General features: G+C 37.5%; 10 protein-coding genes and 1 pseudogene across 13 annotated transcripts in view; 5 read left to right on the top strand and 6 right to left on the bottom strand.

Annotated features, from left to right (window-relative positions):
• Positions 1 to 1,204: 1,204 nt before the first annotated feature.
• Positions 1,205 to 2,505, bottom strand: LOC127950675 (tripartite motif-containing protein 16-like; the record flags this gene model as incomplete). The annotated part of the gene is made up of 2 exons (XM_052547843.1): positions 1,205 to 2,278; positions 2,400 to 2,505. Coding segments are annotated over 2 exons (693 nt in total), but the record flags the coding sequence as incomplete, so codon positions are not given.
• LOC127950674 (tripartite motif-containing protein 29-like) lies at positions 2,310 to 6,433 on the bottom strand. Its single transcript, XM_052547842.1, has 2 exons — positions 5,737 to 6,433; positions 2,310 to 4,321 (listed from the first exon to the last, which is right to left on the bottom strand). Exons 1-2 carry the CDS (start codon positions 6,073 to 6,075, stop codon positions 4,199 to 4,201), a joined length of 462 nt encoding a protein of 153 aa, XP_052403802.1. The 5' UTR covers positions 6,076 to 6,433; the 3' UTR covers positions 2,310 to 4,198.
• A 13,740-nt stretch (positions 6,434 to 20,173) lies between these two features.
• On the bottom strand, positions 20,174 to 144,830 carry LOC127951644 (uncharacterized). The gene is made up of 14 exons (XM_052549635.1): positions 144,728 to 144,830; positions 88,204 to 89,916; positions 67,535 to 67,829; positions 66,197 to 66,316; positions 61,453 to 61,620; positions 48,133 to 48,314; positions 35,383 to 35,639; positions 33,818 to 33,954; positions 31,470 to 31,591; positions 29,351 to 29,468; positions 28,673 to 28,981; positions 25,633 to 25,837; positions 24,315 to 24,753; positions 20,174 to 23,156 (listed from the first exon to the last, which is right to left on the bottom strand). Exons 2-14 carry the CDS (start codon positions 89,665 to 89,667, stop codon positions 22,212 to 22,214), a joined length of 4,761 nt encoding a protein of 1,586 aa, XP_052405595.1. The 5' UTR covers positions 89,668 to 89,916; positions 144,728 to 144,830; the 3' UTR covers positions 20,174 to 22,211.
• Positions 144,831 to 174,747: 29,917 nt separating this feature from the next.
• psmb5 (proteasome 20S subunit beta 5) lies at positions 174,748 to 185,089 on the bottom strand. Its single transcript, XM_052548840.1, has 3 exons — positions 184,843 to 185,089; positions 182,934 to 183,240; positions 174,748 to 175,558 (listed from the first exon to the last, which is right to left on the bottom strand). Exons 1-3 carry the CDS (start codon positions 185,056 to 185,058, stop codon positions 175,272 to 175,274), a joined length of 810 nt encoding a protein of 269 aa, XP_052404800.1. The 5' UTR covers positions 185,059 to 185,089; the 3' UTR covers positions 174,748 to 175,271.
• An 881-nt stretch (positions 185,090 to 185,970) lies between these two features.
• Positions 185,971 to 186,550, bottom strand: LOC127950643 (proteasome subunit beta type-11-like; annotated as a pseudogene).
• Positions 186,551 to 187,988: 1,438 nt separating this feature from the next.
• Positions 187,989 to 199,606, top strand: LOC127951517 (protein arginine N-methyltransferase 5-like). The gene is made up of 16 exons (XM_052549413.1): positions 187,989 to 188,193; positions 188,934 to 189,052; positions 189,677 to 189,762; positions 190,097 to 190,231; positions 191,050 to 191,162; positions 191,362 to 191,411; positions 191,515 to 191,678; positions 191,751 to 191,912; positions 192,018 to 192,095; positions 195,684 to 195,742; positions 195,854 to 195,976; positions 196,511 to 196,686; positions 196,787 to 196,990; positions 197,099 to 197,209; positions 197,537 to 197,601; positions 198,901 to 199,606. The coding sequence occupies exons 1-16, from the start codon at positions 188,096 to 188,098 to the stop codon at positions 199,051 to 199,053; spliced, it is 1,896 nt and encodes a 631-aa protein (XP_052405373.1). The 5' UTR covers positions 187,989 to 188,095; the 3' UTR covers positions 199,054 to 199,606.
• A 3,023-nt stretch (positions 199,607 to 202,629) lies between these two features.
• On the top strand, positions 202,630 to 214,561 carry slc7a8b (solute carrier family 7 member 8b). 4 transcript variants are annotated; one of them, XM_052547712.1, is made up of 12 exons: positions 202,630 to 202,923; positions 203,037 to 203,097; positions 207,624 to 207,828; positions 207,900 to 208,051; positions 209,680 to 209,805; positions 211,013 to 211,166; positions 211,475 to 211,598; positions 211,771 to 211,874; positions 211,986 to 212,082; positions 212,765 to 212,914; positions 213,116 to 213,293; positions 213,435 to 214,561. In XM_052547712.1, the coding sequence occupies exons 1-12, from the start codon at positions 202,921 to 202,923 to the stop codon at positions 213,527 to 213,529; spliced, it is 1,449 nt and encodes a 482-aa protein (XP_052403672.1). In that variant the 5' UTR covers positions 202,630 to 202,920; the 3' UTR covers positions 213,530 to 214,561. The 4 variants fall into 4 exon arrangements, with proteins under 4 accessions (XP_052403672.1, XP_052403669.1, XP_052403671.1 ...); XM_052547709.1 differs by adding an exon at positions 205,446 to 205,694 and having other exon boundaries at positions 202,630 to 203,097; XM_052547711.1 differs by having other exon boundaries at positions 202,630 to 203,097.
• A 1,824-nt stretch (positions 214,562 to 216,385) lies between these two features.
• On the top strand, positions 216,386 to 224,473 carry LOC127950570 (AP-1 complex subunit gamma-1). Its single transcript, XM_052547706.1, has 22 exons — positions 216,386 to 216,437; positions 216,889 to 217,097; positions 217,285 to 217,409; positions 217,553 to 217,694; positions 217,806 to 217,902; positions 218,006 to 218,082; positions 218,167 to 218,262; positions 218,366 to 218,446; positions 218,538 to 218,636; positions 218,767 to 218,822; positions 219,755 to 219,868; positions 219,949 to 220,089; positions 220,420 to 220,474; positions 221,094 to 221,216; positions 221,480 to 221,569; positions 221,721 to 221,848; positions 222,291 to 222,395; positions 222,477 to 222,621; positions 222,700 to 222,832; positions 223,071 to 223,222; positions 223,915 to 224,013; positions 224,128 to 224,473. Exons 1-22 carry the CDS (start codon positions 216,401 to 216,403, stop codon positions 224,245 to 224,247), a joined length of 2,424 nt encoding a protein of 807 aa, XP_052403666.1. The 5' UTR covers positions 216,386 to 216,400; the 3' UTR covers positions 224,248 to 224,473.
• Positions 224,474 to 225,247: 774 nt separating this feature from the next.
• Positions 225,248 to 226,447, bottom strand: LOC127950576 (NEDD8-like). Its single transcript, XM_052547716.1, has 4 exons — positions 226,242 to 226,447; positions 226,006 to 226,053; positions 225,834 to 225,916; positions 225,248 to 225,748 (listed from the first exon to the last, which is right to left on the bottom strand). The coding sequence occupies exons 1-4, from the start codon at positions 226,257 to 226,259 to the stop codon at positions 225,625 to 225,627; spliced, it is 273 nt and encodes a 90-aa protein (XP_052403676.1). The 5' UTR covers positions 226,260 to 226,447; the 3' UTR covers positions 225,248 to 225,624.
• Positions 226,448 to 226,598: 151 nt separating this feature from the next.
• Positions 226,599 to 228,950, top strand: LOC127950574 (zona pellucida sperm-binding protein 3). Its single transcript, XM_052547714.1, has 11 exons — positions 226,599 to 226,788; positions 227,083 to 227,267; positions 227,343 to 227,446; positions 227,525 to 227,616; positions 227,688 to 227,868; positions 227,973 to 228,078; positions 228,157 to 228,245; positions 228,326 to 228,417; positions 228,505 to 228,597; positions 228,679 to 228,717; positions 228,824 to 228,950. The coding sequence occupies exons 1-9, from the start codon at positions 226,713 to 226,715 to the stop codon at positions 228,567 to 228,569; spliced, it is 990 nt and encodes a 329-aa protein (XP_052403674.1). The 5' UTR covers positions 226,599 to 226,712; the 3' UTR covers positions 228,570 to 228,597; positions 228,679 to 228,717; positions 228,824 to 228,950.
• Positions 228,951 to 230,399: 1,449 nt separating this feature from the next.
• LOC127950573 (zona pellucida sperm-binding protein 3) overlaps positions 230,400 to 233,750 on the top strand; it is a 3,550-nt gene continuing 199 nt past the window's right edge. The window contains exons 1-9 of the mRNA XM_052547713.1: positions 230,400 to 230,556; positions 230,687 to 230,865; positions 231,215 to 231,312; positions 231,419 to 231,510; positions 231,594 to 231,774; positions 231,884 to 231,989; positions 232,065 to 232,153; positions 232,217 to 232,308; positions 232,433 to 232,517. Coding sequence (XP_052403673.1) covers positions 230,475 to 230,556; positions 230,687 to 230,865; positions 231,215 to 231,312; positions 231,419 to 231,510; positions 231,594 to 231,774; positions 231,884 to 231,989; positions 232,065 to 232,153; positions 232,217 to 232,308; positions 232,433 to 232,479 — 966 coding nt within the window. The 5' untranslated portion in view covers positions 230,400 to 230,474 and the 3' untranslated portion in view covers positions 232,480 to 232,517. The remainder of the gene's footprint in view (positions 230,557 to 230,686; positions 230,866 to 231,214; positions 231,313 to 231,418; positions 231,511 to 231,593; positions 231,775 to 231,883; positions 231,990 to 232,064; positions 232,154 to 232,216; positions 232,309 to 232,432; positions 232,518 to 233,750) is intronic.

Below are 233,750 nucleotides of genomic sequence, written 5' to 3'. Positions count from 1 at the left end.
TTACTAATAATTAAGTTAATTATTTCCATAAGTATCCATTTAAAAGTATACTAGTGTATAGATATCTAGCTAGATAGGGTTGCTCGGTAGGATTTTGCCATAATTTATCCCTATAAAATCAGAGGAAAATGTTAGTTGAATAACAATGGTGTAGAAGCACTCTGGTTGTTGAACTAATATTAACATTTCACCAGATAGGTCCATAATAACAGGTAGTAAAACAAGCAGGAAATGTTCTGTGGATTACTGTTAGCTTTGAGGATAATAAATATGCTAGTGTTCTCTTAGCAAAATAGCACTTTTAGCTTGGGAAAACAGGCCATAAATATTGATGACTCATCTTGCACTTTACACATTTTTGTCCAATCAAATGATCTTTAGAATAAGCCACCCAAGACCACTTGCACCTGACTAGCCTATAGGGCTATAAATTAAAAATAATAATAAAAATAATAATAAACACTGACAGGCTGCCTGTCTCAGGCAAACCTCTCTATTCAACAGGAAATACATCAGTGTGAGAAAGAAAACTGTGTATTATACAACAACTTACTCCAACAGCATCAAGAGAGTCATGCACCTTGTTAGCAGTAAGTGACAGACCTCAGCATCTGCCTGCTGGGTAATTGCTAGGAGGTGTTTGTGCCCAGCATTTCGAGTCTATACAGTGACTCAGTGTATAAAAACGGGTATTTATAGAGACTAGTGTCAGTGTCCTTGGCAGTGAGAGAAATGGTTTCTTTCATAATAGAGTATTTTAAAATCCCCGTCACTCATAAAAGGATAATACAGGCAGAAAATGATGTCTGTGATTGGACAGAACTGTAAATGGGCTCCCTGAGGACCATGGCACACTTTCTCTCTCTATGATGTTCGCTATTAGTGCCTATCCTTCCCTCTACACACATTTCCTGCGTTTCTCTGTTGCTCGGGCATTGCTTGCTCTGTTGAAACCGTGTCTGCCCTACACTTACCCCTAGGCTGATTTTGTGTTTGGAAGGGTGGGTAGCAGGGGGGAGTGCAGGAGGCGACTGGCTTTGGTTTTGTCCCTTATACCAACCCTCTGGGCATCAGTATCTGCTCAATGAGATATTGTGTGTGTGTGAGTATGTGCATTTGTGTGGTTAAAGGGGGGGGGGGGCATATAGGTCTAACTGTTGGAACAGTAAAAGATTGCAGCCTGAAGGGAGCATGACAGGAGAGATGGACTAATGCATAACGGAAAAATAAAATATAGACAGATAGTGGGAACAGGAACAGACATAGTTTGTGGATGTGGAGGAAGGATTAGATAGACGACAGATCAGCAGATGTGAAATGGATATGCACTTGCAACATTAGTATAAGGAGATAATTTCATAAATATTCAGAAGATGTTAAAAATAGAGATTGTGCATATTGCTATCGTTTATAAAGCAGTATATAAAATCAATCATTTAATAAACATGCAAAGATTTATAAAATACAAAACATGGATTTTTTTCTCTTTGGTTACTCTTGGCTAAATTTGAGCTGTTCATAATTACAGATGCTGCTATAAAAAGGCTGAATTTAAAACTTATCCAGTGCTGCCACCAAGTGTCTACATGCAAAACCCACATCTTTCCTCCAAATCCTAATGAATGATTGCATACTAGTTTGAGAATTCAGTCAGTGAACTTCATGTCAGCTGCATGTGTAAACACTACAACTTACAAACTACCAAACTTAAATGGAGAAGAAAGGGATGTTTTGGTCTCATTTTTCACTGGATCGCAAAGTCTCACGTAGGAACCATTCCCAGCAAGTCCGAACCCAGGATAAACAGGCTCTTTAAAAACAGTTTGGTGCTTATAAATGAGACTCATGTTGTCAGACACGTTGTAAAATGCCAAGATTCCAGCCCTGTAGTCCAAATACACTCCTATTTTTGAGCCATGTGATTGAAACGTCGAAAATGTTGTCTTATTGTCATGCCAAAATTCTATATGGACACGTTTACAGCGTAATCCCCATGACTGGGCATTTCTCCCAAAGAGTGTACGCTGCTTGCCTTTTCTACGGATCCCTTGGTAGGACACAGCAATGCAGACCCAAGTGCCCCCGCCAATCTCTACTTCCCAATATTTAGGGGAGCCTCTCAGACCTTCGTTGCACAGGATCTGTACCCTGCAGTTAAATCTCTGAGTGTTTTCAGGATAGTCCTGAAGCAGGTGCGAGGCCTTCACCTCCTTGTTCTCATTCCTCAAGATGAGACTTTCATGTGCTGAGTTGGTATTAAAAGTGAGTTTTGATGCATCTTAGAAAGATAGATGGACATGATGCAATATTAGTACACCAAACATAAAGGACTATGTTGCATTACCTCACAATCAGAAAATAAATGCTTCTGCGTGTTCAGTTCTATATCGGAAACTTACACTGTAGAAGCTCCTCTCGTGTCTGTGGTGGTGGTGATCTTACGATTCTAGTGTTTTTCACTGCAAAGAAAAATAGATAAGGTGATTTGCAGACATAGGGTGCTTCTTAAAGGATTAGTTCACTTCCATAAAATAAATTCCTGATAATTTATTCACCCTCTTTAACCACAAATGCTCATCTTGCACTAGATTCACTTCACAAATTACATAGTCACGTTGGGAAGTTCATGTGTGATGAAGGCGAAAGTACCGACCCAGTGTTTACAAAGCAAATGTGCAAAGAAAGTCAAATGCCTAATACAAATGATGTTATATTTACAAGGTTAGGGAGGAGCGCGTCAGATACTTAGCCTAATCAACACCGGTGGACCACAATCAAGTAATCAATACCACAGTATAAATACCGCTGACTTACCTCTATCCATTGACGGTTTATCAGCATCCCTCCTCCACCCCATCTCCTCACTTCGAGGTTCACTTTACAACTATACGGGGAGGGGGGGGGGTACTCTAGGTTTGGGCCATTCCCGAGCTCGGAGCCCATCCCTGGACAGCACGCCAAATATGCATTCCATACCTCAGCTAATCATATGTAAGCGTGAAAAAAAGGTAAAAGAACAATGTCGGATGATTTTGAATTCGGGGGAGAAAACAAGATGGAGTTTTTCTGCCTACCCTCCCTTTTTAAACTGAAGAGCACGGACGAAGACCAAACATGACCTTTCTAACTTGATTACATAATGCATGAAGTTGCGCATGCATTGTGGAGCTATTGCAAGATGAACATTTTTGTTTAAAAACAATAGAAAGTTTATTAATTTTTATTTAAAAAAATGTAGAAAATGACTGATCATTTCCCTAGATAAGACCGTTATTCGTAAGCACATTGGCTGCCACTGAAGTCCACTGTATGGAGAAAAATCCTGGAATGTTTTCCTCAAAAAACTTAATTTTTTTGCGACTGAAGAAGGAAAGACATGAACATCTTGGGTGACATGGGTGTGAGTAAATTATCAGGAAATGTTTATTCTGGACGTGAACTAATCCTTTAATTGTAAGGCTGATTACTAGTAAGGCTGTCTCCTTCTGAGGCTTTCAAGATCGAGTCCTTCTCAACACTAGAATGCAGCCTTTCAAACGGAAAAGTACCCATAATATTAACATTAAATATATTTAAATGTAAACTTCTATTAACCTTTTTTGGAAATCATGAATAAACTCAACTTGCTGGTCGTGTTTAGCTTTTCTATTAGTTCATTAACCGCCAAGGAATCACGCTCAAAAGAATTGTACGGATGCACGAGGAAGACGAATGGTTTTTTATACTCAGTCAGTGAGGGCATAGACTCAGCGCTCTGGAGAAAGAGAGAGAGAAAACACACCATAGATGTGACTTGAACTTTTACCTGAAGATTTTACAAGACAATTCAACAGTCACTCTTTTCTGTTTCACAGCCATTTTTAATCACTGTACCTCTAGAAATTGAACATCAGTGTTAGTATGAGAGAGCAGCTGCAGGCGTTGTAAATCTGCATCTAAGTTCCTCATATTACTGATCTCCTGCTGTAGAGTCTTTATAAATCCCTCTGCTTCTTTCACTGCAGACTGTGTCTGTCCTTGAATCAGCTCTGTTACTTTGCTTTGATTGTCCTTGATAGACTGGATCAGCTCAGTGAAGTTCTTCTCATTCTTCTCCAGTGCTTCAAATGCTGAAGCCTAAGAATGAACAGAGTGCAGAGTGGATGTCTTTAGCTATGCAAGCAATACAATACCATCGACAATGAAGACAGTTACAGTTTCAAAGCAAAGATAAATGCCCTCTAACCTTGAAAAGCTCTACAGCTTGCTTCAGCTCTTGCACATCTTTCTCCTTAGCTTCAATAATGTCATTGGTCTGCTTCTGCAACTCCTCCAACTTAATCTTAAAAAGATTAGTTCAGTGGCAGCTCAACTCAGTAGTACAATTCTAGTGTTTTTAAGCCTTTTATGAGACAGATTTAGATTAATTTCAGCCACATAAGCAACGTGTCATGCTAGCCACTGGTAATTGGCTGGTATCTGGCCATTTTTGGATGATCAGCCTCAGTCATTAAAAATGTCTGACTGTCAACTTCTAAAATCTAACAGAAATCTTCAAGAAAATATTGAATATATATATATATATATATATATATATATATATATATATATATATATATATATATACAGTACAGACCAAAAGTTTGGACACACCTTCTCATTCAAAGAGTTTTCTTTATTTTCATGACTATGAAGATTGTAGAGTCACATTGAAGGCATCAAGGGCTATTTGAGCAAGAAGGAGAGTGATGGGGTGCTGCGCCAGATGACCTGGCCTCCACAGTCACCGGACCTGAACCCAATCGAGATGGTTTAGGGGTGAGCTGGACCGCAGACAGAAGGCAAAAGGGCCAACAAGTGCTAAGCATCTCTCGGGGAACTCCTTCAAGACTGTTGGAAGACCATTTCAGGTGAATACCTCTTGAAGCTCATCAAGAGAATGCCAAGAGTGTGCAAAGCAGTAATCAAAGCAAAAGGTGGCTACTTTGAAGAACTTACAATATGAATATTTTTTCAGTTTTCTCACACTTTTTTGTTATGTATATAATTCCATATATAATTCCACATGTGGTAATTCATAGTTTTAATGCCTTCAGTGTGAATCTACAAATCTTCATAGTCATGAAAATAAAGAAAACTCTTTGAATGAGAAGGTGTGTCCAAACTTTTGGTCTGTACTATATATAAATGTGTGTGTGTGTGTGTGTGTGTGTGTGTGTGTGTGTGTGTGTGTGTGTGTGTGTGTGTGTGTGTGTGTGTGTGTGTGTGTGTGTGTGTGTGTGTGCGTGTGTGTGTGTGTGTGTGTGTTTATGAGTGTGTTTATCACCGTAGCCAAAATTCAATTGCATTAGCCTAAATCACACGAGTTTGCAACAACAACAACAAAAAATTATATATATATATATATATATATAATATTTTACAATATTACTGTTCTTAATGTATTACACAGTTAAATGTAAACCTTTGTGAATTCATTAAAATAATCTGGGTGTGGTTTAATCCTTGGAATCCACGGAAAATAACAGTGCTAACATATACTTTGGATTTCTAAGGGGAAATTTAAGATAAAGATAAGATATTTTTTTAGCTATAGGGCGACCAACTCTGAAACACTCATCACAAAAATATTTCAGTATAGCACCCATTAGCCATATCACTCTGCAGTTACGGTCACTACAAAACCAACACCAGGCTACCACTACTAAACACAGAGTCCTGGTCCAGATATTTTGCATTCCAAATCACATTTCTGACCTGTTTTTTGGCCACTTCCTCTTCCACTGGGATGACATCATGACCTCTGTGTTTATCAGTAATGCACAGGTGACAGATGCACAGCTGGTCTGTGCGGCAGTACACAAAAAGCATTTTGCCATGATCAGGGCAGATGTTCTCCTGCAACACTGCGTTCGGCTCCACAAGCCTGTGCCTCTTTCCCACATGCAAAGAGTTATGCATGACAAGATGATGCTCACAGTATGATGATGCACACTCAACACAAGTCTGTTCAGCTTTGCGCTTCTTTCCAACACATGCATGACACTCGACATCTGTGGATCCACTTGAATGAAGAGCTGAAGCTGTTTCCTCCATGACTGTGGATCTGCTGGCGATGGCAGTACTTGACTGAGTTTCGTTTCTTTGTAAGTATGATTATAGCACTGGCAATGCGGAATTCAAATGTTAAGGATAAGGGTGTGGTTCCGGGAGCCAGAGCAATGACTCACAGGACTGCTATTGACAAGACCACAGAAAGAAGCCAAACACCATCCTTTAACTATGAATAAATCTAATCTAACACTAAAAGAAACACACACACCAAAAACTCTCATGTACTCCTATTTCCCCTATGCTCAGAGAATGAAGGCAACAAGACGAGCTTCAGTTTTATAATAATGAATGTTCAGTATGTAATGTATTTGCTTATGAATTAATTTAGTTTGTTATTTGCTTTAGCTGAACTGCCCTTAGGCCAAACGACATTTGGTTACAGGACTTCAAACAGGGTTGTGTTTTTGGTTGTTGAAACACAAGGACAAATATTCTTCTCATGAGCAAAATCGAATTCTAACATAGTTTGACTTCAGTATATAATGTATACTGAATTTTAAACAGTATCGAAAATATGCAAATATGAAAGTACATTATTCTCACGTGACCTTGCTACCTTGCAGTTTGCTGTACATCGTGGTTGTCGATTACATTCGGCCATGTGGGACATGTCAGATCTTTTGCAAAGCTGGATTTGTACTACTTTTCTAAACAGTTCACAGGGAAGAATACAGCTAATACAAATTTAGCATTTCAAGTTGTAGAGCAAAGTTGTCATTTCGTTGTAGCCTAATAAAAGGTCTTGTTGTGGTGATATCACGGCGGGAATGCATAAACATCTCCCGCTTATTTTACAGCTGCGCACATTTTTAGAGAAAGAGTAGGCTTATGTCCCTCGCAGCTTACTTTATACAGTACATTATCATCTTGCTTAATTACTTGTGCAGTTATGGTTCACTCAGATGTGACATACAGCCAAGTGCCAAAAGTGCACACAATAGCTCCAACTTGCCTCAACACACTAGCCTAGAAGTTTCAAGTATAGCAAATAGACTTGATAAGCTGGATCGATTAGGGTTGAAGCTAAACTCTGCAGGACACCGGACCTCCAGGACTGAGTTTAATGACCCCTGGACTAGTCTGATGATGTCTTTCATACTATTCTGGACCTTGACAGTGCAACTTACTTGGTAGTCTATGGGACAGTCACAAGCCTCCTGGTTTTCATCCAAAATATCTTAAATTGTGTTCTGAAGATGAATGAAGCTTTTACAGGTTTGGAACGACATGGGGGCAAGCTATTAACTACAAAATTTTCATTTTGGGGTGGAGTATCCCTTTAAGAGACTGGTCTTTTTCAACCTGGGATTGTAATGGCTCATTATCTCAGTCTTTATTTTTCACGATCTTTGCAAAGCATGCTTGAGTTTCACTGCAATTCCAAGCAGTCTTCTCCTGTCAGATCTTTCTTGTATCTTTTGCCAGATCTTATCGACGGAATTTGAAGAGCTAATTTCAAATAAACACAAATTAATCCAAAGGTAGAAACAACCGAATGAAACCAGTAATACAGTAATAATTAATAAATTATTACATTTAATCTTTTTAGTAAAACTTGAAAATGTATAGGCCTATAAGTCAAAATAAATTGTTTTCTCATATCCCTTCACGTTTTAATTCTGTTTAATATGTCTGCCCCATTACTATCCATTAATCTTTCTTCAGGGTTCTCTTATCCTCGGTTTCATTTTCATATGGCTTATAATTTTTCTCGATTTCTGCTGAATTCCATAAACTCAAATGGCCTGTTTTGAATCATTGTTTTCTTGGTGAATGTGTAGTTGTAATGTTCTTGTCTTCATCCATCCGAATAAAAACTCGTTTTTAAGCATTTTCATTCTACATAGATTCTATAGGGAATGTGAAACCCCTGGAGCTATAGACATCTAACAAAAATCAAATTGACACCTGGTTAATAAGTCATAAGTGGCCTAGTGGTTAGGGAGTTTGAGTCCTTACCCTATAGGGACGTGGGTTTGAGTCTCAGGCTGGCAATACCATAACTTAAGTGCTCTTGAGCAAAGCACCAAACTCCCAACTGCTCCCCGCAGTTGGCTGTTCACTGCTGTGTGTGTGCACTTTGGATGGGTTAAATGCAGAGCACGAATTCTGAGTATGGGTCATCATACTTGACTGGATGTCCCTTCACTCTCATTGTGCTTTTAGCTAATGCAACAACATTCATATTTGTAAGTCTGTCTGGAGCCACTGTACTGTGCAGAATAAGCAAGTTTGAGAAGTTCAAGTTAGATATCATATGGTGGATTACTTCACGCCTGTTGCCTTGCATATTTACTGTTAACATACCAAGAATAACTCCCTTGTGTTTCTGAAATAGCTGTCATTATTCAGTAGTGTTGAACTAACATAAGCCCAGTCTTCCTCACCGCATACAAATAACAGTAAGTGAAATGAAATAAGAAATCAGCCAATTAAAATGTAATTCTCACTTATATGCTAGTTTTTTTCTTTGTTTCCAATATTTGAATTGTACTTCAAAAATTCTACAGTTCTGGTCCTCCCCCTTTGACGTTGTGGAATAAAAGTGAAACGTTGTGTAAAATGTTTTATGCTTTAATATGCATTATTATTGAAACTGTAATTAAATTAATAAAATTTGCAGTGGCATATAGAAAAACTTGTTCTAAAGAGAATTGGTTCACTCTAGAAAAACAAATTATAAACACTTTCAATTTCACATTTTCAAATACTCATAATAAGACTATAGTTACAGTACTTTTTTATCAATTACATGATTACATTTATTGATCCTCCCTCATTCTTTTTCATAAAACTCACAAAACCCAGTTTGCGAAATTATGATCTTATGTAACATTTAATGCACTTCTCGGTGTTAATAACTACAAATGAAGTATATTTTCTTTCTCTGTGTATTTTGATAACAATATGGAACAAAACTGCTTGCTTACAAAAGTACTCTAAAAGTACTCTGATTATGTTACATAAAATGTGTAATTTAATGGATCATGACAGTTTTTGACATGCCTTTAGGAATCAGTAACAGACTACAATTTGTAAGTAATCTACCCATATAAAATTCACTAAAATCAAACTTTTTTTCCTCTTTTAGTTTCAGTTCAGAGAAGCTGCCTTTACATGCCTTTAAGTTATGTCTAATTTAAATACACAGATATTTGCTATGCAGATAAACTGATCAATGTGTTAGAAGTATAGACTGTTTAAAAGAATAGTTGATGAATATTCTGTCATCATTTATACTCATATTCATTCCAAAATTCCAAAATGTTCATGTTTTCAGTCTATATAATGGCATGTTGTGGACCTCAATGACTTTTATACTCCTTTCACAAAAACAGTAAAAACAGAATATATTTTTAAAAAAAAACAAAAAAAAAAGTCATACAGGTTTGAAATGACATAAAATAACATAATTTTCATTTTTTTTTAAGCAAACCATGAAACTAACTCATGTATTGCAACATTTATCTGAAGTTTTGGTTCCCAGATGTGAGAACTCTTGTGGGAATACAGCAGCAAGATGTTTTGGACTTCTGTAATTGTGACCTCTTCTTGTTCTTGTTGCCCTGAGTGTTTCTCTGATGATATTCAACCAAACTGGCACAGAGGCAGACAGTCCTACATAATGTATCATGGCACTACGATGTTGAATGCGATGAGGATCCTGAGCGAGGGCTTCTCTTCTTCCTTTGATGGCATGCTGGGACCGGGAGTCTATGTCACTAGAAGTTTTGAAAAAGCCTCCCGTTACCCTCTGCATTCAGACGGGGACATGCTTGCTGTGCTCAGACTCAGCGTTAAAGTGGGAAGGGTGAAGAAAATCGACTACTAAGGGCATCCTTTACAGAAGACCTGGTATGAACATGGATATGACACAGCGTGGGTTCCTCCTAACTGTGGCATGGTGAACAGTGGCCTAGAGGAGAACTGTGTGTATGATCCGAGACGAATCACGGTGCTAGATGTCATTCCTAATCTCAGATTCTAGCAGATTGTGTGCCTTCCCACTGACAAAACTGATAAGACAGTTCAGGTGCCAGGTCCACAATAGATTTGGAAGGAGTCTCTCAGCATCGTGCTCATTCACCCAAGATATTTGTCCACATAATTGAGTCTTGAATTAACACATTTCTGAATATACATTATATTTATTTGAATATACAATAAAAAAGTGCCAGCCAACCCTGGTGTATCTTGTAAAGTTGAACTGGTAAGGTCTTTTGTTTGTGTGTCATTGCAAATGCAGGCATTCTGCTTTGTCAACAAGAATGAGAGACAATCTGGTCTTGACACATTTTTCTCAGGTCAGTAAACAGATTTGCTTTTAAATCAGTCTCTGACTAGTTTTAATTTGAATATTAAGTTTTAGGTTATGCAATTGATTACTATTAATATTTAGCATTTAAAAAAAAGTGCTTCAGTTGCTATGTTAACAAGAATTTGTGCACATCTTACAGTTTCCTTCAACACTGCAGGTTCAGCAACTGCTGGTTTGACTTATTTTGTCAAAAATATCATCTAAACCAACCTGAAAGTCTATTCCGTTAGTGTGCATTGGTCATTAAATGATTACATACAGGTGTGATTGCTCATATGTACAATAAACTAAACTGCACTGATAAGAAATCTGGTGTCTTGGTAGTAAACAAAACAAAAAGTAACAAAAGTAGTCTAAAGAAGAGTTACTCTTGGTAAGGTAAATAAGCAAGTTATATTAAAATTAAATACATTTTATTATTTTCAGATACTGTAAATCAAATAAAGCTCCTTAAGATTTTAGATGTCTCATGGCTTATTCACAAATTATCAGATAAATGAAACATTTTTTAAGTGCTTTGGTTACTGTGAATGCTATGGGGGACAACGGTTATGGCGATGAATACAGCGTTATGCTGGACGGCGATTATACATCATGTACCATGGTACTACAAGGAAAAAAGCACTGAAGATCCAAAGTTAATTTTTGATAAAATAGTTAAATAGTTTTAAAAGAGTAGCACCAGCCATCTCAAAAAGTTGAAACTGAAAGTACTCACAGTTTACTGACACATTCTTTACATTTTTATGACTCAAGCTCCTATATGAAAACATGTGATCCCTGAATAGCTTAAAAGAACTACAATCTGATGTAAGCAGCAAGACGATTCTCAAGAAGAATCCAGAGTAAAGGATGAAACATCATACATAAAGCCTCATTAAATTGAATTACATTGGTCATTTCAGTCTTTCACAATTTAAATGATGGTTCATGGGAAGGTTACTAATTCATCACTTCGAAACAAAAAAATATTTTTCTGATACACACACACAGAGTGAGAGAGAGAGAGAGATAGAGAGAGAGAAAGACTGAAAGAAAGACAGAAAGAGAGAAAATCTAAATTGTAAATAAGATTATAATATTAATAATAATAATTAATTAAATTAATTAAAAATGAATAATAAGATTGATTTAAAAACAAAAAAAAATACAATTTCAGTTTTTCTACTTCAAAATTACTTGCCATTTCTTTGGAATTAATTGTGAAACTTACTATCGATTTCTAACTTAACATTTGTTTTATTGAGCCTATTATTATTATTATTAATTTTATATAATAAAAAAAAAAATTATCTTTTTGCAGGCCTACTCAGACGTTATTCAAATTAAGGTTAGGCTATCTGAATTAATTCCATGGATAATTAATAGGTTAAAACATTATAGTGTATCTGAAACGAAAAACAGAACACGTTAACAACATGCCTCCTGTTATTAAAGGTAAAGTTGATCTTAAAAAAATAGATGCGCATCAGTATCATCTTCATCCGTATACCTTTGTCCACGAGATGGCAGTACCTTCTAAAACGAAATAAAAAAAATAATAGGCTAATTATGCATTGCACAGAAATGAAGTTTTCAGGATGTCAGTAATTAGTTGATCAAATTCTTTGATGCGCTTGCCAAATTCTGCCATGTAAATAGCAAATCAGTCATGGTACAAGCGCAACTGGCTCTTAAAGGGAATGGAAGATGAGACTCTGATTGGTTTATTGTACGTTACGCCCAAAAAAAAACACCCATTGTTCATTAAGAGAATAGGGACAACCCATTTAGACCAACCCATTTTCTGTCGTTAAAATAGCAAAAGTGGGTTTGGGCAAGCCCTGAGTGCACCTGCGCCGTGCGCCTTACACTTTGCGTTTAGATCGTTAAAATAGGTCCAATAGTGTTCTGTGAATGATGGGCTCATCATGATGTCAATGTGACTTCATGACCCAAATATAAGAATATTAGTCCATTAAATAAGACAGTAATATAATTTTTTAACTGTGTAGTTTCATGATTTGATTTAGTTAAATTATGCAAAACGTGAAAACTTGTAAAACTTATGAAATTAGCCTTTGAAACACAAAGGAGTTTTACATCTTACGTTTAAAATTTTACACTGAAATATGTACATTTCATTTCATCACCACAAAATGCTATCAAACACAATACAGTATGTCATTTGAAATCTGGTGGAAATTCTATTGTGGTAGGACTGTAACCACTTTTGACATTGTGGGGAACAAATTTCCCCCAATAATTACAAATTGTCAAGTTATTTGAGATATTGAAACGCTCCTCTGCTGCACTCCATTATGCACTTCTCTGTTTATTGTTCAGATGACAAAGAGTTTAAAAATAATATATTGAATTTTAGGCTGCCTGCTCTTACTGCATTTGTCAGTGTCAAAATTGTGATTGAGAAGGCCAATCAAATATGTGTCTTTGCGGTTCTAAGCATCCTGCTTCATCAGCAAGAATGAGAGTTAAAAAAAGAAGATTCAACCTCGACTTGCCAGATTAGTATTTTTTTTTTTTTTCCTGGATTGAATACTTTGATTTGTTGTGACTGGGCTCAATTTTGCATAACATACTTTGAATTTAATTGCATTTGGATTTCACCTTTTTAGTAGGGAACATGCTTTTATTCTTCCAAAGGAAAAAAAAAACGTTTCAGTTTTAATGTTTCCAAATGTGCACATCTTACAGCGGTTTGAGCGACTGCTGTTTTGAAATCTTTCATAAAAAAACAGAATCTAACACAATCTCTGGAGTTAGTGTAGGATTAGTTGTTTAAAAATTAAAAATGTACATGTGCTGTTGCTTATACAGATAAACTGAGCTTCTTTCATTACAGGTGAGCACATCCTTAAAACACCTCCTCCCCATCCTTTATTGTTATATATGAAGACTTACTCTTTAGGTTCTTTTGGGCACCGAAAGACTATTGAGTGGGTAAGTCCCATTAAAATTAAATGAATTTTATTCATTTGAGATCAAATAAATAGAGCTATTTAAGATTTTAAAATCCTGCAGTAAGGAAAGGATGTAGGATGATTCATGTACATACATTATTCAAATTATTGTCTTTGGTATAGTAGTTCACTGACTATACTATACACTGTACACTTTGTACATGTACTCATCATAAATAAATGAATAAATAAATCAGTCTTTTAAATTAAATTGTAAAACGCTACTGCATGAGAAACTGCACAATCCAAATGTAAGTCACACTGATTTCAGGGAAGATGTGGCAGCTTTAGGTGTCTCCTTATAGAAAAGACTTAACACTTATGTGACCAATGTGAAACCTTAGGGAGGAGTTCCTCATAAGAGCTTACTTGTAGTGGTTATTATTGAAACATTATAGAAAACTGTGAAATTAATAAAGTACACATCTTTTACATTTAGTACACAATCTACTGTGAACTATACTACAACTGAACCTACTACTAGCTATATTAGCTATATATTAACAGATAGCTATATATGAACCTACTTATTAGCTTTATACTTACTGTATTTCTAGCCTACGTTTTCATACAGCATGTTTTGTATTTTTATCTAGCTGAATTTCCTTGTAACTACTACGTATATCAGTACTGTCACATGAAAACCAATAAAGAGAAGCCATCCCTAAGGAAAAATGAAATAAAGAATGTTTTTTTCTTTCAAACAGTATACAGGCTCTCTGTCAGTGTGACACACATGTTCAGCCTATGGCATCTCTTTCTGCCTTGCACAAATATTATTTAAAGTTTGTAAAACTTATATCGATATTATTCTTACACAAATGCATCAGTTCTGCTCAGAAGGCATTAATCCACCTCCAGAGCCACATAGAGCAATTTCTATGATGGATTTATGCATGTTATTTTGCTTTAAAATTTTGATCAATATTCACTGCCATTATAAAGCTCGGAAGAGCCAAGAAATGTAAAAACTCAGATTCTATTTGTCTGAAAGAAGAAAGTCAAATACACATTGGATGGCTTGAGGGTGAGTAAATCTTGGGCTAATTTTCATTTTTGGGTGAACTATTCCTTTAAGGCTTGTATCAGGCTAATTCATGTTTAATCTAAACTCATATATGGTCTAACTAAGGATGTGAATGCAGCAGCATCAAAAACACAAAATCTTGGACTGTTTATTCCTGTTCTGGCCACAAGATGGCAGCAGCATCTAAAATGAATCAACAAGGATTGTCCTCTGGAAAACTTTGATAAAGCTACATTTTGTCAATGTCTGAATATTGGGTGAATTGTATCTGGATATCTCTGTGTCATGTTTTCTGTTATTCTTACCATTCTTCAACCCAGAGAGCCTTCACTACTGCTAAATGGATTTTCTGCAAGCTTACTGTTTGGGAGATCGAACACTAAATAAGACTGTTAAGGGGGGGGGGGGGGGTGCTATTTCATGAATACTGCGTTTTTTACACTGTTAAAGAATTGGATTCCCATGCTAAACATGGATAACGTTTCAAAAATTAAGTTGTACGTTTGAAACCTTCCGGTTTGTCTCAAGTTTCGGAAAGTTTTTTTCGAGTATGGCTCTGTGTGACGTTAGATGGAGCGGAATTTCCTTATATGGGTTCTAAGGGCACGTCTGCCGGAAGAGCGTGCGCTCCCATAGAGCAGAGCAGAGACATTCACTGATCAGAGCGAGAGACCGAAATGTCACAAAAGGAGTGTGTTTTTGGTTGCCAGGGCAAGACAACCCTGCACAGATTACCAAAAAAAAAAACAGCATTAAGGGACCAGTGGATGGAGTTTATTTTTACAGAGCATCAACGGAGTTGTGCACGTGTTTTTGTTTGTTCCCTGCATTTCGAAGATGCTTGTTTTACAAACAAGGCCCAGTTTGACGCCGGATTTGCATATCGTTTATTTCTTAAGGATGATGCAATCCCAAAGAAAAAGGGTCACGATCATGTGTTGGAACCGCAGGCGGTGAGTAAAACTGCTTCAAATATCTCTGTGTTCTTAACTTAGCTATCAGTGCGTAAGCACATCAAGTAAACAACATGCGATGTTTTCATCAAACTGCACTTTCCACATGTACACCTTAGAAAAAAAAAAAAAAAAAAAAAAAAAAAAAAAAAAGCCGACATAAAGTGGAACTTAGTCATTTTCCAAAACCGCTAAGCAAATATATACAGTTTCAATACATACCACATAGAGACGTCGTTGCTGCTGCTGCTCTTGTTAAATTTCAGCCTCTGGATCTGATTCTGGATCATAAATAAACGGCTGAATCTGACTGTTAGCCATGGTTTGTTTTGGATGATGTTTTTTTTCCTCACGGTAATGTCACGGCTTCCAAACGCTCTCAACGCAAAAGCCTACTGGCGCTCGGGATTCTTTAGCTCCTCCCACACGTCACGCCTCCAGGCGCTCGTGTTTTTCCGGGAAAAAACGGTACAGACTATCTTTCTCTTATAAATATGAAGATTTCATTTACCAATTCAAACTTGAACACATAACACAATATAATCTGCCAATCCAGTGTCTACAGACAACACACACAAACACTCTCACACAGGAGGAAGCCAGGAGAGCAGTGGAGAACATCAAAGAGAATTAGGGAACAGATGCTGTAGATTTGCTACAGGCTGCTAAAAAAAACGTGCACTTTCTTTTGCGAAATAAATTGAGACATTTCACATTACATACTTATATTGTTTTATATTATGGTTTACAAACAAGATCTTATAAAAAGCAATATCTCCAGCAAGAATGTTTATGGAGCAGTAAGCACAGCCAACCAATTCTACTCAGTGTGGCTGTGAGTGTGGTGGGGCTTTTATATAAAACTCAATAAATAAGTTATTTACTGAGTAAGTTACATTATAGGCACTACTTTATACAGGAATCCCATCAAAATATTTTACCCTTAGACTATAAAAACATGGACGTGATGTCCATGACGTCATCTGTAGATTCCTGAAGAATGTTTTTGGAGCTCAAAGTGGGCGGAGCAGGCTGTCGCCATCTTGGCAGCATGTCATCTCGCGTCACTCCCAGATAATCAAATATGGGCAAAAAGGCAGAAGCTGGTTGCTGAGACCACATCCACATTGCTTGACGGTGGGACAGCAGGCAATCCACCTGTCACTCAAGTGGCAACGCCTTTAATTATGAAAAATGTTAAGGCTTGATATAATTTAAACAGAGTTATAAAAAAATTATAATAAAAAAAAACCCTCACAGTTGTCATGATGGGTAAAATACAGACTGTACAGCTATATAGCTATACAGACCAAAACAACTTTTTTACCAGGCTGTGAACATGTTTTTATTTTATTTTTTTATCTGCTGTAAAGTTGGCCCATGGGAGTCTATGGGAATGACTCCCTTTTGGAACCAGCCTCTAGCGGCCAATTGAAGAATTGCAGTTTTAGTCACTTCCGTGTAGGCTTTACGAGAAAGACCGGAAGGTTGCAGCTCGATTTTACCTCACCAGAATGCTAATTTTATCAGTGGATCCCCTCCATACGAAATTTGGCTAGTTTTGAGTAGCAATTCGGTAGGTTTTGTTGTGAAAACCTGGCAACCCTGGTGGAGCTTCAAGTGCTCATGTTTGCAGGAATACCAGTATTATGGTTTAATTGGTTGTGACCGTGTTTTTACCTACCAAATTCCTTTTTACCTTCATTCTGGTAGCATGTGAAAGCAGCATTAGTGAAAACAAAATATGATGTGTGATGCTTACCTTGTCTGTAGTCTGGATGTTGGAGCACGAACCGTTGGTATCGATCCCTCTAGGGGTGACCCCAAATAGTCAACGATTCGATGCTTCGATTCTAGGAGCCTGATTCAACTACCAATCTCATAGTCTAATATTCACGAGCTGTTATGATTATGCCATTCTGACTATATGGAGGAGCCAAATGTCACATAGAACTTGCGGTTTTCTCCCAATAAGTTAATATGCTACCTATTAAGATAAAGGCGTGAATAAGAATCTGAAAAGAAAGAAGCTTCAAATAAATATTTTAAATCCTACCACCCCTATAGATTTATGTTTCACTTTCCATAATCTGTGCCAGATGGAGTAGCATCTTGTCGGCAGGCATTTAAAAATTTACAAGACTCAAACTGACACAGGCAGAGACTGGATTTTTTCGATCAGGTAGGGTACAAGTGATTTCAAAACATTTCAGCCGGTTTATATATATTGTGGATATATTATTTACCTGATATAAGATGCATTTGGTTTTGAGTCAAGCGCTTCATTGTAGTACTACAGTGATATCTCTTCAGCGCACAGCGCGAGCAGGTCAAACTACAATGCAGAATTATAATAACTATGACTGGACTGGACTGTCACACCCATACCATTATAATGAGAACACCATTATAATAAAATGCTGTGAATATTTAGAGTTTAGGTGCTGTGTTTTTGCACATTTTTTTGTGAAGAACGTGTCCACAGAAGGAGTTTGCATTCAGAGCTGCGCAGATACATTCATTTGCATTCGGGCTCTTTTTACAAATAGCCTATAATTCCTAATATTAACGCTGTGTTGTATAAATAACGAAGGGTATTCTACATAAATTATGAGTTTAATCCCATTGATTAAAAACTTGCTATCAAATGCTCACTCTACTGGTCATCTTCAGCGCGTGCAGCTCAAAACAGAAATGCAGAACATTAATAACTACTATCATATATGCTAACTTTATAAGGAGAGCACTATTGTAAAAATGGTGAATTGTTAGGGTTTCGCTGAGATCTTTTAATCAAAACATTATTTTCCCTGTTTGTATCTGCGAGGTATTTGTTACACATTTACCCTGAGGGTTAACATCAGTAATTATGGCTGTCGAATGTCTCACATGACTCGATGTATTTTGCCCCGCCCCCAAACATATGATTCGAGTATCAGTAAGATCCAAAAAATCCAATTAGACTATGAAAATCCTTAGTTGGAGACACCCCTAGATCCCTCTTTCAGAAGCAATTTTTTCACAAACACTTTTAAAGGCGCTGACATTGTAGCTCCAGCAGTTACATCAAGAGAACAGTAATGGCGGACCGCAGCTTCTCACTCAGGGCTGTGTACATGTTAATAGGGCAGAGAGCATCACAAATGAGCTGGACTTTCCCAGACTATGTCGTCATAGCAGTTTGAAATCTGGAACGCTAAAGTAAAGAGACGGTTTATTAATTATTGGGATTATAAAACAATGAGTGGGTGGATTTTTACTATTATAGGCTGGATGTTTTTTCACATACAGCATGCTACACTTATAAAAGTGATCTTTGCATTCTATGGCACATTTAAAGCCACCTGACCCCAACATATTCAAGATTTTTTACTGTAATGTGGCTAAATATGGTATGTACACCTCCAGTCTTCCTGGGACCTACAGAAAGCACAGTCTTGCTGTCCCTTTCAACCCACTGACTCAGTGGGCCAGATATTAATTAAGTGGTCTAATTATCGAGGTTGGTGGTCATTTTCACCTTGCTGTCCCTGAGGAAGCAAAAGGAAAAAAAAAAAGCTGAGAAACACTTCAAGTTAGTATACCTCTTCCAGATGTCTTGTGGTTGAGCTGCACGCTAATGATCTATAGCTCCATTCTGAGTCATGGAGGATTGTAGGGCAATTCACCAAATGAATCTTTAATGAGGACATTTTGTAGTGAATTAATGTATTAATGGTGAGTTATTTTTATTCTTATCGTTAATGGCATACTTCTGTGCTCCAAGTGTTCTGTGAGAAATGTTGTCCTTTCTATGAAAAAAAAAAAAAAAAGAAATCTTCAGACACTACTTTTAGAAATAACCCATCTGTGGTATCACTGCTTCACAAAACATGCCCAGAAGCTATTTTATTTGTTTGCATAAGAAAAGTGAGAAAATTATTAGTTTTAGCTAAAAAGCTCAACCCTTTTTTTCTGTATGTGCATGTGTGTTAAGTTCTCACACCCTGCCTATTTAAATATACAGCGCATTGCGTAATAACCTGTGCATCAATTCATTATGTAACTCAAGGACAGAGCATGCATTCATAATCTCACTTTCTGTGAATCATTTTGAATCCCTTTCCTGCTCTAAGTGAATTTTGAAGCAATCACACTCTCTCTTTGTCTCTCTCATTCAAGTCTACTATTTCCTACGTCAAGCTTCGCAAACGTAATTAAACCAAATTTAATCTTACAGGAAATGTGCAGGAGCTCATGAATAATTAACCAGCCTCGAATCAAAAAGGTGGCAGTGGCTTGTTTATTTGCTGGCACTTGTGGGTATAAGCTTGCTGAAACACAATCACACACACACACACACACACACACACACATATTGCAGGATTGAAGTGAACGATAAGCAGTGTTGACTAGCAGGTGCAGTGGTTTGAAACGACCTTATTTTCCCCACTTTCATCAGATGAACTAAGTCTTGTCAGGCCCACTAACCAATCCCATGCATTTTATGTAATCCAGACTTCAGATAGAGCGAATTTCAAGGTGAACCTCACGGTAAACTTTTGTCTGTCTTCAAGTGTGATTTGAACTCTCAGTTTCCATTATTGACCTTGAGCTGTAAGCCTGTCAAACAGCCTGGGAGTAAGTAGACTAGACATTGTGTTTACTCCCTGCCAACTCTGGCCCTGTTTGAAGAGCCTCTGTGGACATCTCTAAAGCCAGCACTTACATTTACTCAGTGGTGACAAACAAAGACTAGAAGACACACGTGAAAACCAAAAGTCAATCCAGTTAAGAGTTTTCTTTACAAAAAAGAGCATATATACATCAGGCCGCGCACACATCACCTCAAAACATACTGTCTTTATTCAAATTTACAAAAATGAAAAGGAAAAAATACAACAGAATAAATACATTTTTAGTACACACCATCGTGAGATCTCAGTACCAACAGTGCCCACTTAGGGCCACATCAATGCAGTCCAATAAAAAGGCAGAAACCAGGATGAATGCAGTAACTCCACACCCAGTTTACAATTGACCTAATCTACCTGAAAAAATAAAGATAGGCAAAGACACGTGAAGGATTCAGTTCTTTGTTAAAGCCCGTTTACATCAAGACTATTACAATAACTTTAATCATTGTAATTCTATAAGAACAGGGATGTCCATTCCACCACTATAACGATAGCGACACAGAGGAACGATATCGCTGGAATTTCTTTCAAAACATTTTGTTTTCCCAAAACAGTGACAGCCAGTTGAAATGCAGCAAATGGCTGCAGCTCGGTTTACAGAAAATGCATTGGTGTGGGTGCAAATTATCTATTTATCCTTATAGCTATTATTCTTGGTGTAAATGGGCTCCAGGAGATCTGTCTTGCTTTAATCATTCTTCTTACTGTACAATAATATAGACATTAATATTTCATATAACCTTTTTAGGCTCACATTATTGACAAAGAATGACATTTGTTGGGTTGTTTGGCAAGGTGTGTGTTTGTACTGCATGAAGCGCACTGGTATTGGTGCGCATGATTGTGCAGTGATACAGTGGTTCTGGTTCAGTCCAGTCACAGTGAGTCCTTGTAGCCACAAACAGTGTGATTAATCAGGATATCAATGCAGAGTGGGAGCTCAACCCAGAAAAAGGACTTCACATATATTTATTTGGAGCCTTTGCATTCAATTCAAGTAAAAATAAATGTTCCGTTTGGGAAGAGCAACACATTCGATATCGTACTGTGGAAGGGTTTACTCTGCTTCAGTCAATCCAGTATCTTCCAGTTATATCCAGTGGATTTCGATGTGGGATTATATGTAATCTTCTCCTCAGTTTTCATTTTATTAATGTTTTTTTGTTACTTGAAGACTACAGCACTGTTGTCACTTTTCACAATGGCATTCAGTGATATTTACATTTAAATGCATTTACATAGAACATTTTTTTCATGTTTTTTTCCTCCGATAAAAAAAACAAAACAACAACAACATTTGTAATCTATTTTCGAACATCATGTATAAAAGTGCATTCTAGCTGAAGCAGACCTGTCAGCTCTCATAAATCATCATGACTTTTTAAATGTGGGATGTTTGATTTTTTTTTAGTAATGGTTGTTTGTGCATATGTTTTGCACAATTTTAGCATCACTACATTTTAATTGTATCATTTTTTTTTTAGCAACTTTGTATGCAATCTGTTCTTGGCAAAAACGTGAGTCATTTTTTAACCCCGACAATGTGACATCCGCAAAGAAGAATTTCCAAGCAGGGTTTAAAATGGATGCGTGTTTGTTTTAGTCTGTGTGTATGTGTGAACACCAAGAATCTTTGTGCAGACACTTATTCAGGACTTTACTGTAATATTCAGTGCTTTCTTTTGAATAATTCAGTCCTCTTGCTTTTGTGAATGTATAAACAATTTCTGTACAAATATTAATTTTCCTACTCCATCGTGTGTTGCCGTAGTTTTTCATCGTGTGTTATTCCGGCCATGTGTTTCTCATTCCCACGTGGTGCCACTGTCTTGCTCGCTGCTGCGGAAATCCGAGTTGAAATCTTGTTCTTTCTCTGTCGTAATTAAATGTGATCTGGAATACAGTGAACTTTGCTTTTCGCTTACTGCCAAACACACTTAAGGAATGTTAAATGCTGGCTAAAGAAACACCGCTCTGTGCTCACACATCCGCTTTTCAGCACTTATTGCTTCAAATTGCATCAATCACTCTCTTCACTGCCTTTGCTCTCTCTGTTCATTTTTCCCTGTCTTCCCTTATTACCTTTCCTCTTCATCTCTCCCTCCTTACCCTTCACTTTTCATTATTCCGGCTCTTGTTGCCTTTTAATCACTGTCCCACCCAACCCCTCTCCTTCTCGCTCTTTCAGACATTCGCATGCTCCTCATCTCCAGACTGCTCCTCCTTTTCTTCCCATTCCCTGTCCTTGTGCTTTTTGCTGGCTTCTGCGTCTCCTTCTTTATCTTCTCCGCTCTCCTTCTCCCTTTCCCTAAAAAGCTGAGCTAATTTTTGGAATTGTGGGCCCCAATCCTCCAGACCTGATCCCCACACCTCCTTCTCGGCGTCTTTGCCTCCCTCGCTGTCCAGGGAGCTGAGGGACCCGGCGCGGGAGCCTGTGCCTTCCATCCCGTACACCTGCACCGAGTCATACGGCGGCTGTGAAGGGTCGAAGGTCACCTGCGCAAGGCGCAAACGCAGGAACTCGCCAACCCTTAGGGCGAGAGAGTGAGCACTGCCGGCAGGTGCTCCCCTTCCTGACCCCTCAGGTGCTGAGGGCCACGCTCCGCCATAACCTATGATTCCCCCAAAAGCCCCCCGGCCCTGGCCGGGATATGGAAGCAGCTGAGGCGTCATATCCCTCCTGCCCAGTGGGTACCCAGTTATCCCCACCCGTTCGTGCCAGTCTCCTATGAACCCGCCACCTTCCGGATACATCCCGGTGCTCAGTGGAATGCTGCCCTCTCTCTCAGGCCTTCCCACCACAAATCCGCTGCCCATCTCCAGCCCACCCCGTCTCAGAGTCCCCTTGTAGTCCCTCTGCTGCTCCCCCTGCAGGATAGTGGCGTAATTGCTGCTGACTGACTGCATTTCTGTACCACCACTGGGCGCATCAGCCACCCCAACATGGTTGGACTCAGCAGGCCCAGCACCACTTCTACTTAGGGAAAGACTGCTCCGCGAGGAGTGCCGAGCAGCTCTGGGGAGCGTGGTGGAGTCGCACATCCAACTACCCGTTGGGCCTGGCCCAGCAACCGAACCGGAACGGGTCAACACCAGCTCTCGTTCGCGGGGGGCCGTGTCTGGTTGGACCTGTAGGGGACGGGGAGGAGCAGGAGGGTTAGAGCGGGAGGTAAGGATGAGTTTATTCTTCTGTTATTCAGCAGAGGGATGCATGTGATAGAGAGGATTGTTAAGAAAGGGAAGAGAAAGCAGAAGATATTTCACAATGAGCAGGTGAAAACACAGAAAAACGTGATAACAATGAAGTGAGACAGTACAGTGTTACAGTAGTGGAAGTAAGTGAAAAGTCGGACAGATGGAGGGAGAAACAGTTGACAATAGCTGAACCAGGTTAATCGAGCTCTAAAAAGAACTAACGCTGCACTGTGAGATGAGGATGAGGAGAAAGAGAGACAGCGAGAGACAACATGTGAAAATACACCTTCATCGTCAACCTGTTCGGCACATACAAAAAAAAAACAAAAAAAAAACTAGCCTGTCGGCTATCTAGAGATGTGCAAAACAACATGTTTTCACACACGGGACGTGTTCTCCACACTTCTAATAAAACTTCCAGTGAGAAAATATATCTGCATTGTGCCTTTAAATGTGTGTATGTGTAAAATCAGATATCGAAATTAAATAGATGAGCTCTTAAGATGCACGACGGTATGCATAAATTTCCATGACAGCAAATAATGCACAACATATTTTGTTGCACATCAAAATTGTAAAAAAAATAATAATAACAATTACTTGCAGCTTTCTGCAGTTTTGAATTCATGCTTTTTCAGGATCTGTGTGTGACAACTTTCACAGTGAAACACACATTGTGAAAAGAATATTAATTTCAACTACGCAGTTGTTTCCCAATCTCCAGTTCAATGAATCTTTATTAGACATAATACATTAATACTGATTCGATGCTGTTGGGGTGTGACTGAGAAGCGAGTCTGTGAATTCAAATTAGCCATATACTTAGTTTTTTACTAGGCCCTGTCTTCATTTTCAGTTTACCTAAGCTATTTAACTATTCAAGCCAAAAGAGTGGTCTTCTAGTTGTCTTGTAAGTATTGCTGTTTATTTGAAAGTGCATCAGTTATTTAACAACTAATTTACAGGCTTCCGGAGAATTAAACAAATTAATTTTGCTCCCCTTGGTTTTACCCCAAATACTGTAACTTTGTGATTCTGAACATGGTTATTCCAAGCTTCTTAAATAAATAATGAAGACATATGTTGTTTTACCCAATCCAGATCCTGGCTTTGACTTTGACTCTGCTGGGCATCGCTACTTGCATCATCCTTTGAGTCGTTTTTCCTTGGCGTTCCTCCCTCAGATGTGGTAGTTCCGTCTTGAGATGCTGTCCCTTCTTTAGAGCCATGACCGGCCTCTGCTGTTGGCACGTAAATAGCCCCGGGATCCAGAGGGCCAACCACAGCTCCCTGGTTTTGAATGACTAGAGAGTGGTCTGGTTGATTCCCAGGTAAGCGGTAAGCCAACTCAGATATGCCGGGCTCATAGGGGCCCTGTGAGCGACGTAGCACTGGGAGGGTGTGACTGCTATAGCAAAACCGCCCATATAGAGTGGCTCCATGACTGTTGTACTGCCCAGGGTCCAGTGTTCCGGCCTGAACCCAGCTGCTGTAAGCTCGAGCCTTATCCTGACTGTGTTGTGAATAACGTCTGAGGGAACACAGAATAGATCATGAAAGTAAGTTTTATGCAGATAAAATGAAACAGAACAGAATATAACTGTATGTAGCCTCAGGAGAGGTAATGTGATAAATGCTATAACACCACAGGTGTTTCAGATGGTGTGGTCTGCTGGGAGCTCACACTCTTCAGGCCTTCTTCTGCTGTTGTCACACCTTTGATTTCAGTTTAAACTAATTTGTAGTTCTTTAAAAATAAAACCAAATGTGGAAGAAAAGTTAAAATTCCCTGTTCTTTGTAACAATTCAACATAAAATAAACAATGATCAACTTAGATCTCATTCATAATGGACTATGGAATTATTACAACCCAAAGATGTACACTGATGGCTAAAAGGACTGTGATTTATTTAAATAGTGAGTATAAATAAAATATGCATGGTTTTAAAGGGGTTTCAGAAGATTTAAGGCAGAATAAAAAATATGATTTTTTTGGGTGACATTTGTCCAGAAATATTGTTATTGTACATCAATATGGCTATAAACTATGTTAATAATAATAATCACAGTAGGAGTAAGAATAAAAATAATAATAATTTAAGAACAAATATTTACAGTATAACTGTAATATTACAATTTCAACATTTACAGCCCTCTTAATATTTTATGTTTATGTTAAAACTAAAAATGTGAAGCATGGAAAAGAACAGTAAGGATATTCAGTTAAACTTCTCCATTTGAGTTCAATGTAAAAAAAAAACACTTATGCCATAATTGTAATTTTGGGGTGAATTGTCCCTTTAAGTGCACTGAGGAAGCGCTTTATAAATGTGCAGGAAGAGCGAGTTGATGTAACAGATGTAGCCAACGTAATCTTTCATCATATGTGCCCTGCTGAGCCCCACTCACATGTTCCTGCTGTCCAGGGTGCGGTACCCCCTGCGTGCGTTGTGTGGGGCACTCTGTAGTGCTGTGATGTCGAACGCAGCCGTGTCAGCCTCACCACCTCCTTCATCATCATACGTGATGATGTTCTCTCTTACATCATCCTCCTCTAAAGGTGAGAGAGAGTCTCTTTTCTGCCTGCGCAGGGACAGAGACAAAGCACTGACAGCTAGAGAGAGAGAAGAGAAACAGAGGGAAAGAAAACAGTGAAAGATGAACAGAAAAAGTGTAAGCATTTTATGATGCCATTTATAAAAAGGGAGGACGTGTATGTTTGTGCTGGCTGACAAATTTTTGCAATAAAATTGCAGGGTGCTACAGAAAGACAGATACTCAATAGACACATTAGAGCAGCTGGCAAACTAACACTTACACAGAATGATGCCCCATAATTACATTTATGACACAGCTCTAGGAAATCCTTGATTCTGATTGGTCAATCGTAGCATCCAGCGGTCTGATTGTTTTATAGTATTCACTGGCATCCATGAAAACACTTTAAACAAGACCGTTCATCCAAATTACTGAAATGGGTGATACTTTCATGGACTTTCTCATTTAATATATAAACACAACTGCCGCCATCTAGTGTTATTTACCCTAATGTCAATGATCTCAGAGGACTTAAATATAAAAACTACTTATGATAATGCTGTTAAAGTTCTTTTTGTAGTTTTGTTTTGTACATTGTTGGGGTATATTAATTTTTTTCTTACTGGTCAGTGTTATTTTATTATTATTTCTATACTACTATAGTATTGTCATGGTCACTCAGAGAGGAAGGAATGAGGAGACGCTGGAGAATACATTTTTATGTGAACTTAATTTAAAAAGGGATACAATCACTGGAACTCAGGAATGACGTTTGACAGCAGACAGGAAAGAAGGGGCACATCTCACTATACAATAAATACACACATGGGACAAACCTGGGAGCAAATTTACTAAATCAAAGACAGCTGGAGCACATATTCACACAACAAGGAAAGGAACAGGAAAAACAAATAAGGAAAACAGGAACTAAACACATGACAGATCACCCCCTCCTCCGTAACAGGGAGGTAGAGAGGGTGCCATTGAGGCTGGTGCAGGACTGGAAAAGAGTGGAGACGAGGGAAGCCTCCAGGTCATTTCAGGAGGGCATGGCGGTTCTGGCAGTTCAGGTTTCCATGGCCGATCAGGGGACTCAGGAGGCCATGCTGGATCAGGGGACTCAGCCATGGCCCCCTAAAAATAATGTTCTTGCGGAAAACTAGGAATCCTGGGAATGGGGCGGAGGTGCTCTGGAGGAGCAGGCACTTGAGGGTGATCAGCCCTTCTTGGGCTGAACTGGGGATCAGGAGCCCTTTCTGGGCTAAACGAGGAATCAGTAGTCCTCACTTGGCTAAATGAGGAATAAAGAGCCCTCCCTGGGCTTAACTCGGGATCAGGAGCCCTTCCTGGACTAAACAAGGAATTACGAACCATACCTGGGCTTAACTGGGGATCAGGAGCCCTTCCAAGACTAAACGAAGAATCAGTAACCCTCTCTGGGCTAGATGAGGAATCAGGAGCCCTCCCTGGGCGTAACTGGGGATCAGGGAAGCATTTACGAGGTGCTGGCACTGGAAGGAGCTCTGAGCAAACTAGAGCAAACTCTAGTGCTGGAGATGACACTGGAACGAGCTCTGGTGCTGGAGATGACATTGAGCAAGCCCTGAGCGAGAGTGAGCCACAACTGATGGGCTTGACTTTGGAGTGACCGGCAGACCTGCCACAGGAATGGCCTGCAGGCTTGCCCCATGAACGACCGATGGGCTTGACTTTAGCATGGCCGGCGGGCCTATGTTCGGAACAGCTGGTGGGCAGGAAGGAGACACGACCAGCAGGGTTCACTTCACTGCAGTTGGTGCGCTGGACTTTGGAACGGCCGGTGGAGGGGTCCCAGCTCAGGATCAGAGGCTCTCCAGACACCGGATGACTGCCTCCTTCCAGTTGAGGTAGGTGGTGTCTGAGAGCTCCACGGGGTGATTAAGTTATCCCTAGCCGGAGAAAAGTCACAGGGGTTTCCTCCTCGATGGAGCTGGCATGGGCGAGTGGCACGGATGTACTCACTTAACTTAAAGGGTCGGGGTTTGCCTGAGCCACGCCAATGAACATCACTCGTTCTTCCATTATTTTTTATGGTGTCTGGCGGAGGATGGAATGAGGAGACGCTGGAGAATACTTTAACGAGAATTGAATTCAGCACACAAAGGGATACACCACTGGAACGCAGGAATGACGTTTGACACCAGACGGGAAACAAGGGGCAGAACTCACTATAGATACACAGACAACTAATTAATCAAACACAGCTGGAACACATATTCACATAAATAGTACAGGAACAGGAAAGACCAAATAAGAAAAACAGAAACTAAATGGAAGGACAGGGAACTAAATCACCTCCCTATATAACAAATTATCATCCTTAAAAGCCGTGAATTCGATTCGCTGTTCGTCAACAAACAAGCAAATGCATTTTAAGTTTTAGTTATTTTGTTATGTGCTTTTTTCACTTTAATTTTTTCTGCTGTTTTACTACATTACATTATTCATCTGAAGCAACTAGGGGTTAAGGGTCTTGCTCAGGGACACATTGGTGTCTCACAGTGTATTCGAACCTGGGTCTCACACAACAAAGGCACGTGTCTTATCCACTGCACCATTTTTTCATTTTAGTCATTTTAGATCTTTAACTTATACTTTTTTATTATTTATTATTTAAATAAAACTTATTAAGTAACTTTTATTTCAGTTAGTTGTCAATGCAACATTTCTAATTTCGTTGCAGGTTTTATCTCAATTAACAAAAATATTTTACTACCTTTAGTTTCAAACACAGCTAAATAGATAACTCAAATAATTTCCACTCAAATGTTCTTTGAGTCTTGGTGCTGATCAACCTGTCTGTGTTTATTTTGCGTTAACAGATATCTGACTGTACATTACCACTGCCATTTTTAAGTTACACTAAACTTACCCAGCAGAGTGGCCACACAGGCTAAAATTGCCAGCAGGGCGGCAGTGCTGAGTCCAGGGGAGGGCAAAGAGGAGTGCTGGGGCAAACAAACCGTCTCTCTGTCCCACTCTGCCTCACTTTGCTTTTCTTTCTCTCCGGCCCGGGCTCCACCCCTCAGACAGGGACATACGGACACCGTGACTGTCCCTGTGCTGGTCAAACCGGAGACCCCATCCCTCAGAACCAGCGGGACATAGAGTGTGATGGAGGGAGAAGTAGAACGAGACAGTGTCTGCAAAGGTGACGCCAGCACCAAACTAGCAGTGGGGCCTAGAAAACGAGAATAATGAAAGAAATGAAGACAACAGGGAAAAAAGGGGGCTTTTAGATCAAATTGAGCTCGATGGAACTTTAATTTAATTGAACTCAATCGAGTGCAGTTTAATTCCATTGCTACTTGTATAACATTTGTACAGACCAGTGAGTCGAAATGCAGCATGAATGCCAGAGCACATTTCATCTGTGTGTGCCGGGAGAAGATAGATGTGGCAGAGAAGCAAAAGCAAACAATGGGGAAAACAAAGGAGCAGGGCACAAAGCAGCCACACAATGTGGTTCCAGACACAGACTAACGGATCAAGAGAGACGCCGATACACAAGGCTGGGTGGGAGAATTTTTTTTTGGAAGAGACTGCAAACCTCCACTCTCCCTGATGCTGAAGTTGAGGGCAACGTTGGAGTCTGGAGGGATGTTAAAATGGACGGCGCTGTCATTTCCTCCCTCGTCTCTATCAATCGCCCGTAACACTTGCACCACCTGAGAAAATGAGATAGGAGAAAGATGGAGAGAGAAAGAAACCAAGAGCCAAAAGGGAGGAAGGAGAGAAAGAGGAGGAGAGCAAAGAATAATGTGAGGAGAGAGGTTCATTAAAAAAAAAAAAAAACTGATCCACATTTTAATCTAAGATATCAGCATTAACCCCGCTAGCACCTTTGCAAATAGGTGACCAGAGACTGATTAGCCCACACCGCACCGTCAAACAATAATTAACTCTGACCGAGTAGCGAGCCTTGGGGAACACCAAAACATAGACACAGCTTTAGCAGGTGCTCTAAAAAGTAGGCGCTAACACCAGAGATCCACCTAAACTACAAATAATCACTCAATGAGCCTGTTTTTGCAATGCTCCCCCCACACAATAAGGACAACTTTTGAACAAAAACAAGCCATGTGATGCGGATCAGAGCTGTGGGTTAATGCGGTTGTGCTGAGGCATGAAAAAAAAAAATTCTGTGATTTCAGTTCTGCTCTGAGATAATGTCAAGTCACATTAATATTTTCCATAGTCTTAATGGTCACCAAACTTTCTTGCCATAATGTGACGGTAAGAAGTTATGCAAGCTTCCAGTTAAGCAAGCAAGCAGACATTTAGTAAGAGCTTTTATCAAAAGTAAATTACACTATGCCCTAACAAGATAAATCAAATAAATGTCTTCTATCACTTTTGGTCATAACCAGATGCAATCACGAGCAACAAGCAAGACCTCATTTTGATGGTCATTAGGTTGATAGGTCTGCTGCACTGCATCTAGTTTCCCTGCTCATACTGAAATTTTCGCCAACATACACTGACAAAAATGACCGTAAAAAAGTTAAATATTTCTATCTCAAATAAACGCTGTTCTTTTGAACTTTGTATTCATCAAGGATTCCATAAGTATCATGGTTTCCAAAAATATTTGACCACAACTTTTTTTATGATATTCTAATTATATGACCAGCACCTGTATATATAAATACAGCTATCACAGAAATAAATGACATTTTAAACTATATTAAAATAGAAAACATCCCACAAAAATCCCACTAATAAAACATCTTCTAAATAATTAAAACAGCTATGTGTTGCTAGTTTTATGATCTTCAGCTGCAGCACATTGCAAGTGAAAGAGATTTTGGAAATTGACGCATCATTCTGATTGACTGTACTTTGTTGTTTGTTTATTTGTGTCAAGCCACATCCTTTTTTGCATTCAATATGAATAGAAAAATCGGACTTATATCAAACTTAATGTGCATGTAAACCCATTCAATATTGTTCCAGGACCAACAAAGTTCATAATAACGTTGATCCAGGACCTACTTATCCTAATTGGTGAAATAACAATAAGCTTTCATTTGACCACAAGCTGTGAAGACAGCAGAATGACGAAGAAAGGAGAAAGGACATAAGCTATGACAGCTCAACAGCTGCATGCCAACCAATTAAGAGTTAAAGAAAAGACATGAGTCAGACAAGGAAAAAACACTACAGAATTATGGAAAGACAGGCAATCGAAACAAATGAGAGAACCGGAATGAAAGGCAAAATGGATGAAAGCCAACAGACCAAAAGATGAGCAGATTATAATGTATATCTATGTATGCGTGAAGCATCCTGTAAATGTGAACAGCAGTGATTCAGCTGCAGGGTAACGACAGAACTAATCAATCAGCATGCAGGCTGTATAAATGGACACATTAACAGATGTGCACAAAAAATGACTAAGAAAAAAAAAAACCTTTATGCACCACCAAATCCATATGAACACAAAGAGTGTGAGTCAGTGAGTCTAAAGGGCTAAAGTTGGGAGAAAAGGTAATTAATCACCCATAATTCATCTGCGACAATTACCTAATTGCAGAGCTTATGTTGAAGGACTCTCATTAGAGCACTTCCTGCACTTTTACATTTTGGTGGAGTAACAAATGAACTAGTCAATGGAGACGAGCATGACCTTCTTTGCGCCCATAATAAAAAGTGGCTTGTTCTCTCACCTGTCCCGTGGAGGCAGAGTCACACATGGCTGTGTTGTACTGCCTGTCCAGCTCGGGTGCATTGTCGTTTAAATCCAACGTTTCTACAGCAACCACCACCCTGGACACCTGGCTGGGGTTATCTGAGGTAATTGAGAGAGCAGATAAAGGAAGTTGCCAAAAATATACACACCTAACACAGCTTGAGACATTTTTTTTAGGCGTGCTCATCTTGAGTCTCGGCCACAGAAGGTAAACTCTCCTCTTTTAAAGTTCATCACACACGTCCATGTGCAAGCTTTTATTAGAAATCATACACTGAATAGTAACATTTTTCACAGACTCATGCTCTTTTCCAAAACCTAGGGAGCTGCCTATGGAGGCAGCATTTTAAGTCATTGTGTGCACACTCCTGATGTGAAGGCTACTGCAAAAAGTTGCAGCATCACATGTATAATTTGCAGAAAATGAAAACGCTGATCACGACAAATGCTGAAAAAAAAAAAAAAAAAGATTTAAACATTTTAAACGAATCCAAGACATCAGATGAAATGAGAAATGTTGATGGAACAGTTTACCCAAAAACTGTTACTGAAGGAGTTCTTTCTTTTGGTAAACATAACATAAGATATTTAGAAGTATGTTGGTAACCAAACAGTTGACTGTAGTCTTCCATTCACACAAAATTGTTAAGTACAGTAGCTTCAGTATAGTAATGTACTTTTTCCATGTAGACTGTTGTGCAGCTAGCAACTTCCTCTAAGTGGTAGTTGTCAGCTTAGCTTGGCTATTTTTGCCAAAGAGTAGGTTATACATTGTAGAGTTGTTTGAGTAGTTTGCCCAATGATGGGCAAATGGTTAGCATGCTAGGTAGGCAGAAGACAGCACCAGGGCACTTCTCTGCATTTTGTAACAGAGTTTCAGCAATATTCTAGACGAATTGCTTGTCATGAAAAACAAACTGCTTTCAGTAGCTTTTAATTCAGAATAGTTTTCATTTGGCATATTGGTGCAGTTTAGGTTGCACCAGAAAACAAACTTAATGGATTGGTGTGAGCCTAAAGAGAAATTGAAGCATTCTGTCTCTCTCGTTATAAATCAGTCCTACACACTTGCCTCTGGTTTGGACTGCTTTCACACAAATGTCTTGGATTGGATCCACACACACACATCGAGCTGTGACATGATGTTGTGGATTAGTGCCCACTGCTTCACATTACTGGGAAGAAGCTTCGCCTACAATAGCCATCAGGCCTCCCTGAAGCTGCTTAGACCTACTTTCCATACTATAACACAGCATCATAGATCCTCTACTACCTTGGCATTTCCCTGAGCAGTACAAATTCGATGTATGTTTAAATGGTTTAATCAATGCATGCATAAAAGTTAATGATAACAACACAAATCCATTAAATTTTAGTAGCATTATAAACTAACTGACAGTTTTGAAAGAACAGGACATGATGGAAAGGGTGTTATCAGGAATGTCGGAAACCAGATTTGAACTTATCACTGTTTTCACTAGTAGACATGGTGGCATGGACATTTTCCAACCATATTAAGCACTCTTGACCTAATGATCAGCATGCCATACTTGGACGATATTCATGTCAGTGTACCTTAGGAAGTTATAAACTATAAATAGCAAAGCTAACATTTTCCAGTAGTGACAGAAGCTCGGCTGTTTTCCAAACAGTGCAGCTTTTCCAGTAACAAGCTACTTTTGAAACACGTGGTGGTGTAGCGTGACAAATCACTGTTTTTAATGTCACATTATATTGTGCACACAGCTTTACAGCCGAGCAAACTGAGGCATTAATCTTATGTGCTCTTCTGAACTGTATTCTATCCTCAATATACCAACCTTGGGAGTCTTTTTAGTAAACTAAACTTAAACATATTAAAAATAATTGCTAAAATTAATTAAAAAAAAAAATTAATATAAAAAGAGGCAGTGATTTCTGCACAAAGACATGTTTTGATTATTTTTTTCTGCACAAAGACATGATTTGAAATGATGAAAAAAAAAAATAAATAAATGAAAGCAAATTAAAGCTAGATAAAAAAAAATGCATATAAAAGTCAAACTAAAAATCTAAGAATAAAAGATAATTCTAAATGTATGTATATATTTGCCGTTGTTGTATTAAACTATGTTACGTGTAAATGTAATGGTGTCACCCTAATCAAGATAAACTCATTCAATGATTCAGAAACTTCTGAGCTCTGATTATATTAGGACAACTATATATGGATATTCTTCAATTCTATAAATTCTATAACTGTATAACTAATAAACTAGCCTTTTAATTGCAGCTTACTGTAGCTCACTACTTCCTTAAAGCTGTGAATGTGTGTACTGTATGTACCTCTCTGTGTGGCAATGATGGTGATATTATGCCACTGCTCGTGCTCACGGTCCAGCTCGGTCACTGTAGTGATGAGCCCAGCGTCTGGAGTGATGCGGAACAGAGCTTCTGGGTCAGATTGAGGATCGATGGAGAACCTGAGGGAGATAGAAGATAAAAAAGACAAATGGAGAGGGAGAAGTGTGTGGCATACAAAAGAAGAGAGCAGATGCATGAAGCCCCGGCTCATCAGAAAATCTGTCATTCAGGAGCTACTTTAAGCCCAGCAGCGGAAAACAAAAGAGCCGTGATTGGCAAAGTAAGAATCCTCCGATCCCTAACAAGGCACGGTTAAAATATCTGTAGTTCACTGAGATGAATATTGATCATTGGGCTTTTACCATGTGGAGACAAGCAAACACATCTTGTAACATGAATACCCTGAGCTCTGTGATACTGTTTTGAAGTGTTTTAACACAGGACACAAAATAGCACACAACCATAATTAATTAATGACATCATGGCTCTGTTCCAAAGCCTAATAAGCTCTCTACCCAGGCGGCTGCTTTAAGCATCCCAGGCACGTTCCTGATGCGAAATGCTGTTCCAAAAAACAGGCAGCTAAATTATGCTGCCTTTTTAGATTCCTCACTAGAGCCAAATTCTGAAGCAGTGTGTGTTTCCACGGTAAATAACTTAATGAATTTAGCATTTTTTTTATATTTACATTTTTAAAAGATATAATGTTTATGACACAATACTTTGTGTATTATAATATTAGCATTAATTAATTAATTAATTACACACACGTTTGTTTTTGTGAAAAGTGGGGACATCCCATAGGCGTAATGGTTTTTATACTGTACAAATTGTATATTCTATGCCCCTACACCAACCCTACACCTAACCCTGACCCTCACAGGAAAATTTGTGCATTTTAACTTTCTCAAAAAAAAAAAAAAACGAATTCTGTATGATTTATAAGCTTTTTGAAAAATGGGGATATGGGTTATGTCCTCATAAGTCACCCTCTCCTTGTAATACTTGTGTCATACCCATGTCATTATACAGAGTTGTGTCCTGATATGTCACAAAAACAAGAGCACACACACACACACACATATATATATATATTAGGGCTGGGCAAGTTTATGTGTTATCTTTTTAATGCATTAATTAATTAACACCAACAATAATTTTATCATGCGTTAATAAAAAGTGTATTATTATTATTATGAAAGTCCGTTGGTCAATAAAATATATATATTTTTTAAGTATTGTTTCTGTTAGTAGCCAATTAAAAAATATTTCTAATTTTATATTTAGTTTAATTTGATGTACTTAACTAAAACCAAAATGATGATTCATAAAAACGAATAGATAGATAGATTAGTGATACTAAAATAAAATGACACTATAGAAGTTAGTCAATTATGATGACTTCTGCTTTTGAGAACCACGGAAATGTGAAAAGGGTCCATGAGCTCAGTCAATATTTTCATCCAACATGGTGCATGAAGTCATTTTATACAGAACTTCATATACTACATTTAATACATGCTACAAACACTACATTCAGCCTGTACCTGATGTTGTTTGTGAGCCCCGTATCTGGGTCCACGGCGCTGACCCGTCCCACTGTGCAGGCCGGTGGGCAGTTCTCAGACACATCCATTCGGTAGCGTGCCCGTGAGAAACGAGGGGGCTCATCTGCATCCAGCACGGCCACTCTGATCGAAGCACGGTCTTTAAAGGGCCCACGCCGAAGGAACCGGGGGTCCACGATGGGGTTCAGAACCTCCACTGAGAAAGAGTAAGAGCTGCGGCTCTCATAGTCCACTGCCTGCAAACCCAACAAAAACATGAGTATGAAATAAATGTCATGACAAGACTAATATGCTCATACTGTCCACATCAGCACCACAACTGAACATATCTCACTCACCACGTCACTGCTGTTAACACACACATTAAATAATCACTGATGGATTATTAAATGGCTCTATTGGATATTTGCTATATATATATATATATATATATATATATATATATATATATATATATATATATATATATATATATATATATATATATATATATCAACATTAATATTTCTATGCTAATATTTCATATTTCACTCAGTGTATGCATATATACATATATATATATCTTATCAAATTAATATGCTTTTGGTGATGTTGCTTGTGTTTGTAATATATGTTTCTACTATAGCAACTGCATGACCTGAAAAGGCTGTTGAATCACAGTGGATAGAAACTGATGGGATAGTAAATAAAGCAGCCAGTTTGCAATGCGAGTGGAAAATGCTGTGGAAAATGTGGTGCCGATTGATCTTTGACATGCAGTTTAAACTTGAAGTGAGCAGTAAATAAAAGTGAATCGCTCTGACTATAATCAATGAAGCTGTCTAAACCTCAAGCTAGTTTTGTTGAGTTGCTTTCAGCAATAATCCATGGCCAGGGCATGTGAACACTCCAGCACTGTCGACAATGGCTTTGCTTCTGAACTACAAGCCACTGTATGCTATTCCAAGAATAGCACAATTTGACAGACTTTAATTACAGGGGTTTTTGATTATCAGAGTCTCTTGAAATGCAATCACGCTCTCTGATGAGGTTGGCCATGATATTAGAAGGATCAGGGCCCAGCATTTATTGTATTGTGACGAGTCATGGGATCTGGATCTGGCACTGGGAGGGTTGTGTGTGAAGCTGGCACACCGGGAATGGGTAATGGGCTGGTTTTGGCAAGAGCGGCTGGATTGGGGCTGGAGGAAGTCAGAAATGACTGGCTCATTATGACGGTCACTTTTATTATCCTCTATTCATCTGCACACACACACATTCACACACAATTGACCACTCTCTCCTAATGGAAGACCAAGTTGAGGATGGAAGGAGGCAGTGGGGCACACAATGTGTTTGGCCTCGGTTTGCTCTGACAGGCTGAAGGACAGACTGAAATGAGCTGAATTAAACTGTGCTGACTGGAGGACATCAGGTCACTGCGGTCACTACAAATCTCTGCCACTTTCTATCACACCAGGGTTGGACTCTCATAAACATCGTCTGGGATTCATTACTTGGTATCTTGGTCTGGGTCTCAAAACTGCAGGCAATGATTTTGGATTATGGTCAAGAGACCTCAAGAAGTCATTCTGAGATAAACTCAACTGTACTTCACTGAAGTCTACAAAGAATTAGCAGAAAAAAAGAAAGTCATGTTTAAAGTTGCCTACTGGCTAATAAACAATGACATAATTTCATTTTTAAGAGTATCATATTTAGTACATCAGGCTTTTTTTGCTCATGTAGCGCTCATAATAGAGGAGGAAAAATATTAAAATACATACCAAGTATGATAATGTATATTGTTAAATGTTGTTAATAAATTATACATTACTCTAAATTAGTTTGAAACATAGCCATTAATCCTTCACTTTTCTTTAAGAACAGCTTTTGTGAAGGCTTTTTATTAGACGTAACATGGCTGCAGGGATTTGCTCCCATTGTCAGTGAGGTCAGCCAGTGATACAGGGCTATGAGCACTGGCACACAGTCTGTGTTTCAATTCACCTCAAAGCTGTTCAGTCAGGTTCAGGCCTTGGCTTTGTGCAAGTCAGTCAGGTTCATCCACACCAGACGCATCATTCTTTATGCACTTTGTGCACAGTGACATTGTCATTCTGGAACCAAAAAGGCCTTCCCAAAACTGTTGCCACAAAGTTGGAAGCACACAGCTATACACACACACACACACACACACACACACATATATATATATATATATATATATATATATATATATATATATATTTACTTTATATATATATATATATATATATATTTACTTTTATGTAAATATTGTAAAAGATGTATTAAATTGAACCAAAGTGTCGGTAAAGACATTTATAATGTTGCAAAAAACTACTTCAAATAGATTATTTTTAACTCTGTATTCATCAAAGTTGTGAAAAAAGTATTATGGTTTCCACAACAATTATTAGGCAGCACGATTATTTTTAATATTGATAACAATAAGAATATGCTTCTTAAGCACCTAATCACCGTATTTAAATGACTTATGAAGGATCATGTGATAATGAAGACTAAAGTAATGGCTGCTGAAAAATCAGCTTTGTCATCACAGGAATAAATTACATTTTAAAATATATTAAAATAAGAAAGCTATTTTAAATTGCAGAAATATATTTAAATAGATGCAGCCTTGGTGAGGATAATGAGACTTCTTTAAAAACATTTTAAACAACCCTTCCAACCTCAATCATTCGAACAATAGTGTACCTACTCACATAGACCAATACACAGTCAGCTATGAATCTATAACCTGCAACAAGAAAGAAAGATTCAAGATTTAAAATGACTCAGTGGGTAGGGGACAGTTGAAGGACAACTGAACACAAAAAAAACTGAAATGAAGGTGAGAAAGAGAAAAAGAGAATAAAAAATGGGGACAGAGAGTCAAGCCAAAAGAGAGGAGGAGGGATAAATGGAGAGAAAAGGTTCCTAACAGGATCCCATTAGTGGCAGAGAGAGACAATCTGTCTGAGGAGGAGAGATGTCACTTACACTGTGAGCACACACTCATCACCCCATCCCTTCTTCTCTCACATACTCAATCACTCCGTGTCCCTCCTTCCCTTTCTCATCACTCCATCACATGCTCTACGCCCCTCCTAGTGAGCGGCGGTCTGATCCTGACATCTAGAATACACACTCATCTCTCTCTCACGCCTGTTTATGATAAACCTGGCTCTTAAGACCAGCCTGAATTGAATCCACAGGCTGGTTTAAACCAGTTTCATGCTGGTCTGGCTAGGGGACTATTTTAATCTTTATTATTTGTAAGATGCTTTTATCCAAAGTTTAGTTGAAGGTGAAATCAGTAAATTCTCCTTCTCTCTCCAGTTTCACTTTCCAATTTCTCTTTTAAGTGACTCTCCAGTGGAATAGCAATTATGGGAAATTAATTAGTCTCTCTATACGGTCCACTATTCGGCTATATTACGCTCTATTCCATAGCGCCATATGGCAGATCATATAACTTTTCAAGCATTTGATCTTTGGAGAGATCTGAAATGAGATAGATACAGCTTCGAAGAAAATATGTACACTACCATTCAAAAGTTTATTTTATATATTTAATTGTCTTTAATGCTCAACAAGGCTGCCTTTATTTGATCAAAAATACATTAAAATCAGCAATATTGTGAAATATTACAATTTATTTTATTTTCGAATCAAATTTATTCCTGTGATGGCAAAGCTGTGTTTTGGTCATTTTTGTTGTTTATTTTCATTATATCTATCTATCTATCTATCTATCTATCTATCTATCTATCTATCTATCTATCTATCTATCTATCTATCTATTCGTTTTAATGAATCATCATTTTGGTTTTAGTTAAGTACATCAACATGCTGCTGTGGACATGTAAGAATATTGCTGCTGCAAATTTAGCATACATGAATCACCTCATAGCAGATGTACACAGGTGGAGCTGGGGAAGGTGAAGGGTTTCTGAGGCAAAGCTGCAACTGCTATGGCAAGCTCTAATCATATGTTTGAATGCTGAGCAGTGAGCTCATTGGCTACCAATACAGGAGAGGACCTATCAGCTGTGCCATGTGATAATGATGTCATTACATCAGATTTAGTTAGCCCTATCAGACTGCACTATTGAAGTTTCATGCCAGGACTCAATATTTGTGATCCTTCTCTGAGATTCTTTGGTGAACAGAAAAGAACCGTATTTATTTGATAGAGAAATCATTAGTAACTTTATCTTTATGTATTTACTGTCACTTTTAAACAATTAAATGCATCCTTGCTGAACAAAAATTTTTAATTTCTTAGAAAAAAAACATTTAACTCAATTGTTTGAAATTGATATTTAAACATCATCTGAAAGCTGATGTAAGCTAAATAAGTTTTCCATTGATGTATGGTTCGTTAGGATAGGACAATATTTGGCTGAGATACTATTTGAAAATCAAGAATCTGAGGGTGCAAAAATAAATAAATAAATATACTAATGATTTTTTGGCATAAAACAATATAATTTTTACACTTACAATACATTGTTGGCCATTGCTACAAATATTCCTTGTGCTATTAAAACATATATGTAAGGAATAGTTGACGACAGGCCATTGAATTCTTTCATAATGCACGACGCAAAGCAGATGGTGGTTGCCTCGCGAAGTTCATTTAAAATAATTTAATGCACGGCAAGAAAGAGGGAAAGAGAGAGATGACAGTTGTGTTTGCTTTACCTGCGTGTTGCTTTTGCACGTCTTACAAACAATTTCTTCAAAAACAGTGATTTTACCCCTCTTTGCTGAGGAATATAATGTAGCGATCTAGTATCTAGGCGATTTTATTAATAAAAATCGCGGGGAAGTGTTACGATCTCCAACTCTCTCTCTTTCCCTCTCGCTCTCTCTTTTTGTGTGTGTGGGTTTGTGTGCATCAATTAAAGCATGGCATTAATATGGAACGGCGATCAAACTGATTTGTAACTACCTGTGCATTAAATGGTTTGACTGCATACCTGCCAGCCAATCAGAATCCAGTATTCAGATGGACCATGGAAATATATATATAACTTTATTTAAAATATGTCTCTCATTCCCAAAGCACTACAACACAAAAATAATAAATCTGTCTCACAAAAGAATACATTTAATCACTGAGACAAAAAGTCAATTCAACAGAGGGCTAAAGTGCTCAAAATAACTATATCGTCATCTGTTTCCATACTATTTTACCCCAACGCAAATGCTCACAAATACAGTCACAAATTCATGGTTTGTCCTCAAGACTGGCGGTATGCCACTGAACATATGTGTGTATGTGCTCGTGCAGATATTTGGATCTATTCTCCTTGTGAATTTCTGACTTCGCCCTGTTTTTCTTTCTGTGCGCACACATGTTGGCTCTGTGTGCGAAATCCTCAGATTTTTCCTATGTAAATGTATGTACGCAACTGCATTCATTCAAAGGTGACAGGCAGTCTTGAATCAGGTTGTCTTCCTTACACCTGATTCACAGCTGCTCTCTTTCTTTCCCTCTCCCTTGTGTTTTAATACGACTCTGGGACGTTAAGCCCAGATTAGCATTGAAGCAATTCACACACTACATTCTAACAACGTACTGCTTCCCTGAACTCCCTCCTCAGTCTCCCCTTCATTCCTTGCATTCTTAAACCTTACAAGCCCATACTGTATCTTCAAGTCCAAAAACCAGGGTTGGATTCAGTATTCCACCCTGACATCAATACTGGTTCAAAACATACAGTAGGCCTACCATCCCTCAGAATCTTTTCCTTCTCAATATAATTCTTACTCTTTTCCCACAGTCCTTCATTGCTCCTTCAATCACGATTTCTTTTGATCTCTACCTCTTTGTCTCAGAGAGAAAACAAACCGATAATCCAGACAGCACCACCGGTTGATGACCGTGGAGTAATTACACCGTTAAAGTGAGAACAACTGAGGGAAATAACTAAGTGAAGGCAGGTGTGCAGCATTCTGAGCTGTTTCTAAAACTGACACAATGAATGACACAAACAACAGCAAGGTCATGAGTCTGATTATCAGGAAACTCACATCCGGATACAACTTTTGCCTAAGTGATGCATGCACTGCATAAATATAAATATAAAGCAAGATTTGAACCTGCAATCTTCAATTCTGCACCGCAGATATTTACAAGAGGAAATTCATGTCCACCGGCCTATGTTTAATTCATAGCATCCTATTCATTTGCAAAGGAAGGAAAATGTCAATCACCAAACCTTCAGATTGTTGCACCGCTAGGTGGCACTGTTGGAAAGCTGCATAGGACTATAGGACTACCGTTACAAAAAGGTGTTTAATGCTACTTTATCATCAGTCAGTCACTGTAAGGACAGTTGGTTGTTCAACACTGCCACAAGAGATCACAGATGTGGATCGGCATATTAAATATTCAAATGTACACAGGCCTCTTCCATCATAACCCTGTGTAATGCAGCTCTCTCTCTCTCACACACACACACAAACTCAAACACATAAACACAGACTTCCAACAATCTGCATACACTTAATCAGAGCAGCATGCAATCCAACAGCCCACACAAACACACACGCGCCGTTCTGTCTGTATAATTATGCCTGTGAAAATTCACTTTGTGTTGATTAGTCTAAGAACAGTGAATAATGCTGTGTAATGCCAGCGTGGGGACAAAATATTAAACGAATAGTTCACCCAAAGATTAAAATTCTGTCATCATCTACTCATCCTCACGTTGTTTCCAACTGTGTATGACTTACTTTCTTCCGTGCAATACACAAAATGAAATTTCTGAAGAATGTCCTGAGCGCTGCAATGAAAGGGAATAAAATGAATGTAACTATGGTGGGCTGAAAAGTTCTAAAATGACAAAAACGCTCAAAGTTATCCATACCGTTTAGCCTATTATATAACTTTTCTGAAGCCAAACAATAGCCTTATGTGAGAAACAGGTCAAAATTTTAAATTGTTTTTTTGACATATTGTCATTTGTAATGGCAAATCTATGATTAGTGTAGCAAAACCATGGTTCATTTGTGGTTATCATGGTTTAACTAGTAAGTTACTAGTAATAACCATGTTTTTGGCTTTATTTGTGGTAAAACCATGGTTAATTTTCGTAACGGATGCTCGAGCGTATGCGTGCGAGTAGTACAATTCCTGCATAAATACAACCGGGTCTAATTTCAGAAGATGATTTGTTCCATCATTGTATATTGACTTTCCTTAAATGTACTGAGAAAAGCCCTAACAAGTCTGATTTGAATAAATGACACTTCCGGATCTGATCTTTTCAAGGAATCAGTTCATCCAAAGCACAAAACGTGCCTGAATGATTCATTCAAGCATTGGTGCGATTATCCAGTTCAACTCACAGACTCAAATGATCACATCAGTCAACAGCTCTCTGGAGAGTAAGATTAAGAGTGAATAATTATATGAATGTCGATCTACTCATTAAGCAAAGCAAAACATAAGTCTTTATAGATTTATTTTTATTCTGATTTGTGTCATTTTTCAAGTTTTAAATCTCCAATTCATTGTAATTTCATGCAAAATGAGTGGCTGGTAAATAATTCAAAATTTCCCCTTTTATGTTCTACGAAAAAAAGAAAAGAAAGAGAGTCAAACAGGATTTGGAATGACTTGAAGGTGAATAAATGATGGCAGAGTTGTGAACTAAACATTTAAATACTCACTATACTCAGGCACATAGAATAGCTCCTCCCCAAAATGAAACCTACAGATTTACACTTTGTTCCTGTCCTTAATCCCCAGCTCAAGGCATTTTTTTCTCAAGGACAAAGAGTTTTTGCACTGTTTGAGAATCAATGAATTTCTAAAACGCCGCTCCACCCTATGGTTTCAAAGCGCAGAAATGACCGCAGCACATAACTAACATCCCCCAGGGGAGAGAGGGTGCAAGGGAGACTCTGCAGAGAGAAACCCAGCACCGCTGAGATGAAATGAGTGAGCAAGGGAGGGAGAGAGGTCGCAGTGCAGCTTTACATGGAAACAGTTTCTCTTCAGACAGGCAGGCATGACCTAGCTTACCAAAAAGGGCCTGACTGACCCATTCACACACTCAGCCTTGGGCTTTGTCCTCTTTATCCGCACATCAAAGGTCTCTTATCTGCAAAAGGCTTCTTTCTTCACTACCTTTCATTTTTATAATGTGCTCCTTTTTTGGCATCACATGGTTTGTAATTCAGGGCAATATTAGCACAGAAGGAGCAGAGGTCATGTGTAAATGAGGGTGGTCAGTGTGTGTGTAAAAAAGAAAGAGTTTGTACCTGTCTCTGTCAAAATGATCAGCTTAGGCAAGTATTCCTGCTACAGTGGCCTGAGTTGGTTGATCTAGTTGTTTAAGCTTTAGCATTGATGAATATATATACTGTTCGAAATGTGTATGACTTATTTCCTTCTGTATGCATATAAAGATATCAAAGCTGTTTTTCTATATGATTAACACTTTTTTGTTTCAATTGGAATTAAATCATTTTGTATTTTTTAGAGCACTCATTCATTGCTCATTCATTTTTGAGCAAAAAGCAGCTTAGACATTCAACGAAATATCTTCATGTATTATGGACAAAAGAAAGTAAAAGAGGGGTAAATAAATGATGACAGAACTTTAATTTTGAGTTAAACTATGCCTTTAAGCATCCAAGAGTCTAAAACATATGCTACATATAGTCATCAGTCTTTTCAACAGACGTATTATATAAGGTTGTTTGTCTGTTCAGGAAAGTTATGCATGTCTCCTCTAAGCAAAAAGCATTGTGCTGTAAACTCTGTGGGCTCCTGAGAGGTCATAGTGGCATTGTGAAGACAGAAATTGCTCCTTTTGGAAACACTTTCCTCCCTGGGGCGAGCTCTTCCCCACTCTGTGACCCTTTCTTTTCTTTCTATCTTTCACTCTCTTTCTGTTTCAAGGAAATCTTCAACTTCAGTCTTTCTGATATGGAGCGACACAAACTAGAGGCAGGCGTGACGCTCGGCTGTTCTGAATGAGATAGGCAGGTGGCCAAACTAGAGCGGGGTCCTGTAAACACAAACACAAACACGACAAATAATGTTCGGCAGTTTTTTATATTTGTTTAATGGGCCGGAAACCAAAGGGGAGCTTAGTGCTAATTTAACGCTTTGTTTATTCTAATTCTATTAGAGTGGTATCTTTCATGTTTTCTATTAGTTGCGCGTGGGTTCTCTGGCTAAATCCCTGTTAACCTCTTCAATCACTGTTTTCTGATACTCCCACCTGCATATCTTTACTCATTGTTCACTTTCTCTGTCTTTGTCTTGTTCTTTATCTCCGTCATTGTGTCTTACAGCGCAGGCAGGAGTCCTGGCCAGAATTCCGAGTCCTGACGGACAATGGAACTGTCTCTGTGTGCTTTTGACAGGAATATTAGAGAGAACCGTAGAACGGGAGCAATTTTAGAAAATATGATTGGGCGAATAAAGCACCAGTGCAGTGGAGGATGAAGTAGGAATTCAAGGAGAGACATGGGAGGAGTTCATTTGTTTACCCATAATTCCCCCTTTTCATTTCCTCCTTCACTAAGCATTAGACGACTAAAGCGTTCCCTTTTTCTTTTCTAGTACTCTTCCACTTTATTTCCCAGATTAACACTTTATTGCTCAGAGCTGGGATTTTCATAGGCTCATAAGACTCAAAAAATTTAATTGTCATAATTTGCTCACATTCTTCTTCTTCTGTGGAACATAAAAGAAGATGTTTGAGAAATGACTCAGTGTTTCTTGTCCATACAAAGTCAAGGGGCTTCACAGTCAAAATATCTTATTTTGTGTTCACCAGAATTATTATTTTTTTATCCAAAGTGACAGAAAAGAAACGTATAATGTTACAAACATATATATCATAATTTTTCACAAAAATATTAAGCAGCACAACTGCTTTCGGTATTAATAATAATACAAAATCTTGAGCACCAAATCAGCATATTGTAATGATTTCTAAAGCACTGGACTGGTGTATTGACTGCAGCCTTGGTGAGCATAAAAGTCTTGAAGGACATCTTACAGACCTCAAACTTTTCAACAGGAATGTTTATATACCGTACTGCACTAAACATTGAGATACAATAGTGAATATTGTCTTTGTTTTGTTAAAAAAAAAAGAAAAAAAAAGAATAGGCGCACAAAACGAACATTTGCTATGGTCTCCCACACACCCCTACAGCAGTTTAACCTGCTATACTGTAGTTTCATTACTGAAACCCACAATCTGAAAAGGATCCATTTATACTTTGTTTAAATAGACACAGCCTTTACATTTTTTACAGTTACTGTATGTGTGGCTTAAAAAAAAACGGCTGATTAAAACACTGAATGTGTTAGACTTCACATCTTCAGTATGCCTGATAACAACACCCATGCCAGTTCATCTCTGCAAATTCTGCATAACTATTATAGTTTCTTTCTTAGTTTTTTTTTCTTTCTCTTTAGTTTTCCCTTAATGTTTTTTATCTTTTATGTGGTCTCTCCAAGTGTATGTCTTACTTCCACATCTCAGTATGTCTCTATATACTGTCTCCTCTCTCTAGCCACTCGTTTAATCTCCTTGCTCCTTTCTGTTTGTTTCCCCTTTCCAGTTTTCCCTTATCACAGTAACACATCCCTGGCCTAAACTCCCTCCCAGGCTCACCTGCAGCCAAAGCTTTTTTTTTTTACTGACTTCCCCACACCCGCCAGGCCTGTCACAGCTACAAACCCCCTTACTTTATTTATACACACACACACACAGGCACACATTCGCACAAACTTGTACGATCGCAGGGGCCCAGTACAGTTGCATACACACAAATGAGTCCAGGAAGCTGGATTGGCATCAATAAAACTGTGCCGGCTTTTCCCAGTGTTTGATCACAGATCCAGATCTGAACAGAGCACACACACAATCAACTGACATCCCGCTCGGAAATGGGGCTTCAAGCCTTTTAACTATAACAGGCAACATGAAGTTCAAAACGAATGTCGTTATCTCATGGAGCATCACCTCAAAACCTGATTAGTTGAGATTATTCCATACGAAATGAGCCTGATGTTTCCATTACAGGGACAGTTCACACAGAAATAAATATTCTGTCAACCTTTCCTCAGCCTTATGTTGTTCCAAACCTGTAAACGCATGTCAGAAACGCATGACCAATCGCATGCCTCATATTCACGTGCTTTGAACAGTTATGGAAACAGCGAGTTGTATAACCATTTCTTATTTAGCTTTTTGATATCACAGTCTGCATTAATACAAGACTGCAACGCTAGAGCTGTTATGTAAACAGGTCACATGCTGGATTCGTACAATCAGTGACATTGACACCTAAATATGTAAATGAGAATTAGCGCAGGGTTTAGGAATTTAGAGTATGAAACATCCGTTCATGAATGCACAGGATTAATTGTTAACCCATGGGTTATTTATGAGCAGCATCAAATGTGAGATTAAAAAATGTCAGTCAACAATGACAGTTTATAAAATATTTGATATGCAATGAAGAAAATGTATGCATACCATATACATATGTATACTTGATAGATAGCATTAAGGTGATAGAAATAGTGTTTTTGCATAAGCAATGACCCGTTTTGACTGTTTGTGCATGTAGGAGGTGGAAGCCACATGCTAGGAATGGACGAACAAGAAGTGACAGCTTTCTTATAAATAACCCAACTCACAAGTGTCTAACCTCACATTCAGCATAAGCAGATATATGGAGCCCGGCACCAAGATTATCAGTGAAAAGGACTTAAATTTGATTCTGTTCATCACACAAACCCAACACACAGCTTTAGAAGTTTTGGAATATAATGCACAAGTCCTACGGACCACTTTTATGGTGTTTTTGGTCTTGTTTGGAGCTCGACAGCCCCTGGGGACTATGAACTGTCACTATATGACAACAGCTTCTTAATACACCTCTGGTTTTGAGTCCTACAGAAAAAAAGAGCAGCATATGGGTCTGGAATGATATGATGGTAAGTAAACTGACAGAATTTACATTTTTGAATGAACTATTCCTTCAATTTACTAATGCATCATGTGCTGTTTCAGGTGATGTGAAGATGCCCTCAAGCGAACAATGACAGTCAGAATCTTTCTCAGTGAAGAACCGGGCTCTCAGAGACGAGTGCTGTCTCATGGGGCTTCTGCGTGTGGCATGCATCACACGCTCTTTTCTCTCGCAGCCTTTCTGATCAGCGTCTCACACACAGACTTTGCTGGGCTGATTCAAGATTGACTCACTTCGCCTATACAGCACAGACACTGGTTTTTGGCCTTTTGTGGAGGTTTATTTCTCCCACTGGCGCAGATCTCCTCACGACACCTGACAGAATGAGTAAACTGCCCCTCCTACACCAGGATCCTCATCTGCTCTATGAGGCGTCTTCTGATCTCTTCCCACCTTCTTTGAACCCATGCCCACACGCACACATTTCCCTGCTGAATAGCCCTGTGTAGATGGTTACCAGCATGCATTGTGTTTTGGATGCAGGTCACCACTATTGTGCTGCCGTTCCCACCAGGCTTCTTAACTAGCTTAGCCGGCAAGATGTTCTCGGTCAGCCTGATTCAAACAGAAAGACCAAGCTGGTTGACAACCATCGCTATTGTAGCCATATTTAGATGACAGTGTAAAAAATAAAATGTGGCTTCAGATGGACTTCTAAGCAGGGTTTCATCTCCCCATATGTCTTGTGGACATTCTTCCCACCTTGTTCAGAATGATCACGGCCTCTTGGTTGGCTCCGGTGATGTTAAAAGTGTCCCCTGACTCTCCGTCCAGGATGGTGTACTCCAGCTTGGCATTGTCTCCCAAGTCGGCATCTGTTGCCGAGATCCGTCCCACCTCCGCCCCTGGCACCGCCAACTCTGACACAGAGAATAGCCAGGAACCTGAGAAAGGAAAAAGATTTGGAAGACGGGATGGGAAGAGAGACACAGGGACAGAAAATCAATCATTTTGCATGCTCATACATCATGCCAATTTGATTTTCGGAAAGCTTTCAACTGAAGCATCTTGCATTTCATGTTATATTTATTACAAGTTTCTCCATTTGACTTTTTAAATGTGTTAACATAAAAATTATACTGCAAGATTTTATGCTCTAACAATGTTTTTGAAGAAGTCTAAAACGAAATAATCCAAACACAGATAAATACACAATATAATGTAAAAGAAAAAATGTAAACTTGTTTATCTGATTTGATTTTTCTCTTTATTGTCAACTAAAACATTAATTTCATAAACCTAAAAGTAGATGCCAGTTTAGTCAGAGTAAAACTGATTAAAATCAATGAATTTGACATGACAAAAACAGCGAATGCAAAAGAATGGCGCAGACAAATGGCAACATTTCACAGGCAAAGGCAGAACATATTAATAAACAATAGTAGGATTGTATTGTGACACTTATAAACTAAGGGAAGTCAAGAAGGTAGGAAGGATAAAGAGTAATGGTCCAAAACATATCTGCCTCCATCAGAGTTGTATATATAGTGATCATTTGTTCCACACGTCACAGCCAGGGACATTACACAGTACATCTCCATTAGACACCTTAAATTTCTCTGACAAAACAAATCAACAGCCTGAGATGAAAGTCAAAGCTCATCACCATCTCCCTATATCAACAAACTGCACCCAAGTTTACAGAAATATACCTTCTTAAATCACTCCCTCAGAAGAGTGCATCGGTTCTGCATCTGAAAGACTTTCAGTTCAGACAGGCACAGTTGATGTCCTGCTGTTCTTTGATGAGGAAGAGGTGGCTGATGGGGAAAAAGTCTCTAGCACAACAAGTGATTGAGGATTCAACTTCAGAGGTGGCCGCCGTGTCATTGCTCGGACTTTAAAACGCTCTGTCACTTCTGTCAAGCAAATGCACGCACTTCCACTTAAAAGATGTCGCTTGCGATTCGGCACACTTGAGGCAAAATCGAGGAGAGCTGTTGGCAATGGGATTTAAGGATTTCGCACAACAGGAAGTCAAACACAGACACACACATTACAGCATGCTCAAGGTCACGCACCTCAGTAAAAGACGAGACGCCCACTGGGCTGGAATAAATTACATTTTAAAATACATTGAAAAGAGAAAAGTGCTATTTTTCAAACTATTATGTATTCAAAAGTAATAATAATAATAATAAAATAATAAATCTTTTTTATTGTGTTTTTTATGTTGTATTTTTAATTTACATTTTAAATTATTCCTGTGATGGCAAAGATGCATTTTCAGAAAAAAGTATTCAATTCTTCAGTGTCACATCATTCTTCAGAAATCATTTTATATGCTAATTTGGTGTTTTAGAAACATATCAATGTTGAAATGCCTAATATTATTGAACTATATATTTTAGGATCCCTTGTTGAATTGAAAGTTCAAAGAATAGCAATTATTTGAAATATATATATATATACAAGAAATATATATATATATATATATATATATATATATATATATATATATATATATATATATATATATATATATATATATATATATATATATATATATATATATTTCTTGTATCATTGTAAAAGTCCTTACTGTCACTTTTGATGAAATTCAATTCACCCTTGCTAAATAAAAGCAAAATCATTAAATAAAAGCTTTAGTTTCAGTATAATATGAAATATGTGTACAGTATATAATACAAAATTAGGCACTTTTAAGTTAAGATTAGAAAGCTATTCACTTTGATTTTTCAAGTTTTTAACCACTTTTTTCAATTTCAATTGAATAGAAATTGATACAAATAAAAGGTCAAACAGGTTAATATAAAACATATGTGCATGGTTAAAATCCAAATTTTTTTTTTTTTTACTTTCAAATTGAAGTAGATGAACTGCAACAGAAAAATACTTAACATACATTTCTAAATCAAAAAAAAAAAAAAAAAAAATGAAATAAATAGCCTTGTGACTTGATTGGTCTGAGATGTAAATGTTTGATTTCTGCCATTTCCTTTTAGACAAACATTATTTTAGATACAATAATCGCACAACATAATAGTTTATGTATTTGTATCTTTTAGTTACAGTTTAAAAGGACATGATGCATCTGATCTGAAGCTATCCTCTCCTACATCTAGCCACAAAATCATTTGTCATTTTCCATGACTTAAGACTGAGCAAACTCACTTCAGACACGCACACACACAATGACAGCCACCCGTCACCTCATAAATCACGAAGCGGGACCAAAGAAGAACAGAAAAGGGAAGGGATGATCATCTTTTTCCAAAGCAGCTTTAGCTGGCCAATCAAACAGCATGAAGGGACAAGATCAATGTTCTGTGACTTAGACATACTGTATAGCACTCCCCACTGGGACACTGTAATTGTGTTCAGAAGGGACAAACGAAAGTAGTACCACAGAGCCTGCATGGACTCCCTTTAAAACACCACCTCTACTCTCGTCCTCACCTTTGCAATGAGAAACCCTGCTTGTTTTATTCTTTTAATTCATTAAAAGCCACTCTACTGGGGCTGGGCTTCCCAGGGAAGGAGCAGGGATTGGCCGGTATGAGTCAGTGCCCAATGGGAGATTAGGAGCAGGGTATTTAGAGCTTTTCAGTGATAGGCAGATGGAGTTAATTAGCAGGTCTGTGGATGAATACAGGTTCAGCTCAGTAAATAACATGGAGCACAATTACCTCAGGTCCACCGAGCCAGATGAGTGAGACTGCATGTGGGCAAGCAAAATATGGATTTTGAAAAGAAATGCATTTAAATCATACAAAGAGTTCTCGATGGATGAATAGATGGAGAGGGCTGTATTGTTTGTAAATGAGGGGAGAGCAGCTTGATTCAAAGATGTAGTGATTATATAACACAGACGAATAGAAATGGAAAGGCAACACTATAAGAGAGAACAGTCGGGAGAAGAAAAAAAAAGAAAATAAGAAAGAGTATGAGAAGGAAAAGAGAAAATAAGAAGCCTTATCCATGGATGAGGCTTTATGTTGCTGTAGAAATGAGACCTCTGAGATGGGAGAGTCATTAAAAAAGTGTCAAGCTGGCTAAAGCTCAAGCGCTGGTTGAAAATTAGATCGAATAAAATCTGCATCCTTTTAGGACGTCCATCACTGTGGCACTTATGGAGGGGCAGGGAGTAAAATGAAGGATGTGGAGAGAGAGAATTGTCGCGGAGCACCCTACTTCTCATGCCCTGTCTCTTTACCGACTTGTGAATCAACTAGTTAGCCTCTGCTGGTAAATATTCTAATAACACAATCTGAATCCTGAGAGAAATGATTAACAGTGGGCAGCTGCATAGTATTAGTATAACCGGTGGCCAATATAAAGCAGAAATATAAATAACATGCATAATATGTATTACATTTTTTTTTTTTTTTACATAATATTTACTTATTTTGATGTTAATTATTTGTAATAATTATTTTTTTTTTAATTAATCAATTTGAAAAACTATTTGCTAAAAATATATATATTTATAAAACGTGTTTTACATTCCATTTACTAAATTATTTGAAAACAATTTATTCAGAATTAATACAATTTAGAAAATTATTTGGTCTTGACAAAAACTACTATAGATGCCAAAATATAAGTTTGCAGCCAAACACAAAGTTCAAATTTTTTTCAATTTTCGAAAATCAGCCAAGAGATAAAATATACACTTATCTTAAGACTTACACAACACAACTTTTAAAATCTGAGTAGGTTTGATAGGGGTATTGTATCCCAGCCTTAAAATAAACATTAAAATAAAATATAAAATTAAAATGTAATGTTATGAATATATATTTCAAAAGAAGCCATACAGTCTTTAGTCATACTATAAACCTATGAAGAGGGAAGAAGACCTGGAAAAATGAAATATAATGCACTATTCATCAAAAGAGCAAAACAATTAATAAAGACGCACTGAGGAGATATGAATATACAGTTGTTGTTGTTTTTTTTACATGATATCAGGATCCAGGTCCTGCTGTGAGGCTTATTGCATTGAAGTGCTTGAGCTCACATCATGTGAATGTGCGCACTGCATCATGGGATTGAAAGAGGGTAAACACCACTCACTCGTGCCAAAAGGATAGATTCAGAACAGCAAGGATTCAGCACAGGGGGAGTTAGCTAACTGTATATGAATACATCAAAAGACTAACTGGAGAAACACTGAAAGTGAGAAAGGAGAGGCAGAGATTAAGAAATTGAGTGAGTGAGGATTCAAAGAGAGAGATGCGTGGGAGATGGGCAGTTATCCCACTCCTCAGAATGAAAGGACTGAAAACGCAGGGGTTCAAAAGCTAACGGGAAGGAAAGAGAAGTCAGCCGAGGTGAATTAAAGAACGAGAAAAAGGTGAAGACCGGCACGAGGGAGATAATGTGAGGCCAAACGCTTGTGTGTGGATGTGCATCTGACTTCCATGAGTATGTACTGTTGCACAAGATGGAGAAAGCTGAGGTGCAAAGGGGGGCGGGAGATGTATCTGTGGGCAATGATTATGCCATCAGTTAAAGCATTGAACTTTAGATGAAATATTAACAAACAGCAAAAAATAAGTAGGCAAAGAAAATGAAAAGGATTAAAAGGAGGCTAATATTAACTACTACTATTTTAATTACACTCTTCAAGGATGTGGAGCTTAATTAGAGAAGGCAATTATTGGAATTATTTCTATTATCAGACTCGTCCAATATTATTTGCATCACTATTTTTCTGCCATTCTGCCAGGGAGTTTAATCTGCGCTAAATTAGGATGACTTGGCTTGAAACCTCCATTTACACAGCATGCAGCAGACTGGGCCAGAATGGTCTAGATCAACTTAATTAACACTGGATGGCTCTACAATCGCAGATTTGCTTTGTCTAAACTTTGCCTGCTATAACCCTGAAACACGTTTTAATTCTCATTGGCTATAAGCTACAGTCACACTTCAGCTATACACGGTTGTCAGAGAAGGCAAGTTGATCATTATAATATTGAACAAAACCAAACAGGAAACTAAAATGTTTCCACACTACAGTTCAAAAGTCTGGGTTCAGTAAGTTTTTATTTATATATATAGTAATATACTATATATATAAATAAAATAAAAATAAAAATATATAGTAATATAAGTAATATAAGCTAAAAGAAATTCATATTTTTATTCAGCAAGGATTTATTAAATTGAAATTTACAGTCACAAAAGATTTCTTATTTAAAGCTGCAGTCTGTAATTTTTTTGAGTTCAAAATTTACTAAATTAATATAATAAGCGAGTACATCATGAATCCATTTTCCAAACTGTGTTTTTTGGCTTATTCTGAATCACTATGGTACATCTATAATACGTTTTTATATTCAGACTATTTCAGACTGGTACCGGTGGACCCACTGCAGAGAGGGCCATTACCTGCGTGATCCGTCATAGACATAAACAGAAAAGAAGAAGCTCTGGCTAGAATGTTCTTCCACAAGACACACACAGTTCTGTTTATTAACTGCTAGAGCGCCAAAAGTAACAGACTGCGGCTTTCAATAAATGTTAAATGTTTGAACTTCCTATTCATTGAAGAACTGTGAAAATAAAATGTGGCATGGTTTCCACAAAAACATTCACTGGGGCATTTTTGTTAACATTGAAATGTTACTTGAGCACTAAATCACCATATTAGAAGGATTTCTGAAGGATCGTGTTACACTAAAGACTTCTTTTAAGAATTAATCAAATAAAGGATTGAAATATTCAATCACATTCACAGGAATAAAATACATATTCAAAATAGGAATACAATACATATTCAAATTAATTTAAACAGAAAATGGTTCTGTTAAATTGTTTTCCTTTACTGTGCAGTACATTTAAGCAAAAATATAATATAATTTATTTCTTTTTTTTACAGCTTTTTGCAGTTTTGCATCAATGTCTGGTTAATTTCAAACCTTGGTTGGTTTTAATGTTTATTAAAATAAAGTCTTTTCAGACTCCTATATATGTGGCCAACAAGTTTTTGAGGAGAAGAGAAAAAGGACACAAAATGAGAAAACAGGCTGGGAATGGTGACAGATATTGCTTGAGAAAGAGAATGGGGGGGGAGCGGGGACAGAAAATGAGGAGAAGGGACAGAGATTGTGTTTATGTCAAGACTGCACTGTTTCTGAGGAGAAATGCAGGTGGTGAAATCAGTGTTGTGCGCTTGCTTCGGGGGGTTAATACCTCCAGAGGACTCTCAGTCTATTTCTCTCATAAAGACCACTGGGGCTGTGGGGTAATCAAAACACATCCACACCCTCAGCTCAAAATGACTTTAATATCAAATCCGCCCCTCTGTAATTCCACTTTAATAACAGCAAGGAATTGTGTCCAGGCCTCCTGGTGTATATTGTCAACCTGTGTCTGGCTCTCCCAGGACACCTCGGGTCATCTGATTGGCCAAGGCAGCATTTAAATCGCCCAGGCTGGACGAACGCTCACTCCTTGCTGCAATGCTTCTGTACTAACTGCTGGAATTAGATCGCCGTATGCTGACCTCCGTCAACAATGCCCTCAAAGAGCCCTGGCACACTGTGGCGTATAACTAAATCCGTCCTGTGATTCAACGTGCCCGTAATCTAAAATAGACCTTGCCCAGAGCACCGCTTGTTCAAATACTTCCCTCTCCAATTACTCACCATCATGTATATATGGCAAGTTAAATAATAAAAGACGTCAATGCACAGGCCAGTGTCCAAAACGTGAATGGCAAAACTTCAAAGAAATAAACCCTAAATTCGCTAGTTTATGCAGCCAGAGCTTAGAGTCCGTCTTTCAGTTCTATGTGAGTGCCCACTTCACTTTCCTTTCCTCGTCGTGCGTGAGAGAGGAAGTTGCGAGTTCGTGGTTTGGTGCGAGACCCCCGTCGCGCTGGCAGTCCGACGGCTGCATTCATCATAGAGACATAGGCGCAGACAGAAAGCCCTGCCGGGAACATTCCCATTAGCATGGAAATCACTTCCCTCTTACCTACCCCCTCCACATCGCTCGTTCTCTGTCGTATTCTCTCTCCATGCAAGAAGAATGGCTCTAACTCCTATTATTCTGCGTGAAGGCACACTGCCAGAGTAGATGACAAGAAAAGCGAAATCGTTGACCATTTTTCCCGCACTCCACTCTCACTGTCGCCGATAGAACAACAGCCAACCTCCGGATTGATTCCATCGCTGACGTTTGGCTCTGGGTTATTCCTCAAAAACTCACACAATGGACCAACACTCACCTAAAAAGTTTCCCTACGGCTCGTATCGCTAACCACCGGCTCTGAAGTCAGAGAATAACAGAGTTTTGCCACCCTTGTTTCAGGTTCAAAGTGTTGGAACAATGACAAATGCAAATAATAAAATGCAAATCATCACACAAACATGCATAATCAAGACAGTGAAATTAATAGGCTTATCAGCTTTTAAAAATGCTTCTTATATCCTTTATTAAGAGATAAAAGATATTTTGGCAGTTGCATGACATGAAATGTAGCAGACATTATGCTCTTCCTCAAAAAAAAAAACAAAAAAAAAAAAACGAAACAGTCTAACCCAAACTAAACTTGAAAATCAGCGTCCCGCAGCAAAACCAGCTGAGAACTACTGATGTAGAAAACTTAGTATTGCACAAAAAAAAAAAAAGCAAAGGTTCTTTCACAGATAATTTGTCCTCTTGAGAAAAGACAGGATAGTCAGCAGGTCTTTTTGATCTGACGTATAGCTAGTGATTGAAACCTCAAAAAGGATTTGCAATGCTACTCTACTTTATTTTACTCATTAATGACATTCAAACAGTGTACAGTGACTTTCACCATGAATACCCTCTCCTCAGACCTGCACGTAAAGTGTAAGTAGGAGCCGATGCAGTCATAACCACAAATGACCGCAGTGCCACCAGTGCCTCATGTGGAACCAGGGACTATCCAATCCCAGCTCTAATTGGGCGTTGTGATACGACGGAGCGATTTCAGAGACGTTTTCATGCCCCACTGCTATCTATAGCCCCCTAGGAGACCCCACAGGCAGCCAGCGAGTTAGAAGCGATTTGCCTGCTTGCCCTATTCATACCAAACCCAATCAGCCGAATCAGTCAACAAATTATCCGATCAGAACACATGGCTGAGCACCTCTCTGGCAAACTGACTGGAGGAAATGGACGAAGACCAGGCCACGCGTCACAGATAAGAACCCGCGAGATCGCCGGCGTACCAAGAAAGCACATCTTCTGTGTTCCTGAGCACAGCTTGAGATGAAAACGAGTCTGTGTGATTACAGCGGGCTGCTACGGCCAAGATGAGGCTTTTAGTGCTCTTCTCATCCCTTCCTTCCTTCATCTCTCCTTCACACTCGGAGAAGTCACCCCAGGGACGCATCTTTACGGATTCAGACACGCATTCCATGTCTTTATCGCTTCATGCGCGGCGAAAACACAGATACATAACCTTATGGGATCGGATGAAGCCTACAAATACAAATAGCCGGAGACTCTCGCTGCTAGTGGGAAGCCACACTGAAAAGAATTAATTGTGATGGTACTTTCATTTTAATTGAGTGTTCAGGACCCTGAAAGCCCATATCTGACTACCAAGAGAGAAAACGCTTAGAGCACTCCTACACATGTGAATTGATTGATAAAAGCCTCAAGGGATGTGCATCAAACCTCTTGCTTTCAACATCAGACACGTTGCTGAGACGCCAAGCAACTAATTCTGTACATTTTACGCTTCCTTTACTTTTAAAATGGGTTCCAGCAGAGGCTGAGATGAGTTTACAGGATGCATCTTAGTTACATCCAAACTGTGGTGTTTTATTGCCATTATACTCAAGAGAATATATGCATCAGTTCTAATCGCCTGTTGAACTTGACACTGCATGATTCCATAATGCATAGCTAGAAGGCTAAATGAGCTTTATGCTTTGATGAGAGTGTAAATAAATAGGCTTTATGATCCGCTGAGAGCACACAGTTAGTGTTTTGATGAACAGTATTTTTTCATCGGTCTGCGTCGTCCACTGCAAGAGCCTTTAAAAGCAACGCCAGCTGAGGGCAGAAGGGTGAGGAGGGCTGGAGAGGGTCAAGAAAAGAAACTCACTTATCAAGGAGACGCTTGGAAAGCCAAAGAGTGAGAGGGAAGGATGCTGAATGAAAATTAGCCCTTAGGGGTTGATGACAACGCCTGTCACCTCCGAGTTTCTCCATCTCCAGCCGTCCTCTCTCCTCCCTCAGCCTGATGAACTGTCGAACGCGGCGGGTATGTGACATGAATGTGTATGTGCGTGTGACACAGAAGCTGATGTGTATTCCTGTGAGCGCGCACGTGAGTTTCCTCTCTTGAGCCGGTCGATGAGTGTGTAAATGGCATGTGTGAGAGATGGAGAGAGAGAGGGAGGGAAGACATATGAGAACAGACAGATGGAATAACACAGTGTCTACACTGCACACGAGCGGCAAAACATAATCGCTCCCATCATAATCAATGACAGCGTAGGTTGCATCGCCCCGCAAGTTGTAGATCGCCCTTTTGACGCACTGCAGGGCTACTCTAATCCCATTTTTCCTGCTCTAATCTGAAAATTATATATATAAAGAAAATTATATATATAATTATATATATAACTCACACACGTTTGATGTGTGTAAACAGACTACACATTTTCTGGAATTTTTTAATTTTAACAAAACATAACAATATTCTAATATAAATTTTCTAAATTATACAAATTCCCAAGCCAATTCATGCAAAAGAGTGATCAGAATAAACTGAACATCTTTTATACATTGAATCACTGTAACATCCTTTAGTGAACATTCATTCATGACATGCAGCAGACACTGTGACGCATCAAAATGAAATCATTCCCTATTATAATGAATGAAGTTGACTACACTGCACAGATGCTCCAGTCACTTTATTTTCCCTGTCTGCCTGAAATAAAATGCTTTTTTCATTCTATGAATATTATTTGATCATTTAAATAACTTCTGATCATTAATTGTGATCATTGACATTTTGACATGTGATTTTTAAATTAAAAAGGGTGAGATTTAAATCATATTTTGTCCTAACCATATATACTACCATCAAAACGTTTATGGTAGGAAAGATTGTTTTAAATATTTTTCAAGAAGTCTCTAATGCACCAAGGCTGCATTTATTTGAAAAAAATACAGTAAAACAGTAATATCCTGAAATATAATTACAATAATTATACAGCTACAATATAAACGTCTTAACTATCAATTTAATACATCACATTTAAATAAAAATAATAATAATGTTCATTATTTCTTCAACAACAACAACAAAAATTATTATTACTATTTATTCCTTAGCTACACTGCCGTTTAAAAGTTTAGGGGTCAGTTAGATTGCCAAATACAAACAAAACAAATCAATAATGTGATAGAATAATTAATTCATCTGTTTAAGGACTTCATTGTTGCTTAAATTAAGCTCACAGGTGATTAGTACTGAACACTGTTGAAGTGCAGCTTCACGGCTTCCAGTGCAGACAGGATGTAACAGATGAATTTAAAGGTGTGAGTGGGAGCACACACACACACACACACACACACACAAATAAAATTGATTCCATTCTCAGCGCAGAGTTAAGCTGTCCCTTTTCTTGTGTCACCATCACCTCTCCTCTACTTCCCATCTCCGTCTCCCTGTCAGCCTTTTTTCTTTCTTGCTCTGTCTGTGGACAAATTATGGTGATTATCATTTAGTTCCTCTATTCTTAAACTCCCTTGCTTCTTTTGTTATCATAGCTTATTTCGTCTTCCCTCAATCTTCTCATTTCCCTTCTCCTTCTCTCTTGTACTTTCGCTCTTCATCTGTAACCAGCAGACACTCCAGGGAAATAAATTAGTAATATTTATGATGAAACCTTCTCAGTATCGTTGCTTCTTATCTCGTCGCCTCATAAAAAAGACACTGATCTTAACCGGCGTACCTATGTAGTCATCCGTCAAACAATCTACCCAGCCATCCATCACGGGCACAGTGCACTGCTCTGCTCCTCTCGGATGCCCAACACGGCGGCCGAGGATGTTAAAACTACATAAACCAGCTCAACTCCCCCTGCACCTGAGTCTGCATCTATTATACCGAGGGATGCATCAGCCTCGGCGCTCCCCACAACATTCTTCAAACGTAATTGCAATGGTCAAAACAGCTCCCAAAACGCCAGTAATTTGTTTGCTTTTATCTGAGGCAAACTCTTTGAGAGATTTCTAAATCGGCTTCCAAATACGAGGAGATTTGCCCAGGCCTGCTCAGTGAACCTGAACGTCTACCTGTGTGAGACTTTGATATATTTTCCCCACACGTCTTCAGATAATCTCACCTTGGCTCACCCCGGTAAAAAAAACATGAGAATATGAAGGGCAGAGCTGAGGCTGGGAGAGAATGGGCTCTGTTTTGACTGCCCTAATAAAGGGCTGGTATGTAATTGAGCAGAATTTTGATAGTGTTACGGCCCTTGTGCAGGGACAGTTAAACAGCTGATGGTGAGCACTAAATAAGGCTCTTTTCTATAACCAACCTCTAACTCAAACTCTCCTGTCTCCCATTCTTGGATAGAGTTGGTTTATATCCACCAACCAGGTTGTATACTCAATTCTCAAACTCATTTAGGAAAACAAAATAATATAAATTATGCCAATTTTATTGATGGAAACAGTAGGGAGGGGATGGGGAAATGGAAAAGTGTTTCAAACTGTGCCCTCTACATAAGCTAAACAAGCATTAAACTCTAAACCAGAGTTTTTTCCAGTTAACCACTGTGCCATTATCTGTAGATCAGAGCAAGTTTCTTCTCATATTTTAATAGTATTTATTCATGAAAAGCTGTATCCACACAAGATTTGGAAGAATTCACGGACACATACACACACAAATAATGAAAACCTAACCCTAACTATAAATCCAAACCTCTACACCTAAAAAAAATAAACCCAATTAAAAAACATAAAGAATATTCATATTGTAAGCTTTCACCATCTCTTATGAATTATTAAAAGTTTTCTTGAAAGTGTGATATGATTTGTTGATTCATCAGTTTCATCTGGAATTTCTAATGTGTTTTTAGAACAGCACTTTTTCAGCAGTATTTTTAGCAGGCATTACTTATTAGTCTTCATGTCACATTATCCTTCAGAAATCATTTTAAAATGTGGATTTGGTGATCAAGAAACATATTTTTTTTTTTAAATGTGCATACTTTTGTGTAATTTATGTTGTAGCACAAAATGTAAAAGTTAGTTTAGACCTTATGTCACTCCCAAAACAAAATCTATTATTCTAAAAACTCTTTCTGTGGGAAACATTTCTTGTGGGGAACCATGGCTTAAATAAAGAAAAGTAATTATCTAGTGGGGTTTATGGGATGTACTTTAATGAAAACTATAGAAATTTAACCAGGGTTTGAAATGAACTTTTTCACTCTACCGCCCTTCTTAACTTCTACTTGACAGAAAAAGCACCTAAACCTGTCCACACTGCACACAACAAAGCAACTATAATATTTTTCTACTTTGTGTCAGTCCATCATAAATAGAACGAGTCATCAGTTTGCAATTAGGCTTTGTCATGCTGTGCTACATCCAGTGTAGACAGCATCACTGATTATAATGGGTTCTATTGTATTTTGTGTTCACACGGTTTGAGACTTCAATCATCTTTTGACTTCTTGCTATTGCTTCAACGCAAAGGAAACCAGTGCCATTAGGATGGGTATGTTCAAGTAAGATAGATATGTTCAGATGCTGTGCAATTAGGGTTTATTTAAATCTACTTAATATATCATGATGCCTGACTAGTTCAGCATTTGCGCTAAATCTGTGCAGATTAGGCTTACATGAACTTCCCCAAGAAATTAATGAGTGAACATAATTGAGGAAAAGTAACCCGCCAAATTGGCTAGCGGTTTGAAAGTGTTATCCGCCATAGCTGAATATTACCTGCATTTGGTGGGGTGTTAATTTCAAACCCAAAAATTAATTAGCAAACTTCTGAAAGGCATATGCATAGGCATGATGTGGAAAGTTACTCACTTTGTATGAAGTGCGGAGGGTTGTCATTGACATCCGTCAATCTTACAGTAATGGTTGTTGTTCCTGACAGGCCGCCAAGGTGGCCGCCCATGTCTTTAGCTTGCAGCACCACTAGATACTGATCCTGCGCTTCTCTATCTAGATCTGGAACAGCGGTACGCAGGATGCCTGAGGGAGAAAGAGCGACAAAGAGAGAAGCACATCATAAATTCAATCATCTCCTTGAATCAAATCATTTCCATGTGTTCCCTGACCGTAAACTTGTAGAAACGCATCCCAGCAGACAAGGTCACCCGCGTGGTACTCCTACCATAGGACAACAGTCTACGAGGAAGGTTTATTAAAATGTCACAGGGAAGTTTAACTGTGAATACAAGCTGTAGATTGGAAGAGACCTTTCAGAGTGCTACAGCTCAGAATGCTAATTCCCACTAATGAGTAAAAAAGAATGCCTTGCAATGCATAGGACAGAATTAGGTTAATATCCTTGATTAGCATTCACAAACCTCCAGGAGAAAAAGCCCTCTCATTCATATCAGCGTGGGGTCCACAAATGTCAACAAAATTAATTAGGTTTCATTAGACGGCCAAATGGAATCAAAATACGAAGGAAGTCCATTATCCACATAGACAGAGACACAATGCATATACTTCTACACAAACATTCGCACAATAGATCCGTGCGAGCAGTGAAATCCATCTTTTACTCTCTCACTCCTTTTCTCTGCCTCATTCTTTCTAGCCTGTCATACACACAAATACCCATCATTCTCCTCGCGACTCTTACGCTCACACATTGGCCACACAGTCCCACTGTGTGTAGAACCGCACCGTGCTCACTTCACTTCTGCCAATTCCACTCTGCAGCACAAAGAAGCAGGAGTGACTTTTCAAATGATTACAGCCCCCCGTAACCCTGAATAAAAGCCTCTCGCAAGCCTCTGGGTCACAAACCAGACCCACCGACAGGCACAGAGGCAGAGCACAGAGGCTGGGCCGTTGTGTCATTTAAGCTTGCCATTTAAAGGAAAAGTTCAGCCAGAAATGCTGTCATCGTTTACTCAACCTCATGTCGTTCTGAGCCCATATGCTGTTATTTTATTTTGTGGAGATATTTTAAGACTCTTTATACACCAACACTACCGCTCCAAAGTTTGGGGTCGGAAAGAAATAAGTACTAAGAAGGGATTTCGAAAGAAGTACTCTTGTGGTCAGCAAGACTGCATTTATTTTAGAGAAAACACATTCAATAATGTGAAATATTATTGCAATTTAAAATAACCTTTCGATTTTAAAATCCTTCAAAATGTAAAACCTTCCAGTGGTGGCAAACCCACAATTTCTGCAGCCATTATTCCAGTCCAGTGTCACGTGAAATCATTCTCCTATGCTGAATTCCCACTTAAGAAGCATTTATCATTATCAAATACAGAAAAGGCATCTGTGTTGCTTAAGATTTATGTGGAAACTGTGATATAGGATTCTTTGATGAAAAGAAAGTCAAAAAAGGACAGCATTTATTTGAAATATACGGTGTGTGGCATTACTACTGTATATAAATGTCTTTTTACTGTCACTTGTAATCAATTTAATACCACCATGCTGAATAAAATGATTACTTGTCACTAACGCTAAACTTTTGAATAGTAATGGCACCAAAAACAGCCCTAAAAGTATCATAAAACTAACCCATATAACAATATATTTATGTGAAACAGACATTTAAAGCTGCAGTAGGTAACTTTTGTAAAAATATATTTTTTACATATTTGTTAAACCTGTCATTATGTCCTGACAGTAGAATATGAGACAGATAATCTGTGAAAAAATCAAGCTCCTCTGGCTTCTCTCAGTGGTCCTATTGCCATTTGCAGAAACTCCATCGCTCCCGGTAAGAAGCAACCAATCAGAGCTGCGGTCCGTAACTTTGTTTGTGTTCAAAATGTAGAAAAATGTATATAATAAGCGAGTACACCATGAATCAATTTTCCAAACCGTGTTTTTAGCTTGTCCTGAATCACTAGGGTACACCTTTAATAAGTGTTTATATTCGGACTATTCTAGATTGCTTCGGGGGTATCGCGGATGAGAAACCCAGTACCTTTGTGATTCTTCATAGACATAAACAGAGATAAGTAGTTCCGGCTACGATGTTCTTCCACAAGACGCAAGCAGTTCTGTTTATTAACCGCTAGAGCGTCAAAAGTTACCTACCGCAGCTTTAAATCAACACATTGTAAGAATGTTGCTTCACACAATCAAACAAAAAACATAATTTGTTCTTAAAGAGGAAAACCATTTTCAGCTTATTCACTTAATGCTGTTTATACAGTACTATTTATCATCCATTAAATATTTTTTAAATCATCATTGAATTTGGAAGCAGATGTACTGTAGGCTAGGTTATATGTAAGTTTTATTGGTATCAGTGAATAATGACTTGCAAAACTCTTGTCAATATGACTTCAGAAGACTCAGAATATGATGCACAAGTCATGTGAACTACTTTTGATGCTGCTTTTATGGTGCTGTTTTTAGAGTTTGCTCACCTGAATTGTTATTGTATGGCAAAAAACTGAACAGATATTCTTTAATATATTCGATTGTGTTTTCCAATGAAAATATAACAGCATACAGGTTTGGAATGACAAGATGATGAGTAAAAGATGACAGAACTGAACTATTCCTTGAACAGTTCACAAACCTGCGGTGGCGCTCCACTTTGAAGCATTTTTCTGTTTTCCACAGCCTTCAGAAGTGTGATTTGAGTTCGTGTTTGCAGCATTTGTTAGAAGTGCAGCTCAAGCGTTAGAATACATTTCTGCCAAGTCAGTCTGGATTAACGAGCGTTGAAGAGAGGGAGGGATGAACCAGGAAAATAGGAAGGAGGAAAGAACCAGAGGGATGTCAGAGTAAGGGGGAACTTACGGAAAGGATCAGGGCTTTGAAGAGAGAGATTGTGGCGCTAATGGCTGACCAGGGACTGAGACTGGCCTAAAGAAAGTATAACATGAAACTGCAGGCTCTATATTTCACAGAAGCACAGTGATGTATTTTTCACTGACTGCACTTGATTCAGACCCAGTCCTTCAGACTTGATGGACAAGTCAAGAGCTTCAAGTGATGTTCTCCATGTTGTCCCTGAGACAAACACTTGAAGTGCTTCTTCAAACAGATACTCATAAATGTTTTAGATATCATCATGTTAGTGGTATCTATACTGTTAATGTGTTGCTGTTATTGCAGACTTTGCAGTCAGGAGCCTTTTTGACACTTTTATTGACAGTACAGTAGAGAAGAAATGATGGAGAAAAGAGGAGGGAATCAGATCAAACTCACACTGGCTATACATCAGCATCATGGCAGTTCTAAAAAGATCATTCGTTTATGGTGGTTAGTGCTGGTTTGAAGTGTTCTATGTTTTGCTAAATAGAGTTAAATAACATGAATACTATTTTTGCATAACTTGACAAATTTACTGGTCGAAACTGAAATGACACACAATGAATGTGTCTACATATCTCTTCAGAAGACTTAGATTGCTGTATTTTCCAGAAAATAGGTTGTACCTGATCAAAAAATGTCTCACGAGCGAAAGAGAAAAAACACAAATACATGCCGAGATAATATACAGTTAAATCATGCCAAAATAATATGCAGTAAAACACAAGTAAATAAAATGAAATGTTTACAAGCACTATAAAAATCTATTTTGTTCCCTTCAAAAATCTTTTACATTTAATGGTATCCAGAACACAACAGGTCTGTAAAATGTTAGTATAAAACAAAAACAAATTATTGTGCCATTCACTATAAATAACATTCATGATAAACACCTAGCCTAAATTAAATTATTTGAAATGAAACTAAAGCTAACAGTGTGTGGGAAAAAACCCTATACAAATAAAATCGGGCACACATACCACTCTCAATGAGCACGGATATAAATCAGTGTATATAATTAGGAGCAAATTTCAGTAAAAAAATAAATAAATAAAAAATCTGATTCATTTATAAAAATATCTTAATCTGTATTTTGAAGAAGAACAAAAGTCTTATGGGACTGGAATGGCACAAAGGTGAATAATTTATAACATTTTTGAGTGAACTAACGATTTAAGAAAGCCTGAACAAGTAAGTAAAACTTAATATTCACTGTATTAAAAGTAATGAGAAAGCTGAAAAATTGTTACTTTTCATAAATTATTCATTACATTTATATAGCGCTTTTCTAAGCACTCAAAGCACTTTACATTGTGAGGGGGCAGCTCCTCGTCCACCAGCATCTGCCAGAATGCCCACCACACATCAGTTTATTGATGAAGCCAATCAGCAGATATGGGATGATTAGGAGGCCATTGTGGTCAGAGGCCAATGGGCAAATTTGTCCAGGATGCCGAGGTCACACCTTTACTCTTTTCAAAAGACATCCTGAGATTTTCAATGACCACAGAGAGTCAGGACCTCGGATTAACATTTCATTTGAAGGACAGTGCTTGCTGACAGTAGTGTCCCCATCACTATACTGGTGCACTAGGACCTACATAGACCACAGGGTGAGCACCCTCCGCTGGACTTACTTACTCCTCTACCAGCAACAACCTAGTTTTCCCAGGAGGTCTCCCATCCAGGTGCTAACCAGGCTCAACCCTGCTTAGCTTCAGTGGGCGACCAGTCTTGGGCAATAGGGTTAAACAGATGTCATTTTAATAATAAAACAGTTCCTGGGATAAGAAAAACCCACCTGTCTGAGCGTCCACTGAGAAGTGTGGCTGCCCCTGAACAAGTGTGTACACCAGCCGTGCACTGTTCCCATAGGTGGGATCATCTGCGTCTGAAGCGGTCACCTGAATGATGGAGGTCCCTGAGGAAGAGTTTCAGGAAGCGAGAGAGAGACAGTAAGTGAGAGGGCAAAAAAGACAATAAGAGATGATCAATATGGCACATATGAACACAGGTCATCACAGGACAAGCACATTACATGAAGAGAGCCGTATAAAGACTGACAGATTCTCCCCTTCTCTCCTCTCTCTCCCTCCTGCTGCAGTGTGACAAATACAGTATTCACTTTCTCTTCTCCCCAGCCGCACACCTTCTTTCATTCACGCCTCTTGTCTGTCTCACTTCATTTCTCTTCATCTCCTTCTCCAATTCCCCATTTGCTCCCTCTCTCAATCTCTATGCCTGTTTTTGCGGCCACACTCCCCCGTTCCCTCAACTCCCACACGTCTCAAATCTTTCTTTCGCTCCTGACAGATATGGACTTTTTTCCAACCAAATGAATCAAAGAGTTTGAAACGAACATATATATGTACAATGGAAAGAGAACTTCGTTTCCCATGGGGCAACTGCTGACAAGCTCGGAGGGACGGGGGGGAATTTGTGGGAGCAGCTGTTGCTGTTTTCAGACATCAAAGGCCTGACAGTGTCACCATGAGAGCTTGTGGGTTGAGGGGAGGGTGTCGTCTGATTACAGATCTTTCGCAGGTAGTTAAGAAGCGGCAAATAGAAGACGGTAGGAGAACGAGAGCTAGAGAGAGAGAGAGAGATTGTCACTGTAAACGAACGATCAGATAGGCAGATCAAAATACAGACGTGACTGCCGGGTTGACGCAACATGCACCGGCTCAGAGAAATCTATTCATATTCATTCTGAGTGGAACTGAAGAAACACGCCACAATTTAGACTGATAACACATTCACACTGATGGAATATTAGATCTGAATGGCGCTCTGGTTTCGTTTACCTCAGCAAGGGTTGGAGTATTCAGATGCAGTGCAGAGTATTTCTTGTTCGTGCTTACGATCCTTTGATATTAATTAAAGCCATTTCAGGCAAAACAAAACAAGCACGACTGTCTAGGGGTAATATTTTGAGCCCACGTAAAATCGATAAACGTGAGAGGTTATTTCACCGAATGAGCGTCATTAACATTTAAATGGCGCAAATTATAGGGAGCATTTGCCTCGGCTTTTCATCCGATGATTTTTGGGACAGCATGAATCCTGCATTATTCAAAAATCATTGACATTCACCAAGAAGACGTGCTAGGGGGGATGAGCGTATGTTGTCTTCCGCTACCTATGTTTGCCATCTCGGGTACTGTGGCGCTGTAGGGTCCTTCCTCGAAGACAGGTGGGTTGTCGTTGATATCCTGCACTCTGATGATGAACTGGGAGGAGGGCTCCAGGGCACGCTCTGTCTGACTGTCTGTTGCTGTGGCAATCAGCCGGTATTCGTCCTTCTCCTCCCGGTCCAAGGGCTTGGTTACGTGGATGTTACCCGTCTTCTCGTCAATCACAAACACTGACCCCGCCCCCTCACCCCGCAGCACGTACCTAGTGCGTCCATCACCTCTGTCCATGTCAGTGTGAAGCTGATGAGGGAAAAAAGAGAGGGAAAGATTGAGATTACAAGTGACTGAAGGGTTCAGAAGGACTAATATATTATATACACAGTGTAGTCCATTAGTGATTCCAAATTACATAACAGAAATTGAAGTTAGTAACGTAATCCATTAAATTACACATTTTAGGTTACATAACTTTTTGATTATTTTTAGATTTCTTGTATGCCAACTCATCTGTCACATTGATTTAAAAGTTTTTGACTCTACTAAAGCATAAAAATACCATAATATGTTTCTAGATATTTAAGAAACATGCTAAATTAACATAATTGTTTACCTGAAAAACAATGCTACAGTCAGTTATCTTCCTTTGAAAATGTTCGTTCCGGGCCGGAATGTTGGTCTATGTTTTGGTTTGTGAAACCCGGCCACTGCCAGTTTACCCAATTGTATTTCGGCACCCAGGGTTGCCAGTTGACCGAAAACACAGCCGTTCAGATTTTCGTAATTTGCTAGCAACAATGGTGAACCAGTACCATGGAGAAAGGTTTGAGCAAAGCATCTTAACTGTTATGTCTTTGGCTGCACCGATGAGCACAGAACACTACTTAGAGTCCCAACCTCGGAGGAGACAAGTGAGCAGTGGATTTATTGATTTATTTACTGTATATTATGCTGCTGCCACACAGATAAATACACACATATAAATATATAAAACACATATTTCCCATCCATTTACCTTCACAGACAAAACATACTTTTTTTGTAACTCATGTGTTTTTTTAACATAAACTTGTCTGTATTTGACAGTTGAAGTGCAATAAGACATAAAAGAGTACTTTGCTTAGTTTATCAGAAGTTTAAACTATATAGTTCAAAACGCATGATTGCATCACAAAAGGCACAGCCATACTCTGGAAAAGGGGGTGAGGAGCAGCAGCTCATTTGCATTTAAAGACACATGCACGAAAACAGCTTATTTTTGCTTCTGCTTCCACTTAAAATAGGCATTTTCATAAAAATGATATAATCAATGATCTTGGGGGTATTTTGAGCTAAAACTTCACAGACGCATTCTGGGGACACCTGAAACGTAAATTACATATTGAAAAAAGGGGCATAACAGGTCTCTTTAAATAGGATAATATTGAACCATATTGATACAAAAATAAAAGAGAATGACAATATATTCCGTTTGTTTTTATTAAAAACATGAAGTCCATTAAACATTACGTCAATGTTTCTTAAACTGTGGTTTATTATGTGGTTCATGAACTGCAGGGGGGTTGTGAATTTAATGCAAAGCTAACAATTAAAGAAATCATTACCATTTTAAATTAAGTTAAATCATTTTTAAGGAGAAAACTTACTTAAAAAATTATATTAATATACTTGCATGTGATTTGAACAATAACCAAAGCTAGAGAACTATGAACATGCAAATTTATTTCCTTAAAATCTCTCAAACTTATTTCCTTAAAAAAAGTAACTCTAGTCTGATTATGAACATTTTAAAATGTAATATAATAAAATGACAAGTACTTTATTTTTGTAATGTAATTCAGAAATCCAGATTACATGTAATCAGTGACTATGCAGCACTTAGTATACAGACGAGCCTAAAACGAAAACGGCATAAAACAAAAAATAATCTTGAAATATAGACTCCACTTTGACAGATGAGGACTTCAGGGGCTCATTCTCAGACAGTACAGATGGGCGGTAATAATCACACAGCCTTGCATGAAGCTCTCGTACTCTGGGCATTGATTGCGGGTGGAGTCTGGTTACCGGATCAGCGGCAGTCTACGGCTAAGGAGCCTTCATGCAGCGAGCAAAGCCTGGGCTGCATAGGGAGCGCGTGATGCTCAGAGGGAAGAGTGTGGAGAAAGCATCAGCATTCATCCTCATTACCGCTTCTACGTGGCCAGAATACGGCTGCTTAAAAAGACCCCATAACAGCACAACTTCAACAAAAAGTGCCACACAGCAAGTTTGGAAGACAAATGGGAGTGTGTCCTATGTTTGCAGGCATTCAAGTGTGGAAAGAGCTGAGTGTGTGCCCTCAGTGGAATCAAAATGGAGATTTTTTGGAATCAGAATATTCATTGGCTTTTCTAGATTGAATTTTGAGACAAAACATGTGGTTGTGTAGATTTAAATCCCCCAAGAATGGCCTGACACTTGGGGAGTGATGAGGAAAACTGTAAGAAGGCACTTTCTGCTCAGTGATACACACATTCCTTTGTACGATAGCCAGGCCAAATGCAACAAGTTGGCAAGTGATAAAACTGTTTTCCATGTCAAAGGGTGCTCACACTGAGGTTTCCAGGTCGCTGTACTGTTGGTTGCTAGTAGGCATTTCTACTCCACTATTTGCATCACTGAGCTTTTCTCAGTATGTTCATATTTAGTTTAAAAGTTCAACTAACATGTAAATGCTTTACACAGACTGAAATTGTACTAGGCAGATTATTGCAAAGTTGGACTGAAAGCTCAAGATCCAGCATCTATTTTATTAAATATTTATACATAAAAAAACTATAAATATTATTATTTTTTAAATATAGCTTTATACTAAACAAATTTGCTCAAAGCATATTGAACGAGTGATGGTGGTGGGGGTTTCCACGGTCAGCCTCTACCTGGATAATGTGACAGCAGCCTTATTGTGTCAGAACTCCCCCCACACTCCAGTTATCAGCGGAGAGGCAACAGTGTGAAGAAGCAAATGATATGGATGATTAGGAGGCCATGATGGAGTGAGGCCAATTTGACCAGAGCACACTGGTTACATAGCTACTCTTCAAAAAGCACCCTGGGATTTTTAATGACCACCAACAGTCGAAGCCTCAGCTTAGTCTCTGCTTATATGCCTGGTATTAAATCCGTTCTGGCTTATCTGATGACAACTGGTCAGCTGAGACAAGTCACTGTCACAAGCCACTGCAGGATCTTTGATTCCAGGGCTACATATACCAGTTATTAAGTCAGGATAACACTACATGTTTGCAAGTGCAAAAAGGCAAAACAAGTCATTATGTTATTGCTTATTGCACATTATACTAAAATATACTCTAGTATACCAAATCTACTGCAGACATGCTGTTTTGAATAAAATGCTCATTGTTATTTCAGCTCGTATATAAACTAGTTTTTGGATGAACTTCACATGATCTATATAATTTAATGCTGATGTAAATCCAACATTCCACACAGTCTTGTGCATGTATATGCATGCAACGTTATGTCATCATGCATATAAGTGTGTTTAAATATTATATATAAATGTTCATATGCTACCTTATCAGAAGAAGATGCCACACTATCTATCTGTCTATCTGCCTGTCTGCCTTCAGTTAAAACAGTTAATTTAAATGCTTTTATTTTATTTTAATTTATTTTATGTTTCTCTTCAATATTATGTAGACATAAAAGTACATATATTAATACAATTTTAAATAACTGATTTAACTAAATATATAGTGTATATATAAAATAACAAAATATATTTTAAATTATACTTTATTCCTGTGATGATTTATTTGAAACAGAAATGTTTTCTGACATTATGTCTTCAATCTCACTTTTCATTGCTATCAATTTAATGCATCCTTAGTGAATTAAATTTTTGTTTTTTTTGAATGGTAGTATACAATGTTCGTTGTCACTCTCTGTGAAAACGAATGAGATCAGGCTGGTAAATATGTGCTATTTAGTCACAAAACGTTTTGGACCCCACACCATTTAATGCTGACCACTTGTGATCGGATTGCCCGAAATGGTTGTTAATACCAGGTGTTAGTCAGTTCCTCAGCTTCATTTGGTAATCAGTCGGGAAATCTACGTGACTGCCAGTCCAGGTGTCGCATGTCGTTGCTAGTGAGAGCGGCAGCCATTGAGCCGTTGCTGTGTTGTGGCTCTGGAATTCCTGATTCCATCCATTATTTCCGCCTTGAGCTCTCGGTCAGTCAAGTCTGCCAGCGGTTTGCTGTTCCACGCCCGGGGTTCTTAACGAAGGGCCTTAATGACCCGCCTTAACGACAGGACTTAACGAGGCCCTTAATGAAGCTGCCGCTATCGTTAACGCTGGCGATGGCGGGATGATGAAAGACACAGAGAATCCCCTCTGTGTAGTCATGGAGAATAAGAGGAGCGTGTCCTTTTGTCCCTGGCTCTGACCTGATTGACGCGACCTCCACCGACACTCCTTGTGATTTACACGTCCAATAACACCGACGTAGTTACACAGCTCAAAGCAAACACTCAAACACACACACAGACTCAAGGACAGACACACAGCGTGACGCACAACCGCACACACTCTTCCAGCCAGATGCCTGACCACATTAGAGAGAGAAAAAACAAGCATGAATTTAAACAGTCGCACCATTATTGGCCCTAGCAAGATTAGACTATCGGGACTATAAATGAGGTCTAATATCTACACAGCTAACCAGGTCGACAACTTAATAAAGGACTTATCAAAGAGGCAGTGCATTCAAAAACCAGACATTCTGAAAAGCAACTGAATTAAACATGAAACCGCATCAGAAAGGTCTCATTTATGCAGCGACATCCAGCTGACCATAATATGCTTTCAAATTAGCCATGTAAATTCTTGGCAGACATCCTGTTTCAAGGACAGATTCTCGGCTTCTTTTGTATACATGGGCATTATCATTAGGCCTCTAAATCAACTAAATTACTTGTATTATAAAGTAATGTTCTTATACTCATATAGTCAATTTCATATTTTTGCAATAACCATAAATCATGAACTGTGGGGGGAAAAAATATTCAGTGTCAACCTCTAAATCACTTAAATAACTTATTCGGGTATACTCAATTTCACATTCCTGCAGCACAATAAATCATAAAACATTGGGAGAGGGGGAAAAAAATGTATTTCGCATCTGTGCATTAACCTAATGAATGTGTTTTCCTGGGCAGATTTATTTAGCGGCCCGCGAGTTGGGAGAAACAGTGTTTGAGAAAATGGCACTTCAGCCATCATGTGAAATGGGTTTTGACTGCTCTAAACAGCAATGCGGTGGCCTGGATACCGAGGCCATCTACACACATAACCATTACAGAAACACACACTCCGATACACACAGATCTCAGCGTGTTATGAGTTTCAATCCCCCTTTGCCACCAGGGAATCTTATCAAAGGCTTTAAGGCTGATGGGCGAGAATCCTGGGCTCCTTCACGTCTGAGTGAGGAAGAGGAAGCTCATGCACTTCTCCTCAGAGGAGCTCAGCAACACATGACTCACTAGTGGCATTGAGATGTGTTACTTTAAAAGTGATGCGCTTTTCTTATTCATTGTTAGTAGTAGCATTATTAGTATTAAGGTAGTACTTTTGCTTTGGTACTTTACCACCAAATCACTTTTTTGATACTTTATCACACTAAACATCTTGTGAATTAAAACAGTTATGTCCCAGTCTCTATTTTCATGTTATTAAAAAGCCAATAAATCAATAGTAGAAATAAATATTTATTGATAATATTTAATTTATAATGATAATATAAATTGTTGTAATATAATAATAATATTATTATTAGTAATAATAATAATAATAGTAAGTATAATATTATATAATAAATATAAGTTCAAGATTAAATAAAAAACATAGAATACCTATTTCATTTTTAAATCATTTCTGAATAAATTACATTATAATTATAATTATTAATATTTTATAATTATTAAATATTTTATAAAATATTTTAATTTAGTACAAATTACAAATGAAAATGTAACAATGACAATATTTTAATCTAAAAAAAGTAATTAAATATATAGACCAACCAATAGAAAAAACTATAGATATTTTTCAAATTGTAAATAATAGATTATGGGAGAATGTTTGAGAAGAAAATACTATTTCAGTTTTCTAATGAAAAAATGTCATGCTTAATTTCAAATTTGTTCCTTGCTGCTTCTTTGTAATCGTTCATAGAATTTCCTAGCAATTTCTGAGTGAAAACTGTTTAAACACAAAAAAACATTCAGTGTGCCCATGAAAATGAAGGCTGCCAGAAAGCGTATCAGTTTCGAAAGATTCACTAGAGTAGCTTCATCACAACTTTCGCTTAGGCTTCAGGGCATATCTTGCAAAACATGTCAAATGACAAAACCAGACAATCTATTACACATCTATGTTATTTCTGTTCTGGCACAGTGACAGGTCTCTTTCGCAGGTGCAGTGTGGGAGAATTCTAAATCGGGGTGACCTTGCTTGGCTAACTCTCCACTTTTGGCCCTGCTGCATGACTAAGAGCAGGCGTGACTGTGTCTTCTCACCCAGACTGACCTTCCATCTGTCTGGCCCCCAGCTAGAACCAACCTCGCATCCCTCACTGGATCTCCTCTGCCAGGCGGCTCCGCACCTGCAGCCCCAAGGCCCAGCTGAGAGTCCACGACTGTGGGGCCAACACAGAGCTTTAGCAGCGCCCTTATCTATCCACTGACACATAATTAACATCAGCCCTGCCAGCCCAGATGCACAGACTGCATTATTAAAGCTGTTTACCCTGGCATAGCCTGACACCATAACACCCAAGCACCAGACTTGGGATTGTAAGAATAATGGAAATCAGTCAGAAAAAATTAATTTACAGTAAAACACTGCAGATTTTGGACTAATAAATCAAACGTATGGCTCTACACTTAATCATATTGTTATGTGGCCTACTGTCTCTAAATATTAAAGTGTAAAAAGACTATTTAAAATAAAGTATATTCTGTGTTCAGTGTATGCTGACTCATCATATGAACACATGAACTTCAAAGCTGATTTCATCTCATATTATGAGCTTTTCACCATTTAATTTGCTAAAAACTATCATCATATCAAAGGAACACTTAAACTTAAATTTCAAAACAACTCATCAAAATAAAAGGTTTTTTATGTGTGTCAAGAAACTGTAAAAAATATATTACTTATGTACAGTAGAATGTACTTCTTAAAGTAATAATAGCAATAACATTTGTATTCTTTGTTCTTTAATGAATATTACACAATTTTACTTCCATGTTTGAAAATGCTATTTTTGCTAAACTTTTAGTAAATTGACATTTAAGTGTATGCTAAAAGCTTCATGATTTCAATACATCCTTTTTTATTGCAATGGTAAATAAACTTTTTAAATGGAATGCTGAAAAAATAATAAAGAATTTGGGGAAAATAAAATGCATTTAGGGTCATACATACCCATTTGAAGTGCAGTGCCGAGAACTACAGAACAGGAAGGTTCAGTTTATCTATGTTCAAATCTGTGGGAGGACCAATTTGATTCAAAACGTAAGCTCTATGAGAACTAGGTGAGAATGGTGTGTTACAGTTGATTTCACAAGTGGGGTTGAGCTGCGGTTACAGGTCAGTGGAGTCACAGCGCAGCCTGGTTTCACCCACACTCTTACACTCATGCTCCTAGCAAGCTAGTAGGGGTGCTGTGGTTAGTTGCTGGTGCTGAGTCTGATAATCGAGGTGTTGTTTTTGTCCATGTTGTTTTTGTCAGGCTGAGCCGAAACTGATGTAATGCCATCTGACTCAGCTTGGCCCAACACCCAACAACGTCCATCACCCGCGTGTCACTTATGCCCACGTTTGCCGGTCACATGAGTAGTCGTTTCACATCATCAGCAAGAATTTTTTCCAATTTGCTGCTGTTGTTCAGCCTCCTTCATGCATCATTTAAGATCAAACCCATCTTTATTTGGCACAAGTTTATGCAAATACCAGTGGTCATAATCAGCTGAAATATGACGAAAGAGCGCGTGGTTGTTTTATGAATGTGTTTAACTTTAATGGGTTGGCTTTGAAGCCAATGCTATATACTTTAGCTTTATTTACTTTAATAATTTTAACAGAGGAGCTTGTAGGCAGGGAAAGAGCACCAATCTTGATGCAAATCTTTTCTGGGCATTTAAAGGGCAGCTTGCTCACTTCTATGCCACTTCCTGACAGTGCCAAGACAAGCGACCCTGTGCCAAAAACTATACATCACTTAACTGCAAAAGACGGAGCTTCTTATTTTAATTGTTTGGAGCATGACTTTGAGTAGGCTGTATGAATAAATGTACAAACAATAGTAACTTGGTGCTTTTCCAAACACTTTGCATACAAAGTGCTGTGCAGTTCAAAAATAGCAAACGCCATGTCCCTGGAGAAGCGTTAAGCATGTTTATTAACCATTAGGGCACAGCCCATTTGAAAGTGGTCATCTCTATGCCTTATTCTCCGTAAAGGAGAAAAAAATGGTAACTCTTTAAGAGGTTTGCCAAGAACAGGGTTCCCAAATCGCAGTGGTCTGGAATATACGTCTCTAGAGCTCAGCGGATGGAGGGAGGCACTGTACTGTCACGATGTTCATTCACCCTAAACACAAACAAATTCTATAAATTAAATATAATAATTTGGCAATCATTATTCCAAAAAACAAAACAACAACAAAAAAAAACATGGTTACTATACTTTTACTATAATAAAACCTTGGTTAATCTTCGTAAGGGATGAAACTAATATCGCATTCACAATCTGAATATCAGCATGGTTTACATTCAGTTTCAAAAATATATTGACTTCCAAAGCCAATAGTCAATGTTTTATGCACCTGCTACAATAATCTCTTTTAATTAGCTTCATTTTCTCAGAAAATACTGATGCAATAAATTAAGTTTATCATGTAATTCATATGATGTTGAATTGATTGACAGCCTTAATATAGGGATTTTGTTGCTCAGCTCAAGCAGTTCAAAGATCTGTTCGGACTGTAGCCTCCGGCTTCGCACTATAATATTGATGCTGTGCCTTTAACAGTTCAAAGGTTGTTAGATGCATATCCGAAAAATACGCATGTAGTCATTCATACCTGCAAAAATCAGCATCTGCATATTCATGTTTTCACAGTAAAAGCCACAGGTCAGTTTGCCTCCCTCAAAGCATCACCCTATTCAACAATCTCTCTTCATCTCTCTCTCTCCCTGTGGCATTGCCCTCAATCGGGGGCAGTAGGCATGGTTAAGTAGAGCGCATGGCCAGCCTCAGCTGAGAGGATTCAGAATAAATATTAGCTCAAGGTCATGCACTGTATTCACACTGGACTATACATAATCATGAGTTAACCCTCTGCTTGAGCATCCCCTTTCTGAGCAACAGCTAAGTCATACTGTAAGGAATTTGGATTTTTGGTCAGCTATGTTTTTCCTTTCTGTATGTCTGTGCTTGTGCATTTGAGAGTTGTTGTATCCCGGGGCATGGCGGCAATCCCAGGTGGATTGTGTTGCTTGACTTTTGGCAATACATTAATTTTATGTGCATCATTTTTAGTCTGTCTTCTGCTTTTGGGTCCAAAGCTGTGTTTGGTTACGACACTTATAGTCCTCCAGCTGCAAATCACTGACAGTGAACTACCTCTAAAAGCTTTTATTAAAGAATCTGTGAGTAACATAATTTCTTTAATGTTGAAACTTGGCTTCACCAGGGTATCCCAGCCTGGGGGCCACCATGTCGGCTTGATTTTAGTGGAAATTATTATGATTTTACTCAGAGCCATAATAAAGCTATTTTCTGTTCTAGGATTCACTCAGCTGTCTGCACCAGTATTAAAAGTGACATAAATCTAAAATAAAATATAAATAGTTTGACTTGATCTTAGAAAACTTAAAGGGATAGTTCACCTGAAATGAAAATTTTGCTGCCATATAATAACCCTCTAAATGTTCCAACCTTTCTTCTGTTGAAGATAAAAGAAGATATTTTGAAGAATGTTGGTAATCAAGCATTTTGCAGGTACTATAGCCGTTTACTTCCACAGTACGGAGAAAAGTCAATGGCTACCGCCTTAGCCACTGTTTGGCTCCCAACATTCTTCAAAATATCTTCTTTTGTGTCGATTTGGAACAACATGGGTGAGTAAATGATGACAGACTTCGAATTTTTGGATGAACTATATCTTTAAATACTGAAATAAAAGTTTGAGAGAAATTACTAAATTAGCTAATATATTAAAGCTAAATTTAAATATAAAAAATATAACAAAATTAACATTACAAAATGGCTTCTAAAATCAAAAACTGACAATATTAAAATTAAAAGATAACTTAAAATATTAATAAGGAGTTTAATAATACTAGAATAACACTGCTGCACTATTTTTAGTCTGTGAGACTGTGTATAAACCCCTGCATTCTTTCCGGCTAGCTCTTTTGTACTGTAGATGCAAGAGTATGTTCTGTGTGAACTGGCTGTTAATTAAAAAGCCATGGGTAAATACCAGACGGAATAGTTTGGGCCAAGAAAAAAAATCCTTGTTTCTTGTGAAAATTCTCAGCATTCAGTGAAAGACTTGCCATCAAAAAAAGGCATGCAACAAACTGAAAGTGTGCAGTGATATTCATAAGGCAAATCACTAACATCACTCTTCATATATCTGAAGAAATGTATACGAAGATGAAATGGCAGGTAATTCAGACAGTTTATATTAACTGTTCACAGATGCATGGAGGAAAGAAGCTTGTGATGCATGTAATTTGTAAAAAATAAAAGTGAAAACCAAACTGCTGCCCGATGTGACAATCACTATGGAGCACCAAGTGTGACCCGACTAATTTCATGCACCGTATGAAATGGGTGGCACAAAATGCTGTATTTCATAACAAAGTGCAGTTATACTTTAATGTGTTTCATATATAGATCGACAAAAGCTAGCTGTATTTTCTCACCAGAACCTTTCCATTTTGACTGCAAAAGGTGTTATTGATAAACTGAAAAGTTAAGTTACTCTTGTGTGTGCAAATAGAAAGAACTTGTGTGAATTTTGTGCAAGAAACAAGTGTCTGCTTAATATTCTGTTTCTGAAATGATTTGCGAATTTCAAATTTATTGAAAAGCTGACTTTCGTCCTTCTGTGCATGAAATGCAGTTAAGTGCATTTTGTCGTGTAATATTGCATTTTCATGTAACATAATTAATTTGGTTCATGAAATTAGTTTACACTTGGTTCTCCATAAATCAGCCTTTCAGGACACATTGGATGTTTAATAAACCATTACACTACAATTTAAAAGTTTGGGGTCTGTAAGATTTTTTTTAATATTTTTTGAAAGATGTCTCTTATGCTCACCAACACTGCATTTGTTTGATCAAATATACAGTAAAGACAGCAATATTGTAAAATATTGTAACAAATTAAAATAACTGCTTTTTATTTTAATATAATTTAAAATATAATTTATTCCTGTGATGTCAAAGCTGATTTTTTAGCAGCCCTTGTCTTCAGTGTCACATGATCCGTTATAAATAATTCGTATATGCTGATTTAGTGATAAAAAATATGTATTATTATCAATGTTGAAAACAGTCATACTGCTTAATATTTTTGAGCAATTCTGCGTTTTTATTTCAGAATTATTTGATGAACACATAAAAACATTATAGATGTATTTACGGTCACTTTAGGTGGTTTTAATGCATCTTTTCAAAATAAAAGTACTAATTTAAAATTAAAAATCTCCCTGACCTTAAACTTTTGAACAGTAGTATACAGGATTGGGATTTTGAAAATCTTCACAAAGATTTACATGCAAGAAACGGTTTTATCGCTTGTCACGTTATTGCATCACGTTATGCAGTCTGTTTCTCTGTTGTGAGAGAGAGAATAACAGTCAAAGTAAGGAATCAAACAATACCAGAATGCCATGTGATAGCACCACTTGCTAGTGAAATGAAAATAAGTTCACGTTTAGATGAAAGTGTGGGTAAAGGAAGAAAAAAGCACTTGCGTGTGTGGCATTATCTTGATTTGAAAGATACACGGGGAGAGGCAGGGAATAGAATAAAGAGAGGGGGGAGAAGAGAATGGCTTATACATGTTCTCTTTGAATTTCACTCATAATAGACTCTCCAGATCCTCACCCTTCCCCCTCTCCTCTACTTCTCTCTTTCAGCTCCCACTCTCAGAACAGAGACACGTTTGAATTTCTTATCCACGGGGGTTTATAATAAAATGGTATTTAACCATGCTCTCTCTCTCTCTCTCTCTCTCTCTCTCTTAGCCCTGTCTTCTCCTGCATCCGTCTCTCTCCTTGTTTGCTGTGCTTTCTCACTGTGCTTCTCCCTCTCACCGGGTTCCAGGGTCTTGAGTTTGCATATATACAGTGGAGGCCAGGTCTGAAGTTACACCGGGATTCAAAATCTAATTTAAAGGAGCAGTTCACCCAAAATAAATAAATCATGTACCCTTTCTCACCTTCATGTCATTCCAAATCCGAATAACTTTCTCTCTTCTGCAGTACACAAAATATTTTCTGATATATCTGATTTACCTTTAAACTGTTTTTTCTATACTAAAAAAAGTAGATTGCACTTGTGTCTCGCATCTTTTGCAAAATCTCACATCTGACAGTTTATTCTAAAATGCAATGTTAAAGATTTCAACTCGTAACAATAAAAGTATTGAAAATCTTTCACCCACTTTTTGACCCTTGTGTTTTTCAATACCAAAACACATTCTTTGTGAATAACCCATGACCCAGTATTTGACAAATATAATGGTGTGAAATTAACTAATATAAAATTTATATTTAAGGTTCTTCACTATTTATAGGACACTAATCAAATAAACTTGTGACACTGACCATGATAAGACACAGACCTATACTGTATGCAGTTTGCTGTCATTAAAACAATAAGCGGACAGACTGAACACTTATCACTCAAATGGTTATGCTAAAAACACAATTTGTAACAAAGAATGTTAGAATCATTCTCACTAATGGTCTCAGACTGGACCCCACTGTTTGTGTTCTCCTCGTTGACCCTCTCCTCCCTTCTCACGTGCATTTCCAGCTCATTTGCTCTGCGGCATTAACCTTCCGACATTTTCTCATTCCTAGCCCATCTCTCTGTTCATCCGTCATCTCCGCCGCCCACCCCGTCGCTCATCTCAACATCTCAGCATCATTCCCGCAACTTCCTTTATCATTTACCTGTGCACCCCTCCATTTCTTCTCTCTCTCTCTCTCCTTGCCAGACTCGTTCTCTCTCTAATTGCTCTCTTTCTCTCCTGCTGAGCACCAGCCCAGAGGCTAAATGATTTTCACTGCAAGAGACAGAGTGAAAGAAAACACAAAGCTGTTCCGAAAGAGACATTCCGCAATTATTACTGATGATCTCTCACGCAGCATGTGTGTGCTGTAACTGTTGCCCTTGTGTTGCTCTCTTTCCGTCGCTCACCCTCTGTGTCTGATTCTCACTTTATTCTCATTTTTACTCATCCCCACTCCCTTGCTTTGTAGTGATATTTAATTCTATTTGGATGTGCAGTGTTTTAGAACAGATTGTTGGCCATGCTTTTAGGAATGAAAGTAGACAAGCTGTGTGTGTGTGTGTGTGTGTGTGTGTGGCCAGATCGTGCATGCTACACCATATTGGCCCCCCAAGAGACACACCCCATTAAAATGCCAGTGACAGCCACCATCTACCCCTGCCAACACCTAACATATTCAAAATTTCCCAGAGTGCTCGAGAAATGAGAAATATAATAACCCAGCTTGCCATCGCTGCAAACGCGTACACAGCACGAAATTTCCACATGCTCCAAGGTTACTCAATTTCGCCAGCTTGGAGCTCCACGGTGGCATCCCAACCTCGTCTTTTTCATCCCGAAAATACGCTACGTGCCTACAAACATGCTCCTGTTGTATTCGGTTATAGGTTTTATCAACAGATTGTCTTAGATCTCGGTGTGTTTTGTGAGAAGCGGCACAGGTGGTCTCGCTGATCATCGCTGAGGATCGCTCATGATGGAAAGAGTGCAGGGGTTCAGGCAGCTGGTTGCTGCTTCAGTGTGTCATTCCTCCAAGGAACAGCTTGATAGGTGGGCACATCACGTTACAGGTTGCCTGTAGTATCCTCCAGCACCCAAGCATATGGTAGGAGCACAAGGGCATCAACACACTAGTACCCTCACACAACATACTTACGTAACATTAATTCTTGACAAACAGGGTGCTTCAGTTCGGGATGGATTGGGATTTGAAAGCCGACACAGGACCATCACAACCCATCATGGATCATTTTCCACTATATTAACCCATTTCCACTTCAAGCTAAAAGTAAAATGGTAACTGAGATAAAGTTTGAAAAGGCATAAAAGACAAATGTGAGATATAAAGTCACAATTCAAAAAGTCATTAAGAGGTCACAACTGAGCGAAATAACACAATTTCAGATTTAAAGTCACATTAGGTGATATAAAGTCAGACTATAAGGTATAAATTCACAAACTTGGGTAATAACGTTGCAACTGAGAGATATAAAGTCACATTGTGAGTCATTATGAATTATAAATTCAGATATGATGGCACATTTTCAGATATTGTCACATTTATGCGATATAAACTTCTTTTGTTAGATATGAACTGAATTTTATTAGAAACAATTGGGATATATAAAGTCACATTGTGAGATATAAAGTTAGATTGTGGAAAGTCATATTAAGATATAATCTCACAACTTTGAGAAATATTAGGCAAAGTCATGTTATGTGATAAAAAGTCATATTGTGAGATCTAAAGCATCACTGTGCAAAATACAGTCAGTAAATAGCCACAGACTTATATCTAACTATCTATCTATATACTAATTTTTTATAGTTTACCAAGACACAAATTCATATTTTGAGATGTGATATAACTCACAATTGTGGGATAAGTCAGAATTTCCTTTCATGTTACACAGTAGAATGCAGCTTCACAAATCACATGCAAATACTGTAACACAAACTTGCTTGATGTATTACCAAACTACCTTTCCAGATATTCAATGTAGACTTTTAAACCCCATTTATAAAATGATTTCCAGAGCATATGTTGCCTTTTACATTGCAAAAGCAGCACTAATAAGATACACAATGATTTTAGCATCCCTGACAATGCAGAGTGAGACTTCATAAACTAGTAATGGGTGCATCTGATTTACTTTCATTATATGCTTTTACTGATTTTATTAGGCTGAACTGTACTGTACTTGTACAGTGCTATTAATATAACACCATCTCTCCATATCTGGCCTCTAGCAGGTGAGGAGACTCATGGAGTAGACAAACAGCAGCAGAAGAGCAATGGGGTAGCCAGTGGCAGGAAAGGAAGTATAGCCACTGTGGTCAGTCAATGAACGCTGCCTGGTGGCATCACCACAGTCTGCTACAAGATTATTTTTTAAAAACCTTAACACTTGCAGTCCTTCGATGGTGAAACAAACTACTAACCCTTATCCAAGATCCATGGCAATCCTAAAATGAAATCGGTAAACAAACTGCACTTAACTGAGTGAATGCATGAAAGAGTAGTTGTGGACAACCCCAGTCTAAACTAAGGTCTCACTCAGTGAGACCCGGATCTGAAATATCAAATTACTATTGGTGGAAAAGGTTTCAAAAGCCACCCGACTGGAGATAACTGAGCTACTGTGAAATTACAGAAATCAAGTGTTTGTGCGTGTTTTTTAATGGATTTCATAAAGTATTTGCAACACATTTAATGTTGTTTTGATTCACTAAAAGGATTTGAAAATATGAACTGAAGAAAGTGAGAGATCAAAGCTCAGAATGCTGTCGGGAGATTCTCCTGGACAGAACTGTTTCTTGTGAGGAGAAGATTTCTGAAGACATAACTGAATTTGTTTCTATTTAACAAATCATTATTTAGGATTAATGGTGCTTCCTCTCATTTTAGTTAATTCAGCTGGAGAAACTACAAAACATCACGGCAGCTTGTCTATTTAACTTACACCGACTGTTTCCAGTCTTCCTCAGTTAATATTTCCAGTCATATCAGTACGAAATGAGAAAATCTGATTTAAAAGTGCTTTTAAAAATTGGTAATGCCCCCTAGATATACATCTACCAACCTGTCTATACCATTCAGAACTGAATTAAAAATGTCTTTTAAATTCAAAGTCTATTTATGAATTTGTCCTGAGTGAAAAAGATAGAACATCAGATAATTAGACAGAAAGATAACAGAATGACAAATAGATCGAATGAACGACAGATAAAGAAGACAGACATACAGACAGAACAACTAAGACAGAACGCTATAAAGACTGTAAGATGTATCAACAGACTGATCAACAGATTCAGATAAAGGAGATAAATATACAGATAAAGAGAGATACTGTGCTCTAGATAGATAGGACAGACAGAAGGACAGAGACAGACAGAATAAAGGACAGACAAACAAAATGAAAGACAGTCAAAATGAAAGAATGACAGATGGAATGAAAGAAATGCAGACAGAATGAGAGAAAGAATGATGGACAAAATGATAGAACTACAGACAGAACAAAAGATTGATATAGAGAATGAACTACAGACAGAACAAAAGATTGATGGAGAGAATGAAAGAAAAGACAGAAAAAAAGAACAACCGACCAAACAACAGAGACAGACAGAAAGAAATGAAGGACGGAGAGAAAAAATGATAAAAATATCAGACAGAATGACAGACAGAATGAAAGAGTGACTGACAAAACTAAAGGAATGCGGACAGAACAAAAGAATGAAAGGCAGATGGAAAAAATATAAGATCAATGGGAAAAAATGAAAGAATGAAAGAACGACAGACAGAATAAAAGAATGTTGGACAAAATGATAGAACGACAGACAGTACACAAGACTGACAGAGAGAATGAAAGAAATACAGAATGAATGAAAGAACGACAGACAGAACGAAAGACATATAGAACGAAAGAATAACAGACAGAAGAACAACAGACCAAACAACAGTGTCTCTGTTGTTTGGTCTGTTGTTCTTCTGTATGTTATTCTTTCGTATTCTTTTTCGACAGAAAGAAAGGACAAACAGACAAAACGATAAAAATATGGACAAAATTAAAGAACGACAGACAGAATGAAAGAACAACAGAGACCACGAAAGAAATACATACAGAATGACAGAACGACAGACAGAATGAAAGAATGTCAGACAAAACAAAAGAAATACGGAGAGAATGAAAGATCGATGGAAAAAATGAAAGATCAAAATACAGTAGAACATATTAACAACAGACAGAACAAAAGAACAACAAAAGAATGATAGTGCAAAAGAACGACAAGCAGAATGAAAGAACGACTGACAGAAAAAAAAGAATGACAGAGAGCAAAAGAATGACAGACAGAATGAAAAATAGTGGACAGAAAGAAAAATTGAAGGGCAGACAGGCAAAACAAAAGAAATATGGACAAAACAAAAGAACAATGGCCAGAATGAAAGAAATACAGACAGAACAACAGACAAAACAAAAGAATGAAGGACAGACCAAATGAAAGAACAACAGACAGAACAAAAGAATAATGGACAGAATTAAAAATGACAGAGCAAAAGACTGACAGACAGAATGAATGAAAGAATGTCAGGCAGGTGGATAGTACGAAAGACAGACAGAACAACATTTAGTTAATGTCAAGTCAGAATTTGGGATTGCTAAACTATCAGTGTTGAAAATAATTCCTAGTAGAGTAGAACAGAATTGCCAGTACTCTCTAGCAGTGTGTACTAACCTACTTTGAGCACAGATTCCCCTGCAACACAAGATAGTGAAAATGCCTGCCAAACATGTTGCTGACAAAACAGCTGTGGAATTATGAATCGGATTTGTAAACCACAAAATTTCCAATCAAAGCCAATCAAACAAAAGCCAGAGGAGGGTAAAGGGCTGGGGCACTTAAAGAGATAAATCAAGAGAACCCAAGCACTTCCACAAACAAAAAAAACACAGAGGAACATTGGTGTTTTCAAGCACTTCAAGTACCAAATCTCAGTTATGCCACTTTTATTTTGTACATCCAAATTATGCCTGTTAGGAACAGCCTATAGGGAGGTTTTATGACAGTTTTATGAGACCACAATTGCGCTAAGTTGGTGCGGTAGAGTGCAGATTTGTTTTTCCTATGCCTCACATTCCAGCATTGCTTTCGGATACAAAAGATGTGCTAATTTATGTCCCTACATTAAGATCAAGAGAAACTACATTCATTACGGAATACAGAGGAGCATATATTGTTATCATAAAATCCCTGCATATGCTTTCCAACAATGAGTCCTCTGACATAAACATATGGATGCTTGTTATGCCAACCTCTCAATTTGATTATCATTTAACATAACTATAATTGCGTACAATTGATGTTACCTACCATAAAATATGTTAAAATGCATAATGCCCCAGTACGGTATTTATACTCTGTAATGAGTATATGAATGCACGCTCCAAATGCTGAATCTGTGATTAGTTTCTCGCTGTAGACTGAGAGCGCTGTGCCACTTGGCACGTCTGCCGCGGGGCTACATAGTTCACTTCAGCCCTTTATTAAATCATAATCATCTCGGTTATAAGGCGCAGCAAAACACGTCCCAATTGATTCAACAGACAGCAGTGCAGGCGGCTCCTCATAGCGTCGAAGCAGCTAGATTAAACATCCGTAAGAGCATTAGGACACATAAGAGCATTAGGTGTGTACATACATACACAACACATGCTCAGGCTCCAAATGGCTTCAGCCGTGGTGTTAGATAAATCCATGAAGGATGCTTGGTGAGCAGGGAAGTATAAGTAACAGCATTGCCACCTGTTAAGCATATCATGATATTGGCTCTAATGACATACAGGACTGTCCATCTGTAGCAATGGTCAACAGCACCTAAGGCATTTTTAGACTCAAGTGCCTATTCCTTTACTATGCCGCTTTCTCTCCCTCCCTCTTATTCATTCTGCTGTTTACTTCATGGCTCTAATGAAGATCAATGCTTGTCTTCTTACCAACTCTAAACAGACATCCCGTTTGAGCTCAGTGATCAAATGTGTCTAAAACTATTGGGTGGATGTGTCTGGATCTGGGTTGGGGGGGGTGGGATTTCCATTAAATGCTGCAGGAGCAAACACATAGACAGAAGAGAATCCCCGAAGAGAACGCAAGAGGGTTTTTTCTATTCCACAGTGCGTCTGACTGCCTCAGGCAGACACGCAGAATCATCATCATTCATTTACTCAATGTATTACCCCACTGCCTTCCCCAGCCACTCAAACTGCAGCTTAGGGAGATGGCAAAAGAAAAAAGATGAGAAAAAGACAGAAAAAGAGAGGTGGGAACTGTGAAATAGCAAAACAATGCCAGATATACTGTACAGCGCCAGTCAAAGTTTTGAAAACTTTGATTATGATATTGAACATGATTTTAAAGATTTTTTTGTTGTTGTTTTTTTCAACTAATGGTGTGCAGTTAAACAATTGGGAGACAAAAGAAAATAATTTTACAAATTTTTTTATTATGCATAATTAACCTAATTTAAAACCTAACACAAAAGTAAATGTACTTTTGGAAGACATTTAAATAGTTTTACTAGATAATATTAAATTATTTAACCATATCTGTCTTAATTCTCACTGTAGTATACATTACAATTTTTATTAATTCTTTAATATTCTTAATTCAGTATTTAAAAAAAACAAGTATTCAATTAAAATGTTCATTTAAAACATATTATAATAATATCTAAAATAAAAATATTTGTAAAAAATAATTAAATTGATGGGTAGAAAATACTTTTACACTGAACTTCTGTTAAATACATTAATAAACAAATAAATGTGACATTTAAGAGGTTCACAAAGTTGTTATCAATGTAAACGATGACAAAAACTAAAATATAAAATACAGTAGTTCTGTTTAACATTTCATAATCTTATACGTAGGCTTAAAAAAATTTTAGGTATGTCTAAATTTTGACTGGAACTGTAAGTCATGGGCACAATTAAACACTTTGACCCTCCAAACAGGGTCAGAAATGGAGTATGACTCACAGAAGAGTTATTTTTTCCCCCTCCACAACCAGGCTCTTAATTTTCTGATGAGAAGAGCAATTGTTCATCACAGCACATACTGTAGCTTTAACAGAGTAGAATCAATGGTTGATTAAGAGGCTGATTGAAACATTATTCTGTGACCTGCAGAGCTCGGCTTCCTCAGGATTCAAAAAGACAAAGACAGCAAGGAAAAGAAGACTGGGATAATGTGACTAATGCCATTAAGATCATTGATGTGATAAACATCCAGGCACAATGGTCTGTGGGAGATGTCTTTCAGTCTCAGTGTGAGCCCCCCCAAATTCACTATGTTGAGGGTCATATTGGTTAGTGATCTTTGATTTTCCTCTGCCAACTCATTATTCAAATAGAAATAACTGGTTATTTAGATAAATGCAAATGTCAATTAATGTCAGTTAAATGTTGATAGCCATGAGTTTTTCCCTTACAGTGAAAGTCAGTTTTTTTTCAGGAATTTTTGGATTGAACTATTTTTTAAAGGGGATCATAAGGAGTTCTTACCCTTCCAATGAGCACTGGTTCTGGACCAGCATACTCCTCAATGACAAAGAACTGGTTCCAGATCCAGCTTCGTCGTTTTCTGGAGCGAGAGATTTCCTCTTTTTGTTGATTCCGTCCCTCATCTCCATCCTCATCCATTTCCTGGAAAACAAGACCTCGTCCATCTCTGCCAGGGCGCGAGTCCACAGTCATCTCTCTGCTCTCCTCCACCTCCTTCCTTCCCCATTCTGGATCTGGCGGGAGTTTTAGGATGTGACTGCTGTCAATGGGTTCTGAAATTTTAATCAATGGATTCTGAGTGGCACCAAATGGCATACGAACACTCTGATCTGATTCTCTTTTAACGTCAAGACTCTTCTCAGTCAGTGAGCTGAAAGCCCCAGGCCGATGTCCCCAGTCAATCTGAGACGGAGTGTGTGATATGCCCATATCGCTCTGACCAGCGAAGGGGTTCGTCTCTGTGACAGGCATGATCTCACTTTGGGGAGTTGATGCTAAGTGAGTAGTGAAGTGTTTGTACTTCCATGAAGCAGTGCCAGGTGCACCTCTCACCTCCATTTTTCTGTCCCCCTCACCTAGATCCATAGTGAATCCACTAAACTGTTTAAAGAGAGTGTGAACAGTCTGATCCGGATTTAGGCTTGTATTTGTTAAAGTACTTGAATGTAGCTCAGCAGTCATGTTATCTGAGTTATAAAGTTCAGGAGTGCCAATTCGGTCTTGTTTTTTCATTTTAAATGCTTCCACTTGACGGTGATCCATGTTGATCAAATCCCTTTTCCTGCTGTGACTCATTTTACCTGGAATATTTAGACCTGGAACACTCTGAAGCTGGGAATTCACAATTCGTACAAGGTTTTCTTTGGATATCAGTTTTAATAAGCTTCCAGTCAGGTTCAATTTCCGAGGCGAATCTGAAGTAGCTACTTTTGTACCCACCGTAGTGTGAACAGCAGAATTTAAACTTGCTCTGGATCTTGAAGGGATTTTGAATCTGGTTCTGTTGAAGTGCATGCCAGAAGTTATTCTGTGGTGCATCGGGATCCATTTGTCAACTCTTCCTCCTTTCTTTGTGTTATTTCTGCCCCTTTTAAACTCTAAAATGTCTCTAGAGTCATCAATTGGGGCTCGTACCTTTAAATCTTGGTGGTCAGTGTCTTCGTTTATTTGTACAGGTGGTTTGGCATTAAACCCAACAAAGTTTTCCTTGGTGAAGACAGGAGAAGCTCCATGGCTCTGGTGAGCTGTAATCTGCTCTTCAACTTCCTCAGGACCAATCAGTTCTTTGATTCTTGTCATTGTATTGCCATTCCTCTCCAAACTTGCATCCCATTGGTCAGTTGCTCCATTTCCTGTATGCTGGGCGCGAAGTGAGCTCACTCCCCTTCTCCGAACAATCTTAGTGACACAGGCTCCGCCTACAAAACACAGGGACACCAATAGGAGCAGCCTCCTGTCAATCATGTCGTACGTTTGTGATATATTAATTTGAACAACAACTGATGAAAAGGCGTGCTCGCTTTCCAGTTGTCTTCATTCTTTCGTTCTTCTCTGTTCAGTCTTCCTCACTTATTCCTCCATTGCACTGCCTTCATCCAGTTTACGCAGAGCATGCATTAAGTCACTTGTGTTCACTTTATGTTTCTCACAGGGCTTCTGTGTTTTGGTGCTGGCAAAACGTTTCACTCAGTTTCCCACAGAGGGTTGGATGCCCTAGGAGAAAAGATAAAGATAATTAAGTTAAAACTTTAATCATTGCAGTATGTTAATTAAAAGTGGAACGACAAGGCAAGGTAGCAGAACACACAGCCACACTGATTCATTAACGTATGAGTAATCGTAAGACAGTAGCATCAGCAGCATCATTAGAATTCAATATGAGCCAAGGTGGCTGATATTTCCTTGTTCTGTCAGATGTTGCAAGTACTGTATCATCAGAAGGCTTATAGGAAAATTGTGTTATGGCATTTCATTTGTGCTCATTGAGGACAGAGGCCCGGTTGGTTAGTGCACACAGTGGTGCTCTGGATCCGAATCATGTTGTTTTCTGTCTTATATCTCACTCTCCGGTCCAATAAAAGCCTATTTGAAAAGTTACAGTGAAGGTTTTAACTGTAAGGTATGTTACAGTAAGATTCTGTAAATAAATAAAAGTGCAACATTTTCATTACAGTAAAATTACCAAACAAAGTTCATTTTAAATATTGTCTTTGACGACGGGGAGCCTGGGAATCAAAAAGGTTGAGAACCAGTAATTTATTTTGTATCAGTTTTTGGGATGACCTATGCATTTTATTGAAATCACTAGTGGTTTTTAAATTGTAGCACGTCATTCTGAGCCTCCCTTCTGTGTCAACACTTCAAAACCTAGTTCAAGTGTTCCAGTTCAAGTGTCTGTTTGTTTTTGAGCAAACAAGACAAATATCCGTTAAAATTGATTTTGGTAAAAAACTATTCAAGCATGTCCTACTGAGGACTGAGGGGGGAAAAAACAAACCATTTAAGTATATTTTTTGCTGAAATGAATGACAGACTTCTCAAGCGTTCAAGCATGCTGTCTACTTCTTTGATAGAAGCTCCTTCCAAGTTGGTGACACATCATTTCACAGGTTGATTTTTGCAATTACCTGGAAATGAAGCTGTTTCTACCACAATACATTAGGACCTGTGCAATTTTACAGTTTAAGTGTGATGTTGAATGAGGCTGTCTGATTTCTTTAGACATGAACAATGAGGCACTGCACTGTGAGTTGTGTTTATGAAGAATAATGAACAGTAAGTTGAATGATGGTAATGGCGAAGCTGCATAACACTGCATGATGGGTTGTGTATGTGCACAGAGATGCCCTGTGGGATATATAATTGCAAAACAAAGAATTGTGGACTACAGAACTATTTTGACTTGAAAAGCAGTGTGTTATGAGTTAGAGCCATGGAAAATGCATAAAGCCATCCAATCAGACCATACCCGGTTATATTAACCATTTTTATGAGCAATACGCTTTAGATATTCAGCGAATAAAAAATGCTGTTGATTTAACTACAGAAGGATGCACTCTAGGCTTCTTCACTACATGTAACTATTGGTTGATGTATTTTTAAACAGCAGGTAAAGGCCAGTTGTACCCTGGGTTAAGCAACATTTGTCATTTTGAAAGGGGTTAAGGACTGATTTGCAAAGTTTAAACCCAAAGAGTTGCCAAATGTGATTCTAGGATGCCATGGTGAGTTGTTTATCAACAGGCAACCCATCATAAACAGCTTCAGTATTTGCCCTATTAAATATGCATGTGATATGTACAGCTGCAGAAAATATCCATGCATCCATATTTAAGGGAAACAGTGATGACAAATGTGTTAAAGTCCACATGAAGTGAAAATTCACACTACTTTCTGAATTCATGTTAATGATCTCACTGTGATTCATTCATGATTCATACATACATAGTCTTTTTTATTTTTTATCCAAATGTCATAACTCAATCTGCAGGTGAAAATATTGTCACTGCTTCAGTTTCCAACTTTTAGTATATTTTCAGCAGACACAAGACAACAGCGATGACACAATGACCTTCCCACAGACAGTCGGGCTGTTATTAAAACAGGTCACATCCTGTCAATCAATGCTAATCACCTCATGAATATGCAAATAAGAACTTTAACCCAACATTAACAAACGCACAGTGTGAAATCTATGAATTACTAACCATGAATAAAGTATGAACTGTGTGAAACATGGATAAGATAACTGAGGATTACATTAACCAAGTGATAGAAGCCCAACTGTGATAATTGCTGAGTAATGCGTTGTGAGTGTTATGTCCGCTAAAAATGCTGTGACATGCAAGTACATTAGTGGCGCTCTGGGTCTTGTCAACACACCTACTGAAGTATAACTGAATGTTTCGTATCCTCGCAGCATCCCCCAAACTTGCTTCCCTCTCCCTCTTGATTATTCACACAAGCCTTCATTCCTTAACAAATATTCCTACTGTCTCCTAAAAGCTCTTCTGTTCATGATATATTTTCTCTTTTGTCACCTCCTCCCACTCACCACCTGTCTCTCTCTCTCTCTCTTTCTCTGTTTGCCTGTCCCTTTCCATTTCACAGCATTGTTTTAATATGTTATCCTCTGCTTCTATCTCCTTTTCTTCGGCTGCCTCCACGTCAATCATGATTGTGCTTTAACCTCTCTCACCTTCTGCGCTTTGACTCGCTTCGATCAATCAGCCAATCTCCACAGTGACATTGGGATTGACGGCTGTCTGGCACCTGCACCGATGCTAAACTAAATGAACCTGAAGCCGAGAGTCTTACTGGTGATTCTTACAGATTATACTAATAAAAAAAAGAAAGGGTGCTACAAAGGGATCCATGTCTGCCCAGCAACAGATTTATACAATAAACAAACTAAACAGCTGTTCGCCAGTGCATAGCAGGTTCATTCAAAAATGGATTTGTTTTTGCTTAAACAACAGATGAATATGCCCCAAACAAATCATTCATGCAGATAGGGTTGATAGGAAACTGCTGATAGATTGTTGTGCTCTCAATTTAACAAGCTTGAAAACTACGAAGAGGCAAAATTGCAGAGGCAGTGAAATCTTCCTGCCGGCAGTGACAGTTTCTTTAGATTAGATTCATTAGATAGGAACTTTTTTCCACACTGGCTGACTTATTATTGATGGCTAGATGGTCATAACTTGGGAGCAGATTTGGATTTGGACAGTAGAGACGAGTTTCTAGTTAATAGACTGCTGAATAGGGTGTAAGATTATTTGCAGTGAATTTGTACTGAGTACAATAAAAATGTAGTGTGTCATGTTTTCATAACACAAAAGCTGTTTCTTTTTATAAACCATGTTTTTTACCGCTACAGTGCAGATGTTTCACATTTAAAGTAATTGTATTAAATCAAACTGCCTTTAAATAACAAAGTTAAAGAATAAACAACAAGAACGTGGGGGGGGGGGGTGCTTGTGGAGAGGAGAAGAGAGAGAATAAATTGTTTTTGGGGGATATTAAAAAGAATGGACAAATCCAGATCAGCCATATTTTTTACCCCTAGCTCTTTGTCTTATTGTGAATGACTGCATATGTCTTTCTAAAAAACAAAATAGTTTGAGGACATAATTTTTAATAATTCTCCCCCGCCGCCCCTCCAAAAAAATGTTTTGTTTTCCACAGACATCGGTCTTAAATATTATTATTAAATATTAACCAATACTGCTTTTGCTAACATATACATGGTTTGACTCCGTTCTGTAACATAACATTTGATTTTCTCAATCCAATCAATTCCCAATGGACAATACTCAAGCCTCATTCAAATATTTTTTCCTCAATGAAAACTTTTTGACTCAGAAATTTCAGCTGTTAGATACAGTTATAACCCACATTTCAAATGGAATAGTTAGAGATTTCTGTGTATCTCCCTGTACATTTGTACAGTTTAACAAGTCAATGTTATAACCAAACCAACGTAATTGAGTCATCATTTTAATTAGCTCCAGATATCAAATGAATAAGGTTTTTAATTTGATGTCTTGAGCTACCTCAGATGATGGCCCATTAATATAGGATTGGTATAATTTAACAATAGATGGGGAAAGAAGTTGCAGTCTAATGCTACCAAGATCCAGGTTGCTAACAAATGTCACTGGTTTATTTCCAGAAAGGAGTGTCCCACTGGAGAGGTTCTGTGACAGCACTCTTGCTCTACCACTGTTGTGCTCCTGAGTGAGACACTTAACCTCGCTCTGCCCCTGACTAAGGCTCTTAACACCAGCTTGTTTAAGTGCCTCTGCTCCAGGCAGACTGTCCCTCCAATTATAGTTTTACTTTAAATAAAGTGTCTGAAAAATGACAAGTAACCATGCTGGATATATTTAAAAGCTTTGTATCTTAATAAAACCGTTTTCATGCTCCAGTCCCCAAAATACGCACCGAGAATTACAAGTGGCACAAATTGTCTTTGGATATTTCGCTCAGCGTATTTACTCACCCATCTGCCCTGAAATAACCTGCATAGTTCAACTACAACTACACTTCTTAATTCAGCAAAAAAAGGTTATACATTACAATACTTTGCAGGATTTTTTGTTTCATTACGTGTTTTGATGCAGCTCTGCCTGTGCTCCACTGATGGAGCCAAATTACTAAAAAGAGGAATTTCTCAAAGCTACAAAAAGCTACAAAGAGCCTTTTCTAAGACAGAAATCAATAAAACTGTTGCCAACTTGAAGAATGAAGAAGATTTAAGCAGTAAAGTAAGCAAAGTCAGCAAAGTAATAGATGTGCTAAACGTTAATCACACTTTGCATTAAAAGTGGATGGGGCGGTTTACCTGAACAAGAAGCCATGCTGGTTGTGAGGTCATGGAGATGACTCATTAATATTAATAATGGTCCATTAAAGTCATGTTAGAAAAATCATATCCATTTAAAATAAAACTGAGTGGATGTACAAAATACCACAGTATTATACAGTTTTCATAGATAGTTTTGTACAATTACGTTAGAATATATAATATATTCATATAGAATATAGAATATGATTCTGAATTTATAGCTGCTTCATTAATTGAATAAAAACATAAAAATAAAAAAACAAACTGCTTAGTCTTTACTAATCATTTTGTAGATTGTAATCATTCTTGTAGAACTGCAAAAAAAGTACATTGCCATCTTGCTTTAACGAAAGTTATTTGAACACACTGACATTGACTGTCATGACTGGACTGCCTTTGTTGTGTTTTGCTTCCTATGTGCTCCCTGTGACCCAGTTTCTCCCTCATGTGTCCTTATTTGGTCGTTCCTGTTCCTGTCCTCTGTGTCTTTTAATTAGGCAGTCTGTTCACCTATGTTCCTCCCAATTGCCTCGTTAAGTCATGTAGTTAGTTCCAGTCGGTGCGTTTCTCCATTGTCATGTCTACCAGTTATGTACATGTGTCTTCCTTCCCTTCCAAGTGCGGATTTCCCCTTTGTGTTGGATTTAATAAATGATAGTTTCGTTTAGCCGCGGCTCCTTCTTTCCTTCCAGGAGCGTATTGTAACATTGATATTGTAATCTCAAGTATTTAAACAATTCAGTAGCATAGTAAGTGGCGTTTCAACATAAAACTAAATTCACACAATGATTTGGAAATGCAATTAATTTTTTTGACCAATTCAAGTGCTTACATGAACTTGTGGTATATATTTTATATGTACACCATGGTAACATTTCCATTTGCATACAGGGATTTAGGGTTCTGATCTGCCCTATCTGCTTCTTTTAATACATAATTTATACACATTCAGTATCTGACACAGGAACACATTTATTTTATTGCTTTCAATTTAATGCATTAAGCGAGTGTTATTAATCATAAAGAACGTAATGTGAAAAAAATTATGCAATTAATCATGCCCCCTGACCTGTATGTAAATTTCATTAAAAAAATTCCATTAGAGCCATTCATGCTTGAAGTATCATGTTTTTGCTACAACAGACACAATGAAACACCAAACCATATTTACAGAAAGCGAACAGGTAGCCTATATATTGACACACTTAACCGATTAATTAATCAGCATACAATACAATATAATATAATACACCGTCGCAGAAAATCAACAATGAAGCAATAAATAAGCAATTAAGTGTAATTATGTGACAAAATTGCTGCTCTGCTTGCAACTGAATTAAATCCTGCTGCAATCTATATCCAAAAGTGATGTGAATGTGTAATGCCAATGCTTATGTCCATCCAATAATGGCAGGAGGCTGGATTGCTCTATTGACACTGGAGTAACAGCTGAGAGCATAGCGTAAACCAGCGTATTGTCACATCTGTGGTGGGAGTACACTTGCTCGACATGAACGACATATGCGAGTGAGAGACTGAGCATAATGCCTCTGTCACTATGTGGTCTCTCTGACTCTGTTAGGAGAATCAATGCAGGGTAAAAGTGTACGGCAGAAGGTGTCACGAACACTCGCTCTATAAACTGGAGTGTGTGTGTGTGTGTGTGTGTGTGTGTGTTGAACAGCAGAACATGACAGCATCAGATCTTTTTCAGACTTGCCTTTCGCTTCATGCAACATGCATCCATACGCCCCACGGACAATCAGAGTATCTCACTGAACTGATTAATTGAGGCCATAAATATTTGTAATTAATTTTTCTTCTCCCCAGGGCTTCGAAATCTCTTGGTTCGTTAGCATTGGAGGCAGATCTTTTCCATCGATCGCCGGAACCCATGGTGCAGTGAAGGCTGTCACCAACTTAACGAGACTGAAAATTTTAATTACGATTCTCCTCCATACTCCTTACTTGCCATTTATTTCTCACTCTCACACATATAACACCTACCCACAAAACACTGTTCTCAATCAGAAAGCCAGAAGCACATTCACGCAAACAAATGCCACAGATATGCTCCCGTTCCAAAGCCTAGTGCATTTTGGATGTGTAAGACATCATAAATAGGCTCTCAACGTCAAGGCTGTTCCAAAAAGTAGGCAACTTAATTACACTGTTTCCTAACAACTTGGTTTAACCAGATTTTAAGCATCTTATTTTAAACATATCTTTCACAATAAGACAACCCCAGTGCACTATGAAAGTTCAGTGCAAAAAAAAGACAGAACTAGGGATGCTTTAATATTATTATGGCCAATAAGAATAAGCAGAAAATGATTTTCATGTTTCAGCCCATTTTTAGACATATAACACTATTTTGCCTAAATAAATAAATTATGAAAAATGGATATCAATTTTGAGATATACTAAAGATTACAGTGTTATTAAATTATTAGAATTTTGAAAGATTAACTTTAAGTAAGCATTAGATATCGGCCAAGATAATCTCAATGTAAATATCAGACAAATGAACATGCATAAATAAACACAGTAGGAAAATAATACAGAAAAAATGTCTTATCACTAAAAAAAATAAATGAAAAAATAACAATACATTCTAATTCTAAAACTGGACAGTAACCGATATGTACCGATATACAGTACTGTGCATTACTATTAGAAATTATTTTATTAATTACATTATAAGAAAAATATGCAAAATTTACACTTCTTTGAAAACCATAAATAAACTACATTTTACCCAGAAAATGATGTGTTCATTGCATGTTTATTATAGCATTGCAGAGTGCTGTGTGTATGATTCACAGCTGAGTTTCTGCCTACGTAAATCATTCCAAATCAGTCCCCTCTGAAGTTGTATTTCAGTTAGTATGTAGGCAGTAAGGCTGTTCCAGTTTTGGTACAGAGCTACTATAATATTCTCAAAATTACATACACTACATAACATACTGCAGTTGATTTCAGATCAGAAGCGCACTCATACTCTAAGAAACATTATCCCACACATGGCAGAGAAAATAAATAAAGATAGCTTTGTTATGTTTTTTCGCCTCTCTTGCTTCAGGGAACAACCTTCTGGACCAAAAGGGAAAAAGGAAAGAAAAAGCCCAGCATTTGCCTCTTTTTTTGCCCTGGTCAAAAAAAAAACCGAACAAAACAAAGCTCCGCCTACAAATATAGGCAAACTAATGCTGTGCGGAGTGTATAGTGACTGCAGGCGCTCCCCGCTGCGAGACCTTCAGCAGCACAGAAGTACAAAATGACTTTGAGAGAGTCAGTCTTCCCTCCCTCATTAAAGCTTGAGTGTGAAACAAGAGATCTGAGAGCCACAGCAACAGGGAAATCTGCCAAAGTGCCGAGGGATAGTGCACGAGGCATTCTGTTTCCAAAAGGAAGATGTATCTACATCTAAATGGATAAAATCCATCGTCCTACAATTGTATTTTACCTGAGGTGAAATTACTAAACTGCTGATCAGTATGCCGTGACTACGCCAGCATGGGGTGTCGACAGGGGGGCTGTGTTTTTTAAAATGTCGGCTCTCTCGGGACACTCAAGAAACAAGCTGGAAGGGGTGAAAAACAACACCATCGTTGACTGAAAAGGACAGAGGGAGCATAATCGAGATGGTTTCCACGTTCTGATACGTGGCAAGGATAAGTCCACTTCAGGGTGGTTCCCGTCTGGAGGATTAATATAAAAGGATCATTTTAACACAAAAGACAAGAAGGGGCTTAAAACCGTCCTGGGCCTCGGCACGCTGAGAGCGCTTCCGCCGGGGCGAGCGGAGGAGAGGAAATGAAAACTCAGCAATCGGCAGATGAAACGGGACAAGCGCGAGAGAGATAAACAATCTCTGAGCCCTCTGTTACAAAACAGCCTATAAGAGACAATCAATCTGCCTCCCACACCACAAGCCAACTGAGAAATCTTGCCATCGGTAATCTGATTATGGCTGACGGTTCTTGGGCACTAAAAGTACAGTGGGAAAATGGCAAACATGGCCTCCCTCTGACCCCACTGTCATAAGCACCTCATTAATAGCATAATCAGTATTCACACACATTACTGAGGTTTTAATAATTCATAAATGACTACAAGAGATGCAAAAGGGTTAGCTAACAGAACAAGAGGTAAGATAAGAAACCTTTTGGTATTTGATGTGTTTGCCGTCTAAAATGAACCTTTTGCCAATGGTGAGACATATATACACTACTGATCAGAGGTTTGGAATAATTAAACGAGAAGTGATATTACAATTGAAAATAATGGTTTTCAATTGAAATATATTTAAAAGTGTAATTTATTCATGTGATTCAAGAATTTTCAGCGGCCATTACTCCGTTTTTCAGTTTTAAACAGTCCTTCGGAAATCTAATAGGCTAAATATTAATGAAACCAAAAAACATATCTGGCATTGTTTTTATCATAAAAGTGTCATTATGCAATGAGCCCCAGATCACGTCCATTAACTCTCACTTAAAACTGCACCAAAGGCCTAAAACCAACTCAATTATTTTTATTCTTAGCATTAAATAACAAATTAATATATCGTCTTGCAACAAGTGCAATACTTTCATATCCGTTAACATCTCCAAAAGTAAACCATTATGAAAAAGCTGTTTGAATCTCCTTTAGGAACCACTGATTTGAATTTCTGGTCACTTACATTGAGATTTAACTACGCATTATATTGCAGTTCCAGTAAACTGGCAAATAACTGCTTTATTTACTCACCACAACACATTTCCATTCACCTCTGTGTTTGTCTTATGATTTAATGATTCTGAGTCATTCGTGATGAATGATGATGAGGAGGGCTGCAATTAAATTTTTACGCTGCGCTACAGTATACTGGAAAATGGACTTTCAAGCTGTCTAGTTACTTCTTATAATGATAACTTCTGCTCAATCATCGGTTTTAGCAACTCGTGTATGCCAGTGTTTCACAGACAGAGGAGATTTGCTGGTGAGTCAGAAAGTGCGGAAACATTTGCTGAAATTACACCTGATGTCCATCAAGAGTCTTTCTTCTTCTTCTGCCTCCGTGGCTCTTGACATCAAAAAGCTATCTGATCCCTTCAGAACAGCACCTGACATTTTACTGAATGGCCTCTGCGATCTTTGCCTCTCTCCACTCATCAAAAGCTCTATGTAAGTGTATGTATGTTTGTGTGTGTGGATTCACTACACAAGGTTAATAAGACAAATATGTCAAGATATCAAATGTGACCCTGGACCAAAACAACTTTTTAGGTTAAAAAAAAAACATTGCATGCGTCAAAATTATCGATTTTTCTTTTATGCCAAAAATCATTAGGATATTAAGTGAAGATCATGTTCCATGAAGATATTTTATCCATTTCCCACCGTAAATATTTCAAACCTTAATTTTTGATTAGTAATATGCATTATTAAGAATTCATTTGGACAAATTCATTGCGATTTCCTCAGTATTTAGAGTTTTTTGCTCCCTCAGATTCCAGATTTTCAAATAGTTGTATCTTGGCCAAATATTGTGTGATCTTAATAAACCATACATCAACGGAAAGCATATTTATCAATCTTTCAGGTGATCATCTTTAGAATTTAGAAACAATTACACTTAATTAATTGAATTCATACATATTCATAGAACCTTTGCATTGCACAAAATGTTCTTCACTGGAAAAAAAATTATTCTAAGAACTGTTTACTAAAAGGTTCTGTGAGGAACCAAAAGTGGTTCTCTATGGCACTTTTAGAACCTCTGTGTTAGGTCCCAGCCTGACTGCTAAAAAAAAAAAAACATCTTATAGATCATTTTGACCAACCAACTTGGAGACCGGTGAAGATCAGGTGAAACCAGGGCTCAAATTGAGAGAGGATGCGGAGGGATGGCAAACAAATTTAAATATGAACACACCTGTCTCTTATAAAATACTTGACAAAGCCTCTCAAAAGGATATAAAACTGCTTCAAAAGATTAAAGTGTCTTCGTTCTGTTTATTTTCTCCACACTCAAGTACTTTCTAAGAGACTACAAACGGTAAATGTTCCTGTAGAAGCTCAGCTGGACAGGAAAAAGACATCTGAAGTTGAAAACATCCAAATAGCCTCAGGTTAACAAAGAAATTTTAACATTTTAAACACTACAATCCATAAAAAAAGACAATCCCTGCATCCCAATGTGCATACTATCCACCCTATCTGCTCCTAAATAGTACTGAAAATTACTAAAATCACATTGATTTTAGGATGGATACCATGCACATCGGGATGCAGGCAATGCCTTTGTCTTAAAGACTGAACGAGAATAATGACCCTTAATAGCTCATTTTACTAATTACTTCTCATTTGTCATTAAGCTGATGGTTTCATCCAGAGCAATTTACAATACACTTATTATGGAAGGGCCACAGTGGTGGAAGTCTTGCTCAAGGGCACAATCCACTGATCAGTCCTTATGAGGTTTGAACCTACAGTTTTTGATTAGAAGCCAAGATCTTTAACCTCAAGCCTATTTAGAAAATGCTCGAGTAAGTTCACCACCCAACAAACACTTCCACTGATGCCTATAGTTACATTCTAATCTCTGAAATGTCTATGGAAAGAGAAACATGGAGCAGTACAGTAGCTACACAGGGCACATCCTCTAGCTGAATAGCGATAAAGTGAACTTCTTCAGCAAACACAGATCGATTGGCTTTGTTCAAGCCATCTGCTGGATAGCCTTACTATCAAAGCTCAGAACTGACATCTTATGTGAACCCAAATATAACTGAATCACACGCTTTCTTACTATATCTCAATTTACTTCTGAAGGGTTCTGTAGCCTAGAGAGTTTTTTTGGTATGTCATTAGAACTACCATTGCTTAGTTCTAGGCTTAAGGGATTTGCAATAGCTGGAGGTACTGATCAAGCTAACAAACTCAGAGCAGTGCTATAGATGAATGCTAGTGTTGTGGGGTGCTAAAAAAAATATGGGTTTAAGTTTGTTTTGGGGTTTTGTGAGATGCCTGAAGCATTTCTGGGACTATATTGCTAACCCACCTTGGCCCCACAGACCACCAGCTCCTGTGTGGCAGATTGGATGATTATATTTGTTGTTCGAGTTGTGGCTGGAGCAGGCTGTCTGAACAGAAGTCTATGAATAAATTGGGAGTTTGAAAGAGAAGAAAGTTTCTTTTTTTAGTAATGAATATGAAAAACAGTTTCTCAGCTATGCAGTGTTGGGAAGTCCAACACATCTGATCAAATCAGATTTGAACTCACAGTAAGATGGGATAAAAATGACTCAGGGACCCTTAGCATGAATGATCATGGCAAGTATTCATAGAGAAGAAAACAGAATATATACTGTTATTTTCCTGCAATTTATTTTATGGACATTTCTATTGTCCCTACAACAGTCAAGTACAAAATACAGGCATAACACCTGTAAAAAATAAATACAGAAAATTTCTTTCAATTATTATTATTTTTTTCAGTGCAGTGTTATTTTATTATTATTTATATCAAATTTATAGTAATTTAAAAAAAATTGAAATAGCTTTGATATTTCATTTCTGTTTTCAATTGTTTTTTTTTCTTAGTAAAGTGTTTTTGTTATATTTTTTTCCCATTGTCTGTTTTAGCTAAACTTATTTAAGTTAATTGTCAAAGAAACACTTAAAATTTAAGTTTAAAATTTTACATTTTTAAGTGATTAAAAGTTTAATCACTTAAAATTTCAAACCATCTTACCTTTCGTTGAAGTTTTTTAAGTGTACAGTTTTCGTTTAATATATAATTTGATATGATTTCAGCTTTATTTCAATTAACAAAAATGATGTTTTAGATTTAGTTAACAATAACAAAACCAGTCCCTCCAAAAGAGTGTTTTAAGTCAAAATCATGAGTAAACAACACATGGTTTACAAAATGGCTGTTCAGATTAATTTCCAAGAAATATTGTGTTTATGGTAGTTAAAGACATAAATACAGCAGTAAAATGCCTACATGCCAATACTTTTGTGCCATTATTGAGAAGAAAATACAGCTTTCTGATACCTGGGGGAAAAAAATAAATGCAAGTTTAAGGTAACAACACCTAAACTGCAGGAGCGGGAAGATAGAAAGAAAACCATTATAATTCCGGAACGGATGGACACAGAGTAAAGAATTGGGAGTGGGTTGGTGTGGAATGAGAGTTGCAGGAGCGGGAAGGCAGACCTCTAGGGTAGCGCTAACGCTCACTGAAATGGAATGTTAGCATACTTACGTGTTGACAATCCTGCAGCGTCAGCTACAGTAGAATGCAAGCTACTGAATATCTGCAGTGCTGTCTTCACATCAGATGTTCAAGCTAAAAGTCTGAGCCGAAACGCCTCTTTAGTTCCTTTAAAAGCCTCCATTCAACTGTCAAGTTATGCAAGATGTGGAATTTCAGAGCAATACGCTCAATAACAGCTACAGTGAATTAGACTCGTTAAAAGGGAAAGTGCAGCTTCATGATGTGTTATACTGGTGGTTGCTGAAATACAGTACATGGGCCTTTGTACCTACATAAAAGCTTACACAAGCTATGCGGTGATATATGACAAGCGAAAGGATGCTAGGATTATGTTATACATTCATAAATGCACAATTGCTTCAGTGGCACTCTCTATATTCCACAAAACACTAGGTACACAGTGCAGCAAAGGACCGCAGTAAACTCGTCTGCTTTTGCTTTTTAATCCCCCTGGCTGGAGTCACAGCGCGCCCTGCCTCATTAGCATATATCTCCCTGTACGGGTGACTTTCATTCTCATTGGTCCTCTTGCGTTTTAGCAAGCTGTTGACAGTTATTTTTGTAATTCTAATGACTTTGCCCCAATCTCAAACGCATTTCCTCTTTTGTTGTTTTCTGTATATGGGTCATTTTCAGGAGGTACATATCCTCATGTTAGGCAAGGCTCCAAAATAATTCATTATCTTAATCAGAATTTTATATATATATATATATATACATATATATATATATATATATATATATATATATATATATATTTATATATATATATATATATATATATATATATATATATAAACATCCTTAAAACTAGACCAGTCTAGTGTACTTGAGAAGCAAAACTGCATAAAATAAGAAGACTTGTTTTCAGAAAATATATCTTTTTGCCACAGGCAAACAGCTTTTCTTGCCCTAAGCATTAACCTCACTCATTTATGCAAACAATTGTTAAACAGGGAAAGAAAGTAGATTAATAATTTAACAGTATATTCAACTATATATTGCCCAAAATTCTTAAGTAAGAGTCTTCTCTCACGCAATTTCACTTCTCAACTAAACTGATCTTGTTTTTAAAGATGTAGACAAAGATACATATTTTTTTTGCAGTGAAACCCCAGCTGTAATCAACAAGATGAGCATTATTATTTCCAAAAGGATATGAGGACACAGAAAAAAATAGAAAGAAAAATAATAGGGTTTGATGAATAAAACCTGCACACACAATCAATAATCCCACATTTAAGTAAAAGCTCTTTTGAAGGTAAAAGCTCTTTTGATTTGTTTGCACAGATGTAAGTTTGTGGAATGATCCGGCTCGCTCGTTGTCGCTATATTTTGATGTATTAATTTACGTGTACTTAGCCTCGGGGAAGGCTTGGGCGTGCTGTGTGTTACTGCTGATGTACTTTGCAATGAACTATGTTATGAGTCATTCTAATAGCCTGATGGTTTTATTTGGATGCTTTTACATCTTTAGTAGTTTTATTTGGGGACACATATAATACATTGTGCAGAGCTTGACTTGTTCTTTTTTTTTTAAGTCGAGCTGACATGCATTTGCTTGATGTTGCTCTGCACAACCCAAGCGTACGGCTCAATAAAGTGCCGTTCTGTTTCTTTGGTTAGCGTAGCGTTTTTATTGAGTTATTTTGATAGAGATTTAAAGACCTATATGGGAGCCGAGCAGCGCTTGTATGGAGTTTTGTGGAGGATAGATTAATTTTTATGTCGAGCTCTGCTGTGCAAGTTAAGCTGATATACTTTCCCACAACCTTCTGCAACAGTAATTCAGCATTGGGGTTTAGCAATACCACAACGGCCTTAGTTAGCGCAGCTTCGTGCTTAGTTGTATTTCGTATTTCAGGGTCGTTTTCTAGGAGTCATCTTTGCGTCGTCTGACTTGGCTTCATCGAGATGTAGTAACTCTGCCGTAGACGTCCAGACAGTGTCCTCCTCCTCCTCATCATTTTCTCATCTCCTCTCAACGTAGAGCGACTAATTCTGACCGATCAAGGTCGTGTTCAAGAACAAAGGGCCGCGGTTGATAAGAGATATATTGTCTGGCAGTCACATGGCAGGATGTGTACCGCGAACCACACAACTAAGCGCTCTTTGATGAGGAGATTCCCCACCTTGGGAGCACAGAGATCACGTCCTATTTTCCTGAAATCCCTGTGCTTTGTTTAGCCTTCCTTCGCTTTTTCTTGTTTATAAAGCCACATCCATTACTGCGGAGAAGCTTACCCAATAATCCCACATAATGCATTGACTCTGCCGTTCCTTTTGATGGTCCCCCCTTTAATTTTAATGTGTGTGTGCTCTCGCCCGCTCGGACAGGTATTCTGCAGGCTTATGGCAATATCTTTTGGATGGGTGACATGAGAGCTTTGTTTAGACCCTTCTCTCTCCATGCGCATATCAATAAGGGCATTATAGCGAGTAGGGTATCACTTCTTTTTAGTAGAGCGCTGCCATTAAGAGTCTTTGGAGTCAGCTTTTCTCTACTTCTCTAGATCCATCCCTCCATCTCTTTATCACTCATATATTCCATCTCTCCCTCTCTCAGGGTATTAGCCATTCAAAGATCTCTCTCTATGGCACGCAGTAAAAGTTATCACTCCATCTCTACCGCCGTTGCTCTATCTCTCTAATCTTCCTTAATCTTCCAGCCCAGAGTGAAGTGAGAATTAGTTTCTCACTCTCTCTCATCAATCTCTCACACCCTTCCTTTCCCTTCCATCCAACTCTGTACTTATCTGTCTCTAACTTTACTCTCCCTCTCTCATTTGTACTTTTTCGCACCTTTATTCCTTTGGTTTCGGCTCTTTCTCCACCTTTTCAGGTTCTCACTCAGATCAGAGATCTTTTTCTCCTTGAAACATACTTTTTTTCTTACTCTACCTCTTTTTGTCCTTACCTCTACACAAAAGTTTCGACAGAGTATGTTAATCTTATCCTGTCAATCAAACTGCAAAGACATATGAGAGTGTTTATTTAACTATGTTGTACTTTTGGCCTGGTAGACTCATAAATAAACAAACAAATGCCACAAAAGTTTTTAACACAGTATCAGTTTCATCTCATTTCTAAATTTGTGTTGTGATTAATACATGAAAGACAATTTAAAGATAATTAATATTGAGTAAATTATATGGATTTAACTGTACTTGACACTATTGAAGGAAAACACAGAATAAGCCAATTGAACTGAGATGAATAATGACACTGTAATGTAAGTAATTATAACTCAATTTCTAGTTTCCTAATTGAAGAATTTTCCAGCACTGACAGCATTGTTTGTTTATTATAGAATCAGAAAAAGCTTTAGCAAAGCTGCTTTGAAACAATCTGTTTTGTACAAATCGCTATATAAACTCTTGTGTGTAGTTTAGAAACCAGGTTTTTTGGCGTACTGATTACCACTTGTATAACCACAATTGTACAACAAATACCATGGTTAAACTATGGTTAGTGAAGCAAAACCATGGTTAATTTATTGTTACAACCATCAATTAAATATAGTAACCATGTTTTTATGGCTTCATTTAAAACCATGGGTAATTTTTGTCAGGGAAATAAATGTTACTTGACTTGACAAGTAAAATTCTGCAGTAAAGTATACTTTCATAGAATAAAAGCTGATTTCATAACTAGCACCAAATGCTAGCTAAAGTATAAATATTTTCCAGACTTTGTATATGAACCCAAACCTGGTCACAAATTTAGAAGAGAGGGTTTTAACTTTTTAATGACAAAATATTTAGTTAATCACTGCTGTTTAATACTATATATATATATATATATATATATATATATATATATATATATATTTATATTAGAAGATGTATTTTGTAACTTGAGACACATAAAACCCTTGTTTTACAATATAGTACAATATCTTTTAAAATAAACTGCCCTCTAAGTAGTTGAAGATATAGTGAAGTTTAAAGCTGCTTCCTGAATATCAGATTGCAAAATACTTGCAAGACTTTACAAATTAGAGTAGAATTGCCACGAATTACACTGAATTGCAAATAATGAAATATTGAAACAAAACCTTGCGGAAGCTGCTCTCTCCTTAATTGAAAATCTGTAAAAGGTCAATGTTTCTACAAAGGAAGGATAAACCAATTTTGACAAGAACTCAAAATGTTTTTTTTTTTTTTTTTTTTTTTTTTGTATGATCCAATCCACACAATCCCTCTAAAGGGACTTTCAATAAATAACATACCTGGCCTAGATCCCAGGAAAGCTATCATATCGCTATACTTTTTCTTTCTGTAAATTTTTGTTGGGTTTACCATTATGAGCTGGACTGAAGGTACAGAGGCGACAGACAGGGACTTTGATGTGTGCAGACATTTCTTTTACAAATGCCTATGCTGAATGAATACACAATGTGCTCAGCAGAAGGTACACAGATGGAAACAGACAGATAAAGAGATAGAGAGAGCAAAAGACAGAAAGATGGGAGCCATGAGATGCACAGAACGGTGCAGGAGAAAGCCAGAGAGAAAGTAAGAGAGAGGACAAAATCAAAAGAAATCAAGATTGGAGCAAGAAAAGACGTTAATGCTATGAGCAAGAGAAAGGAAATGAAGATTAGAGGTTTAAGGATAAACAGATAAGGAGAGCAAGCACGTGCCAGGCGATGAAGCGAAGTAAAAAAAAAAAAAGATAGAGAGATGAGACTGGCAGCTGATAAGACGTAATCTCCCTTTTCACTGTCATTCCAAAGAAAACAGAGAGCGTTTGCAGAAAGACAGAGAAAAACGTCAGGCCACCTCATTTACCTTGGTGCTCATGCGATCTTTCCATTCTCAGTGGTCCGGTGATTAAACACAACTCGATTCCCATCACCCAAGAAATGTAAGAAAAATAGCAGCTACGAACTACAATTCGGAACAATTTCTCTTCTCAAGCTCCCCCGTGCTGCTTGTACAGACACACACAGCCTTCTGTTCCCACCGTAAAACAAAGATGTGTGGGGGGAATGAAATAATATGAGAAAGATATTGCATCGTATTGCATTGGGAGTTGTGCGAGTAGAGAGTCTGCTCCCCAAATACTTGTCACTAAGGATGAAGGAGCTGAACTGCCACTTTAAATGCTACTGAGAGTGTAACTGAAACTGTGAGCGGTTTACATTATGGATTCTGAGCGGCCCTAGCAGACTGTGTAGGGCCTCTGTTGGCCCTTTTCCTCTGCGTGGTACGACTCGGCTCGGCACCGCTCAGTACAGCACGGCTAGGCTCGGCACAGTTTGTGTTTCCACTGCAGTTTATTTTCACTTAAGAGTGGGCGGGATTATTCAGGTTATTATTGTTACGACTTCTGAAAAACGTTTTCATTCCGCGCAGCCCCATCGAGCTCTCACTGGATCCGCTTCTCTGCTATCAACGAAAAGAACGTCTGTGTCTTGTTAAAAAAAGGTGCGACCGACACGAAACAATGTAGTATATTTGCAGACCAGTATGTGACGCTGTAACTCTGCCACAGAGAAGAAGAATTTGACAAATGAACATGGAACAATACATTTATTAATCTATGTTAATGTTACAGGTAGTTAATAAAAATCGTTCAGTGTTTGTTCATGTTTTTGTTGCTGTTACGTAACGTAGCGGTGTAGGACTAGGGGTGAGACGTGGGCTGATGACATCATCATTTCATAAAACATATGGATTTGCTGTTAAGACGAACTGCGTTTTCAGATTTCAGATTCACCCTGGGATTCGGTTTGAAGAAAATAGCGTTTCACTCTCCCAAAATGCCGGATCTGTGTGGATGAAACACCTATACGATACAAAAGGTATGCACATACAACAAAACGTGTCTCCGTGTGGGCGGGGCCTCAGTGACACAGGTAGAGACAACTCTCTCCAGCCAATCACTGATCTGCTGGGTTTACACGTCACACGTTTTGGTAATGGTACACTTCACTTGGAACCTCAACCGAGGTACCAGTTACTGTACCCAGTGGAAAAATCCCGAACCAAACCATACCATACGGTGGAAAAGTGGCATATGAGTACTGGAGACCAAGGCAAGTTATCACAGAGACAACCAGAAGGTTGTTCAAATCCAATGAGAAAATGTTTTGTCAATTTTATTCTAATTTCGGTACCATTTTATTTTTGCTATGGCTTTTGGGGTTTCTTGGTTCATATTAATTTTTGCTGTTTCATTAAGTATATTAGGTTTCCATTTTATTGTTTAAATTTAGCAGTGTTTGTGACAGTGTAGTGTAAAAACAAGTTTATCTGTTGGGGCATGTTGTCACAAAAGGTCAATTTGAACTGAATGAACTGTATATTTAAAAAACAGTAGATATGTTCAAAAGCTATTTTGTAGTCCAAACTTTAAGGCTTATGCACAAAAATAAATAAAAATAATAATAATTACTTTAAAAAAACATCCTGAGAAATATTATCTAGAATAAAAAGTGTGACAACTAGCCCCGGTCAGCTTTTATATAATCCACTGCATTAGACTCTGAGAGGTCATTATAACTGACCCCTATTAGCATTAAGAATATAACTATAAAACATAATTAATCTCAGAGAAGATAAAACAGCAGTTTTCAGCTCATTATGTTTAAAACAAGGTTAAAAAGTTATGTAAACATATAATCAAGCCAAAAAGGGAAGAAAAACTCTACGCAAATAAGATAACAAAAACTAATTGCAAATGAAAAAAAGAATTCTGGCTGGTGTAAGTAGAGAAGTAAGTATTAGGCTCATGCTGAAGACGCAGATCTGTGATCTGAGCAATTAACCTGAATTTCTCTGGTGAAATCCCCAGCTGTGGAAGCAGGGCACGTGTAAAGATGTAACCTACAAAGTGTCTCCATGGTTAAGGGCATCTGCCAACAAAATAAGCAAAGCACTGTAATCAAAATGAGCTAATCACTTCAGCCTAATTTACCACAGCTACAAAAAGCTTCTCCGGAAGAGAAGGAGAAGATAGAAAGAGACTGAGGCAGTGTGGCAGAAACTAGGAAGCAGCAGATACATCACAGAGACTAAAAGAGCAGTGCGGTAGAGAAAATTCATTAGAGTTTAAAAGTAAGAGGGAGAAATCATTTTTTTCAACGTCATGTCATTCCAAAATTATATGATTATCCATCTTTTGTGGAGCACAAAAGGAAATGTTCAGAAGAACGACCTACATTCCATGACCTACAATGAAAATGGACATTTTTGTAATACTTGTAATAATTGTAATATTTGTAATACTATTACTGCTATCTCAATTCTCAGTGAATTTCTAAATTCATGTGATTGACTTAAATCTTATACCTATTACAATTTTTTTTACATTGTATTCTATTATTTATTTAAGAATGTATTATATATAAATTATGAAATGTATAAAAACAAATTATAAATGTGTTATATATATATATATATATATATATATATATATATATATATATATATATATATATATATATATATATATATATATATATATATATATATATATATATATGTATGTATGTATGTATATATATATATATATATATATATATATATATATATATATATATATATATATTTGTGGATTATATGTGTAAATAAAAAATACAACTTTTATGGAAATGTAAACAAATGCATAAAGCTTTATACATATACTTTTGGGGCATATGGTGCTATTTACATTTTTCCTTTCTCTTTGGAGTGTTACAAGCTCTTGGTGCATGAAGAAGATATGTAAAGTTGCAAAGACTACAGTTTCAAACCCAAAGAGATATTCTTTATAAAAGTTTAGTCAACCAAGCCTACCTAAAACGGCTCGTTCAAACATGCCCTGCACATTTGACGGAGGACAAGGACTTTTTCCTGTGAGAGTAGCCTACAATGCTGGTGTCTGTTTCTATAATGTGGGGCAATTCCAACTTTGCAAGGACAATCTGGTGCTTCTGATTCACAGACTGTAAATACATTTTCATATTTAAAGAATTTGCCACTGATGATTCAAACGCGAGTTTTGAGCAGTGTAGAGTAGAGCTTGTTGCTTGTCATTCCTCCAATCACACATACTGTACAAACATTGTTTTATGTTTATGCAGCATGATACGCAAAAGCAACACATAAAAAGACAGTAAAAGTTACTATAATCAGTAATTATGTCCCCAGTGGATGCAACAAATGCCTCGTTTATAATGTGTTTTATTGTTTTTGTCTTGTCGAGCTGGCACACGGCATAACAGTATGTTAAGACGCATAACATTTCCATCACACGGCCAATCACAATGCACTGGATAGCTGGCCAATCAGCATACATCTCGCTTTGTAAAAATCGACGTGTTTCAGAAAGGCGGGGCATAGAGGAGCAACAATAATGTACAATACGTGGAAAATAAAGTTTTTACCTTAAACCACATAAACACATTGCATTACACCAAATACACAAAATAATGTTCTTTTTAGCAACGTCATATGACCCCTAACATATTGGTATTTATATATTCAGGGTTGTCAGGCATCATGAAAGCATCATGAAAGTTGCATTCAAGGAACAGACTTTATTCAGAAAAACATTGAAAATGGTAAAGAGAAGCTTGACAGCCTGATGTAAATAACTATTTTGTGTTAAGAGACAACACAAAAGAAAAAGTCAACCAGGTTTCTAAATTCACGAGGGTGTGTAAATGAAGACAGAATTTCATTTTTGGCTGAGAAGAAGTGAAAAGTGAGGAGGAAAGAATGAGATCTATGAAGGAAATGACAGGGGGGAACCGCAGGAGGTACTGAGAGACTGCTGGAGGCAGAAAGGAGAATGTCTCGTGAAACTCCACTGCTTCTAAGCTCACTAATTCAATCTCTGCAATCCTGTTGAGTGACTGAACCCTCCGCCCTTCCTGTTCCTCAGCTCCCGCATTCTAATCCAACGCCTATATCCACTACACTACAAAACATGACAGAAACAACAGTCAGGCGAAGGAGAAAGAGGAAAAGTGGTAAGAGGAAGTGAGTGGAAGGAAAGGACGATTGTGTCACATGTGAACCAACAGTTAGGCTAGTCCTAATAAATTCATCTTTAATTAAAACTCTAAATCCATCATACTTTAAAGCCATTTTATAATTAACTCTCTGATCTTCTCTTCCTAAATATAAAACAAGAAAACAATTAAAACTTTTATGATTTTTACTTCAAAACCCATTAATTAAAAAACGTAAACGAACAATGGAAAGATATAGAGACGGAACCCTCTTTGCTAATTAACGCGTGGCTAATTGATCCAAACCCGAATGTTTACCATAGGGAAGGCGAAGCATAAAATGCTCTCATTTTATTCACTTAATTGCATTTTTTATTTCTCCGTTTTTGAAGATGGAGGAGTGGATGCAATAACATGAAAAGGTTTTCTTTTATTCCCTCTCTCTGCTCACTTGGGCTCTCTAATATTTTGCCCAGGTTTCTGCAAAAATTAAGATCTGACTCTGAAGTGCCTGATGTAGGGATGAAGGATAAGTGTTTTTGTTGGAAAAGCAGATTCTTCGAGTGCTGGCTATAAGTGGCGTTGTGACCCTGATGAAGAAATGATGGGACTCATCCGTTAAAACTACAATACCCAAGATTCATCACAGCGAGTACAGATCACAAACAGACATTGCCTTGAGACACACACGCCATTGCGTTGGCAAATAAGCCATAAACTCACTCATTCTTTCTCCCACTCCTCCTTTGCATGCACTTCATTTCTTCTCTCTCCTCAAGGCAAGAGGAACTTTTAATAAAAAAAGGCATTTTAGCAGAGAACATGGGTGTTATAAAAATGAGCGAGAGAAGGCCATCTCGCCGTAACATGGTTGTGAATAATTTAATGACAGAGATGTTACGTGCCAACCTGCCAAAAGCCTAGGATTTTTTTCCCACCATCATTTCAATAATTCTTTCATCCAACAGTATCCAGTCCAAAGTAATGGCTAGTCCTCTTCTTTTCTTTTTCTCAACCGCACTTAAACAACACGCATTATCACATTGCCATCAATATTCAACACTCTGTCCCTCTTTCTGTATTACCTGACCTCTTCCGCAAACTCTGTTAACATCTCCATCTTCCTCATAATAGTATGACTCCTCCATAAAGCTTTTACCTTCCAACTTTATGTCGTCTCACGAACACCTTGCTTTCCTCTCACCTTTTTCTCTCATCTGTTCAATGCACATATTGATTTCTGGCAATATGATGCAGTTTTTATTACAATAGATGTCCCCTAATAAAAAAACAAGTATGTGGGCTATATTTCACATATTACTGATATTATGGTTTATTAAAAAAAGAGTATCAGTTAAACAGGTTCCCAAAACACTATTCTGTTCGCTTTGCTCATTGAATTTCTAAACTTTTTTGATTTAATGCATTTTAATTTATCTATCTATCTATCTATCTATCTATCTATCTATCTATCTATCTATCTATCTATCTATCTATCTAGTGTTTTTTAAATAAGTCTCTTATGCCCACTAAGAATTAATTTATTTAAACTATGACACAGTTTAGAGCTCAGTGCAACCAGTTTGAGGTTTTAGTTGTCTAAAACTGGCCCCGGTTGATATTATAAAACATACGTTCCATCCCATCTGTCTTCTGATTTAACACTTTCTGCTATTTGCTTCCCTCAAATGGTGTCTGCTTTTCCTCAAATCCTACTCACAAACCAATTCTAATAATTTTGTCTGCCACTTCAGCTTCACACTAAGACACACCAATCATTTTTTTAATGTTTACAAGCTGGACTAATTATAAGCGTCCTATTTTCCTGAGCTCTTCCACCATCGCCCCAAAAGGTCAGATCTTGTCCCCTCAAAGCAGCATTTGATTTCGCACGCGTCTGATCTCTCAGTCCCTGTCATCAGGTCGCATTGCCGTGGGCGCTTCTCATTCAATTACGGCTTCCACTGTTGTTGTTATTGTCCTCACTAATAATAGAGCACCTCTGTCTTTGCTGTCACGCAAGGAGCCATCAATAGTGCCAGTCCTTATCTCCATCTCAGCAAACAGCCATAGCAGTGCCACCCTAGTCTGGAGGAAAGATGGAGGGGGAGGGAGGGAAACGGACAGGCAAACAGCGGAACCATCACAAATGAGAGAGGGAAGAGATGAATGGAGACCCTGGAGTCCTGGAGAGAGAGACAAGGGTGGGCTAGCGTATATGAGTGTTGGTTTCTGTGTGTTATTGTGGACTCTGTGTGTGTGTGTGTTTACGAGACTCAGACGACAGAGGCAGAGGAAATGGAGGAGAAGTGAAAGAAGCAGGGTAGGCACATAGACAGAGATTCAGAGATGAATAAGGGGGTGACAGACAGAAGTGCCCCGAAGGCTCCGGTTACATTTGGAATTGAGGACGCACAGTGACATGGATGTAATTGGTGGAATCTAGCTTAAGAAAAGGGAAACGACCACTCGCAAACGAAGACCAAAGAGGCTCCTCTATTGCATCACTGCCAGTCCCAGCTCTCTCACTTTATTAATCTCTCAAGTACAGTCATATTTTCACTTTCAACACAAATCCAGTTGTATTTGCTCATTTGACCTTTATGTTTATTGCTGTAATCATGCTTTAGCTCCACTCCAGCCCATTAACTAGGGATGAGCAACAGCACTAATTTTCTTTTTAATCTAATATCAAGCACCATCAAGGTGTATAAATAATACTAATTAAATACTAATTAAAAAATACTAATGAAGACAATATTACATGATTTTTCGAGATTTCTGGAGTGAAAAGGTCAATATTTTTAATGCCATTATAGACAACAACACAATAATCCCATTAAAATGTAATTAACATAAACCCTAGATGCTGGCTTTGAGGGGACAAGATCTGACCTTTTGGGGCGATGGAGAAAGAGCTCAGGAAACTAGGATGTGTATAATTAATCCGGCTTGTAAACAATAAAAAATGATTGGTGTGTCTTAGTGTGAAGCTGGAGTGGCAGACAGAATTGTTAGAATCGGTCTGTTTTGTGAGTGGGATTTGAGGAAAAGCTGACACTGTTCGGGGAAAGCGAAATAGCAAAAAGTGTTAAATCAAAAGACAGATGTGATGGAACAGATGTTTTCAACCAGGGCTAGTTTTAAGACAACTATAACTAACTGCATCTCAAACTGGTTGCACTGAGCTCTAAGTTGTGTCATAGTTTAAATAAATTCATCCTTAGTGAGCATAACAGACTTATTTAAAAAAAAAAAAAACTTGTTTAATAAATTTGTTATTTGGGGGGGTTCCAGGATTTTGCCCTACTCTGTCCCTCGGTCTGCAGATTGAATAACTTGCTGAAAGACGGGGAGGAGCCGATCAAAGTCTGCCGCCGTTTTCATATAAATTTGGGTACAGTATATGGAGCTAATCATAAAATCAGTGCTATAACCCCCCTAAAAATGCCCTGGTGATGCCTATGCCCTTGCTACTTGATCGTGTAAGGATCCTTGCTGTCTTTGGAAAGGTCAGAAAGCTCTCAGATTCCATCAAAAATATCATAACTTGTGTTCCGAAGATGAACATCTTATGGGTTTGGAATACCGTGAGGGTGAGCGATTAATGACAGAATTTTCATTTTTGGATGACCTATCCCTTTAATTTCTGCGATATCTTTGATTTTATGGCCACAAGCGTGTTTGATGACATATTAATGTAATACTGAAAGCTGACTGGTTACCTCTTCTTTACGATTGGTTATATATGCACAAAGAGGGAAATCAGCACCCATCACCAGCAGCCATCATATCTTGTGCCTGAGATCCAGTGGTGATCTAAGTGATCTAGAAGTGTAGGAAACAGCAGTCAACCAACTTTCCAAAAACCCACTATTGCTCTGAACGGGACCATTCGTTTCCCCTCCGCGCCGCTCCATTTGCCCTCATATGACATTTTCAGACATCTCTGTGTTACATGATCGTGGTGAGCTCTGTAATTGTAGTGAAGCCTTTATAATGTCTGATAGACAGATGGCCAGCAGGGCTGCTGAGATTAATCTGTACAAAAGCAAAAGCTTTCACACCATGTGGTCACAGCAAGAAACTGGATTTCACTGACACCCGGTAATAACATTTCTAAATCTTTCAGAGTTAACGAGTAAGTTCGAGGCCAAGGCCCAAAGTCAGCATGAGTGTGAACCTTTGGCCTTGCACTGGTAGCACATAGCTGGCCAAAGGTCTTCTTCTTACCTTAGGGAGCAAAGGAACTCAAGACTCAAGAAAATAAAGCGGTAATGCCTGAAGTTAGCAACAATTAGCACATTTTACATTCAATTACCTTTGTTTAACACGTCCGCCTTGCAGCCAGTGGCATCCAAAGCGTGAGTCTTGCATACAAAAAGTTGCTGTCAGGGTCACAACCGCAAGGGAAAAAAGAGGGTAATTTACTCTCAAATGCCTATCTGTGAGGAAGTTTGTGGTTAAGTAGATTGATTGAGAAGGAATTTTAATTCATGAAACTGTGAGAACTCTTAAATTATAAAAAGGAAAGGGAGAGAAAGTGTGTAATTTGAGAGCAGAGCTCTCGGCAAGACCAAGGTCATGGGCAAAAATTAGAAGGTCTTTGTGTGCTATGTTATTTGATTACTCAATACATTAGACTACTAAATTTGAAGCACAATGACAGGAAAAGAAAGGACTAAAGAATCCATAGACCTCCAAAGCTGAATGAGTTATTTTTTTATATTCTGTGGAACACAAAAGAATAAATTCTGAAGAAAAGTCCATAGAACGAAAGTCAATAGCGTCCAGTGTTGTTTTGGGCCTCGCTGATTTCCAAACAGTTAAAACATTCATCTCCGCCTACACAAACCTTTTTCCTTGGTGCCAAAGAGAGAACCAATTGCATGATACTGCCGAGCACACCCTGCAAACACAAAACAATTTCTCTGCCCCACATGCACACCTACTCACTCTTCATCATCAGCTGTGCACGTATAATATAAACCTGAGCCCCCGAAACCTCTGCTGTAATGGAGTAGGTTTGTGCGGGAGAGAGTTCGCTGTCTGCATTGAAATGAAACCGGCTTTAAAAATACACACAGGCACTTGGGTTTTCAAAGTGGAAAAAGGAAGGAAGCTAAAAAAGCAGCATTTTTCATTTAACTTCTCCCCTTTCCCCTATGGTCCTTGGAGGCCGAGTGGATTAAACCTTTTTGTAAGTCAAGGAAGTTGGTGCCGCCAAGATTTCTAAATGAAGGGGGCGTATTAATTGGAAAAGGCTTTAGATATTCCTGAGTCTGATTAAACAGCTCTGCACAACAGAGATGGATGGAGGGAGCGAGGGAGGGAAGGATGGATAAGAAGAGAGGGGAATGGAGAGAGACAAAGGAGTGGAGTAAAGAAGGAGATGTAGCAGAAAGAGAGCGAGTCAAGTAGGATGTAAAGGACTGCGTGTTCATTGAAGTAGGGGAAATAGATGTAAGCGGAAGCTGATGAGTTATCCTGCAGGCTTTAAGTGGCCAGAGTGGAGCTGTGCTCTGCACAACACTCTAAAAAATAAAGCTTACAGTTAGAACCAAAGTTTCACAGCCCTGATGCTATAGATTAAACTACTTTAAGCTCAATTCTCTAGAACTTGGTGCATTAAAAACTCAACTTATTATTTCAAACTGGTAATTCATTATCATAAACACAATGGTTCATAAAGCAAAAATGTTTTACTGTTTACTGATCTTTCTTAGTCCTCTAGTTATTCTGGCTAATGAATCAGATTTCTTACATTCACAGTAAATAGCTTACTTTCACATTGCAAAATAAGGTCAACATGGGAACAGGAGATTCACTATAAAACCTACCGGTCATCATTCTTATTCTATGAAACAAAATACGATTATAGTTCTTGGCTATATTGTTTTTTGGCTAATATGCAGCCATATTAAATTCAATAAAATATTAGATGAAAACTTGAAAATTAAATACAAAAAAATAACAAATGTTATAATAAAATAACAAATTCAAATAAGATAAAATAGTAAAAGTACTACAACTAAAAAAATTGAAATATAAAGTTAATGTTCAATTTAAATCAAACAGAAACAAAACTTAATAAAAGTGACAAAACCACATCAAAATTACTAACTTAAACTAAATGAAAATAGAAACTGATTTTAAATATTAGAAAAATACGACAGTACAACCTAAAATAGCACTGCAATGCAAGTGTGACGTCAACTCAAAAAAAATCATTAAAAAAGTTCACATAAGTGATATTTTATAGTCCAAGTCATCTGAAGCTATACAATATAGCTTTGTTTGATGGACACATGATAAATCTTATTATCTGCAGAGCTCTGGAATAAATAAAAGTCATATGGATTAAAAAAATGGCAAGCCAGCAGTACTGAAGCCAAACATCATTGTTTTTTGTTTGTCTTATGACCAACATTTTAGCATAATTCACTCAATAACATCATATGACTTCAAAAGAATAAGAATATTGGGCATGATGAATCATGGTCAACTTTTTACGATGCTTTTTGAAAACTTTCCGTTAAACTTTCCATTAGAAATCACCAGCCACACAGCGTTTGAGACTAAGTAAATGATAACAGAATTATCATTTTGTCTAATAACTGTATATTTTTAATTTAAGAACGGTTGCATCTCCCCCCTGAGGACCCCTTTACGATGTCTCCACAGGTACACGCAGACCAAAATGAACATCATATGCTGCCTGTGAATCAAAAATATGAATCATACCTTTCCACAAGACTTCTGAATGTTTCTCGCACCTCTCGTGATGCTAGAATATTCATGATTCTCACAGGAACATGGTGAGATATTGACAGACTGCACACGTGTGAGCACATCTCTGAGTGCCACTACGTGTTTGCATGTTTGCTTGTGTGTTTATGCGCAGTTTCCTTCTTCCAATCATGCCGATTTTGATGGTGTCTAAGCATGCACGCACATGTCTTATTAGCAAACAGTTAGTGTTCATAATTAAGAGAGTGTGTGTGTTGACACGATACATGTGTGAATACACAGTGAAGGAGATTTGGCCATGCTCCTCCACACCTCCAGGCCCGATTAGCCTCCCCTCTTCTTCTTTTCCAAAGAGCCCTTAGGTGGGCTTTAGTAGCAGCAGATTATTCACCCTTCCTTAGCTTCCCCTTGGGCTGGCTGGATGAGCATGAGGGCCAGGCCGTGGCCGCTGGAGGGTGTGGAGATTCTGCTGGAGCATCATCCAGCTGGTGTGGATAGATCAGCGATCACCTCAGGCAGAGGGTTAACACAAAACTAACATGCAGAGACTCGGCAGGGAACGAATACAACTGTATCTGGCAGCATCATTTTCACAAAGTACACAATGCAGAATAAACCCTGAAGATAGAGGCATGCTTCTGAAAATGTTTTCAAAGTTTTTATTAAATTAAATTAAAGTAAATTAAATTAAATTAAAAATGTCCACAAATAACTTTTTTTTTTTGTGGTGTGAAATGTACTATCATTAAACCCAAATTTTACTATAAAAATGCTGAAATCAGACAATTCCAGTGTTATTTTAGTTTCATCTAAATACTTTTTCGGTTTTTGTTTTATTTAGTTTTTATAATAGTTTTTGTTACTATTTTGAATTAGTTTTTATTTTTATAGGTTCTTTTTTTTTTGTTAAAGTTAAAATAATGTTGTTGACTAGTTTTTGTCATTTTGAATTTTTTTTATTTCTTTTTTTTATGTCCTATAGATTTCATTCATTTTTAATTCAGTTATAGTTACATCAAAACAACTAAATGAAAATGGGAAATGTTGCCAACTTTCTAAAAATAAGTTTGTTTGTTCTTTGGATCTTTGTTTGTTCCCATTTAAAGTTTAATTTAAGTAATTATATTATATTATATTATATTATATTATATTATATTATATTATATTATATTATATTATATTATATTATATTATATTATATTATATTATATTATAAAAAAAATTATAGTGTGAAAACTAACAAAAACTCAAATAATTTGTAAATCAAACATAAATAAGTAATACTAACCCTTATCTTGCTCAAGGACATAATGGTAATGGTTCATGGCTCATTCCTTGGGATCGGACTTGAAGCCGTTTAATCCAAGATCTTTAACCAATAGGCCACCAAATCTTCGTGTACTAATATTTGGGATCAGAGACTCACTACATGCAGAGACAGAACTTTAAAGCAATTTTTAACAAAGGGTGACGCGATAAAGTGAAAAGCGATAAATCCTTTCTCATTCATGGCAATCTCAGTTTTGTCCTAACCAGCAATGACTGCAACATGTGACTCTCGATGAGAGATTCTGTCCATCACTTGGTTTTTATTTTTGCTGACTAGCTCCATCCACAGCGAGTGAAATCTATTGACTTAAAGTCTCGCTCCACATAGCTGTACATCATATATTTACTGATTGGCTGTTATTTTGTCGCTTCACACAGTATGTCACTTTCAATAAGGAAAGAGTGACTGCTATGGCCTGTTCAGAGCAATTTGTTTGAAAAGAGAGCATGTGCAGTACCAGTTTGGGCACACCTGAATGAATGTTTCTCACTTTAAAGACCTTTAGATTATCCTACGGGCTTAAGAAGTTAGTGTTGATGATATTTAAGTTATAAGAATATCTGTATAAGACTAGAATAAAAATTTTTTTTTACTTTATTTATTTCAAGTTGGCATGTGAACTTTACTGTTCTATGCAAACATATGCATCTTCTTTTACTGAAATAAAAATGATTGAAAAATCTGAGACTAAACTTTTTTTGTTTTAGTTTTTTTCCATATTCGTCCTCCTTTCCTATCAAAATGCTTTTGCTACGGATGTGAACACGCAGAAATTGAAACCTGATCCTGATTCTTTTTTATGACGTAAAAAAGTTTTGGAGCCAGTTTACATGACTGACACAACGCGAGGTCGTATTTATTTTTTTACGTGTGAAAATTTTGGACTCAGTGTGCAATGACATTTAAAATTAAATTTAGATAACCTTAATCTCATTACTATTTAAGTCACTTACATTTATGTTTTTGTGTCATACTTTTGATGACTCTTATTCTGAAATGTGAAAAAGAGGCGTTGTATTATATATGCATGCATGTTTGTTTTTAATCCAATTTCAATAATAACCCACTAGTCTGTGACAGCTTGTGTCAGCTCCCATCATAGTTTCATTCCAGTCTAGCAAGAGCTAAGCTAAGAAGAGAAATAAAAGAATCATATTTAAAAGAAGCACACCGGTGTACCACAGCAGCACAGCTAACGTCACTTATTAAAAGGCCTCTCATGGCAAAGCCTCAATGTTTGGAACTTCTTCAAAGTGCGTTAATGGAAGGACACGCCATTATTCTACACAGAAAACCAATGTTTTACATGCTGGGGAGAGAGGAACCAGTCGGGCCTCGACTCTCACAAGCATGCAGTCAGAGAAATTATAAGAGACACAGATAAAGGGAAGCTGAGCCTGAGAGAGGAAGAGGTGGAGGGGGTGGAAATAAATAGGGGACGCGAGTGAAAGTAAGGGCGACGGAAACGAACAAAGAGAATGAGCGAGAGTAGGAAGGAAAGAGAAGAAAACTGCCACAGATTAGCAAACGTGAAAAGAACAAACAGGCAGATTGATTCACGAACGGTTTGATTTCAGAGACAGTCGGAGGCTGAATTACACCTTAAGCAGAACCGAGAGGATTGACGGGGCAAGAGATGGAGAAAAATCGAAGAAAATTATAAATTATAAAGAGTTATGGAAGTTCAACTCTGAATGCAACGAGCCAGGAAGAGAAGAGGGGGATTAGAAAGAGGAACAAATTAAGGCCAGGGAAGTTAAAGAGAGCAAAAGATTGTGAGAGAGCTACGGCGTGAGAGCAGAGAGAGAGAGAGAGAGAGAGAGATGATGATGGTGGCTGATTCGTCGATGTTATCTCAGTGCAGGGAGATGTGTGGGACACAATCTCAAATTGGAAATCGCTGTTTCAATCTCTCCTCACTCTTTGCTCGCCGCTTCACTGATAACGAGACAAGCTTAATTCTATTAAAAATAGCCCGGTACGTGTGTCAGGACCAGAACCGTCCCGGTCTGCTAAACCAATGCAGGCCTCCTTTCACTGACAGCCAGCATTATAGCCCACTTGAACAAACCCCCCTACCAGAGCCCCCGCTGGACTAACTTTCATCTTGATCTCGGCATTGCCATCTCTCAGCGTTCATCTATCTATCTAATTATCCATCTGTCCCTCTATCACTCTCACCCATCTGCTGCGCTCTATCTCTCTCTTCCAGACTAAGACCAGCTCTAGGGATCCTTTGGTTTTTCTTTTTTTTTTTTCATTCTCTGGCTTCCGCAAGTTTTTGCTTTGCTTTGCTGAGCCTAGTGTTTTCTTTAAACCGCTCTTCCTTGGTCTCGCTTTCTCGCTCTGTGTCTTCCAGGCTGTCCTAATCTCTGCAAGCTTCAGCTCCTCTTTTTTCCTCCTTCAGGGCATGTGGTGTGTTTCCGTCATACCATCCCGCACTAAGAGTCGTTCCTCCATTAGGAAGCATGAGTGACTTTTGGTATACTTCCTCACCCCTCAACTTCTGACCCTGGCGACACAGCTAAGTGACTCTCGTGCATGCTAATACCCCCAACCAATCACGAGTCAGCAGGTAGCCAAATGGCCAATCAGATCACGGTGCTCTGTCTCACAGCGGGAAGGTGAAATGAGGCTCATTAAATTAGCAAGGGATGTTTTTTTTAGAACGATGTATCAGAGAAACTAGCTCTCTTATGTGAACTTTCCCAGCTGGAAAATAAATAACACATGAAATCATAATGAGCCTTGATATTAGATTCCGAGATTCATAACTTGACATACAAGAGGTGATGGGAAAAAAACTTTTTTTCTAAAAGTTTACTTTTAAGAATACCTATGTGTAAAATGATTGTTTTGTAGGTTATGTCTGTTAGCTTTAGAGCTAATGCATGTGTACTGCTAAAGCACTGGAAAAGGGAAAACCTTTATAAAACTAGAAAAATTAATTTTAAAACTTCCTGGAAAATGGACCAAAAATATTGATTATTCATCCTGCACTACACATTTTTTTGTCAAATTTTTTACTCTCAAAATATGTCATCTTGTATGACCTGCAGCCAACTAGCATGTAGCAAATAATTCATGGCTGAAAAAAGATTATTATAAAACCACTCGGCAACCACTTTGTTGCAACCTTAGATATATACAGTATATTTTGATGCATTATTTAGCAAATGTTTCTATGGGCCTCGATAAATGAGCCATCCCTCGTTTTTGGAATGGTCGATGAGTACAAGTTTACTGTGTGCGTCTACAACAGCAAGTTATACGCATATATATATATATATATATATCTTTGAATACTTATTGATTATTATGGTGAATGATGTCAAGTTGACGGTTCTTAAAAAGCGTACGCGTCAACGTATCTGGAGCTGTCGAATAGGCAACCACAACCATTTCTGAGGAACTACATTGTCTAGCATAAGAATAATGCTTTTATTTATATCATTACATTTTATTTGCTTAGTTGTGGGGAGTCATGGCCTAGTGGTTACCTAAGGTGAGGAACACTGCCCTAAACCAAACCGAAAGTGATAACATAAGGAAACGTAAGACCAAAACAATTTTACTGAAGCAGTTACTTTTTAACGTTTCAGTGTTTTTATTGTGTTTCATACCCATGTGCTCCTCAGTCGAACTGCATCAAGTTAACTTATTTAAGAAAAGCATAAATGTATAATAAAAGTATTTTATGTTATAACAACCATGTGCAAATAAGTCATCATTTAAATTAAAATGAACAAACGCCATTGTTTATTCAATGTATAGATACGTATGTGTATAAGAAGGGAAGTTTTTGGAGTTTTACAAAAATTTAAGGCAGATTTTTCCTGTGTTAAATATCTAAATCAGAGATCGTTGATGATTATTTATGGTTTTTAAAAGAGCCCTTCCATTGGTCTTGCTAGTTTTCTAGTTTCAACAGGAAAAACTTCAACGAATGAAACAAAACTGTGCTCTTTTTTGGGATTGAGTTAGCGATGGGTAAATGGGTTTGCTCACATGAAAGAGTAAGGAGAGTGCCAGGCTAATGAATTAATCAGGCGGTCATTAGTTTATATCTACTGCAGCCGGCAGAGCCCATTTTTTCCCACATAGAAGGAACGGAGCAGAGAGAACGAAGAAGGCAAATCATTCAGGCGTGAGAGTGAGGTTTTCTACAGTATGTGTGTGTGTGTCTGGAAGGGACACAGAGAGACCAAAAAGAAAGAGAGATGGATGGAATGAAAGTTACGAGTGTGTGTAAAAGCGTGCTCTTTCATTCCCCTTAGCTAACTGTGTTCATTTCCCATCATGCCAATAAAGCTGAACTTGATTTGAAATTAAATCGGGTGAAGGGATGTATGACTTTAGCAAGGGCAGACAGATAAAGAGTTCGAAAGAAACTGAAGGAAGAAGAACACTGTTTGAATGAAGCAAAGGGGCATGGACAAGTGTAGAAGACAGCGCAGGTTATGCAATCATAAATTAAAGCCCTCGCTTTGCATAGTCATGGATGCTCCAGGTACTGTAGAAATACAATGCAAATGAAGTTCAATACAGGATAAGCTTTCAGCATGTCTGCCATAAATGCAAATTACCATAGAAAATAGTTTCAACTATTTTTTTTTTTTTTTTTACTAATGCAAAAACTGTTATGTTCCTGAAATTAATTCTCAAACAAACTTACACACTGACCACTGTGAACTACAGCCTTTACCAATAAACAACATGCAGTATCAGTATTTTATTATTATTTTAACAACCATTTAAAATAATTTTAGAAACATGCTTATAATAGTACTGTGAATTTTTTTCTTATAATTTTAATAATAACTATTATGAATATTATTATATTTTGTTGACAATCAATTATGATAAAAGTGATTTTAGAAAGATTATAATAAGTTATTTTAATACCAAAAATATAATTATTAATAATAACAATACTATTACATCTTGTTTGTAAAATTATGACAAAAAGTGATATCATGAAGATAATTTCAATTGTAATGATAATAATTACAATTATATGCTATTTGAATAAAGATTATTTTTATTGGTGTTAATGTAATGACAAAAGTAATTTAAGAAACATGCTTATAATAATAATAACAATATTATTTTTTATGGGGGGGGGGGCGTAATAAGTGGAGGCAATAATCTCTGCTTAAAACATCAAAGGACAGCAAGTCTAATAGTGGTGTACACTTTACTTAACTTTGTTAAACCAAGTACTCTCCTTTAACCAGCATGTATATGCGCATGTACACACAAACACTTTTTCTCACTCACTCCATCTCCGACTCTCGAGTCAGAAGCCCCAGAGGTGACAGTTGAAGCGAGAACATCCTCCACTGGCTTTGGGTTCCCTCCAGGTGCACATCCTCAGGTCCCAGAAAGCAAACTGATCGATGCTTTGAAAGTTCCCTCGACTGAACAACAACCCTATTCCTTAGGGGAGATACTAGAAATCAGGCTTAGATCAGCATGTTCAGGCCAAGAGCTAAACTGTTATCAACCCAGAACTCCTGCAGTCAGGGATGTGCTCCATATAGAAGGTGCCCTAAACCCACACAACTTTGCCAGAGATGGTGACCTAAAAGCTCCCAAAATAGTGTTCCATTCTTTCTGGACATACAGCTACCCAGTGTCAGTGTGTCTAAGGGAAAGTGGCGAGATGCCCACTGTATGAGTTGGCCGCTGCACTAAAGAGAGAGAAGATAAGGCAGTTACACTCTGTTTTAGGGAAAAGTGGTGCATAAAAGATGATCGGAGAAGCACTCACATGCACTAGGTGTCAAGACTTGTCACCACCTGTGCTAGATCAAAACATTATGATGCCGCATAGTAAGCCACCATGCATATGGGATTTAGTGATGGATATAAGCAACACAACTCAACATTATAGTTTAGTTTGTGACTTCAGGGCTTGTGCAATCCTTCAGAGAAATGTAAATCTACTGATATCAGCTGTGGCAGTGAGGGGCAATCGGGTCTGACTGGAGCAGAGACAGTCATGATGAGCAGGATCCATGAATTATCATAATTTACGTCAAATCTCAAGTACTTTCAGTTCCAGTAATAGAACTGAAAAATGAAATGGTATGAAAATGCCTTTGCATATCAGACAAAATGCCAAATTCTGGTAAAAAGCCCAAATCTCTAACATTTTGTTTCAATGCCAAACAAAGCAATTTTTTGTCATTTTCTTGTTCAGTCTGAATGAACAAAGTGCTTATGGGGTACCTGAAAAGCATGAAAATGTCACTGAGGGTTTTATATATATATATATATATATATATATTAATATTATTTTTTTATATATTAATATTATTTGAAGAAAAATAAAGATTACTCTAAATACTTAATATGACAGTGTCTGTTTTGTTTTTTCTTCACAATGTTGCTGAAAAATGACATTGCTAGTGAGTGAGAAAAAAAAAACTTTTATACCATATTTTTACAACCGATTTGAAGGAAGCACTGATTTTAAAATACTATCTGATACAATAAGTCAATAATTATTTATGACCAATAAATTAAATTATTAAAACTAGTACTGTTTGTAGTACTTATTTTGTCTAAATAAATGAAAAGTAAAACTCTAAAAAGTGAGACCTATCATTTGAAATCCTACAGGTGAATTATAACACTATAATATACAGTTTGAATTGATATCATTTTTACATTTGCTATATATTACATTTATACGACGGCTTTTTAGTGCCACGTTGAATTTTTTTTTTCTTTTCGAAGATTACGAGATTAAAGTCATATATTTTGAGAATTTAATAATATTTTAGTCTCATAATATTTAGACTTTATTCTCGACATATTACGACTTAAATTTAGATTTTTTTTTTATTTAGACAACATTGTATAAATAGTACCAGTTTTAATAACTGGCCATTTATTGGTTGAAAACTGTTTCTACACCAACTATTTTTCAGTGTATTGTGGTAGCGTGACCATATTAAGAATGCATTAATGCCAATCACCTCAACATAACAGCTGATTTATATTCTCCTCCAGGTAAGAGGATGGGCACAAACATCATTTTAATGCATACAAATTTGGTTTGATCCCCACTTGGTCCAAAAACCTGCAAATTTAGGTCAGGAACAATTCTGAATGCCAGTCTGAAAATGATTAACTGTCAGGCACCAAAAAGCTTACCTCAACCCTGGCCCTCAAGTACAGCAGACATCTCTGGAGTAACACCGCTGTCTATAACGAATCACTCCGGCCACAGAGTATTGAACCTCAACAGACACTGTCCGATACAGGCAGAACAGCTTTGCTGAAATGAGAGCCATAAAGTCTTGAGCTTTGATCAATGGGTTAACTAAAAAACTATGACTGATCGACATTTGCCAAGTGTCTGATTTATCAGGTTTAACCAGTGAGTGTGTGTTCATGGCGTGATGAAAAGAAAACACAATCAATGAGGTGATCGATCCTCCAAGGACCCTTTCGCTCTCCGTCCAGTGACATTAGCAATTGATCGAGTGTGGCGTGCAACTCTGAAAATGTGAACTTTAGGCTACTCACGACAAAAAGCATTCATACTCGAACTTCTGTTTGCCTGGCTGTATGTTTGTTGAAGGTTAGAGACAAGGGCAGGAAGACGTCCCTCTGTGACGAAAAAGGAAGCTCAGAGCTGAAGTGTGGGAAAGCAGCAACATTTTAAGGGAGGAAGATAAGCAGAGGCACATCGACAGGAAGCGGTGACAGAGCGGCTATGCTTTAAAGTCAATGGGCATAAAGCTGAGAGGGCAAAGTTGAAGCGACATCAAACTGCGAAGATGAATGCTACTTTTGGCACGAGCTACAGATAGTCCTATTTTTCACCACACGGGTCGGCTTTATGCCACTGACAGAGACATGAATAGATGTGTGTAAAGACCCGAGAGATTTGCCAGTGGATTTATCCTTTCATTAAGGAAAGCGAGAAGTTAATTGCAGCGACAGCTGCATTTCTCAGAGTTTACTCGATTGACATTTTTACGCCATCCTTTTAAACGGAAAAAAGCAATTATCAATAAATGCAGGGCAATCTTCACATGATGAATCAGGCAGAAATTAGCTTTTATTTCTCTTTTCTTTGGCCTTGAGGCGTGTTGGCAGCACAGGCCTGGAGGGAGTTTTCGTGAGAACCGATACGCAAACGAAAATAAACCACTCGATAGCAATGTGATGAAACGACAGACCCAGTTTAATCGGCAGATCAAAGGTTACGATAGAGTGAAGCCTGATGAAAAAGAGTGAAAGATAGATGAAGATGGTCCTGGGTAATTACTTTGAGTACCGGTACTAAACTACTGAAAGGAATATTACGCAGAAAAAGGAAAGTTAGGCTTTTAGACTATTCAGAAATGATGCGGATAATAAGATGAATGTGAATGCGTGTCCAGAGACCAGTTATGAAAGGAGCTGGTGACAATCAGACAAAAAAAGAAGAAATCGGTAACTAAAAAGAAAAGAATGAAAGGTAAAAGGTAGGACCGGGAAAAAGGGACACCGTAAGAGCTGTTAGTCTTGATCAATCCTCCGCTGCTCAATAACGGCTATGAATAGGCTCGAGGGCGAATATCAGACATACCTTTCTAACCTCTTAAACAACCTTGGGCTGTACACATAGGAACTGTCAGACCTTGAAAAATTTGAATACTTATATTATTAGCGCTGTGAATGTATTTCATGAAAAGTATATTTTTATTAAACTTTTAAAAAAAAAAACTCTTCATTTGTTCGAATGCCTTTTACAAATATAGTGTCCTCCTAATTGTTATATAAGTTTAAAAAAAAAAATATCCATAAAGCATTAAACATAACATTCTAAGAACAGTTTTAAACAATGGTCAGTTTTAATCATGTAAAAAAAAAAAAAATTGATCAAATCAATATGCCATTATACTGCACATAATCCCACTGCAGTAATTTAAGATTCTATGATTTTTTTTTTTTTCCAAAAATCACTTTTATCACCAAAAATGTATATTGTATACATGCTATTAAAAGAAAACAGTACAGTACTACTAGGCAGCTGTGGTTGTCAGACCTGAGCATAAAAATGTGGTAGCAACATATGGAATGAACTTTAATTTACATCTAAAAACTGTATATTTCATTAACTGATATAATGTTAATCAAACAACAACTAAAAAACACAGGTAACATATATGACACATAAAGCCCTAATATACAAAACCAATTTTACAATTCTGGAAATGTCAATTTATGACTTTTCACTGTAAACTATAAGATTACTTGTTCTTTTTTTATTTTAGAAAAACTGAATTTTATTATAAAATACCATTAAATGCCCCATTTATTACAGTTTTTTACTCTAGCCTAGTAAGGGAACAAGTTTTTATATTCTTTTACCAAAAAATAACTTCACACAATCAAAATAATTTTTACACTGCAGTTTATTTAATTAATTTGTATAATATTTAATTAACATATATATATATATATAAACTGCAGTGTAAAAATTATTTTGATGTATATATATATATATATATATATATATATATATATATATATATATATATATATATATATATATATATATATATATATATATATATATATTGATTTACACCCCTGATGCACAGCATAGTCATAATATACTCGAGTAGAAAACATTATCAAGTGGTCTGTTCACAAACAGCTGTCTCACACAAACACACTTAAATTGTCACACCTGTCTGGCTCTTAACCAAAACTCACCCAAAAATGTGTCATAAAATCTCAGCTGCTCTTTCTCCTCCCCTCACTTCCATCTCTCGTCCTCTCTTTCTCCATGCTCTGATTCACGCTGTTTTCCTGGTGATGACAGCTATGGTCTGGTGTCACTCGTGCTTTTAACAGTACAGCTGTAGGTGCAGCAGTCAACGTGCAAAAAACAGCAGATGACGGGACATGAAAGCATCACAAGTCTCTCTACCCAGATCTGTCAGAACCACACACCTACCAACCCACATCTGCCACACGGATGTCTCCTCCACATGCACACAGATGTACACATGTGCAATGTAAAATGCATGGACATGTGCAGGTGTTACACATAAAACTTTTTGTCATGTGAAAGGACCAAGTTTTGGCACTCAGCTTTGACTAGGATATTGGTTATTGGCAGGCGGAGGGAGGTTGGAAAGAGGAGACTAGTGATTTCACGTCTGACTGGACAGGAGGAAAGGTCTATTTCTCTATTTCAGGACAAGTATGTGACTGCGACTCAGAGTGATCTAAACTAACCCAACTCCACAGGCACTTCTAACCAAATCAGGCTATAATGTTCGAAATACAGTTTGCTCACAATCATGATTACATTTACATATTACATTCAGCAGATGCTTTTTACCCAAAGCGACTTACAACTGAGAAACATCCCGATCAAGAGCCAACAAATACTCACATTACGTTGGTGCCAAAATTATATTAAGTGAATACAAAATTTAACTGATTCACATGTGGTATGGGTTTTATTTCGGGCTCTAATATCTACAAAACTTGCAATAAGGAACATTTACTGTACAATGAGCCTGAGGTCTGCTTTGCAATTGCCAAATCTTCAGTGCTTGAACTTTAGTATATGTAGCCATGGGTGCATTTTCAGGGTCGGGAGTCATACTTTTAGGCTACATGAGAACAGCAGAAGGCGAAATGTTACATTGTCTGCCTTTAAAATATGAGAGCATCTAAATGATAGCTTTCTAGATGACGAGTGTTGATCTCTGGACTCTGTTAATGGTGGGGGGTATTGGCCAGTCAAGAAAATTACAGAGGTATTGCAGCACTATGATTTATCTTAACATCATAAATATTTATACTAATCAGAAATGTGCCATTATAATAAAAATCTCTTTTTAAGATTTAAATGTGCGCAGTATGAGCAAAAATGGTTAGAAACAGCATGCCCAATTGGCCACAGAATGCCCACTGAACATTCTTGACCCAGCTAATGCATACTGCATACAAAAAGGGCAAGAGCTGGCAGAAATCCATTCTGATTGGCTGGCTGCTAAAGGGATTGAAAATTAAATTTAGATACACTAATAATATTATATTGATATATTACACTTTATTACTAGATTAATAATTTTATATATATTTATATATTTATATATTTTAATTTATTTTTTTTATCATGTTACACTGAAGACTGGTCTAATAATTTTCTATCACAGGAATAAATAATATTTCCAAATATATTCAAATAGAAAACAGCTTAAAATAATAATAAATAATAATTTACAACATTAAATATTTTTCATGTATTTTTGATCAGTTGCAGCCTTGATAAGCATAAGGAACAGAAGTGACACATAATGAATTTTTATACACACAAACACACATATCAGTTATAAGGGGTCGTCTAACATACTTTTGGCTTTGTATTGTATTTGTTATAAGAGCCGACAGCATTCACTACAATACCTGTTTATTCAAACAGCTCATACATGGCCCTCGGGGAGCTGTTTAAATAGTCCTTTCAACATGAAGCTTGTGGCAGTATATGTGTATCGCATTGCATTTAGCAGCTTTTATTGCACTGATGAGATCGATAAGAGTTTTTCCGATCTCAAATGGGAAAAGAATTCCAATGAGCATGCGTTTGTGTGGCATTAGACTTGATGGAAATGATATGGAAACTCTCTGTGATGTATTACTTCAGAGCGAATTTCACCCTTGAGTGATTTGGACAGAGTTTTCTGTGTATGCAACTGTGTACATAACCGCTGGTGTTCTCTGATTCTGATATTATGTGCTGGTTGCATATAAATAGTGGAGAATCAGATGGCTATGTACTAAGGAAAGCAATGCTCTGCAATTACTAGATCTTTGAGTCAACAAGCACAAGATTTTCTCTCTACATGAAGTCATTCACACTCAGCTTCCAGGAAATTGACTGTAGATGATGATGGTGAAAAAAGGACAACGAAGCACTCAAAATTCAAGACCTCCCCCAGATTAAGGTCACTGCCGAGCTCTACGCTTATGACTTGTCATAAAAAATGTGATCCGGAGGCAAGAAAATATGCCACGCCAAACTGCCAGGTAAGATGGATCAATCAGAGCTTTGAAGTCCAGATCATTTGCAAGTAAATGAAAAATAAATGAACATCATCTGTAATTCTATGAGTCTGTGATTGTGCATCTACCTTACAAAACACAGTAAATGGACAAAAATGGAGTTTGAATTGTATGGGGACTCATACACCAGTGCTTTTAAAATTGTGGGTAATACAAAGTGTCAGAAGGGTGGTTTGTTCATGTGGGAAATATGAAAAATATAAGTTCTCAAATTCAATTAAGAAGTTCATTGGAGGGCATAACCATTTACTTATTTCTCACGACTAGGGATGTCAACGATTAATCGATGATCGATTAATTGTCGATAAGAGATGCAATCGATTAAGGCTATCGATGGTCGGTTAACCGATTCAATGTTGGGCTGCGTGCGGCTCATGCGCACTCAACACGTGCGAGCGGCTGTGACTGACGGTGACGATATATAAAAGCATCATCATTCATTCACAATGTACAAATTAAGCTTTTAATGTGATTTAAACTTTAAAGTACATTAAAATAGAAACAACATAAAAGTTCTTCAACATTAAATGCAATAGAAATGTAGTTACTAATCATTTCATCAGATAACTGTTTTATATCGTGCGCTTTGCAGGGCTGCGGGACACAGTGACAGGACAGGTAGTCTATTCATTCCTACGAATTATTAATGTGGCAATTGTCCATGTTTCATTAATTTTGTTCCCTAAATAACCCATGATTTAAGTGAAATAAGGGAACAAATTAATAAATCGAACGAATTCTTAATTCATGAAATCTTTAATTTCCCTTCCCATGTTTACCACAGTAAGAGATGCGAAAACAGTTATTAAAATCGAAAGATAATAAAATTAGATAATGAAATTAGAGGGTTAGACGATGAAGATTTATGAAAAGAAACAATGCCTAAATATACTGAATTTGTGGAAATTCGTGACCAACCGGCAAACCAGAACAAAGCCGCGTAAATGAAGACTATGGGGTCCAAAAGCATAGTCGCGATTTAACATTTTCCAGTTAACCTATTATTCCTCTAATAAACAAAGCTTTTATACCACACTTGTCATAATCAGATCTTATCATTTCTAAATAAATAATTGCTGAATTCAAAACAGCGATTAATAGGCGCTGTGACCGACACATTCCTGGAGCATTCACTGATGTCACTAAACGGTGACGCCGAGCATCGTTCACAAGTTTCTGCATGGACCGGACTAGGGCACAGGTTCTAAGCCCTGGGACAAAATGGGATGCTTTAAGGAAAATTTATAGCCTACTAAGTAATAGGCCCAACATAAAAATAACAATTTGTTTTCATGTTTTTTTTTTTTTTTTTTTTTTTTTTAATAGGCTATGCGAAATATATCCGACTTAAATAGGCTAATTAAGATTAACGGATTTAAAACAGAAGTGTGGGCGCTCCATAAGTTCACAAAAAAAAAAGGATGACAAAGCATTCTGTTTGTTTGCTTTATTTTACAAGAGCACAAATCTTCTGTTTTTATTGTGAGTGTGCACAAATGAAAGTAAACACTTTTGCGGAAAATATCTTTTTTTTTTAATGTCTCAGCTGTTTCGATCGCCCCGGAGCCTGCTGCACACGTATATTCTAGCGATTCAAACTTACATCGCAGTCTGTTCATTATCAAAATAAAATGTCAACTAAACATTAAAAGGTTACACTGGTCAGTTTAAATAGACCGTAGTATACCGGTCCACTCTGCTGTTATGCCAAGGACGTTTTTGCTCATATGAAGAGGATCATCTTTTCCGTCTATATGCGAATGCGTGTTAAGTACAAGCCTAGTTTACATTATAAATAATAGTTTAACATTCAAATACATTGCGAATATGGAAACATTTCGATTTGTGCCGAATGACACATGAGCAATAACCTCCAAATAAATCTAGCCAAAGCCGCGCTCGCTCATCCTCGTCTGCACGCATGCACTGTCACGATCTAATGCGCTGTATGACGGATTTTTAAAAATCTGACATTTTCTAGGACAGAATCCAGCAGGATCAAATTAATGTGAGCAACTGTGTTTTGGTGCAGCAGCGCCGATGTAGTTCACTTAATGTGCAGCGCAGTCACACGCACTCCACATTTCGGATAATTTTATACAATAATGTCAGTTGAAAACATTGCAATTGTGCTTTAAAATACAACAACGAGCACCACAAAACCATTTAAAGAGGCGCGTTCAGCGTTCTCCGTGCGGGATTGGAAACGGTCAACAAAGTAAAATGACCTCAAAAGTATGGCGCGCTCTCTTCATTTTATCAAATGATCATAATCGCATCTATTCATTTTATAATCCTGCTACTAGCATTTTATTCAGACTAAAACCTCTTTAATTCAAGTGAGAAAGCGTTTTGTGTGTGTGTGTGGCTTTTGCACATCCTGTCATACCGCTGACTGCGTGCCTGCAATAGACGCATTTTGCAGTATTATGGTTAACGATTAATCGATTAATTGATCGTTAATTTAAACGACGATCGATCATGGAAATAATCGAAATTTGACATCCCTACTCACGACACAACATTTGTTGAAGATCATAGAAATGTTTCCTGCTGCACTTTAAAAGGGATAGTTCACCCAAAAATTAAAATGGTCATAATTTACTCACCTTCATTACTTTTTTTATGAGTTTTTACCTGAATTCCTAATTGTGAAAGAAAATGTTGCAATCTTTGCAAAGAATTTTCTGAGAAAAAAATATTTTCTGATTACATTTAATTTATATATATATATATATATATATATATATATATATATATATATATATATATATATATATATATATATATATATTCTACTAAAATAAATATTATTGCATATTTAAAATAACGATTATACCTCTTTAGGTGGACGCTGGGACAGACAGGTTTGGCTTAACCAAACCTGGCTTAGGCAAACAAAAATGTATATAATTTTAAATTCAATCAAAAATGGTCTAACTGTTGCATAGTTGCTGTATTTTTTACTTTATAGGACAAGATGGTCCACAGACAAAAAAATAAATAAATTCTCCAGCCTATTTCTCCAGCCTTTACCACAATAAAACAATTGCAATTACTGTAGGTGAGTCCTTCCAGCACCTATTACTGGCCCCATCACCACAGGAGCAGCAGCAAAGCCTGATGGGATTGCCCCTTGAGCTTCAGTCTGCAAACTCCATCATTCTATCAACTTCGGTGTCTGTGTAAACTGAAATGGCATTACCGAGTGAATTACTGAGCATGGCAGATAGGAAAATGTTCTGATCTTTGTACGTGAGGACACCTTCGTCAGCGTGCCATTCGACCGACTGGCTTGAGTATTGTGATGCCTTTTTCAAGTTCAAACAACACTTTTGCTCTGTCTGAATCAGTCCTGTCACTGTGGAATGTTCAATATACAGAAACACAAGCAGATCTTCTTTGAAAATTTAGGGGGCGGCTGTTTATTGTGCTCCTCTTTTCCAAGCGGTATCATCAATTATGTATAATATAAGACTTTTACGATTAAGGCCTTTAAAAAAAAGAAGCAGCAGCAAAAAAACAAGATTTAAGCCTGCCATTGAAAATCAAACCCACATCCCCCTCTCTAATTGAAGTGAGTGATGAGCCTTTTTAATAAGAATCAATCTGAGAAAAAAGGAAAATGCGGGATCGCGAGACAGGATTAATGCATCAGAAAAAAGAAGGGGAAAAAAAGACTCATTTAAGACTCTGCCAAACTTTGGCAAACGATAACACATTAGCATTAAACACAGCAACCTAGAGACATCAACATTGAATCAAAACCAAGACTTTTTCAGGTATAAGAATTCAAAACGCCTATTTATTAATGGCTTTAGAAAATACACTGCAAATGTAATCAAGGGCCACACATACACACACATATACATCCCAGTAGTTCGGGTCACCCTATTACAATTAAAATCACAGGCTCCGTGTTCTCTGGACACAGGTATTGATGATTCATTTTGCATTTTATCAGAGAAACAGAAATGCTGTTAAAAGGAGAGCAGCCAGGCACCAGGCATAAGGGGGCTCTCTCTAATTGCCTATTCATCAAAAGACTTCCTCAAGTATATCCAGAGCTGAAATATCACGCATGACAACTGAACCGCACTCCATTAATTATGCTCCCAATGAACCAGGTTCACAACACTCCTCTTCTGGCTATTAGAATCTCAGTCTCTCTCTTCACTAGAGACTCACACAATCAGAGTCATACTTTAACAAACGAGGATAATCATTCACACTGGTAAACAGAGCTGCAGGAATAAATCCTTAGACGCACACACCAACTGACGAAGCACATTTTCTACATCAATTTGAAAAAAGTGGTTAAGGAGGGGGTTGTTGGTACTTCAAAACACTGTTAAACAATAGCGTGGGTGATGCGTCGTGGTTTTGTACACATTGACAAACAAAAGACCATATAATAGCACAGAAGCGCTGTTGTACTAATGCTCGCTACTTATGTTGGAAAACAAATTAACCATCACTGACTTGGATCTTTGAGCTTTTAAATGATCTTTGTCAACTCTTTACTTAATTGAATGTGATGTGTCTGCTTTAAGTCAACACGAAAACATAACGTTTATTTTCTTTATCCATGCTCCTGGTCATATTGTGAACAATTCCTCATTGCACCTTATTAAAAACTGTAGTTTTCATAATCTTTTACCAAAATGTTATAACTTTCCTTTCCAGATTATGTCACTTAGCAGCTACCTGTCATATTCATCTGTTTTTCGGTTTCAGTCACATGATTGTTTACTCTCTGCTGCCATATTTATGATCATCGGTGAGAAAAAGCAATGACGTAGAATTCCAAAACACTCAAGAAAACGACATCAAGAAAAACGTATGTATTTTAAATGCATTTATTATATAAAAATACTTTTAAAAAATAAACATGAAAAAAATTAATGTCAACTTTGGTCAGGTAAGTACACTACAGTATCACTTTGTTATGTTTATAAATATAAGTATTTTTGCATCCCACGTCAAATTTAAAGGTATATTTAAGTCATAAAAATATTTACAGTGTTGTCAAACTAAACCGAATAAAGATCTTTTTACTCTTACTTTTCACAATCACAATGGATTTATGATTGAACAATCCAAGTACAGTCCAAACAGTCCAAAGACTTTGACTTTAAACAGAGGAACAATATTGGTATGGCACAACTCTCTACAGCAGGGGTGCCCCCTGATCCTGGAGATCCGCCATTGTGCAATGTTCATCTCCAATTTTAATTAAATACACATTAAATAGCTCTTCATGAACACTTGATAATTTATCATTTAGACAGGTTTGCTGGAGCAGGGTTTGCGCTGAACTCTGCGGGCAGGTATATCTTCAGTAACAGGATTGGGTACCCCAGCTCTAAAGAAAATACTGTATAATCTATCGCCCCTTTATCTGCTAAATATTTCACAGTTGTCCTACTTGTCCTCTACGTGTCTGTGGATATCAGACATGACGTTTAAAGCAAACATCACAGATTTCTTTGCGCCAAAATTAATTTTGCATTGAGGAATTTTATTTTAATACTCAGCTTCTCTATTTTTGTTAACGCAACTCTTGCATTCATAAACGCTGCTGTCTAGTTCTATCCCTGCAAGCAGCTGCAACTGCTGACAAACTCATCTGTCATGTGCCAGTGTAAGTGTGTACACGGGATACACTGTGCCTCAGGGTTCTTAATGTTAACTCTTTAGGCATTTTCTATTTGGCTTTCACCGCTTTTAAAGAAATATTCTGGGTTCAGTACAAGTTGAGCTCAGTCGACAGTATTTGCAGAGTAATGTTGATTATTCCTTTTTCTAAGTTATGGTGTGGCATTTACAATGGAAAAGAATTCAAAGCTTTTAATTTTAGAAAATCACTTACATTAATTCTTCTATAAAAACCTGAATTTTTTCTAAACTGATCATTTCTATGGTTGTTTTAGGTTTTTAGGTGTTATGTTGCTGTGGCAACAAAGTTGTAAAATTATATATAACTTTACACAGAAAAGGTTACAAAGCAATTATTTCATGCTAAATCATGTTGACATGTTGTTTATGACTTGTGTAATACTTTTAAAACAGAGTGTATTTTAATGCTTACAGATTGGCGCCATTCACTTCAAGTTCTCACTGTAACTCAGAATGTTTGCAAAATGTTTGCTTTTTTTCTAAAATTTGGACATGGGATACGTGTGATACATTTTTGTAAGAATCAAAATCATGCTATTTGGGCTGTCAATAGAGCTTTACTAGTATTGAACCTGGAATATTCCTTTAAAGGGTTAAAGTGTGCTCAAGAACACACACACTTTTCCAAGCGGCTCCTTGAGGCACAAGACTGATGAGAAAAAAATCTTCAAAGCCATAAACTGAGGCCTGCTCTGTTCGTTTGATGTGGAGATAATGATTAAGGTACATAGCGAGAAAACATTTTCATTCGCCGGCAAATTGAAAAGAGTTGGAGATGGAGGTCTGAATTTCAAGACGAGGTGACGAAAGATGATAGGGTCAGTGGAAGTTTGGCTCCTAGAGTCAAATGTGACATAATTGGGACTTCAGGCACCAGATAAGGCTGGTTGTCGAGGTTATTACATGCTTTGTTTGGAGCATTGGATTTGAAAAGCTTGAGCCTTAGCTAGCGTATGATCACAGCTGAGGGTAAAAATACAACCAACATTTTTTCTACTTTCTAATAAGACCAGGTAAATTGGTGGCAACTCGGTCGTGTTCACCACTGGCAAGGGTTTCTGTAGGAGGACAGCAAGAAACTGACAGCAAGTAAACAAGATGAAGTTCAACCATCCTTCAATATGAGCCAAAATGGCAACCAAAAATGACAGCTCACATTTAAAATTCGCCACAGCCAGCCGGGCAGCCATCTCGCTGGTGATTTGTGCTCTTCCAGAGAGGCAGAGCATGACTTTGTGAGGGGGAATACATCTGTCTGTCTGTCTGTCTATCTGTCTTGTAAAGCGGTTTGCCAGTCCATGTGCCATAGCACGTTCTTCCTCTGCTTCAGGCCCTCCACAGCTATCAGTCCATCATTGTCATACAATAATTCTACGAGTAATACCCGTCTGAGTCCCACAGAAACTGACATACTGTGTCTGCAGCAAGAGTGTGTTAAACCCACTCAACATCCTGTAGAACAGGCCAATTTAACACAGGAATAAGCCAATTATCTTCGAAGAGTAGGCAAATTTACAATAGGATTTTCACAATTCCTGTCGGACATCTGTGTCAGAGGGTTGGGCTCCAACACATTAGTCTCTTTCATGACCACACAGATTTTCCTAGACAAAAAAAATCTCACTTTCGCACACTCATAGAGAGGCTTCAGCCTAACGCAAACATCACACGCTCACATTCATAGTCTAGCCCAGATTACACATCACTGTTATACAAACGGTGGTGGAAAAATGGACAGCAAGTGATGGAGCTTATATGATGTCTATATCGCTCTCTGCATGAAAACTCTACCATATTCTGCGTTAAAGGAATTTTTAGAACACGGTGCAATATTAAAAAAGCAACTTACAGAATGTGTAACAATGTTAACCGCTACAAAAATGAATTTCTGCACTTTAAAAGATGCATAATCTGGATTACAGTGAGTTGCTTGCGATGGAAGTCAATGACGCCAATCAGTAAATGTTAAAACATTCACAGTTTAAATAGTACAGCACCAAAACATAAACAATAGTATTAGAAGAAACTGCTTAACCTTCTGTGTGATGCTTTAACTTCACTGCAATGGTAATGCAGTCATAACCCCTCATAACCTACAACAACTGAAAAATGATAATTACATAACAAACATTTTAACAGAATAATTTAAGTGCTTTTATAAAACTATAAACTACACATTTCAGCTTTTAAATCCTTAAAAATTGTCCTATTGAACATTTTAAGTGCAGTGTTCCTAATTTATGCTTCTTCTTTTTTTTGGAGAAGCAGAAAAATAATTAGTAATCAACAGTTTTCTACAAATGCTGCCACTTGATCTTAAATTGTACTGAACTATGGATATTCCTTTGAAATCTGAGATGCCTTAGTGTCAAAGTGATTGCAAAATCAACTGGATTATAATACACTACCAAATGAGACTATACTTCCCGCTTGGTAGAGCAGCTGATGTTTGAGAGCTGTATTACAGAGTGGCACTAATCATAGTGTAGGATTTATAGTTGTCATTCAAATGTTTGTCTGACTACTAGAATAGGACAAACCAATCAACCAAATCATTCTCATTCTCAGCCCCAGTAAGATACATAACAGACAGTGGAAGGATGAAGAGATGGCCCACTTGTAGATAAATCCATCCATCTTCCATAGACACTTGTTCCTATGTTGGTCACAGAGAGGAGTGCTGGAAACCACTTGTAGATAAATGAATAGAAGAAACCACAGCACCCACAGATATTTGAGCTAAAGACATAAAATGTATGATACTGTTGTTGCCAGATTTTATTGCTGATTTTATGTTACTGAGACACAAACAATTTTGGAGATTTCAGGCTTTCCCTATTTAGGCAGACAAAAGTTGTATTAATCACACTCAAAATAGCTGCTTGGGGCCATTGCCAAGATGGCTGTCGAGTGAACTGACTTGCACTGAAAAGAATTTGGCTACATTAAGATGATAAATGGGAACCAAAACCAGTATTTGAAAAAGAGAAATTCTTCCATGATCCGACCCCACAGTTATGCCCATTCAAATCTGAATAGAGAATTATTTTTAAATTCTAATCGCTACATTTGAACTGAAGAATTTTTGATTTGAAAAACTTTTTCATAACAAACATTGAATGTTGGCTTGAAATTTTGAAGATTTATTAATTTCATTGATTGATATGTTATTTGAATAATTGATTGAGTGAGTGAGTGAGTGAGTGAGTGAGTGAGTGAGTGAGTGAGTGAGTGAGTGAGTGATTTTGCACAATCCAAAGACTGTCTTTTTGGTTGTTGAGTTTTTAAGTAAACAAAGGCAGAGGTAAACATGGACCTCTCCGTTTGTCAATGGACACATTTCATTCCCCGGTGTGATTAGGTCCATGGGAATAAATTGTTCCAGTTTAATTTCTAGTGGTGAATGTTTTCTCTCAGTGCCAATAGCTCTTAAAGCAGTATTTTATTTCTCACTTTAACAGCATATAACAAGTCCCACTTACTGCCTATCAGTAGAGACCACTTCCTGCCTTTGGCACAAAAAGCTCCACTGCCTCCCACAGTATATTCAGGAAAAACATTAAAATAACAAAATAAGAAAACTGTTTGAAGTTCATCAAAATAATACACAGATTCTCGCTCTACTAGTACATGGGTTTTTTACTTTTCACCTCAACAAGCTCTCGAAACACAGAGAGATCGAAGGTATAACCTCATTTGCTCACTTCACCTGATTCTTTCTCTTCGACAGCCAGGAACATTCTTTTCCTGAATTACGTTAACAAATTGCAGAGGCACAGTGTTTCTACACCTGCTAAAAGGTTTCTGTGTTTGGTTAGCTGGTTATGTTCCACTTATGAACACAAAAAAAACAAGCTATTACATATCCTTGACACTAAATGCCATGTCAGAAAGATGCAAAGCAATCTGTTAGTTTCCAAAGAGACAAATTGCATGATACTAATCTGATTCAGCATGGCAAAAAAAGGCCCAATGTTAGCTTTAATACTCACTTTAACTTGGTCTCTAAGGGCCTCTTATCTGATAATGCTTGTCGACTTCATTTTACACAACAGCTTGCTGTAGATGGCATCTCTTTAGAAGAACAACTCCCTCTTTTCTGTGGTAACAGAAAGTCTTGCTTTCTAATTTGCTAAGCCTGTGTTGCTGTTGCATAATGGACCTTTTTCTCAAATCGCAGCAAATGTTTCAGGTTTGGATCTACAACACAAACACCTTTACACTTACTTACATTCCTCACTTTTTCTTATAATTTTCCTTGTCCTCCTTGCATGTGCTCGTCGTTGCATCTATTGTAAATTAAAGAATTGCCTAGGGCTACAAGTCAAACAGTCTTGCCAGTGACAATCCAAGTATTTCTCTATTCTTTGCAAGCAAAACCTTTGTCCAACATAAGACGTGAGCCACGTGTCCATTTCAACATGGATGCCAGCTCATTTTCTCCTTGCTATCTCTCCTTCTCGATTTCTCCCTTGGTAAATGCAAGAGCTCCTTGGGTGTAAACAATTACAAGCTTATTGCTGACACAGATTGCTGGAGTCGTGTTAAATAAAATCAGAGGAGTGTTCACCCGAACTGCAAGCTGCCTCCTGCCTGGCCCATTTTGTAACAGTGAACCTCCCCTTTCTGAAGCTTAGCCAAGCTGAAAGGGATTTTGTGCATCACAAAAACATTTTTCTGCATATACTTGCACAAAGAAAAAAAATTGTATCTGGGTCCCTTTGATAGCGCAAAATCATCAAAGGAGCTAAATGCATTTCATTTTCAAGACACACACAGACAATTACTGTACAAGAAAAGATTGAATGGGAAAAAATAAGAAAGGTGAGTATGGACATCATAAACCCATAATACAAAATACATTTAGAAATAAAGTTGGAGTGCTTTATTTTATTTTTTTTAGCTTTTCTATAAACTTTTTTTAGTTTTTCTGAAGAATTTCATCCATTGCTTATTATTTATACTTTGCCCAGCATGTTACAAGGGACAAAGGCATTTCAGCTCTTCTAGTGTTCCAAGTAATGATGAAGAATCTTGAAAGTTGATTTAAGAGACCTTCCTGTATTGCAACACTCCCCAAACCTCTGTGTCTTACATATATCCAATGCCACAAGCTATAAGTATACCCTCAGAATGTAACACAAGCTAACCACACAAGACTTGTGCTATCAGCTTCATTTAGAGAGAAAAAAAAACAGGCTGCCGCTGCGCTTTTGGAGCCATAGCCATGTGTGTAAGATTTACAACATATGGTGAGGCTGCACTTTGGCCGACCTGAGTTCGAGTCTTGACTCGAGGTCCTTTTCTGGTCCAGTCCCCTCTTTTCTCTATCATGATTTACTGTATGTCCTCTACTGTGCTGTCTAAATATAGGCAAAAGGCTAAAAAAAGAACTTAACAAACAAACAAACAAAAAAAATCAGTCAGATATGCAAAAACATCTCCCTGCAATTAGAAATTTCCATGTTCGTCCTCTCATTTAAAGATGTATAAAGTGTGTCTTTTCTGCCTCTAGCGACAACATACAGAACTACACCCCCTCCAACTGCCACCGATTGGAATAAAAGTCTAGTCATGCCCTCATTTCACTCCATTGGTTGGGTCAATGGTCTTGTGTTCAGCTGGTTAGGATGCTCAAACAGTGTAAAGCCATACATTGTTCTGGTAAATCAACCAGTAATGACTTACTTTAAGGACTCATAAGTAGGCTATATAGGACTTTCTATGAGTACAGATTATAGTACTTAAAAAAAGCACATAGGACAGACACTCAACAAATACTGGTAATATTAGCCTGCAAAATATGCAATGACTTCAGTCAAAGATATAGACAAACAAATAAAAATGTAACATTTGTAACATCGGTGTAACTATACGCTAACAAAAAACGACCCAACACGCTGTTGCTATGCTTACCTTCCCAGCCGAGACCGTAAATTACATCTATATTGTAAGCTCTGACAAACTTGCAATCTGACTTTTATGTTTGAAATATATAGTGGACTGTAGCTATATACACACTTATATAAAAAGGAATATGTAGACCTTCGAGACCACTCATAGCCTTTTATTTTTACCCTGTTTTGAGAGGGGGTTAAGCTTCGGGGAAGTCAGACCTGGAAAGCTCAGTCAAATCCAAACACATCAAAGGCAGGTATATGATTTCACTCAAAACCAACGGGTGTTGAACGCACCAGCAAATCTGCCTACTGCCATCAGTAATCATTATTACAAATAAATATAGCAAAAACAGCGCCTGTCCTACTAAAAGGGCATTCGCGCTATTAATATATTTTGGGGAAACACATGGCACGAGCAACAGAGCGTACGATCCAGCCCTGTCGCCGCCGCGCGCTCGCTCACGCGCAACCAGACTCACTTTGCGCCTAAAAGCATTATTAGCGATTCAAATGATTGTCATCAGTGAAGCCGTCGTTAGCGAATAGACTAACCGTTTAATATCTCACCCGCGAACCCCGGGGTGTCGGTAAACGTGTCTGGTACTGCCCCGCAAATCCCTGAACGGCGACAGACTGAAGCGCGCGCGCCATCTGCTCCAACTCTGCGCGCGCTCGGTCATGTAGCCTAAGGTCCGCGTTTCCCAAGAGTGAGTCCCGTATTTAATAACTCATATACTCATATATCATAAAACCACCGCTTATGTAGGAATGGCAGGACGAGTGTGTTACAGAGTACAGAAGTAGGCTACATGCTGGAGTTTCTTTGAAATTTTCAGTGAGGAGCATAAGCACTTTGTGTTGACTCTTGAATTATCTATACACTGATAAAAACAATCGTACAGCAGACTTTATATGGACGTAATATAAATGCAAGCAGACACAAATTGAACAAACACGAGGATGTTTCTTCTTATTCACATGGGTTTACAGCCAAAACAATCAATTGAGTAAAAAACACACACACACAACAACAAAATATATTCAATTTGAAATGAACACATTTCAAATAAATCCTTCGTACGGGGCAAGAGAGAGCTTATTCCTTAATCCAACATTCAAAAATGAGACTCTAAAATATGAAGGAGACAGAAGCGCTGCCTTTGATAGCTCGCATATCCTGTGTAATCATAGAAAATATTAATATTTTACCTTGTAATGTCGATCTAAAAGCGAGGACTTTCCTGTGCTGAGTGAGTCTGTCGGTGTTCAGTGACAAGCACTGAGTCAAATATGAACAGGGCAAACGCTATCGCATCTCTCTCTCTCTCTCTCTCTCTCTCTCTCTCTCTCTCTCTCTCTCTCTCTCTCTCTCTCTCTCTCTCTCCCATAATAAAAACGACTGTTTTAAAATCCCTCATCACGTACTCACTCTCCCTCGCTCTCAGCAGTCTGCAGCCTATCACAACAATCATGACAACTATCTCTTACAAGAAATCCCATGCATAATAGAAAATAAATTCCTATAATTTTGCAATCATCACAAATTACAACATCATTACTCCCTTATTATGGTAATAGTCTATCGGGTGAGTGCAGTTCTTTGCATTTCCCCCTACATTTCAATAATTTCTCTTAGGCAAGAGAGACTACAACAGAAACACTATGCAAGTCCAATTTTAAAAAGACTATCCCTCCTCCATCATAGAAGCAGAACGGAGCCAGTCAAAGCATAAATGGATGTATTTATCCACCCGGGAATGACTGTTTTCTTTCTGTTTGGTGTTGCTGCCAAGGCTTCCTTTGTGTGTGTCTGTGATGGGCTTTGAAGGGCACTGTTTTTAAAAAGTGATGGAGTCTCTGACCCCCGTCGTCCTTCAAATTCAATATCACCTCTTTTACGCATGACAATCGTTTAAAAACAACTTATCACAACAGCACAGAAAATGCATTTCAGCGTTAACAGACGCTTCTGCTTTAATGCATAAAATAACAATTCTGTCGTTTTCCCTCATGTGGTTCGGAACTTTTGTTTTTGTCGTTATGAAAGTCAAAGTGGTCCAAAACAACACAGTATCACTCTGGTGCCTTCACACTTCAGGCAACCAGATTTGGGTCAGTGTTCCCCTCTTTCCTGTCCCAAGATTTCTTGTCTGTCCTAGTGTGCTATCTAAATAAACGTGGTACATAAAAAAATATATTTTTTGAAGTGATGTGGCCAAGTACGGTGAGCCATACTTTGTTCTTTATTTAACCCATCCAAATGTGCACACACACAATAGTGAACACACACACCATTAAAACACCCAGAGCAATGGGCAGCCGGACCTGAGACTAGAAGCAGATGAAAGAAAGACTGGTTATACAGTAATACACTCAAAAAACAACTATTAGGCTGATCATGAGTTAATCATGGACAGCGGTTCCACCCAACTTAATCAAGTTATTTACACATATTTAATGTTCACTTTAATTCACCCTGTATGAAGTATCTGAGTAGAGGTAACATGTTGTCATTGTGCAGAAGCACTGCTCATGATTAAAGCTCAGCCAGAGAGTTATAACATATTATAAAGCTAAAAATGACTCTTCCTAACACATATGATGTTAGCTGTTGGCAGTCTAAAGATGGTATCACATCCCTAGCACACCCATTGGAGTTGCTTTTTTTCAATAAAGCAACTTGAATTGTTGTTAGTAGGTCCTCAAGCCAAGCACAGGCTCGATATTTCACCACAATGGTAACGCAACTAAAAAACGCCCACATAACAGTATGTCTTTTGAAATAACAACATAATAGAACATTAAACATTAAAAAGTCTCCCTATTTTCTCATCTTGCTAAAAAATACATAAATAGTACTTTATTTCATCATTTTCTCTCCCTATCCAGCAAACCATGTAAAGTTTATTTTAAACTATTTGACTAAAACTTTATTATCAGAACTGAAAGAATGATCTAGGTGAGAAGATATTACAATTGCTTTGATAAATATGAAGACAGATGGAAAGTGGAGACTGTGAAACATTAATCAAGTCAACTTTATTTTTATAATGCTTTATACAATAGAGACTGTTTCATAGAAGCTTACACAGTATTAAACAGGAACGTAACAGAATCAATGATGCAAACTTCAAAACTTCTGTAAAGCATCTGTAACATGTCAGTGCTGGTTCAGTCCAGTTCAATAACTGTCTAGAGTTCATTTATTATGAAACAAGTTGAATTTAACTATAAACAGTTCTACTTCAGCCAGTGTTGTCATTCAACTCAAGTCAGTTCAGTTTGGATTAAATTCAGTTCAGTAAGTTTCAATGTTGCAAAATTCATCCATTTTGAACAAATTTGATTCAGCTATAAATAAGAAAACAACAGTCTCATTATCAAAGTCCCTTTCAGGGAAAGTCCGTTCACTCAGCCACCATATTTGCAATGCCTCCAAGCAGCTCAAACAAGACCAAGTCCTATCTAAATGAATGGGGGAAATCCTGAAATCTTAAAAACTTAATTTTTTTTTACATATCTATATATTTTAAATCAGCAACAAAATCTGAAATGAACCGCCGCATGAATGTTGTTTCTTATACTCAATAAGCATTTAGAAAGCTTATTTTTCTGGCTGGACCAGCCAATTGACATTGGCACAGTCCCAACGTGCTTATAACTGTGCATGTTCATTGGCTGCTCTATCCTCAGGTTCTTCTAACGACCGCTGGAGTGACACAGTGACTTTACCACTCAACGACTGGCTCTTTCATTTAGAAAGTGGGTGGGACTATCCAGCCATATTGTGTGTTACTGTTTCTCATAGGAGTGAACCGTCCTGGTATTTTTATATTCAATATTTAGCTCAATTCATTAAAGCTAAGACAGAAGTCACTTCCGAGTTTTCTCTTGGTAGATGAGGCAAATTTGCATAAGCAACCTGAACCTGCTGTGAAAAGTGTGTAGGGAGTTTATTCAGCCTGAGGCTAAATTCTCGATTGCATTTCCTATTTTAAATAGCAAAATTTGCAGAACCCCGGTAAATTTAAGTCATTCTTCTTAATAACTTCTTTTGTGTTCCACACAAGAAAGTCGTACAGGTGTGTAACAAAATAAGGGAAAGTAAATGATGACAGCAATTTCATTTTTGGGTGAACTATCCCCTCAAGTATGTGAACCAATGACAGTGGAAAAAATCAGCCGAGCCAGTTATTTTCAAGAATTTTCAGACAACACAAAAAAGCACAGACAGACTTACAGCCGAGAAAACAGGCAGCAAAATTGCTGATATCTCCCATCCTCCGTCTGCAACGAGCATGTTGTCTCTCTGCACCTGTCTACCTGTAGCTGTCAATGACAATACTGATGCTTCGCCCATAAGGCCCCATTGCCTTGATCTCCTGCTGTCCTAAGCAGCAGACAATAACACAAACACGCTGACTCCCATCGCATTTGTGCAGGCGTGTGGGTGTGTGGACGTGTCTGATCCGGGGACGGTTTGTTGTTGAGAGGGCGATGCATTCAAAAAGTTTCAAGCTAGCGAGGGGTGAGGATGATTATTTGCGTTCGAGTGGAGGGTCATAAATAATAAATGTGCTGGTGCGGACCTCTGTGAAATATTTTCCACCTGTTTTCCTTCTTTTATAGCAGCTATCGTGCCCTTATCGGATCTGTTATGCTACCAACCGCTGTTCTAATATTGAACAGTCAGACAGGAGCAAGGAAACCCGCTCGGAGGAGATCTCATCGAATCAGACATATTTAAACACGCTGACCCATCTCTTGACCCTTTGCAGCTCCCGAATGGGACCAGGGCCCGCCGATGGCAACAGTGCTAGAGGTCAAGGGGTCAAATTCCCTCAGATTGTAAAATAAAATTACACCTACTTCAGCTTAAAAACTTAAGTTCAGTTGCAGCCTTATATTTTTAAGCATAATCAAGTTTGGCTGTACAAGTCATTGCGGGCTTGTCTGCACTAATATGTTTTTGTTTGAAGACACATCTTTTTCTCTCCATTTTTGCCTTCCGTCCACACTTAGACAGTATTTTTGTCAAGGAAAACCCTCTCCTAAGTGGATAAATTTGAAAACACAGTTTTTGTGTTATAGTGTGGACTCTGAAAATGAAGTCTTTTGAAAACGATAACACACGTTTAGTCATGTGACATAGCCTATTGTACCAATAGATATCTATGTTTATACCGGTATTTTGCCTGTTGTGTGCTATTCACTTTCACACTATTGCTACAGATAAGTTACTTTGTACATTCTTCATATCACAGTCCTGTGAAGATTACTTCCGATTGCTGTTTGTGGCAAAACATAAAGCCAGTTGTGTTTTAGATAATTTAGATTAGGGGTGCCCCGATCAAGATCGGCCGATCGTTATGCGCATCTCAACGATCGGCCAATCTCGATCGGTGCACCCCTAGTTTAGATCATACAATCATTAGTGCGATATGAACACGTCAGTGAATGGTGAGATATTTTGCTAAAAAAATTATCCTGCCAGAAAAATTGCAGTTTCAGTGTGAATGGGAAACTTGAAAAAATGAAAACCCTAATGTGGATGGAGAGCGTTTTAAAATGAAAACACTGTTTTCAAATGTATATGGAATAAAGTAGATGTAGCTTGCACCTTAAATTACATTAAACTGACTTAAAAAGTAATGTTGAAATTGGTTAAATTATTTTGATGAGTTATAGTAATGGAAAAACTCAAGTTGCCATGACTGAAATGTTTTACAATGCAGTAGCTTTTGGAATACAGTGGTGCACTTGTATTGATGTTAAATTCTTCTTTTCTTTTTTTTTTTTTCAGGAAAGGGAAAAAAGCTGTAAAGAGTAGCACGCTTAAAGTACAGTAATACAAGCAATTTTATAACTATAAAAAAAAAAATCATATTATCTGCGACTCAGTTTATTGGAAATAAACAGCACTGGTAATCATCATTAACTGAGCCAAGAGAATAATCTAGATGAGAAGATACAGTTGTTTAGCTTAATATTTAGAGATGGGGACAGATGGAAATTGGAAACCATAAAACATCAAAAAGGTGATAAATGTTACATGCTCTAGATGTCACGTCTTTGTGGTGAGACAGTCTTGATCTCTTGTTCTTGCCACATTCTACAAAAATTAAACGCTAAAGACACGCGAATGTATAGCTGTCTTTAAAAGAGGCCTATTTTCCCCTGGGTTTACGGGATGCCTTGCTAATATGCTCTATCATGCACTGCTGGCAGGCCAAGAGGGGTGCAATTTAAGGTGTATTCAAGACTTTGGCTGCCTAGAATAAATTGGTATCTATTTTCCTGACATCTGGTCTTTTAGAAAGATCATTACTTTGATCTTTTTATACTTTACCACAAGAGTGGCTTCTGAGACTTGTTACTTCACACTCTGCCGTTTCATTCCCCGTAGCATTACATATCTTCTCACTCCTCTACTTTCTCCATCTGGCCCTTCTCACTGCTTCTCCGTTTGTAAACCCTCATTCTCACCTTTTCTGCGAATAAATACATCTAAGGGAATTAAAGGAATAGTTCACCCGCAAATGAACATCGTTTACTCACCCTTGTGTCATTTCTCAGTTTCTTTCTCCTGCAGAAAACTGAGGTCACACTGCTCACAGTTCATGAGATTGTTTATTATTGTTGATTATATCATTGTATCTTTCTAGGGAGATTCACCTTGCCAGTAAACTTTATAGTTTGCTCACTGAAGGTTTTATGGTAATATTTTCAGTAAAAATATGTATGCTTCTTATGATAAACAAATACATTAATAAAAAAAAATATATTTTTTCTTACATAAGTAGTGGATAGAAAAAGATAAGGTGTCTATTTAATATAAAGTAAGCATTTTTCATAATTATTCATCATTTTTGGCTTCAGTAAAGTGACAATATAAAGCTCAATTGTTTTGAATTGTGTGTGTGTGTGTGTGTTTAAAAATTCAGATATTTGTTCAATTTAATTTTTACATACATTTATTTATTTATTTTTTTCACTGGGTTTGGAACAAAATGGGGTTGAGTAAATGATTACAGAATTTTTGAGTGAACTTTTTCTTCAACTGTGCCATTCAGTATCGTTATGTGACGTCAATCGTGCATTTGGGACGTTGCATGTTTTTAAATGACAGCTCGGCTGCCAGATTGAATGCAGACATTTCTGTAATTTTGTGCAATTTTACAAACTACATGTAGCTCAACTCACCATGGTTCCCATACACACACCTTAGTCTCAATATCTAACTCAAGCATCTAGCTCTCACATACACACAAGCCAATCTGATGTTTTTATTCCTTCTCATATATATTTCCCATGGATCTCTATATCTCTCTTTCTCTGTCTCTCTCCAGCGCTCCCTTCTCCTCTCATCTCCCTTCCTTTTCTCCTTCTACCAGATGGCTGACCCATCTGCTCCCTCTCTCTCGCTATCCCTGCCTTTACCTCCATCTCAATCTCTCCTGATACCCCTTGGCTTTTAGAGTGTAGGTCCAAACCACGTAGTTCATACATTTCAAAAATGTCAAAGTCACACCAAATTAACCCCAAGCTTACACATAGACATTACAGCCTCAAGGATGGGAGAAAAACTGAGAGAATAATCTGTGTTTCCTATCTCTTTAGCTTTATCACAAGCGTCTCTCGCGCTGGGTAATGCTGCATATCTCAAGCGGCGTGTTTGGTTTAAAGCTGATCTGATTGCAGTAAGACTTTTCCATCTCTGCCAAAATGTCTGTCTTTGCCTTCATATACGACTTAAGACTGTCTGTGCAAGTAGGTTTATATGGTATCCACCAAAGTTGTTACAGATGTAAAAAGTCATACATGTTTAAAGGAACAGTTCAACCAAAAATTCGATCATATTTTACGCATGTCATTAAAAATGCATGAAAACCATGCAGTTACAATGAAGACTGAGACTTTCACATTTTAAGAAGGGCATAAAAGCATAATTCAGCAAGTTGACAGAGAAGATTTTCAGTAAATGATGACTTAAATTTTGGTATGTTCTTTACACAAAGCTATTATGTGAACTGAGATTAATTAGAATGTAGTCTGTGAGTCATTTGAACCCTATTTATGATACTTTTATGGTGCTTTTGTTTCCTTTTTAAAGCTTGGAAGTCTCTGTGTCTATAAGGCCTAATTGCATGGGGAAACAAGTAGGTCTACCTAATTCAACAATTCTGTGTTTGATGGAAGAAAGAAAGTCATCCAGGTCTGGAATGACATGAGGTTAATTATTTTTAGGTGAACAAGTGCCCTAATTATTTCTCTTAGGTCCACTTATCGCACAAGTATAAAGGTTTCATGGGCTAACAAGAACCATAATTTAGTTTTTCACTGACTTTTTCACACTCTACTTACAAAGACTGCTTTACAAAGAAAAATCCACTAAAACGAATGATTGAGGTATCATGGATCTTGCTGAATACAATTCTTGCAAAGACCAGGATTCAAATCCTGTGAGATTACACTTTGTTTTCTATTAGCTATTTAATTGTGTTTGTCTTATGATTTTACTGACCTGACGCTCCATCCATGTGCATGGTTAATGGTTAAGCTTCTTTTTCCATCCTGCTTGGAAGAAGTTGCCTGTTCAAACACATATCACCATCAGCCAAAATTCTGTAAAACTGCAATGAATCTGCAATAGATAAGTGAAAACTGTGGAGCTCAGGAAGCTCCCTATGGCTTGTCCATATCCTTGTCAACATTTAGTGCTGATGTATTCATCTGTCTGAACTCAGAAATCTGAACTAGTTTCGAACAAGCTGTTTTTGCAGGGCAGTTTCAGTAAATCAAATTCAGTAAAGGAGATCTCAAAAGTCATATTACACAAAGCCCTTTTATATTAAAGGCAAAAAAAGTGGTTCATGATATGCCAGTTTAAAATGGCTGAAAGGTAATCATGGAATTTGTGAAGAGCATAGAACATATAGCCATACAGTGAGCCAAAAAGGCATAAAAGACATAAACCACAATTTATATTTTCTGGACTGGTGGAAGGTCACCTAAAGGGTAGTAAAGAGCAAAAAGGTTCTGTGCGTGTCACATCTGCATCATAAGTCATATGTCAGAACAATTACCCACTTCCAGGTTAATTTAGCCCATTTACACCAGTGGTGATAATGAAACTAGATGGACAGTGACAACATCTATCCCCTCGAGGCACAATTTCCAAAGCATTCAGCATGGAGTCTGAGACACCTGCGCACCGCCTTGCAACTGTCTCCAGGATCTGCCTCTGCTTATGAGCGTCACTCCAGCTGTCTCGAGCATATTGGGGGAGGAGGAGGATGAGGAGCATGATGAAGCAAGGGACGTCTGCCCCTTCATCTAATTTCCCACGCTGACGCATCAGTTAGGCATCCGGAGGCATTCAGCTCGAGGCTTGGTATCCAGCCCAGGCCTTATGGTGTTCCTGCGAGCTCCCAGCGCAGCACAGATTTGCCAATTAATAAGATGAAAGCCAAGTCTACATGGGCACGATCACAGCAAAGAATTACCAAAGTCAGGTGATGCAAACAAACAAACCGTTGAAATTAGAAACGAAGCAGACATCGAGCGGTAAGTGGATGTGTGGCGGGTCGTAAGGCAAAGAACGATTGTGCGTGTCTTAAGCAGACACCAGGACTTAGTAAAACTAATTAAAGCTGCAAATGGGAATGAAGACAGAAGCGGCAAGGGTGAGAAGCAGTGGTAAACAGAAGATTAGGAGTCATTCTGTCTTTATTAAACCTTGTCTCTCAGAAAGGGGCACTCTAGTCTGCACATACACACCGATAAGTACTACACACAGTGATTGTACAACATAATTAATTATGGCACAGATGCACTAGCAGACACTTAATATCTACTAATAAGGTAAATAAATCTGAGAGCTGAAGGAAGACGCCGTGTATGATTCCTCTCAAATGCCCACTGGGTGCAACAGTCCAGATCTTCTCCAAAGCTACAACGACACACACATACAAGACGCTACAGGTAATAAACCTGTCCCTGATTTACTGGGTCAGATAATTCAACGTTGGCTAAAATAAAATCCTCTAAAGGTAAGGCTGAATCAGCTACTTGATTAGGCAAAATTCCTTTATACATGTTGTTTAAACAGTGTGTGTACACAACCACCATATATAATGATAAAAAATTGTCTGGCTCCTTTTTTTTAATCCCCATAAATCATAAGCAGTGTCTCAGAGCTTAGTTCACAGTGCAGGATTTTACCCCTGATTTTCTCTCGCTGACAGGTTTTGCGAAATCACAGACAAATGCCCGAAATCAGAGGGCAAGTTGCAAACCCCTGTTAAATATTAGCCATGCTAAATATCTGGACCTGTCAGTGATTCAAAATCCTGCTTTGTGAAATGAATTCTGCCTGAAAAATACATCGGAGGTGAACTACAGCCAGTGAGAGAGCAGAGACCCAAATACACACACGCTTGTGTGTGAAAGTGAACTTTTAGTACTCACTTAGTACCGTGCTTTCTCAGGGCATGTTTCGAATGTGTATTTAAAAAACATATCAGAAGTTTAAACAGATATGGTTTTCAGCACAACAGACATTATGATCAAAACCAAACAGATGTTTTTTTTGGCAAAGACCTATGAGCTATATTGGCACAGCAGCAGCTCATTTGCATTTAAAGAGACATGCACTAAAACCTGTTTCTGCTTCCACTCAAAATAGGCATTTTCATATTATCAAATTATATAATAAATGATATTTGGGGTATTTGGGGACCCTTCATAGACACATTCTGGTCACCTTAGACACCTAAGACATATTACATCTTGTAAAAAGGGGCATAGAACAAACAAATCGCTTTTAAGGAGGTCAGAATAGTAGAATTTTTAAAAGTTTTATTTCTCATTTCTACCACTTTTCTGCCTCACATATTTAAAGTTATCAACCACACAACATTAAAGCTAGTGACAGGTGGAGTGAATAACATTGATTATATCGTAACAATGGCACTTGTCAAGTCATGGGATATATTAGGCAGAATGTGAACAGTCAGTGCTTCAATTTCATGTACTGAAAGCAGAAAAAGAAATGTGCATGTAAAAAGATCTTTGACGGGCCAAATAGTGATTGCCAAACCACTGGGTCAGTGCATCTCCAAAACAGTCTTGTGAGGTTTTTCCCATATGCAGTGGTTAAGTACCTACCAAAATTGGTGCAAGAAAAGGCAACCTAAGGCTATGTTCACACTTGTTTTACATTATAATCCTATGGAGTAAAGCGTGTTTTCAAAAAAGTCCTAAACACATTTTAAAAGAATATATATGGTATAAACATCATGTGAACTGACATTACCACCGGCATTTCAGCAGCACACATCGCTTGGCTACCATTACAGCTGTTGTCATAGCAACAAAAGACGTATTTGTAAACAAATGCTGCCAGCTTTTTATTTTACAAAAAAAAATGCTCATCAAGTATTTCTCGTCAAAAAAGACAAAAGTGTGAACACACCCTTACCACTTTTCCACTGAAGCAGGTGCCAGAGCCAAATTTGCTGTACTTTTAAATTCAAAATAATATTTGGCAGGTGCCCAGATCCTGGTTCTGAACCAGCCCTGAATCCTTGCTGGTCTGGAACAAGGGAACCTATGATTTCAGTAGGTGGTGCTTCTAACAGACTGCAGTTTGAAATGCACCATTTTTAAAAGTCATTGAAGTTCAGGTAAAGAAGGCAGGCTGGTGGAGACAGTGTTATGCTCTGTGCAGTGATCTGCTGGGAAATCTTGGGTCCTGGCATTTATCTGAATGCTTCTTTGACATGTACCCCCTGCCAGTACATAAACCCCTTCAAGACAATGTTGTTCCCTACTGGGCTCTTTTAAAAGGATAATGCACTCTGCCACACTGTTAAAATTGTCCAGGAGTGCTTTGAGGACTATGACTTGATCTATTGCCTTGGCATCCAAATTTTCCCAGATTCAATCCAATTGAGCAGTTATGGTACAGCCTCACCTTGCAGATTGCAGTATCTACTTCTATGTCTATGCCATGATGAGGAACAACATAATTTTAGCATGTGGTTTTAATATTGAGGCTGATTAGTGTAAGTGATCCCAGAAAGTATCTTGAAATGAAAGGGCTCATATGTTGCGATTTCTATTTTTCCTTTTCTCTAGTGTGTCTTCTATCTATTTGTGCATGTATAAGATCTGCAGAGTTACAAAGCTCAAAGTCTCCCACAAAATAATTTATTCTATCTAAAAGAGAAGGCTGATCCAGGTCAGGCTAAAACACCTCAAATCAAACACGCCCCCACATGTCTACGTCATGATGTGGAAATATTTGCATAATGCTGCCCAAGTGTTCATGCAAAGAAAGAAGTGGATTCAGAACCTGCAGCAGTGTTGATGCAGCCATGTCAGGAAGATGCTATGTGTTTCCATGTGAAAGCAAAAGCACTTTATTTGCCTTTCCAAAAGTAGATGCAATGAGGAATCATTGGTTAAGAGTTATTTACAACAAAACAGCACAGATGTTCAGATTTGTGCAATGCATTTTATGGACAAAAGTTTTGGGAACCTTGGAGAGTAGCCTACAAGGCTGGCTGTGCAAAGGCTATTTCTAAAAAAAAATGGGTCATTTCCAACTTTGTTATGGCAATCTGGTGCTTATTCTGAACCAGCTACCAGGGCCATTTCAAGCCTTTATGGGGCCCTAAGTAAAATTTTATTTGGGACCCATCGATGTTGCCAATACGACTGATTATTGTCAATGCTTGATTATTTACACACTATAAATCAAACACACCTATTATCAGTTTTATTTGTTGTAGCTGTGTTGCTTACATCACACCAATGTTTTTATCCTTCTGTGATTTTTAATTGTAACAGTAGCAAACCCACATGAGTGGTCAGGAGTTAATTTGCACTTCAGTCTTGCAGTACTAAGTGGTACATAATGTGGTGTACTGAAAAGTAGCTACCGTAAATAAACCAGCAGACAGTGCATTTACAAAAAAAGTGTTTTATTTTAACAACATAAATTATTATACACATTATAAGCCATCTGTATATAAAAAGAAACAACAACTCTATTTTTGAAGTTTGAAAGTATTTGAAAAATATTTTCCAATTAGTTCATATATTTTCATAAAGATACTCAAAAGGGACAGGCAATGTACGACTATGTATTTATGAGCTGTGTGTGAATGATGGATGGACTAAATTCACAGATGGCACTGATTTTTTTTGTGGACACAAACACTGAATTAAGAAAACATTGCTTTATGTTTTGTTATTTGCCACAATGACATACATTTCAAGTGTGGCTTAAGTGTCCAAATACTTTTCAGGGGCACTGTATAACAGTCGTTGCCAGAGGCATTTTTTCCAAAGAGACAGCAACAAATCTGGATGAGAAAATAATGGGCACTGCAAAAATAATACAAAGTGAATATTACAAAACTTGAGACGAAATAGTGCATACAGCAACTGTGCAAAGATTTGTTTATAGTTTATAGTTTTGTCTCACTATGTGCTGTTGTTTTGTAATGATTGTGTGGTTGAGCTTCTTGCACTGTGGATTATGGAGATAACTAGGACATGGCTAATTCTGAACGCATTATTTGCATTGTTTTCAATCAATAACTCCTTGTCTAGGCCTAGGCAAGATATGACCTACTCCAGAAAGTACCTGATGTCTCTACAAAGACATGCAGGACAGCTTGATCTTGAATTATTAACGCACGATTGCCCAAATACCGCATGGAAACTTAACTTTAAGTTAATAGGTTGAAAAAAGGGTTGCAAGAGTAGGGATTCAAGCCAGGCTTCGGAAGCGAGGTGCGTAATTCCCTTTTCCCATGATAATGCTGTCAAATGTGCAGTCACTTAATAATAAAATGGATGAACTGATGGCCAGGGTAAAAGTCGATAATTATTTTTAAATTAGTAACCTGATCTGTCTAACGGGGACATGGCTCAAAGACTAAACTGAAGTTACACTTCCTAGTTACATTACGATAAGATCTGACTGGGACAAACACCAATCAAACAAATCGATCGGGGGAGGTATGTGTATCTTTGTGCACAGTAAATGGGCAACACGACTGGAAGCTTCTGGTAGGATAAGTGAGAGTTTTAACAATACACTCTCTCACTCTTTGGACCAGCCTGTCTTCATACTTGGGGATTTTAATAACTGCAAACTTTCCAGTCATTTACCAACACTACAACAATATATAAACTGTCCCACATGAGTTTTGCTGACTCTGGATCAGTGTTATGGTAATATACTGAATGCTTATAAGGCAGTGACCTGCCCAACACTGGGTAAATCAGACTATAACATTATTCATCTGCTGCACACATACAAAGCTAAGCTCAAACAAGAGAAGCCTGCTGTAAGAGAAGTGACGCTGTGGTCTGAGGTCTGTAAAGAGACTGAGAGACTGCTTTGATGATACAAACTGGGACATTTTCTTTGATAACTGTGTAAGCACAAATGAGTTAACAGAAACAATAACATCTTACATTATTTTCTGTGATAATAATGTTGTACCAACAAAAACGGTTTGAGTTTCACATGAAATGAAGAAATGTCTAAGTGAGAAAAGGACTACTTTTGGTAAAAGGTAATATGGTGCTCTTTAAAGACAAAATACAAGAACTTAGAGCGATTATTAGAAAGTCCAAACAGCAATATAGAATGGAGAAACAATTTGTCACCGGGATGCTCATAAAGCATGGAGCAGTCTAAATGATATGATGTGTAGAGAGACCCAGAAGCAACATTGCCTACCCACAAATATAGGTTCATTTGCGATGAATTTAATCAGTTTTTATAGTATAGGTTTGACAAAACCACACAGGCAGTTAGGGCTGACCAAGTGTGTAGCCATATCTTGAACACCATCACTCTTACAGACGAGGAGATAGCTAGTTGTCTTGCTAGGGTAAATCCTCATAAAGCACCTGGCTCCGGGTGGATCTTAGAGGAAGGGCCATAGTGGGGTGCATTTACCAACTTCAAGGTGTTTTTACTAGACTATTTCAGATCTTGCTTGACACACACAATGTCCCACTTTCTTGGAAGAGAACCACAATTATCTCTGTGCCTAAAAACTGCAACCCTGTATCACCTAATGACTTCAGACCTATTGCCTTCACCAACATTCTATTTAAATGCATGGAAAGGGTTGTGTTAGGGTGTTTTGCAAATACCCATTTGTCTGACCAACTGCAGTTTGCTTATAAGGCACAGTGAGGCACTGAGGATGCTCTGATAACTCTGCTGCATATGATTAGCAAGCACATTCAACATCCTGGTGCTTTTGCTAGAAGTTTATTTATTGATTTTAGTTCAGCTTTTAATACTGTCAGGATTGTCATTTTATTAGATCGGCAGTTAAAACTGGATACCAATGGGCACCTTGTGTTATGGATCAAGAGCCATAGTCCACAGTCGAGCTTAAACCGGGCGTGCTAGTGCGTGCCAGGGCCAGTCGCGTTCCTACTGTCACTTCCGGGGCTTGATCGTGCCTCGTCTCTGCTTTCTTGGGGCCAACGGCCAGGTTTTTTTGGCCCGATGAAAACATTGGGTCAAAGCTGGCCAGCTGGGGCTAGAAGAGTGGTTATGTCAGCACCGTGGATCATTTCAGAAAAATAACAGCATAACACCAGCATTAAAGACTTTTTAAAATAAGTTGAGCTCAAAACTCACTTTCAGGCATTTGGATTATAATCACTAAACAAAGCAGAAGTATTTATAAGCGATGTAAAAGACTATGCATGCTAAACATTAACATTACCATAGTAAACATGGTAAATATGACCCCTTGAAGAAATCTGACGTCAGCATCTTATTCTCTATCACAATCGTGTATTTATTTTGTAACTTATATTACCTGTTATAAGTTTTGTCTCGAGAGTTTAGCTCCACATAGCTGGTCATAAAAATATAATTATGTTTTTTGTTTGGGAGCTTTTATAAAAACAGAGATATTATCATTCATTCTAAATCTGACTTATGACTGTGGCTACAAATAAACAGAAACAGACTCGACTGAATAAGCAGGCTATTTTCATAATGCTTAAGCGTTAAAAATAAATAAAATCGAAATAAATTTACTTCTGTGTGACTAATTTTGAGTCCTGATAAATTAATTCATCATGATCAAATGGATCACTTATTCTATAGTAAAACATTGATGCTTTTAAATTTAAATATTTAACAAAGCATGCAAACAAACGGCCACTTTTATCATGTTCGTTTTGTGATCGCGCTAGTTCCAGTTATCTATTTCTTAGTTTTCTGATAACTTATCTTTGTTGGTGAAATGACAGGGTTTCGTGACGTTGTTCCTGAGAGGCGTGTAAAGGGCATGTTTTAGTGAAGCGCAGCGGTGCTTCAGGACCAACCGTGTAAATGCTGCACTATTCTGGCCTCTGTGCTACTGGCCCGAGGATATTAGCCCTGTCTGGCCCATTTTAAGGCCTGGCTCGCACTGGCCTGACAGTGGAAACACGACTAAGGACTTCTTAGCTGACTGTCCTCATAGAGTTTCTGTACAGGGTCCCATGTCTAATGAGGTTATTCTGAACACTGGAGTCCCCCAAGGCTGTGTATTAGCACCTGCATTGTTTTCTATGTATATGAATGAAATGCAGATTTGTGAAGTCATTTTAGTTTAAGTATGCCAATGACATGGCTATGGTTGGTCTTATGGCCAGAAGAAAGGGGGATTTAGAGGGCTCATTTTGAGCATATAGACCGCCTAGTGGCATGGGGGCATGGGGAGAGTGCTCACTATCACTTAATACTTTTAAAACCAAGGAACTTGTTTTCAGTACTAGGGAAGGGCAACCTACATGTCAGCCGATCTTAATTGGGGGACGACATGTTGAGATGGTAAATAGTTTTAAATATCTAGGGATTATGCTACATTGTATCTCACATTTTACAGAGCACACAGACTATATATGTAAGAAGGCAAGCCAAATATAGTTTTAATGTTAGTAAGGGAATCCTGAGGATGGTTTACACCAGTTTGCTGGAAAGTATTATTTCCTATAACATCACCTGCTGGTATGGGAATCTAGGGGCTAGAAGCAAAATTAAGTTCACAAAGATTATTAATATAGCCAGTAAGATCATATTGGACTCCCAGAGGCAGCTGGTGGAATTGTATAAGAACCAGATAGTTCTTAGGACAAATAGTTTAGGACTCCACCCATCCTATAGGATTAGTCTGATTTCTATATACTCATTTTATGTCTCATGTGCCTGTAATCCTCGGGGCATGATGTTCATATACTGTATTTTGTCTGTTGTATTGGACTGTGAAGTCAAGTGTATTTATGGTATATGTTTTTGTGAGGCCGAAAATAATAATCCATGGCCTTTTACCCTGTCATTTTGATAATGTGCACCTATTATGTTCTCTTCATCACTGATTGGCTTATTACTCTGTCAGTGCAATAAAGGCCACATTCATGTTGACATTCAGTCTACAAATAGGCCTGAATTGGTCCACTTTTAGAAAAACAATCTGTCACTGGGGCAATACCTTTTGCAAAGGTACCTTATTCACTTCTATAGGATGCATATTAGTTCCTTAAAGGTGTGTATTATTTGAAGTGTACATATTAATACCTTGATCAATAATGCTGTAATGCAAAAGTGCCTTTTGGTGTCCTGTACATAAATAACTCATTTGCCATGATATCTTAACATTAAAATGATTGTTATATTAGGCTAAGTTTTTATATTCATAACAAAAGCATTACTTGGCTCTTTAGATGCATTTTCTATATATATATATTTTTTTTTTGTATAAGAGGATGCATGTTATTTTGCTATGTCCCATGCTGATCATTAATTTTGAATGAGAGTGGAATATATTGAAATCATAAAGTTTTAAAATTTTATTCTCCTATTAATATTTTGTTAAACAATATTACTCAATTTTAGTGTTTTGAGCATTTTTTTTTTATTTCATACAAAAGAAGAGTTTGTCCATGTCCATTGAATGGTTGTCCACCCAAATAGGTAGCCTAATTCTGATACATACAATGGCTATCCATTATGACATGTAGCCATTTTTATATTCATGTAGCTTACATAGTAATAATCTATTACATTTTAATCTTTTATTGTTTAATTTTTAAAAATGTTTGTGCGCTGCTGCACGTCCCTCTGTGTAAGCAAAGTGAATGCGGCATTGTGGATCCGCCCAAAGGTGCATTTTTTTTTTTTTTTTATCTCTTCAGTGGCAAGGAATTTCAATGGCTGAGGTGAGTAAGTTGGTGACTTTTCAGCTGACAAATTTTATTTGTAAGAGCTTACTTACTTGCTTTGCCAAAGCTTAACATGTCCACCCTGTCTTCATAAGATATGCCAGAAGTGATTAGAATACAGGATTTTCAAAATATGTATGTTTAAATATACCAAATTCTCTTCAACAACTAGACTAACTATACAGCTAGTCAGTTTGTTTTATGCTGATTGAAGCTCAAAATGTCCACTCTCTCATTGTTCAAAAATGTCTACCCTGGTTGATTAAGGATGTAATTATATTATTTTTTTCAAAGTTGAATAAATGTTTTCAGTTGTCATACTTTGTCATCCTTTGTGTGTTCTGCATTATGTGTCCACCACATCATGTGCTGGTCCACCCTGCCATCTTGATATTTGACAATAATATTTTAAATAACAATTCAGTCATATCAATGTAATCCAGTGTGTTCAATAGCTAGGTGTGGGGGCAATAACATGCAAACAAAACTGCATCCAATATCACAGTTTTCTCTAAATAGGAAAAAATACATTTGCACTTTGTATGAGTTTCTTTAAAAAGGGTGGACATAGCTTATGGTTTATGCTTTAAATAATGGCCCTTAATTATCTAAAAAAAATTAATTATCAGTGGGAGCTCAGCTGTTTTTATAGTACTTAAAGGCACAGTATGTAAGATTTTCTTTTTATGAAAAAATCCAAAAACCACTAAAACAGTGTTGTATATTATGCTGACTTGTGTACTTGCATTATCCCAAATGTTACAAAGAATATTTAAATCCAGAGAAAAAAAGCAGACCGTGTCCATAGTGTCATTGTGTCACCTGCCAATGACATCAGAACCCCTCAATTTCTGGTTTTGTTTCGTTTTGAAGACATGGAAACACCAAAGACGCTTTAATATTGGTAAAAGTTCCGCTGCTTTCGAGCCTTGTTTTGCTTCAACGGCTTTTAGCCTTACCCTGTTTGATTCTTCTACGTTGATAAATCATTAGCTCATCCATGAATGTAATTTCTGTCCGAGTCCAGTCGGATTGCATCGGCTGTGGAGATGAAGACCACAACTTCCATGATTCCACACTGCATCATCAAACTATGTCTTTGTTTCTTTGTTTATTTTTAATACGCTCCCTCCAGTGGCGAAAATTATATATTGTGAATTTAGGAGTCTACTATTTATGGCATGATATAAAGCGAATGGGAAATTGAGACAAAAAATTGTGACCATGAATATGGTGATACTGACCCACCTGGGTATGTATTGGTACATTTTAAAAGGAAAATGTCTCAAGCCTTTGTATTTTTCTGAGATGGTGAAAATGGACAGACTAATTAAAGTAAACAACTCACCCACTCAGATACTGCCATGTTAAATGACTTGAAAAGATGATCTGAGAGTGAGGCGGTTTTAAGGAGAACTCAGCTGCACCTCTGTGCCTCCAATCAACATGACACCTGCAATGTTTTCCAAGGACTTATTGGCTAATGGTCTGAAAAGAGGAGGACAATTAATAATAACCAAACAAACAATCTCTACAAGAAATATGTATTATACAGTAATTTCAAAACCAAAAATAAATACAAATGTATGCATTACCATTCAAAAGTTTGTGGTCAGTAAGATTTTTTTGTATTATTATTTATTTAAAAGCCTTGGTAAACATGAGACTTCCTTCAAAAACATTTTAAAAAGTCTTACTAACCCCAACATTTTGAACGGTAGTGTGTTTTATGTATACATCTACAAAATAATAATGAATCATAATAATTAAATATTTACTTAGTTATTCGTATGGCTATTTAAAAAAAAATAAAAGCATATTTTTCCATGTGAATTTGTTTTAATATATTCATAATTATATAACAAATAGTGTTTATATAAAAATACTAAAATATTACCGTATCGGTTGATAGTGCCATTTCATTAGCCCAAAGAAAAACTGTAAACCTCCCTCAGCACTGCTTTCTGTCCTACAGATATGTGCTAGCATATATAAATGATAATATGGAGTCAGCTGAGAAAAAAACAGCACTGTTCTAGTTACGACCATTTGCATTCTATAAAGTATAACGCGCATGTTTAAAAGAAGAGTGTAAAATGTATCCCTCTGATCTCTGTACAAACCAAATATCACTCTTTATAGTTGCAGCCCAGCTATTTTAAACATGGCATCAATAATAAGGCAGAGAGTATAGAGAAGGCAAAAGCACTTATGAAATATAGAGTCAGAGGTGGAAACTCTGCTTCCCTCAGTGAAGAACAAGATGATTAGATCAGTCAATCACATTCCAGCTGCAGTGGGAATGAATGACACCACACTGAAATCATATACACAGTGAAAAATACCCAACCTAAATGTAGGTCAATATTCTTTAAGTGGCTCCATTAAGAATTTTAAATCACTTTCAAGGTGACTGGAAATGTGGAAGGATGGACCTAAAACTATATTTCCATGGCAACAATACTCTTACCAACAACTCCGTGCAACTCAATTTCACACAAAAGGGAAAACTAAGACCAAAGTTCACAGTAAAGTGCGAAGTGTATGATCCAAAACTTCACATCAAGGTCAGATGTCATCGTTCAGTAAGGCACTAGACACCACAGGTCACGGAAATAAAGTGTATCTTTAGCTAAGAGCACGTGTAGGTGTGCATATAAGCAAATTTGCGGACCGAGGCGCCACAATGTGCCCTTGAACAGACAAACAGTTCATGAGCAGACTGCTGAAAAAGGCCTTGGAGAGGCACTAGGGAAAGAACACCAGTGAACTGAATCATCACCATCACCATAATGAGAGGAGATCTGTCCTCTCTGAGAACGAGAGAGATCATAAAACGAGAAAGGGTGGGTAGAGAAGCGAGAGCGCGATGAAAGACAGAGATCCTAGGGAGAATAACCAAAAGGAGCCAAATAGAGACAAACACTGAGGTAGATAGAGGAGAAGCAAGACAGAAGATAAGGATGGCATATGTAGCTATTCAGGGATTCTGCTTCAGCGCTGACAAGACGACATTATAGGCTAGATAGCAAGTGGCAATATTCTAACACAGCTGGATATTCGAGCTAGTACTCGGTTACGCACAAAGAAAAGAATAGAAAAGCAAACGGAAAACAAGAGCAGCCAGGTAAACAGGATGTGCAGAGGACAGCAACATGGGCTTTCAAGGTAAAGGACGTGCCAAAAATACGCCTGAAATTTGCATAACACATTCCCGTACCTGAGCCTATTGTGTCCCATACAAAGTCAGTTGATTTCCATAACATGATCTATTCATTTCCACACCAGCCGATTGCGGAATAAGAATGATAGGAATCTAATCTTCTCACCCGTGATCCGCCGACCTTGTCATTCTTCCCAAATCCTTCACCCACCCCATCCCGTCCATTACTTCAACTTTCACACAATCCTCTACTAGATCCGTCAGTTATACCCAATCCTGTCCAGTGGCTGTCAATCACCTCCTTGACGTCCTGCCCACTAGAACATCCATCAGTGGTGGCAGACCGAATGCATCCCTTTCTCATTACCCTCAAGTCACGGGCCAGGAGAATTACAAGTGCAGCAATGGTGGAGGCCTGCAGCAGAAGGGAATGGATTGAGTAACGAGCTGGAAGGCCTTAATTAAGGCTGGTCCTCCACTGCCATGAGGAGGGTTGAGGCATTGATTAGCCTGAACAGGAGTGCAAGGGAGATGGCCGATGAGACAGGGCGCTCGGGGGAGATTAAGTAAGAAACTACAGGAAAGGAGAGGACTTCACGCCTCAGAGACTCAGGCCTTAGGTGAGCAGGATGCTGCTCTGCATATCTAACATCCCTGTCACAGCAGCCACAAAGATGTTAAACTATCCGAACTGGCGGAAGAAATGCACACTGTGCAAGTACACAGATGTGAATGTTTGGCCAAACAAATGGTGATGCTGTACCGTATGTATGTACATGTAGCAAAACGTCAGTATTTCACACTATCATATTTGGTATGCAAACATCTACTGTAAGGCCTCTAAGTTATCACCATGATCAAAACATTGCTGAAAAACCTGTTTACACAATCTCTTCTGTCTGTTTTTTAGCAAGTAAAAGGCCTTTTAGTAATTCTAATTTTCAAGTAATGGTACGTTTTTTTTTTACTGTGAAATCTTTACTTTTTTTTTTAATTTATATGCATTTAAAGAAAGTATTCTGCCATAATGATTTAAAGATTACATTGATTTACATCAAAAACTATTAAAAGCACCTTTGTACTTTTCTGATCTGCTGAGTTTACACAGTCCAGCGAGATGTCTAAGGTCACTGAATCAGAAACTCTTATTGGTCCCTAGATCTAGGTTGAAGAGAAAAGGCGACCGAGCTTTTGTCATAGCCGGCCCTAAATTGTGGAATAGTCTTCCAATCTCTATTAGAATAATTGCAACTGAATCGCTTTTTAAAATCAGGCTTAAAGCCTACCTCTTTGATAAGGCTTTTAGTGTATGAGCCAACAGGAGTTTTATGTCTATTATGTCTTAATCGTTTCTATGTATTCTGCGGTTTAAATTATATTGTTCAGCACAATGGTCAACCATCTTTGTTTAATTGAGCTTTAGGAAAAAAAAGCTAGCAATTTTTAATTTTACTATTTGGCCATTTTAATATGAGCAATTGAACCAAATTACGTTTTTGATCATTTTTGGCCTTTTACCTGGAGTATGAGCTCCGTATTTGCTTACATCATACTATGGGCCATAAAAGCATAATGTTTCAGATACTATACTCCAAAAAATACATATGGATATTTTATATACATATTTTGAATAAAGGATTGATAAATTGATCCATTTAAATTAAAATAAAAAATTCAGACAAATATCTCAAGTTTTACAGCTGGCGACAGATAATTTTGAAATCGATTATTTTTCAAAAAAATCAACTAGTTGTTGATTGCATTAGAGCGGATCTGAATGCAAGATCAAGTCAACCGAATTAATTGAGGTCTGGCATATGTCAGCATTTTGTTATGAAACTTTTAATAAAAAGTATGATGTCTGTTAAACCACGTGGCAAAATTCAGGTGACTATTTGAACTATTTTATGCATTTATGCATCAGTGCTCTGATCGAAAGTCAGAGAAATATCCTATTCACTCACCCGCCCCTCAAAAAATCTGGAAATTTGCCAAAAGTGGACAAAAGAGATTTGTGTGATCCGATCAACCAAATCTTAACACCAAGTGTAAACGGGGCCTTTGCCTCCATCCTGATGTTCTTTTTTTATTTCATGTTACATATCAGATAAAATGTTATATTACTCAAAGGACACCAGAAAAAAATTACATTTATTTGAAAGAAGGTGTCACCAATTACTTCTATTGCCTTTGTGGAAAAGTAACAGCTATTTGAAAGAAACAAACCAAGTTTTAGCAGGTCATTTGATTTACGGTTGAAATGAAATTGCATATATATTGAGTGAACTAACTTACATCGGAGTCAGAGCATAGTTTCTTGTACACAATGCCACACTTAAACACGATGACTGTAAAGTTTTGTTAGCTTATGTTCAATGCTCAAGAAAGAGAAAACAGAAACTGACTTCTTATAAGGGGTAAATACTTTTGATAGCTTTGCAAATAGGCAAAAGAAGAAAATAAATCATACATGTATACAGTCGCAAGACTCAGCAAGACTCTCTTTAAACTATGTTCTGCCATGATAGTATCATAGGGTGTTTGGGGCCTGAAAAATAACTAGGTTAAGAAATATTATTTGAGTTCTTCATGCATGCTAAACACATGTAAATAACTTCCATCACATATACTCAACCTATACGGGTAGAATAGCAAGTATATGGTAGCGGTGTTTTGCTCAGTTGGCTACTTTCCATAGCTAAGAGCAAAACGCCACACCATTCCTGTCCCACCAACCAGCCTTTGTGATTTAGCTTGATGCACAGCGCCGCATACCTTGTGACCCGCTGTGAAAAGCTATAAAGGGCTTTTTTGCCAGTCGTGTCCGTAGGGCATGCTTAAAAGGACACAGAGAGCAAAGTAACAAAAATACACAAAAGCAAAGTGACCACAGCCACAAACATCAGTCTTAAAGGCCGCTCCTCTGACAACGGCATCGCCCGCCTCACCAGCTCCCTCCCAGAGCCACCGCACTGCCACTTGAAATAGAGAAACTGATAATAAAACAGACATGCTGCATTTCAAGAGTCAAGTCATGAACACAGGTGAACCGCTTGAGCCACTCAGAAGACAGGTGATGACTAATGATGGATCTTTTTCCAGCTTCTTTATCATTATCATCGGAAACCTCTATCATCGAACACAATTTCACAGGCATTAGGCTTGACCAACAATCACAGATGTGTCTGCTCCTGCCTGCTGGGTGCATGGTGGTACATTTTATAATACATATTGCATAACAGTAGTTTTGGAATTCTGTAGGAATCTATAGTCAGTAATCATTGTGTATATATAGTGCTGCTTGAAAGTTTGTGAACCTTTTAGAACCCCCCAAAAATAATCAGATTTTCATGCAAGTCCTGAAAGTTGACCAAGAGTACCCAATCAAACAAATCTGATGAAAATATATATATTGTAATTTATTTATTCAGGAAAATGATCCAATATCACATATTTGTGAGAGGCAAATGTGAATCTCTAGAATTAGAGTCCATTCAGAGGTGTTTTTAATCAGTCAGATGACTATCAGGTGTCAGTGTGTGCCTTGTTTTATTTAACGAACAGGCATCTATCGAAGTTTGGTCATGTTTGTGGTAATGCATCATGGCACAAACAAATGAGATCTCGGAGGACCTCAGAAAAAGAGTTGATGTTGTTCATTAGGCTAGAAAAGCTTACAAAGCTCTAAAGAGTTTTGACTGTGTACAAATGGAGGAAATTCAAGACCACTGTTACCTTCCTCAGGAGTGGTCCACCAACAAAGAACACTCTAAAAGCAAGACCTGCAAAAGTCCACTAGGTTTCAAAGGACTGCAGGCAAACTTCTAAGCAGCTAAAGGCCTTTCTCATAATGGCTAATGTTAATGTCTAAGAGTCATCCTCAGGAGAACACGAAACAACAATGGTGTCCATGACAGAGTCGCATGAAGAAAGCCACTGCTCTCCAAAAAGAACATTGCTGCCCATCTGTAGTGTGCTAAAGATCATGTTGACAAGCCAGAGGAATACTGGAAAAATGTTTTGTGGATGGATGAGACCAAAATACAACATTTTGGTTTAAATTAGCAGCGTTATGTTAGGAGACAGAAAACACTGCATTCCAGCATAAAAACCTTGTCCCATCAGTGGAACGTGGTGGTAGTACCATGGTTTGGGCCTGTTTTGCTGCATCTGATCGAGGATGGCTTGCCTTCATTGATGGAACATTGAACATCTGTCCGAGAACTGAGTCTCAAGAGAAAGTGGGTCATCCAGCAAGACAACGACCCCAAGCACACAAGTCGTACCAAAGAATGGCTTAAGGACGACAAAGCTAATGTTTTGGAATGACTGAGTCAAATTCTGAACCTTAATCCAACTGAAATTTTGTGGAAGGACCAGAAGCAAACAGTTCATATGAGTAAATCCACCAACATCACATAGTTGAAGTGATTCTGTACTGAGGAATGGGCTAAAACTTCTACAAACCTTTGTGAAGGACTGATCAGCAATTCAGACCAATTCACATACTTATGCCACTCACAGACATTTAACATTTTAATTTTTATCAATAAATAAAGTAATTCTAAAGGGTTCACCAACTTTCAAGCAGCACTGTGTGTGTGTATACATACACACATATATATATATATATATATATATATATATATATATATATATATATATATATATATATATATATATATATATATATATATGTGTGTGTGTGTGTATACATATATATATATATATATATATATATATATATATATATATATATATATATATATATATATATATACACACACACACAGACACACACACACATTTATTTTTTCCTTTGATAAACAATCCTTGGTTGCCTTGTTTCACACTGTTCATATTTCACCCTGGGTAACTAATTAATCTAGTCAGTTTTCAAGATTTCACATTTATAAACCCTGAATTAAAGTTGTTATTTGCATATTTATACGGTTGATAACACTGATTGAACAAACACAGCATGGAGTGAGCATGCAAACAGTTTTAATAGCTGTTTGTCCATCTGTGAACATTTTGTAGATCCACTCTCGAAAATGCTCCGTCTTTGAAGACCTAAAGAAAGCACTTTGGTAGCACTTTATTTTACAGTCCTGTTTCTCATGTACATACTATGTACTTATTATAGTAATTACAATAACTATGTAATAACTAGGTACTAACCCTGAACCTACCCCTAACCCTACCCCATGTAGTTACCCTGTATTACCAGAACCTTCTTAGATGAATAAACTGCAAGTACACTATAAGTACATGTTAGTACACTTACTGTAAAATAAAGTGCAACCAAAATATTATTCCAGGTTCAGAACAAGTTAAGCTCAATTGATTGGCATAATGTTGATTTCAACACAAATCCTCTTGGCTCATATTTTCTTTAAAAAAAAAAAAACGATAATAATAATAAATCTAAGTCTCAGTGAGCAGTCAGAAACTGAGTGGGGCACTTACAGTAAAAATGAACGAGGCCAATCCATAAACATTAAAATACAGTTTTGATGGTATAGCGACATAATGTGAACAATATGTTCACATGATTTTATTGTAAGCAAAACAGCTTAATAATCTTTTCTGTGTGAATTTTACAACAACTATATGACAACATAATAGCCTATTGTAAAAGGATGATCTAAATGGTTTAACATCTGAATAAACAAGCTCTTTTCTGCATTTAAATCGTCCACAAATCTGCCTCAAAATGAGGGTGAAGACATGTCAACTAAGCTTAAGTTCTGTTTAACTCAATTTTCTTTAAATATAAAACATGAGGCAAAAATCATCTATATCGCTGCAATTAACATGTTTGGTGTTGCTGCACAGCATTTTTAACTTTTCCCCACAGATATGGAGACTAAACACAGCGTGAAAGCTACTTGTAGGCTTCATGAATATTAAATAAGATAAGTTCTGAGACTGTTATGATTGGTCTTGTCTCTAGGGCAGGGTTTCATAACCCAGGGTTAAAAACAGTGCTAACTCTGTTAATTAGAGGTATGAAATTCTGCTTTGCCCACATGAAATAGCCTAATATGTATTTGTCTATACAACGACATGAAAGACAGACAGACAGACAGATAGTTTTTACATTTATTTTAAAACGTTTTTCATTGGAATTAACAACACACCACAATTAATGAAACATTATTATGAAATGCAAGGAGAAGAAATGAGGATTGGGCGAACGGGACATGCAACAGTAATAACAAGACTGTGTCCGTCGCATGCAGAGATGAAAAACGGCACCTCTCACCGCGGGGCGAGCGGCAACCTCCTCACGTGCAGAGGGAGAGAGAAGGATGCACGAGGGGCACCAAACGCAATTACACGAGGTGCGAGCTCAAGGACTCGAAGCACGCTGATTACACAAAGATTCGAGAGTCTTTAGGTGGACACTGCACTGCACCGAGAGTGATTTCCTGCTAAACTGACCTCTCATTTGTTTTCGATCCAGAACAGCTGTGGAAGTGGGGGAAAAAATGATTTATTTTCCTATATTTAATCACAATCTTACATCACACCTCACTGTATCTTCCAGAATTACATTTTCCTTTAAGAGAAAACCACAACACATTTGAGGCTGAACCTGGCCACACTGGTGAAAAACAGTTTAATGGTTTGTTGGTATTAAGATTGTTTCCTAACCTGCAGTTGATAAAAAGAAAGCTGATTTTCAAAATTAAGATGGTTTAAGATCTCCCAGCCTGACTGACCCATGTGTCCAAAACCAAAAGAAAAATCTGCCAACTGACTAGTATGAAGGTGCGAACCTTGAAGGTTTTTCAGAATTTAGAAGGTTTCAGTTGGTCTGGTCTGAGATTATCACCTAGCCCAAAAAAAAATAAAAAAACAGATCAAGAAAACCTGAAGCACAGGGATCAGAGGGAAGATGATTTGCTGGTCTTAAACTGCATGGTCTTGCAGCCTGATCAGACTTGGAGATCACTTAACACCAGCAAACCATCTTAAGCCATTCTAAGATGTTCTCATCAAGGGTTCATTCTGTGAAATGCAAACAAATTCAGTTCAGAGCAGATCAAATTAAAGCAAGAGACGTATTACTTATACTATGGCCACCTGACAGATGGTGGCATGTGGGTGCATTGGGGTTATTTTCTGACACTGTGAAAATCATCTCGCTGGCACCTAACAAACTAACCAGCTGGTCTCTCTCACAATCCTATTCTTCGTTTTGGCTTTGGTTAAGATACAGTTTGAATATCCAAATCATTAGAGACTTACGTGGATTGTATCACAATGTTTGTTGAATCACAGGACAAATGGTGTGAAGATGTCCATAAATAACACCGACAAGCACGCTGCTACTGAAATTTCAAGTAGCTCTTCCTACATTTTTAAACCTTGAAGTGGAGGTTCATACAAATTACTCATGAGAGAGACAAATGGTAACTGTGTCATCAAGGCTAACCGGTGCTTCTCCCATCGCAATGCACCCAACAAGAATTTTTAGCAAAAATGTGTGTTAATTGCATTTTCTAAAAGCTAACTATTATGGATAATTAAAGTAGATGCTTGATGAGTATTCAAAATGCTTTCAAGAGTGACCTGCCCAACATCTCATTTCACCACTTAAAACGAATACGTGTTCGATGCTGCAGATGTTCTGCAACTAAATGACTTCAAAAATATGATTAACAAATGTGATTTGTCTCATCTCTTCATTTTCTCCAAGCAAAGTAATGGAGAAGAACTCCCCATTTACATTTATTGGAATCCCATTTGCTTTCCATCTGCTAACTAGCCACCTGTGAAACTAGTTTTTAACAATCACTGGGGCTCAGGGCAACCACATCATCCCATAGCCTTTATTAGTGTTTATTTTCTGCTATAAAACTACTGAGGGGGGCTATAGCAAACCCTTGCATTGTAAAACAACATGATAGAGTATATTTGGTGATGGGAAACTAGGTGGTGCCAAAATGAAAATCCGAAATAAATTCCCCCACTAATTAAAAAAAGACATCCAAGGACTAAATCCACAGACCCAAAAGCCGGAGGACAATTGCAGAACAGCACAAAATACTATCACTATTTTCCCTGGCAGCTTAAGGTGTTAGAGATTGTTTACTTCAGTTCAGCCAGCGCAAGCACTAATAGCCCACAAGACCGATGCAGACACAGACACAATGCACTATTTGCATCTCTAAAGTACTATTACAAAGCAGCAATGGCAAGAAGGAAAAGGTAAGACATTTAATTCAGGGCCTCAGGCAAAAGTGAAGAGGAAAAAATTCACAGTTCCTGTGCTGATGGAGACAAATGGGCAACAAATCCAATTACCAAAAAAAAAAATTTTTTTTAAAACCCATCATTAAAAGGTTCACCTATAAAACTATAATCCAGTGCCCACAAAATGCAGTTGGACACAATATATGAAAAGAACTGTGTTGGATATAGGCTTCAGCCCCCACAACCTGGGAAGAAAAAGAAGACAGATACTTAGGGCCCAGAGGCTGAGAGGGACCCACAATGATGTCCTTAGGCTGGCCTGAATGAGATTGACACCCCCTACTGAATATTATTAATTCTTTTATAATTACATATAGGGGTTCCAATTTAAGAGCATATATGTTTATTTGGGTGCTTTTCATAGAAAATATTGACAAATTCCAAGACATTATTGAGGCAAAACATGATGGTGATATTTCAAGCTTCATCTGCTCCCTAAGTAGGAAAATCCCCTAAGGAATTTACATACGGGTCAAGGGGCATGATTAATTACGTTAATTTTTGCAAACACATTTTTGTATGCAATTAATCAATTTAATTAACAGCCCTAATTTGATAAAATATCAAACCAAGTGACATTTATTTTAATGAAAAATAGCACAAACACACTAAATAAGTATGGATTTTAAATTATAGTATAGCAAATATACTCTTGAAATTAAAGACATTGGTACTTAGATGACTGGCTCTATACCCATCACAGTATTATTTGAATATCTACCATGGACTAAGCCTGAGATATTTCCTACAGTATTACTGCTGTAATTCGGACATTTTTTTAATAAATAGAAATTAGGTTGATTTTTTGTGACATTTTGTGTTTCTAGGATATCCTTGATTATATGTTTTTAATAAACAATAGTTACCGAAGGGTTTGTGTTATTTGTCAAGTTGTGTGTGTAAAGAATTATGTATACAATATATATTATAGGGACCAATTCTCACCTTTAAGAATTTAATCAACAGGTTTATATATTCATAAATAATAAATGGTAGAACTTTAATATAGGGCCCAATTCTCACTGTTAACTAGTTGCTTATTAACATGACTATTATTAACATATTGGCTGTTTATTAGTACTTATAAAGCACATATCCTACTTGACCATTTTCTACATTCCTAATCCTACCCAATATCTAAACTTAAAAACAACCTTACTAACTATTAATAACCAGCAAGTTAGGAGTTCATTGAGGCAACAGTCATAGTTATTGGTTTGTTAATAGCAAGAATTGGACCTGAAAATAAAGTGTGACCAAAAAACTTTAAGACATTCTGCCGACCCCACTGATATGAGCTTATGGGGAAAAAAATACCTAAACGTAACTGAAAAAATGGACAGGAAAAGTAGTTCTGAGATAAATTTGCTGGCACGGTGCAGATGCAGCTGGTTTGATATTTTGTTATCTAATGCAATGGCATTCATACATCAACTGCGACTTAAAATTCGAAATACATTTTGGGGTCACTGCACAAACAACTGTCAAAACACTTACCAACCGATTCATCAGGATCAAGAGGAAAAAAATAACACTTAGATAGCAAAAATCCAAGGTTTATTGAGAGCAGGTTTAGCAACTGTGGTATCTGCAGATACAAGAAAGATGAGAAGAGCAGAAGCCAACTCCTACTCAATGAGAGATGGCCAACTGGAGTTTTGGCTAGTCACGATGTCCATTGGGATACAGCGCCTCCTTATTTAATAATCACAAACAACAAGTGGAACTGCAATGGCTTGGGGTTGTAATACTAGTGAAACTGGTTGAAAACTCAAAATATTATGTGTGAGCAAAAAACAGAAACTTGTCTAACTTCAAGAGATGAGAGGTAGAGAGAAAGAGAGAGAGGGAGCAAGACAGCCTTGCTCATGTTCTCATGAACAGACGAGCCAGATCTTACAAAAGTGTTGGCATTAACTTTCTTGGAAGCAGATCTGATTTCATTAAGTTAACCAAAGTGCCTTTTAAGATATATCACTAATTTTTAATTCATTCCTCCCTTTTGAAACCCAACTACCTCTGTGGCCTTTTTCCTCTTCCTTTTTCTCCTCCCAACCACTCCTTCTATGCTTTCTCACTCTGGTATTTAATGTGCAACTGAAGCACATCTTCCTGCGAGACCCTTTCCCAGCCATCGCTGTGGACACGGTAGAGGTTGACTTGGCCTCCGCTGTAGGCGTCACGGTAAGTAGCTTGGTAGATGGCGCGGCGGCCCAGGTCGCATGCTTCTTCTACAGTCAGGTCATGGCGAAGACCACTGTCGACAACACCGTAGGCGTACATGGATCCCGAACCAACTGCGAACAGGTCTCCGCACACTCGGTTGCCCTCAGAGTCCACATAGTAGAGCCCTGCGATCAGAGGAAAGCAAAAGGAAGAGGAAGAAAAAAGACCATCAGCACTGCTTTACGTCCTGCTGTGTTAAAAAGGCAGGCGCCTCCACGGAAGATGAAAGTGTAAAAAAAAAGAAAAAAAAAAAAAGAAAAACCCTTCAGAGAAAATTCAGTAGATCGATGTAATGTTATGAACACAAGGTTATAAATAATGTTCTGAACAATACAAGGTCAAATCCTTCTCGGTGAGTACATGTGAGAAAAGGAATCATGGGAAACGGGTGGTTGGCTATTTTTTCTGACAGCTGGATGCTTGGTAGCAGGACTTTGGTCTGGGGGGTACCTAGGGGCTTCAGCATGAAAGCAGGTAAAAAAAAAAAAAAACAGGAAGAGTTACAGAAGGAGAGCTTATATTTAGCTAATATTTAGTAGGCTAAGGACAAGCTGGAATGGGCAAACATAGCATCTACCCTGGGGCACCGCCTGAGGTGCTATTGATCGCTCTAAAAACAACAGAATTAATTATTGATCTAAACCTGAAGATCCGACCTCTCACCAAACATGATAGACGAGGCAGATCAACATCGGTGAACTGATGGGTCACTGAATGGTCCAGCTGCAGATCACATCAAGGTTTCAAGTGTCCGTGAGGCTGAGCAATGACGAAGCTCACTCCTACAGTCCCGGTGACTAAATCCCATCTGTGCACCAGCAGAACCAGGCTGCAGATGGACTGTTAACCGGATAGTTCACCCAAAAATTTATTGTCATCATTTACTCACCCTTTGGAACTCAAAAGGCATTCTGAAGAATTTTTTTTCTTTCATGTTCTGCAGAGGAAAGAGAGTCGTCCTGTTTTGTAACCACATGACAGTGAGTAAATGACTTTCTGGACGAGAGGGTGATTTTAGCTGTGGCCTAATGGCTTGAGAGTTGGACTTGTAGCCCGAAGGTGCTGGCGGGGTCGGGGTTAATGAACAGCTCTCTCTTCCACCCTCAAAACCCATGGCTGAAGTGCCCTTGAGCAAGGCACTAAACCCCCAGTTGCTCCTCGGGCGCTGGATCTATAGCTGCCCACTGCTCCGCACGTGTGTTCACTTCTCACTACTGTGTACTTGGATAGGTTAAATGCAGAGCATGAATTCAGAGTATGGGTTACCATACTTGGCAAATGTCATGACTTTTCACTTTTACTAAATTATTTTTTAAACTAACATATCTCGACCTTTGCAATGACTGAATGATTTTCATTCTTGATAAAGTTACAAAATGTCCGTTTTAAATGAAAAGTTCACCCAAAAATGAAGATTTGCTAAGAATGTTCTCACCCTCAGGCCATCCAAGAGTTCTTCTCTCATAAAAACATCACAATATTCCAAAACATTCCACTCAAATCAATTATGGTGTATTCACACCAAATGCCAATTTAATTATTTTTACAAGAAGATTACATACAAAGCAAGGGACGCGATTGGCATATTTGCTTCACGTTTGGTGTGAACACCGATTCATGTCTTTTATCATGACATTTTTTAAACTTCAAACCATTGCTTCCATCTAAAATATAAAACTCCTCGTATTATTGAAATGTGATGTGCAAAAAAACAAGATGGACTTTTTCACTGACGGAAGCATTATTATAGATTACAGACAGGTATGTTTTGCCAGAAGCATTGGTATAAAGGTAAAACACTTATAATTTGTTTCATACAAATACAGTAACTGAAAAACTGAAGTCATGTTGTGGAAGATTGAGATATTTGTATCAGTTGGTTGGAGTCTCATTCTGATTGCACCCATTCACTGTAGAGGATCTATGGGTGAGCAAGTGATAATGCTAAATTTCTCCAAATCTCTTTAGAAGACAAACTCATCTACATCTTGGATGGCTTGAGGGTGAGTAAATTTTCAGCAAATGTGACACCAAACCCCCTCAAGAAAGAAGAAAACTCTTGTGCTCACTGTTTACAACTGTGACAATGATAATGATCAACTTAATGCTGGATATTTAAAAGTATGTGAAGCACACTGCATAGACTCTTCATGGCTAAAAACATCATTCTTCAGTGATGCATGCCAGTCTGTTATTGTTGGAACTTTAACTTTGCATTGTCACACCACTAAACATGACGCGGAACAAATCAAACTGGGATTGGTTGCTTTACATGTTGGTCAGACAGGCTCTTAGGTCTTGGCTAATGAAAGCTGCTAGAGTGCATACCTTCTGCCATCTGTCTGAAGGTCTGGGTACGACAGACTAGTTTGAAGATAACTAGCATTGAAAACGCAATCTGAAACTTCCTTTTGTACTCTAAACTTTAAATATAGTTCAAGGACCCCAAATTGGCTCAGAGAGACATTTTAAGGACAATCTTAGGAAGTGAGGCACAGAAGTCTTCAACAAGCAAATTACACCCTCTGTACGCATCGTTAGCGCGACCTGATAATCGTTACAGCACTCTGAATACATGCAGGGTAATTTACCATTTTGTAGAGCCAAGTGTGACGACTAAAAACAGGTTAAAAATGCAATAGGACGTCTCTTTCACCCGCAAGGCACCGGTTCTCATTAAGAGTGGAGTGCGAGAGTACTTCAGCAGTCTGGGATTTTTTTTTTTTTTTTTTCATACAACACCTGGGATCATTTTATCACACAACGGACGTCGCATGCTACCTGCGTCGCTGAAAAAGGGTGGGGAACAAAAGGAGGCACTTGAATTTGCGAGCCCTCGTAAAGCAGAGGCGCTGAAGCGGGAGCGATGTCGAGATGTTACGACAGCCTGGCTCCTTGCACTCCATCACAAAGGTGACAGGCAGTTAGATGTGCTAGACTAAAAGTGTGGCTGTCTGCATGCATGAATGGCAACTTCAAGACAAAAGGAAGGCATATACACAGGTGATTGGCTGACTGCTTTGCTGATTGTCACACAGCCATGGTTGGTTAAGAGTGCCGCTGATGAGAGCAGCTGCTCAGAAAGCAAAGCAACTCTGTGTACAGACGTCGAAGCATGCATGCACATCTGCAGTCCACGTCTACACAACATGAAAAGGTGCCAGTTGAAAGAGCTTCATACGTCTTTGAGATAGTGGTCCTGCTGATATTTGCAGCTCCTGGCAGGACAGAAGATGTCTATACTTTCACAGTTAGTGCACAACAAGCTATCAGAGTACAAATTGCAAGTAGATACAAAATGAATGTGTAATGTAGAAATATAAAGAAAGATAATATAGATCATAACGGTTGCTTTACCAGGAACCGGATCACTTTTGAAACACATGAACTACCAGTGTGTCACGTCGTGCTTCTACACACCTGTCTCTCAACATGCAGCTCATGTAACATCACAGAAGGGCAAAAAGTAATTTTTGTTCACTGTTCCTTGCTGATTGAATGATCTACCCAACCCTGTTCAGAACACAGAATCCCTAACAATATTCAAGAGAGAGCTAAAAACTAATCTCTTCTGAAAACTGGGAAGAAAACGTCTCTTACTCTTCTCTAGTGTGCACTATTCTAAAAGATATATGAAACTTTGTATTCCATGCACTTGTGGTGTTTAATTGGCTCTCCTTATGATCAATCGCTTGCTGTATTCCTCACTTGTAAGCCACTTTGGATAAAAGCATCTGCTAAATGAATTAATTCAAATATGACCACTTCATATAATGCATGCTGGCAACGGTGTTATTTGTAGCACATTTAACATTTACGTTTTCAGTTTAACTTTTAATACTATAAGTTTTAGCGATTTTGATTCATAAAAAAAATAATTAGTTTAATAAAAACAGATAAAATTCATACATGCATATACACACACGTACGTGTGTGTGTGTGTGTGGCCTTCTGATCCTGCATAGACCCCAATGGAACTACCATGTTCAATGTAGTGAGGACTTATGGCATTTTCCACTGCATGGTACGGCACGGTTCAGTTCACTTTTGGGGGGTTTTCCACTAGGTACAGTACTTGGTACTTTTTTAGTACCACCTCGGTTGAGGTTCCAAGTGAACCGTACAGTTACCAAATGTGACATTTAAACTCTGCTGATCACGGATTTGCCGGAGAGAGAATCGTCACAACCTGCGTCACTGAACTTGCGACAAAAAAAAAGAACCGTTATTTTTAAATCAGCACAGTCAGCAAAGGATCAAACGCAAATGTTTTGAAAAAGTGCAACCAAAAGACAACCCAAACGTTTCGGAAGTACAGACATTCTTCTCGTTGACAGAGGAGTGGATCCAGCAAGAGCTTGATGGGGTGACACGGAATTAAAAAGTTTTGTTTAGGAGTCGCGGCAGTAAAGGCGCCGCAACTATAACAACACGCAAATAATCCCACCCACTGCCATTCACAAGAGCATCACATGGTATTCAAATATCTTAACTTGTGTTCAAAGGATTAACGATGATCTTACAGGTTTGGAATGACATAAGGGTGAGTAATGACAAAACATTAATTTTTGGGGAAACTAGCCCTTTAATTGTTAACCGACTCCAAGTAGAACTTTTGGACCTAACTGTGACTGAATCACAAACTGGACCCCAGTTACATGCATTTTGCACTGTCCACTTGTTGTCAGATCACTTGACATGAATTTTGATACTAGAGCACATAACTCAACCAGCAAAGAGATCATGCATCAGTAGAACTACACTAACACAGGCTAAAACTCTGGGGCAACGATGGCGGTCTCACCAGTTGCACCACCTTAAATTTTATTAATCACCATCTTCGTCAGAATCATCTCACTTTTTATTTTTTTACCAAATTTATTCCTGTCAGCAAACAATCAGTTTATCACGGGAATAAGAGTGCCAGACACTGTTACCACAGTCAGTGTGGTCTGTTTAATCAAGATTGATCTAATTTGCAGAACATTTACCTCTCTATTGAATCACAACGCATTGTAACCGCCAGTACCACTATCGAACTTCTAACAGCAATCATTACTTGCAAAATTGATTGGAAGATTTACCACATACTTATGTTTCCCTGCCAGGCAAAGGTTGTTTTTTTTTTGGGACCATGCTAGTCTGTGTCACCGCATAAACCCCAATTGATCTAGCTGACGGGATTTTGCATGCGATCTTACTGCCCTGGCTGAGAGCCGCGTCCATCATTGTGTTGCTCCCTCCTGGCCCACAGTCACTGGCATATTGATTTCCCATTACAGTGTCACTGTGCAGGGCCTCTTTAAACACATCGGCTGTGATGTAGAGTGTTTACAGCACCCCAGTGTCTACAATTGAGGGGGATGCATCACTATCAGAGAGCACTGTGTCGCCATCTGGTGGAACTGGCTAAAACGATTCCCTAGTTTGCACACTCATGCTCACAAACTGCATTTTGTAGCAGTAATTCATCTTTGTCTTTCTGAGTCAGTTTTGCTTCATTTAGGCATGCACACCTCATGTTAGGAAGAAACAAAATGAACTGAAAATGGGCAGAGTTCACCATTAAGACCGTTAGATTAAAAGCCTCTTAAGCAATAAATGCAATGTCCAATTAAAAAAAATGGACATCAATCATGGTCTAGAAAAGCAAAGGTCTTGGGAGTCCATTAATGTGCAAGTTTGTGATTCATCTCAAAAACAAAGTCATGGTGCTGCATATTAAAACCAGTTTCCGGCTACTGCTGGAGACTGGCAGGAAATTATGGTGATAGAGCTATTTCAGCAGAAAGGCAGGGTCAAATCAGCAGAGAAAATAATCACATAATTTGTCCCCATGCCAACTGCAGCAATCAGTCAAAACACAAATGTCACAAAAAAAGGTCCCCTCTGACAGTCTTTTACACCGCAAAGCTATTGCAGATGCAGACCGATTACAGCTGGAATGTTTCTGATCAATGCTTTTGATGGAAGCAGAAAGGAATCTAAAGCAGAGAACACCATTAATTAAAAGCAAATATTATTGTAAATAGCATTATGAAATATGTAATTAGCATAATCCCAGAGCTCACAGAAAAATGTTAAAAGAGAATATTACACAGGTCGGATGTATGAATAGCTGTGGAACATTTCATTTGACATAAAATGGTTATTTATTCTTTCCTTTTTGTCTTAGAAATTATAATATGGATTAATAACAAAATCAATAACAATATCAAAGCATATCTGAAAAAAGAAACACATAAGCAGTACTAAATGTTATCAGCATATAAATTATGTAGCCTACATTTCTATTATACATAATATAATAAAATTATATTATATAATAAAGTTAATTATATTATAAAATTATATTATATATAATAAATTATATAATACATTAACATACCTGTACATATGTATTATATAAGCATAAGAAGCTTAGTAAATCTATCATATTAATTGTATGCCAGGGTTGTGCTGATAAATGATAATGTCATGTATCCATGATAGTCAAGAGATATCGCTGATGCCTCTGATGAAAGCCAGACATTTGTTATTATTATCACCATCATCAGGCTAGTAATACTATCTAATTAATATTAGGGCTTATTTGTTCCACCTCTGCTCGTTTTCTGTAGTTGCTTTTAGAATAACTGAGGTAATATAAGCATAACAATTAGTAGCTTACAATGTTTCTTTTAAATTTTTATGTTAAATACAAATTCAGCAATAAAACTAAGTAAATAAATAATTACATTAAGTTTGCATTATAATTTTTGTATATGTGATCTCACATGCTGATGGTAGGACAATGAAAATTGAGAATATTACCCAACACTGTTATATACATTTTACCAGTATGTATTATGTAAATATCTAGCCAAATAAAGTGTAAATAAAGGGTAAAGTGTTCCGGCAATTGTTCTCGGGTCGCTAGATTTTGCACTTTCACTGCCAGTGATTACCAGAGATATGTGCGTGCTTTCACACACAACCCTTAAATATCTCGTAACGACACGTGACATCAGGGCGTGACGTGTTTATGTACGAGTCGAAAACGTTAGGCACGTTATACTTTCACTGAAGTTGGCGAACGATCTCGGCGTCAGCACGGAAAGTGAGGAACTAACTGATCTCTGCTTCATTACAGTTTGCACATATTTTTCCGTCGCGAATGTTGATCTTCCTTCAAAACAGCCGGTAAAAGAGTCACGCATTAACGTGCGTCATCACTTCGACACAGCATTAGATCTGGCTTTTCTTCAAACAGCGCTCGTCCCGGGATTGAACCCGGCAATGTTACTAGGTCCCCATCCCGGGTTCAATGCCGGAATCAATCCCAGGACATGTTTGCTTTCGCACAGAAGGCGACCCGGTAATGTTCCGGCAATTTGCCGGGTTCGACGTGCAGTGTGAAAGGGGCTTTATACAGGTTTGGAACAACTTGAGGGTGATTAAATGATGACAGAACTTTTATTTTTGGATGAACTGTCCCTTTAAAACATGCATATTATTCACCTGGTCCTCTTTTGTCCCAGCCGCAGACCATTGTGCCCATGCTGAGGCCCATGCCTTTGTACTGATACACCATGTTAGCCAGTAGCTTGGAGGCAGCCGCCACTGAAATGCGCTCTTTGTTGCGCAGCTCATAGATGCGACACTGCCTGGCCAGCAGACGCTCCCAGAAGCTGCAGTCCGCGGCTCCTCCAGCCATGGTGCCAAGCAGGTACGGGTTGATTTCAATCACCTTCTTCACGGTCTGTGAAGCAATGTAGGAACCAGCTGTTGCTCTGGAATCCACAGCCACAATGACGCCATGCTGAAACTGGAGAGACGTGGGATGGGATGGCAATTAATATTTTCCTCATTAATTTATAAAAAATTGTTGTTACAAAATTGGAAAAACGTAGATACCCCAGGGTTAGATAAATGGAAAAATGTAATGAAGTATTACCTAAATATTGAGAAAGCTCTGTCAGTGGATAAAAATAAACAAAAACAGTTTAATTTTGTGTGGAAACCAATTTTTGATGCTCTGTAATTAGCCCAATGCTAGATCTGCTTAACTCAAATCTGTATTTTAATTTATAGGTTTGTAAATTTAATATGGTAATACTAACATATCTTCTTTTTTTTTTTCTTTTTTTCTCCCTCTTAACAGTTACTCGGAGCACCAGTAGTATAGTGTGTGTGTGTGTGTGTGTGTGTGTGTCTGAATGATTTATTATTATTATATTACTATTAATGTTAGTGTGACTTGTCCTGTGTGTTGTAACTTATCTGGAATGTCTAAATAGTTGTCTGATTTGTCTTGTCTGTTGTCTTTTGTCTAATAAAAGAGAAAAGAGAAAAGGAAAAAGAAAAGAGAGATGTATGTATAAGGCGAAGGGGAGTGTTCCTTGTGTTAAATCTAATTTTTTTTTTTTTCTCCCCTATTGTATAGAGGTTATTGTTAAGTACTGGTAAACATTTGAATGAACTTGGCTGGAAAACCAGGTTGATTATTGTACAATCTCTCTGTTTTCTTTGTATTTGCATAATAAAAAACAATTATAAAAAAAAAAGAAAAAAAGAAACTGGAGAGACGTGAAAAATATAACCGTGATCCATGCAAATTTAAAATTAATTGAGAAAAAGACAACTTAGTATTATATCTGAATTTACATTCTATTATTGTTCATTCTATTACTTTGCAATGACAAAATGCTGATGTAGAATGACTTTTAATCTAAAAATGAATCAAGTAGTCAAGGTTTGGCTGGTTAGTGTTGTACAGTTTGATGGGTAGATTATGAAACAAAACCATTGGGTTCTAGAAATCATTCTTCTCTGTTGAGAGCCATTAAAAAGTTGCGATGTACAGATTCATTTTTTCATGCATAAATCACTTATATTAACCTACAGAAGGTTTAACCAATTCTTTTTTTGTAAAAATTATCTCAAATGCATAAAAGAAAAATACATTGTCCTGTCAGAAGTTTTCACATCACTATAATAAAGCAGTCTCTTCAGACTTAAATAGAACAACACTTGATGATATTAACAAAGTCAGAATTAGTTTGTTCTAACTAATAGACTAGCACGGGCTTATGAATAATCTATATTCAATATTGAAATCAATCTCCATTTAAACATTCATACAGACATTTACACACATTAAAGCTCTATAAAGACGTTTTAATTGTTTATAAAACGCGTTAAATGATTAAACTGCTGTACTTAGCGACTGTGAGTAACTAATAGACTCTTGCTCTTCTGTCTACCATTCAGACTTCTTTTCATTACAAACATTGTATAAACATAGCAGTTTTATAAAAGACACAAGATTCTGCATGTCATAACAGTTATATATGAATAGATTTTAATTGTAAGATGGAGTAAATTGTTTTTAAACTGCCCAAATTAGCCGCTAGCTAAACGAACTCACTTTGAATGCTAAGGTGGTCGTGCCGTGAAGAAACTCGATTTTTCTCTCCGGTTCATCCCCTTCACCCAGCGGTTTCACAGCGAAATTCAGACTATCATCCACCGCTTCTCCAAACCCGAGATCTGCCTGTTTTAGGCCACAACCGTGCGCAAAAGGCTGGTTAAAACTATCTGCAAAATCCGCAGACTCACTCCTCAACACATTAGAAAGGGCCATGTTTAGATAATAGGCAGAAGCGGCGTTCTGCTTCTTGTGTGTTACGTGTTGAAGACGCAAACGACAGTGGCGCCACGTCGCCATCTAACGCCTGGGATGAATGACAGTAACAAAACACTTGTTTGAAGCTATTTAATTTTTATGCCTAAACTACTCATACAAGTGGCTGACACTTTGTAATTTGTCATAGTTACAGTTTTTGGTTTGAATTTTTTTTAAATAAAAACACTACAGTAATTGAATGTCACAACTTGATAAGTGCTTACACTGACACCATTCCTAACATTGTCAAAAATTTAGTATTTATCATGTATTTGAGGGATACCTCACAGTTTTACCAAAAAAACCTTTTGTTTTATATAAAATTAAATAAAAATAAAAACCATACCAATGTAAGTTTAAAATCACTTCTTTTTTTATAACCAGTGGCTTCCTAAAAACACTTTTAATGAGGAAAAAAGACAAAAAGATTACTATTAGTAGGCCTATGGGTCTCTGAGGAATGGGTTTTATTTATTTATTGACAATCTTTACTGCTATCATATTGTTAAAAATCGGTTGTATCATTGATTTCTCAAAATAGTCATACATTAATTTCTATACATGGCAACATTTATTGCACATGTAGACTACATTGCCAATTATTGTACACAGACTTAATTTGTTGGCTCATGTTAATAAATAAAAAAAGTGGAATAACAATATCAAGGAAAATCCAGTTTGTTTTGCCTATATTACAATTGTTTATCTGAAAAAATGCATTGTATTGACAACTATTACATTTTTTGGTTGAAATACAGTTTATGAAAACATAGTTTCTTTCCCTGTGCATTGTGGATTCTTTTTTATCTGTACTATCAAGTGGACGCCTGACATTGTTCTACTCACAACTGCTATTTCTGTCCATCACACTCACATTCCATCCATGTACTTTTGTATTCCCACAGTTTGTGTTCCTATCCGCAGTGTACTGAATATATCACCTTCTCCTAGCTCACCCTCCTCTCTTTTCTGTCTCTCTTTCTCCCTCTCCTTGATCTTCTTCTTTTTCTCTTTCAGATCTACTCTGGCTCTGCGTCGCCAGCCATGGGCAGTGATGTGGAAAAGGTCTACATTATTTCCAGAGTAGGCATCCCAGTGAATGTCTCTGAAAACAGCGTCCCGGGCCAGTGCCACTGCCTCATTCAAAGTCATCCCCCATCTCCAGCCATCATCAAGCACAGCGTACACATAGGACAACCCTCCCTCAGCATACTGATATTATCTCTTCTTTCAGTTGCAGGCCATCACTGCAAATATACTATACCAAGGGACCAGACTGTCCTCCAAAAGTAGACAGAACATTTTTTGTACTTTGATCTGACACAGCTGGATCTTTTAAAATCTTCTGCTCATTTACAGAGGCCATTTTCACACTACTTAGAGCTGAATCTGAAATTGTGGATATGCCGGTATCCTGCTCCATTGCTTCCTTAACATCTGCAATTTCCATGCAGGAATTCAGGGTTTCCCAAGTTTCTTTTTCATCCCATACTTGACGATCTGTTTTTTCTACTGCACTGCCTAGGCGGGGAAAGAAAATGAAAAAGCACCATCTCTGTCAAACTCAGATGCTGTCTTCTACATGTATCCCATCTCATTTGGTGGGTAAGTGCATAGGCTGGTGTCATCAAGGGTGTCTAGGAAACCACAAACATCTTGAAGAATGATTTTCTTTTTATAGTGAGATAACGGCTTGTAAGTTGCTCCAGCGTGAGCTTTGGAAGCTGCACTTACAGAGAAGACCCCTCTGAGACAAGGATTTTTATAGGAGGAGGAAAGTATTCACACCCACACACATACATGCACATGTGATGTCTCAGCAAAAATCTTTGCTATACTAGGCTGTATCCGATATGATGCTTCTGAGGTACAACAGTGAAGCGACTCTCAAACATAATCATGAAAATGCTGAGATGAGAGGATAATGAGTCAAAGCTCACAAATTATTTTCAAAAAGGTTTATAGTTGAATACACCATATAATAACATTAAATTAAAAAAAAATGTGTAACTTATTATAAAACAATTTATTGATTTGATTTGGGACATGCTTTTGTTTATGGGTGTATATGCTAGTCTTTTTTCAAAATTTACAAATATTCAACTACAATCATTACAATAAAGTATTTTACATGGTGGAACAGCAATGGTTTAAGATTGTATGGTTTTGATTCATAAATTATTTCCTAGAACCAGGCTCTAAACAAAGTGTAATGCAGGTCACATGCTGGACAACAAGAAGAGGTATATCTTTAAAATTGTTTATACAATTATAACATTGTTTATAAAATTACAATACTCACTGAAAATGTTGTTTTTATTTCTATTTTATTTTATGATATCAACAATGATTGACTGTCATAAAACTGATTTCATTCAATTGTTTTAAAATCAGTATTTGATGGGTAGATTTAAATATAAGTATTTAAATATAAGTGATTTCTTGTTAACAATTTGGTACATTTCTAATATTCTGGGGTAAGAGATTTGAGTAATTAATTCAGTAATTTGGAAAGCTATTCTGCTTCAGGCAACAGTGCTCTAAAGCCTTCCAATATTATTTGTAAAATTCCAGGGCAAAATCCATTAGGCACGCGGGTTTAATCTAAATATAAGCAGCGATCAATTTAATTAAAATAACTCGTTGTCGTGGTTATCACTACTCAATTCATGATGAATGAATCTCTTGTATCAAAAACAAGCCGCTTATTACATAAACGACTCGTCCCCTTAAAACGAATTAAACATTCTCTCAAAGTTACTGGAGCGCATCCTCTCTTTCTGCAGCATCATGTCTGCCCATAGTCTGATCTCGTTCTAAAGTCTCGCGAAGGTCACATGAGAAAGAGAAGCTGCGTTTTGGGCAATCGCCATTTTGGATCTGTCCCCACGTTGTTGCTATAATGCAGGGAGCTCTTATTTTTGAGCCAACATGACGTCAGTTTCTCCATAGACCTCTATCAGTCTCATATTCACTCCCATCCCGTCTCCTAACGATGGCGTCCGGCGGTGCAGGTAGCAGGGTCTCCTGCGGGAGAGATTTGAGTTGTGTTCCCGAAGTGGCGGATACCCTCGCTGCGGTCGCCAAATTAGGGTAAGCAAAAAGAGCTGTCGGCTCAGTAAACAGTCAAATTATATCAGCGTTGTGGCTAAATGAAATGAATTGTGCTCAGTTTTATGTCGGCTCGGCTAGGTCGCTGCACGTGATGCGCATGAGCATTTGCTAGCTGTTAGCGGCTTCTTCAGATTTGCTTTTAACTCCCACATGAGTCTGTACACCAGTTTTGGGCAATAATACACAGCTTTCTTTTGAAACCTATAAAACACCTGCTAAATACTTTAGGAGATTATATTTTTTACTGGTTCGTTTCAGTATTTATTAACGTTACATGTTTTTTATTGGATTCATTCAATCTTGTTTATGAGAAATGTTCGTTTTCCCGCACAAAATTTGTTACAGAAGCATTACATCTGTTGAGTTATTATTCAGAGTGGTGGTGATTAGACATGCATGCATTAATATTATTCTGACCTCATTGACGGATTGTGAGCCTAATGGCAAAGGCTGATCAATTGACGTCAGAATAATCTAACGTTAGTATTATATCACTATAATTACACACTTTGTTTTGTAATGACATACAAGCTCAGTGTCTAAAAAATAATATTTACTTTATTGATTCCTAAGCAGATATCAGTAAATTCTAAGACAAGATTGGAAGACCCTTCCCTTTTGATGACATTGACGGCATTTATTTTGAAAGTGTATAACAACTAATACCTGTTTTCTTTGTGTGCTCTGTTTGTCTAAATCCATGTCATTCTGTCCTACAGCTTTGATTTCCTGTGCATGCCGCTGTTCCACCCGCGGTTCCGACGGGAGTATGAACTGGACCCTGCTAAATCACGACCCGGAGCCCAAACCCGCTCTGACCTGCTGTTATGTGGCAGAGGTGAGATATAAGAATCTCTGTGCATATAAATATTCACTCATCAAATACTGTGACTTTGATGGGAGGGGGGTTGTGGTTTTCAAACTCCTAAAGTAATCATGTCATTAGACGTGAGGTGAAAATTAGAAGGTGAAATTTCTTGATCTATTTTAGTGATACATCAGTGTACTTTGAAAACATATTCTAACTGTAAGAACTCATCTTACCTAGTCCAAAAACATCTGCATCTTTTCAATGTCAGAAACTTGAGACTGAGCTTATTCAGAGGAAGTTATGTAGATAATATTAATCCTGAGAAAAGAAGACTTAAAAGCAATCTATTAAATTTTAAGGGTCAGAAACAATATGGAAAGTGGTTATGAAACCTAAATGATGACTATTTTTGCCACAAAAATCTTAACTAGCTTTTAAATGATCCTCAGGGGACAAAATTAAATGATTAATGATTGTATGATAAGACCCTCTAATGTCGGTTCCTTTTTTTCAATTAAAGATTGGATAGCTAACTTGTTCTCCATTTTCTTTATCCATGATTCTCTGTGCAATTACATTTACAGAATTACATCCGCTTAAATGTTGCGATTTTATCTTTGTAATAATAAGATGTCCATTCTTTCTCATTAGATTGGAACACACTTATCGTGGGAAAGCTGTCACCCTGGATTGAGACCGACTCAGAGCTGACCATAGAACGCAGGAATTCGGAAGAAGTATGTTCATAATGTCTTATTACTTTTTAATAAACTATATTTTTGAGGTCCTTTTTTCTCTTCTAAATATATTCCTTTTCTCATCTGATATTATTATATAGCTGTAATTATTGTTGTCACAAATAATGCATACACATGTGCACAATATCTTGACCCTTTTGGGTATTTGATAAGGGGTTCTTCAAACAGCCGTGTCAGTGTAGCTGTAATCAAGTCTCGGATGCAAACGAGTGCCATTTATTGGAGCTCAGCCCAACAAAGAGGAAGCTGAGCAGACTTGTTGTTTATTTTGATGTGATCACTCCTTCTAATGTCTTTTGTGCCCTTGCTGCAGGCGCTGGTACAGGAGCTCAATTTCTGTGCTTATCTGGGTTTGCCAGCTTTCATGATCCCCCTAAGGGGTCCGCACTGTGCCAACCTGGCTAGAATCCTGCTTAACCACATCCACACAGGACACCACTCTTGCATGGTAATGGAAATCTGTAGCATAGAATGAAAACAAATATGCTCAGAACACATTATTATTTGTTGATGTATACACCCTGGGCCTATAATTTACACATAATCCTCGCTCCTGCTGCTTCCATTTCATGTCTTTTTTTCGCTGATGGAATTTTAATTAGTGGCATGAGTTGACGGTTTATCATTTTAACTTTGCTGTCCTTCTAGTATTTAAAATAATACTATATGCATTATCCTTAAAGATTATATAATCTGATCCTTTTGCAATATTTATCAGGCTGTCTCATTAATGCATTAATTTATACTTTCACAAAAATATTGAACTTCACAACTATTTTCGACATTGATAGTAAGAAACAAAGCATATTAAAATGATTTCAGAAGGATTGTGCGACACTGAAATCTCAAAGAAAATATGTATAATATAAAATAATTTATTTTATAATTATATTTCACAATATTACTGTTTTACCATATTTTTAATTAAATAAATGCACCCTTTGTGAGAGATTTCTTTCAAAATCATTGCAAAAATCTTACTGACCCCAAACCTTTTAGTGGTAGTGTACTCTATCATACTGGCTTAATAGAAAGTAAGTTATTAAAAGCATTTGTACAAAATACAAAGACACAACCTCTGTTCCATTAAGGGCACAGGGCAAACTCAATTATAATGCAAAGCCACGTGTAATGGATCAGTGTTCAAGCAGAAACAAATCCATTTGTTTTTTTCTCAGTTGGCTGCTCTTTTATTGGTTGTAATGCTGCTTTCTTTGTTGATTAGGAATTAATTAGTTCAATGTTGGTTTGTTTTTAATTACATAGTTTTGGATACGCGTTCCACTGTTGGCCCCCGAGGACACGCGTGAAGATCTCATTGAGAACGAGTCATCTAAACAAATGGATGATGGCAGCAATGACGAGAAGACCTGGGCATGGTAAGAGAGCTGAAACAAATTAAATAAAGATATTAAATATCTAATTAAAACATCCCATTAAGAATGAATGTGAGTTATAATTTTTTGTTCCTCTCTCCTAGTCGATATTTGGGTCTGCCGTGTGATTAAATCACTCAACTGCATGGAGAATAAAGCAATCTTTGGCCCGTGTTCAATTAATTTCCTTTTTCCTCTTCAGGTGGCACTCATTCAGAACACTCTGTGACTATAACAAGAGGATTTGCCTTGGTAAGAGCAAAAACCTCAAAAGTGAAGTGCTTATAATTGCCTGTTAAATATTAAGAGGTGAATACTAATAGTTTTTCGGGGGTGTTTTCTCTTCTTTGTGAAGCTATTGAAATCGGCGCAGACTTGCCATCTGACACGTTAATCGACAAGTGGCTTGGAGAGCCAATCAAAGCAGCCATTCTCCCCACCAGCATTTTTCTAACCAATAAAAAAGGGTTTCCGGTCCTTTCGAAAGCCCACCAGCGAGTCATCTTTCGCCTCTTTAAGGTAAATGTATCCAAAATTATGTCACATTCATTCCTTTCAGGAAGGTTATCTAACATTCTAGGGTCTCCTTAGCTGGAGGCTCAGTTTATTTTCACAGGGGCAAACCGCCACAGTGAGAAAGACTTGCGCTCGTACCTGCAGTATCTAGAGTACCTCAACCAAAACCGTCCAGCGCCTAATGCCTACGAGGTCTTCGCCAAAGGCTATGAAGATTACCTTCAGTCACCACTGCAGGTCTGTCCGTCAAAGGATAAACATTTTGCTTAGTGAGTTTTTCAGCACATTCATGATTCTTGTGGTTTCAGTTATGCTAATTGAATGCCTAATTGTTTTTATCAGCCTTTAATGGACAATTTGGAATCACAGACGTATGAAGTTTTCGAAAAGGATCCCATCAAATATTCTCAGTACCAACAGGTGAGTTAAAATAATTTGGTAATGGAAAGCAGAATTCATCATTTTTTGGTCACCAGTTATTTATTCTTATTAGTGGTGTTTGTTGCATCATTATAGCTCATGTTAAATATGGGCAAAAAGGGGGAACTGAGCAAAAATCTAGGGGTGACAGTATGATAATGTTGGGGGGGATCTCTTTTACTGTAATACTACCAGCCAAAGGCAAAAACAATTAAAATATTTGAAAATGTAACTATTTTTGCTGTACTTTGGATCAAATAAATGCATGTTGGGTGTGCATTAAAATATAAAAGAATTTAATGTTCAAAAATGTTTGACTGGTATAGTGTACATTTATTCATTAAACAATTAATTTGTTAATTCGGGTTTGTAAGGAAATGCTCTAGCAAATGCATAGAAATGTGTTAAAAACACTTAAAGGTACAGGTTGTAAGACCTGCCACTAGAGGGCGCACTACCAAAAGAATAACATTCGCCTGGTTTGATGAATCTAAGAAGGAGAGTGGAATGATGGGATTTGTTGTCTTCTACCCAACAATACAGCAAATATAGTTTGACAGTAAATTATCAGATTACTTGATTACTGTTTAGTCATTTGATATACACTTGTGTATTTTCAAACACAATAATTGGGCATACATACCAAACGCGAGTTCAACGTTTTGCGCGAGTAGATTACATACAAAGTCAATGCAAAGATGTGGTCAGACTATGGATCAGACCCTTGCACGGGTCTAGAGACGCAATGCCCCGTGTTTGGCGTGTATGCCCCATAATACTAATCTTGTTGATCTGTAAAGATACGAATCAAAACAACTCACCTGTCAAGTAAAACACAAGAGAGATCGGCATCCCTTTCTAGCTGAAGTTTCTCGCGAAGCTCTCTCCATCTAGAAAATGCAACACCGATATTGATCCTCGCTCTTTCTCCTCTTGTCCCAAACTCTTCTTGGGTTGTTTGGTTGGCCCGTACGCTTACATTTACGGGAGCTGTCCTTGTCGACACAGCCAGCGACAGACGGTAAACAGTAATTATGTTTCATAAATAACACAATCCACCATAATACGTGCAAGAAGTAGTAAATAAGGAACTGCTTGAAGTAGGGATGTCAAATTTCGATTATTTCCATGATCGATCGTCGTTTAAATTAACGATCAATTAATCGATTAATCGTTAACCATAATACTGCAAAATGCGTCTATTGCAGGCACGCAGTCAGCGGTATGACAGGATGTGCAAAAGCCACACACACACACAAAACGCTTTCTCACTTGAATTAAAGAGGTTTTAGTCTGAATAAAATGCTAGTAGCAGGATTATAAAATGAATAGATGCGATTATGATCATTTGATAAAATGAAGAGAGCGCGCCATACTTTTGAGGTCATTTTACTTTGTTGACAGTTTCCAATCCCGCACGGAGAACGCTGAACGCGCATCTTTAAATGGTTTTGTGGTGCTCGTTGTTGTATTTTAAAGCACAATTGCAATGTTTTCAACTGACATTATTGTATAAAATTATCCGAAATGTGGAGCGCGTGTGACTGCGCTGCACATTAAGTGAACTACATCGGCGCTGCTGCACCAAAACACAGTTGCTCACATTAATTTGATCCTGCTGGATTCTGTCCTAGAAAATGTCAGATTTTTAAAAATCCGGCACACAGCGCATTAGATCGTGACAGTGCATGTGTGCAGACGAGGATGAGCGAGCGCGGCTTTGGCTAGATTTATTTGCAGGTTATTGCTCATGTCTCATTCGGCACAAATCGAAATGTTTCCATATTCGCAATGTATTTGAATGTTAAACTATTATTTATAATGTAAACTAGGCTTGTACTTAACACGCATTCGCATATAGACGGAAAAGATGATCCTCTTCATATGAGCAAAAACGTCCTTGGCATAACAGCAGAGTGGACCGGTATACTACGGTCTATTTAAACTGAATGCTCCAGGAATGTGTCGGTCACAGCGCCTATTAATCGCTGTTTTGAATCCAGCAATTATTTATTTAGAAATGATAAGATCTGATTATGACAAGTGTGGTATAAAAGCTTTGTTTATTAGAGGAATAATAGGTTAACTGGAAAATGTTACATCGCGACCATGCTTTTGGACCCCATAGTCTTCATTTACGCGGCTTTGTTCTGGTTTGCCGGTTGGTCACGAATTTCCACAAATTCAGTATATTTAGGCATTGTTTCTTTTCCTAAATCTTCATAGTCTAACCCTCTAATTTCCCAGGTTTATTTTATTATCTTTCGCTTTTAATAACTGTTTTCGCATCTCTTACTGTGGTAAACATGGGAAGGGAAATTAAAGATTTCATGAATTAAGAATTCGTTCGATTTATTAATTTGTTCCCTTATTTCACTTAAATCATGGGTTATTTAGGGAACAAAAGTAATGAAACATGGACAATTACCACATTAATAATTCGTAGGAATGAATTAACAAGTTGTAGGAATGAATAGACTACCTGTCCTGTCACTGTGTCCCGCAGCCCTGCAAAGCGCACGATATAAAACAGTTATCTGATGAAATGATAAGTAACTACATTTCTATTGCATTTAATGTTGAATAACTTTTATGTTGTTTCTATTTTAATGTACTTTAAAGTTTAAATCACATTAAAAGCTTAATTTGTACATTGTGAATGAATGATGATGCTTTTATATATCGTCACCGTCACTCACAGCCGCTCGCACGTGTTGAGTGCGCATGAGCCGCACGCAGCCCAACATTGAATCGGTTAACCGACCATCCATAGCCTTAATCGATTGCATCTCTTATCGACAATTAATCGATCATCGATTAATCGTTGACATCCCTAGCTTGAAGCAAGCTAGTGGTTTGCTGGACGCTAGACACTACTTCCGCATTTGTCCACGCATGTTGTCATTTGGTTTCTACGTCAGTAAAGGCGGTAACAAAGGGGAACTAACGTCATTGACAGGCGACTGCACTGCCCTGTGTCACTGTTTAGAATGGGAATTTTCTCATGATTTACAAGTAGTTGAAAACATTATAGATATTGTTAGTAATCAGCTGGACAAAATATATAACACTAGCGTAGTGGTTTTTGGATATTTTACTGCAAATATCTTAAAAATTGTACCTTTAAGCAAACGTTTGAGCACCTTGCTTTCTCCCCAAAAATGAACTTTTCGGGAAAGGCCGCATTAAATTGGCAAAGGTGACAGTGAAGACTTGCATTGTATATACAAAAAAAAAATTATATATATATATATATATATATATATATATATATATATATATATATATATATATATATATATAAAACGGTTTCCACCGAAACTGGTTTCAGTGTTCATCTTTGCTATCACATAAATAAATTACATTTTAATTACATTTTAAAATATAAAACAATTCTTTACTTTGTAATAACATTTCACAATATTGCAGTTTTGGCTGTTATTTTTTATCGAATAAGTGCATCTTACTGACTGACCATTACTAACTGGTGAATAGTTGTGTAGCAACACCCATCACTGTTGTGAAGGAAAGGCACCATTTGAAAAAAACAAATAAATACAAAACTGTGAATTGTCTTCCCCAAAAAAGGCTGTATATAGATGTCTACTAGACAGAGTTCCTGAAGAACAGATGGAAACAAATGTGCAGTAAGTGACTTGACATAATTCCAGGTGTCCCGTTGTCAGTTCTTAATGAACTTGAAATTTCAGAGATATGCTGTTTGCCTGGACTATGTCAACACTGAGATTTCTTTTCAGGGTTTTGATGGTACTAGGTGCAGGTCGTGGTCCACTGGTAAATGCCTCACTTCGTGCTGCAAAACAGGCTAAGAGGAAACTGCGTGTGTATGCCGTCGAAAAGAACCCAAATGCTGTTGTCACGTAAGTAACTTAATGTTAAAGTGTGAATTATTTTTCTCCTCCGTTTTTCCCCTTCTCTTGATAATACAATACTGTAATTAAATGTTTGTAATGTCTCTTATGCTCATCAAAATACAGTCAAAATTGTGTGAAGTACTTTTAGAATATAAAAACACCTTTCTGTTTTAATATATTTGAAAAAGTAATTTATTCATGTGATGGCAGTGCTATATTTTCTGTAGACATTGCTCCAGTCTTCAGTGTCACATGATCCTCAAAACAATCATTCTAATATGCTGATTTGGTGCATAAGAAACATACATTTCTTATATTGAAAACTTGTGCTTATTTATTCAGAATTCGTTGATGAATGAATCAAATACCAGCAGAAACAACAGCATTTATTTGAAAGAAATCTTTTGTGTATATATATATGGTTTTAAGTTGGTTTTAAACTGTTTACTTTCAGATCTATTAAAACATTTTGAACTCCATTACACTAGAAATCAGATTATGTAAATCAACACTCCTTTGGTGTTCCCCTGTCTTTCTCAGGCTGGAGAACTGGAAATTTGAGGAGTGGGGTGATCAGGTGACTGTTGTGTCATGTGACATGAGGGAATGGACTGCTCCAGAGAAAGCAGATATCATTGTGAGTGAGCTTTTAGGGTCATTCGGAGACAATGAGCTTTCACCCGAGTGCCTTGATGGAGCGCAGCACTTCCTCAAAGGTTTGATATCAAATCTTCTTTGTCTTTTAAAATTCTATGATTTTTTGATTTGCCCTGTTTTAAACTTTTGATTCACTCATGGATGTTTTTTTTCTCTTAGATGATGGCATAAGCATTCCTAGCTCTTACACATCTTTTCTGGCTCCACTGTCCTCCTCTAAACTATATAATGAAGTGCGTGGGTGTCGGGAGCGGGACAAAGACCCTGAGTGCCATTTTGAGACACCATATGTTGTCAGACTACACAACTTCCACCAACTTGCAGACCCCAAACCCTGCTTCACCTTCGTACATCCCACCACAGGTACAGGATCATGCAGAGATAGACAAACAGATACAAAAAGTCCAATAGTCCAAAGCTTTTTTAACTCTTTCTATAAAGCCATTAACTCTTGATCTTTACCCTGTACAGATATGAATAATAACCGGTATCAATGTCTACGGTTCTTGATTGGATGTAATTCAGTGCTTCACGGCTTTGCTGGATATTTTGAGGCCACACTCTACAAAGATGTCACACTCAGTAAGTCTTTTTGTAGCGGTACACAACGTCGTTTAAAAGCTGTTTCAAAATGTAAGAATGTATTTTGATGAATTTCTGTGTTACCACATCGAGTGTTCTGTAATAATAACCACAAATTGGCATGGCTGTCAGAAGTGGACAATTAAGTATCATTTATAGAATAATGGAAACAATTTGCTTTCTGTACAAATAGAATCAAATGCAACAAACTGTAGATACAGAGTGTTTAAATGAACACCATTGCATCAAATTTACTGGACAAAAGTGCAGTGTGTGTGTGTCTGTTGCTTTAGTGATGAATAAATATCTCTTTCTTCATGCTTGCAGGTATAAAACCTGAAACACACTCTCCTGGGATGTTCTCCTGGTTCCCCATTCTATTCCCTTTGAAAGTAAGTTCAGTATTTTTTGTACCCCTCTTTCCATTAAACACACTGTCCCACTTTTATATTAAGTATACAAGCTCACTTATGGATTGGAATAATAATATTGTTTAAATAGTAATCATATGTAAATGTAAAACACCTTTTGTAATTTTAAATGTTTTATCTTTGTTTTGGTTAGAATTTTATTATGGTATTTTTGTAAATCAGCTTTTGCCGTGAAGATGCCTCAGATGTTGACATGGCATTCAAATCTGTTCTTCTACTACTATTATATTTTTGCATTGAAACATAAGCATGCACTAAATTTCATGCAACAAGGTCGAATTTATAAAAAATTACATACTTTTACATTGCTTTAAAACATTTATTTCAAATAAATGCTGTTCTTTGAACTTTCTATTAATTGTAGAATCCTGAAAAAAATATTTTGGTTTTGCAATATTAACAGCTGCTTTTCACAATGATAATAATTAGTAATGTTTCTTGAGCAGCAAATCAACATATTAGAACGATATCTGAAGACTGACACTGAAGACTAGAGAAATGGCTATTGAGAATTCAGTTCAGAATTCAACTGAAATAAATTCAGATTTAAAAAAAATTCTTATGAATAGGAAGAACAGTTGTTTTAAATTGGCAAAATAGTTTTAACCATTTTAATGTTGTTCTTTATTTTTGATCAAATAAATGTAGCTCTGATGACCTTATGATATTTATTGAAAAATAAAAAAATACGTTTTATTGTTTATAATAGTAGCTCCTCCACCTGATGTTTTTTATTGAACTATACTTCTCAAAAATATAGCCACTGCTGCTGACATGGCGTTAAGTTATAAATAAATAAATAAATAAATAATAAACAATAAATGTACCACAAAAACTTAATCAGAAGTTAGGAGTGCATTTTTCACTTAGCCTATCCCATTGCATTCTGGGAATCCCTTCTCATTGAGTGCTAGTGTGCTTTGTTATAGCTGTCAGCTTATCTTTATATTTGACTTTTATCGAAAAGTCTGGTTCCACTGAAACTGTATTATTAATGCTGCTGTGTTTTATCTCAGTATATGACTGTTATCCATCACTCAAACCACATACTTTCTTGTAATACCATTAGGTTTACATGTCTGCCATGGTCATAAATACAGTTAGCACTTTCAGTTTGAAAGGAGACAGCTAAGCACTGTCAGAGCGTGGCAGTTTATCGACTCCACAGTTAATGTGCTGAAGTGTACAGCCACATTGGGAGTGTAATCCTAACACCCCCCACCCCCCCCCCCCCACCCCTCTCTCTTTCTCATCATGCAGCAGCCGATCCCGCTGTCCAGTGGTGATAACGTGAGCGTGAGGTTCTGGAGGTGTAACAATGGAAAGAAGGTCTGGTATGAATGGGCTGTGACTGAGCCTATATGCTCCGCCATTCACAACCCTTCTGGCCGCTCTTACACCATCGGCCTGTAGCAAGCTGACATCTACTGACACATGGGGTTACACTGACTTTTTTTATTTTTTATAAACAATCTGGTTTTCAATCAAGCGGCAGGTTTACATATCTTGTTTCAAGGGCCCAATTACACTCAAGGAGATTGTTCACCATGACTGCTATGTATCTCTGGCCATTTCTGTAATGTTCATTAGGATGGAAATTAAAACAGCACTTACGAGGTATCCTTTAAAGCAATGCACGATGTCCTGGTGCTCTTTCTTAGTTCAAACTCTTCTAATATTTCAAAAATATATTAAAAACACAAAAGCTGTTAGTTTTCCAATACTATTGTTTCTAGAACTGATTAAGTGTGTCCAACAGTCTATTTTGTCACTCATGATACATCAGCCTTATTTCCCAGTTGTCCACCAGTGCCCTGCAAAACCCCATTGTGAGAATAATCATAGTATGATGTCCCCAGTCAGGCCACACTAGAAAACATATCCCATACTTTTATACAGTGTTTTTTTTTCCCTGATTAAAAAAAATGTATTGTCATACACCCTGAATAAAAAAGGTACAAAATTATGTGATCTTTCTCTCTGATATATTTTATCAAATGTCCCAAGACAGACTCACTCTATTTCATAAATCTATGTCGCAATATACAGGTAATGATGACTATGATATTTTAAAAAAATATACAAAATAAATACATATTGATATTGTATTATTATTGAGCATAAATAATCCAGTGGCCAAAAAAAAACTATTTGAATTAGATATTTTTTTTTACAATTTCTATAGATATTGCAATATCATTATTGTAAATCATGACATACTAAAATCAAAATTAGATGTTAAAACCTCAGAATTATGTACAAAAAGTGAAAATATTACTTTTTATGACAGTTGACTTTTCAATGTCCTTTCTCATAATTTTTACACTTCATAATAGGTGGCAGTATTGCACCTTAACACTCATTCGTCTCCAGGAAGTGCTGATTAACATTGGCCAAAGAAGAAATAATATTAACATTGTGATAACATAGTGAATTCCTGTAAAATATTATTATTTCATACTGAATCCTAATTATGAGATAATCGAAATCATAATTGACTCAATTCAAAATTACGTTATAAAAATACAATTATGACATAAAAAAGTGAAATCGACAAATTCTACTTTATATGATTACGTTTTGTTTGTGTTGTTATAATTTTGACCTTTTATCTCAATTATGTTTTTATATCTCATGATTTAGACTATTTATTTTACAATTATGACTTATTTAATACTCCATGTATTGTGAAATCAGATATCATGACAGCCGTAGTTGAAACAGTGTTACTGTTTGGGGCTGGTCGGGATGCTCAAACAGAGCCACAGTGTTTACATGAATATTTTAATACTGAATTAATTATATAAAATGCACAAGCATCAAGTTGTTTTAGGCAAAGAACTGTCACATTAGCTATTGAATGTATTTAAGAGAGAAGTAATTTGTAGCTAAACCATTATAGGCAGGGAACCCATCAACGCTGATATTGTTTTCTTTGTTTACTCATGAACGCTCATTAACAGAGCACAGCTCGTGAACAATGGACATTTCTCCAAGAGTGTTTGCCAAGACATCTAAACCTTTTTGTTAGCATCATGCAGGGAATATTCACAAATATCCATTCAAGCACCATTGATTGTGTTCCTCATCTTCTTGGTGAGCAACTTCGGAAGACACTAGAAGAAAGCACTTGCTTTGTCTAATTTAATTATGTATGTAATATGCGTCTGTGACTTCTCTTAATTTTATTCAGTTATTCTTTAACACTAATTTCTTTGGAGTTAAATTTTACAAGTAATTGCACCATTGTTTAGGTTATTGTTAAAAATGTGCCAGTCTGAGGAGGTGGGTTTCCTCATCTGAGTTTTGGTTTCTTATGCTTAGAGCTACTCACTGGCACCGATGCCTTTGGCAGCACACTGGGGTGCATGTAAGATATTATTGTGTGTAAACAGCTTTGGAATAGTATGCATTGTGAAAAGCACTATACAAAGAAATTAAAATGTAGCTTTAGGAAAAAGCTTATTGATTTGCATGGCTGGCTGAGCTGAAGCTTTGTTCTTAGGCCAGAGAGCTCATTTTTGTCATATGGCCCAGAGCAAACAATTCTGGCATTTTGAAGTGCTGAAAAAAATTATGCAGGTATATGTCTGTCTGTCTGTCTATATTTACAAATCAATGTTTAGATCATAATTTATCACAGCCTTCCAAGTATTATATATATAAAAAAAACTTTAATCTATATGGTGTCCCATTTCTGCCACATGAGAAAAAAACATGCATTGGTAAAGCATAATTATAATGTACAAAGTCATTGACATAGGAACTCATAATTATGAGTTAAAATTGAGAAATGTCAATAGCTATGTTACATCCACCTATTTTTATGTTCATTTTGGAATATCGCATAAAAACTGCTGGATAGATATGCCACATAAATTCTAAGAATGTGCACACAACACTTATGCACACACCTGAGTAGGATAAACGTTTTATGCGTAAAGAAAAAGTGAATAAAATACGATCGAGAAACATACAAAATAAATTTCACCATGTGCATCAAAAAAGTTATTTGACTTTGCATGATGGGATGGGATAACTTGACTAACCAGTGTACCGATTACTTTGCACAGCATCTGCAATGTTGTTTTGGTTGTGCTGAAATGCCCAAGTTTAGAAACTTATGCATGAAGCTGGAAACTCCATGTGAAGCTAGTAGTTGGTCTGTTGGCCTTCTTGTTTCTTCCAAAAATAATAGATTCCGAGGTGTTGGGAATCACGAGTTCCATCAAGGGGAATCGACTCCTCATTCAGAGCCTTTTTCATTTCAACAAATCTTATATATGGGTGTCTCTCAAACGGAAGGCTGCATCCTACACATTTAAATTTGCAAAAATAAACTGAAAGAAAATGTGTTGGCACTGATCATGTGAATTTCAGGATGCACCTTTCTGTTTGAGAAGCACCATTCACCTCCCTCATGCTCGCTAAAAGCTGTAATTACGAGTTGTGAGATGAAAGATTATTTTCATTTTTATATTTTTATTACCATTCTCCTCATGCTCGCTAAACGTGATTAGAAGTCTGATTAGTTTCCTGGTTCAGATAGATTGTTTTAAAGAACCAGTAAAAAAAAAAAAAAAAAAACGATTCGGAGGTTATTTTATGGTCGAACTGGCTTGAACACAAGAATAGATCATGACGTCATCGAGGGTCTTGATATTATTACCATCTTAAAGGGGTCATATGATGCGATTTAAATTTTTCCTTTCTCTTTGGAGCGTTACAAGCTCTTGGTGCACAAAGAAGATCTGTAAAGTTGCAAAGACTAAAGTCTCAAATCCAAAGAGATATTCTTTATCAAAATTAAGACTCTGGCACGCCCTCCTAAAATGCCTCGTTTAAACACGCCCCCACATCTCTACGACACTGTGTGGGAAGATTTGATAAACACCGCCCAAATGTTCACGCAAAGAAAGAAGGCGTACCTTTTATTCTCTTTGTTGCCAACGATGCTATTTCGTGGAGAAGCTGTGTGTTTCATTGTGAAAGTGAAACTACTTTGGCCTTCCAAATGAGCACGATATCTGCTTCGTCATGCCTGAAGTCGATCCGTGCTGGTCGCTGAGGAAATACATCAGCTTTGCTCTGTGGATCGCCAGATTGGCTTTCACTGTGGACGATGCGGAGTCCAGCCCTGGGTCACATGTGGTTGCTTCTACCCCGGCCGCTCCTTCATCGAATCCGCCGGCTGTTTCTCGCTCTAACCGCCGGCTGCCACTCACGCAAGCCGCGGGCCTTTCCTCACTCTTAGCAAGGACAGTCTGGCGCTTCTGAATCATGGTATGTAAGTAGGTTTACATATGTTAAGGATTTGCCACTGATGATTCAAATGCAAGTTTTGAGCAGTGTAGAGTAGCACTTGTTGTTTTTCATTTCTCCGATCACAAATGCAGACATGGTTTTATGTTTACGCGGCACGATATGCAATGCAGCACCTGAGAAGACAGTATTCAAGTAAGTCATTATAATCAGTAATTATGTTCCCACTGGATGCAACAACTGCCTCGTTTGTAATGAGTTTTATTGTTTTTGTCCTGTCATGCTGGTGTTCTGCCTGGGACACGGCATAACAATATATGTTAAGGGGCGTAACATTTCCATCAGACGCTTGAAACATATTTGTCCAATTACAACGCACTGGATAGCTGGCCGGTCACAGCACACCTTGCTTTTCAAAGCGACGAGCCTTGTAAAAATCAATGCATTTCAGAAGGCGGGGCATAGAGAAACAATAATATACATTATGTGAAAAATAATGTATTTTTTAAACCTTAAACCACATAAACATTTCATTACACCAAATACTCAAAATAATTTACATTTTAGCAACATCATAAGACCCCTTTTAATTGACATTTCTATCAGCCAATGGTAATTATAAAAGAAAAAGGTACAAGCATAGATCAGTGGCTGAGAGCGCATCTGATTGACAGATAAACCACGAGCTCTAGGCCTATCAGTTATTAATGTACAGTTTGTTATTATTGTGCAAAGCATACACTCAAAATAAACTTCATCGTTCAGCTGAACTGTGCACATTTTAGACGCTTCATGTCTTGTTTAATTCATGCGATAAATGCATCCCTGCTGAGCTGTGGGCTATTACTAATTTAACAGACAGCAGAAAAAATTACAATTTACGTATTGTCTTTTTTAATATACATATATATATATATATTAAATAAAGCTTCATAGAATGAGAAGGATACATTCTACGACCTAATCTGCAGTCATCAGGGTGAGATTAGGTTCCTTCTATTAAAAAAAAAAAAAATTCTGAATTAGAACAGCCCTACATGTTTTTGTATAACGTTTACACCTTTGAATCTTTGAAGAGATACTGTTGCTTTGTTTTACTTTCGGAAAATTCACAACTTGAGATTTCAAAGTGTTGGGAGTTTCAACTTAAAGAGAACTTTATAATTGCCATATTTGGAGCAGTAGGGGGGTCGATGCCTTTTTTTTTATGTCCATGTTTTCTCCTGTTTTAGTTAGAATGGGAGTAAGGTATGACTTCAGTTGTTTATTTTTAACTTTGTTTTGTTTTAACTTTGAAAGTGCTCCTCCCCAAGTTAGATCTTTTATGTTTGTTGATGTGGCCTGGTCCCCTGCCGAGGCTTTAGTTGCTCCCCTCTTTGTAGCTTTTTTTGAACTTGTCAAATAAACCCTTTTTCCTGAGTGTAACAAAAATCTGTGTGATTTAACTTTGTTTTGTGAGTTTAAGAAGTGCTCCTCCCCAAGTTAGACCTTTTGTTTGTTGTTTTGGCCTGGTCCCCTCCCAAAGCTTTATTTGGTCCCCTCTTTGTACCTTTTTTATTTAACTTGTCAAAAAAACCTTGTTAGAAAAATCTGTGTGATTTCTGTGGAGTGCTGGGACAGGAGAGAGGAGTTCCTGATAGCCTTCTTTTTTTTCCTTTCTTTTTTTTGGCATGCATTTGTACGTTTCTTTGTTACACACTTCCTGACCCTATGGGAAGCACTTAACAATTGGGGGCTCGTCCATATTACTTAATATTACACAAATTTGAACGTCAATTTATTTTATTTTATTTATTTTTTTCATTTATTGCGAACTTCACTATCTCGTTGTTTGATATCTAGGTACATATTTTTTTGGCTGTTTAAAATTTGGTGAATGAGGAGGTGCTATATGATTGAAAATATGGATTTCGATTTGATAAAGTTCACTCTGTCTCCTTCTTTGGAGTAGTTCAACAGTTGTTGAAAAATAAGATTTGCTTTTAATAGCTGACTTTTATAATATATGACAGTTTATAGAGTAAACAAGCGATAAAAGAGGAGTTATATAAGTTAGTAGAGGCAGGTATCTTCCCAGAACAAACAATAGAGCAGAGATGAAGCTGACATTGGCACAGAAGCGGACTCAAGTTCAGTAGCTAGCAGTAAAAATGTAGCTTCCATAGATCCTCAGGTAGCTCTGAAATGAAAAGAGCTTAATCTCACATTAAGCTTTGCATGGAGTAGAGGGAAGAGAGAGAGAACAAAAAAACACAACACTGCCAAAAGGCAAACTGTACCTACATAGCAGCCATATCAAATACTGCGCAAATATAACAACGAAATACATTAAATCTTGATTTTAATACCAGTAAGTGTTTTAAGAGGACAGACATTCAAATGGCATAATTTTATTTGCCTGATTATGACCCAGATTCATTAATTTAAGTTGAGATTTGGTGCCGTAAGACTATTGTGAGTCATTTGCACTACCAAATGACTAAATACAAAATCTCTTTGTAGTTGCATAATATTGGCTCTGTTGCATTCATCTATTAAACTAGACCAAACCAGAACACTGTGGGCGGGTTTCTAAGATTATCACATTAAGTTCGGGGCGGGAGGATAAAGTTACGGAGACTCTGAACATCAACACCTTAAGCGCAGAGTTGCTCCTGTCTGTGTGAAAATGAGCAGCAGTGGTGCCCGATGCAGGGCTGCATCAGTTCCAGACACAGACACCGATGAGCGAGAAACAGCAGTGACCTTGAAGAAAGAGATCGGACTCCTCAGTGCATGTGGTATTATTGTGGGTAAGTCTGTGTTTTATGCATTACGTTTCCTCTTTTTATTCTCCTCACACTTTATATGGTATAAAAATACATGCAGTAAATAAAAGTAGGCCTATAGTTTGTGTCCCCTGAATTCATGAGATGAGATGTTTATGCATATCCATGATTGAACTGACCATAAAATGACAAGGAGTCCAGCGTTGTTTTCATTGTAAGGACCAAAAAAACACTAATACATTTTTATGAAATATCCTTTACCATGTGTAGGATATATGCATAAATTACATAATTTAATTAAATTGTTTAATAATATATCTATATGATACAATAAAGAAATAAAGCATGTGATCAGTAACTCCTTCCAGAGCAAACATAGCGTGGATCTGAAGCATAGGTAGGTCCTAAGTAAGGATTATAAACAGTGAAGAGATTTCTCAGTAGGAGTAGGTAGCAAGGTAGCAAGTTTAAACCTAAACTGGGTCACTACTCCGCATGTAATTTAGACTTGAATGCAAGAAGCTCACCTGCATGTCTGTGCCCGTTACCTCACTGCTGGGTTAATGAGTGTTATCTGAGATTTAATGCTTTTAGTAGGTGTTTGGGTTACCGCAGATCGGGTCACTATCTACCTGTGTTGTCCATTGCCAACAGGTACTGTTTAGGCAGTAGTGTGTGTGAGTGTGAGAGATCTTTTTTATTTTTGAATAATTTGGTTTTAAGCCCTCAGGTTTTACACTCAAAAGTCAAATGTTGGTTAAGGTTATCTCTGTTGTCAAAAAACTTTCGGGTTTTCGGGTTTTTGAATGTGTCATAAATTGGATAATTGTTCATATCTTGTCATGTCTGCTCCTGATGTAGCTTGGGATAAAACCCCAAAACAGTGATACTTAAACATTGACCACTTTTTTTTTTTTTTTTTTTTTTTACCTCTGATTAATGTTTAATATTTACATTTATAACCTAAGAATTACCTTGTACGGTAAGCCCTGAAATATGTGTCCATATATAAATAACCCTCACAACATACTTTACCCTCTGCATTTATTTACATATATCACTTTATAGGTGTTTGTTTTTGTTAAATTATTTAATATTTTCTTCATATTTATTTTCATTTACAAGGACAATAAATTTATATGAAGTTAAAGGAATCTATTTCTTATTTTGTTCAAAAATAAATAATGGAGGAAAGGGACTCAGGAAGGTACTTCAGTAGTAAAAAAAAAAATAAAAAAAAATCCCCTAGTGGTTCAAGGGTTCTGTAGTACAAATGGGAAAACAGCTTATTTCATTCTCCCCTTGACCCCCCCCCCCCCCCCCCCCCCCACACACACACCAAATCTCATGAGGATTCCATTTCTAAACAAAGGAACTTTTCAACAGGTGTTAACAATGACCATTCTTAATATTTTACCAAACTGGTTGAAACCAACCCTCAAGGTCACAAAGCACTGAAGAAAATCTTGTACAAGGGAAGAACACAGTCTGAGGCATGTGCAAAGAACACGGAGACAGAATTCATATACTACTGTTCAAAGGATTGGAGTTGGTACAAGTTTTTGTGTTGCTGAAAGAATGGTTATGGTGTTTGCTTATGGTTTTTTTAAGCATTATTAGAATTTCAAATAGCTGTTCCCCCCGGTTGCCAAGTTCGAGTCCCAGCTCGTGGACCCCCAATCCCCCCGACTACGGTTCCTGTCAACTAACTGTCCTATCAAAATAAAGGAAAAATGCCAAAAATGTAAATAAAAATAAAAATTATAATAATAAATTCAAAACTGCATTGGCATTAGAGAGTTGGTCCAACAGCTTCCACTTATCTGGAAAGGCCTTCTTTTAAATACTGAAACATGGCAGTGGGGATTTACTTTCTTTCAGACACAATCATCAAAGAGCTACATTCAAGTCCTTCTGATAACTCCTCTTGCCTGTTTGTTGTCATTTTCCCAGGTAACATTATTGGGTCTGGGATCTTTGTAAGTCCAAAGGGTGTTTTGGAAAACAGCAGCTCGGTGGGTCTGGCTCTCATCGTGTGGACTCTCACTGGCGTCATCACTGCCATCAGTGCTCTGTGCTATGCTGAACTGGGAGTCACAATCCCAAAGTCAGGTGGAGACTATTCCTATGTTAAGGACATCTTTGGAGGGCTAGCTGGGTAAGAATGACTCATTTATTTAGATGAAATGTAATGCACGTGAGGTCTTACAGGGCTTGTCTTTTGAATAGGTTTCTAAGGCTGTGGATTGCAGTGTTAGTGATCTATCCAACTAACCAGGCTGTGATTGCCCTCACATTTGCCAATTACGCATTGCAGCCTCTCTTCCCTTCCTGCTTCCCCCCAGAGAGAGCACTGGGTCTGCTCGCCGCCGTCTGCCTGTGTAAGTAAATGCTAAATTAAAACATCCTTTGGGGCTACATTACATTGTCTATGACAAAACGTTTTATCTAAGAGCATCCTACATGTAGTCCTGGGCAGTAACTGTAGAAACGTAATCTGGATAACATAATCAGATTCCAAAATTGACTACCTGTAATTAGATTATATTACATTGTAAATATACTATAACAATTACATTGTTACTTTTCACTGAGTACGATTACACACAACAGTAATAAATTGTAGTTTATTCATAATGTGTTGATTCTCCCTAATATATTTTATCTCTTTGTATTTTTATATCAACATGGTAAAAGCTTTTAAATGAGTTAGGTAAAAATAATCTTAATATAATAATATAATCATAATAAGTTCTGAAATTTCTAATCTGACATTTTTTTAAAATCTAAAATTAGATAACCTATTCATTGCCATTAAAGTGAAACTACTGAACCTACACATAGGAGCCTGATAAAAATAGTAAGACCATGGCTCCATGCCAGAAATATCAGGTCCAACCCCGGATGCCAGATCCTGTCAGAAAATATCCGTTTTGCCACTAGTCAGTAAAGTTATTAATTACCCAAAGGTCAGAAGGTCTTGTCTGGTACCCAAAACTAGTATTTATTCAGGTACCCAAAACTTTATTAACAGTCTTAATCAGCCAAGAAATTGACTGCGAAAAGTGAGTGAAGAGCAGAAAAAGAAGCAGACTTTGTTGAATAGACTGAGTGGCATATGGATCAATTCTCATCCAATAAGTGGTGTTATACCAAACTGTTTAACAACAGCATCCCATAAACATTCCCTTTTATCTCTTGATCTCATGAAGACAATAACTCTTGAAACCACACATATTAGGGCAAAATAACAATGGAAAAAGAATATAATATAAATGACTCATTTATATAATCAATTAACGAATCAATGAATGATTACTTTATATATATAACACATGTAGCCAAGCCAAGGCTCATGAACTGTATGTATATATGTATGTATATATATATATATATATATATATATATATATATATATATATACATACACACACACACACACACACTTACCTTTATGCATTTAGCAGACACTTTTATCCAAAACAGTGCATTCAGGCTATACTTTCTTTTTCTTTATATTCTTTTTTTACCAGTATGTGTTCCCTGGGAATTGAACCCACAACCTTTTGCGCTGCTAACACAATGCTCTACCACTGAGCCACTGAGATTTAGTTATGCATTTTTAAATTTTTTAAAGTAAATAAAACACTGAACTTCATTATTATTATAATTATTATTATTATTATTAGCCTGTTATAGGCCAAGAAAATTGTTTTCAAAAAGTAGCGTTATTAACCGGTATTTCTTCTCCTCGGACTAGTTTCGGAATTGTAATACAGAGGAACGCAAGAACAGAAACGATAAAATTCCGATTCTGTGATTCAGATTTTTTTGTTTGTTTGTTTTCAAGCCGTAAACAGTATTTTCAAACAGAAACCTTTTCTGAATTTTAAGTTGGACAGTAGGCTATATATGATATTTGACGCACTTTATCCTTCATTCAGTTTAATTTCTTAATACTGCAATCATAATGAATTTAAATGTTAAGAATTAGTTCTTTTACTTGTAGTGCTGTTAACCTGGATTAACTGCTTCAGTGTCCGCTGGGCGACGCGTGTACAGGATGTGTTCACCACAGGCAAACTCCTCGCCCTCTGCCTCATCATCATCATGGGCATTGTGCAGATCTGCAAGGGTAATTTAAAACCGTACAGTCTATAATACATCTATATCTATACATTAATTAACATCACCCATAGACATATTTAACTCATATTTCACTAATATTGTTTTCCATATTTAAACAAATTTGTCAGGTTGCCTCTATGATTTTGCTGCATATATGACAAAATAACTCATTCCTGAATTATTTTTGTTCAGTTGCTGTTTTCCAAATGTTTAATATAAACTGCGTCTTAGCTGCAGTCATAAATAATAAAGCCATTTTCTTTTTCAAATCACCAAACTGTCAAGTTTTTCCTCAGAATTGATTACAATAGCACAAATGTATTATTCCAAAATGTTTTTAGCTCTTGACATTTCCAGAACATCTGCCGTAATTCTTTCTGCATTATCAGCATAAAATTGTGGGCATTTAAAGATGTGCTGATTTAAATAATGGCATTTCATAGGGAGTGAAATATGTGCAATTTTTCTGAGAGTTCATGAAAGCCATGATGAATGGAAAGTTTAAAAGAGCAGCATTTATTTAAAATAGAAATCTTATGTAACATTATACATGTGTTAACTGCATACTGCATCCTTGCTGAATAAAGTATTAAAACCATTTGTATCGTAGCGCATATATATATATATATATATATATATATATATATATATATATATATATATATATATATATATATATATATTATTGATAAACAGATGCAGTACAAAGATACAGTACAAGAGAACAATGAAATCTTTGTTTGGCTTGTTTAACTCACTTGTATTAGATGTGAACATAAAGGGCTTGAAAATAAGAGGGCAGGCATTAAGCTAAGAGTATTACATAGGCATACTTTTCATATTTGACCCATTTTTGCACTATAAACAAAAGACTATAACTCCATTAAATACAGACAAGCTCACATATAAATTTGACTGTCATGCTGGGCCGTTTGTAGTCTACTGTTTTCATGTGTTTCAACATACCAAAGACAAAAAAGGAACTTTAAATGTCCTCATAAAAGAGTGAAAGAAAGAGCTATTTATTATGATGGTTAAATAAAAGTGCTTTACAATGCATACTATGCTTTCTTGCAGTAAATGTGACGAAAAGAAATGAAGAATTAAACTGATTATGCAGTAGTTAATACAACTTTCTCCATTAATTTGCATGCTCTCTGTATATATTAATTCAGGCATAGCACATGAAACGCTTCTCTGTCTTGTGTCTCCAGGTAATTTTTATTGGCTGGAGCCAGAACATGCATTTCATCCTCTCCAACCCTATGACGTGGGTCGCATTGCACTCGGTTTCCTGCAGGGCTCCTTTGCTTATGCAGGCTGGAACTTTCTTAATTATGTAACAGAAGAGCTCATTGACCCCTACAGGTACACTGCCATTTGTCAGGGAAAATGTACAGTGAGAGAAGCTCATTATCACAAAAAAACAACTTTGTCTTTATGAGAAAGACCTCCAGATGTTTCTATGAGATTATTTAAATGTTTAAGACATTTCGTTTTTTTTATGAATATGCAGATGTTAGTAGATCATTTATGCAGGCTACAACAATCATTGGTGTCGTAAAGATTATAAATGTTAGCCTTTTAAATACCAAAGTATTCCTGCTCTGGGAAATAGAGGTTTGCCCAAGACTTACAATTGAGATTCAACCCAGGTTTTTACTCTCTCTTTACAGGAACCTGCCTCGTGCGATCTTCATCTCAGTCCCTCTGGTTACTTTCATCTATGTATTTGCGAATATTGCATATGTTACAGCTATGAGCCCTCAGGAACTGATTGCCTCCAATGCTGTTGCTGTGGTGAGTTGCCCTGCTCAAATTAAGACGCTTATTAAGTTCTTCCTTCATCAGGAAATGAAACAGCCTATTCGTCAGTAGATTGGACTGACCCATCGGACTTTTTTCTGAATGTCTGTTTAACCTCTATAAACTTTGCCTTCTTTTTCTATCTCTTTTTTTTAATCTCCATCAGACATTTGGTGAAAAGCTGCTTGGGGTGATGTCATGGATCATGCCCATCTCTGTGGCTCTGTCCACCTTCGGAGGGGTTAATGGGTCCCTTTTCACATCATCTAGGTCAGTCTTGATTCCATGTTATTGCACAGTTACTCACCCAGTTTGCATTGTATTGTATTGTCAATGGATTTCTTTGTATTCTCAGCTTGATTGACAGTTGTTCTTTCTCAGGTTATTCTTTGCAGGTGCCAGGGAAGGACATCTTCCCCGTCTGTTGGCAATGATTCATGTGAACCGCTGTACACCCATCCCAGCTCTGATTTTCACTGTGAGCTCTTGGTTTTATTTCTTAAAGGAATAGTTCACCCAAAAATGAAAATTTACTCATTCTCAGGCCATCCAGATGTAAATGAGTTTGTTTCTTCATTGGAACTGATTTGGAGAAATCTAACATTACATCACTTGCTCACCAATGGATCCTCTGAAGAGAATGGGTGCCGTCAGAATGAGTCCAAACAGCTGATAAAAATATCAGAACAAGTAATTCACACAACTCTTGTCCATTATTTAACATCTTGTGAAGCAAAAAGCTTTGTTTTTAATAAACAAATTTATTAAGAAATTTTTATCTTTAAACTGTTGCTTTCAGCTGAAATATGAGTCCTCGTGAAAACACAATCTTGTCTGAATCAGGAGAAAAATATGCACAGATCAAGCACCGTTCACAAGCTAAAACAGTTCACGTTGGCTACATGTGTTATATAACTGTTCTCAAAACTAAGGGTTAAAATCATTTGTTTCTCACTGATAGATTGATGTAATGCTAAATGATGAAGAAATAAACTCATCTACATCTTGGATAGCGTGAGGGTGACTACATCTGCACTCAAATTGTCATTTATGAGTGAACTACTCCTTTAAATAATTAAAAAAATATAGATTTTTGTACATTATATACAGTGTATTGGTTGGCGCTTATATTAAAAACAAATATTGGTTTACTTTTATAGTGTATATCAACTCTACTGATGTTGTGCACTAGCGACATATACACCCTTATCAACTATGTTGGCTTCATCAACTACCTGTTTTATGGGGTCACTGTTGCCGGGCAGATTGTGCTTCGCATCAAAGAACCAGACATGCATCGACCAATCAAGGTGAGGCTGAATCCTAATGACTGTATTTTTTATAGTTTTGACAGCATTAAACCTCAAGAGCTGTCAGATCTCAGCATTTGCTTTGAACAGTAATGATGTATAATTATAGATTCCTTTTTTTTTTTTTTTTTTTTGAGTGGGGAAGAGGGTACTGTACATGTGTAGTCCTTTCTTCCGAAATCAACAGGTTTCACTTCACAGGTGAGCTTGGCGTGGCCAGTTATTTTCCTGATTTTCTGGGCATTCCTGCTGATCTTCTCTCTCTACTCGGAGCCTGTGGTGTGTTGCATTGGTCTGGCCATTATGTTGTCAGGTGTTCCTGTCTATTTATTTGGCATCTATTGGGAAAACAAGCCTGAGAGCTTCAACTCCTTTGTTGGTATGGTATTATCTTAAATCTCAATTAATATTAATGGATGGAAATTATTTACAAATATCAGCTATATTTGCATTAGACTAAACAGATTGTGAATGAGGCCTACAGAGGCTAATAAAGGCACTCCATTGTCTGTCTACATAGCTAAACTGACACACTTGGGGCAGAAGTTGTTCATGGTGGTATATCCTGATGGAGGCAGTGAAGACGGGAATGAAGATGAAGACGAAGCTGGATAAGATTACAAGAAGTTAATTTACTGATTCATTCATGGATATTCATTCATCAGCTAAGCTTAAGCAATGTGAATTTGGTAGGTTATGAAAATGCAAAACAAACATGCACGTACAGTGTGGAGGACAATGTAATAGCTAAGAAGTATTTTTCATTTGAAAGACTGGCCTTAAACATTCTAGGTGCAATACTGCCACCAATTGGCAAGATTGTTAGAAACAATATGAATATTGTTGCTGTGACTGTTATGGTTCATTTTGTATTTTTATATTGAGCATATTATTGTACTCTTTCCGTCAGTCTCTGGTGTTTGTATTACCTAAATTGTATACTCTATTGTAAAAAGGTTGAATAATCCTGAAGATAATGTTTTGCATTTTTTGTGTGTGCGTTTAATTTTCATTTGCATTTCAGTCTTCAGACTTGAAAATAAATTATGACTAAAAACAACACAAAAAGCAAAAGAAAAAGAATGAAAGAAAGCGGTGTTATTTACCAGCATGGAATCTTGCCAGCATGGAAAATGTCTGTAATTTAGAAGTAAATGGGAACAATCGCCTGATGTGTTATATAACTCACATCCTACACCCTGCTTTCATGTTGGACAAGGACATAAAAACATGTCCAAAATTATGTTACATTTAGCATTGGAGAACATATTTTTTATTTTAAACGGACTCATTTCAGCACACAGGCCTTTATCAAGGTAGAGAGTAATAGGTTTAAAAATATGAATGAATCAAAACTAAAGCAAGGTTCAAAATGTAAGTCAACTATGTGGTAGAATTGACCAGAATGTGTGACATCTACCAGTGAAAATAAAATAATAAATTTTACAATGTGCTGTTGTTCTACAGATCCAACTGTGTTTAAAATGCCATGACTTTATTCCACTACAGTCGTGTCCATTCTTTGGAAAACAAATGGGTCCTTCCACCAGTGCACAGTATTGTAAGAACAGAGTTGACAGAGTTCAGCTCAAGAACAAACAATGGATAAATGAATGTCCCTAGAAAATAAAAAGATCTCTGTGTTTACATTTGTAGCTTATATTTAATCCTTTTTCATTATATTTATTATATATATATATTATATATATATATATATATATATATATATATATATATATATACACTTTACTGTCCCCTATAGTTTCACTTGTGGTTCACAAATTTTTCTCTCAAATTTTTACTTTGAAGTACTTTTTCTTTTCTAGTAGTCACTATCTCACTGACAAGTAACTATAACTCTATTGGCAGTGATTTTCTTTTTTTAATTCTAAGTTGGACTGTGCTTCAGATTTCACTTCCTAAAATATCCTATTCCAATTTAACAAACCTATTTATGATGAGATCTAATTTGTGCTGGTTGATAGAACCTAATGAATAGTCATACTACCTTTCAAAAGATGGTATCAGCACGATTATTTATTTAATTTGATATTTAAGTAAATTAATAGCCTACTTTTAGAGGGGGCTACTATTAAAATGGATGGATGGATATATTTAATGGAATAGGCTAAGTAGTAGTCAATCTCATGAAAAGGTTCGATTTACTGGCATTGACAAGAAAGTAGGACTATAGCTACACGATTTAATTATTTACTAAATAGCAATAACAAATGATATGTAGTTAATTTGTGGAATAAATGTTCTGACGGCTTGCCATACTATATAATATTCATTGTATAATTAACCTAAAAAATATACGAAAAAATCTTTAAATACTGTATGGGTCCTTTAAATACACACTGCACACAAGTATTTTTCCAGTTCCAGAGCAGCTGGACGAGAATGAATGGCACACCCGGATGGCGGAAGTTGCGCTGTACTATGGACGATTTGTAAATGCTCTTACAGTGTAAAGTTACTCGTACAGTAAAATACCTCGCCTGCTTACCAACGGTTACATCGCAAGGTTAAACAGAAGAGGAAGAGCGGATGAATTAGGCTCTGAGCAGCCGGCAGGCTTCGGCGTTTGAGATTACTGCGCTGCCAAAGGTAAGATGAGGAGCCTGGGATCAGATGCTGGAACACCAGCGCACAGAAACACAGGCACCTGTACAAACTTGACTTCTGCCATCAAAAACTATCATAATACTCAATTTAATCACAAATAGATGTAGTGTACCACAAAGCAAGAAATGGGTACAACTTTTGCAAACGACGAGAAGCGCTAATTTATCGCAGTTTTCAGATGTTTCATGTTTTCCTGTCCTTATCACTTGTATGTTTACGTTTTATCAACATTATATTGCATGTGATTTTGCTGCGCATACAACGTTTGTGTTTGAAGATGGTGGATCGAGGAAAGTGTATATACACGAACACATGGACTGCGCTGTAAATTATATATGAAGATGGCAGTATTAGATGTCAAAAGGATAACGAGATGTGGAATGCGTTTTGATAGGAACGAATGTCAGAGTCTGAAGGCCGCGGTGCGCATGCGCGCATTAATATAGTCAGCATGGGAAGATCTGAAGTGAAAGCAGGTGTATGTTCCTCACCTGCGCCATGGGGAAGTAAAGTGACAGGCCCAAATGATCTATAAACTACTAAGGCGCTTAGAACTGTAAGTAAAAGTGCAGACAAAAATGACTGATTTCTTGAACACAACACTGATTTGTTTATAATGTGAGTATATTATGACCACAGGCTGCCATGCCCCAAAAGATGTGCCATATGTACTTTAAACATTATAACAAAAAAATATTTTAACCAATATGTCTAATTCAGTACTTCTCAAACCTGTTCTGAAGGCCCCCCTGCCCTGAATCGTTTGTATGTCTCCCTTATCTAACACACCTGATTCCACTCATCAGCTCGTTAATAGAAACTGCAAGAACTAAATTGGGTGTGTCTGATTAGGGAGACATGCAAAATGTGCAGGGCAGGGGGTCCTCCAGGACAGGTTGGGAACCACTGGTCTAATTTATCATAAGTGGGATTAAAGACATAATGTTACAAAATAAAATAAAAAGTCAAATCTCTTCTTTTCTTCTGTTCTTTTCTTATACTTTGTATTTATAAAAGAAAAAGTGTATTATGGTTTTCAACATTGATAATAAGAAATGTTTCTTGAGCATGAATTCAGCATATTAGAATGATCTCTGAAGAATCATATGACATTGAAGACTGGAGTAATCCCAGTAACCTATTTTTAGTAACAAATACTTCTTTGTTTGTCTGAAGTAAAACCAGGTCAGATTCAGATTTGCGATTTAATATAAAAAAATAATTGAAGTCAAGTTTATGTACAGATATGCAATCGCATTAGGTAGCAAGAAATTGCCAGTGCTTAGTTAGAACTGGTTCCTCTTTCAGTTTCTATGTAATGTCTTTCTCAATCTCTCTGATTACAGATACAGTCATGAGTCCCTCAGTGCGCTTACAGGAAATGATCCGGGTCATCCGAAGTGCCCGGACACAAGGTGAAGAGAGGGGCATCATCCAAAGAGAGTGTGCGGATATCCGAGCACAGTTTCGTCAGGGTGACAATGGGGAGCGTTCACACAGCCTGGCAAAGCTCCTCTACGTGCACATGCTGGGCTACCCTGCACACTTCGGCCAGGTGACTGTCCACGTTTGTGTGTAATTGCACTGCTGGATAAAGAGGTTTTAGATTTTCGATCACGCCACCTCATTTATGTCTTGTCTGTGCATCCTTCACCCTCTGTACTTTAAATTCAGTTTTTTCTTCATTTTTGCACCTGTTATATGTCTTTATATGGTGATAACTTTAGTATTGTCTCCCACAGATGGAGTGTGTACGTCTGATTGCCAGCCCCAGGTACAGCGAGAAGCGTGTTGGTTACCTGGGAGCCATGATGCTTCTAGATGAGAAGCAGGATGCTAGTTTACTGATTACCAACTCAATCAAGAAGTAAATATCTTTACATACGATTTATTCATATTGTTTTATAAAAAAATGTTTTTAAAAACATTGCTTCTTTTTTATGTGCTTTTATTTAATATAATTCAAGTTTTGAATCATTATTCTGACTGACCGTTTTATCCCTGCCGTAGTGATCTTTCCCACAGCAGTCAGTTTGTTCAGTCTCTGGCTCTGTGCACTCTGGCCTGCATGGGTTCAGCTGAGATGTGTCGAGACCTGGCAACAGAGATCGAACGGCTCCTCAGGGCCTCTCAGTCTTATATCAAAAAAAAGGTCAGTTCATGACATTTTATGTTAATAAACTTACAATTTAAGTCATGTCCGGTCAGCACAATCCTGCTAAGTCATGTATCCATGTGCTGTTGATAATAATTATTGCTTTAGGCCACGCTGTGTGCCGTTCACATAATAAGAAAGGTCCCAGAGCTCACAGAGCTGTTTACTCCTTCAGCAAGGACTCTGCTCTCTGAGAAGAACCATGGTTAGTGTTTCTTTTTGCAACCTATGCATAAACATAAAAAGTTTGTAGTTTTGAAAGGTTTATTGAATATTCTTTTTTAATAAACGCCTGACTGTTTCCACAGGGGTTTTGCATGGGGCTGTAGTTCTTATCACTGAATTGTGCGAGCGTAACCCTGACACTCTTGATCAGTTCCGCAAGGTAATTCAAGTGAATTTTCTTCAAAACCTTTACTTTACCTACTCGGATATACAGACTTTGTTTTTTTTCTTCCCAATTTATTAGGCTGTTCCTGAGCTGGTTCACATCATGAAAGGTCTCGTGACATCCAGTTACTCTCCTGAGCACAATGTAGCTGGAATCAGCGACCCTTTTCTACAGGTCAAACTCAGGATCACTCTTGATAAGGCTACAACATAATTTCTACATTTTATAGTAAACTCTGTGAATTTTATGATTTTTTTGGCCTCTTTCTATCCCTCAGGTTCGCATTCTTAGATTGCTGAGAATCCTGGGTCACAAAAATGACACTGCTAGTGATGCCATGAATGACTTGTTGGCACAGGTACAGCAGAACGAACACACCCTGTGTAATGTAGTTATGTATATTTAAAGCAGAGTTTAGAATGCTTGATTTTGGTGATTCTGATACACAGGTGGCTACAAATACAGACAGCAGTAAGACTGCAGGCAGTGCTGTGCTATATGAAACAGTCCTAACTATCATGGACATCAACTCAGAGAGCGGGCTAAGGGTTGGTCACAATTTCATATACAATTTACCATTCAATTTTATGTTGAGCTGGGTTCGATTTAAATGGCAGCATGGACTGGCGTCTCTGTAGTTTATTTTGGTCTTTAAATGCATCTATTTTGTCTTTTAAGGTGCTAGCTGTAAATATTCTGGGAAGATTTCTACTTAATAATGATAGGAATATTCGGTAAGTTTCCTCTTTATTTGAATGCTTCAAAATGTAAAAGAATTCAAATGTTAATCTTAATGAAAGTATATCTAACAATTTTATTTTATAATTTAACACCATTCAACATTTGGTTTATTACCGCTGTGAACCGATTGTACTTTCTTGTCATATTTGAGTTGGTTTATCATAATGTGTTATACATGTTATACAGAGGCAAAAGGTTAGCCAATATTTTTTATTAATTTTTTAAAGAAATTACTTAATTACTTTTCAACAAGGATGGATTAAATTGATCAAAAGATACAGTAAAAATTTTGTAGACGGTAAAGTTTCAAGTTTTATATTTATATTCAAGATTTTTTTTTACTTTCTATTGATCACCAAAAAAAAAGGTTTCTAAGTTTGCACATGAGGATTATCCAGCGTAACTGTTTTTAACATTTTTAATTTATTTCTATAATGTGTCTTGTGATACTGAAGACTGGAGAAATATCTGCTGAAAATGTAGCTTTGCATTAACAGAAATATAAACTGCCTTTTTAAAATAGAAAACAAGTATTTGAAATTGTAAGTATATTTCATAATGGGACTGTTTTTATTTATTTTTTGATCAAATGGATGCATGAATTATGGTGAGGTGATTTATTTCAGAAACATTAAAAACTCTCAAATATTTTCAACAGTGGTGCGTCTTCAATTTTAGTAAGTGTCCTTTAGTGCAGATCTATTTCAGAATTTTTATTTAATTATTAAAATCAAATGTAGGTGTCAGGAGTTAACATACACATGTGGCCTGCAGTTGCTTTGGTTAAAAGAATCCATGTTTTTTATATTTCTGATATAATGTAAGTATAATGTAAATTTAGATCAGGAAATATAAATTGTAAATTCATTTTCACAACCCTCACTACAACACGCTCTCATTTTCGGTCTCCTCTCATCCATCACAGCTACATTTCAATGACATCTCTCCAGAAGATTGTACAGACGGACCACAACGCAGTGCAGCGGCACAGAGGCACCATTGTGGACTGTCTGAAAGATCAAGACACCTCGGTGAAACGGTACTGTAAGTTCTAAGACGTGAAGACGTACAAATGGTCCTGTAATTACAGCTATTCATTCTGCTCTTTTTCATTTGCAGTCGTGCACTGGAACTGTCACTTGCCCTTGTGTCTGCCGTGAACATTCGCTCGATGATGAAAGAGCTCCTCATTTTTCTTTCAGTCTGTCCCCCAGAGCTTCGATCTCAAACCGCTTCCGGCATCTTCAACGCTGCTGAAAGGTATCATCAGTCCTTTATTCATTATATGTCTGTGGCTCAGCCCTGTTCATTTTTCAGCGTTTCTGTCCTATTAAACACTCACGTCTGAGCAAGCACCTCTCAAACATTTGCTCTCGTATAGGACAATGTCCAGTGAGTTGGTTTCTGACATGCCTATGTTTAATGCACATTTCCATCATTTGATTAACTACCAGTGTCAGTTTAAGCTAAAGATGCTCAGGTAATAGTTAGTAATTTTTTTTGTGTATGTGTTCGGTGTTAACTTGTCTATTTTTGTATATGTGGCAAGTCACATGCAATGAATATCAGTTGTCTTTGTGTCTTGGTCAGGTATTCCCCTTCTAAGCGCTGGCACATTGATACCATCCTGCATGTACTCACCACGGTAAATAGCACTGCTACACAACTAATCCATTTACACAACTCCTTCATCCAAAAATGTTATAATAACTGTCATCATTTAGTCATTCATTTCTTCTGATACACGATTGGACATCTTAGCCACAATATCAACTAGCATTTTCATGCAGTGAAAGTAAATGGTAACTTTTAAATGCCAAGATGCAAAAAAAGCATTACAAAAGTGGTAGATACGATTGGTGTGCATTATTTAATGTCTTCTAAAGCCATCTATATAATATTGTTTGGTAAAATCTCCTGAAACTCACTTTCATGTAGCCCCGCACATGACATGCAGATAAAAAACATATATTTTTCATAGCCACAAATTAGGAAAAGCTACCACAAATTTGTTCCCATGACTTAATTAGCTCCCTTGTTTTATTAAATTGTGGCCACATTTTACTAATTCAAGAGAAACTAATTTAGACTTGATTTAGCAAAACGAGGGAACAGATTAGTACAATGTGTCCACGATTTAATTAAAACAAGGGAGCGAATTAATAAGTCATGGGAGGGAGTCATGTCCGGGGCTCTGTAGAAATTAGTTTAAAAAACATGAGAGAATCAATCACTTAAACTGAAGTGATGTACACCTCTCTCAGGCGGGAGGCGATGTAAGAGATGAGACTGTGCCCAACCTAATCCAACTCATCACTACTGCATCTGAGCTCCACTGTTACACTGTCCACAAACTCTATAGAGCACTCGTAAAAGATATCGCACAGGTAAGGAAATCTTTCTTTCCTTTCAAACTATATTAGATCTGTAAGTGGCCTGTTACACAAGATGCATCTTTAATCTTCAAACGTGGATGTGCCATCCGTTTTGACCATTGAGCATATCTGGGCCATGAATACAGCATTTTAAGGATGCTGAATTTCACTATTTTGAATGAACGAATATGAAAAGTGTCTTTTTTTTTCAAGCATTTTGATTTATATGTGCCCTTAGTAAGTGCTCGTGTGTAATAGATACTTTATTTTCATAGCAACCCTTGGTCCAAGTTGCGTGCTGGTGTATAGGAGAATATGGAGACCTGCTGCTCAAGGGCGAGTGTGAGGAGATCGAGCCTGTGCAGGTAAACGCAAATGAAGATTATATAGAAAAGTAAATGGAAAGCATTCGTGGAGCACCACTTATTACTAATATCTGATGCCAGTCCTGTACCACCACGGTATTTGTTTTGTAAGGGGCAACTAAATTGAGTTGTGGGCCTTTTCTGTCGCTAGGTTACTGAGGATGACGTTCTGGATGCCTTGGAAACCGTTTTACAGTCTCACATGACATCGCCGGCAACCAGAGGCTTCGCACTCACTGCTACCATGAAGCTGAGCACTCGTATCACAGACAATGTCGAGTGAGACACGCTTTTGTGAAACCCTGGCAAGAATGCACTATGAATTCAATATGAGACTTAATGGGAATTTAAAAATTATGAATGCACTGATATTACCACTCTGGACAATAATTGTTTACAAATTTCAGTGTATTTTGTATAAATACAATGCTAAAAACTAGTTTAGGAATCAGAACATTATAACATCTCGTTTTGAGATCTGATATAGATTACATTTAATGGTGTTCATGTATTAGTGTTTATTTTAAGTTGTAATAATATCTCTCAATATTGTGCAGCCCTGGTGAATAACGAGAAAAAAAAGTTAATATTGGCTGAAAACTGTTACGTTATCAAATACGTACATCCCTAGGGGAAAATGGCTATTTGTACTTTATTTGTGTGTGAATTCTGTAGTCTGTTTGGTCTTAAATCTTTCATCTTTGTTTTTTCTCTCAATCAGCCGAATCAGAAGTATTGTCAGTATTTACGGCAGCTGCATTGACCTGGAACTTCAGCAGAGAGCGGTTGAATATAATGCACTCTTCAAGAAATATGACCACATGAGGTACCACTGTGATTTAAATGTGGATTATTGTTTATTCAAAAACATCATGCGTGAATGGTGCTGCTCTGGTCTTCCTCTCAGAGCTGCGGTATTAGAGAGAATGCCTGTGATGGACAAGAACTCACCTGGCCACACTGATGGAGACACACCAGGAGAGATTAAAGAGCCCGACACATCCAAACCCAAACCTGTTGAAGCAGGTTTGCTCATAGAACCAGCAAGCCAGGTAATTATTACAGGATATTGTATTTAGACTTAAAACTGCTAAACAGTAGTTCAATCTTTTTTTTTACACTTCTGTTAGGTGTGTGACCTTCTGGATCTCTTGGGTGGGACAGACACACCTCTTCAGCCCAGCCCTGCCCCAACAAGCACTCCAACAGCTACCTCTAGTGCAGATCTTCTCGACCTGCTGGGAGGACTGGAGCCGACACCAGGTGAGAAGTTAAGCTTGTATAGAAAAATACGTTTGGAATCATAAAGATTACAACAACGACAAAAAAAACATCAAGAATGCATTAAATTGATACAAATGACACTAAAGAAGACATTTACAGTGGTGCAAAACATTTCTATTTCAAATAAATGCTGTTTATTTGTAATAGAATGTATCATGGTTTCCACAAAAATATTAAGCAGAAATGCAGAAAGCTTGCTGTGTTTCTGTGCATGTAGTTCCTAGTGTGTCTGTCTACGAGAAGAACGGATTGAGCCTGAAGATCCAGTGTGACAAACAAACAGAAACCGAGGTCACGGTCACCCTTACTGCCTCTAACTCTACTCAGAATGACATCACCAACTTCACTCTTCAAGCAGCGGTACCAAAGGTCTGTACCCACTTCATTTTTAAACTTACTCTGTTTTTCACACTCAAGCAACAGATATTCAGCAGCCATATTAACAGCTAACAGCATTCACACGGTTTAAGAAAACTATTTCCTTACTGAACCCCTTTTTTTTTTTTTTTTTCATGCTGCACTCTGAATCCAAATGATTTAAATAGTTTACACTTGTACTACTTAAAAGAGTTTTGGTTCCGTTCTGTGTAGATTAATTGCTTTTTGATTTTCCACCACATGTAAATTAAATGTCTCAATAAATATGTTTTAAATACCTTTTAATTTAATAATTTATGCATTTATTAAAAAGAAATACCTGTTATTGTCCAGTTACCTTCAGTTGATTGCATTATAACTTTAAAGAATCTGTTAAAAACCCACTATTTTTATGACTTCAGATGATTTATTTATTATTTATTGGTCTTATTTGATTATTATTGATTATTGCACTAGAGGTATTTTTCATTTGCTTTCAAACGCCTTTTAACATACAAACACCCTGTAAAAATCCTTAATGTTTGTGTAAAGCAGGCATTACTATTTCTATTTCATTACATTTTTTACAAAATAAATACATTTTAAAAAATCTACTCCCACATTTAACTTGAGAAAGAAATTCTGTAATGTAGAAGCATTTGGATGCTGTCATCTCTTAAAATCAATCCTATATCCCTCTTTAGAGTGTTCAGTTGCAAATGAAGGCTCCGAGTGGTAATGTGATTCCAGCACATGGCCTTGGTCAGGTCACACAGACTGTTTTACTTAACAACCCTAACAAGGCAAGTCTATCCTGCTTTAGATGTGTGCAGCTGTCTTTCTTACTAAACTTATCAGCACTATTTATGCACAAACTTGATTATACTTTTATCCCACCCCTCCCCTTCCCCCTACAGGTCAGCCTTAAGATGCGGGTCCGTGTGGCTTACTCAAATCAGGGTGCAATTCATCAGGACACAGTACAGATTGACTCCTTTCCTAGCGCAGCCTGTCAGCCATCAGTCAGCCCTTTGTGACAGACCTACACGTGTCCAGAATCTCCAAGACTGTCTTTCCTATAAAGATGGAGATCGCTGGAAATAGGCAGCGGTTTGTCAACCCCTCTATTATGGACTAAACGCTGTCCCAGCACAGATTTGATACAACAGGTTTTTATGAAGTGTTGTCTTATTTTGAATTGTCTGGAACAAAGTGTGGTTTCATGTGCTGCCATTACTGCTCAAGATTAAACAGTCAAACTAACGTGCACTATCATTTGATAAGACCCTTTGTGCGCTGTCACAAGTAAGTTGAACTTGAATTAGTGATATCCTTCATGTGTACCTCCATAACTGATTATTCAGATGCTTTCTGGGAACGAATAACACGAGCTGTGAGGTCAGTTGAGCCTTACTGTTATCAAAGCCTTTCTCGTCATCGTTTTTGTTGGTTTATCTTTTCCTCTCAAAGTCTCAGGATGTTCCTAGAGCACCATTATATTGACAGTGAATGTTACCTTACCATCTCACATATTTACAATAACCGATTCATAATTCTCAACCTCACTGTGTGTGTGAAACCACAGATGTCTATTGTTTATTCTTGTTTCATCCAAACAAAATACAATAAATCATAAATACGGTATAATGCACTACACTCAAGATATGAGTTTTAGGAAGATGATTTAGTCAGCATCTCTTTTAGGATTGCAATATCGCTAATTTTATGTTTAAGAGCCAGGGTTATTATGGTTATTATACTAAAAACACTTTTGTTCCTTGAAATAAATCACTTAAAATGAAATTATATATATATATATATATATATATATATATATATATATACACACACACACTTCTTTGAACATTTCTTAATTTCTTTTGTTGAACTTGAATATGCTATGAATAAAACCTATATGGACATGTTTAAAACAAAAACAAATGAAAGACATTCAACAAAGTAACCAAGCGAAAAGAAAAAAAAAAAATTGTAGGCTAATAAAAAAATGTACAATAACAAATTAACACTGTCAAGATCTGGATGATAATGAGTTGAGTTTATTTTTTATAAAATAAAATGCAAGACTAGTTTTCTTCATGAGCCCTTACAAGGGAGCAGTTTCATCTTAAAACTTAAGTACGATGAATGGTTTTTAAGTGCACAATTTTATACGGTCATATACTGCAGAATGAAAGGGAAAAAAAAAACTTCAACATGTAAACTGTTCAGTATGCATCTGCATATGTTAACTCAATCCCAAGCAGCTGTGATCACGCTAACATGATTTAGACAGTGATTTATGCAAAGCCAAATGTCCACTTTTGGCTATAAACACCAGAGCCTCCTGGCAATTCTGCTGTTTTGACGTACATGATAACACAGATTTCCACGATGTACAGTCTTAACAGAATAGATTAGAGGAAAGACACTGGGGGACTGCAGGGCCAGTGCAGGGTTTGCCCTCCTCGGAGAGCAAGAACTAAATGCAGGACAGACCCTCCCTGGATCTTGTAGTCAGCAGCAGTTTTCTCATCATTCCTGAAATAAAGAAAGAAAGACAGGAGAGATGGAGTTTTGCCTTATGTAGTTGAATGCAAACTTACGTATTTATGGAGATCTTTACATTTGTTTTCCGCTATAAATGAGTCTTTGCTGTTGTGGAGGGATCCCCTCCTTTTCTTCCACCCTCTCTTTGATTCTCTCCACCTTGTTGGAAAAAATAAAAATCATTTTCAAATACTTCCAATGATAAAGAAAAACGACTACCATTTTTAGCACAGAAAGAATAACGTTACCTTGTCTGTAGGCTCGATGTCAATTTCTATTTCTTTGCCTGTGAGTGTCTGAACCACGATACAAAAATAATTATTTATGATGCATCTCAATGACTCAACTACTAATACCAGACATTATTCTTCACTTTGACAAGTCGATTAATCATCCACTTTAAAAAAAAAAAATCATCCCAAATCAAACAACAACGTTGGTCATACTGGACAGAATAAACAAGGGAGCGACAAAAATTACTTACCTTAACTTTAATCAACATATTGATGGCTGTATTTTATTTCATACACATTAAACAGAATCCAGATAATATATTTTTAACACTAGTTGTTAAAATGTATATATATCTTTGGCTAAAACCAAATCGCCTCTACGAGGGGAAAAACTTCCTGTGTATCCGAAATAAATTCCGGGTGTTTTGGTGGAACGCGTTGGTTCCGGGTTTCGGTGTCTTGTTAGATCCATAAAACCATGTCAAATTGATATCAAATTGTGGATTGCTAAAGAACTACTTATAATCCTTATATAAACAAATACAGATAAATATACAAATTTGGATTAGTTAGTAAATACTGCTCGCTCTTTATCTTTTTTTTTCTTTTTTGAACCTCCCCTGTGCCAGCTGTCACAAATTACTAATTAGACCTAGTAGCAGAATTCAGCCGCTTACTTAAATTATTTGGTTTGCGTCTCACTAGGTTAGGACAATCTGATCATGAATTACTTATGGCTAGGCTGTTTGGTTTTTGCAGTTGCCACACCATTTGCAATGCCTGAAGATAGTCAGAATGGTAATGTTTATTATGGCACAAAAATATGATGTATTATGCATTCTCAAGGAGCTAAACCAACATTTAAAAGAATACAGCTTGAGCTGGTAGTTGTGTTTTGGAACACAGCAGTTGATCGTTAGCTGGTAAACCAACCTCAATGCTTTAAAGGCAACTAAATAGTTAGTTTATTGCTAATTATCTGCTTTGAAACCAGCTTCTAAACAAAGATAGTTGGGTTTGGGTTGGCTTTTTGAGGAGTTATTCTATGTTCTTCAACTTTCAGGTAAACAAATACTCACTCTATCTCTATAGATGTCCAAATTACATGTGGGGAGAGTTCTGTTCATGTTCAGTGGAAAGTGGACAAATCGATGACAGGAAATCCTGCTCGTCTTTTCCTGGGTAACTGCTTTGCTTCATACTTCTCAAATCTGTCAAATGAAGGAGGAGTTGCAGACTTTTACTATGGACTTAATGATTGTGACTTCAGACGAATGGTAAGTTTGAGTCCACTGATCTGAGTCCTGAAGTTATGGCGATTTTTATTTTTTACTTTTCTCCCTTCCAATTAGGCAACATTGAAATACTTGGTGTATGAGAACAAGCTAAACTACAGGCCACTGCCTAAGCCCAACCCTCCTTCTTTCACCTATCCGGTTAGATGTGTGTATGACAGGTAAACACAACTAGGTACTCAAGTCTTTACCAGGACTCTCATTCCCATTTAATGATGTACAATCATTTAAATTATCAGGCCGAAGGGTTGGACTCCTGCTTTCCATAGTCCTTCTGCTGGTTTTATTCAAGGTCATGGAGAACTGGCCTTTCACATGGCAATTCTCAACTGTAAGCAGGAAAATGTAACCATTCTCATGGTCTTTTTATAACAATAACTTTCATTATCATAAACCCTCCAGATAATTTAAGTGGCCCTGCAGAATCCAATGTCTTTCCACTGGGATCTTTTGTTCCTATTTGGGCTAGTGTTGACCAGCAAGCCCATCAGCCTCTGCTGCTGCTTCTGGAGGAATGTGTAGCCTCCACAACATTCGAAATCTACCCAGACACCCTAACATACCCGCTCATCACCAACAAAGGGTGTGTACATTTATGATTATTTGAAATGTCTATTAGTCAACACATTGTCTTATTCAATTTAGTGGCCATGTTTTTATAATCGACTTCATGTGAACCCATCATAGCTGTCTCGTGGATGGTAAGAAGAGCTTTTCCAAGTTTTTACCAAGGCAACACTCCTCCTCGATTATTCTTAACCTCCAAGCTTTCAGATTTGCTTTGGGAGAAGAGGTGAGTCCCTTCAGAGGAAAATGGTAAATTGTTAAACCTCTCATTGTTGCTGGGTTTTTTTTTTTTTTCTCCCCGCAGGTCTACATCCATTGCAAATTAATGGCATGGGACCCTGACAACGTCAACGTAGCAAAGAAGGCCTGCAACTATAATCAAGCCACCGGAGAGTAGGTGTAGACTTGATTTCGTTATTTAATCCAAGTTGATCGGATTTACTAGAAAATAACTTCTAATGCTTTCATAAAAGGTGGGAGCTTTTAGATGACCCATTACGGAGTTCTGTTTGTCAGTGCTGTGATAGAACATGTCAAGGCCGTGGAAAGCGTGATACAGAATCTGGTAAATCAAAAGGATAATGACACACAAACGGTTAAATATGGCAAAGACTGCAATAAGGGTTTAACATGCAATGTGTCTGGATTACAGCACCTCAAGGACTGGTACTAAAGTCAGTGTTGGGACCTTTGACATTTACGGAAGTTTCACCGTGATGTTGCTCCATGCCATCCTTTCTCTTTTGTAATTATGTTCTTAGAATTGTTTAATTGTCTTCTAGTACTATGTTATGCTTATTGTGGTTTGTTTTTTCCTCATTGGTAGGCTGATTGTTGGTCCAGTGACTCACTGGATGACCAACAGGTCAGTGGAGAGTACTGTATATGATATTCTTGTAATGAGTCACCATTGTGTTGGATTAACGTTGTGTGTGGGTTTGTGTTTTTTTTTTTTTTTTTTTTTAAATAAGGTGCTGAATTGAGAGCGTGACTAGGAGCGGTGCCAAGAAGTCCTATGAGATGGCTGGATGAATTAATTTTTTGGGGGGATTGCTCCATCTTCTATACATGTTATCCATTAAAGGTCTATGAAATATCCTTTTGAGTCTATTATTTGATGCTTTCTTGCTGTGATCATGTGCTCTAAAATAAGTATCGACTCCGTTCGGTCTATTAATGGCACATAAATTGGCTCGTGTTTTTCCTTCAGGGTCCTTGTTCACAACATTTTCTTACAATTGTTCTCCTAAATGGCAGTACGTTTTTAGCGACGCATTTTCTCTTAACCTATTCACAAAGCTGGGGAGACAAACTTTTACTAAAGAATGGAGAGGTCTTAAGCGAAGAGTAAGGGCAGGGTTGGCCTCGTTGCTATGGAGGATGTCAGGTTTCTTGCAATGCATACCATGATTAAGCTGATTGTCTCTTTCAAAGTTATTCATAGAAATATTGTGTGCAAAATTGTTTCCACGTTCAAATAAAGACTTTAAAATGCAGAATAAGTGCCACTAATTAAACCGGTGTATGTTAAGTTAATTGTCAGCCTCTTACATGTATTCTTTTCATAATTGTTGAATGTGTATAAACAGCCTTTTAATGAACTGAGTAGAATAATAATGACTGATAGTAATGCATGCAAATGTAAAAAAAAAAAAGCAAGAACACTTGCCCAACTGTTTAATGAAAACAAGGGTATAACCAAAGGATTTGGAGTTGTGATCACCTCCAAAATGGTGGTACCTTTTCAAAAAGTCATTATCTTCAATGATTTGTTCTGTGGCAGATTTCTGGCAGCAGCCATTTTAGGATAGTTTGTGGCTTGGTCTCTGTGAACACTAAAACACTACTCCATGTTTAACACATTTGGAAGCTGTTTTACTGCTAAAACACTTTGTGAAATACTCTTCGAGCATAAGTTTTGAAGTCCTAAATTTAGAATTGCCTTTAAATATATATATATTCTCTAAAATCGGTGGGTTATGAGCTACTTTTAGCCTGTTTTAAGATGTTTTATAAATATGGGCCCGGACATATAATTAAACCGATTACTCCTAAGGATGCAGGTTATAAAATGCATTGTGGAAAACTAAGAGTACATTAAAATTCCTTCAGAATCTTTGAAATCTGATTTATATAAAATGAAAATCTCCGCTTGGGTGTGAAATTAAAATGCATGTATTCACTGACCCTACATGCTCATAATTTTTTATTTTTTTTAATGCTGCACATGCTGCCTGGGAGTGATTACTTTAGGAAGTAATAGACTGTTGAGCAGTTATTTTTGTAAATGTTGCCAGAACTGTCATAATGTAATTGTGGTTGATTTTAATTAAATTTGCATGTTGCCTGGTGTTCAAATAGATTAACAACGTAGCAGTATAAAACTAAATATGTATCCATTAAAACGTTCTTCCAGTTTATATGCGTATTACACCACATAATTAAACATAATGTGTTGTTTAATGTGAACACTGTACTACAAATATCTGTCACATTTCATGTGATCAGAGTTGGACCATTAGCAGCTGATGCTCATTAAGCTCATTTGAAAAATGCATTTCAGATGTGAATCCTTCAATCAGGTTAGCTAACAATCAAAGTGCATAAGTATTTCCTTGAAGTATGCTACAGCGTGTCGTCGGAATGCCTTCCTTTTTGTTTCTTGTGATTTCAACTCTGGCTGTGTTCTCAGTGACACAAGCAGGTATCGTGAGACTTAGACCAGATAGAGTATTTTAACACCAAGCCTGTAGCCTTCACATCTTACGTTATTGCTGATTTTTGTTTACACACTGATTCCAAGTCTGTCTGTCTCCAAATTCACTTCATTTCAGGAGTCACTGTAGACTGTGGCAAAAACTCTGTTTCTGTACGATGGGTTGACGTAAACTCTCAAGTGGATCCATCACTACTCCGCCTAGGTGACTGTCCTCCAACCCAGGTTTCAGTAAATTCTCAAGGGTCTGAGGCAGTGTTCTATGCTGAATTTTTGACCTGTAATATTAGGAGGCTGGTGAGTTTGGTGATTCAGTTCCATGTTCGTAAATGGTAACCAATTTGTGTTTGGACGTATGAACCACTGGGCTATTAGTTAATAACTTTTTCCTATGAGGTGCAAAGGGTACTTAACAGTTCTTAAAAGGGAGTTCTTTGGGCAATATTCAACTCTAGATATTTGTACATGCTATAAGACATGGCTAGAAAGTACTGAGATCTGTTTATCGGCTGTGAAAAGTGACACCGCTTATGTTGGATTTGGCAGTGCTCTATATTACAAAAGGTTGTGTTTATGGTTTAATGCATTCAACTGGCAATAGAATACAGAAAAGTATTAAAGCGTTCTCAATCTTTTACCTTCATAGGTGACAACCAATGAGATTAGATTTGAGACCGAGATCACTTCTCCCACATTGTCGAAAGCAACACCATTTTCTTACCCTGTAGCCTGCGCATATGAAAGGTGACCTCTTTATTAAAATGTACCTGAAGACCTTCTGCTAGTGGTATATTGCTGCTTCAAGACCTTTTATGACTAATGCAGATCAAAACTGTTGCCTTTCTTTCAGGGAAGATGACTGGGTTCCTCCTTTGTATGGTCCTCTGCTGTTTCACACGCATGGCCAGGGAGATCTGGCATTTGGTATGGCTCTCATGAAGGGTATGTATATGCATATATGTATATCTTGTAAAGAGATGTTGGTTACTTAAATATACAATGGTCTTCCATCTTTCTCTTGATAGATGACTTCAGTGGTGTGGCCACTACCACAACCTTCTCACTAGGCTCAATGATCCCAATTGCTGCCTCAGTCGCCCAACAGAACCATCAGCCATTAATACTGCTGCTGGATGAATGTTTGGCTTCCACAACATCAGAATTGGCTCCAGATTCTCATGTTTACCCACTAATTACCAATAAGGGGTATGTGTATAGACCAGATGTGTCCTTTCTGAAGCCTAACATGTTTACATGTGATTAGCAGCGTTCATAATACCCTTTAAAACTGATTAATTTTTTTATTTTTTTTAAGATGTCTTGTAGACAGCAAAAATGCAAACTCTACATTTCTGCCAAGAAATCAGTGGTCAGAAATCAGACTGAGTCTTCAAGCTTTCAAGTTTGCCACTGGAGAAGATGCAAGTTCACTTGCTTGATTTACTTTGTTCATTTTTGTTCAAGTGTTTGAACTTATTTTGCATCAACATCCTCAGGTCTACCTGCATTGCAGGCTTGTGGCATGGGATCCAAGGGACCTGGATGGTGGCAATAAAGCTTGTCAATATGATCGGACCAGCTCACGGTATGATAATTAAAAATCTAAAGCCTCTTGTAGAATTTATGAATGGGGTCTCTCTGTTTACAGATGGGTGCTGGTTGATGATCCATCCCAGAGTTCTCTCTGCAGCTGCTGTGACACGAACTGCCAAGGAAGAAAGAAAAGAGGAATAACCGCAGGTCACGGTTCCCTATTTTTGCTTAACATCTTTATTTTGCCATATATATGTGCACTGTTTCATGAGTCCATGTGAAGAGAATCGAGTTTTACTAAACATGAACTGACTGATTGTATGATCTACAGATTCCACTGCTGTAAACGCTGTTATTGGGCCTCTGGTTATAATTTGAAACGTAGGACTGGGTCATACCTCAATGGATTTTACAAGGTTTGATATTTTTTTGCTTTATTGCTTATTTATATTGCTTTATTTTATATTGTGCTTTTCCCCTCTTTTTTACCACTTACAGTCATGGCCAAAAGTTTTGGCAGTGATACATTGTGTTTTGCAAAGTTCGCTGCTTTAGTAATTGATTTTCCATATTTCTATGATTATACTGAAAAATAATGATAGGCATATAAGTTTTAAAGGCTTTTGAGACAAAATGAGTCAATAGTTAGTGTTGACCCTTGTTGTTCATAACTTCTGCAATTTGCTCTGGCATAATGGATATTAGCTTCTGGCCCAAATCCTGACTCGCAGAGATCCATTTTTCCTTTAGTTCTCAAGTTGAACACAATTTGTGGGCTTCTGCTTGTCCACTTACCTCTTTGAGGACTGCCCACAGGTTCTCTATGGGATTGAGATCCAGGGAGTCGTCATTCTTGCAGGCAGTTTTGATACCATCCTTTATTCATGGCAGTGTTTTTGGGCAGAATTGAGAACGCGCTCCCTTGGTTAAAAAGTAACCCCACATATGGATCGTCTCTGGATGCTTCACTATTGGCACAACACAGGACTTCTCAGAACAGTTAATTATCCAGATGTCCCAAATCGTCATAAGGGAGCTTAAGAAAATAACTTTGCACCAGTCTTCTACGGTCCAATCTTTGCACTTCCTGCAGAATTTCAGTGTCCTTCACCTTTTTTTTTTTTTTTTTTTTTTTCTCTTGAGAGAAGTGGCTTCTTTGCAGCCCTTCTTGACACCAGGCCATTGTTCAAATGTCTTGGCCTCATTGTGTGTGCAGATGCACACACCCACCTGCCGTCATTCCTGAGCAACTACACTAGAGGTAACCTAATTCCATAGCCGACTGCTAACAAGGAGATGGCTCTGGTGCTTGCTGGTGCTTGTTGATCTGGTAAATGGTTCTTTCAGGTTCAATATTCTTTTTAGCAATTTCCTTGCATGTTAGGCCATTTTGAAGCAAAGCAATGATGGCTGCACTAGTTCCTTTTTATAGCATTACGTTTGCTCTTTTGATCTAATTAATATGATAGTTATTTTACTTGACTAGTTCTCATTCACACATATGCTGCTGATATTAGTCAATTAATGTGAGCTGGTCATTTTGTGTCAGGATAAAAAAAAACTGTGAAATTTTGTTTGTGAAGTTTTTGCAGTAGTTTAATGCATCGGATCACTCTACACAATCTAGAAATGCGGTGGATGAACACCAC

This window comes from Carassius gibelio, chromosome B2 (assembly GCF_023724105.1).
Source record: "Carassius gibelio isolate Cgi1373 ecotype wild population from Czech Republic chromosome B2, carGib1.2-hapl.c, whole genome shotgun sequence".
Taxonomy (NCBI): domain Eukaryota; kingdom Metazoa; phylum Chordata; class Actinopteri; order Cypriniformes; family Cyprinidae; genus Carassius; species Carassius gibelio.
Note: the sequence above shows the minus strand (reverse complement) of the source record. Positions and strands in the feature narration are given on the sequence as shown.

Excerpts from the sequence above, each read along its gene's own strand:
- slc7a8b (XM_052547709.1), top strand. The coding sequence starts at position 205,571 with ATGAGCAGCAGTGGTGCCCGATGCAGGGCTGCATCAGTTCCAGACACA. Across the intron at positions 208,052-209,679 it reads GCTCGCCGCCGTCTGCCTGT|TGCTGTTAACCTGGATTAAC; the intron begins GTAAGTAAATGC and ends TTTTACTTGTAG. Across the intron at positions 213,294-213,434 it reads GAGCTTCAACTCCTTTGTTG|CTAAACTGACACACTTGGGG; the intron begins GTATGGTATTAT and ends CTGTCTACATAG.
- LOC127950570 (XM_052547706.1), top strand. The coding sequence starts at position 216,401 with ATGCAAAATGTGCAGGGCAGGGGGTCCTCCAGGACAG. Across the intron at positions 222,833-223,070 it reads AGGACTGGAGCCGACACCAG|TTCCTAGTGTGTCTGTCTAC; the intron begins GTGAGAAGTTAA and ends CTGTGCATGTAG. Across the intron at positions 223,223-223,914 it reads TTCAAGCAGCGGTACCAAAG|AGTGTTCAGTTGCAAATGAA; the intron begins GTCTGTACCCAC and ends ATCCCTCTTTAG.
- LOC127950574 (XM_052547714.1), top strand. The coding sequence starts at position 226,713 with ATGAATTACTTATGGCTAGGCTGTTTGGTTTTTGCAGTTGCCACACCA. Across the intron at positions 227,268-227,342 it reads ATTGTGACTTCAGACGAATG|GCAACATTGAAATACTTGGT; the intron begins GTAAGTTTGAGT and ends CCTTCCAATTAG. Across the intron at positions 228,246-228,325 it reads TATAATCAAGCCACCGGAGA|GTGGGAGCTTTTAGATGACC; the intron begins GTAGGTGTAGAC and ends CTTTCATAAAAG.
- LOC127950674 (XM_052547842.1), bottom strand. The coding sequence starts at position 6,075 with ATGGAGGAAACAGCTTCAGCTCTTCATTCAAGTGGATCCACAGATGTC. Across the intron at positions 4,322-5,736 it reads AGGAAGTGGCCAAAAAACAG|ATTAAGTTGGAGGAGTTGCA; the intron begins GTCAGAAATGTG and ends AATCTTTTTAAG.
- psmb5 (XM_052548840.1), bottom strand. The coding sequence starts at position 185,058 with ATGGCCCTTTCTAATGTGTTGAGGAGTGAGTCTGCGGATTTTGCAGAT. Across the intron at positions 183,241-184,842 it reads CGACCACCTTAGCATTCAAA|TTTCAGCATGGCGTCATTGT; the intron begins GTGAGTTCGTTT and ends ACGTCTCTCCAG. Across the intron at positions 175,559-182,933 it reads CTGGGACAAAAGAGGACCAG|GGCTCTACTATGTGGACTCT; the intron begins GTGAATAATATG and ends CTCTGATCGCAG.
- LOC127951517 (XM_052549413.1), top strand. The coding sequence starts at position 188,096 with ATGGCGTCCGGCGGTGCAGGTAGCAGGGTCTCCTGCGGGAGAGATTTG. Across the intron at positions 190,232-191,049 it reads CAGGACACCACTCTTGCATG|TTTTGGATACGCGTTCCACT; the intron begins GTAATGGAAATC and ends TTAATTACATAG. Across the intron at positions 191,412-191,514 it reads TAACAAGAGGATTTGCCTTG|CTATTGAAATCGGCGCAGAC; the intron begins GTAAGAGCAAAA and ends TTCTTTGTGAAG.
- LOC127951644 (XM_052549635.1), bottom strand. The coding sequence starts at position 89,667 with ATGATTGACAGGAGGCTGCTCCTATTGGTGTCCCTGTGTTTTGTAGGC. Across the intron at positions 33,955-35,382 it reads GGGCTCACAAACAACATCAG|GTTCTCCATCGATCCTCAAT; the intron begins GTACAGGCTGAA and ends TATCTCCCTCAG. Across the intron at positions 29,469-31,469 it reads ACTCTGCCTCCACGGGACAG|GTGGTGCAAGTGTTACGGGC; the intron begins GTGAGAGAACAA and ends TCATTTTCTCAG.
- LOC127950576 (XM_052547716.1), bottom strand. Across the intron at positions 225,917-226,005 it reads ACATCGAGCCTACAGACAAG|GTGGAGAGAATCAAAGAGAG; the intron begins GTAACGTTATTC and ends TTTTCCAACAAG. Across the intron at positions 225,749-225,833 it reads ATTTATAGCGGAAAACAAAT|GAATGATGAGAAAACTGCTG; the intron begins GTAAAGATCTCC and ends TCTTTATTTCAG.